A 288,358-nucleotide genomic window follows, 5' to 3' on the forward strand; every position below is an offset into this window, starting at 1 on the left:
GAACATTCTGTAGTGGAGATTCCAATGATTTCTGAAGTCTGGTTTCTGAGGACAGTTAAATATAGTGCTGACCAGGGTTTAGTGGATAGCCAGTTGAACAGCACGCCCGCGAGTGTGAATAGGATGCTGAAAACCAGCATTGGGTTATTTAGACATTTACCAGTGGTGTAACGAAAGCCTAACTGGGTGGACATTCGATGAACTCCAGAGTGGCAGTGAATGAAAGGAACATTCTGTAGTGGAGATTCCAATGATTTCTGATGTCAAGGTTGTGTGGACAGGAAAATGAAGAGCTGACCAGGGTGGAGTGTGGAGCCAGTTGAACAGTACTCCTTCGAGTGTGAACAGGATGCTGAAAACCAGCATTTGGTTACTTGGACATTCACTAGTGGTATAACGAAAGCCTGCCTGGAGTGAAGATTCAGATGAATTCCAGATTCACTGTGAATAAATGGAACATTCTGTAGTGGAGATTCCAAAGGTTTCTGAAATCTGGGTTGTGTGGACAGGAAAATGAAGTGCTGACCAGGGTTGAGTTGTTAGCCATTTGAACAGCACGCCTGCGAGTGTGAACAGGACGCTGAAAACCATCACTGGGTTACTTGGACATTCACCAGTGGTGTAGCGAATGCCTGCCTGGAGTGGAGATTCGATGATCTGCAGATTGACAGTGAATGAATGGAACATTCTGTAGTGGAGATACCAATGTTTTTAGAACTCTAGGTTATGGGCACCAGGAAATGAAGTGCTGAGCAGGGTGGAGGGGATAGCCAGGGAACAACACTCCTGCGGTATGTTTACAGGTCCCTGAACACTAGTATTGTGTTACTGGGACATGCAGAAGAATCCCTACCCTGACGAGATTTAGAGGCATACAATTATAACCACCACTGGGTGGCGTTCACCAGGAGAGTACCATATGGTTTCGATTGATTCAGAAGTGGATGCACACCAGGCCTGGTTGGAGTGGAAGGTATGATGAAAACTTTGGCTTGATTGAGTGCACAGGCAAATGAAAACTAGATATTCAGATGTTGATATTTAGATGAACTCAGGTCGCTAGGTAGTGTGGCAGGGTTCATGAACAAAATACTATATTCGACTGGATAAGGAGATGAACAGCAGACCTGGGGAGAGTTGAAAGCAAATGCTCAATTGGCAGATTTCGAATTCGACTAGATTTCGTGGAGAACGAGAAGAAACGCAGGCCTAATACATTGGATATTGAGATGAATTCACTACTCAGCAGTGTGGATCGCTTTCACTCTCCCAGTCCCTAGGACTTCATTGATTTGCTGGCACTGTTCAGTAGCGTCTTCATTTGGAGACTTGTGGTAACTGTAGTTTTGGCATATGGAATATTTCACAGGTGTCATGCCAGGCTTTCCCAAGAGGGCCAGATACTATCCGTAGCTTCCCGGGCTCTGTGAGAGTGAGAGTAATTTAACCCGGCTCGGAAAGGCTGGTTGCTTGACGCACTCGTCCTAATGCTGTGCTTTCGCGCCAGAATGTCAGTGTGGATAGGAAAATGAAAAGCAACCCATGGATGATTTTAGAGTTCAGATTCAGATGACTTCAAGTTTCTGGGTTGACACACCAGTGCTCTTACGAATGCCTGCGTAAAATGGATATTCAATGTACTCCAGAATCGCAGTGAATGACCGGCACATCCTGCAATGGAGATTCCAATGATTTCTGATGTCTGGTTTGTGTGGATAGGAAACTGAAGAGCTCACCAGGGTGGAGTGGATAGCCAGTGATCAGCACAGGCCGCTCAAAACCATCACTGGGTTACTTGGACATTCACCAGTTGTGTAACGAAAGCCTGCCTGGAGTCGAGATTCGATAAACACCAGATTGGCAGTGAATGAATAGAACATTTTGTAGAGGAGATTCAAATGATTTCTGAAGTCTGGCTTGTATGTACAGGAATATGAGGAGCTGACCAGGCTGGAGTGATAGCCAGTTGAACAGCACGCCTGTGAGTGTGAACAGGATACTCAAAACCAGCATTGGGTTACTGGGATATGCACCGGTGGTGTAACGAAAACCTGCCTCGAGTGGAGATTCGATGAATTCCAAATTGGCAGTGAATAAATAGAAAATTCTGTAGTGGATATTCCAATGGTTTCTTAAGTCAAGGTTGTGTGCACAAGAAATTGAAGAGCTGAACAGGGTGGCGTGTATAGCCAGTTGAAGAGCACGACTGCGAGTGTGAACAGGACGCTGAAAACCAGCATTGGGTTACATGGACATTCACCAATGGTGTAAGGAAAGCCTGCACAGACTGGATATTCAGTTGAATTCCAGATTAGCAGTGAATGAATGAAACATTCTCTAGTAGAGATTCCAATGATTTCTGAAGTCTGGTTTGTGTGGACAGGAAAATAAAGAGCTGTCCAGGTAGGAGTGGATATCCAGTTGAACAGCACACCTGCGAGTGTGAATAGGCCGCTAAAAACCATCCCTGGGTTACTTGGATATTCACCAGTGGTGTAAAGAAAGCCTGCCTGGACAGGAGATTCGATGAATTGCAGATTCGCAGTGAATGAATGGAATATTCTGTATTGAAGATTCCAATGATTTCTGAAGTCTGGGTTGTGTGGACAGGAAAAGATAGAGCTGACCTGGGTGCAGTGTATAGCCAGTTGAAGAGCACGTCTGCGAGTGTGAACATGCCCCAGAAAACCAGCATTGTGTTACTTGGACATTTACCAGTGGTGTAATGAAAGCCTGCTTGCAGTGGAGATTTAATGAATTCAAGATTCGCATTGAATGAATGGAACATCCTGTTGTGGAGAATCCAATGATTTCTGAAGTCTGGGTTGTGGGGACAGGAAAATGAAGTGAGGACCAGGGTTTAGTGGATAGCCAGTTGAACAGCACGCCTGCGAGTGTGAACAGGACGCTGAAAACCAGCATTGGGTTTCTTGGCCATTCACTAGTGTTGTAACAAAAGCCTGCCTGGAGTGGAGCTTCAGGTGAATTCCACATTCGCATTGAATGAATGGAACATTCTGGAGTGGAGATTCCAATGATTTCTGAAGTCTTGATTGTGTGGATAGAAAAATGAAGTGTTGACTAAAGTTGAGTGGGTAGCCAGTTGAATAGTATGCCTGCGAGTCTGAACAGGACGTTCAAAACCAGCATTGAGTTACTTGGACATTCACCAGTGGTGTAGCGAAATCCTGCCTGGACTGGAGATTCAATGATCTCCAGATTGGCATTGATTCAATAGAACATTCTGTAGTGGAGATTCCAGTGATTTCTGGAGTCTGGTTTGTGTGGACAGGAAAATAAAGAGCTGACAAGGGTGGAGTGGATAGCCAGTTGAACAGGACGCCTGCGAGTGTGAACAGGCCGCTGAAAACCAGCATTGGATTACTAGGACATTCAACAGTGTTGTATCAAAGCCTGCATGGAGTGGAGATTCAGATGAATTCCAGATTCGCAGTTAATGAATGGAACATTCTGTAGTGGAGATACCAATTATATCAGAACACTGGGTTATGGGCCCCAGGATATGAAGAGCTGACCAGGGTGGAGTGGATAGCCAGTGAACACCATGCCTGCAGTATGTGAACAGGCTGCTGACCACAACTACCATAGGGTTACTGGAACATACAGAAGAATTCCAACCCTGACTAGTTTTAGAGGCATACGATCTTCACCATCACTGGGTGGCGTTAACGGGAGAGTACCATATGGTTTCAATTGATTGAGAAGTCGATGCACAATAGGCCTAGTTAGAGTCTACGGGATGATGAAAACTTCGGCTTGATTGAGTGCACAGGCAGATGAAAACCAGATATGTAGGTGTTGATATTTAGGTGAACTCAGGTCACTCGTTCGTGTGGCAGGGTTCATGAACAGAATACTATATTTGACTGCACAGGGAGTAGAACAGCAGGTCTGTGGAGAGTTGAACGCAAATGCTCAATTGCCAGATTTCTAATTCGACTCGATGTTGTGGAGAACGAGAACAAACATAGGCCTAATACATTGGATATTGAGATGAATTCACTACTCAGCAGTGTGGATCGCTTTCACTCTTCCAGTTCTCCCGGACATCATTGATTTGCTGGCACGGTTCAGTAGAGTCTTCTTTTGGAGATTTGTGGTGACTGTAATTTTTGCATATGGAATATTTCACGGGTGTCTTGCCAGGTTTTTCCACTAGAGCCAGATACTCTCGTTAGCTTCCCGGGCTCTCTGAGTGGGTGAGGAATTGAACGCGCTCGGCCAGGCTGGCTGCGTGACACACACGACCGACTGCTGTGCTTTCACCCCAGAACGGCAGTATGGATAGGAAGATAAAAAGCAGCCCATGCATGATTTTAGAGTGCAGATTCAGATGATTTCAAGTTTCTGGGTAAACATACAAGGGATGTGACCAATGCCTGCGTAGAGTGCAGATTCAGATGTATTCCCGACTCTCAGTGAATGACCGGAACATACTGTACTGGAGATTCCAATGATTTCTGATGTCTGGGTTGTGTGGACAGGAAAATGAAGAGCTGAACAAGGTGCAGTGGATAGCCAGTGATCAGCACAGGCCGCTGAAAACCACCATTGGTTTACTTGGGTATTCACCAGTCGTGTAACTACAGCCTGCCTGAAGTGGAGATTTGAAGAACTCCAGATTGGCAGTGAATGAATGGAACATTCTGTAGTGGAGATTCTGACGTTTGGGTTGTGTGGACAGGAAAATGTAGAGCAGACCAGGTTGGTGTGGATTGCCAGTTGAACATCACGCCTGCGAGTGTGAAAAGGTCGATGAAAACCATCATTGTATTACTTTTATATTCACCAGTGTTGTAAAGAAAGCCTGCCTGGAGGGGAGATTCGATGAATTCCAGATTGGCAGTGAATGAGTTGAACATTCTGTATTGGATATACCAATGATTGCACAACTCTGGGTTATTGGCACAAGGAAATGAAGACGTGACCAGAGTGGACTGGATAGCCACTGAAGAGCACGCCTGCGAGTGTGAACAGGCCCCTGAAAACCAGCATTGGGTTACTTGGATATTCACCAGTGGTGTAACGAAAGCCTGCCTGGAGTGGAGATTCGATGAATTCCAGATTGGCAGTGAATGAATGGAACTTTCTGTAATGGAGATTCTAATTGTTTCTGAAGTCTAGGTTGTGTGGACAGGAAAATGAAGAGCTGACCAGGGTTGAGTGGATAGCCAGTTGAACAGCACCTCTGCACGTGTGAACTGGCAGCTGAAACAAGCATTGGGTTACTTTAATATTCACCAGTGGTGTAACGAAATCCTGCCTGGAGTTGAGGCCCTCCCGTTGATCATCGATTTGCTCGAGCAGGCCCAGTAACGTCTCCATTGGAGACTTTGTTGTTACTGTGTCTGGCATATCGAATACTCTCGGTAGCTTGCCGGGCTCTCCGAGAGGGGCGGAGGAATCGAACTCGGGTCGGCCATGTTGGCCGCTTGTAAGGCAAACGCCCTACCGCTGTGCTATCGCTCCAGCCCTGGAGTTGAGACTCGGGTGAATTTCAGATTTGCAGTGAATGAATGGAACATTCTGTAGTGGAGATAATAATGAGTTCAGAACTCCAGTTTATGGGCACCAGGACATGAAGAGCTGACCAGGGTGGAGTGGATAGCCAGTGAACACCACGCCTGTAGTATGTCAACAGGCCGCTGACCACTAGCATTGTGTTACTGGGACATGCAGAAGAATCCCAACCCTGACGTGTTTTAGAGGCATACGATTATCACCACCCCTGGGTAGCGTTGACCGGGAGAGTACCATATGGTTTCGATTGATTCAGAAGTCGATGCACTCCAGGCCTGGCTAGAGTGGACGGGATGAGGAAAACTTTGGCTTTATTGAGTGCACAGGCAGATGAAAACCATATATGTAGGTGTTGAAATTTAGATGTACTCAGTTAGCTCGGTAGTTTGGCAGGGTTAATGAACAAAATACTATATTTAATTGGATAGGGAGCTGAAAAACAGGCCTGGTGAGAGTTGACAGCAAATGCTTACTTGTCAGATTTCTAATTCAACTTGATTTCGTGGAGAATGAGAAGAAAGGCAGGCCTAATATGTTGGATATTGAGATGAATTCACTACTCAGCAGTGTGGATCACTGTCACTCTCCCAGTCCTCCTGGATATCATTGATTTGCTGGCGCAGTTCAATAGCGTCTTCATTTGGAGACTTGTGGTCACTGTAATTTTGGCATATGGAATACTTCACAGGTGTCTTGCCAGGCTTTGCCACGAGGGCAAGATAATCTTGGTAGCTTCCTGTGCTCTCTGAGAGGGCGATGAATTGAACCAGACTCGGCCAGGCTGCCTGCTTGATGCACACGTCCTACTGTTGTTCTTTCGCTCCAGAATGGCTGTGTGGATAGGCAGATGAATAGCAATTCATGGATGCTTTTAGAGTGCAGATTCAGATGATTTCAAGTTTCTGGGTACACTCACCAGTGCTGTAACGAGTGCCTTCGTAGAGTGTAGATTCAGATGTATTCCAGACTCGCAGTGAATGACCGGAACATTCTGAGTGGAGATTCTAATGATTTTTGATGCTTGGGTTGTGTGGACAGGAACATGAAGAGCTGAACAAGGTGCAGTGGATAGCCAGTGATCAGCACAGGCAGCTGAAAACCATCATTGGGTTACTTGGACATTCACCAGTGTTGTAACGAAAGCCTGCCTGGAGTGGAGATTCGAAGAACTCCAGATTGGCAGTGAAAGAATGAAACATTCTGTAGTGGTGATTCCAATAATTTCTGAAGTCTGCGTTGTGTGTACAGGAAAAGTAAGAGCTGACCAGGTTGGGGTGGATAGCCAGTTGAACAGCATGCTTGCGAGTGTGAACAGGCCGCTGAAATCCAGAATTGGGTTACTTGGACATTTACCAGTGTTTTAACAAAAGTTTGTAAATACACAAAAAAATTAAAAGGCCGGCATTCAGGCCGTTTCCCCACTCCAGGGAGGTTGATTGTGATTGTCAGGTGAAGGAAGGAAACGGAGGTCAAGCTGGTTGGTCTTAGCAGCAGTTTTTTACATGGAAGAGATGTATGTCATGAAGGCCCCAGGATCTCTCAAGCACGGGCAACCTTTGTTCTCTCAGCTTCTGTCCTCAGTCCCATCTTCCCAGGTTCTCTGATGCACGTGTCCCCCAGAGAGCCCTGAAATCTCCCTTATATAGATCATAGTACCTCTAAAGGGTGCAATTTAGTTATGTCATATAAAGGAGTTACAGAAAGAACATTGAGGCTCAACATACATTGTTTCTTTACATCTGCAGGCCAGTAATCCTTTTACAAACTAAAAGCACTTGGATTAGCACAACAAAGACAAGTCTGGTAGAGCTTGGAATCTACATCTCCAAAATCAACCAGCTTAGAGCCAGGCATCTGCATCCCAAAGATCAGGCCTGGTTTAGCAAATGGGATCTGCATATCTAAGGCCAGCTAGGTTCCTGTGAGATAAGAGAAACTGCCTCAATATACTGAAATCATTAACTAAAGGCGGTTTGAAGGGGAGAAAGTTCAGTGTCATCCAAGCTAGTCAGGACACACAGGAAAACTGCTTCTAGGAAGTGTTTCACCTCTCCTTGTCCAACCAACATATAAGCATACATAATATTAATCATTTTGTATGGACACAGTAAGAAATACCTTGAGCTTATTGAATTCATCTCCCAGGGCCATCTCAATCTCAGACTCCAGTGCTCAGGCCAGGTAGCTTTCCTATTCCTAGCAGCAGGTTCCTAGTCTCATCGTTACTTTTGGATCATTACACCATTTGTCTATGACCAAACACTTAACTTATAATTAAGAATAGTGGCACCTTGGCCTGGCCCATCGTGATGCTAGGGTAGCACATAACTTACAGGCCTGCCCTGATTCCATCCAGTCCCACGTCGGGACCCTGCCCTTGTGTGCCAGGAAGTGAGGGCAAGTGAGGCTTAAGTTAAGAATGCAGATGCCCAGGAGAGAATAATATTCTAAGACAATCAATTCCTAAGTTACAAAGCATATTAATTAATTGTCTTTCTGTATCTATACAAAAGGACATTGCATTAAAATAAACTGCTCAAAAGACATCAGGAGAGGAGAAAGGCAATATAAACTTATAGTACAGCTTCAGTGTCTAAGAAGGATGAGACCTTACAAACTGGTTGTGGAAGAGAGCATAGAAGTGGTTACAGACAAAGTAATAGGAATGACTCGGGAGCTCTGTGATGGGTGCAACCTGATAGATCTAAACTCCGTGTACTCCAACAGAAAGCCTGCCTAGAGTGGAGATTCGATGAACTTCAGAATGGCAGTGAATGAATGGAACATTCTGTAGTGTAGATTCCAATGATTTCTGAAGCCTGGGTTGTGCGGACAGGAAAATGAAGAGCTGACCTGCGAGGAGTGTGTAGCCAGTTGAATACCATGCCTGCTAATGTGAACAGGACGCTGAAAACCAGCATTGGGTTACTTGGATATTCACCAGTGGTGTAGCAAAAGCTTGCCTATAGTGGAGATTCGATGGACACCAGATTGGCAGTGAATGAATGGAACATTCTGTAGTGGAGATTCCAATGATTTCTGAATTCTGGGTTCTGTGGACAGAAATATGAAGAGATGACCAGGGTTGAGTGGATATCAAGTTAAACAGCACCCCTGTGAATGTGAACAGACCGCTGAAAAACAGCATTGTGTTACTTGGACATTCACCAGTGGTAAAACTAAAGCCTGCCAGGAGTGGAGATTCAGATGAATACAAGATTCGCAGTGAATGAATGGAACATTCTGTAGTGGAGATACTAATGATTTCAGAACTCTGGGTTATGAACACCAGGAAATGAAGACCTGAGGAGGGTGCAGTGGATAGCCAGTGAACACAAATCCTCCGGTGTTTGAACAGGCCGCTGACCACCAGCATTGTGTTACTGGGACATGCAAAGGAGTCCCAACACTGACGAGCTTTAGAGGCATAGGATCATCACCATCACTGTTGGCATTGACCGGGAGAGAACCATATGGTTTCGATTGATTCAGAGGTTGATGCACACCAGGCCTGGATGGAGTGGACAGGATGATGAAAACTTCGGCTTGTGTTAGTGCACAGGCTGGTGAAAACCAGATATGTAGGTGTTGATAATTTGATGAACTCAGGTTGCTCGCTACTGTGGAAGGGTTTATAAACAGAATATTATATTCGCTAGGATAGGGAGCTGAACAGGAGGATTGGGGAGAGTTGACAGAAATGCTCACTTGGCAGATTACTAATTCGACTCGATTTCATTGATTTGCTGGTGGGGTTCAGTAACGTCTTCGTTTGGAGACATGTTGTGACTGTAATTTCGGCATATGAAATATTTCATGGGTGGCTTTCCAGGCTTTGCCGCGAGGACCAGACACTCGCGGTAGCTTCCCGGGCTCTTCGATGGCTAGAAATTGAACCCGGCTCCTTCAGGCTGACTGGGTGAGGCACACGACCTACTGCTGTTCTTTCGCGCCAGAATGGCAGTGTGGATAGGAAGATGAAATGCAGCCCGGATGATTTTAGAGTGCAGATTCAGATGATTTCAAGTTTCTGGGTAGACTCACCAGTGGCATAACGAATGCCTGCGTAGAGTGGAGATTCAGATGTATTCCAGACTCGCAGTGAATGACCTAAACATTCTGTAGTGGAGATTCCAATGTTTTCTGATATCTGGGTGTTGTGGACAAGAAAATGAAGAGCTGACCACGGTGGACTAGATAGCCTGTGAACAGAACGGCTGCGAGTGTGAACAGGCCACTGAAAATCAGCATTGGGTTACTTAGATATTTACCAGTGGTGTAACAGAAGAATGCCTGGTGTGGAGTTTCAGATGATTTCCAGATTGTCAGTGAATTAATGCAACATTCTGTAGTGGAGCAATAACACAATGGTAGGGCATTTGCCTTGCAAGCAGTCAACATGGCCGACCGTAGTTCGAATCCTCCGGCCCTCTCAGAGAGCCCGGCAAGCAACCAAGAGTATCTCGCCCGCACGGCAGAGCCTGGCAAGCTCCCCGTGACGTATTCGATATGCCAAACACAGTAAAAACAAAGTCTCCAATAGAGATGTTCCTGGGCCCGCTCGAGCAAATCGATGATCAAAGGGAGGGCCTTTACTTACTTACTTGCTGTAGTGGAGATACCAATGATTTCTTATGTCTGGGTGGTGTAAACAGGAAAACGGAGAGCTGACCAGGGTGGAGTAGATAGCCAGTTGAACAGCACACCTGCGAGTGTGAACAGACCGCTGGAAATCAGGATTGGGTTACTTGGACATAAACTAGTGGTGTAACGAAAGCCTGCCTGGAGTGGAGATTCGATGAACTCCAGATTGGCAATGAATGTATGGAACTTTCTGTAGTGGAGATTCCAATGATTTCTGAAGTCTGGGCAGTGTGGACAAGAAAATGAAGAGCTGACCAGGGTTGAGTGGATAGCCAGTTAACAGCACGGCTGTGAGTGTTAGCAGGCCACTGAAAACCAGCATTTTTAACTTGGACATTCACCAGTGGTGTAACGATAGCCTGCCTGAAGTGGAGATTCGATGAACTCCACATTGGCAGTGAATGAATGGAACATTCTGTAGTGGATATTCCAATGATTTCTGAAGTCTGGGTTGTGTGGACAGGAAAGTGAAGAGCTGACCAGGGTGGAGTGGAAAGCCCGTTGAACAGCATGCCTGCGATTGTGAACAGAACGTTGAAAACCAGCATTCGGTTACTTGGATATTCACCAGTGGTGTAACAAAAGACTGCCTGGAGTGCTGATTCAGATGAATTCTAGATGGACAATGAATGAATAGAGCTTTCTGTAGTGGAGATTCTAATGGTTTCTGAAGTCCAGGTTATGTGGACAGGAAAATGAAGTGCTGACAAGGGTGGTGTGGATAGCCAGTTGTACCTCACACCTGCAAGGGTGAATAGGGCGCTGAAAACCAGCATTGGCTTACTTGGACATTCACCAGTGGTGTAATGAAAGCCTGCCTGGAATATAGATTCAGATGAATTCCAGATTCACAGTGAATTAATGGAACGTTTGGTAGGGGCGATACCAATGATTTCAGAACTCTGGGTTATGGGAACCAGGAAATGAAGAGCTGACCAGGGTAGAGTGGATAACCAGTGAACACCAGGCCTGCGGTATGTTAACAGGCCGCTGACTACTAGCATTGTATTCTGGGACATGCAGAAGAATCCCAACCCTGACGAGTTTTAGAGGCATACACTCATCACCACAACTAGGTGGCGATGACCGGGACAGTACCATAGTGTTTCGTTTGATTCAGAAGTCTATGCACACCAGGTGTGTTTACAGTGGACGGGATGATGAAAACTTAGGCTTGATTGAGTGCACAGTATGATGAAATGCAGATATGTAGGTGTTGAAATTTAGATGAACTCAGGTCTCTAGGTGGTTTGGCAGGCTTAATGAACAGAATACTATATTCAAATGGATAGGTAGCAGAACAGGAGGTCTGGAGCAAATGCACACATGGCAGATTTCTATTTCGACTCGACTTCGTGGAGAAAGAGAAGAAACACAGGCCTAATACATTGGATATTGAGATAAATTCACGGTTACACTCTGAGTCCTCCAGGACTTCATTGAGTTGCTGGCATGGTTCAGTAGTGTCTTCGTTTGGTGAATTCTGTTGATTGTAATTTTGGCATATGAAATATTTCAGGAGTGTCTTGCCAGTCTTTGCCTTGAGGGCCAGATTCCCTCGGTAGCTTCCCGAGCTCTCTAAGAGGGCAAGGTTTTCAACCTTGCTCGGAGAGTTTCGAGGAACTCCAGATTGGCAGTGATTGAATGTAAAATTCTGTAGTCTAGATTCCAATGCATTCTGAAATCTGGATTTAGAGTACAGGAAAATGAAGAGCTGACCAGGGAGGTGTGGATAGCCAGTTGAACAGCACGCCTACGAGTGTGAACAGGGCGCTGAAAACCAGCATTGGGTTACTTGGACATTAACTAGTGGTGTAACGAAAGCCGGCCTGGAGTGGAGATTTGATGAACTCCAGATTGGCAGTAAATGAATGGAACATTCTGTAGTGGATATTCCAATAATTTCTGAAGTCTGGATTATGAGGCCTGGAAAATGAAGTGCTGACCAGGGTGGAGTGGATAGCCAGTTGAGCAGCACGTCTGAGAGTGTAAACAGGTCGCTGAAAAGCAGCATTGGGGTACTTGGATATAAACTAGTGGGGTAATGAAAGCCTGCCTGGAGTGGAGATTCAGATTAATTGCAGATTGACATTGAAAAAATGGAACATTCTGTAGTTGAGATTCCAATGATATTTGATGTATGGGTTGTGTGGAGAGGAAAATGGAGAGCTGACCAGGGTGGAGTGGATAGCCAGTTGAACAGCACACCTGTGAGTGTGAACAGACCGCTGAAAACCAACAGTGGGTTACTAGGATATTCACCAGTGGTGTAACGAAAGCCTGCCGGGAGTGGAGATTTGATGAATTCCAGATTGGCAGTGAATGAATGGAACATGTTGTAGTGGAGATTCCAATTTCTTAAATCTGGGTTGCATGGACAGAAAAATGAAGAACTGAGCAGAGTTGTGTGTACAACCAGTTGAACAGCACGCCTGCGAGTGTGAATAGGCCGTTGAAAACCAGCATTGGGTTACTTGGACATTCACCCGTGTTGTAACGGTTGCATGGCTGGAGTGAAGATTCGATGAACTCCAGATTGGCAGTGATTGAATGGAACATTCTGTAGTGTAGATTCCAATGAATTCTGAAATCTGAATTTTGTGTACAGGAAAATGAAGAGCTGACCAGTGTGGAGTGGATAGCCAGTTGAACAGCACGCCTACGAGTGTGAACAGACCGCTGAAAACCAGCATTGGGTTACTTGGACATTCACTAGTGGTGTAACGAAAGACAGCCTGGAAAGGAGATTCGATGAACTCCAGATTGGCAGTGAATGAATGGAATATTCTGTAGTGGAGATTCCAGTGATTTCTGAAGTATGGTTTGTGTTGACAAGGAAATGAATAGCTGACCAGGATGGAGTGGATAGCCAGTTGAACAGCACGCCTGCAAGTCTGAACAGGCCACTGAAAACCAGCATTGGGTTACTTGGATATTCACCAGTGGTGTAACGAAATCCTGCCTGGAGTAGAGATTAGATGATCTCCAGATTGGCAGTGAATGAATGGAACATTCTGTAGTGGAGATTCCAATGATTTCTGAGTTTGGGTTGTGTGAACAGGAAAAGAAAGAGCTAACCACTGTGGACTGCTTTGCCAGTTTAAGAGTATGCCTCAGAGTGTGAAGAGAACGCTGAAAACCAGCATTGGGATACTTGGACATTCACCAGTGGTGCAACGAAAGCCTGCCTGGAGTGGAGATTCAGATGGATTCCAGATTCGCAGTGAATGAATGGAATTTTCTAGTGGAGATTCCCATGATTTCTGAAGTCTAGGTTGTGTGGACAGGAAAATGAAGAGCAAACCAGGTTAGAGTGCATAGCCAGTTGAACAACAGGCATGGGAGTTTGAACAGGATGCTGAATATCAGCATTGGTTTACTTGGATATTCATCAGTCGTGTAACGAAATCCTGCCTGGAGTGGAGATTCGATGAATTCGAAGAAAGAGCTAACCACTGTTGAGTGGATAGCTAGGTGAACAGCACGCCTCTGACTGTGAACAGGATGCTGAAAACCAGCATTGGTTTACTTGGACATTCAGCAGTGCTGTAATGAAAGCCTACTTGCAGTGGAGATTCAGATGAATTCCAGATTGGCAGTGAATGAATGGAACATTCTGTAGTGGAGATTGCAATGATTTCAGAAGTGTGGGTGGTTTGGACATGAAAATGAAAAGCTGATCAGTTGGACTGGGAAGCCAGTTGAACAGCATGCCTGCTAGTGTGAAAAGAATGCTGAAAACCAGCATTGGGTTACTTGGACTTTCACTAGTGGTGTAACGAAAGCCTGCCTGGAGTGGAGATTCAGATGGATTCCAGATTCGCAGTGAATGAATGGAACATTCTGTAGTGGAGGTTCCCATGATTTCTGAAGTCTGGGTTGTGTGGACAGGAAAATGAAGAGCAGACTAGGTTAAATTGGATAGCCAGTTCAACAGCAGTCCTGGCAGTTTAAACAGGATGCTGAAAACCATCACTGGGTTATTTTGATATTCACCAGTGTTGTAACAAAATCCTGCCTGCAGTGGATTTCGATTAATTCCAGATTGGCAATGAATGAATGGAACATTCTGCAGGGGAGAATCCAGTGATTTCTGAAGTGTTCGTTGTGTGGATAGGAAAATGAAGAGCTGACCAGGGTTAAGTGGATAGCCAGTAGAATAGCACGCCTGCGAGTGTGAACATGCCTCTGAAAACCAGCATTGGATTTCTTGGGCATTCAAAAGTGGTGTAACGAAAGCTTCCTTGGAGTGGAGATTCGATGATGTCCAGATTGGCAGTTAATGAATGGAACATTCGTTAGTGGAAATTCCAATGATTTCTGAAGTTTGGGTAGTGTGGACAGGGAAAGAAACAGCTGACACCTGGAGTGGATAGCCTGTTGTACAGCATGCCTGCTAGTGTGAACAGGATGCTTAAAATCAGCATTAGATTACTTGGATATTTATCAGTGCAGTAAGGAAAGCCTGTATGGAGAGGAGATTCAGGTGAATTTCAGATTTGCAGTGAATGAATGGAACATTCTGTAGTGGAATTTCCAATGATTTCGTTAGAATGGGTTGTGTGGAAAGGAAAATTAAGAGCTCATTAAGGTTGGAGTAGATAGCCAGTTGAACATCACACCTGCGAGTGTGAACAGGTCGCTGAATACCAGCATTGGGTTACTTGGACATTCAGCAGTGTTGTAATGATAGCCTGCCTGAGTGGAGATTCAATGAGTTCCAGATTCTCAGTGAATGAATGGAACATTCTTTAGTGAAGATTCTAATTGTTTCTGAAGTCTAGGTTATGTGGAAAAGAATAAGAAGAGCTGACCAGGTTGTGTGGATGCCAGTTGAACAGCACGCCTGCTAGTGTGAACAGGCCACTGAAAACCAGCATAGGGTTACATGGATATTCAACAGTGGTGTAACAAAATCCTGTCTGAAGTGGAGATTCGATGAATGCCAGATTGGCAGTGAATGAATGAAACATTCTGTAGTGGAGATTCAATGATTTCTGAAGCTTGGGTTGTGTGACAGGAAAAGAAAGAGCTGAATATGGTGGAGTGGATAGCCTGTTGAATATGACGCCTGCGAGTGTGAACAGGCCTATGAAAACCAGCATTGGGTTACTTGGACAAGGAGTAACATGAACATACAGCACTTGGAGTGGAGACTCATGGAGTATGTATGTCCATGGAGTAACATAGACATATAGCACTTGCATGCTTATATACAGTATGTATGTCCAAGGAGTAACATGGACATACAGCACTTTGAGTGGAGACTGAGATGATTACCAGATTTGCAGGGAAAGAATAGAATATTCTGAAGTGGAGATACCAATGTTTTCAGAACTCTGGGTTATTGGCACCAGGAAATGGAGAGCTGAGCAGAGTGGAGGGAATACCCAGAGAATACAACATCTGGGGTATGTGAGCAGGATGCTACTCACTAGCATTGGGTTGCCTGAATAATCACTAGTACTGTAATGAAATCCTGCCTGTAGTGGAGATTCAATAAATTCCAGATTGGCAGTGAATGAATGGAAATTCTGTAGTGGAGATTCCAATGATTGCTGAAGTCTGGGTTGTGTGGACAGAAAAACGAAGAGCTGACCACTTTGGTGTGGATAGCGAGTTGAAGAGAACGCCTGCGAATGTGAACAGGATGCTGAAAACCAGCATTGGGTTACTTGAACATTCACCAGTGGTGTAACGAAAGCCTTCATGGAGTGAGATTCCGATGAATTCCAGATTGGCAGTGAATGAATGGAACATTCTGTAGTGGAGATTTCAATGATTTCTGCAGACTGGGTTATGTGGACAGGAAAAGAAAGTGCTGACCACTGTGGAGTGGAAAGCCAATTGAACAGCACTCCTGCAAATGTGAACAGAACGCTGAAAACCAGCATTGGGTTACTTGGAAATTTACAAGTGGTGCAACGAAAGCCTGCCATGAGTGGAGATTCTATGAATTCAAGATTGGTAGTGAATGAATGGAACATTCTGTAGTGTATATTCTAATGGTTTCTGAAGACTGGTTATGTGGACAGGAAAATGAAGAGCTGACCGGGGTTAAATGGATAGCCAGTTAAAAAGCACGCCTGCGAGTTTGAAGAGGACGATGAAAACCAGCAATGTGGTACTTGTATATTTACCTGTGATGTAAAGAAATCCTGCCTTTAGAGTGAATAGCCACTTGAACTGCAGGCCTGCGAGTGTGAACAGGCCTCTGAAAACCAGCATTGGGTTACTTGGATATTCAGCAGTGGTGTAACGGAAGCCTGCATGGAGTGGAGATTAAGAAGAATTCCAGAATCGCAGTGAATGAATGGAACATTCTGTAGTGGAGGTTCAAATGATTTCTGAAGTCTGGTTTGTGTGGACAGGAAGAGAAAGAGCAGACCAGTGTGGAGTGGTTAGCTAGTTGAACAGCAGGCCTGTGAATGTGAACAGGCCTCAGAAAACCAGCATCGTCTTACTAGGTCATTCACCAGTAGTGTAATGAAAGCCTGCCTGGAGTGGAGATTCAGATGAATTCCAGATTTGCTATGAATGAATGTAACATTCTGTAGTTGAGATTCCAATATTTTATGAATTCTGTTTTTTTTTTTGGACAAAAAAATGAAGAGCAGACCAGTTTAGGGTGGATAGCCAGTTGAACAGCAGGCCTGCGAGTTTGATCAGACTGCAGAAAACCAGCATTGGGTTACATGGACATTCAGCAGTGGTGTAACGAAATCGTGCCTGGAGTGGTTATTCAATAATCTCCAGTTTGGCAGTGAATGAATCAAAATTCTGTTGTGGAGATTCCAATGATTTCTGTAGTCTGGATTGTGTGTACAGGAAAATGAAGAGCTGACCAGGGTTGAGTGCATTGCCAGTTGAACAGCAGCTCTGTGAGTGTGAATAGGCCGATGAAAACCAGCAGTGTGGTACTTGAATATTCACCAGTGATGTAACGAAATCTTGCCTGGAGTGGAGATTATATGAATTCCAGATTGGCAGTGAATGAATGGAACATTCATTCAAGGAGATACCAATGATTTCAGAACTCTGGGTTATTGGCACCAGAAAATGAAGAACTGACCAGGGTGGTGTGGATAGCCAGTGAAAACCACGCCTGCGGTATGAGAACAGGCCGCTGACCACTAGCACTTGGTTACTAAGACATTCACCAGTGTTGTAAAGAAATGCTGCCTGAAGTGGAGATTTGATAAAATCCATAATGTCAGTTAATGAATGGAACATTCTGTAGTGAAGATTCCAAAGATATCTGAAGTCTGGGTTGTGTGGACAGGAAAATGAAGGGCTGTCCAGGGATGAGTGGATAGCCAGTTGAACAGCATGCCTGCGAGTGTGAAAGTCTGCTGAAAACCAGCATTGGATTACTTGGACATTCACCAGTGGTGTAACGAAAGCCTGCCTGGAGTGGAGATTATATGAATACCAGATTGGCAGTAAATTAATGGAACATTCTGTAGTGGAGATTCCAATGATATATCAAGTCTGGGTCGTGTCGACAGGAAAATAAATAGCAGACCAGGGTTGTGTGGATAGCTAGTTGACAAGAAAATGAAGAGCTGACCACTCTTGAGTGGATAGTCAGTTAAAGAGCACGCCTACGAGTGTGAACAAGCCTCTGAAAACCAGCATTGGGTTACTTGGACATTCACCAGTTGTGTAACGATAGCCAGCCTGGAGTGGATATTCAGTTGATTTCCAGATTTGCAGTGAATGAATGGAACATTCTTTAGTGGAGATAACAAAGTTTTCAGAACTCTCGGTAATTGGCACCAGGAAATGAAGAGCTGACCAGGGTGGTGTGGATAGCCAGTGAATACCACGCCTGCGGTATTCACTGACCACTAGCATTGTGTTACTTGGATATTCACCAGCGGTGTAACGAAATCCTGCCTTGAGTGGAGATTCGATGAATTCCAGATTGGCAGTGAATGAATGGAAATTCTATAGTGGAGATTCCAATGATTTCTGAAGTCTGAGTGTGTGGACAGGCAAATGAAGAGCTGAAGAGAATTGAATGAATAGCCAGTTGAACAGCAGGCCTGCGAGTGAGAATATGCCTCTGAAAAACAGCATTGGGTTACTTGGACGGGAAGCAGTGGTGTAACGAACGCCTGACTCAATTGGAGATTCGATGATCTCCAGATTGGCAGTGAATGAATGGAACTTTTGTAGTGGAGATTCCAATGATTTCTGAAGTCAGTGTTTTATGGACAGGAAAATGAAGAGCTGAGCAGTGTTGATTGGATAGCCAGTTAAACAGCACGCCTCCGAGTGTGAACAGGCCTCTGAAATCCACCATTGTGTTAATTGAATATTCACCAATGTGTATCGAAACCCTGCCTGGAGTGGAGATTCGGTGATCTCCAGATTAGTAGTGAATGAATGGGAATTCTGTAGTGGAGATTCCAAATATTTCTGAAGTCTGGGTTGTGTGGACAGGAAATTGAATAGATGACCAGGATTGAGTGGAAAGCCAGTTGAACAGCACGCCTGCGAGTGTGAACAGGATGCTGAAACCAGCATTGGGTTACTTGGACATGCAACAGTGTTATAACGAATGCCTGCCTGGAGTTGAGATTCAGATGATTTCCAGATTTGCAGTGAATGAATGGAACATTCTGTAGTGGAGATTCCAATGATTTCTGAAGTCTGAATGTGTGGACAGGCAAATGAAGAGCTGAAGAGATTTGAGTGAATAGCCAGTTGAACAGCAGGCCTGCGAGTGAGAACATTCCTCTGAAAAACAGCATTAGGTTACTTGGACAGGAAGCAGTGGTGTAACGAACGCCTGCCTCAATTGGAGATTCGATGATCTCCAGACTGGTAGTGAATGAATGGAACTTCTTAAGTGGAAATTCCAATGATTTCTGAAGTCTCTCTTGTATGGAGAGGAAAATGAAGAGCTGAGAATTGTTGAGTGGATAGCCAGTTGAACAGCACACCTCCGCGTGTGAACAGGCCTCTGAAATCCACCATTGTGTTACTTGAATATTCAGCAATGTGTATCGAAACCCTGCCTGGAGTGGAGATTCGATGATCTCCAGATTGGTAGTGAATGAATGGAAATTCTGTAGTGGAGATTCCAAATATTTCTGAAATCTGGGTTGTGTGGACAGAAAATTGAATAACTGACTAGGGTTGAGTGGAAAGCCAGTTGAACAGTACCCCTGTGAGTGTAAACAGGAAGCTGAAAACCAGCATTGGGTTACTTGGACATGCAGCAGTGGTATAACGAATGCCAGCCTGGAGTGGAGATTCAGATGATTTCCAGATCTGCAGAGAATGAATGGAACATTCTGTAGTGGAGATAACAAAGATTTCATAACTCTGGGTAATTGGCACCAGGAAATGAAGAACTGACCAGGTGGAGTGGATAGCCAGTGAACACCACGTCTGTGGTAAGTGAACAGGCCGCTGACCACTGGCAATGGGTTACTTGGATTTTCACCAGGCGTGTAACGAAATCCTGCCCTGAGTGGAGATTCGATGAATTCCAGATTGGCAGTGGATGAATGGAAATTCTGTAGTGGAGATTCCAATGATTTCTGAAATCTGGGTTGTGTGGACAGGAAAATGAAGAGCTGAACAGGATTGAGTGGAAAGTCAGTTGAATAGCACGCCTGCGAGTGCGAACAGAATGCTTAAATCCAGCTTTGGGTTACTTGGACATTCACCAGCGGTGTAACGAAAGCCTACCTGGAGTGAATCTTCAGATCAATTCTTGATTCGCAGTAAATGAATGGAACATTCTGTAGTGGAGATTCGAATGATTACTGTAGTCTGGGTTGTGTGGACCGGAAAAGAAAGAGCTGACCACTGTGCAGTGGATAGCCAGTTGAACAGCATGCCTGCGCGTGTGAACAGAACGCGGAAAACCAACATTGGGTTACTTGGACATTCAACAGAGGTGAAACAAAAGCTTTCGTGCTATGGAGATTCAGATGATTTCCAAATTTGCAGTGAACGAATGGACCATTCTGTAGTGAAGATACCAATGATTTCAGAATTCTGGGTTATTGGCACCAGGAAATGAAGAGCTGACCACAGTGGAGTGGATAGCCAGTGAACACCACACCTGCGGTATGTGAACAAGCCACTGACAATTAGCATTGGGTTACTTGGATATTCACCAGTGTTGTAACGAAATCCTGCCTGGAGTGGAGATTCAGATGAATTCCAGATTCACAGTGAATGAATGGAACATTCGGTAGTGGAGATACCAATGAGTTCTGAAGTCTGGGTTGTGCGGACTGGAAAATGAACAGCTGACTGGGTTTTAGAGGATAGCCAGTTAAGCAGCATGCCTGAGAGTGTGAACAGGCCTCTTGAAAACAAGCATTGAGTTACGTGGACATTCACCATTGGTGGAACGAAAGCCTGCCTAAAGTGGAGATACAGATGAATTACAGATTGGCAGTGAATGAATGGAACATTCTGTACTGGACATCCCAATGTTTTCTGAAGTCTGGGTTGTGTGGACAGGAAAATAAAGAGAAGACCAGGTTAGAGTGGATAGCCAGTTGAAAAGTAAGCCTGCGAGTTTGAATAGGCTACCTGAAAAGCGGCATTGGGTTACTTGTTCATTCACCAGTGTTGTAACGAAATCCTGCCTGGAGTGGAGATTCGATGAATTCCAGTTTGGCAGTGAATGAATAGAACATTCTGTAGTGGAGATTCCAATGATTTCTCTAGTGTGGGTTTTGTGAACAGGAAAATGAAGAGCTGACCAGGGTTGTGTTGATGGCCAGTTGAATTGCACGCCTGCGAGGGTGAACAGGCCGCTGAAAACCATAATTTGGTTACTTGGACATTCACCAGTTGTGTAACGAAAGCCTGCCTGGATTGGAGATTCAGATGAATTCCAGAATCGCAGGGAATGAATGGAACGTTATGTAGTACAGATACCAATGATTTTAGAATTCTGGGTTTTGTGAACCAGAAAATGAAGAACTTACCAGGGTGGATTGGATAGCCAGTGAGCACCACGCCTGCGGTATGTGAACAGGCCACTATCAGTTAGCATTGTGTTACTGGGACATGCAGAAGAATCCCAACCTTGACGAGTTTTAGAGTCATAAGATCATCACCACCACAGAGTGGAGTTTACGGGGAGAGTACCATATGGTTTCGATTGTTTCAGAAGTCGATGCACACCAGGCCTGCTTAGAGTGTATGGGATGATGAAAACTTCGGCTTGATTGAGTGCACAGGCAGATGAAAAACAGATATGGAGGTATTTATATTTAGATGAACTCAGGTCGCTCGGTCGTGTGGCAGGGTAAATGAAAAGAATACTATATTCGACTGGATAGGGACTGAACAGCAGCTCTGGGGAGAGTTAACAGCAAATGCTCATGTGGCAGATTTCTAATTCAACTCGATTTCGTTGAGAACGAGAAGAAACGCAGGCCAACTACATTGGATATTGAGATCAATTCAATATCCAGCAGTGTGGATCACTGTCCCTCTCCCATTCCTCCTGGATTTCATTGACTTGCTGGCACGGTTCAGTAGCGTCTTCTTTTGGAGACTTGTGGTGACTGTAATTCTGGCATATGGAATATTTCACGGGTGTCTTGCCAGGCTTTGCCATGAGGGCCAGATACTCTCGGGAGCTTCCCGGGCTCTCTGAGTGGGCGAAGAATTGAACCCGGCTCGGCCAGGCTGGCTCCGTGATGCACTTGTCCAACTGCTATGCTTTTGCGACAGAATGGCAGTGTCGATTGGAAGATGAAAAGCAGCCCATGGATGATTTTATTGTGCAGATTCATATCATTTTATGTTTCTGGGTAGATATACCAGTGCTGTAACGAATGTCTGCCCAGAGTGGATATTCAGATGTATTCCAGACTCGCAGTGAATGACCGGAACAAACTGTAGTGGAGATTCCAATGATATCTGATGCCTGGATTCTGTGGACAGGAAAATGAAGAAATCACGAGGGTGGACTAGATAGCCAGTGAACAGCACAGGCAGCTAAAACCCATCATTGGGTTGCGTGGACATTCAGCAGTGGTGTAACGAAAGCCTGCCTGGAGTGGAGATTCGAAGAACTCCCTATTGGCAGCGAACGAATGGAATATTCTGTAGTGGAGATTAGAATGATTTCTGAAGTCTGGGTTGTGTGGACAGGAAAAATGAAGAGCTCACCAGTTTTGTATGGATAGCCAGTTGAACAGCACACCTGCAAGTGTGAATAGGCCGCTGAAAACCAAGATTGGGTTACTAGGATATTCACCAGTGGTGTAACCAAAGCATGCCTGGAGTGGAAATTTAGATGAATTCCAGATTCGCAGTGAATGAATCGAACATTCTGTAGTTGAGATACCAATGATTTCAGAACTTTGTTATGGGCACCAGGTAATGAAGAGCTGACCAGGGTGGAGTGGATAGCCAGTGAGCACCACGCCTGCGGTATGTGAACAGGCTTCTGACCACTAGCATTGGGTTACTGGGACATGTAGACCACTAGCATTGGGTTACTGGGACATGCAGAAGTGGCATACGATCATCAACACCGCTGTGTGGCTTTGACCAGGAGAATACCATATGGTTTCGATTGATTCAGAATTCGATGCACACCTGACCTGGTTAGAGTGGATGGAATTCTGAAGTCTGGGTTGTGTGGACAGGAAAAATGAAGAGCTCACCAGGTTGGAATGGAGAGCCAGTTGAAGAGCACACCTGTGAGTGTGAATAGGCTACTGAAAACCAACATTAGGTTACTTGGATATTCACCAGTGGTGTAACCAAAGCCTGCCTGGAGTGGAGATTCAGATGAATTCCAGATTTGCAGTAAATCAATGGAACATTCTGTAGTGGGGATACCAATGATTTCAGACCTCTTGGTTATGGACAGCATGAAATTACATGGTGACCAGGGTGGAGTGAATAGCCAGTGAACACGACACCTGCGGTATGTGAGCAGGCCGCTGACACTAGCATTAGGTTACTGGGACACGCAGAGGAATCCTAACCCTGATGAGTCTTAGAGGCATACATCCATCACCACAACTGGGTGGCGTTGACCAGGAGACTACCATATGGTTTCGATTGATTCAGAAGTCGATGCACACCAGACCTGGTAAGAGTGTATGGGATGATGAAAACTTCGGCTTGATTGAGTGCACAGGCAGATGAAAACCAGATATGAAGTTGTTGATATTTAGATGTACTCAGGTCTCTTGTTTGTGTGGCAGGGTAATTGAACAAAGTACTATATTCGACTGGATAGGGAGCGGAACAGCAGGCTTGGGGAGAGTTGACAGCAAATGTTTAATTGGCAGATTTCTAATTCGACTCGTTTTAGTGGAGAACGAGAAGAAACACAGGCCTAATACATTGGATATTGAGATGAATTCACTACTCAGCAGTGTGTATCGCTGCCACTCTCCCAGTCTTCCCGGACTTCTTTAATTTGCTGGCGCAGTTCAGTAACGTCTTTGTTTGGAGATTTGTGGTGACTATAATTTTTGCATAAGGAATATTTCACGGGTGGATTGACAGGCTTTGCCGCGAGGGCCATATACTCTCGGTAGCTTCCGGGGCTCTCTGAGAGGGCTAGGAATTGAACCCGGCTCGGCCAAGCTGTCTGCGTGACGCACACGTCCTACTGCTGCGCTTTCGCGCCAGAAGGGCAGTGTGGATAGGAAGATGAAAAGCAGCCCATGGATGATTTTAGAGTGCAGACTAAGATGATTTCAAGTTCCTGGATAGAAATACCAGTGCTGTAACGAATGCCTGCGCAGAGTGGAGATTCAGATGTGTTCCAGACTCGCAGTGAATGACCGGAACATTCTGTAGTGGAGATTCCAATGATTGCTGATGTCTGAGTTGTGTGGACAGGAAAATGAAGAGCAGACCAGGGTGGAGTGGAGAGCCAGTGAACAGCACAGGCCGCTGAAAACCAGCATTGGATTACTTGGACATTCATTAGTGTAATCAATGGTGTAACAAAAGCCTGCCTGGAGTGGAGATTCAAATGAATTCCAGATTGGTAGTAAATGATTGGAACAGTCTTTAGTGGAGACTCCAATGATTCCTGAAGTCTGGGTTGTGTGGACAGGAAAATGAAGAGCTGACGAGGGTTGAGTGGATAGCCAGTTGAACAGCACGCCTGCGAGTGTGAACAGGCCGCTGAAAACCAGCATTGGGTTACTTGGAAATTCACAAGTGGTGTATACAAAGCCTGCCTGGAATGGAGATTCGATGAACTCCAGATTGGCAGTGTATGAATGAAACATTCTGTAGTGGAGATTCCCATGGTTTCTGACGTATGGGTTCTGTGGACAGTAAAGTGTAGAGGAGAGCAGGGTGCAGTGGATAGCCAGTTAAACAGCACGCATGCGAGTGTGATAAGGCCGCTGAAATCCAGCATTGGGTTACTTGGACATTCACCTGTGGTGAAACGAATGCCTGCCTGGATTGGAGATTCAACGAACTCCAGATTGGCAGTGAAAGAATGGAACACTCTGTAATGGAGATTCCAATGATTTATGAAGTCTGGCTTGTGTGGACAGGAAAATGAAGAGCTGACCGGGGTTGAGTGGATAGCCAGTTGAACAGCACGCCTGCAAGTGTGAACTGGCCGCTGAAAACCAGCATTGGGTTACATGGACATTCACCAGTGGTGAAAGGAAAGCCTGCCTGGAGCGGAGATTCAGATTCACACCAGATTCGCACTGAATGAATGGAAGATTCTCTAGTGGAGATACCAATTATTTTAGATCTCTGGATTATGAACACCAGGAAATTAAGACCTGAGGAGGGTGGAGTGGATAGCCAGTGAACACAACGCCTGCGGTTTTAGAACAGGCCGCTGACCACCAGCATTGGGTTACTGGGACATGCAGAAGAAAGCAACCCTGACGAGCTTTAGAGGCATAGGATCATCACCACCACTGATGGCGTTGACCTGGAGAGTACAATATGGTTTCGACTGAATCAGAAGTCGATGCACACCAGGCCTGAGTAGAGTGGACAGGTTGATGAAAATTTCGGCTTGCTTGAGTGCACAGGCAGATGAAAACCAGATATGTAGGTGTTGATATTTTGTTGAACTCAGGTCGCTTGGTAGTGTGGCAGGGTTAATGAACAGAATAATATATTCGACTGGATAGTGAACTGAACAGGAGTATTTGGGAGAGTTGACAGCAAATGCTCACTTGGCAGATTTGTAATTCGACTCGATTTCGTGGAGAACGAGTAGAAACCCAGGCGTAATATATTGGATATTGAGATGAATTCACTACTCAGCAGTGTGGATCGCTGTCACTCTCCCAGTCTTCCTGGACTTCATTCATTTGCTGTCACGGTACAATAACGTCTTCGATTGTAGATTTGTGGTGACTGTAATTTCATCATATTTAATATTTCACGAGTATCTTTCCAGGCTTTGCAACGAGGGCCAAATACTCTCGGTAGCTTCTCGAGCTCTCTGAGAGGCCGAGGAATTGAACCCGGCTCTTCCAGGCTCACTACGTGACGCACACATCCTACTGCTCTGCTTTCGCGACAGAATGGTAATGTGGATAGAAAGATGATAAGCAACGCATATATGATTTTAGAGTGCAGATTCAGATGATGTCAAGTTTCTGGGTGACTCACTAGTGCTGTAACGAATGCCTGCGTAGAGTGGAGATTCAGATAGATTCTAGACTTGTAGTGAATGACGGGAACATTCCCTAGTGGAGATTGCAATGATTTCTGATGTCTGGCTTGTGTGTACAGGAAAATGAAGAGCTGACCAGGGTGGAGTGGATACCCATTGAACAGCACAGGCCGCTGAAAACCAACATTCGATTACTTGGACATTCAGCAGTGTAGTAACCAAAGCCTGCCTGGAGTGGAGATTCAGATGAATTCCAGATTCGCAGTGAATGAATGGAACATTCTGTAGTTGGAGATTCCAATGATTTCTGTAGTCTGGCTTGTGTTTACAGGAAAATGAAGAGTAGACCAGATTAGAGTGGATAGCCAGATAAATAGCAGGTCTACGAGTTTCAACATGCTGCTGAAAACCAGCCTTGGGTTATTTTGATATTCAACAGTGGTGTGACGAAATCCTGACTGGACTGGAGATTCCAAGAAGGCCAGATTGGCAGTGAATGAATGGAATATTCTGTAGTGGAGATTCCAATGATTTCTTAAGTCTAGGTTGTGTGGACAGGAAAAGGAGAAGGTGAACAGGATGGAGTGGATAGCCAGTTGAAGAGCAGGCCTGCGAGTGTGAGGAAGCCGCTGAAAACCAGCATGGGGTTGCTTGGATATTCAACAATGGTGTAACGAAAGCCGGCCTAGAGCGGAGATTCGATGAAATCCAGATTGAGAGTGAATGAATGGAACATTCTGTAGTGGAGATTCCAATTACTTCTGAATACTGGGTTGTGTGGACAGGAAAATGAAGAGCAGAGCTGGGTAGAGTGGATAGTCAGTTGAACAGCAGGCCAGCGAGTTTGAACAGGCTGCTGAAAATCAGCATTGGGTTACTTGGATATTTACGAGTGGTTTAACAAAATCCTGCCTGGAGTGGAGATGCATTGAATTCCCCATTGGGAGTGAATGAATGGAATATTCTGTAGTGGAGATTCCAATTTCTTCTGAAGTCTGAGTTGTGTGGACAGGAAAATGAAGGGCTGAACAGGGTTGATTGGATAGCCAGTTGAACAGCACACTTGCGAGTGTGATCAGGCCTCTGAAATCCATCATTGGATTACTTGGACATTCATGAGTGGTGTAACAAAATCATTCCTGGAGTTGGTGATTGGATGAATTCCAGATTGGCAGTGAATCAATGGAACAGTCTGTAGTGGAGATTCCAATGAATTCTGAAGTCTGGAAATTCTGCAGTCAGGAAAAGAAAAATCTGACCACTGTGGAGTGGAATGCCAGTTGAACGTCATGCCTGCGAGTGTGAACAGGACGCTGAAAGGCAGCAATGGGTTACATGGACATTCACCAGTGGTAAAACGAAAGCCTGCTTGGAATAGAGATTTAGATGAATTCAAGATTCGCAGTTAATGAATGGTATATTCTTAGTGGAGATTCCAATGATTTCTGAAGTCTGAGTTGTGAGGACAGGAAAAAAAAGAGCTGACCACTGTGGAGTGGATAGAAAGTTGAACAGCACCCTTGCGAGTTTGAACAGGCTTCTGAAAACCAGCAATGCTTACTTGGACATTCAGCAGTGGTGTAACGAAATCCTGCCTGGAGTGGAAATACGATGAATTCCAGATTGGGAGTGAATGAATTGAACATTCTGTAGTGGACATTCCAATGATTTCTGAAGTCCGTGTTGCGTGGACAGGAAAATGAAGTGCTGACCAGGGTTCAGTGGATAGCCAGTTGAACAGCACGCCTCTGAGTATGATCAGGACACTGAAAACCAGCATTGTGTTACTTGGACATTCAACAGTGGTGTAAAGAAAGCCTGCCTGTAGTGCAGATTCAGATGAATTCCAGATTCGCTGTGAATGAATGGAACATTCTGTAGTGGAGATTCCAATGATTTCTGAAATCTGGGATGTGTGGAAGGAAAATAAAGAACAGACTAGGTTAGGGTGGATAGCCAGTTGAACAGCAGGACTGCGAGTTTGAACAGGCCTCTGAAAACCAGCAATGCTTACTTGGACATTCAGCAGTGGTGTAACGAATGCCTGCCTGGAGTGGACATACGATGTACTCCAGATTTTCAGTGAATGTATGGAACATTCTGTAGTGGAGTTTCCAATTATATCTGAAGTCTCGGTGGTGTGGATAGGAAAATGAAGAGCTGACTAATTTGGAGTGGATGGCCAGTAAAACAGTACGCTTGCGATTGTGAACAGGCCGCTGAAAACCAGCATTGGGTTACTAGGATATTCACCGGTGGTATAATGAAAGCCTGTCTGGAATGGAGATTCGATGAGTTCCAGATTGGCAGTGAATGAATGGATCGTGCTGTAGTGGAGATTCCAATGTTTTCTGAGGTCTGGGTATTGTAGACAGGAAAATGAAGAGCTCACCAAGGTCAGAGTGGATAGCCAGTTGAATAGCAGGACTGCGTGTTTGAACAGGCCTCTGAAAACAAGCATTGGGTTACTTGGACATTCAGCAGTGGTGTAACGAATGCCTGCCTGGAGTGGAGATTCGGTGATCTCCAGATTGGCAGTAAATTTATGGAACATTCTGTAGTGGAGATTCCAATCATATCTGAAGTCTGGATTTTGTGGACAGGAAAAGAAAGAGCTGACAACTGTGTAGTGGAAAGCCAGTAGAACAGCATGCCTGCGAATGTGAACAGGACTTTGAAAATCAGCATTGGGTTACTTGGACATTCGCCAGTGGTGTAAAGAAAGACTTCCTGGAGTGGAGATTCAGATGAATTCCAGATTCGCAGTGATTAAATCGAACATTCTGTAGTGGATATTCCAATGATTTCTGAAGTCTACGTTGTGTGGACAAAACGAAGAGCTGACCAGGTTGGAGTGGATAGCTATTTGAACAGCACACTTGAGAGTGTAAACAGGCTTCTGAAATCCAGCATTGAGGTACTTGGATATTCAGCAGTGGTGTAACCAAAGCCTGCCTGGAGTGGAGTATCAGATGATTTCCAGATTGGGAGTGAATGAATGGAACATTCTGTAGTGGAGATTCCATTGATTTCTGAATTTATGTCTGTTTGGAAAGGAAAATAAAGAGCTGACCATTGTGGAGTGGATAGCTAGTTGAACAGCACACCTGCGAGTGTGAACAGAACGTAGAAAACCAGGATTGGGTTTCTTGGACATAAACAAATGGTGTAACGAAAGCCTACCGGGATTGGATATTCACAGGAATTCCAGGTTCGGAGTGAATGAATGGAACATTCTGTAGTGGAGATTCAAGTGATTTCTGAAGTCTGGGTTGTGTGGACCGAAAAATGAAGAGCTGACCAGGGTTTAGTGGATAGCCAGTTGAACAACACGCCTGCGAGTGTGACAGGCCTCTGAAAACCAGCATTGGGTTACTTGGACATTCAACAGTGGTGTAACAAAACCTGCCTGTAGTGGAGATACAGATGAATTCCAAATTCTCAGTGAATGAATGGAACATTCTGTAGTGCAGATTCCAATGTTTTCTGAAGTCTGGGTTGTGTGAATAGAAAACGAAAGACCTGACGACTGTGGAGTGGATAGCCAGTTGAACAGCATGCCTGCGAGTATGAACAGGTCGCTGAAAACCAGCATTTCGTTACTTGGACATTCACCAGTGGTGTAACAAAAGCCTTCCTGGAGTGGAGATTCAGATGAATTCCAGATTCACAGTGAATGAATGGAATACTCTGTAGTGGATATTCCAATGATTTCTGTAGTCTGGTTGTGTGTGGATAGGAAAAGAGAGAGCTGACCACGGAGGAGTGTATAGCCAGTTGAAAAGTACGCCAGCGAGTGTGAGCAGGAAGCTGAAAATCAGCATGGATTACTTGGACATTCAGGAGTGGTGTCACGAAAGTTCGCATGGAGTAGAGATTCAGATGAATTCCAGATTCACAGTGAATGATTGGAACATTCTGTAGTGAAGATTCCAGTGTTTTCAGAAATCTGGGATGTGTGGACAGGAAAATGAAAAGCTGACCAGGGTTGAGTGTTTAGCCAGTTTAACAGCACGCCTGCGAGTGTGAATAGGCCTCTGAAAACCAGCATTGGGTTACTTCGACATTCAGGAGTGGTGTCGGGAAAGCCTGCTTGCAGTGGAGATTCGGAGGATCTCCAGATTGGCAGTGAATGAATGGAATATTTTGTAGTGTAGATTCTAATGCTTTCTGAAGTCTGTGTTGTGTGGACAGGAAAATGAAGAGCTGACTAGGATTGAGTAGAGAGCCAGTTGAAGAGCACGACTACAAGTTTGAACAGGCCTTTGAAAACCACCATTGGGTTACTTAGACATTCAGCAGTAGTGTAACGAAAGTCTCCGTGAAGGTTAGATTCGATGATCTCCAGATTGGCAGTTAATGAATGGAACATTCTGTAGTGGAGATTCCAATGATTTCTGAAGTCTGGTTTGTGTGGATATGAAATGAAAGAGCTGACGACTGTGGAGTGGATAGCCAGTTGAACAGCATGCCTACGAGTATGAACAGGATGCGGAAAACCAGCATTTCATTACGTGGACATTCACCAGTGGTGTAACAAAAGCCTGCCTGGAGTGGAGATTCAGATGAATTCCAGATTCGCAGTGAATGATTGGAACACTCAATAGTGGAGATTCCAATGATTTCTGTAGTCTGGTTGTGTTTGGATAGGAAAAGAAAGAGCTGACCACTGAGGAGTGGATAGCCAGTTGAACAGCATGCCAGCAAGTGTGAGCAGGACGCTGAAAACCAGCATGGGTTACTTGGATATTCAGGAGTGATGTCATGATAGCCCGCATGGAGGTGAGATTCAGATGAATTCCAGATTCGCAGTGAATGACTGGAACATTCTGTAGTGGAGATTCCAATGTTTTCAGAAGTCTGGGATGTGTGGACAGGAAAATGAAAAGTTGGCCAGGGTTGACTGTATACCAGTTAAACAGCACGCCAGCAAGTGTGAACAGGCCTCTGAAAACCATCATTGGGTTACTCGGATATTCAGGAGTGGTGTTACGAAAACCTGCCTGGAGTGGAGATTCGAGGATCTCCAGATTGCCAGTGAATTAATGGAATATTTTGTAGTGTAGATTCCAATGCTTTCTGAAGTCTGTGTTGTGTGGACAGGAAAATGAAGAGCTGACTAGGGTTGAGTAGATAGCCAGTTGAACAGCACGAATATAAGTGTGAACAGGCCTTTGAAAACAACCATTGGGTTACTTGGACATTCAGTAGTAGTGTAATGAAAGCCTGCGTGAAGAGTGTATTCTATAATCTCCAGATTGGCAGTGAATGAATGGAACATTCTGTAGTGGACATTTCAAAGATTTCTGAAGTCTGTGTTGTGTGGACAGGAAAATGAAGAGGAGACCAGGTTAGAATGTATAACCAGTTGAACCACAGGCCTGTGAGTCTGAACAGATTGCCAAAAACAAGCATTTTATTACTTGGATATTCAACAGTGGTGAAATGAAATCCTGGTTGGAGTGGAGATTCAATGAATTCCAGATTGTCAGAGAATGTATGGAACATTCTGCAGTGAGATTCCAATGATTTCTAAAGTCTGGGTTGTGTGGACAGGAAAATGAAGAGCTGACCAGAGTTGAGTGGATAGATAGTTGAAAAGAATGCCTGCCAGTGTGAACAGGCCTTTGAAAACCAGCATTATGTTACTTGGACATTCTGGAGTAATGTAACGAAAGCCTGCCTGGAGTGTAGATTCGATGATATCCAGATTGGCAATGAATGAATGGAACATTCTGTAGAGGAGATTCCAATGATTTCTGAAGTCTGGGTTTTGTGGACAGGAAAATGAAGAGCACACCAGGTAAGCGTGGATAGCCAGTTGAACAGCAGGCCTGCGAGTGTAAAATGGCTGGTGAAAACCAGCAGTGCGGTACATGGATATTCACCAGAGGTGTAGCGAAAACCTGCCTGGAGTGGAGATTTAATGAATTCCAGATTCGCAGTGAATGAATGGAACATTCTGTAGTGGAGATTCAAATGATTTCTGAAGTTTGTGTTGTGTGGACAGGAAAAGAAAGAGCTGACCACTGTGGAGAGGAAAGCCAGTTGAATAGCAAGCCTGCGAGTGTGAACAGGCCTCTTAGAACCAGCATTGTGTTACTTGCATATTCACCAGTGGTGTAACGAAGGACTGTCTGGAGTGGAGATTCGGCGAATTCCAGAATGGGAGTGAAAGAATGGAATATTCTGTAGTGGAGATTCAAATGATTTCTGTATTCTGGGTTGTGTGGACAGAATTATGAAGAGGTGACCAGGGTGGAGAGGATAGCCAGTTGAACAGCTGGGCTGCGAGTTTGAAAATACTGCTGATAACCAGCATTGGGTTACTTGGACATTCAGCAGTGGTGTAACGAAAGCCTGCCTGGAGTGGAGTATCAGATGATCTCCAGATAGTCAGTGAATGAATGGAACATGCTGTAGTGGAGATATCATTGATTTCTGAAGTTAGTGTTGTGTGGACAGGAAAAGAAAGAGCTGACCACGGTGGAGTGGATAGCCAGTTGAACAGCACGCCTGCGACTGTGAACAGGACGCTGAAAATAAGCTTTGGGTTACTTGCACATAAACAATTGTTGAACAAAAGCCTGCCTGGAGTGGAGATTCAGATGATTTCCAGATTCGCAGTGAATGAATGGAATATTCTGTAGTGGAGTTTACAATGATTTTTGAACTCTCGGTTGTGTGGACCGGAAAAAAAAACAGCTAACCGTGTGGCGTGGATAACGAGTTGAACAGCTCTCCTGCAAGTATGAACAGCAGGCTGAAAACCACCATTGGGGTACTTGGTCATTCAGCAGTGGCATAACGAAAGCCTGCATGGAGTGGATATTGAGATGAATTCCATATTCGCAGTGAATGAATGGAATATTCTGTAGTGGAGATTCCAATGATTTCTGAAGTCTGGGTTGTGTGGACAGGAAAATGAAGAGCTGACTAGGGTTGAGTATATAGACAGTTGAATAGCACTACTGCGAGTGTGACAAGGCCTCTAAAAACCAGCATTGCGTTACTTGGACATTCAGCAGTGGTGTAACGAAAGCCTGGCGGGAGTGTCGATTCAGTGATTTCCAGATTGGCACTGAATGAATGGTACATCTTGTAGTGGAGATACTAAAGATTTCTGAAGTCTGGGTTTTGTGGACAGGAAAATGAAGAGCACACCAGGTTAGAGTGGATAGCCAGTTCAACAGTAGTCCTGCGAGTGTAAACAGTCCTCTGAAAACCAGCATTGGGGTACTTGGATATACAGCTGTGGTGCAACGAAAGCCTGCCTGGAGTGGAGATTCAGATGAATTCCAGATTCACAGTGAATGAATGGAACATACTGTAGTGGAGATTTCAATGATTTCTGAAGTCCGGTTGGTGTGGACAGGCACATGGAGAGCTGACCAGGATGAAGTGTTCAACAGCAAGTTCAACAGAACGCCTGCAAGTGTGACCAGGCCTCTGAAAACCAGCATTGGGTTACTTGGATATTCACCAGTGGTATAAAGAAAGCCTGACTGTAGTGGAGATTCGATGAATTCCAGATTCGCAGTGAATGAATGGAAAATTGTTTCTTGGAAATACCAGTGATTTCTGAAGTCTGGGTTGTGTGGACAGGAAAACAAATGCTGACCATTGTGGAGTGGATAACTAGTGGAAAACCACGCCTGTGAGTATGAACAGGACGCTGAAAACAGGATTGTGTTACTTGGACATTCAGGAGTGGTGTAACGAAAGCCTGACTGGAGTGGAGATTCAGATGAATTCCAGTTTGGCAGTGAACGAATGGAATAATCTCTAGTGGAGATTCCAATGATTTTTCTAGTCTGGGTTGTGTGGTCAGGAAAATGAAGAGCTGACCAGGGTTGAGTGTTTAGCCAGTTGAACAGCATGCCTGTGAGTGTGAACTGGCCGCTGACCACGAGAATTGGGTTACTGGGACATTGGATATTGAGATGAATTCACTACTCAGCAGTGTGGATCGCTGTAACTCTCCCAGTCCTCCAGGACTTCATAGATTTGCTGGCGCGGTTCAGGAGCGTCTACATGTGCAGACTTGTGTGACTGTAATTTTGGCATATGGAATACTTCACGGGTGTCTTGCGAGGTTTTGCCACGAGGGCGAGATACTCTCGGTAGTTTCCCGGTCTGTCTGAGTTGGAGAGGAATTGAACCCAGCTCGGCCAGGCTGGCTGCTTGACCAACTCGTCCTACTGCTGTGCTTTCACGCCAGAATCGCAGTGTAGATAGGAAGATTAAAAGCAGCCCATGGATGATTTTAGAGTGCATATTCAGATGATTTCAAGTTTCTGGGTAGAATCACCAGTGCTGTTACGAATGCCTGCGTAGAGTGGAGATTCAGTTGTATTCCAGACTCGCATTGAATGACTGGAACATTCTGCAATTGAGATTCGAAGGATTTCTGACGTCTGGGTTGTGTGGACAGGAAAATTAAGTGCTCACAAGGGTGGAGTGAATAGCCAGTGATCAGCACAGGCCAATGAAAACCATCATTGGGTTACGTGGATATTCAACAGTGTTGTAACGAAGCGTGCCTGGAGTAGAGATTCCATAAACACCAGATTGGGAGGGAATGAATGGAACATTCTGTAGTGGAGATTCTAATGATTTTTGAAGTCTGGGTTGTGTGGACAGGAAATGAAGAGCTGACCAATATGGAGTGGATAGCCAGTAGAACAGCACACCTGCGAGTGTGAACAGGACACTGAAAATCATCATTGGGTGACTTGGATATTCACCAGTGGTGTAACGAAGCCTGCCTAGAGTGGAGATCCAAAGAACTCCAGATTGGCAGTGAATGAATGGACCATGCTGTAGTGGACATTCCAATTATTTCTGAAGTCTGGGTTGTGTGGACAGGAAAAGAAAAACCTGCCAACTGTAGAGTGGACATAAGGTTGAAAAGCACGCCAGCAAGTGTGAACTGGGCGCAGAAAATCAGCATTGTGTGACTTGGACATTCACCAGTGGTGTAACGAAAGCCTGCCTGGAGTGGAGATTTGATGATCTCCAGATTAGCAGTGAATGAATGGAACATTGTGTAGTGGAGATTCCAATGATTTCTGAAGTCTGGGTTGTGTGGACAAGAAAAGGAAGAGCTGACCAGGGTAGAGTGGATAGCCAGTTGAACAGCACACCTGCAAGTGTGAACAGGACGCTGAGAACTAGCATTGGGTTAATTGGACATTCACCAGTGGTGTAACGAAAGCCAGCCTGGTGTGAATATTGCATGAATTCAAGATTGGCATTTACTGAATGAAACATTCTGTAGTGGAGATTCCAATGTTTTCTGAATTCTACGATGTGTGGACAGGAAATGTAAGAACTTAACAATGTGAAGTGGATAGCCAGTTGAACAGCATGTCTGCGACTGTGAACAGGACACTGAAAACCAGCAATGGGTTACGATGACATTCACCAGTGATGTAACGAAAGCCAGCCTGGAGTGGAGATTTAGGTGAATTCCAAATTCTCTGTGAATGAATGGAACATTCTGTCGTGGAGACTCCAATGACTTTTTTAGTTTGGATTGTGTGGACAGGAAAAGTAAGAGCTGACCAATTTGGAGTGGAAAGCCAGTTGAACAGCACGCCTGCGAGTGTGAACAGGCCGGTGAAAACCAGCATTGGTTTACTTGGACATTCAACAGTGGTGTAACAAAACCTGCCTGTAGTGGAGATACAGATGAATTCCAAATTCTCAGTGAATGAATGGAACATTCTGTAGTGCAGATTCCAATGTTTTCTGAAGTCTGGGTTGTGTGAATAGAAAACGAAAGACCTGACGACTGTGGAGTGGATAGCCAGTTGAACAGCATGCCTGCGAGTATGAACAGGACGCTGAAAACCAGCATTGGGTTAACAGGACATTCAACAGTAGTTTAACTTAAGACTGCCTGCAGTGGAGATTCAGATGAATATCAGATTGGCAGTGAATGAAAGGAGATTCTGTAGTGGAGATAACCATGATTTCTGAAGTCTAGGTTGTGTGGACAGGAAAGTGAAGAGCAGACCAGATTTGAGTGCATCGCAAGTTGAACATCAGGCCTGGGAGTTTGAACAGGATACTGAAAACCAGCAATGGGTTACTTGGATATTCACCAGTTTTGTAACGAAATACTGCCTGGAGTGGAGATTCGATGAATTCGAAGAAAGAGCTGTCCACTGTTGAGTGGATAGCGAGTTGAAGAGCACGCCTGCGAGTGTGAACAGGACGCTGAAAACCAGCATTGGATTACTTGGACATTCAGCAGTGGTGTAACGAAAGACTGCATGCAGTGGAGATTCGGATGAATTCCAGATTCTTAGTAAATGAATGCAACATTCCGTAGTGGAGATTCCAAAGATCTCTGAAATTTTGGTTGTGTGGACAGGAAATGAAAGAGCTAACCAGGGTGGAGTGGATAGCCAGATGAATACCACGACGGCGAGTGTCAAGAGGCTGCTGAAAACCAGCAATGGGGTACTTGGATATTCACCAGAGGTGTAATGAAATCCTGCCTGGAGTGGAGATGAGATGAATTCTAGATTGGCCGTGAATGAATGGAACATTCTGTAGTGGAGATTCCAAAGATTTCTGAAGTCTGGGTTGTGTGGACTTTAAAAGAAAGAACTGTCCACTGTGCAGTGGATACCCAGTTGAACAGCAGGCCTGGAAGTTTGAACAGGACACTGAAAACCAGCATTGGGTTACTTGGACATTCAATAGTGGTGAAACGAAAACCTGCTTGGAGTGGAGATTCAGATGAATTCCAGATTCGCAGTGAATGAATGGAACATTCTGTCGTAGAGATTCCCATGGTTTTTTAAGTCTGTGTGGTGTGTACAGGAAAATGAACAGCAGACCATGAACAGCAGAGTGGATAACCAGTTGAATAGCAGGCCTGCGAGAGTGACCAGACCGCTGAAAACCAACAATGGGTGACGTGGATATTCAACAGTGGTGTAACGAAAGCCTGCATAGTGTGGTGATTCAGATGAATTCCAGATTCTAAGTGAATGAACGGAACATTCTGTAGTGCAGATTCCAATGTTTTCTGAAGTCTGGGTTGTGTGGACAAGAAAATGAAGGGTTGACCAGTTTGGAGTGTATAGCCAGTTGAACAGCGCACTTGCGAGTGTGAACAGGCCGCTGAAAACCAGCATTATGGTACTTGGATATTCACCAGTGATGTAAAGAAATCCTTCTGGACTGGATATTCGATGAATCCCATATTGGCAGAATGAATGGAACATCCTGTAGTACAGATTCCAATGATTTTTGAAGTCTGGGATGTGTGGACAGGAAAAGAAAGAGCTGACCACTGTGGAATGGATAGCCAGTTGAACAGCATGCTTGCGAGTGTGAACAGGACGCTTAAAACAAGCATTCTGTTACTTGGACATTCACCAGTGCTGTAACGGAAGCCTGCCTGGAGCAGAGATTCAGATGAATTCCAGATTCGTAGTGATTGAATTGAACATTCTGTATTGGAGATTGAATGAATGGAAATTATGTAGTGGAGATTCCAATGATTTCTCATGTCTGGGTTGTGTGGACAGGAAAATGAAGAACTGACCAGGATTGAGTGGAAATCCAGTTGAGTAGCACGCCTTCGAGTGTGAACAGGCCTCAGAAAACCAGGATTGGGTTACTTGGACATTCAAGAGTGGTGTAACGAAAGCCTGCCTCGAGTGGAGATTCGATGATTTCCAGATTGGCAGTAAATGACTACAATATTCGGTAGTGCAGATACCAATGATTTCTGAACTCTGAGTTATTTGGACAGGAAAAGAAAGGGTTGACCACTGTGGAGTGGATATCCAGTTGAACAGCACCCGTGCGAGTGTGAACAGGACGCTGAAAACCAGCATTGGGTTACTTGGACATGCACAACTATAATGAAAGCCTTCATGGAGTGCAGATTCAGATGGATTCCAGAATCGCAGTGAATGAATTGAACATTCTGTAGTGGAGATTCTAATGGTTTCTGAATTCTAGGTTATGTGGACAGGATTACGAAGAGCTGACCAGGTTGGAGTGGATAGCCATTTGAACAGCAGACCTGCGAGTGTGAACAGGCCACTGAAAACCAGAATTGGGTTAGTTGGACATTCAGCAGTGGTGTAATGAATTCTTTCCTGAAGAGAACATTCACATGAATTCCAGATTCGCAGTGAATAGTGGAGATTAGTGGAGAATAGTGGAGAATTAGTGGAGATTAGTGGAGAATAGTGGAGATTCTAATGGTTTCTGAAATCCAGGTTATGTGGACAGGAAAATGAAGAGCTGACCAGGGTGTTGTGGATAGCCAGTTGTACAGCACACCTGCGAGGGTGAATAGGCCGCTGACAACCAACATTGGGTTACTGAGACATTCAGCAGTGGTGTAACGAAAGCCTGCCTGGAATGTAGATTCAGATGAATTCCAGACTCATAGTGAATGAATGGAATGTTCTGTAGTGGGGATACCAATGATTTCAGAACTCTGGTTTATGGGAACCAGGAAATGAATAGGTGACCAGGGTAGAGTGGATAGCCAGTGAACACCACGCCTGCGGTATGTGAACAGGCCGCTGACCACTAGCATTGGGTTACTGGGACATGCAGAAGAATCCCAACCCTGACGAGTTTTAGAGGTATACGATCATCACCACCACTGGGTGGCGTTGACCGGGAGAGAACCATATGGTTTCGATTGATTCAGTGGTCGATGCACACCAGGACTGGTTAGAGTGGACAGGATGATGAAAACTTCGGCTTGATTGAATGCACAGGCAGATGAAAACCAGATATGTAGGTGTTGATATTTAGATGAACTCAGGTCGCTCGGTAGTGTGGCATGGTTAAATAACAGAATACTGCATTCGGCTGGATTGGGAGCAGAGCAAAGACATGGGGAGAGTTGACAGCAAATGCTCAATTGGCAGATTTTTAATTCGACTCGATTTCGTGGAGAACGAGAAAAATGCAGGCCTAATACATTGGATATTGAGATGAATTCACTACTCAGCAGTGTGGATCACTGTCACTCTCCCAGTCTTCCCGGACTTCATTGATTATCTGGTGCAGTCCAGTAACGTCTTTGTTTGGAGACTGGTGGTGACTGTAGTTTTGGCATAAGGAATATTTCACGGGTGGATTGCCAGGCTTCGCCGAGAGGGCCAGATACTCTCGGTAGCTTCCGGGGCTCTCTGAGAGGGCTAGAAATTAAACCCGGCTCGGCCAGGCTGGCTGCGTGAGGCACACATCCTATTGCTGTGCTTTCAAGCCAGAATGACAGTGTGGATAGAAAGATAAAAAGAAGCTCATGGATGATTTTAGAGTGCAGATTCAGATGATTTCAAGTTTCTGGGTAGACATACCAGTGCTGTAACGAATGCCTGCACAGAGTGGGGATTTAGATGTATTCCAGACTCGCAGTGAATGACCGGAACATTGTGCAGTGGAGATTCCAATGATTTCTGATGTTCTGAGTTCTGTGGACAGGAAAATGAAGAGCTGACCAGGGTGGAGTGGAGAACCAGTGAACAGCACAGGCCGCAAAATACCAGCATTGGGTTATTGGACATTCACCAGTGGTGTAACGAAAGCCTGCCTGGAGTGGAGTTTCAGATGAATTCCAGATTCGCAGTGAATGAATGGAATTGAGTGGATAGCTAGTTGAGCAGCAAGCCGGTGAGTGTGAAGACGCCGCTGAAAATCAGCATTGGGTTACTTGGATATTCACCAGTGGTGTATCAAAAGCCTGCCTGGGGTGGAGATTCAGTCGAATTCCGGGTTCGCAGAGAATAAATGGAACATTCTGTAGGGGAGATTCCAATGATTACTGAAGTCTGGGTTGTATGGACATGAAAATGAAGAGCTGATCAAGTTAGAGTGGATAGTCAGTTGAACAGCAGGCCTGCAAGTTTGAACAGATTGCTGAAATCCAGCATTGGGTTACTTGGATCTTCACTAGTGGTGTAACGAAATTCTGCCTGAAGTGGAGATTCGATGAATTCCAGATTGGCAGTGAATGAATGGAACATTCTTTAGTGGATATTCCCATGATTTTTGAAGTCTGGGTTGTGTGGCTAGGAAAATGAAAACGTGAGCTGGGTGGAGTGGATAGCCAATTGAACAGCATGCCTGCGAGTGTGAAAAGGCCGCTGAAATCCAGCATTGTGTTACTTGGACATTCACCAGTGGTAAAACGAAAGCCTGCCTGGAGTGGAGATTCAGATGAATACCAGATTCACAATGAATGAATGGAACATACTGTAGTGGAGATACCAATGTTTTCAGAACTCTGGGTTATGGACACCAGGAAATGAAGACCTGAGGAAGGTGGAGTGGATTGCAAGTGAAAACAACGCCTACAGTTTGTGAATAGGCCGCTGACCACCAGCATTTGGTTACTGGGACATGCAGAGAAACCACAACACTGACGACCTTTAGAGGCATAGGATCATCACCACAACTGGTGGCGTTGACCGGTAGAGTACCATATGGTTTCGATTGATTCAGAGGTCGATGCACACCAGGCCTGGGTAGAGTGGACAAGATGATGAAAACTTCAGCTTTATTGAGTGCACAGGCAGATGAAAACCAGATATGTAGGTGTTGATATTTTGATGAACTCAGGTCGCATGCTAGTGTGGAAGGGTTAATGAACAGAATACTATATTCGACTGCATATGGAGCTGAACAGGAGGATTGGGGAGTGTTGACAGAAATGCTCACTTGGCAGATTACTAATTCGACTCGATTTCGTTGAGAACGAGAAGAAACCCAGGCCTAACACTTTGGGTATTGAGATGAATTCACTACTTAACGGTGTGGATCGCTGTCACACTCCCAGTCCTCCCGCTCTATATTCATTTGTTGGCACGGTTCAGTAACGTCTTCGTTTGGAGATTTGTGATGACTGTAATTTCGTCACATAGAATATTTCACGGGTGTCTTGCCAGGCTTTGCCACGAGTGCCAGATACTCTCGATAGCTTCCTGAGCTCTCCGAGAGGGTGAGGAATTGCACCCGTGTCGGCCAGGCTGTCTGCGTGACACACATGTCCTACTACTGTGCTTTCGCGCCAAAAGGGCAGTGTGGATAGGTAGAAGATAAGCAAACCATATATGATTTTAGAGTGCAGATTCAGATGATGTCAAGTTTCTGGGTGAATCACCAGTGCTTGGGCATGGTTCAGTAGCGTCTTCGTTTGGTGAATTGTGTTGACTGTAATTTTGGCATATGGAATATTTTCGGAGTGTCTTGCCAGTGTTTGCCTCGAGGTCCAGATTCCCTTGGAAGCTTCCTGAGCTATCGGAGAGGGCGAGGAATTGAACTTTGCTCACAGATTCGATGAGCTCCAGATTGGCAGTGATTGAACGGAACATTCTGTAGTCTAGATTCCAATGCATTCTGAAATCTGGGTTTTGTGTACAGGAAAATGAAGAGCTGACCAGGGAGGTGTGGATAGCCAGTGGACCACCACGCCTACAAGTGTGAACAGGCCGCTGAAAAGCAGCATTGGGATACTTGGACATTCACCAGTGGTGTAATGGAAGCCTGCCTGGAGTGGAGATTCAGAAGAATTCCAGATTCACAGTGAATGAATGGAACATTTGGTAGTGGAGACTCTCATGATTTCTGAAGTCTAGATTGTGTGCACAGGAAAATGAAGAGCAGACCAGTTCAGAGAAGTTAGAGTGCATAGTCAGTTGAACAGCAGGCCTAGGAGTTTGAACAGAATGCTGACAACCAGCATTGGGTAACTTAGATATTCACCAGTTGTGTAACGAAATCCTGCCTCGAGTGGATATTCGATGAATTCGAAGAAAGAGCTGACCACTGTTAAGTTGAGTTGAACAGCACGCCTGCGAGTGTGAACAGGACGCTGAAAACCAGCAATGGATTACTTAGACATTCACCAGTGGTGTAACGAAAGCTTGCATGGAGTGGAGATTCAGATGAATTCCAGATTCACAGTGAATGAATGGAACACTCTGTAGTGGAGATTCCAAAGATCTCTTAAGTCTGAATTGTGTGGACAGGAAAAGAAAGAGATGACCAGGGGGGAGTGGATAGCCAGATGAACAGCACGACAGTGAGTGTGTAGAGGCCGCTGAAAAAAAGCATAGGGGTACTTGCGTATTCAACAGTGGCGTAAAGAAATCCTGCCGGTAGTGCAGATGCGATGAATCCCAAATTGGTAGTGAATGAATGGAACATTCTGTAGTGGAGATTCCAAAGATTTCTGAAGTCTGGATTGTGTGGACAGGAAAAGAAAGAACTGACCAGGGTGGAGTGGATAGCCAGTTGAACAGCAGGCCTCCTAGTGTGAACAGGCCTCTGAAAAGCAGCATTGCGTTACTTGGATATTCACCAGTGGTGTAACAATAGTCTTCCTGGAGTGGAGATTCAATGTTCTTTAGATTGGCAGTGAATTTATGGAACATTCTGTAGTGGAGATTTCAGTGATTTCTGAAGTCTGGGTTGTGTGGACAGGAAATGAAAGAGCTGGCCACTTTGCAGTGGATACCCAGTTGAACAGCACGCCTGAAAGTGTGAACAGGACGCTGAAAACCAGCATTGGATTACTTGTACATTCACCAATGGTGTAACGGAAGCCTGGATGGAGTGGAGATTCAGATGAATTCAAGATTCACAGTGAATAAATTCAACATTCTGTAGTGGAGATTCCCATGATTTTTGAAGTCTGGGTTGTGTGGACAGGAAAATGAACAGCAGACTAGATTAGAGTGGATAGCCAGTTGAACAGCAGACCTGGGAGTTTGAACAGTATGCAGAAAACCAGCATTGTGTTACTTTAATATTCACCAGTGGTGTAACGATATCCTGCCTTTAGTGGAGATTCAATGAATTCCAGATTGGAAGTGAATGAATGGAACATTCTGTAGTGGAGATTCTAATGGTTTCCGAAGTCTAGTTTATGTGGACAGGAATATGAAGAGCTTACCAGGTTGGAGAGTATAGCCTGTTGAACAGACATGCCTGCGACTGTGAACAGGACGCTAAAAACCAGCATTGAGTTACTTGGACATTCAGCAGTGGTTTAAAGAAAGGCTGCCTGGAGTGGAGATTCGATGATCACCAGATGGGCAGTGAATTAATGGAACATTCTGTACTGGAGATTCCAAGATTTCTGAAGTCTGGGATGTCTGGACACGAAAAAGAAGAGCAAACCAGATTACACTGATTAGCCAGTTAAGCAGCAGGCCTGCGAATTTGAACAGGCTGCTGAAAACCAGCATTGGGTTACTTGGATATTCACCGGTGGTGTTACAAAATCCTGCCTGGAGTGGAGATTCGATGATCTCCAGATTCCAGTGAATGAATGCTACATTCTGTAGTGGACTTTCCATTGACCAGGGTTCAGTGGATACCCAGTTGAATAGCAGGCCTGTGAGAGTGAACAGAGCGCTGAAAAGAGTAATTGGTGACTTGAACATTCAGCAGTGGTGTTACGAAAGACTGCCTGGAGTGGAGATTCAATGAATTCCATTTTGGTAGAGAATGAATGGAACATTCTGTAGTGCAGATTCCAATGATTTCTGAAGTCTGGGATGTGTGGACAGGAAAAGAATGAGCTGACCACTGTGGAATGGATAGCCAGTTGAACAGCACACTGGCGAGTGTGAACAGGACGCTGAAAATCAGCATTGGGTTACTTGGACATACAGCAGTAGTGTAACGAAAGCCTGAATGAAGAGGAGTTTCAGATGAATTCCAGATTTGCAGTGAATGAATGGAACATTCTGTAGTGGAGATTCCAATGATTTCGGAAATCTGGGTTGTGTGGCCATGAAAATGAAGATCTTATAAGGTTGGAGTGGATAGCCACTTGAACATCACACCTGCGAGTGGGAACAGGCCGCTGAATACCAGCATTGGGTTACTTGCACATTCAGCTGTGGTGTAACGAAAGCCTGCGTGGGGTGGAGATTCGATGAATTCCAGATTGGCAGTGAATGTATTGAACAATCTGTAGTGGAGATTCCAATGATTTCTGATGTCTGGGTTGTGTGGACAGGAAAAGAAAGATCTGGCCACTGTGGAGTGGATAGCCAGTTGAATTGCATGCCTGCAGGTGTGAGCAGAACGCGTAAAACCAGCACTGAGTTACTTGGACATTCACCAGTGTTCTAGCCGAAGCCTGACTGGAGTGGAGATTCAGATGAATTCCAGATTGACAGTGAATAATGGAAGATTCTGTACGGGAGAATCCAGTGATTTCTGAAGTCTTGGTTGTGTGGATAGGAAAATGAAGAGCTGACGAGGATTGAGTGGATAGTCAGTTGAACAGCATGCCTGCAAGTGTGAACAGGTCGTTGAAAATCAGCATTGGGTTACTTGGACATCAGCATTGGTGTAAAGAAAGCCTGCCTGGAGTGGAAATTCAATGAATTCCAGATGGGCAGTGAATGAATGGAACATTCTGTAGTGGAGATTTTAATGGTTTCTGAAGTCTAGTTTATGTGAACAGGAATAATAAGAGCTGACCAGGTTGACGTCGTTCCCAATTGAACAGCACGCCTGCGAGTGTGAACAGGCCGCTGAAAACCAGCATTGGATTACTTGTATATTTCCCAGTGGTGTAACGAAATCCTGCCTGAAGTGGAGATTCGATGAAATCCAGATCGGCAGTGAATGAAAGGAACATTCTGTAGTGAAGATTCCAATGATTTCTGAAGTCTGGGTTGTGTGGACAGGAAAAGATAGAGCTGAATTGGGTGGAGTGGGTAGCCCTTTGAATAGCACGCCTGTGAGTGTGAACATGCCTATGAAATCCAGCATTGGATTACTTGGACATTCAGCAGTGGGGTAACGATAGCCTGCCTGGAGTGGTGATATGATGAACTCCAAATTGGCAGTGAATGTATGGAACAATCTGTAGTGGAGATTCCAATGATTTCTGATGTCTGGGTTCTGTGAACAGGAAAAGAAAGAGCCGGCCGCTGAGGAGTGGATAGCCAGTTGTACAGCATGCCTGCAAGTGTGAACAGGACGCTGAGTTCCAGCATTGGGATACTTGGACATTCAGCAGTGGTGTAACGAAAGCCGGCCTGGAGTGGAGATTCAGATGAATTCCAGATTCGCAATGAATTAACGCAACATTCTGTAGTGGAGATGCCCATAATTTTTGAAGTCTGGGTTCTGTGGACAGGAAAATGAAGAGCAGAACAGGTTAGAGTGGATCGCCAGTTGAACAGCAGGCCTTCGAGTTTGAACAGGCTGCTCACAACCAGCATTGGGTCACTTGGATATTTAAGAGTGGTGTAAAGAAATCCTGCCTGGCGTGGAGATTCGATGAATTCCAGATTTCCTGTGAGTGAATGGATCATTCTATACCTTAGATTCCAATGATTGCTGAAGTCTGGGTTGTATGGACACGAAAATGAAGAGCTGACCAGAGTTGAGTGGAAAGCCACTTGAACAGCATACCTGCGAGTGTGAACAGGCCTTTGAAAACCATCATTGTTTTACCTTGACATTCAGCAGTGATGTAACAAAAGACTGCCTGGAGTGGAGATTCGATAATATCCAGATTGGCACTGAATGAATGGAACATTCTGTAGTGGAGATTCGAATTATTTCTGAAGTCTGGTTTGTGTGGACAGGAAAATGAAGAGCAGACCAGGGTTGAGTGGATAGCCAGTTGAAAAGCATGCCTGCAAGAGTGAACAGGACGCTGAAAACCAGCATTGGGTTACTTGGACATTCACCAGTGTTGTAAAGAAAGCCTGCCTGGAGTGGAGATTCAGATGAATTCCCGATTCGCGGTGAATGAATGGAACATTTTGTAGTGGAGATTCCCATGATTTCTGAAGTCTGGGTTGTGTGGACAGGAAAATGAAGAGCAGACCAGGTTAGAGTGGATAGCCAGTTCAACAGCACGCCTGCGCGTGAAAAAGGGCCTCTGAAAACCAGCATTGGGTTACTTAGATATAAAGAAGTGGTGTAACGAAAGTCTGCTTGGAGTGGAGATTCGATGATCTGCAGATTGCCAGTTAATGAATGGAACATTCTGTAGTGGAAATTCCAAAGATATTTGAAGCCTGGATTGTCTGGACAGGAAAAGAAACAGCTGACAACTTGAGTGGATAGCAAGTTGTACAGCACGCCTGAGAGTGTGAACAGGATGCTGAAAACCATCATTAGGGTACTTGGACATTCAGCAGTGTACTAACGAAAGCCTGCATGGAGAGGAGATTCAGATGAAGTTCAGATTGGCAGTGTGAATACCAGCATTGGGTTACTTGTACATTCACCAGTGGTGTAAAGAAAGCCTGCCTGGAGTGGATATTCAATGAATTCCAGATAGGCAGTGAATGAATAGAACATTCTGTAGTGGAGATTCTAATGGTTTCTGAATGTCGGTTATGTGGACAGGGATAAGAAGAGCTGATCAGGTTGGAGTGGATAGCCAGTTGAACAGCACGCCGGCTAGTGTGAACAACCCGCTGAAAACCAGCATTGGGGTATTACAATATTGACCAGTGGTGTAAAGAAATCCTGCCTGAAGTGGAGATTCGATGAATTCCAGATTGGCAGTAAATGAATGGAACCTTCTGTAGTGGAGATTACAATGATTTCTGAAGTCTGAGTTGTGTGGACAGGAAAAGAAAGAGCTGAACAGGGTGGAGTTGATAGCCAGTTGAATAGCAAGCCTGCGAGTGTGAAGAGGCCTATGAACACCAACATTGGGTTACTTGGATATTCAGCAGTGTTGTAACGATAGCCTGCCTGGAGGGGAGATTCGATGATCTTCAGATTGACAGTGGATGTATGGAACAATCTGTAGTGGAGATTCCAATGATTTCTGAAGTCTGGGTTGTGTGGATAGGAAAAGAAAGAGCTGGCCACTGTGGAGCTAAACAGGGTGGAGTAGATACCCATTTGAACAGCACGCCTGTAAGTGTGAACAGGACGCTGAAAACCAGCATTGGGTTACTTGAACATTCACCAGTGGTGTAACCAAATCCTGCTTGGAGTGGAGATTCAGATGAATTCCAGATTCGCAGTGTATGAATGGAATATTCTGTAGTGGAGATTCCCAAGATTTTTGAAGTCTTGTTTGTGTGGACAGGAAAATGAAGAGCAGACCAGGTTAGAGTGGATAGCCAATTGAACAGCAGGCCTGCTAGTTTTAACAGGCTGCTCAAAACGCGCATTGGGTCACTTGGATATTCACCAGTGGTGTAACGAAATCCTGCCTGGCATGGAGATTCGATGAATTCCAGATTGGCAGTGAATGAATGGATGATTCTTCAGTGTAGTTTCGAATGATTTCTGAATTTTGGGTTGTGTGGACAGGAAAATGAAGAGCTGACCAGGGTTGAGTGGATAGCCTGTTGAGCAGCACGCCTGCGAGTGTGAACAGGCCTCTGAAAACCAGCAATGGGTTACTTGAACATTTAGCAGGGGTGTAACGAAAGCCTGCCTGGAGTGGAGATTCGATGATCTCCACATTGGCATTGAATAAATGGAACATTCTGTAGTGCAGATTCCAGATAAGGAAAGAGCTGACCACTATGGAATGGATATCCAGTTGAACAGCACGCCTGCGAATGTGAACATGAAGATGAATACCAGCATTGTGGTATTTGAATATTCACCAGTGGTGTAAATAAAACCTCCCTGGAGTGGAGATTCGATAATCTCCAGATTGGCAGTGAATGAGTGGAAGATTTTATAGTGGAGATTCCAATGATTTCTGAAATCTGGGTTGTGTAGACCGCAAAAGAAAGAGCTGACCACTGTAGAGTTGATAGCCAGTTGAACAGCACGCCTATGAGTGTGAACAGGACGCTGAAAAATAGCTTTGGGTTACTTGGGCCTTCAGAAGTGGTGTAAGGAAAGCCTGCCTGAAGTGGAGATTCAGATGCATTCTAGATTTGCAGTGAATGAGTGGAACATTCTGTACTGGAGATTCCAATGATTTCTGAAGTCTGGGTTGTGTGGACAGGAAAATGAAGAGCGACCAGGTTAGAGTGGATAGCCAGTTGAACAGCAGACCTGCGAGTTTGAATAGGCTGCTGATAACTAGCATTGTGTTACTTGGATTTTCACAAGTGGTGTAAGGAAATCCTGCCTGGAGTGGAGATTCGATGATTTCCAGAATGGCAGTTAATGAATGGAACATTTTGGAGTGGAGATCTCAATGAGTTCTGAAGTCTGGGTTGTGTGGACAGGAAAAGAAAGAGCTGACCACTGTGGAGTGGATAGCCAGTTGAAGAGCAAACCTGCACCTATGAACAAGCCGCTGACAGTCAGCGTTTGGGCTCTTGGATCTTCACCAGTATTTTAACGGAATCCTGCCTGGAGTTGAAATTCGTTGAATTCCAGATTGGCAGTGAATGAATGGAATATTCAGTAGTGGAGATACAAATAATTTATTAACTCTTGTTTTCTGGTACCAGGAAAGGAAGATCTGACCAGGGTGGAGTGGCTATCCAGTGAACACCACGTCTCCATTATGTGAACAGGCCGCTGACCACTAGCATTGGGTTACTTGGATATTCACCATTGTTGTAATGAAATCCTGCCTGGAGTGGAGTTTCGATTAAATCCGGATTGGCAGTTTATAAATGGAAATTCTGTAGTGGAGATTCTAATGATTTTTAAAGTCTGGGTTGTGTGGAGTGGAAAATGAAGAGGTGACCAGGGTGGAGTTGATAGCCAGTTGAACAGCACGCCTGCGAATGTGAACAGGCCGCTGAAAACCAGCTTTGGGTTACTTGGATATTCACCAGTGTGCAAGGAAAGCCTGCCTGGAGTGGAGATTCAGAGAATTTTCAGATTGAAGTGAATGAATGGAACATTCTGTAGTTTAGATACCAATGATTTTAGAAATTTGGGTTATTGTCACCAGGAAATGAAGAGCTGACCAGGGTGGAGTTGATAGCCAGTGAACACCATGCCTGCGGTATGTGAACAAGCCGCTGACCAGTAGCATTCGGTTACTTGGATATTCACCAGTGGTGTAAGGAAATCCTGCCTGGAGTGGAGATTCGATGAATTCCACATTGGCAGTGGATGAATGGAAATTCTGTAGTGGAGAGTCCAAAGATTTCTGAAGTCTGGGTTGTGTGGACAGGAAAATGAAGAGCTGACCAAGGTTGAGTGGAAAGCCAGTTGAACAGCACTCCTGTGAGTGTGAACAGGACGCTGAAAACCAGCAATTTGTTACTTGGACATTCAGCAGTGTTGTAACGAAAGCCTGCTTGGATTGAAGATTCAGATGGATTCCAGATTCGCAGTGAATGAATGGAACATTCTGTTGTGGAGATTACAATGATTTCTGTGTCGGGGTTGTGTGGAAAGGAAAATGAAGGTCAGACCAGGTTAGCGTGGATAGCCAGTTGAACAGTAGGTCTGCGAGTTTGAACAGGCTGCTCTTAACCAGCATTGTGTTACTTGGATATTCACCAGTGGTGTAATGAAATCCTGTCTGGAGTGGGGATTCGATGATTTCCAGATTGGCGGTGAATGAATGGAACATTCCTTAGTGGAGATTCCTATGATTTCTGAAGTCTGGGTTGTGTGGACAGGAATGTGAAGAGCTGTTGAAAGTGGAGTGGATAGCCAGTTGTACTGGATGCCTGCGAGTGTGAACAGGCCTCTGAAAACCAGCATTTGATTACTAGGATATTCAACAGTGGTGTAACGAAAGCCTGCCTGGAGTGGAGATTCAGATGAATTCCAGATTCAAAGTAAATGAATGGAACATTCTGTAGCACAGATACCAATTTTTTTAGAACTCTGGGTTATGGTCACCAGGAAATGAAGAGCTGACCAGGGTGGAGTGGATAGTCAATGAACACCATGCGTGCGGTATGTGAATAGGCCCCTGACCAGTAGCATTGCGTTACTGGCACATGCAGAAGAATTCCAACACTAACAAGTTTTAGAGGCATACGATTATCACCAGCACTGGGCGACATTGACTGTGAGAGTACCATATGGTTTTGATTCATTCAGTAGTCGATGCACAATAAGCCTTGTTAGAGTCGACGGGAGATTAAATCTTCGGCTTGATTGAGTACACAGGCAGATGAAAACCAGATATGTAGTGTTGATATTTAGATGAACTCAGGTCGCTCAGTAGTGTGGCAGTGTTCATGAACAGAATACTATATTCGACTGGATAGGGAGCTGAACAGCATGCCTGGGGGGAGTTGAAAGCAAATGCTCAATTGGCAGATTTCGAATTCGACTCGATTTCGTGGAGAATGAGAAGAAACGCAGGCCTAATACATTGGATACTGAGATGAAATCACTACTCAGCTGTCTGGATCGCTGTCACACTCCCTGTCCTCCCGGACTTCATTGATTTGCTGGCGCGTTTCAGTAGTGTCTTTGTTTGGAGATTTGTGGTGACTATAATTTTGGCATATGTAATATTTCACGGGTGTCTTGCCAGGCTTTGCCACGAGGGCCATATACTCTCGGTTGCTTCCCGGGCTCTCTGAGAGGGCGAGGAATTGAACACAGCTCGGCCAGGTTGGCTGCGTGTCGCTCACGTCCTATGGCTCTACTTTCGCGCCAGAATGGCAGCGTGGACAGGAAGATGAAAAGCAGCCCATGCATGATTTCAGAGTGCAGATTCAGATGATTTCAAGTTTCTGGGTAGATATACCAGTGCTGTAATGAATGCCTGCATAGAATGGAGATTCAGATGTATTCCAGACTCACAGTGAATGACCGAAACATTCTGTAGTGGAGAATCCAATGATTTCTGATGTCTGGGTTATATGGAAAGTAAAATGAAGAGCTCAACCAGGTGAAGTGGATAGCCAGTGATCTGCGCAGGCCGCTGAAAACCATCATTGGGTTACTTGGACATTCACCAGTGGTGTAACGAAAGCCTGCCTGGAGTGGAGATTCGAAGAAATCCAGATTGGCAGTGAATGAATGGAACATTCTGTAGTGGAGATTCCAATGATTGCTGAAGTCTGGGTTGTGTGGACAGAAAAAGGAAGAGCTGACAAGGGTGGAGTGGAGAGCCAGTTGAACAGCACGACTGCGAGTGAGAACAGGCCGGTCAAATCGAGCATTGGGTTACTTGGACATTCACCAGTGGTGTAACGAAAGACTGCCTTGGGTGGAGAGTCGTTGAATTCCAGACTGGCAGAGAATAAATGGGACATTCTTTAGTGGAGATTGCAATGGTTTCTGAAGTCTGCGTTGTGTGGCGAGGACAATGAAGAGCTAACCAGGTGGGAGTGGATTGCCAGTTCAAAATCATGCCTGCGGCTGTGAACAGGCCGCTGAAAACCAGCATTGGGTTAACTTTTTATTCAACAGTAATGTAACGAAAGCCTGCCTGTAGGGGAGATTCGATGAACTCCAGATTGGCAGTGAATGATTGGAACATTCTCTAGTGGAGATACAAGTGATTTCAGAACTCTGGTTTTCTGGCACCAGGAAATGAAGATCTGAGCAGGGTGAAGTGGATAGCCAGTGAAAACTATACCTGCGGTATGTGAACAGGCCGCTGACCACTAGCATTGTGTTACTTGGATATTCACCACTGGTTTAACGAAATCCTCCCTGAAGTGGATATTCGATGAATTCCAGATTGCCAGTGAATGAATGGAAATTCTGTAGTGGAGATTCCAGTGATTTCTGAAGTCTGGGTTTTGTGGAGAGGAAAATGAATAGGTGACCAGGGTTGAGTGGATAGCCAGTTGAACAGCACGTCTGCGAGTGTGAACAGGCCTCTGAAAACCAGCATTGGGTTACTTGGATATTCAACAGTGGTGCAACGAATGTCTGCCTGGAGTGGAGATTCCATGAATTCCAGATTGGCAGTGAATGAATGGAACATTCTGTAGGGGAGATTCCAATAATTTCTGTAGTCTACCTTGTGTGGACAAGAATATGAAGTGCTGACCAGGGTTGAGTGTTTTGCTAGTTGAAGGAAACTCCTGAGAGTGTTAGAAGGACACTGGAAACCAGCATTGGGTTACTTGGTCATTTGCCAGTGGTCTAACGAAAGCCTGCGTGAAGTTGAGATTCAATGATCTCCAGATTGTTAGTGAATGAATGGAACATTCAGTAGTGGATATTCCAATGATTTCTGAAGTCTGGGTTGTATGGACAGTAAAATGAAGAGCTAACCAGGTTAGCGTGGATAGTCATTTGAACAGCAGACCTGCAAGTTTGAACAGGCTGCTGATACCCAGCATTACTTGGATATTCAACAGTGGTGTAACGAAAACCTGCCTGGAGTGGAGATTCGATGAATTCCAGATTAGCAGTGAATGAATGGAACATTCTGTAGTGGAGATTCCAATTATTTCTGAAGTCTGGGTTATGTTGACCGGAAAAGAATGAACTGGCCAGTGTGGAGTGTATATCCAGTTGAACAGCATGCCTGCGAATGTGAACAGGTTGCCGAAAATCAGAAATCTATTATTTGGACATTCACCAGTGGTGTATTGAAAACCTGACTGGAGTGGAGATTCGACGAACTCCAGATTGGCAGTGAATGAATGGAACATTGTGTTGTGGATATTCCAATGATTTCTGTGTCGGGGTTGTGTGGAAAGGAAAATGAAGGTCAGAACAGCTTAGCGTGGAGAGCCAGTTGAACAGCAGGCCTGCGAGTTTGAAGAGGCTGCTGTTAACCAGCATTAGGTTACTTGGATATTCACCAGTGATGTAAAGAAATCCTGCCTGGAGTGGAGATTCGATGAATTCCAGATTGGCAGTGAATGATTGGAACATTCTGTAGTGGAGATACAAGTGATTTCAGAACTCTGGTTTTCTGGCACCAGGAAATGATCTGACGAGGGTGGAGTGGATAGTCAGTGAAAACCGTACCTGCGGTATGTGAATAGGCCGCTGACCACTAGCATTGTGTTACTTGGATATTCACCATTCGTGTAACGAAATCGTCCCTGGAGTGGAGATTCGATGAATTCCAGATTGCCAGTCAATGAATGCAACATTCTGTAGTAGAGATTCTAATGGTTTCTGAAGTCTGGGTTATGTGGATAGGAAAAAGATGAACTGACCAGGGTTGAATGGATAGCCAGTTGAAAACCATGTCCCCGAGTGTGAAGAGGACGATGAAAACCAGCATTAGATTACTTGGACATTCACCAGTAGTGTAACGAAAGCCTGCTTTAAGTGGATAATCAAAGAACTCCAGATTGGCAGTGAATGAATGGTACATTCTTTAGTAGAGATGCCAATGATTTCTGAAGTCTGGGTTGTGTGGACAGGAAAAGGAAGAGCTGACCAGGTTTGAAATTATAGCCAGGTGAACCGCACGCCTGCGAGTGTGAACATGACACTGAAAATAAGCATTGGTTTCCTTGGACATTCACCATTGGTGTAACGAAAGCCTGCCTGGAGTGGAGACTCGATGAATTCCAGATTGGGAGTGAATGAATGGAACATTCTGTAGTGGAGATTCCTATGATTTCTGAAGTCTGGGTTGAGTGGACAGGAAAATGAAGAGCTGACCAGGGTTGAAATTATAGTCAGTTGAACCGCACTCCTGCGAGTGTGAACATGACACTGAAAATAAGCATTGGTTTCCGTGGACATTCACCATTGGTTTAACGAACGCCTGCCTGGAGTGGAGACTCGATGAATTCTAGATTGGGAGTGAATTAATGGAACATTCTGTAGCGGAGATTCCAATGATTTCTGAAGTCTGGGTTGAGTGGACAGGAAAATGAATAGCTGACCAGGGTTCAGTGGATAGCCAGTTTAGCAGCACGCCTGCGAGTGTGAATAGGGCGCTGAAGCCCAGCATTGGGTTACTTGGACATTCAGCAGTGGTGTAACAAAAGCCTGCCTGGAGTGGAGGTTGGATGATCTTCAGATTGGCAGTGAATGAATGGAACATTCTGTAGTGGAGATTCCAAATGTTTTTGAAGTCTGGGTTGTGTGGACAGGAAAGTCAATAGCTGACCAGTTTGGCATGGATTGCCAGTTGAACAGCATGCCTGCGAGTGTGAACATGCCATTGAAAATCGGCATGTTTTTACTTGGACATTCACCAGTGGTGTAACGAAAGCCAGCCTGGCGTGGAGATTCGTTGAATTACAGATTGGGAATCAATGAATGGAACATTCTGTAGTTGAGATTCCAATGATTTGAAGTTTAGGTTTTGTGGACAGGAAAATGAATAGCTGACCAGGTTGTAGTAGATATCCAGTTGAACAGAATGCCTACGAGTGTGAGCAGGCCGCTAAAAACAAGCATTGGGTTACTTGGATATTCACCAGGGTTGTAAAGAAAGCCTGCCTGGAATGGAGATTCGATGAATTCCACATTGGAAGTGAATGAATGGAACATTCTATAGTGGATATTCTAATGATTTCTGAAGTCTAGGTTATGTGGACAGGAATATGAACAGCCTACGAGTTTGTAGAGGATATCCAGTTGAACAGCATGCCTATGAGTGTGAACAGGCCGCTAAAAACCAGCATTGGGTTACTTGGACATTCAACTGTGGTGTAAAGCAAGCCTGTCTGGAGTGGAGATTCGATGAATTCCAGATTGGCAGTGAATGAATGCAACATTCTGTCGTGAAGATTCTAATGGATTCTAATGTCTAGGTTATTTGGACAGGAAAATTAAGTACTGAGCAGTGTTTAGAGGATAGCCAGTTGAACAGCACACCAGCGGGTGTGAACAGGACGCTGAACACCTGCATTGTGTTACTTGGACATTCATCAGTGGTGTAACGAAAGCCTGCCTGGAGTGAGATTCGAAGAACTCCAGATTGGCAGTGAATGAATGGAACATTCTGTACTGGAGATTCTAATGTTTTCTGAAGTCTATGTTGTGTGGACTAGAAAATGAAGAGCTCACCAGGTTGGAGTGGATAGCCAGTTGAAGAGCAGGCTTGCGACTTTGAAAAGGCTGCTGAAAACCAGCTTTGGGTTACTTGGATATTCACCACTGGTGTATAGAAATCCTTCGTGGAGTGGAGATTCGATGAATTCCAGATTGGCAGTGAATGAATGGAACATTCTGAAGTGGAGATTCTAAAGGTCATTAAAGTCTATGTTATATGGACAGGAAAATGAAGTGCTGTCCAGGGCTGAATGGATAGCCAGTGGAACAGCACGCCTGCGATTGTGAATAGGCCGCTGAAAAACAGCATTGGGATACTTGGATATTCACCAGTGGTGTAACGAAAGCCTGCCTGGAGTGGAGATGCAGATGAATTCCAGATTGGTAGTGAATGAATGGAACATTCTGTAGTGGAGATTCTAATGGTTTCTGAAGTCTAGGTTATGTGGACAGGAATATGAATAGCCTACCAGTTTGGAGTGGATATCCAGTTGAACAGCACGCCTGCGAGTGTGAACAGGCCGCTGAAAAACAGCATTGGAATACTTGGATATTCACCAGTGGTGTAACGAAAGCCTGCCTGGAGTGGAGACGGAGAGGAATTCCAGATTGGCAGTGAATGAATGGAACATTCTGTAGTGGAGATTCCAATGATTTCTGAATTCTGGCTTCTGTGGACAGGAAAAGAAAGAGCTGACCACTCTGGATGGATCACCAGTTGAAAAGAACGCCTGCGACTGTGAACGGGACGCTGAAAACCATCATTGGGTTACTTAGACATTCACCAGTGGTTTAACAAAACCCTGCCTTGAGTGGAGATTCAGATGAATTCCGGATTGCCAGAAAATAAATGGAACATTTTATAATTGAGATTTCAATGATTTCTGACGTCTACGTTGTGTGGACAAAAAATGAAGAGATGACCGGGGTTGAATGATCAGCCAGATGATCAGCACGCCTGTGAGTGTGAACAGGACGCTCAAAACCATCATTGGGTTACTTGGACATTCACCATTGGTGTAACGAAAGCCTGCCTGGAGTGGAGATTCGATGATCTCCAGAATGACAGTGAATGAATGGAACATTCTGTAGTGGATATTCCAATGATTTCAGAACTCTGCATTATTGGAAACAGGAAATGAAGAGCTGACCTGGGTGGTGTGGATAGCCAGTGAACATCACACCTGCGGCATGTGAACAGGCCGCTGACCACTAACATTGGGTTACTGGGACATGCAGAAGAATCCCAACGTTTTCGAGTTTTACAGGCATACGTTCATCACCACCACTGGGTGGCATTTACCGCAAGAGTACCATATGGTTTCAATTGATTCAGAAGTCGATGCACACCAGGCCTGGTTAGAGTGGATGGGATGATGAAAACTTCGGCTTGATTGAGTGCACAGGCAGATGAAAACCAGATATGTAGCTGTTGATATTTAGATGAACTCAGGTGGCTCGTTTGTGTGGCATGGTTAATGATCAGAATACTATATTCGACTGGATAGGGAGCTGAACAGCAGGTCTGGGGACAGTTGGCAGCAAATGCTTCGAGTCGAATTCGAATTCGACTCGATTCCGTGGAGAACGAGAAGAAACGCAGGGCTAATACATTGGATATTGAGATGAATTCACTACTCAGCAGTGTGGATCGCTGTCAGTCTCCCAGTCCTCCCGGACTTCATTGATTTGCTGGCATGGTTCAGTAGTGTCTTCTTTTGGGGACTTGTGGTGACTGTAATTTTGGCATATGGAATATTTCACGCGTGTCTTGCCAGGCTTTGCCACGAGAGCCAGATACTCTCGGTAGCTTCCGGGGCTCTCTGAGAGAGTTAGGAAATGAAGACCGCTTGCCCAGGCTGGCTGCGTGAAGCACACGTCCTACTGCTGTGCTTTCGCGCCAGAATCGCAGTGTGGATAGGAAGATGAAAAGCAGCCCATGGATGAATTTAGAGTGCAGATTCAGATGATTTCAAGTTTCTGGGTAGACTCACCAATGCTGCAACAAATGCCTGCGTAGAGTGGAGATTCATATGTATTCCACACTCGCAGTGAATGAGCGGAACATTCTGTAGTGGAGAATCCAATGATTTCTGATGTCTGGGTTGTATGGAGAGGAAAAGAAAGAGCTGACCACTGTTGGGTGGATACCCAGTTGAACAGCACTTCTGCGAGTGTGTACAAGATACTGAAAACCAGCATTCAGTTACTTAGACATTCAACAGTGGTGTAACGAAAGCCTGCTTGGAGTGGAGATTCAGATGAATTTCAGATTTGCAGTGAATGAATGGAACATTCTGTAGTGGAGATTCCAATGATTTCTGAAGTCTGGTTTGTGTGGACAGAAAAATGAAGAGCTGACCAGGTTGGAGTGGATAGACAGTTGAAAAGCACGTCTGCGAGAGTGAACAGGCTACTGAAAACCAGCATTGGGTTACTTGGATATTCCCTAGTGGTTTAATGAAATCCTGCCTGGAGTGGGGATTCGAGTATCTCTTGATTGGCAGTGAATGAATGGAACATTATGTAGTGGAAATTCAAAAGATTTATGAAGTCTGGGTTGTGTGGAAAGGAAAATAAAAATCAGACCTGGGTGGCATGTATATCCAGTTGAACAGCATGCCTGCGAGTGTGAATAGGACGCTGACAACCAGCATTGGTTTACTTAGACTTTCAGCAGTGCTGTAACGAAAGCCTGCCTGGAGTGGAGATTCAGATTAATTTCAGATTGGCAGTGAATGAATGGAACATTTTATAGTGGAGATTCCAATAATTTCTGATGTCTGGTTTGTGTGGACAGGAAAATGAAGAGATGACCAGGATGGAGTGGATATCCAGTTGAACAGCATTCCTGCGAGTGGGAACAGACCAGTAAAAAGCAGCATTGGTTTACTTGGACATTCACCAGTGGTGTAACGAAAGCCTGCCTGGAGTGGAGATACGATGAATTTCAGATTGGCAGTGAATGAATGGAACATTCTTTAATGGAGATTCCAATGATTTCTGAAGTCTACGTTGTGTGGTCAAGAAAATGTAGACCTGACCAGGGTTGAACGGTTAGCCAGTTGAACCGCACGCCTGCGAGTGTGAACAAGTGCTGAAAACCAGCATTGGGTTACTTGGACATTCATCAGTGTTGTAAAGAAAGCCTGCCTGGAGTGGATTTCGATGAATTCCAGATTGGCAATGAATAAATGAACATTCTATAGTGGAAATACCAATTATTTCAGGACTCTGGGTTATTGGCACCAGGAAATGAAGAACTGACCAGGGTGGATTGGATAGGCAGTGAACACCATGCCTGCACTATGTGAACAGACCGCTGACCACTAGCATTGGATTACTGGACAAGCAGAAGAATCTCAACTCTGATGAGTTTTAGAGGCGTACGATCATCACCACCACTGGGTGGCGTTGACCAGGAGAGTACCATATGTTTTCGATTGATTCAGAAGGCGAGGCACACCAGGCCTGGTTAGAGTGGATGGGATGATGAAAACTTTGGCTTGATTGAGTGCACAGTCAGATGAAAACCAGATATATAGTTGTTGATATTTAGATGAACTCAGTTCTCTCGGTAGTGTGGGAGGGTTAATGAAGAGGATACTATATTCAACTGGATAGGGAGCTGAACCTGGGGGTAGTTGACAGCAAATGATTACTTGACAGATTTCTAATTCGACTCGATTTGGTGGAGAACGGGAAGAAATGCAGGCCTAATACATTGGATATTGAGATGAATTCACTACTCAGCAGTGTGGATCACTGTCATTCTCCCAGTCCTCCGGGACTTAATTGATTTGCTGGCACGGTTCATTATCGTCTTCATTTGGAGACTTGTGGTGACTGTAATTTTGGCATATGGAATATTTCACGGGTGTCTTGCCAGGCTGTGCCACGAGGGCAAGATACTCTCGGTAGCTTCTCGGGCTCTCTGAGAGGGCGAGGAACTGAACCCTGCTCGGCCAGGCTGGCTGCGTGACGCACACGTCCTACTGCTGTACTTTCGCGCCAGAATAGAAGTGTGGATAGGCAGATGAAAAGCAGCCCATGGATGATTTTCGAGTGCAGATTCAGATGATTTCATGTTTCTGGGTAGTTTCACCTTGCTGAACCGAATGCCTGCGTAGAGTGGATTCAGATGTATTCCAGACTCGCAGTGAATGACCGGAACAGTCTGTAGTGGAGATTACAATAATTTCTGATGTCTGGGTAGTGTATACAGGAAAATGAAGAACTAAACAGGGCGAAGTGGATAGCCAGTGAACAACACAGGCAGGTGAAAAACATCATTGGGTTACTTGCACATTCACCAGTGGTGTAACGAAAGCCTTCCTGGAGTGGAGATTCGAAGAACAACAGATTGGCAGTGAATGAATGGAAGCTTCTGTAGTGGAGATTCCAATGATTTCTGAAGTCTGCGTTGTGTGGACAGGAAAAGGACATGCTAACCAGAGTTGAGTGTATAGCCAGTTGAACAGCACGCCTGCGAGTGTGAACAGGACTCTGAAAACCAGCATTGGGTTACTTGGACATTCACCAGTGGTGTAACGAAAAACTGCCTGGAGTGGAAATTCAGATGAATTCCAGATTCACAGTGAATGAATGTAACAATCTGTAGTTGAGATTCCAATGATTTCTGAAGTCTGGTTTGTGTGGACAGGAAAAGGAAGTGCTAACCAGTTTTGAGTGGATAGCCAGTTGAGCAGCACACCTGCGGTATGTGAACAGGCCGCTGACCACTAGAATTGGGTTACTGGGACATGCAGAAGAATCCCAACCCTGACGAGTTTTAGAGGCATACGATCATCACCACATCTTGTCGGCTTAGACCGGGACAGTAACATATGGTTTTGATTTATTCAGGAGGCGATGCACAGCCGAACTGGTTTGAGTGGACAGGATGATGAAAACTTTGGCTTGATTCAGAGCACAAGCAGATGAAAACCTGATATGTAGGTGTTGATATTTAGATGAACTCAGGTCTCTCGATTGTGTGGCAGGGTTAATGAACAGACTACTATATTCGACTGAATAGCGAGCTGAAGAGCAGGCCTGGGGAGAGTTGACAGCAAATGCTCACTTGGCAGATTTCTAATTCGACTCGATTTCGTGGAGAACGAGAAGAGATGCAGGGCTAATATATTGGATATTGAGAAGAATTCACTACTCAGCAGTGTGGATCGCTGTCCCACTCCCAGTCCTCCCGGACTTCATTGATTTGCTGGTGCGGTTCAGTAATGTCTTCGTTTGGAGACTTGTGGTGACTGTAATTTCGACATATCGAATATTTCACGGGTGGCTTGACAGGCTTTGCCGCGAGGGTCAGATACTCGCGGTAGCTTCCCGGGCTATTGACTGGGTGAGGAATTGAATCCGACTCCATCAGGCTGGCTGCGTGAGCCACACGTTATACTACTGTGCTTTTGCGCCAAAATGGCAGTGTGGATAGGAAGGTGAAAAGCAGCCCATGGATGATTTTATATTGCAGATTCAGATGATTTCAAGTTTCTGGATAGACTCACCAGTGGTGTAACGAATGCCTGCGTAGAATGGAGATTCAGATTTATTCCCGACTCGCAGTGAATAACCGGAACATTCTGCAGTGGAGATTCCAATGATTTCTGATATCTGGGTGTTGTGGACAGGAAAATGAACAACTGACCAGGGTGGAGTAGATAGCCAGTGAACAGAATGGCTGCGAGAGTGAACAGGCCGATGAAAACCAGCATTGTGTTACTTGGACATTCACCAGTGGTGTACCGAAAGTCTGCCTGTAGTGGAGATTTGATGAACTCCAGATTGGCAGTGAATGAATGGAACATTCTGTAGTGGAAATTGCAATGATTTCAGGTAGATGAAAACCAGATATGTAGGTGTTGATATTTAGATGAACTCAGGTTGCTCAGTAGTGTGGCAGGGTTCATGAACAGAATACTATATTCGACTGAATAGGTAGCAGAACTGCATGCCTAGGGAGAGTTGACAGCAAATAGTCACATGGCAGATTTCTATTTCGACTCGATTTCGTGGAGAACGAGAAGAAACGCAGGCCTAATACATTGGATATTGAAATGAATTCACTGTTACTCTCCCAGTCCTGCCGGACTTCATTGAATTGCTGGCGCGGTTCAGTAGCGTCTTCGTTTGGTGAAAATTGTTGAGTGTAATTTTGGCATATGGAATGTTTCAGCAGTGTCTTGCCAGTCTTTGCGACGAGGGCCAGAAACTCTCGGTAGCTTCTCGAGCTCTCTGAGAGGGCGAGGAATTGACCCTTGCTCGGCCAGATTTGATGAACTCCAGATTGGCACTGATTGAATGGAACATTCTGTAGTGTAGATTCCAATGCATTCTGAAATGTGGGTTGTGTGGACAGGAAATTGAAGAGCTGACGGGTGGAGTGGATAGCCAGTTAAACAGCAAGCCTGCGAGAATGAACAGACCGCTGAAAACAAACATAGGGTTACTTCAATATTCACCAGTGGTGTAATGAAAGCCTGCCTTGAGTGGAGATTTGATGAATTCCAGATTGGCAGTGAATGAATGAACCATTCTGTAGTGGAGATTCCGATGATTTCTAAAGTCTGGGCATTGTGGACAGGAAAATGAAGAGCTGACCGGGGTGGAGTGTATATCCAGTGGATTTGATGAATTCCAGATTCACAGTGATTGAATGGAACATTTTGTATTGGAGATACCTGTGATTTCAGAACTCTGGGTTATGGCCACCAGGAAATGAAGAGCTGACCAGGGGTAGAGTGGAGAGCCAGTGAACATCATGCCTGCGGTAAGTGAACAGGCCACAGACCACGAGCATTGGGTTACTGGACATGCAGAAGAATCCCAACCCTGATGAGTTTTAGAGGCATATGATCATCACCATCACTGGGTGGCGTTGACCTGTACGGTAACATATGGTTTCGATTGATTCAGAAGTTGACGCCCAGCCGGCCTGCTTAGAGTGGACGGGATGATGAAAACTTCAGCTTGATTGAGTGCACAGGCAGATGAAAACCAGATATGTAGGTGTTGATATTCAGATGAACTCAGGTCTCTCCGTTGTGTGGCAGGGTTAATGAACAGACTACTATATTCGACTGGATAGCGAGCTGAAGAGCAGGCCTGGGGAGAGTTGACAGCAAATGCTCATTTGGCAGATTTCTAATTCAACTCGATATCATGGAGAACGAGAAGAAATGCAGGCCTAATTCATATGGATATTGAGATAAATTCACTACTCAGCAGTGTGGATCACTGTCACTCTCCCAGTCCTCCCGGACTTCATTGATTTGCTGGATCGGTTCAGTAACGTTTTCGTTTGGAGACTTGTGGTGACTGTAATTTCGGCATATCGAATATTTCATGAGTGGTTGCCAGGTATTGCCGCGAGGACCAGATACTCTCGGTAGCTTCCCGGGCTCTGGAGAGGGCGAGGAATTGATCCCGGCTAGGCCAGGCTGGCTGTGTGACGCACACGTCCTACTGCTGTGCTTTCACGCCAGAATAGCAGGGTGGATAGGAAGATGAACAGCAGCCCATGGATGATTTTAGGCTGCAGATTCAGATTATTTCAAGTTTCTGGGTAATTTCATCAGTGGTGTAACGAATGCCTGCGTAGAGTGGAGATTCAGATGTATTCCAGACTCGCAGTAAATGATCAGAACTTTCTGTAGTGGAGATTCCAGTGATATCTGATATCTTGGTGTTGTGGGTAGGATAATGAAGAGCTCACCAGGTAGATAGCCAGCGAACAGAACGGCTGCGAGTTTGAACAGGCCGCTGAAAAGCAGCATTGGGTTACTTGGACATTTAGCAGTGGTGTAACGAAAGCCTGACAGGAGTGGAAATTCGATGAACTCCAGATTGGCAGTGCATGATTGGAACATTTTGTAGTGGAGATTGCAAGGATTTCTGAAGTCTGGGTTGCGTGAACAGGAAAATGAAGAGCTGAGAAAGATGGAGTGCATACTCAGTTTTACAGCACACCTGCGAGTGTGAAGAGGACGCTGAAAACCAGCATTGGGTTACTTGGACATTCACCAGTGGTGTAACGAAAACCTTCATGGAGTGGAGAATCAGATGAATTCCAGATTGGCAGTGAATGAATGGAATATTCTTAGTGCAGATTTGGATGATTTCTGAAATCTGGTCAGTGTTGACAGGAAAATGGAGAGCTGACCAGGTTGGAGTGGACAGCCAGTTGAACAACATGCCTGCGAATGAGAACCTGACGGTGAAAACCAGCATTGAGTTACTTGGACATTCACCAGTGGTGTAAGGAATGCTTGCCTGGAAGGGAGTTTCAGATGAATTCCAGAATGGCAGTTAATAAAAGGAACATTCTCTAGTGGAGATTCCAATGATTTGTGAAGTCTGTGTTGTGTGGTCAGGAAAATGAACAGCTGACCAGGGTATAGGGGATAGCCACATGAACAGCACGCCTGCGAGTGTGAGCAGGCCACTGTAATACAGCACTGGGTTCCTTGAATATTCACTAGTGGTGTAACGAAAGCCTGCCTGGAGTAGAGATTCAGATGATTTCCAGATTCAGAGTGAATGAATGGAACATTCTGTAGAGGAGATTCCAGAGATTTCTGAAGTCTGGGTTGTGTGGACAAGAAAATGAAGAGCTGACCAGGGTGGAGTGGATAGGTAGTTGAACAGTACACCTGCAAGTTTCAATAGGACGCTGAAAGCCAGCATTGGTTTACTTGGACATTAACCTGTGATGTAATGAAAGCCTGCCCTGAGTGGAGATTCAGATGAATTCCAAATTAGAAGTGAATGAACAGAACATTCTGTTGTGGTGATTCCAATGATTTCTGAAGTCTGGGTTGTGTGGACAGAAAAATGAAGAGCAGACCAGGTTGGAGTGGATAGCTAGTTGAACACCATGTCTGCGACTGTGAACAGGCCGCTGAAAACCAGAATTGAGTTACTTGGACATTCACCAGTTGTGTAACGTATGCCTGCCTGGAGTGGAGATTCGATGAACTCTAGATTGGCAGTTATTGACTGGAACATTCTGTAGTGTAGATTCCAATGAATTCTGAAATCTGGTTGGTGTGTACAGTAAAATGAAGATCTGACCATGGTGGAGTGGATAACCGTTGAACAGCATGCCTGCGAGTGTGAACAGTATGCTCAAAACCAGCATTAGGTTACTTGGACCTAAACTAATGATGTAACGATAGCCTGTCTGGAGTGGAGATTCGATGAACTCCAGATTGGCAGTGAATGAATGGAACATTCTGTAGTGGAAATCCCAATATTTTCAGAATCTGGGTTGTGTGGAAAGGAAAATGAAGAGCTGACCAGGGTGGAGAGGATAGCCGGTTGAACAGCATGCCTGCGAATGTGAAAAAGATGCTGAATACAATCATTGGGTTAATTGGACATTCACCAGTTGTGTTAGGATAGCCTGCCTGGCAGAGAGATTCGATGAACTCCAGATTGGCAGTGAATGATTGGAACATTCTGTAGTGGAGACTGCAAGGATTTCTGAAGTCTGGCTGCTGTGTACAGGAAAATGAAGAGCTGACCAGAGTGGAGTGGATAGTCAGTTGTACAGCACGCCTGCGAGTGTGAACAGGACGCTGAAAACCAGCATTTGGTTACTTGGACATTCACCAGTGGTGTAACAAAAGCCTGCGTGAAGTGGAGATTCAGATGAATTCCAGATTGGCAGTGAATGAATGGAATATATTTCAGTGCAGATTGTGATGATTTCTGATGTCTGATAAGTGTTGACAGGAAAATGAAGAGCTGACCAGGTTGGAGCAGATAGCCAGTTGAACAGCATGCCAGCGAATGTGAACAGGATGGTAAAAACCTGCATTTGGTTACTTGCACATTCACCAGTGGTGTAACAAAAGCCTGCGTGGAGTGGAGATTCACATAAATTCCAATTTCGCAGTGAATGAATGGAATATTCTGTAGTGGAGATTCTAATGATTTCTGATGTCTGGGTTGTGTGGACAGCAAAATGAAGACCTGACCGGGGTTGAGTGGATAACCAGTTGAACAGCACACCTGCGATTGTGAACAGGCCGCTGAGAACCAGCATTGGGTTACTTGGATATTCACCAGTGTTGTAACGAAAGCCTACCTGGATCGGAATTTCAGATGAATTCCAGATATGCAGTGAATGAATGGTACATTCTGTATTGGCGATAGTCATGATTTTATAACTCTGGGTTATGGGCACCAGGAGATGAAGAGCTGGACAGGGTGGGGTGGATAGGCAGTTAACACCACGCCTGCGGTATATGAACAGGCCGCTGACCACTAGCATTTTGTTACTGGGACATGCAGAAAATTCCCAACGCTGAATAGTTTTAGAGACATACGATCATCACCACCACTGGGTGGCGTTAGCCGGGACAGTAACATATGTTTTCCATTGATTCAGAAGTTGATGCACACCAGGCCTGGTCTGAGTGAACGGGATGATGAAAACTTCGGCTTGATTCAGTGCACAGGCAGATGAAAACCAGATATGAAGTCATTGACATTTAGATGAATTCAGGTCGCTCGGTAGTGTGGCAGGGTTAATTAACAGAATACTATATTTGACTTGATTTGGAGGTGAAATGAGGACCTGGGAAAGAGTTGACAGCAAATGCTCTCTTGGAAGATTTCTAGTTCGACGCGATTTCATGGAGACGGAGTAGAAACGCAGGTCTAATACATTGGGTACTGAGATGAATTCACTACTTAGCAGTGTGGATCGCTGTCACTCTCCCAGGCCTACCGGACTTCATTGATTTGCTGGCGCGGTTCAGTTATCTCTTCGTTTGGAGACTTGTGGTGACTGTAATTTCGGCATATGGAATATTTCCCGGGTGGCTTGCCAGGTTTTGCCCCGAGGGCCAGATACTCTCGGTAGCCCCTCGGGCTCTCTGAAAGTGTGAGGAATTGAACCGGCTAGGCCAGGCTGGCTGCGCGAGGCACACGTCCAACTGCTGCGCTTTCAAGCCAGAATGGCAGTGTGGATAGGAAGATGAAAAGCAGCGCATCATGATTTTACAGTGCAGATTCAGATAATTTCCAGTTTCGGGGTAGACTCACCAGTGGTATAACAAATGTCTGCGTAGAGTTGAGTTTCACATGTATTCCACACTCACTCCCATTCTGTAGTGGAGATTCCAATAATTTCTGATGTCTGGTTTCCGTGGACAGGAAAATGAAGAGCTGACCAGGGTACAGTGGATAGCCAGGCAACAGCATGGCTCCGAATGTGAACAGGCCGCAGAAAACCAGCATTGTGTTACTTGGACATTCACCAGTGGTGTAACGAAAGCCTACCTGGAGTGGAAATTCAGATGAATTCCAGGTTCGCAGTGAATGAATGGAACATTCTGTAGTGGAGATTCCAATGATTTCTGAATTCTGGGTTATGTGGACAGGAAAATGAAGAGTTGACCAGGGTTGAGTGGATAGCCAGTTGAACAGCATGACTGTGAGTGTGATCACACATCTGAAAACCAGTATTTGGTTACTTGGACATTCACCAGTGGTGTAACGAATGCCTGCCCGGAGTCGAGATTCAGACGAATTCCATATTGGCAGTGAATTAATGGAGCAATTTGTATTGGAGATACCAATGATTTCAGAACTCTGGATTATGAGCACCAGGAAATGAAGATATGACGAGGTTGGAGTGGATACCCAGCTAAACAGAAGGCCTGCGAGTGTGAAGAGGCAGCTGAAAACCAGCATTGGGTTACTTGGACATTCACCAGTTGTGTAACGGAAGCCTGCCTGGAGTGGAGATTCAGATGAATTCCAGATTCGCAGTGAATGAATGGAACATTCTGTAGTGGAGATACAAATGATTTCAGAACTCTGGGTTCTGGGCACCAGGAAATGAAGAGCTGACCAAGCTGGAGAGTATAGCCAGTGAACACCACGCCTGCGGTATGTGAACAGGCCGCTGACCACCAGCATTTGGTTATTGGAACATGCAGAAGAATTCCAACCCTGATTAGTTTTAGAGGCATACGATCATCACCAGTACTGGGTGGCATTGACCAGGAGAGTACCATATGGTTTAAGTTGATTCCTAAGTTGATGCACACGAGGCCTGGGTAGAGTGGAGGGGATGTTGAAAACTTCAGCTGGATGGAATGCACAGGCAGATGAAAACCAGATATGTAGCTGTTGATATTTAGATGTATTCAGGTCGTTCGTTAATGTGGCAGGTTTAATGAACAGAATATTATATTCGACTGGACAGGGAGCTGAACAGCAGGCCTGGGGAGGTAAAGGTAGCAGTTAAGGTAAAGGTAAAGGTAAAGGCCCTCCCGTTGTTAATCGATTTGCTCGAGCGGGCCCAGAAACATCTCCATTGGAGACTTTGTTATTACTGTGTGTGGCATATGGAATACGTCACGGGGAGCTTGCCAGTCTCTGCCGAGCGGGCAAGATACTCTCGGTAGCTTGCTGGGCTCTCCGAGAGTTTAGAGCAAATGCTCACTTGCCAGATTTCTAATTCGACATGATTTCCTGGAGAAAGAGAAGAAACGCAAGCCGAATACATTGGATATGGAAATGAATTCACTACTCAGCAGTGTGGATCACTGTCACTCTCCCAGTCCTCGTGGACTTCATTGATTTGCTGGCGAAGTTCAGTAACGTCTTCGTTTGGAGACTTGTACTGACTGTAATTTTGGCATTTGGAATATTTCACGGGTGTCTTGCCAGGCTTTGCGCGAGGGCCAAATCCTCTCGGTAGCTTCCCGGGCTCTCTGAGAGGGCGAGGAATTAAACCAGGCTCGGCCTGATTGGTTGAGTGAAGCACACGTTTTACTGTTGTGTGTGGATAGTCAGTTGAACAGAACGCCTGCGAGTTTCAACAGGACGCAGAAAACCAGCATGGGGTTAATTGGACATTCACCAGTGGTGGATGAAAGCCTGTCTGGACTGGAGATTCGATGAATTCCAGATTAGCAGTGAATGATTGGAACATTCTGTAGTAGAGATTCCAATGATTTCTGAAGTCTGGTTTGTGTGAACAGGAAAAGAAATACATGACCACTGTGGAGTGGAGAGCCAGTTGAACAACACGACGTCGAGTGTGAACAGGATGCTGAAAACCTGCATTGGGTTACTTGGATATTCCCCAATGGTGTAACGAAAGCCTGCCAGGAAAATGAAGAGGTGACCATGTTGGAGTGGACAGCCATTTGAACAGCACGGCTGCGACAGTTAAAAGGCTGCAGAAAACCAGCATTGGGTTACTTGGATAATTCCAGTGGTGTAACAAAACTCTGCTGGAGTGGAGACTCGAAGAATTCCAGATTGGCAGTGAAAGAATGCAACATTCTCTCGTAAAGTTTCCAATGATTTCTGAAGTCTGGGTTGTGTGGACAGGAAAGTGAAGAGCTTACCATGGTTGAGTGGTTTGCCATTTGAACAGCACGCCTGCGAGTGTAAGTAGGCCTCTGAAAACCAGCAATGGGTTACTTGGACATTAAGCAGTGGTGTAAAAAAAAACCAGCCTGGGCAGAGATTCGATAAATTCCAGATTGGCAGTGAATGGATGGAACATGCTGTAGTGGAGATTCTAATGGTTAGTGAAGTCTATTTATTTGGACAGGAATATGAAGAGCTGATCATTTTGGAGTGGTAAGCCAGTTGAACAGCAAGCCTGCGAGTGTGAGCAGTCCGCTGAAAACCAGCAATGGGGTTCTTGGATATTCACCAGTGTTGTAACGAAATCCTGCCGGGAGTGGACATTCAATGAATTTCAGATCGACAGTGAGTGAATGAATGGAACATTCTATAGTGGAGATTCCAGTGATTCCTGAAGTCTGCGTTGTGTGAACAGGAAAATGAAGAGCTGACCAGTGTTGACTGGATAGCCAGTTGAACAGCACGCCTGTGAGTGCGAATAGTCCGCTGAAAACCAGCATTGGGTTACTTGGTCATTCAGCAGTGGTGTAACGAATGCCTGCCTGTAGTGGAGATTCAATGGTCTCCAGATTGGCAGTGAATATATGGAACATTCTGTATTGGATATTCCAAAGATTTATGAAGTCTGGTTGTATGGACATAAAAAGAAAGAGTTGAACACTGAGGAGTGGAAAGCCAGTTGAACAGCAAGCCTGCAAGTGTGAACAGGATGTTGAAAACCAACATTGGGTTACTTGGACATTCAGCAGTGGTGTAACGAAAGCCTGCATGGAGTGGAGATTCAGATGAATTCCAGATTGGCCGTGAACGAATGGAAAATTCTGTAGTGGATTTTCCAATGATTTCTGAATTCTGGACTGTGTGGAGAGGAATATGTAGAGCTGAATAGGTTAGAGTGGATAGCCAGTTGAACGGCACGCCTGCGTGTGTGAACAGTCTGCAGAAAACAACTTTGGGTTACTTGGATATTCAGCAATGGTGTAACGAAAGCCTGCCTGGAGTGGAGATTCGATGAGCTCCAGATTGGCAGTGAATGAATGGAACATTTTATAGTGGAGATTCCGATAATTTCTGAAGTCTGGTTTGTTTGGACAGAAAAATGTAGAGCTGCCCAGGGTAGAGTGGAAAGCCAGTTGAACAGCACGGTGCGAGTGTGAACAGGACGCTGAAAACCATCACTGTGTTTCTTGGACAATCAGTAGTGCTGTGAAGAAAGCCTGCATGGAGTGGAGATTCTATGAATTCCAGATTGGCTGTGAATGAATGGAACATTCTATTGTGGAGATTCTAATGGTTTTAGAAGTCTAGTTTATGTAGGCAGGAATATGAAGAGCTATCCAGGTTGGAGTGGGCAGCCTATTTAACAGCAGGCCTGTGAGTGTGAACAGGCTGCTAAAAACCAGCATTGGGCTACTTGGATATTCACCAGTGGTGTAAGGAAATCCTGCCTGGAGTTGAGATTCGATGAATTCCAGATTTGCAAGGAATGAATGGAACATTCTGTAGTGGAGATTTCAATGATTTCTGAAGCCTGGGTTGTGTGGACAGGAAAATGTAGAGCTGACCCAGTTGGAGTGCATAGCCAGTTGAACAACAGGCCTGCGACTGTGAACAGGACGCTGAAAACCAAATTGCGTTACTTGGATATTCATCAGTGGTGTAATGACAGCCTGAATGAAGTGGAGATTCAGATGAATTCCAGATTTGCACTTAATGAATGGAACATTCTGTAGTGGAAATTCCAATGATTTCGGATGTCTAAGTTGTGTGGACAGGAAAATGAAGTGCTGATCTAGTTGGAGTGCATAGCCAGTTGAACAGCATGCCTGCGACTGTGAACAGGCCACTGAAAACCAGCATTGGCTTTCTTGGACATTCAGCAGTGGTGTAACGAAAGTCAACCTGGAGTGGAGATTCGACGAATTCCAGATTGGCAGTGACTGAATGGAACATTCTGTAGTGGAGATTCCAATGGTTTCTGAATTCTGCGTTAAGAGAACAGGAAAATGAACAGCGGACCAGGGTTGACTGTATAGCCAGTTGAACAGCACGACTGTGAGTTTGAATAATCCGCTGAAACCCAGCATTGAGTTACTTGGTCATTCAGCAGTGGTGTAACGAAAGCCTGCCTGGAGTGAAGACTCAATGATCTCCAGATTGGCAGTGAATTAATGGAACATTCTGTAGTGGATATTCCAATGATTTCTTAAGTCTGGATTGTGTGGCAAAGAAAATGAAAAGCTGACCAGGGTTCAATGGATAGCCAGTAAAACAGCACTCGGCGAGTGTGAACAGGACGCTGAAAACAAGTATTGAGTTACTTGGACATGCAGCAGTGGTGTAACGAAAGCCTGCCTGGAGTGGAGATTCACATGAATTCCAGATTCGCAGTGAATGAATGGAATATTCTTTAGGCGAGATTCCAATGATTTCTGGAGTCTGGCTTTTGTGGACAGGAAAACGAAGAGCTGACCAGGGTTCAGTGGATAGCCAGTTGAACAGCACGCCTGCGAGTGTGAACAAGACGCTGAAAACCAGCATTGTGTATCTTGGAAATTCAAAAGTAGTGTCACGAACACCTGCCTGGAGTGGAGATTTAGATGAATTCCAGATTCGCAGTGAATGAATGGAATATTTTTTAGTGGAGATTCCAATGATTTCTGAAATCTGGGTTGTGTGGACAGGCAAATGAAGAGCTGACCAGTATTCAGTGGATAGCCAGTTGATCAGCACGCCTGAGAGTGTGAAAATTCCTCTGAAAACCAGCATTGGGTTACTTGGACATTCAGCAGTGGTGTAATGAAAGACTGCCTGGAGTGGAGATTCGATGATTTTTGAAGTCTGAATTGTGTGGATAGGAAAACGTAGAACTGACCATGGTTGAGTGGGAAGCCAGTTGTCCAGCATGGCTGCGAGTGTGAACAGGATGCTGAAAACCAGTACTGGGTTACTTGGACATTCAGCAGTGGTGTAACGAAAGCCAGCCTGGAGTGGAGATTCCATGAACTCCAGATTGGCAGTGAATTAATGGAACATTGTGTTGTGGATATTCCAATGGTTTCTGAATCCTACGTTCTGAGGATAGGACAATGAAGAGCTGACCAGGTTGGAGTGGATAGCCGTTTGAACAGCACGTCTGCGACTATGAACACGCTGCTGAAAACCAGCATTATGTACTTGTATATTCAGTGGTGTAACGAAATCCTGCCTGGAGTGGAGATTCGATGAATTCCAGATTGGCAGTGAATGAATGGAAAATTATGTAGTGGAAATTCCAAAGATTTCTGAAGTCTGGGTTGTGTTGTCAGGAAAAAGAATAGCTGAACAGGGTTCAGTGGATTGCCACTTGAACTGCAGGCCTGCGAGTGTGAACAGGATCCTGAAAACCAGCATTGTGTTTCTTGGACATTCAAAAGTGGTGTACCGAAAGCATGCCTGCAGTCGAGATTCAGATGAATTCCAGATTCGCAGTGAATGAATGAAACATTCCATAGAGGAAATACCAATGATTTCTGAAATCTGGGTTTTGTGGACAGGAAAATGAAGAGCTGACCAGTATTCAGTGGATAGCCAGTTGATCAGCGCGCCTGAGAGTGTGAAAATTCCTCTGAAACCAGCATTGGGTTACTTGGACATTCAGCAGTGGTGTAACGAAAGCCTGCCTGGAGTGGAGATTCGAAGAACTCCATATTGACCGTGAATGAATGGAACACACTGTAGTGGAGATTCCAATGATTTCTAAAGTCTGATTTGTGTGGACAGGAAAATGAAGAGCAGACCAAGTTAGGGTCGATAGCCAGTTGAACTGCAGGCCTGCGAATTTAAACAGAGTGATGAAAACTAGCATCGTCTTACTTGAATATTCACCAGTGGTGTAACGAAATCCGGCCTTGAGTGGAAATTCGATGAACTCCAGATCAGGAATGAATGAATGGAACATTCTATAGTGGAGATTCCAATGAAATGCGAAGCCGGGATTGTGTGAACAGGAAAATGAACAGCAGAAAATGCTAGTGTGGATAGCCAGTTCAACGTATGTGCAGGCGAATGTGAACAGGCCGGTGAAAACCAGCATGGAGTTACCTGGATATTCACCAGTGGTTTAATGAAAGCCTGACTGGAGTGGATATTACATGAATTTCAAATTGGCAGTGAATGAATGGAACATTGTGTAGTGAAGATTCTAATGGTTTCTGAAGTCTGGGTTATGTGGACAGGAAAATGAAGAGTTGACCAGGGTAAAGTGGATAGCCAGTTGAACAGCACGCCTGTGAGTTTGAATAGTCCGCTGAAAACCAGCATTGGGTTACTTGGTCATTCAGCAGTGGTGTAACGAAAGCCAGCCTGGAGTGGAGATTCGAAGAACTCCATATTGGCCGTGAATGAATGGAACACACTGAAGTGGAGATTCCAATGATTTCTGAAGTCTGGGTTGTGTGGACAAGAAAAGGAAGAGCTGACCAGGGTGGAGTGGATAACCAAGTTGAACAGCACACCTGCGAGGGTGAAGAGAATGCAGAAAACCAGCAAAGGGTTACTAAGATATTCAACAATGTGTAACGAAAAACTGCCTGTAGTTTAGATACAGCTGAATTCCAGATTGGCAGTGAATGAATGGAACATTCTCTAGTGGGGATTCAAATGATTTCTGAAGTCTTGGTTGTGTGGACAGGAGAAGAAAGACCTATCCACTATAGAGTGGATAGCCAGTTAAACAGCACGCCTGCAAATGTGAAAAGGATGCTTAAAACCAGCACTATCTTACTTGGACATTCAGCTGTAGTGTAATGAAGGCCTGGCTGAATTGGAGATTCAGATGAATTCCAGATTCGAAGCGAATGCATGGAACATTTTATAGTGGAGATTCCAATGATTTCTGAAGTCTGGGTTTTGTGGACAGGAAAATGAAGAGCTGACCAGGGTTGAGTGGATAACCAGTGGAACAGCACTCCTGCGAGTGTGAACAGGCTGCTGATAACCAGCATTCTGTTACTTGGACATTCACCAGTGGTGTAACGAAAGCCTGCATGGAGTGCAGATTCGAAGAACTCCATATTGGCCGTGAATGAATGGATCATCCTGTAGGGGAGATTCCAATCATTTCTAAAATATGGGTTATGTGGACAGGAAAATGAAGAGCTGACCAGGGTTCAGTGGATAGCCGTTGAACAGCACGCCTGCGAGTGTGAACAGGACGCTGAAAACGACCATTTGGATACTTGAATATTCAGCCATGATGTAACGAAAGCCTGCCTGGCGTGGAGATTCGATGATCACAAAATTGACAGTGAATCAATGGTACATTCTGTAGTGGAGATTCTAATGAATTCTGAAGTCTGGTTTGTGTGGACAGGAAATGAAAATCTGACCACTGTGGAGTGTATAGCCAGTTGAACAGCACGCCTGCCACTGTGAACAAGACGCTGAAAACCAGCATTGTGTTACATGGACATTCACCAGTGGTATAACGAATGCTTGACTGGAGTTGAGATTCAATGAATTGCAGATTGGCAGTGAATGAATGGAACATTCTGTATTGGAGATTCTGAAGTCTGGGTTATGTGGAAAGGAAAATGAAAAGCTGACCAGGGACGAGTGGATAGTCAGTTGAACAGCACACATCCAAGTGTTAAAAGGATGCTAAAAACCAGCATTAGGTTACTTGGACATTCACCAGTGGTGTAACGATAGAATACCTGGAGTGGGTATTCGAAGCACTCAAGAATGGCAGTGAGTGAATGGAACATGCTGTAGTGGAGATTCCAATGATTTCTGAAGTTTGGGTTTTGTGGACAGGAAAAGGAAGAGCTGACCACGGAGGACTGGATAGCCAATTGAACAGCTCGCCTGAGAGTGTGAACATGACACTGAAAACCAGCATTTGGTTACTTTGACATTCAGCAGAGGTGTAACGAAAGTCTGTTTGGAGTGAAGATTCAATGAATTCCAGATTGACAGTGAAAGAATGGAACATTTTGTAGTGTAGAATCTAATATTTTCTGAAGTCTAGGTTATGTGGACAGGAAAATGAAGAGCTGACCAGGTTGGAGTGGATAGCCAGTAGAACAGCACGCCTGCGAGTGTGAACAGACCACTGAAATCCAGCATTCGGTTACTTGGATATTCAACTGTAGTGTAACGAAATCATGCCTGGAGTGGAGATTGGATGAATTCCAGATTGGCAGTAAATGTATGGAACATTCTGTAGTGGATATTCCAATGATTTCTGAAGTTTGTTTTGTGTGAACAGGAAAATGAAAAGCTGACCAGGGTTCAGTGGATAGCCAGTTGAAAAGCACGCCTGCGAATTTAAACAGGATGCTGAAAACCAGTATTGGGTTACTTGGACATTCAACAGCGGTGTAACGAAAACATGCCTTGATTGCATAGTCAGATGAATTCCAGATAAGCAGTGAGTGAATGGAACGTTCTGTAGTGGAGGTTACAATGATTTCTGAAGTCTGGTTTGTGTGGACAGGAAAATAAAGAGCTGAACAGGTTTGAGTGGATAGCAAGTGAACAGCACGGATTTGAGTGTGAACAAGCCACTGAAAACCATCATTCTGTTACTTGGATATTCACCAGTGGATTAACGAAATCTAGCCTGGAGTGGAGATTCAGATGAATTCCAGATTCGCAATGAATGTATGGAGCATTCTATAGTGGAGGTTCCAATGATTTCTATAAATCTGGGTGGTTTAGACAGGAAAATGAAGAGCTGAACAGGGTTGAGTGGATATCCAATTGAACAGCACGGATGAGACTCTGAGCAGGCCGCTGAAAACCAGCATTGGGTTACTAGGACATTCACCAGTGGTGTAAAGTAAACATGCCTGGAATTGAGTCAGATGAATTACAGATTCGCAGTGAATGAATGGAACATTCTGTATTAGAGATTCCAATGATTTCTGAAGGCTGGACTGTGTGGACAGGAAAATGAAGAGCTGACCAGCATTGAGTGGATAGCCAATTGAACAGCCCACGTGAGAATGTGAATAGGCTGCTTAAAACCAGCAATGTGTTACATCGACATTCACCAGTGGTGTAATGAAAACTTACCTGGATTTGAGAGTCAGATGAATTCCAGATTCTCAGTGAATGAATGGACCATTCTTTATGGAGATTCCAATGATTTCTGAAGGCTGGATGATGTGGAAAGGAAAATGAAGAGCTGAACAGGTTTGAGTGGATAGCCAATTGAACAGCATGGCTGTGAGTCTGAACAGGCCACTGAAGAGCAGCATTGGGATACTTGGACATTCACCAGTGGTATAACTAAAGACTGACTGGAGTGCAGATATAGATTAATTCCAGATTCGCAGATAATGAATGGAACAATCTGTAGTGGAAATTACAATGATTTCTGAATGCTGGGTTGTGTGGACAGGAAAATGAAGAGCTTTCCAGCATTGAGTGGATAGCCAATTGAACAGCACGTCTGGGAGTGTTAACATACCGCTGAAAACCAGCATTGGGTTACTTGGACATTCACCAGTGGTGTAACGAAAGTCTGCCTCAGTGCATATTCAGATGAATTCCAGATTCGCAGTGAATGAATGGAACATTCTGTAGTGGAGTTAACAATGGTATCTGAAGTTTGTGTGATGTGGAGAGGAAAATTAACAGCTGAACACCGTTGAATGGATAGCCAATTGAACAGCACAGCTGCGAGTCTGAACAGTCCGCTGAAAACGAGCATTGATTTTCTTGGTCAATCAGCAGATGTATAACGAAAACCTGCCGGTAGTGGAGATTCAGATGAATTCCAGAATCGCAGTGAATGAATGGAACATTCTGTAGTGGAGATTCCAATGATTTCTGAAGGCTGGGTGATGTGGACAGGAAAATGAAGAACTGACCAGGGTGGATTGGAAAGCCCATTAAACAGCACGTCTGCGAGTGTGAACAGGCCGCTGAAAACGAGCATTGGGTTACTTGGATATTCTAAAGTGGTGTAAAGAAACCTGCCGGTAGTGGAGATTCAGATGAATTCCATATTCGTAGTGAATGAACGGAACATTCTTTTTTTTTTTTTTTCCCCCTTTATTTTATTTTATTTTTTTTAAAGTTGTAGATTTACAATTTTTTGTGCTTTGGTTTCAATTATACAATGATCAGATACCCATCCCTCCACCAGTGCCCATTTTCCACCACTATGGATAATATCCCTCCCACCCCCATCCCCCCATCCCCCCGTCTCTGTGGCAGGGCAATCCCCTGTGTTCTCTCTCTCCTTTTGGGTGTTGTGGTCTGCAAAAGAGGCATTGAGTGGCAAACATGTTCAGTCCATAGTCTACTTTCGACATGCATCTCCCCTCCTGGGAGGATCCTCCAAACATCCTTTATTTGGTGCTCCCTTCTCTATCTGAATAGCCCTTTCCTATAGGATACCCGGCTGGCCTCTAAGTTATGGAGTAATCCTCCTGGTGCTGATCTCAGCTATTCTTGGGTATTAATCTCATACTTTGTTACTTTATATCCCCCAGATGAATGCAATCTTTCTATGTCTATCCCTCTCTTTCTGACTCATTTCGCTTAGCATGATACTTTCCATATTGTACCACTTGTATGTAATGAACGGAACATTCTTTAGTGGAGATTCCAATTATTTCTGAAGGCTGGGCTGTGTGGACAGTAAAATGAACAGCTGACCAGTTTTGAGTGGATAGCTAGTGAATAGAAGGGCTGCGAGTGGGAACAGGCTGCTGAAAACCAGCTTTGGTTTACTAGGACATTCACCAGTGGTGTAACAGAGATCTACCTTTATTGGAGATTCAGATGAATTCAAGATTCACAGTGAATGAATGGAACATTCTGTAGTGGAAATTTAAATGATTTCTGAAGGCTGGGTTGTGTGGACATGAAAATGAAGAGATGACCAGAGTTGAGGCGATAACCAATTGAACAGCAAGTCTTCCAGTATGGAGAGGAGGCTGAAAACCAGTATTGTGTTACTTGCACATTCACCAGTGGTATAACGAAAACCTGGCAGGAGTGGAGATTCAGATGAATACCAGATTCGCAGAGAATGAATGGAACATTCTGTAGTGGAGATTCCAATGATCTCTGAAGGCTGGGCTGTGTGGACAGGAAAATGAAGAGCTGACCAGCATTTATTGGATAGCCAACTCAACAGTACGTCTGCGAGAGTGAACAGGCCGCTGAAAACCAATATTGGGTTACTTGGTCATTCACCAGTGGTATAACGAAAACCTTCCGGGAGTGGAGAGTCAGATGAATTCCAGATTCTCAGTGAATGAATGGAACATTGTGTAGTGCAGTTACCAATGGTATCAAATGGTTTGGTGATGTGGACAGGAAAATGAAGAGCTGAACACAGTTGAGTGGATAGCCAATTGAACAGCACAGATGCGAGTCTGAAAAGGCCGCTGAAAACCAGCATTGGTTTACTTGGACAATCAGCAGATGTATAACGAAAACCTGCCGGTAATGGAGATTCAGATGAATTACAGAATGGCAGTGAATGAATGGAACATTCTGTAGTGGAGATTCCAATGATTTCTGAAGGCTGGATGATGGGGACAGGAAAATGAAGAGCTGAACAGGGTTGAGTGGATAGCCAATTGAACAGCACGGCTGCGAGTCTGAACAGGCCGCTGAAAACGAGCATTGGGTTACTTGGACATTCACCAGTAAGGTAAATGGTAAAGGCCCTCCCGTTGATCGTTGATTTGCACGAGCGAGCCCAGTAACGTCTCCATTGGAGACTTTGTTGTTACTGTGTTTGGCATATCGAATACTCTCAGTAGCTTGCCGGGCACTCCGAGAGGGGCGGAGGAATCGAACTCGGGTCGGCCATGTTGGCCACTTGTAAGGCGAACGCCCTACCCGCTGTGCTATCGCTCCAGTGGTGTAATGAAAACCTGCCGGTAGTGAAGAGTCAGATGAATTCCAGATTCTCAATGAATGAATGGAACATTCTATAATGGAGATTCCAATGATTTCTGAAGGCTGTTTTCTGTGGAGAGGAAAATGAAGAACTCACCAGAGTTGAATCGGTAGCCAATTGAACAGCAATGATGCAGTTTTAAAAGGCCGCTGAAAACCAGCATTGGGTTATTTGGACATTCACCAGTGGTGTAAAGAAAACCTGCCTGGATTGGAGAGTCAGATGAATTCCAGATTTGCAATGAATGAATGGAACATTCGGAAATGGAGAGTCTAAAGATTTCTGAAGTCTGGGTGGTTTGGACAGGAAAATGAAGAGCTGACCAGTGTTAAGTAGATAGCCAGTAAACAGCAGGGATGCCAGTGGGAATAGGCTGCTTGAGTACCAGCTTTAGGTTATTTGGATATTCACCAGTAGTGTAACAAAGGCCTACCTGGAGAAGAGATTCAGATAAATTCCAGATTCGCAGTGAATGAATGGAAGATTCTGTAGTGGTGATAACAATGTTTTCTGAAGAGTGGGTTGTGTGGACAGTAAAATGAAGAGCTAACCATGGTTGAATAGATAGCCAGTTGAACACCACGTCTGCGAGTATGAAAAAGCCGCTGAAAACCAGCATTGGGTTATTTGAACATTCAAGAGTAGTGTAACGAAAACCTGCCTTTAGTGCAGAGTCAGATGATTTCCAGATTCGCACTGAGTGAAAAGAACATTCTGTAGTGGAGATTCCAAAGATTTCTGAAGTCTGGATTATGTGTACAAGATAATGAAGAGCTGACCGGGGTTGAGTGGATAGCCAATTGAACAGAACGGCGGCGATTGTGAACAGGCCACTGAAAACCAGCATTAGGGTTACTTGTACATTAAACAGTGCTATCACAAAAGACTGCCTGGACTGCAGATTCAGATTAATTTCAGATCCTCAGTGAAAGAATGGAACATTCTTTAGTGGAGATTCCAATGAGTTCTAAAGGCTGGGTGATATGGACAGGAAAATGAAGTGCTGAACAGGGTTGAGTGGAAAGCCAATTGAACAGCATGGCTGTGAGTATGAAAAGGCTGCTGAAAACCAGCATTCAGATACTTGGACATTCAACACTGGTTTAATGAAAACCGGCCGGCTGTGGAGATTCCGCTGAATTCCAGATTCACAGTGAATGAATGGAGCAATCTGTTGTGGAGGTTACAATGACTTCTGAATGCTGGGTTGTGTGGACAGGAAAATGAAGAGCTAACCAGCATTGAGTGGATAGCCAATTTAACAGCACGACTGCTAGTGTGAACATGCCGCTGATAACCAGCATTGGGTTACTTGGACATTCACCAGTGGTGTAACGAAAGCCTGCCTCAGTGCGTATTCAGATGAATTACAGATTAGCAGTGAATGAATGGAACATTCTGTAGTGGAGATTCCAATGATCTCTAAAGGCTGGACTGTGTGTTCAGTAAAATGAAGAGCTGACCAGCATTGAGTGGATGGCGAACTGAGCAGCACGTCTGCGAGAATGAACAGGCCCCTGAAAACCAGCATTGGTTTACTTGGACATTCACCAGTGGTGTAACGAAAACCTGCCGGTAGTGGAGATTCAGATGAATTCCAGATTTGTAGGGAATGAACAGAAAAGTCTGTAGTGGAGATTCCAGTGATTTCTGAAGTCTGAGCTGTGTGGACAGTAAAATGAACAGCTGACCTGTTTTGAGTGAATAGCTAGTGAATAGCAGAGCTGCGAGTTGGAACAGGCTGCTGAAAACCAGTTTTGGGTTACTTGGACATTCACCAGTGGTGTAAGAGAGATCTGCCTTTACTGGAGATTCGCATTGAATGAATGGAACATTCTGTAGTGAAGATTTAAATGATTTCTGAAGGCTGGGTTGTGTGGACAGGAAAATGAAGAGCTTTCCAAGGTTGAATCGATAGCCAATTGAACATTACGGATGCGAGTATGAAAAGACCGCTGAAAACCAGCATTGGGTCACTTGGACATTCACCAGTGGTGTAACAGAAAACTGCCTGGATTGGAGAGACAGATGAATTCCAGATTCGCAGTGAATGAATGGAACATTCTGGAATGGAGAGTCCAATGATTTCTGAAATCTGGGTTGTGTGGACAGGATAATGAACAGCTGACCAGTGTTAAGTGGATAGCCAATGAACAGCAGTGTTGCGAGTGGGAGCAGGCTGCTTATAACCAGCTTTGTGTTACTTGAACATTCACCAGTGCTGTAACAAAGGCCTAACTGGAGTAGAGATTCAGATTAATTCCAGATTCACAGTGAAAGAATGGAACATTCTGTAGTGGAGATAACAATGTTTTCTGAAGGCTGGGTTGTGTGGACAGTAAAATAAAGAGCTGACCATGGTTGAATCGATAGTCAGTTGATCACCAATTCTGGGAGTATGAAGAAGCCGATGAAAACCGGCATTGGGTTACTTGGACATTCAGCAGTGTTGTACCTGGATTAGAGATTCAGATTAATTCCAGATTCACAGTGAATGAATGGAACATTCTTTAGTGGAGATAACAATGATTTCTGAAGTCTGGGTTGTGTGCACAGGAAAATGAAGACCTAACCAGGGTTTAGTGGATGGCAAATTGAACAGCACGGCTGCGAGTGTGAACAGGTGCTGAAAAGCAGCATTGGGTTACTTGGACATTCACCAGTGGTGTAACGAAATCCGGCCTGGAGTGGAGAGTCAGATGAATTACAGATTTGCAGTGAATAATTGGAACGTTCTGTCGTGGATATTCCAATGATTTCTGAATGCTGGCCTGTGTGGACAGGAAAGTGTAGAGCTGACCAGCATTGAGTGGATAGCCAATTGAACAGCACGTCACCGAGTATGAATAGACCGCTGAAAACTAGCATTGGGTTACGTAGACATTCACCAGTTTTGTATTGAAAACCTGCCAGTAGTAGAGATTCCGATGAATTCCAGATTCGCAGTGAATGAATGGAACATTCTGTATTCTAGATTCCAATGATTTCTGAAGTCTGGATTGTGTAGACGGGAAAATGAAGAGCTGACAGAATTGACTGGATAGCCAATTGAACAGCACGTCTGAGCGTGTGAACATGCCGCTGAAAACCACCATTGTGTAACTTGGACATTCACCAGTGGTGTAACAAAAGATTGCCTGGAGTGCAGGTTCAGATTAAATTCAGATTCGCACTGAATGAATGGAATGTTCTGTAGTGGAGAATCCAATGACTTCTGAAGGCTGCGTGATGTGGACAGGAAAATGAAGAGCTGAAAAGTGTTGAGTGGATAGCCAATTGACAGTACGGCTGCGTGTCTGAGCAGGCCGCTGAAAACCAGCATTGGGTTACTTGGACATTTACCATTGGTGTAATGAAAACCTGCCGGTAGTGGAGATTCCAATGAATTCCATATTCGCAGTGAATGAATGGAACATTCTGTAGTCTAGATTCCAATGATTTCTGAAGTATGGGTTTTATGAACAGGAAAATGAAGAGCTGACCAGGGTTGAGTGGAGAGCCAAATGAACAGTACGGCTGCGACTGCCAAAAGGCCACTGAAAACCAGAATTGGGTTACTTGGACATTCACCAGAGTTGTATCCAAAATCTGAATGAAGTGGAGATTGAGATGAATTCTGGATTCGCCGTGAATGTATGGAACATTCTGTAGTGGAGATTCCAATGATTTCTGAAGTCTGGGTTGTGTGGAAAGGAAAATGAAGAGCTGACCAGGGTTGAGTGGATAGCCAGTGAACAGCACGGCTGTGAGTGTGAACAGACCGCTAAAAACCAGCATTGGGTTACTTGGACATTCACCAGTGGTGTAACGAAATCCTGCCGGGAGTGGAAATTCAGATGAATTCCAGATTCGCAGTGAATGAATGGAACATTGTCTAGTGGAGATAACAATGATTTCTGAAGTCTGGATTTTGTGGACAGGAAAAAGAAAAGCTGAACAATGTTGAGTGGATAGCCATTAAACAGCACGGCTTTGAGTGTGAAAAGACCGCTGAAAACCAGCATTGCGTTACTTAGACATTCACCAGTGTTCTAACGAAAGCCTGCCTGGAGCGCAGATTCAGATTAATTCCAGATTCGCAGTGAATGAATGGAACATGCTGTAGTAGAGATTCCAGTGATTTCTGAATTCGGGGTTTGTGGACAAGAAAATGAAAAGGTGACCAGGGTTGAGTGGACAGCCAATTGAACAGCACGGTTGCGAGTTTGAACACACCACTGAAAACCAGCATAGTGTTACTTGGACATTCACCAGTGGTGTAACAAAAACATGCCGGGAGTGGAGACTCAGAAGTATTCCAGATTCGCAGGGAATGAATGGAACATTCTCTATTGGAGATAGCAATGATTTCTGAAATATGGATTGTGTGGACAGGAATATGAATAGCAGACCAGTGTTGAGTGGATAGCCAGTGAACAGCCTGGCTTCGTGTGTGAACATACCGCTGAAAACTAGCAGTGGGTTACATGGTCATTCAATAGTGGTGTAAAGAAAACCGGCCTGGAGTGGAGATTCAGATGAATTCCAGATTCGCAGTGAAATTATGGAACATTCTGTAGTGGAGGTTCCAATGATTTCTGAAGTCTGGGTTGTGTGGACAGGAAAATGAAGAGCTGACCAGGGTTGAGTGGATAGCCAATTGAACAGCACGTCTTCGAGTGTGAATATGCCATTGAAAACCAGCATTGGCTTACTTGGACATTCACTAGTGGTGTAACGAAAAACTGGCTGCAGTGCAGATTCCGATGAATTCTAAATTCACAGTGAATGAATTGAACATTCTCTAGTGGAGATTCCAATGATTTCTGAAGGCTGCCTTGTGTGGAAAAGAAAAAGAAGAACTGAACAGGGTTGAATTGATATCCAATTGAACACCCCGGTTGCAATTCTGAACAGGACGCTGAAAACCAGCATTGGGTTTCTTGGACATTCACCAGTGATGTAACAAAAATTTGCCGAGAGTGAAGATTCATATAACTCCAGATTCCTAGTGAATGAATGGAACATTCTGTGTGGAGATTCCTATGATTTCTGAACACTGGATTGTGTGGACAGGAAAATCAAGAGCTGAACAGGGTTGAGTGGATAGCCAGTGAACACCATAGCTTCGAGTGTGAACAGACCGCTGAAAACCAGCATTGTATTGCTTGGATATTCACCAGTGGTGTAACGAAAACCTGCTTGGAGTGGAGATTCAGATGAATTCCAGATTCGCAATGAATGAATGGAACATTCTGTAGTGGAGATGCCAATGATTTCTGAAGTCTGGGTTGCGTGGAGAGGAAAATGTAGAGCTGACCAGGGTGGAATGCTTAACCAATGAACACCAAGCATGCGATATGTGAACAGGCTGTTGACCACTAGCATTACTTTACTGGGACATGCAGAATAATCCCAACCCTTAGTAGTTTTAGAGGCATACGATCATCACGAGCACTGGGTGCGTGGACCATGAGAGTACCATATGGTTTCGATTGATTCAGAAATCGATGCACACCAGGCCTAGTTATAGACAACGGGATGATTAAAACTTTGGCTTGATTGAGTTCACAGTCAGATGAAAACCAGATATGTAGGTGTTGATATTTAAATGAACTCAGGTCGCTCAGTAGTGTGGCAGGGTTAATGAACAGAATACTATATTCGACTGGATAGGGAGCTGATCACCAGGCTTGGGGAGAGTTGACAGTAAATGCTCAATCGGCAGATTTCTAATTAGACTCGATTTCGTGGAGAACGAGAAGAAACGCAGGCCTAATACGTTGGATATTGAGATGAATTCACTAATCAGCAGTGTGGATCGCTGTCAATCTCCCAGTCCTCCCCGACTTCATTGATTTGCTGGCGCGGTTCAATAGCGTCTTCGTTTGGAGATTTGTGGTGACTGTAATTTTTGCATATGGAATATTTCCCGGGTGTCTTGCCAGGCTTTGCATGAGGGCCAGATACTCTCGGTAGCTTCCCGGGCTCTATGAGAGGGTGAGGAGTTGAACCCAGCTCGGCCAGGCTGGCTGCGTGACGCACATGCCCTACTGCTGTGTTTTTGCGTCAGAATGGCCGTGTGGATAGGAAGATGAAAAGCAGCCCATGGATGGTTTTAGAGTATAGATTCAAGTGATTTCAAGTTTCTGGGTAGACCCTCCAGTGGTGTAACGAATGCTGCGTAGAGTGGAGATTCAGATGTACTCCAGACTCGCAGTGAATGACCGGAACATTCTGTAGTGGAGATTCCAATAATTTCTGATGTCTGGGATCTGTGGACCAGAAAATGAAGAGCTGAACAGGCTGGAGTCGATATCCAGTGATCAGCACAGACCACTGAAAACCATCATTGGGTTACTTGGACATTCACCAGTGGTGTAACGAAAGCCAGCCTAGAGTGGAGATTCGAAGAACTTCAAATTGACAGTGAATAAATGGAATATTCAGTAGTGGAGATTCCAATGACTGCTGAAGTCCGGGTTGTGTGGACAGGAAGGGCTGACCAGGATTATTTGTGTAGCCAGATGAACAGGATGCCTGCGAGTGTGAACAGGACGCTGAAAACCAGCACTGCGTTCTTTGGACATTCACAGGTGGTGTAGCAAAAGCCTGCCTGGAGTGGAGATTCGATGAAATCCAGATTGGCAGTGAATGAATGGAACATTCTTTAGTGGAGATTTCAATGGTTTCTGAAGTCTGGGTTGTGTGGAGAGAAAAATGAAGAGCTGACCAGGTTGTAGTGGATTGCCAGTTAAACACCACGCCTGCGAGTATGAACAGGCCGCTGAAAACCAGCATTGGGTTAATTTTATATTAACCAGTGGGATAACAAAAACCTGCCTGGAGGGGAGAAATGAAGCGCTGACCAGGGTGGACTGGATAGTAAAGAGCACGCCTGCGAGTGTGAACAAACCGCTGAAAACCAGAATTGGGTTACTGGAACATTCAGCAATGGTGTAAAGAAAGCCTGCCTCGTGGGGAGATTAGGATGACCTCCACATTGGTATAGAATGAATGGAACATTCTGTAGTGGAGATTCCAGTGATTTCTCAAGTCTGCGGTGTGTGGACAAGAAAAGAAGGAACTGACCACTCTGTAGTGCAGAGCCAGTTGAACAGCACACTTGCGAGTGTGAACAGGATGCTGAAAAAGAGCATTGGAGTACTTGGACATTCAGCAGTGGTTGTAACGAAAGCCTGCATTGAGTGGTGATTCAGATGAATTCCATATTCGTAGTAAATGAATGGAACATTTTGTAGTGGAGATTCCAATGATTTCTGAAGTCTGGGTTGTATGGAAAGGATGTGAATAGCTGACCAGTTTGGAGTGGATAGTCAGTTGAACAGCACACCTGCGAGTGTGAACAGCACGCTGAAAACCAGCATTGGGGTACGTGGATATTCAGCAGTGGGATAACGATATCCTGCCTGAAGTGGAGATTCGATGATCTCCACATTGGCATTGAATTAATGGAACATTCTGTAGTGGAGATTCCAGTGATTTCTCAAGTCTGGGTTGTATGGACAGGAAAAGAAAGAGCTGAACACTGTGGAGAGGATAGCCAGTTGAACCAGCACCACGCCTGCGAGTGTGAACAGGACGCTGATATCCAGCATTGTGTTACTTGGAAATACACCAGTGTTGTAACGAAAGACTGCCTGGAGTGGAGATTCAGATGAATTCCAGATTCGAAGTAAATGAATGGAACATTCTGTAGTGGAGATTTCAATGATTTCTGAAATCTGGTTTGTGTGGACAGGAAAATGAAGAGCTTACCATGTTGGAGTGGATAGCCAGTTGAACATCACACCTGTGAGTGTGAACAAGCCACTGAAAATCAGCATTGTGGTACTTGGATATTCACAAGTGGTGTAACCAAATTCTGCCTGGAGTGGAGATTCGATGAATTCCGTATTGTCAGTGAATGAATGGAACATTCTATAGTGTAGATTCCAATAATTTCTGAAATCTGTGTTGTGTGGAAAGGAAAATGAAGAGCTGACCAGGATTGAGTGAAAATCCAGTTGAACCGCATGCCTGCGAGTGTGAACAGGCCTCTGAAAACCAGCATTTCTTTACTTGGACATTCAGCAGTGTTGTAAGGAAAGCATGCCTGGCATGGAGATTCGATAATCTCCAGATTGGCAGTGAATGAATGGTACATTCTTTAGTGGTGATTCCAATGGTTTCTGAAGTCTTGATTGTGTAGACATGAAAATGAAGAGCTGACCAGGGATGAGTGGATAACCAGTAGAACAGCACGCCTGCGAGTGTGAAAAGACCGCTGGAAACCTGCATTGTGTTAATTGGACATTCACCAGTGTTGTAACGAAAGACTGCCTGAAGTGGAGATTCAGATGAATTCCATATTCGCTGTGAATGAATGGAACATTATGTATTGGAGATACCAATGATTTCAGAACTTTTGGTTATTGCCACCAGGAAATGAAGAGCTAATCAGGGTGGACTGGATAGCCAGTGAAGAGCACGCCTGCGAGTGTGAACAGGCCGCTGAAAAACAGCAGTGGTAACTTGAATATTCAGCAGTGGTGTAAAGAAAGCCTGCCTGGATTTGAGATTCGATGATCTCCACATTGGCATTGAATTAATGGAACATTCTGTAGTGGAGATTCCAGTGATTTCTCTAGTCTGGGTTGTGTGGACAGGAAAAGAAAGAGCTGAACACTGTAGAGAGGATAGCCAGTTGAACTGTACGCCTGCGAGTGTGAACAGGCCGCGGAAAACCAGCATTGTGTTACTTGGAAATACACCAGTGTTGTAAGGAAATCCTGCCTGGAGTGGAGATTCAGATGAATTCCAGATTCGCATTGAATGAATGGAAAATACTGTAGTGGAGATTCCAATGATTTCTGAAATCTGGTTTGTGTGTACATGAAAATGAAGAGCTTATCATGTTGGAGTGGATAGCCAGTTGAAGAGCACACTTGCGAGTGTGAACAGATCGCTGAAAAGCAGCATTGAATAACTTGGACATCAACAGTGGTGTAAGGAAGGCCTGCCTAGAGTGGAGATTCGATGAATTCCAGATTGGCAGTGAATGAATGGAAATTCAGTAGAAAGAGATTACAATGATTTCTGAAGTCTGGTCCTTGTGGACAGGAAAAGGAAGAGCTGACCAAGATTGAGTGGATAGCCAGTTGAACAGCACGCTTGAGGTGTGAACAGGACGCTGAAAACCAACATAGGGTTACTTGGATATTCACCAGTGGTGCAACGAAAGCCTGCCTGGAGTACAGATTCTATGAATTCCAGTTTCACAGTGAATGAATTGAACATTCTGTGTGGAGATACTAATGGTCTCTGAAGTCTGGGTTATGTGGACAGGAAAATGAAGAACCGCACGCCTGCGAGTGTGAACAGGCCTCTGAAAACCAGCATTATTTTACTTAGAAATTCAGCACTGTTGTAACGGAAGCCTGCCTGGCGTGGAGATTCGATAATCTCCAGATTGGCAGTTAATGAATGAATAATTCTACAGTGGAGATTCCAATGATTTCAGAAGTCTGGCTTGTCTGGACCGGAATAAAAAGAGCTTACACTCTGGAGTGGAGAGCCAGTTGAACAGCACACCTGCGAGTGTGAACAGGCCGCTGAAAACCAGCTTTGTGTTACTTGGACATTCAGCATTGGTGTACCAAAAGCCTGCCTAGAGTGGAGATTCAGATGAATCCCAGATTCGCAGTGAATGAATGGAACATTCTGTAGTGGAGATTCCAATGATTTCTGACGTCTGGTTTGTGTGGACAGGAAAATGAACAGCAGGATAAGTTAGAGTGGATAGCCAGTTAAATAGCAGGCCTGGGAGTTTGATAAGGCTGCTGATAACCAGCATTGTGTTACTTTGATATTCACAAGTTGTGTAACGAAATCCTGCCTGGAGTGTAGATTCCATGAATTCCAGATTGGCAGTGAATTAATGGAAGTTTCTCTAGTGGAGATTCCAATTATTTCTGAATTCGGTGTTTTTTGGGCAGAAAAATGAAGAGATGACCAGAGTTGAGTGAATAACCAGGTGAACAGCACGCCTGCCAGGGTGACAGGGCTATTAAAATCAGCATTGGGTTACTTGGATATTCACAAGTGTTGTAACGAAAGCCTGCCTGGAGTGCAGATTCATTGAATTCTAGATTTACAGTGAATGAATGGAACATTTTATAGTGGAGATTCCAATGATTTCTGAAGTCTGTGTTGTGTGCACAGGAAAATTAAGTGCTGACTGTTTTGGAGTGGATAGCCAGTAGAACAGCACGCCTGCGAGTGTACAAAGGCCGCTAAAACCAGCATTGTGTTACTTGGACTTTCACCAGTGGTGTAACGAAAGCCTGTCTGAAGTGGAGATTCGATGAATTCCAGATTGGCAGTGAATGAATGGAACATTCTGTAGCAGAGATTCCAATGATTTTTGAAGTCTAATTTGTGTGGACAAGAAAATCAAGAGCTGACCTGGGTTGAGTGTTTAGCCATTTGAACAGCATGCCTGCGAGTCTGAACAGGCCTCTGGAAAACAGCATTGGGTTACTTGGACATTCAGCAGTGGTGTAACGAGAGCGCGCCTGGAGTGGAGATTCAGATGATTTCCATATTTGCAGTGAATGAAATGAACATTCTGTAGTGGAGATTCCAATGATTTCTGAAGTCTGGTTTATGTGGACAAGAAAATGAAGAGCTGAGCAGTGTTGAGTTGCTAGCAAGTTGAACAGCACGCCTGGGAGTGTACATAGGAGTCTGAAAACCAACATTGGGTTACTTGGACATTCACCAGTGGTGTAACGAAAGCCTTCCTGGTGTGGAGATTCAGATTATTTCCAGATTTGCAGTGGAAAAATGGAACATTCTGTAGTGAAGATACCAATGATTTCAGAATTCTGGGTTATTGGCACCAGGAAATGACGAGCTGACCAGGGTCGAATGGATAGCCAATGAACACCACGCCTGCGGTATGTGATCAGGCCGCTGACCTGATCACATTGTGTTACTTGGATATTCACCAGTGTTGTAACGAAATCCTGCCTGGAGTGAAGATTCAGATGAATTCCAGATTCGCAGTGAATGAATGGAACATTCTGTAGTTGAGATTTCAATGATTTCTAAAGTGTGGGTTGAGCCGACTGGAAAATGAAGAGCTGACCGGTGTTTAGAGGATAGCCAGTTGAACAGCATGCCTGTGAGTGTGAACAGGCTTCAGGAAACAAGCATTGGGTTACTTGGACATTCACCATTGGTGGAACGAAAGCCTGCCTAAAGTGGAGATTCAGATGAATTACAAATTGGCAGTGAATGAATGGAACATTCTGTAGTGGAGATCCCAATGATTTCTGAATTCTGGGTTGTATGGACAGGAAAATGAAGAGTAGACCAGGTTAGAATGGATAGCCCGTTGAAAAGCAGGCCTGCAAGTTTGAACAGGCAAGCTGAAAACCAGCATTGGGTAACTGGGATATTCACCAGTGGTGTAACAAAATACTGCCTGGTGTGGAAATTCGATGAATTCCAGATTGGCAGTGAATGAATGGAACATTTTGTAGTGGAAATTCCAATGATTTTTGAAGTCTGGGTTTTGTGAAAAGGAAAATTAAGAGCTTCCCATGGTTGTGCGGATAGCCAGTTGAACTGAACGCCTTCGAGTGTGAACAGACCGCTTGAAACCATCATTGGATTACTTGGACATTTACCAATATTGTAACGTAAGCCTGCCTGGAGTGGAGATTCAGATGAATTCCAGAATAACAGGGAATGAATGGAACATTCTGTAGTAGAGATACAAATGATATCAGAATTCTGGGATATGGGCACCAGGAAATAAAGAGCTGATCAGTGTGGAGTGTATAGCCAGTGAGCACCACGCCTGCGGTATGTGAACAGGCCGCTGACCACTAGCATTGGGTTACTGGGACATGCAGAAGAATCTCAACCTTGACGAGCTTTAGAGTCATACGATCATCACCGCCACACAGTGGTGTTGACTGTAAGAGTACCATTTTGTTTAAATTGATTCAGAAGTCGATGCACACCAGGCCTGGTTAGAGTGGACGGGATGATGAAAACTTCGGTTTGATTGAGTGCACAGGCAGATGAAAACCAGATATGTGGGTGTTGATATTTAGATGACCTTAGGTCGCTCGTCTGTACTTTCAATGCACATACGCTAGCATCAGATGCATCCATCGAGAACCTGATGGTACAAGCGCAAATGATCAAGTATGACATCATTGGTCTGACCAAGACAAGAAGGCACGAATCTCACCATGCCGTTTTTGACACTGGAGAAGAATTGTTCCTCGGAACATGCGATAAAAGAGGTGTTGGAGGCGTCGGTGTCCTTGTCAACACAAACTTGCCCAAGAGCATTGATTCATTCGAATGCCTAACGACCCGAATCGGACATTTACTTTTGAATAGATGTGGCTCACTGCCTGCAGTTTCTATCTTCGTTGTCTATGCACCAACATCTCATTATGATGAAAGAGAAATCGAGAAGTTCTACATGGAGCTAGAGAAGTTCTATAAAAAAGACCACACCTTCTACAAGTTCATTGTCGGTGATTTTAATGCCAAAATAGAACCGAGAAGATCAGCTGAAGAACTTCACATCGGGACCCATGGCCTAGAATGGAACGAACAGGGTGAGAGACTGTCTGAGTTCATTATGTCGACCAAAACCATTCATGGTAACTCACAGTTCCAGAAGGCAGAATCTAAACGATGGACATGGGAGTCTCCTGGTGGACGATTCCACAACGAAATAGACCACATCATATTCAATCGACGGTTTTGCCTGACTGATGTCGCTGTTGTCCCAAAATTTCGAACGGGATCGGACCACCGTCTCCTTCGTGCAAAATTCTACTTCACAGAACGGGGTGAAAGGGCTGCAAAGTTCAAAAAGAGAACTCCCAGAATGACCACCAACTGGGAACTCTTTGGTACTATTGCAGCAACATGGGAAGATGCCATTGTTGACAACATTGACGAGGAATACGATCGACTGGTTCAGCACCTCCATGAATGTGCGAGGAACGCCAAGAGAGAGATAGCCACAAAAAATCGCCTATCTTCGAAAACTCTTGAGCTAATTCGCCAGCGTGGTTTGGCGCATGCCTCAGGCAACCGCAAGCTAACGTCTGAGCTCGCAAAGCAGTGCAGAGATGCGATCAAGGAAGACCTCAAAGAGAGAAGAGCAGAAGTACTGGTAGATGCGGCAGAAGCCGGGAAAAGTATTCGTAACGCCCGCCTGTCCTTCGCCAACTACAAGACCAAGATGACTGCCCTCCGACGTACTGATGGATCCATCACATCCTCCAGAACGGCAATGGAGAAGTTTATCCATGACTTCTACTCAAATCTCTTCGAGAGCCATGTCCACTTGCCGACATACCAAATTCCACAGGATGGATATGTCGTTCCCAACGTTCTCCCTTCCGAAATCCGACACGCCATTTCGTCGGTAAAGAAACAAACAGCACCCGGCCCAGACAAGCTCAGACCTGAACACCTGAAGAACCTGCCATCAGTACTCATCAATACACTGGCTCGGCTCTTCACTCGCTACCTGTCTGAATGCAAGGTTCCGTCCTAATGGAAAACCAGCAGGACCGTACTACTGTTCAAGAAGGGAGTCATCCATGACATTGGCAACTATCGCCCGATCTGCCTATTGTCTGTCATCTACAAGTTGTTCACTCGAGTCATCCTAAATAGGATTGGCAGAACACTAGATGAAGGACAACCATGCGAGCAAGCTGGGTTCTGCAAAGGATTCAGCACCATCGACCATATCCACACGATAACCAAGCTCATTGAGGTTTCTCGGGAGTTCAAGATGCCGCTCTGTTTAACGTTCATTGATTTAAAGAAGGCCTTTGATTCTGTTGAGATGGAAGCGGTCATTGAAGCCCTAGCCAATCAGGGCATTCAAGCCCAATACATCAGAATCCTCCATGAGCTGTACTGCGGATTCACTACCAGGATCTCACCATTCTACAAAGAAGTGATCGTTGATGTCAAGAGAGGGGTGCGGCAGGGTGATACCATTTCACCGAAACTCTTCAGTGCCACCCTCGAGAACATCATGCGATGACTGGAATGGGAAGGAATGGGAGTGAAGATAGATGGTTGGCAACTACACCACCTCCGCTTTGCTGATGACATTGTTTTAATAACACCAAACATCACCCAAGCGGCACAAATGCTGGCCGACTTTGACCGTGAGTCTGGAAAGGTAGGACTACAGCTGAATCTTACGAAGACAATGTTGATGAGAAACAGCCTCGTTCCTGACGCCCCATTCACTCTCTACGGAATGACCATCTCCGAATGCAACAGCTATGTGTACCCAGGTCGAGAGGTCAACATGACAAATGACCTGGCACTGGAGCTGCGCAGGAGGAAGAGAGCGGCTTGGAACGCCTTCAAGAACGTCGAAGAAATAGCTAAGAGGACGAAGAACCTCCGGCTCCGGGCACATCTCTTTGATTCCACTGTTCTTCCTGCATTAACATATGCCTCAGAGACCTGGGCCCTACGCAAACAAGATGTGAACGCTATTCAGGTCTCCCAAAGAAGAATAGAAAGAGCTATGCTTGGAATATCACGTTTCACTCAAATGAGAGAAAGAATCCGGAGTTCTGACATCCGTCGACGATCAAGAATCAGGGACACTGTCTCATTTGCCAAGGTGTCGAAAATCAGATGGGCTTGTCACGTAATGAGATTTAAAGACGACTGCTGGACTAGAGCTGTTACCGACTGGATTCCACGGGATGTCAAAAGACTGCGTGGCCGCCCACCTACCAGATGGTCAGACTTCTTCGTCAAGATCATGAACGATCGGTTTGAGGACCTTCATGTTCCCGGAGCGAACAGATGCCATTGGGCTACACTAGCACGCGACAGGGACAAATGGAGACGTTACTGGCGCCCGCTCGAGCAAATCGACGACTAACGGGAAGTTAAGTGATTAAGTAAGTGATTAAGGTCGCTCGGTAGTGTGGCAGTGTTATTGAACAGAATACTATATTTGATAGGATAGGGATCTGAAAAGCAGGCCTGGTGAGAGTTGACAGCAAATGCTCACATGGCACATTTCTAATTCGACTCGATTTCATTGACAACGAGAAGAAACACAGGCCTAAGACATTGGATATTGAGATAGCACAGCAGGTAGGGCGTTTGCCTTGCACGCAACCAACATGTCTGACCCCAGTTCAATTCCTCCGCCCCTCTCGGAGAGCCCGGCAAGCTACCGAGAGTATTCGATATGCCAGACAAAGTAACAACAAAATCTCCAATGGAGACGTTACTGGACCCGCTCGAGCAAATCGATGATCAACGGGAGGGCTTTTACTTTACTTTTTTCAATATTCAGCAGTGTGGATCACTGTCACTCTCCCAGTCCTCCCGGACTTCATTGATTTGCTTGCACGGTTCAGTATCGTATTCGTTTGTAGATTTGTGGTGACTGTAATTTTGGAATATGAAATATTTTCCGGGTGTCTTGCCAGGCTTTGCCACGAGGGCCAGATACTCTCGGTAGCTTCCCGGGCTCTCTGAGCAGGCGAAGAATTGAACCCGGCTAGGCCAGGCTGGCTGCGTGATGCAGTCGTCAAACAGCTCTGCTTTCGCGACAGAATGGCAGTGTTGACAGGAAGATGAAAAGCAGCCCATTGAAGATTTTAGAGTGCAGATTCAGATAATTTCAAGTTTCTGGGTAGACAAACCAGTGCTGTAACGAATGCCTGCGCAGAGTGGATATTCAGATGTATTCCAGACTCGCAATGAATTACCGGAACAAACTATAGTGGAGATTCCAATGATTTCTGATGTCTGGATTCTGTTGACAGGAAAATGAAGAAATCACCAGGGTGGACTGGATAGCCAGTGAACAGAAAAAGCTAGCTGAAAACCATCATTGGGTTGCGTGGACATTTTCCACTGGTGTAACGAAAGCCTGCCTGGTGTAGAGATTCGAAGAACTCCATATTGGCAGCAAATGAATGGAATATTCTGTAGTGGAGATTCCAATAATTTCTGAAGTCTGGGGTGTGTGGACAGGAAAAGGAAGAGCTGACCAGGATGGAGTGGATAGCCAGTTGAACAGTCCACCTGCGAGTATGAATACTCCGCTGAAAACCAACATTGAGTTACTTGGATATTACCAGTGGTGTAACCAAAGAGTGCACGGGATGAAGATAACTTAGGCTTGATTGAGTGCACAGGCAGTGAAAACCAGATATGTAAGTGTTGATATTTAGATGAACTCAGGTTGCTCGGTAGTGTGGCAGGGTTCATAAACAGAAAACTGTATTCGACTGGATATGGAGCTGAACAGCAGGCCTGGGGAGAGTTGACAGCAAATGCTCACTTGGCAGATTTCGAATTCATCTCGATTTCGAGGTGAACGAGAAGAAACACATTCTTTATACCTTATATATTGACATTAATTCATTACTCAGCAGTGTGGATCACTGTTACTCTCCCAATCCTCCCGGACTTCATTGATTTGCTGGAGCGGTTCAGTAGCATCTTCGTTTGGAGACATGTGGTGAGTCTAATTTTGGCATATAGAATAGTTCACAGATGTCTTGCCAGGTTTTTCACGAGGGCCCGACACTCTTGGTAGCTTCCCGGGCTCTCTGAGAGAACGAGGAATTGAACCCGGCTCGGCCAGGCTGGCTGCGTGACGCATATGTCCTACTGTTGTGCTTTCGCGCCAGAATGGCAGTGTGGATAGGAAGATGTAAAGCAGCACCTGGATGATTTTAGAGTGCAAATTCAGATCACTTAAAGTTTCTGGTAGACATACAAGTGCTGTAACGAATGCCTGCGCAGAGTGGAGATTCAGATGTATTCCAGACTTGCAGTGAATGACCAGAACATTCTGCAGTGGGGATTCCAATGATTTCGGATGTCTGGGTTGTGTGGACCGGAAAATGAAGGGATGCACAGGGTGGAGTGGACAGCCAGAGTTGAGCACAGGCCGGTGAAGACCATCATTGAGTTACTTGGACATTCACAAGTGGTGTAACGAAAGACTCCCTGGAGTGTAGATTTAGATGAAATCCAGAATAGCAGTGAATGAATGGAACATTCTGTAGTGGAGATTCCAATGATTTCTGAAGTCTGGGTTGTGAGGACAGGAAAATGAAGAGCTGACCAGGTTGGAGTGGATATCTAGTTGAACAGCACGACTGCGAGTGTGAGCAGGAAGCTCAAAACCAGCATTGGGTTACTTGGATATTCACCATTGGTGTAACGAAAGCCTGCCTAAAGTGGAGATTCGGTGAATTCAGATTGGCAGTGAATGAATGGAACATTCTGTAGTGGAGATTCCAATGGCTGCTGAAGTCAAGGTTGTGTGGACAGGAAAATGAAGAGCTGACTAGGTTGCACTGGATAGCCATTTGAAGAGCATGACTGAGAGTGTGAACGGGATGCTGAAAACAAGCATTGGGTTACTTGGATATTAACCAGTGGTGTAACGAAAGCATGACTGGAGTGGAGATTCGAAGAACTCCAGATTGGCAGTGAATGAATGGACCATTCTGTAGTGGAGATTCCAATAATTTCAGAAATATGGGTTGTGTGAACAGGAAAAGGAAGAGCTGACCAAGTTGGTGTGGAGAGCCTGTTGAACAGCACGTCTGCGAGTGTGAACAGGCCGCTGAAAACCAGCATTGGGTTACTTGGACATTTACCAGTGGTTTAGCATTTACCAGTGGTTTTGTGTGTAAACACACAAAAAATAAAAAGGCCTGCGTTCAGGCCGTTTCCCCACTCCAGGTACGTCGATGGTGATTGTCAGGTGAAGGAAGGAAACAGGGGCCAAGCGGGTTGGTCTTAGCAGCAGTTTATTACACGGAAGAGATGTATTTCATGAAGGCCCCAGGATCTCTCAAGCACGTGCACCTTTGTTCTCTCAACTTCTGTCCTCAGTCCCATCTTCCCAGGTTCTCTGATGCACATGTCCCCCAGAGAGCCCTGAAATATCCCTTATATAGATCATAGTACCTCTAAAGGGCACAATTTAGTTATGTCATCAAAAGGAGTTACAGAAAGAATATTGAGGCACAACATACATTGTTTCTTTACATCCGCAGGCCAGTAATCCTTTTACAAACTACAAACACTTGGATTAGCACAACAAAGACAAGTCTGGTAGAGCTTGAAATCTACAACTCCAAAATCAACCAGCTTGGAGCCAGGCATTCTACATTCCAAAGATCAGGCCTGGCTTAGCATCTGGGATCTGCATACCTAAGGCCAGCTAGTTTCCTGTGAGATAAGAGAAACTGCCTCAATATACTGAAATCATTTACTGAAGGCAGATTGAAGGGGAGAAAGTTCAGTCTCATCCATGTTAGTCAGGACACACAGGAAAAATGCTTCTAGGATGTGTTTCACCTCTCCTTGTCCAACCAACATATAAGCATACATAATATTAATCATTTTGTATGGAAACAGTAAGAAATACCTTGAGCTTATAGAATTGCTCTCCCAGGGCCATCTCAATCTCAGACTCCAGTGCACAGGCCAGGTAGCTTTCCTATTCCTAGTAGCAGGGTCCTAGTCTCATCGTTATATTTGGATCATGACAGCATTTGCCTATGATCAAACTCTTAACTGATAGTTAAGAATTTTGGCGCCTTGGCCAGGCTCATTGCGATGTCAGGGTAGCACATAACTTACCGGCTTGCCCTGGTTCCATCCAGTCCCACGTCGGAAACCTGCCCTTGGGTGCTAGGAAGTGAGGGCAACTGAGGCTTAAGTTGAGAAGGCAGATGCCCAGGAATGAATAATATTCTAAGCCAATCAATTCCTAAGTTAAAGAACATATTAATTAATTGTCTTCCTGTATCTATAAAAAAGGACATTGCATTAAAGTAAACTGCTCAAAAGACATCAGGAGAGGAGAAAGGCAATATTAACTTATAGTAAAACTTCAGTGTCTAAGAAGGATGAGACATTACAAATTGGTTGAGGAACAGAGCATAGCAGTGTTTACAGACAAACAAAGTAATAGGAATGACTCGGGAGCACTGTGGTGAGTGTAACCTGATAGACGTAAGCTCCGTGTACTGCAAGACAAAGCCTGCCTGGAGTGGAGATTTGATGAACTCCAGACTGGCAGTGAATGAATGGAAAATTATGTAGTGGAGATTCCAATGATTTTTGAAGTCTGGGTTGTGTGGACAGGAAGATGAAGACAAGACCAGGGTGGAGTGTGTAGCCAGTTGAACAGCACTCCTGCGAGTGTGAAAAATGACGCTGAAAACCAGCATTGGGTTACTTGGACATTCACCAGTGTGCAGCGAAAGCCTGCCTGGAGTGGAGATTCGATGGACTCCAGATTGGCAGTGAGTGAATGGAACAGTCTGTAGTGGACATTCCAATGATTTCTGAAGTCAGTGTTGTGTGGACATGAAAATTAAGAGCTGACCAGGATTGAGTGGATAGCAAGTTGAAAAGTACGCCTGCAAGTGTTAACAGGCCACTGAAACAAGCATTGGGTTACTTGGACATTGACCAGAGGTGTAACGAAAGCCTGGGTGGAGTGGAGATTCAGATGAATTCCAGATTCGAAGTGAATGAATTGAACATTCGGTAGTGGAGATACCAATGATTTTAGAACTCTGAGTTATTGGCACGAGGAAATGAAGACCTAAACAGAGTAGAGTGGGTAGCCAGTGAAGAGCACGCCTGCGAGTGTGAACACGCCACTGAAAACCAGCCTTGGGTTACTGGGACATGTAGATGAATCCCAACCCTGACTAGTTTTAGAGGTATACGACCATCAACACCACTGGGTGGCGTTGACCGGGAGAGTACCATATGGTTTAGATTGATTCAGGAGTCGATGCACACCAGGCTTGGTTAGAGTGGATGGGATGATGAAAACTTTGGCTTGATTGAGTGCACAGGCAGATGAAAACCAGATATGTACGTGTTGATATTTAGAAGAACTCAGGTCGCTCGGTAGTGTGGCAGGGTTAAAGAACAGAATTCTACATTCGGCTGGATTTCATGCAGAAGAGCAGGCCTGGGGAGAGTTGACAGCAAATGCTCACTTGGCAGATTTTTAATTCGACTCAATTTCATGGAGAACGAGAAGAAACGCAGGCCTAATACATTGGATATTGAGATGAGTTCACTACTCAGCAGTGTGGATCACTGTCACACTCCCAGTCTTCCGGGACTTCATTAATTTGCTGGCGCGGTTCAGTAACATCTTTGTTTGGATACTTTTGGTGACTGTAATTTTGGCATAAGGAATATTTCACGGGTGGATTGCCAGGCTTTGCCACAAGGTCCAGATACTCTCCGTAGCTTCCGGGGCTCTCTGATAGGGCTAGGAATTGAAACTGGCTCAGCCAGGATGTCTGCGTGACGCACACATCCTACTGCTGTACTTTCGCGCAAGAATGGCGGTGTGGATAGGAAGATGAAAAGCAGCTCATGGATTATTTCAGAGTGCAGATTCAGATTATTTCAAGTTTCTGGGTAGACATACACATGATGTAACGAATGCCTGTGCAGAGTGGAAATTCAGATGTATTCCAGACACGCAGTGAATGATCGGAACATTCTGTAGTGGAGATTCCAATGATTTCTGATGTCTGAGTTCTGTGGACAGGAAAATGAAGAGCAGACCAGGGTGGAGTGGAGAGGCAGTGAACAGCACAGGCCGATGAAAACCAGCATTGGGTTACTTGTACATTCACCAGTGGCGTAACGAAAGCCTGCCTGGAGTGGAGTTTAAGATGAATTCCAGATTCACAGTGAATTAATGGATTTGAGTGGATAGCTGGTTGAACAGCACGCCGGTGAGTGTGAACAGGCTGCTGAAAACCAGCATTGGGTTACTTGGATATTCACCAGATGTGTAACGAAAGCCTGCCTGGAGTGGAGATTCAGTTGAATACCAGGTTCGCAGAGAATTAATGGAACATTCTCTAGCGGAGATTCCAATGATTTCTGAAGTCTGGGTTGTGTTGACAGGAAAATGAAGAGGAGAGCAGGGTAGAGTGGATATCCAGTTGAACAGCAGCCTGCGAGTTTGTACAGGCTGCTGAAAACCAACATTGGGTTACTTGGATATTCACCAGATGTGTAAGAAAGCCTGCCTGGAGTGGAGATTCAGTTGAATACCAGGTTCGCAAAGAATTAATGGAACATTCTCTAGGGGAGATTCCAATGATTTCTGAAGTCTGGGTTGTGTTGACAGGAAAATGAAGAGGAGAGAAGGGTAGAGTGGATATCCAGTTGAACAGCAGCCTGCGAGTTTGAACAGGCTGCTGAAAACCAACATTGGGTTACTTGGATATTCACCAGTGCTGTAACGAAATCCTGCCTGGAGTGGAGATCCGATGAATTCCCGATTGGGAGTGAATGAATGGAACATTCTGTAGTGGAGATTCCAATTACTTCTGAAGTCTGGGTTCTGTGGACAGGAAAATGAAGAGCTGTCCAGGGTTGAGTGGACAGCGAGTTGAACAGCACGCCTGCGAGTGTGATCAGGCCTCTGAAATCCAGCATTGGATTACTTGGACATCATCAGTGGTGTAACGAAAGCCTGCCTGGAGTTGGATATTCTATGAATTCAAGATTGGAAGTGAATCAATGGAACAGTTTGTAGTGGAGATTCCAATGAATTCTGAAGTCTGTTTTGTGTGGACAGGAAAAGAATAATCTGACCACTGAGGAGTTGATTGCCAGTTGAACAGCACACATGCGAATATGAACAGAACGCTGAAAACCAGCATTGGTTACTTGAATATTCACCAGTCGTGTGACGAAAGCCTGCCTGGAGTGGAGATTCGATGAATTCCAGATCAGCATTGAATGGAGGGAGCATTCTGTAGTGGAGATTATAACGTTTCTGAAGTCTAGGTTATGTGGACAGGAAAATGAAGAGCTGACCAGGGTTGAGTGTATAGCCAGTTGAACAGCACTCCTGCGAGTGTGAACAGTCTGCTGAAAACCAGCCTTGGGTTACTTGGACATTCAACACTAGTGAAACAAAATCCTGCCTGGAGTGGAAATTCGATGAGTTCCAGATTGGGAGTGAATGAATGTAACATTCTGTAGTGGAGATTCCATTGATTTCTAAAGTCTGGGTTATGTGGACAGGAAAATGAAGAGCTGATCAGGTTGGAGTGGATAGCCAGTTGAATATCGCACTGGCAAGTGTGAACAGGGTACAAAAAACCAGCGTTGGGGTACTTGGATATTCACCAGTGGTGTAACGAAATCCTGCCTGGAGTGGAGATTCGATAAATTCCAGATTGTCAGCGAATGAATGGAACATTCTGTAGTGGAGATTCCAATGATTTCAGAACTCTGGGTTATGGGCACCAGGATATGAAGAGCTGACCAGGGTGGAGTGGATAGCCAGTGAACACCACGCCTGTGGTATGTGAACAGGCCGCTGACCACTACCATTGCATTACTGGGACTTGCAGAAGAATCCCAGACCTGACGAGTTTTAGTTGAATACGATTATCATCACCACTGTTTGGCATTGACTGGAGAATACCATATGGTTTCGATAAATTCAGAAGTCGATGCACACCAGGCCTGGTTAGAGTGGACGGGATGATGAAAACTTTGGCTTGATTGAGTGCACTGGCAGATGAAAAGCAGATATGTACGTGTTGATATTTAGAAGAACTCAGGTCGCTCCCTAGTGTGGCAGGGTTAATGAAAAGAATACTATATTCGACTGGATAGGGAGCTGAGCAGCATGCCTGGGGAGAGTTGACAGGAAATGCTCAGTTGGCAGATTTCTAATTCGACTCGATTTCGTGGATAACCAGAAGAATCGCAGGCCTTATACATTGGATATTGAGATGAATTCACTACTCAGCAGTGTGGATCGCTGTCACTCTCCCAGTCCTCCCTGACTACTTTGATTTGCTGGCGCGGTTCCTTAGTGTTTTCGTTTGAAGACTTGTGGTGACTGTAATTTTGGCATATGGAATATTTCCCAGGTGTCTTGCTATGCTTTTCCATGAGGACCAGAAACTCTCGCTAGCTTCCTGGGCTCTCTGAGAGGGCTAGGAGTTGAACTTGACTCAGCCAGGCTGGCTGCATGATGCACACGCCCTACTGCTGTGCTATATCGTCAGAATGGCAGTGATAATAGGAAGATGAAAAGCAGCCAATGGATGATTTTGGAGTGTAGATTCAGATGATTTCAAGTTTCTGTGGAGACTCTCCAGTGGTATAACGAATGGCTGCGTAAAGTTGGAGTTTCGGATGTATTCCAGACTCGCAGTGAATGAACGGAACATTCTGTAGTGGAGATTCCAATGATTCCCGGTGTCTTAGATCTGTGGTCTGGAAAATGAAGAGCTGAACAAGGAGGACTGGATAGCCAGTGATCAGCACAGCCCGCTGTATCCATCAGTGGGTTACTTGGACATTCACCAGTCGTGTAATGAAAGCCTGCCTGGAGTGGAGATTCGATGAACTCCAGCAGTGAATGAATGGAAAATTCTGTAGTGGAGATTCCAATTATTTTTGAAGTCTGGGTTTGTGGACAGGAAAAGAAAGTGCTGACCCGTGTGGAGTGTATAGCCAGTTGAACAGCACGCCCGCGAGTGTGAACCGGACGCTGAACACCAGCATTGGGTTACTTGTACATTCACCAGTGGTGTAATGTAAGCCTGCCTGGAGTGGAGATTCGATGAATTCCAGATTGGCAGTGAATGAATGGAACATTCTGTAGTGGAAATTCCAATGGTTTCTGAAATCTACGTTGTGTGGACAGGAAAATAAAGTGCTGAACACGGTTGAGTGGATAGCCAGTTGAACAGCAGGCCTGTGAGTGTGAACAGGACGCTGAAAACCAGCATTGAGTTACTTGGAAATTCACCAGCGGTGTAACGAATGCCTGCCTGGAGTGGAGATTCAGATGAATTCCAGATTCGCAGTGAATGAATGGAACATTCTTTAGTGGAGATTCCAATGATTTCTGAGGTCTGGAATGTGTGGACAGCAAAAGAAAGAACTGACCATTGTGGAGTGTATAGCCAGTTGAAAAGTACGCCTGCGATTGTGAACAGGACGATGAAAAGCAGCATTGGGTTACTTGGACATTCATCAGTGGTGTAACGAAAGCCTGCCTGGAGTGGAGATTCAGATGATCCAGATTCGCACTGAATAAATAGAACATATTGTAGTGGAGAATCAAATGATTTATGAAGTCTGGGTTGTGTTGACAGGAAAATGAAGAGCTAACCAAGGTGGAGTGGCTAGCCAGTTGAACAGCACACGTGCGAATGTGAAGAGGACGCTGAAAACCAGCATTTGATTATTTGGATATTCACCAGTGGTGTTACCAAAGCCTGCCTGGAGTGGAGACTCAGATGATGCAGATTCGCACTGAATGAATGGAATATTCTACAGTGGAGACTCCAATGATTTCCTAAGTCTGGGTTGTGTGAACAAGATTATGAAGTGCTGACCAGAGTTGAGTGGATAGCCAGTTGAACAACCCGCCTGCGCGTGTGAACAAGACCATTCAAAACCAGCATTGCATTACTTGAACATTGAATAGTGGTGTTGCAAAAGCCTGCCTGGTTTGGATATTTGATGAACTCCAGATTGGCAGTGAATGAATGGAACATTCTGTAGTGGAGATTCCAATGATTGCTGAAGTCTGGGTTGTGTGGACAGGAAAAGGAAGATCTGACCAGAATGGAGTGGATAGCCAGTTGAACAGCATGCCTGCGGGTGTGAACAGGCCGCTGAAAACCAGCATTGTGTTACTTAGACATTCACCAGTGCTGTAAAGAAAGCCTGCCTGGAGTGGAGATTCGATGAACTCCAGATTGGCAGTGAAAGAATCGAACATTCTGTAGTGGAGATTACTCTGATTTCTGAAGTCTGGGTTGTGTGGACTGGAAAATGAAGAGCTGACCAGGGTGGATTTTGTCGTAAGTTGAACAGGACGCCTGCAGGTGTGAACAGGACGTTGAAAACCAGCATTGGGTTCTTTGGACATTCACCAGTTGTGTAGCAAAAAATTGTCTTGAGTGGAGATTCGATGGATTGCAGATTGGCAGTGAATGTATGGAACATTCTGTAGTGGAGATTCCATTGGTTTCTGAAGTTTGCGTTTTGTGGACAGGAAAATGCAGACCTTACCTGGTTGGATTGGATGGCCAGTTAAACAGCACGCCTGCCAGTGTGAACAGACCGCTGAAAACCAGTATTTTGTATTCACCAGTGGCGTAACGAAAGCCTGCCTGGTGGGGAGATTCTATGAATTCCATACTGGCAGTGAATGAATGGAACATTCTGTAATGGAGATTTCAATAGTTTCTGAATTCTAGGTTGTGTGGACATAAAAATGAAGAGTTGACCAGGGTGGACTGGATAGCCAGTGAAGAGCACGCCTGCGAGTGTGAACAGGCGGCTGAAAACCAGTATCAGGTTACTTTTATATTCACCATTGGTGTAACGAAAGCCTGCCTGAATTGGTGATTCGATGAATTCCAGATTGTCAGTGAATGAGTGGAACTTTCTGTAGTGGAGATTCTAATGGTTTCTGAAGTGTAGGTTGTGTGGACAGGAAAATGAAGAGCTAACCATGGTTGAGTGGATTGCCAGTTTAACAGCATGGCTGTGAGTGTGAACCGGCTGCTGAATCTAGCATTGGGTTACTTCGACATTCAACAGTGGTGTAACGAAAGCCTGCCTGGAGTGGACATTCATATGAATTCCAGTTTCATAGTGAATGAATGGAACATTCTGTAGTGGAGATTCCAATGATTTCAGAACTCTGGGTTATGGGCACCAGGACATGAAGAGCTGACCAGGGTGGAGTGGATAGCCAGTGAACACCACGCCTGCGATATGTGAAGAGGCCGCTGACCACTAGCATTGTGTTACTGGGACATGGAGAAGAATTCCAACCATGACGAGTTTTAGAGGCATATGTTCATCACCACCACTGAGTGGCGTTGACCTGGAGAATATGATATGGTTTCGATTGATTCAGAAGTCGATGCACACCAGGCCTGGTTAGAGTGGACGGGATGATGAAAACGTCACCTTTATCGAGTGCACAGCAGATGAAAACAAGATATGCAGGTGATGATATTTAGATGAACACAGGTCGCTTGGTAGTGTGGCAGGGTTAATGAACAAAATAGTATATTCGACTGGATAGGGAGCTGAACAGCAGGCCTGGTGATATTTGACAGGAAATGCTCACTTGGCAGATTTCTAATTCGACGCGATTTCCTGGAGAACGAGAAGAAACGCAGGCCTAATACATTGGATATTGAGATGAATTCACTACTCAGCAGTGTGGTAGACTGTCACTCTCCCCATCCTCCCGGATTTCATTGATTTGCTGGCGCGGTTCAGTAGCGTCTTCGTTTGTAGACTTGTGGTGACTGTAATTATGGCGTATCGAATATTTCACAGGTGTCTTGCCAGGCTTTCCACGAGGGCCAGATATTCTCGGTAGCTTCGCGGGCTCTCTGAGAGGGCGAGGATTTGAACCCTGCTCGACTCTTCAGGCTGTGTTACGAACTCGTCTTACTGCTGTGCTTTTGCGCCAGAAAGTCCATAAGAAGATGAAAAGCAGTCCATGGATGATTTTAGAGTGCAGATTCAGATGATCTCAAGTTTTTAGGTAGAATTGACATGGCTGTAATGAATGCCTGCTTAGAGTGGAGATTCAGATGTATTCCCGACTCGCAGTGAATGACCGGAACATACTGTAGTAAAGATTCCAAAGATTTCTGATGTCTGGGTTCTATAGACAGGAAAATGAAGATCTCACCAGGGTGGAGTAGATAGACAGTGAACAACACATGCCGCTGAAAATCTTCATTGGGATACTTGGATATTCACCAGTGGTGTAACGAAAGCCTGCCTAGAGTGGAGATTCGAAGAACTCCAGATTGGCAGTGAATGAATGGAACATTCTGTAGTGGAGATTCCAATGATTTCTGAAGTCTGGGTTGTGTGGACAGGAAAATGAAGAGCTGACCCGAGTGGAGTGGATAGCCAGTTGAACAGCACACCTGCGAGTGTGAACAGGCCACTGAAAAGCAGCATTTGGTTACTTGGACATTTACCACTGGTTTAATGAAAGCCTGCCTAGAGTGGAGGTTCGAAGAACTCCAGATTGGGAGTGAATGAATGGAACATTCTGTAGTGGAGATTCCAATGATTGCTGACGTCTGGGTTTTGTGGATAGGAAAATGAAGTGGTGATCAGTGTTGAATGGATAGCCATTTAAACAGCACGCCTGCGAGTGTGAACAGGACTTTGAAAACCAGCATTGGGTTACTTGGATATTCAACAGCGATGAAACGAAAGCCTGCCTGGAGTGGAGATTCAGATGAATTCCAGATTCGCAGTGAATGAATGGAACACTCTGTAGTGCAGATTCCAATGATTTATGAAGTCTGGAATGTGTGGAAAGGAAAGGAAGAGATGACCAGGGTGGAGTATATAGCCAGTTGAACAGCATGCCTGCGAATGAGAACAGGACGCTGAAAACCAGCATTGGATTACTTGGACATTCACCAGTGATGTAACGGAAGCCTGCCTGGTGTGGAGATTCAGATGATCCAGATTGGCAGTGAATGAATGGAACATCTGTAGTGGAAATTCAAATGATTTCTGAAGTCTGTGTTGTGTGGACAGGGAAATGAAGTTCTGACCAGAGTTGAGGGATAGCCAGTTGAACAGCATCCCTGCGAGTGTGAACAGAACGCTCAAAACCAGCATTGGGTTACTTGCACATTCACCAGTGCTGTTGCAAAAGCCTGCCTGGTTTAGAGATTCGATGAACTCCAGATTGGCATTGAATGAATGGAACATTCTGTAGTGGAGATTCCAATGATTTCTGAAGTCTGGGTTGTGTGAACAGGAAAATGAAATTCTGACCAGGGTGGAGTGGAGAGCCATTTGAACAGTACGCCTGCGAGTTCAACCAGCATTGGGTCACTTGGATATTCACCAGTGGTGTAACCAAAGAGTGCCTGGAGTGGAGATTCAGATAAATTCCAGATTCACAGTAAATGAATGGAACATTATGTAGTGGAAATACCAATGATTTCAGAACTCTGGGTTATAGGCACCAGGAAATGTAGAGCTGACCATGGTGGAGTGAAGAGCCAGTGAACACCACGCCTGCGGTTTGTGAATAGGCCGCTGACCACTAGCATTAGGTTACTGGGACATGCAGAAGAATCCCAACTCTGACGAGTTTTAGAGGCCTACGATCATCACCACCTCTTGGTGGCATTGACCGGACCGGGAGTCTAACATATGGTTTTGATTGATTCAGAAGTCGATGCACACCAGGCCTGGTTAGAGTCGATGGGATGATTAAAACTTCGGCTTGATTGAGTGCACCGGCAGATGAAAACCCGATATGTAGATGTTGATATTTAGATGAACTCAGGTCGCTTGGTATTCTGGCAGGGTTAATGAACAGAATACTATATTCGACTGGATATGGAGCTGAACAGCAGGCTTGGAGAGAGTTGACAGCAAATGCTCACTTGGAAGATTTCTAATTCGACTCCTTTTCGTGGAGAACAAGAAGAAACGCAGGCCTAATACATTGGATATTGAGAAGAATTCAATACTCAGCAGTGTGAATTGCTGTCACTCTCCCAGTCCTGCCGGATTTCATTGATTTGCTTGCACGGTTCAGTTGCATCTTCGTTTGGAGATTTGTGGTGATTGTAATTTTGGCATATGCAATATTTCCAGGGTGTCTTGCCAAGCTTTGCCACGAGGGCCAGATACTCTCGGTAGCTTCACGGGCTCTCTGAGAGGGCGAGGAATTGAACCCGGCTCGGCCAGGCTGTCTGCGTGACACAAATGTCCTACTGCTGTGCTTTCGTGCCAGAATGCCAGTGTGGATAGGAAGATGAAAAGCAGCCCATGGATGATTTTACAGTGCAGATTCAGATGTTTTCAAGTTTCTGGGTATACTGTCCAGTGGTGTAACGAATGCCTGCGTAGAGTGGAGATTCAGATGTATTCCAGACTCGCAGTGAATGACCGTAACATTCTGTAGTGGAGATTCCATTAATTACTGATGTCTGGGTAGTGTAGACAGGAAAATGAAGAACTAACCAGGGTGAAGTGGATAACCAGTGAAAAGCACAGGTGGGTGAAAACCATCATTGGGTTACTTGGACATTCAACAGTGGTGTAACGAAGGCCTGCCTAGAATGGAGATTCGAAGAACTGCAGATCGGCAGTGAATGAATGGAACCTTCTGTAGTGGAGATTCCAATGATTTTTGTAGTCTGGGTTGCGTGGACAGGAAAAGGAAGAGCTGACCAGGGTGGAGATGATAGCCAGTTGAATAGCACTCACGCGAGTTTGAACAGGACACTGACAATCAGCATTGGGTTACTTGGACATACAACAGTGGTGTAATGAAACACTGCCTGGAGTGGAGATTCAGATGAATTCCAGATTCACAGTGAATGAATGGAACAATCTGAAGTGGAGATTCCAATGGTTTCTGAAGTCTGGTTTGTGTGGACAGGAAAAGGAAGTGCGAACAAGGGTTGAGTGGATAGCCAGTTGAACAGCACGCCTGCGGTATGTGAACAGGCCGCTGACCACTAGCATTGGTTTCCTGGGACTTGCAGAAGAATCCCAAACCTGACGAGTTTTAGAGGCATAAGATCATCACCACCACTGGGTGGCGTTGACCGGGAGAGTCCTTATGGTTTTGATTGATTTAGAGGTCGATGCACACCAGGCCTGGTTAGAGTGAACGGGATGATGAAAACTTCGGCTTCATTGAGTGCACAGGCAGATGAAAACCAGATATGTACGTGTCGATATTTAGAAGAACTCAGATCGCTCGGTAGTGTGGCAGGGTTAATGAACAGAATACTACATTCGGCTGGATTGGGAGCAGAACAGCAGGCCTGGGGAGAGTTGACAATAAATGCTCACTTGGCATATTGTTAATTCGACTCGATTTCGTGGAGAACGAGAAGAAACGCAGGCCTAATACATTGGATATTGAGATGAATTCACTACTCAGCAGTGTGGATCACTGTCACTCTCCCAGTCTTCCCGGACTTCATTGATTTGCTGGCGCGGTTTAGTAACGTCTTTGTTTGGACACCTGTGGTGACTGTAATTTTGGCATAAGGAATATTTCACGGGTGTCTTTCCAGGCTTTGCCACGAGGGCCAGATACTCTCGGTAGATTCCGGGGCTCTATGAGAGGGCTAGAAATTGAACCCGGCTCGGCCAGGCTGGCTGCGTGATGCACACTTCCTAATGCAGTGCTTTCGCACGAGAATGGCATTGTTGATAGGAAGATGAAAAGTAGTCCATGGATTATTTCAGAGTGCAGAATTAGATGATTTCAAATTTCTGCGTAGACATACCAGTGCTGTAACGAATATCTGCGCAGAGTGGAGATTAAAATGTATTCCAGACTAGCAGTTAATAAATGGAACATTCTGTAGTGGAGATTCTGCCTGGAATGGAGAATCGAAAGCCTGCCTGGAATGGAGATTCGTTAAACTCCAGATTAGCAATGAAAGAATAGAACAGTCTGTAATGGAGATTCCAATGAATTCTGAAGTCTGGGTTGTGTGGACAGGAAAATGAAGAGTTTACCAGGGTTGAGTGGATAGCCAGTTGAACAGCACAACTGCGAGTGTGAACACACAGCTGAAAACCAACATTGGGTTACTTTGAAATAAACTAGTGGTGTAACGGAATCCTGCCTGGAGTGGAGATTCGATGAACTCCAGATTGGCACTGAATGAATGGAACATTCTGTAATGGAGGTTCCAATGATTTCTGATGTCTGAGTTCTGTGGACAGGAAAAAGAAGAGCTGACCAGGGTGGAGTGGAGAGCCAGTGAACAGCACAGGCCTCTGAAAACCAGCATTGGGATAATTTCACATTCAAAGGGGTGTAACAAAAGCCTGCTTGGAGTGGAGTTTCAGATGAATTTCAGATTCGCAGTCAATGATGAATAGAATTGAGTGGAGAGCTAGTTGAACAGCACGCCTGTGAGTGTGAACAGGCCGCTGAAAACCAGCATTGGGATACTTGGATATTCACCAGTGGTGTTACGAAAGCCTGCCTGGAATGGAGATTCAGATGAATGCCAGGTTCGCAGAGAATTAATGGAACATTCTGTAGGGGAGATTTCAATGATTTCTGAAGTCTGGAATGTGTGTTCAGGAAAATGAATAGATGAGCAGTGTGGCGTGGATAGCCAGTTGAACAGCAGCATGTGAGTGTGAAAAGGCAGCTGAAATGCAGCATCGGTTTACTTGGACATTCACCAGTGGTGAATCGAAAGCCTGCCTGGAATAGAGATTCGTTAAACTCCAGATTGGCAATGAAAGAATAGAACAGTCTGTAATGGAGATTCCAATGACTTCTGAAGTCTGGGTTTTGTGGACAGGAAAATGAAGAGTTTATCAGGTTTGAGTGGATAGCCAGTTGAACAGTACAACTGCGAGTGTGAACACACAGCTGAAAACCAACATTGGGTTACTTTGAAATAAACTAGTGGTGTAACGGAATCCTGCCTGGAGTGGAGATTCGATGAACTCCAGATTGGCACTGAATGAATGGAACATTCTGTAGTGGATATTGCAATGATTTCTGAAGTCTGGCTTGTGTGGACAGGAAAGTGAAGAGCTGACCAGGGTGGAGTTGATAGCCAGTTGCACAGCACGCATGCGAGTTTGACAATACACTGAAAACCAGCATTGGGTTACTTGGACATTCAACAGTGTTGTAACTAAAGCCTGCCTGGAGTGGAGATTCAGATGAATTCCAGATTGGCAGTGAATGAATGGAACAATCTGTAGTGACGATATCAATGATTTCAGAACTCTGGGTTATGGCACCAGGAAATGAAGAGCTGACCAAGGTAGAGTGGATAGCCAGTGAACACCACGCCTGCGGTATGTGAACATGCTGCTGACCACTAGCATTGGGTTACTGGGACATGCAGAAGAATCCCAGTCCTGATGAGTTTTAGAGGCATACGTTCATCACCACCACTAGGTGGCGTTGACCGGGACAGTACCATATGGTTTCAATTGATTCAGAAGTCTATGCACACCAGGCCTGGGTACAGTGGACGGTATACTGAAAATTTAGGCTTGATTGAGTGCACAGGATGATGAAAAACAGATATGCAGGTGTTCAAATTTAAATAAACTCAGGTCGCTAGGTAGTGTAGCAGGGTTAATGAACAGAATACATTATTTGACTGGATAGGGAGCAGAACAGCAGACCTAGGGAGAGTTGGCAGCAAATTCTCACATGGCAGATTTCCATTTCGACTCGATTTCGTGGAGAACGAGAAGAAACGCAGGCCTAATTCATATGCATATTGAGATAAATTCAATACTCAACAGTGTGGAACGCTGTCACTCTCCCAGTCCTCCCGGACTTCATTGATTTGCTGGCGCGGTTCAGTAACGTTTTTGTTTGGAGACTTGTGGTGACTGTAATTTCGGCATATGGAACATTTCACGGGTGGTTGCCAGGCTTTTCCGCGAGGACCAGGTACTCTCGGTAGCTTCCTGGGCTCTTGAGTGGGCGAGGAATTGAACCCGGCTAGGTCAAGCTGGCTGCGTGACGCACACGTCCTAATGTTGTGCTTTCCCGCCAGAATGGCAGTGTAGATAGGAAGATGAAAAGAAGCCCATGGATGATTTTAGAGTGCAGATTCAGATGATTTCAAGTTTCTGGGTATTTTCACCCGTGGTATAACGAATGCCTGTGTAGAGTGGAGATTCAGATGTATTCCAGCCTCGCAGTGAATGATCGGAACATTCTGTAGTGGAGATTCCTATGATTTCTGATATCTTGGTGTTATGGATAGGAAAATGAAGAGCTCACCAGGTTGGATTAGATAGCCAGTGAACAGAACGGCTGCGAGTGTGAACAGGCCGCTGAAAACCAGCATTGGGTTACTTGGACATTTAGCAGTGGTGTAACGAAAGCCTGCCTGGAGTGGCGATTCGATGAACTCCAGATTGGCAGCGAATGATTGGAACATTCTGTAGTGGAGATTCCGATGATTTCTGAAGTCTGGGCAGTGGGGACAGGAAAATGAAGAGCTGACCAGGGTGGAGTGGTTTTGATTGATTCAGAAGTCAATGCCCAACGGGTAGGTTGCCAGACTTTTCTGTGAGGACCAGATACTCTCGGTAGCTTCCCGGGCTCTTGAGAGGGTGAGGAATTGAACCCGGCTAGGCCAGGCTGGCTGCGTGACACACAAGTCCTACTGCTGTGCATTCCCGCCAGAATGGCAGAGTAGATAGAAAGATGAACAGCAGCCCAAGGATGATTTTAGAGTGCAGATTCAGATGATTTCAAGTTTCTGGGTAATGGGCACCAGGAGATGAAGAGCTGAACAGGGTGGGGTGGATAGGCAGTGAACACCATGCCTGCGGTATGTGAACAGGCCACTGACCACTAGCATTTGGTTACTTTGACATGCAGAAAAATCCCAACCCTGAAAAGTTTTAGAGACATACGATCATCACCACCACTGGGTGGCGTTGACCAGGACAGTAACATATGATTTCGATTGATTCAGAAGTCAATGCATACCAGGCCAGGTCTGAGTGAACAGGATGATGAAAACTTCGGCTTGATTCAGTGCACAGGCAGATGAAAACCAGATATGTAGTCGTTGATATTTAGATGAATTCAGGTTGCTCGGTAGTGTGGCAGGGTTAATGAACAGAATTCTATTTTCGACTGGATTTGGAGGCGAATAGAAGGCCTGGGGAGAGTTGACAGCAAATGCTCTCTAGGCAGATTTCTAATTAGACGCGATGTCATGGAGAAGGAGTAGAAACGCAGGCCTAATATATTGGGTATTGAGATTAATTCACTACTCAGAAGTGTGGATCGCTGTCACTCTCCCAGTCCTCCCGGACTTCATTGATTTGCTGTCGTGGTTCAGTTATGTCGTCGTTTGGAGACTTGTGGTGACTGTAATTTCGGCATATGGAATGTTTCCCGGGTGGCTTGCCCGGTTTTGCACCGAGGGTCAGATACTCTTGGTAGCCCCTCGGGCTCTCTGAGAGTCCGAGGAATTGAACACAGCTCCGCCAGGCTGGCGTCGCGAGGCAGAATGGCAGTGTGGATAGGAAGATGAAAAGCAGCCCATGGATGATTTTACAGTGCAGATTCAGATAATTTTCAGTTTCGGGGTGGACTCACCAGTGGTGTAACGCAGAAGAATTCCAACCCTGATTAGTTTTAGATGCATAAGATCATCACCAGTACTGGGTGGCATTGACCGGGAGAGTACCATATGGTTTATATTGATTCCTAGGTCGAAGCACACCAGGCCTGGATAGAGTGAATGGTATGATGAAAACTTCAGCTTGATGGAATGCACAGGCAGATGAAAACCAGATATGTAGCTGTTGATATTTAGATGAACTCAGGTCGCTCATTAATGTGGCATGTTTAATGAACAGAATATTATATTCGACTGCACAGGGAGCTGAACAGCAGGCCTGGGGAGGTAAAGGTAAAGGTAAAGGCCCTCCCGTTGTTCATTGATTTGTTCGAGCGGGCCCAGTAACGTGTCCATTGGAGACTCTGTTATTACTGTGTCTGGCATATGGAATACGTCACGGGGAGCTTGCCAGTCTCTTCCGTGCAGGCAAGAAACTCTCGGTTGCTTGCCGGGCTCTCCAGAGAGTTTAGAGCAAATGCTTACTTGTCAGATTTCTAATTCGACGCGTTTTTCTGGAGAAAGAGAAGAAACACAGGCCGAATACATTGGATAATTGAGATGAAATCACTACTCAGCAGTGTGGATCACTGTCACTCTCCAAGTCCGCCTGGACTTCATTGATTTGCTGGCGAAGTTCAGTAACATCTTCGTTTGGAGACTTGTGTTGACTATAATTTTGCAATAAGGATTATTTCAAGGATGTCTTGCCAGGCTTTGCATGAGGGCCAGATACTCTTGGTTGCTTCCTGGCCTCTCTGAGAGGGCGAGGAAATGAACCAGGCTCGGCCAAACTGGCTGATTGATGCACACGTCTTACTGTTGTGCTTTCGCACCAGAATGGCAGTGTGGATAGGAAGATGAAAAGAAGCCCATGGATGATTTTAGAGTGCAGATTGAGATGATTTCAAGTTTCTGGGTAGACTCACCAGGTTGTATCGAATGCCTGCGTAGAGTGTAGATTCAGATGTATTCCAGACTCACAGTGAAAGACGGGCACATTCTATAGTGGAGATTCCAATGATTTCTCATATCTGGGTGTTGTGGAGAGGGAAATGAAAAGGTGACCAGGGTGGAATACTTTGCCAGTGAACAGCACGGCTGCGAGTGTGAACAGGCCGCTGAATAGCAGCATTGGGTTACTTGGACATTCACCAGTGTTGTAATGAAAGCCTACCTAGAGTGGAGATTCAGATGAATTCCAGATTTGCAGTGAATGAATGAGACATTCTTTAGTGGAGATTGCAATGACTTCTGAAGTCTGGGTTGTGTGGACAGGAAAATGAATAGCAGACCAGGTTAGAGTGAATAGCCGGTTGCACAGCAGGCCTGCGAGTTTGAACAGGCTGCTGATAACGAGAATTGGGTTACTTGGATATTCACCAGTGGTGTAACAACATCCTGCCTGCTGTGAAGATTCCGGCAAGCTACCGAGAGTATTCGATATGCCAGACACAGTAACAACAAAGTCTCCAATGGAGACGTTACTGGGCCCGCTCGAGCAAATCGACGATCAACGGGAGGGCTGTGAAGATTCGATGAATTCCGATTGGCAGTGAATGAATGGAACATTCTGTAGTGGCGATTAGAAAGATTTATTAAGTCTGGGTTGTGTGGACAGGAAAATGAAGAGCTGACCAGGTTGGAGTGGACCGCTAGTTGAACAGCACACATGCGAGTGTGAACAGGCCGCTGAAAACCAGCATTGGGGCATTTAGATATTAACAAGTGGTGTATGGAAAGGCTGCCTGGAGTTGAGATTTAATGAATTCCTTATTGGCAGTGAATGAATGGAACAATCGGTACTGAAAATTCCAATGATTTCTGAAATCTGGGTTGTGTGGAGAGGAAAATGAACAGCTGACTAGGGTTCAGTGGATAGCCAGTTAAACAGCATGCCTACCAGTGTGTACAGTATGCAGAACATCAGCATTGTGTTACTTGGACATTCAACAGTGGTGTAACAAAAACTGCCTGGAGTGGAGATTCGATGAATTCCAGATTAGCAGTGAATGAATGGAACATTCTGTAGTAGAGATTCCAATGATTTTTGAAGTCTGTGTTGTGTGGACAGGAAAACAAAGACCTGACCACTGTGGAGTGGACAGCCAGTTGAACAGCACGCCAGTGAGTGTGAATAGGACTTTGAAAACCTGCACTGGGTGACTTGGACATTCACCAGTGGTGTAACAAAGCCTGCATGGAGTTGAGTTTCAGTTAAATTACAGATTTGCAGTGAATGAATGGAACATTCTGTAGTGGAGTTTCCAATGATTTCAGAAGTCTGGATTGTGTGGACAGGAAAAGGAAGAGCTGACCAGGGAGTGGATAGCAAGTTGAACAGCATGCCGGCGAGTGTGCACAGCCGCTGAAAATCAGGATTGTGTTATTTGTATATTCAACAGTGGTGTAACGAAAGCCTGCCTGGAGTGGATATTCGATGAATTCCAGATTGGCAGTGAATGAATGGAACATATTCTAGTGAAGATTCTATTGGTTTCTGAAGTCTAGGTTACGTGTATAGTAAAATGAAGAGCTGACCAGGGTTGAGTGGATAGCCAGTTGAACATCATGCCTGCGAGTGTGAACAGGACGCTGAACACCAGCAGTGTGTTACATGGACATTCACCATTGGTGTAACGAAAGCCTGCCTGGAGTGGAGATTCGAAGGACTCCAGATTGGCAGTGAATGAATGGAAAATTCTGTAGTGGAGATTCCAATGATTTCTGAATTCTGGATTGCGTGGACAGAAGAAAGAAGAGCAGACCAGGTTAGAGTGGATAGCCTGTTAAACAATAGGCCTGCGAGTTTGAACAGGCTCTGAAAACCAGCATTGGGTTACTTGGACATTCAGTAGTGAGACAATGAATGCCTGACTGGAGTGGAGAAGCAATGATCTCCAGATTGGCATTGAATGAATGGAACATTCTGTAGTGGAGTTTCCAGTGATTTCTGAACTCTGGGTTGTGTGGGCAGGAAAAGAAACACATGACCACTCTGGAGTGGATAGCCAGTTGGACAGCACGCCTAGGACTCTGAACAGGACGCTGAAAACCAGCAATGGGTTACTTGGACATTCACCAGTGTTGTAACAAAAGCCTGCCTGGAGTGGAGATTCAGAAGAATTCAAGATTCGCAGTGAATGAATGGTACATTCTGTAGTGGAGTTTCCAATGATTTTTGAAGTCTGGGTTGTGTGGACAGGAAAATGAAGAGCTGACCAGGTTGGATTGGATAGCCAGGTGAACAGCACGCCTGCGAGTGTGAAAATTCCATTGGGTCACTTGGAAATTCGGCAGAGGTATAACAAAAGCCTGCCTGGAGTGGAGATTCGATGAACTCAAGATTGGCAGTGAATCAAAGGAACATTCTGTAGTGGAGATTACAGTGATTCCTGAAGTCTGGGTTGTGTGGACAGGAAAACGTAGAGCTGACCAGGGTTGAGTGGAAAGCCAGTTGATCAGCACAGCTGCGAGTGTGAACAGGACATTGAAAACCAGCACTGGGTTACGTGGACATTCAGCAGTGTTGTAAAGAAAGCCTGCCTGGAGTGGAGTTTCTATGGCAGCCAGATTGGGAGTGAATGAATGGAACATTCTGTAGTGGAGATTCCAATGTTTTCTGAAGTCTGGGTTGTGTGGACAGGAAAATATAGAGCTGACCCGGTTGGAGTGCATAGCCAGTTGAACAGCATGACTGCGACTGCAAACAGGCCACAGAAAATCAACATTGGGTTACTAGGATGTTTACCAGTGGTGTCTAAATTCCAGATTGGCAGTGAATGAATGGAACATTCTGTAGTGGAGATTCTAATGGTTTCTGAAGTCTCCGTTATGTGGACAGGAATATGAAGGTGCTGACCAGGTTGGAGTGGATCAGCAGTTGAACAGCAGGCCTGTGAGTAAGAACAGGCTGCTGAAAACCAGCATTTGGGTACTTGGATATTCACCAGTGGTGTAACGATATCCTGCCTGGAGTGGAGATTCTATGAATTCCAGATTGGTAGTGACTGAGAGGTACATTCTGTAGTGGAGATTCCAGTGATTTCTTATGTCTGGGTTGTGTGGACAGGAAAATGAAAAGCTGACCAGGATTGAGAGGATAGTCATTTGAACAGCACGTTTTCGAGTGTGAACAGGACGCTGAAAACCAGCATTGGGTTACCTGGACATTCAGCATTGGGTTATTTGGATAATTACAGTGGTGTAACAAAACCCTGCCTGGAGTGGAGATTCGATGAATTCCAGTTGGCAGGGAATGAATGGAAAATTCTCTAGTGAAGATTCCAATGATTTCTGAAGTCTGGGTTGTGTGTATTGGAAAATGAAGAGCTGACCATGTTTGAGTGTTTTATCATTTGAACAGCACACCAGCGAGTATGAACAGGCCACTGAAAACCAGCATTGTGTTAACTGGACATTCAGCAATTGTGTAACGAAAGCCAGCTTAGAGTGGTGATTCAATGATCTCCAGATTCCAGTGAATAAACGGAACATTCTGTAGTGGAGATTCCAATGATTTCTGAAGTTTGGGTTGTGTTGACAGGGAAAAGTAGAGCTGACCTGGGTTCAGTGGATAGCCACTTGAACAGCACGTCTGCGAGTGTGAACAGGACGCTGAAAACCAGCACTGTGGAACATGAATATTCAACAGTAGTGTAACGGAAGCCTGCCTGGAGTGGAGATTCAGATGAATTTCAGATTCGCAGTGAATGAATGGAACATTCTGTAGTAGAGATTCCAATGTTTTTTGAATTCTACGTTGTGTGTACAGGAAAATGAAGAGCTGACCAGGTTGGAGTGGAGAGCCAGCTGAGCAGCACGCCTTCGACTATGAACAGGCCGCTGAAAACCAGCATTGGGTTACGTGGACCATCAGCAGTGGTGTAACGAAATCCTGCCTGGAGTGGAGATTCGATGAATTCCAGATTGTCAGTAAATGAATGGAACATTCTGTAGTGGAGATTCTAATGTGTTCTGTAGTCTACGTTATAATGACAGGAATATGAAGAGCTGACCAGGTTGGAGTGGATAGCCAGCTGAACAGTACGCCTGCGACTGTGAACAGGACGCTGAAAACCAGCACTGGGTTACTTGGACATTTACCAGTGGTGTAACGAAAGCCTGCCTGGAGTGGAGATTTACATGAATTCCAGATTCGCAGTGAATGAATGGAATATTCTGTAGGGGAGATTCCAATGATTCCTGGAGTCTGGATTGTATGGACAGGATAATGAAGACCTGCCCAGGGTGGGGTGGATAGCCTGTTGAAAAGCACGCCTGTGAGTGTGAAAAGGCCTTTGAAAACCAGCATTGGGTTACTTGGACATTCAGCAGTGGTGTAACTAAAACCTGCCTGGAGGGGAGTTACGATGATCTCCAGATGGGCAGTGAATGAATGGAATATTCTTTAGTGGAGATTCCAGTGATTTCTGAATTCTGGGTATTGTGGACAGGAAAACAGAGCTGGCCAGGGTTGAGTGGATGGCAAGTTGAACAGCATGCCTGCGAGTATGAACAGGACGCTGAAATAAGCATTGGGTTAAATGGACATTCACCAGTGGTGTAACGAAAGCCTGCCTGGAGTGGAGATTCGATGAATTCCTGATTGGCATTGAATGAATGGAACATTCTGTAGTGGATATTCGAATGATTTCTGAAGTCTGGGTTGTGTGGACAGGAAAATGAAGAGGTGACCAGGATTGAGAGGATAGTCAGTTGAACAGCACGCCTTCGAGTGTGAACAGGACGCTGAAAACCAGCATTGGGTTACTTGGACATTCAGCAGTTATATAATGAAAGCCTGCCAGGAAAATGAAGAGTTGACCAGGTTGGAGTGCACAGCCAGTTGAATAGCACGTCTGCGACTGTTACCAGGCTGCAGGAATCCAGCATTGGGTTACTTGGATAATTACAGTGGTGTAAAGAAACCCTGCCTAGAGTGGAGATTTGATGAATTCCAGATTGGCAGGGAAAGAATGGAATATACTCTAGTGAAGATTCCAATGATTTCTGAAGTCTGGGTTCTGTGTACAGTATAATGAAGAGCTAACCATGTTTGAGTTGTTTATCATTTGAACAGCACGCCTGCGAGTATGAACAGGCCACTGAAAGCCAGCATTGGGTTACTTGAACATTCAGCTGTGGTGTAACGAAAGCCTGCTTGGAGTGGAAATTGGTAGAACTCCAGATTGGCAGAGAATGAATGGAACATTCTGTAGTGGAGATTCCAATGATTTCTGAAGTCTGGGTTGTGTTGACAGGAAAAAGTAGAGCTAACCAGGGTTCAGTGGATAGCCACTTGAACAGCACGTCTGCAAGTGTGAACAGGATGCTGAAAACCAGCACTGTGTAACTTGGACATTCAACAGTATTGTGATAAAAGCTTGCCTGGAGTGGAGATTCGATGAATTCCAGATTGGCAGTGAATGAATGGAAAATTATGTCGTGGAAATTCCAATGATTTCTGAAGTCTGGGTTGTGTTGACAGGAAAAAGGAGAGCTGACCAGGGTTTAGTGGATAGCCTCTTGAACAGCACGCCTGCGAGTGTGAACAGGATCCTGAAAACCAGCATTGTGTTACTTGGACATTCAATAGTGGAATACCAAAAGAATGCCTAGAGTCGAGATTCAGATGAATTCCAGATTCGCAGTGAATGAATGGAATATTCTGTAGTGGAGATTCCAATGATATCTGAAGCCTTGTTTGTATGGACAGGAAAATGAAGAGCTGACCAGGGTTGAGTGAATAGCCAATTGAACAGCGCACATGCGAGTGTGAACAGGCCGCTGAAAAAAAGCATTTTGTTATTTGGAAATTCCCCAGTTGTGTAACGAAAGCCAGCCTGGAATGGAGATCCGATGAATTCCAGATTCGCAGTGAATGAATGGAAAATTCTGTAGTGGAGATTCTAATGGTTTCTGAAGTCCAGGTTATGTTGACAGGAATATGAAGAGCTGACCAGGTTGGAGTGGATAGCCAGTTAAACCAAACGCCTGAGAGTGTGAACAGTCCGCTGAAAACCCGCATCGGGGTACTTGAATATTCAACAGTGGTGTAACGAAAGCCTGCCTGGAGTGGTGATTCAACGATCTCCAGATTGGCAGTGAATGAATGGAACATTCAGTAGTGGAGAGTCCAATGATTTCTGAAATCTGGGTTATGTGGACAGGAAAAGAAGGAGCTGACGACTGTGGAGTGGATAGCCAGTTTAACAGCACGCCTGCGAGTGTGAACAGGCTGCTGAAAACCAACATTGGGTTACTTGGATATTCAGCATTGTTGTAAAGAAATTCTGCCTGGAGTGGATATTCGATGAATTCCGGATTGGCAGAGAATAAATGGAACCTTCTGTAGTGGAAATTCTAATGATTTCTGAAATCTGGGTTGTGCGGACAGGAAAATGAATAGTTGACCAGGGTTCAGTGCATAACCAGTTCAACAGCACGCCTGTGAGTGTGAACAGGCCTCTGACAACCAACATTGGGTTACTTGGATATTCACCAGTAGGGTAACGGAAGCCTGACTGGAGTGGAATTTGGATGAATTCCAGATTGACAGTGCATGAATGGAACATTCTGTAGTGGAGTTTCTAATAGTTTCTGAAGTTTGGGTTATTTGGACTGGAAAATGAAAAGCTGAGCAGGGTTGTGTGGATAGCCATTTGTACAGAACAAATCTGATTGTGAACAGGACGTTGAAAACCAGCATTGGGTTACTTGGATATTCACCAGTGGCGGAATGATATCCTGCCTGGAGTGGAGATTCGATGAACTCCAGATTGGCAGTGAATGAATGGAACATTCTGTAGTGGAGAGTCCAATGATTTCTGAAGTCTGGGTTGTGTGGGCGGGCAATGAAAGAGCTGACCATGTGGAGTGGGGAGCCAGTTGAAAAGCATGCCTGCTACCATGACAGGGCACTGAAAACCAGCATTGGGTTACTTGGACATTCAGCAGGGGTGTAATGAAAACCTGCCTGGTGTGAAGATTCGATGATCTCCAGATTGACAGTGAATGAATGGATCATTCTGTAGTCGAGATTCCAATGATTTCTGAAGTCTGGTTTGTGTGGACAGGAAAATGGAGAGCTGACAGGGTTGAATTGATATCCAGTTGAATAGCACGCCTGCGAGTGAGAACAAGCCGCTGAAAACCAGCATTTTGTTGCTTGGACATTCACCACTGGTGTAACGAAAGCCTACATGGAGTGGAGATTCAATGAATTCCAGATTTGCAGTCAATGAATGGAGCATTCTTTAGTGGAGATTTTAATGGTTTCTGAAATCTAGGTTATGTGGACAGGAATATGAAGAGCTGACCAGGTATGAGTGGATAGCCAGTTGAACAGCACTCCTGAGAAGGTGAACAGTCTGCTGAAAAACCGCAATGGGGTACTTGAATATTCACCAGTGGTGTAACGAAAGCCTCCCTGGAGTGGGGATTTGATGATCTCCACATTGGCAGTGAATGTATGGAACATTCAGAAGTGAATATTCCAATGATTTCTGAAATCTAGGTTAGGTGGACAGGAAATGAAAGAGCTGACAACCGTGTAGTGGATAGCCAGTTGAACAGCACGACTGTCACTGAGAACAGGACGCTGAAATTCAGCATTGGGTTACTTTGATATTGACCAGTAGTGTAACGAAAGCCTGCCTGGAGTGGAGATTCAGATGAATTCCAGATTGGCAGTGAATGAATGGAACATTCTGTATTGGAGATTCAAATGATTTCTGAAATCTCGGTTGTGTGGACAGGAAAATGAAGTGCAGACACGTTTAGAGTCGATAGGCAGTTGAACAGCAGGCCTGCGAGTTTGAACAGGCCTTTGAAAACCAGAATTATGTCACTTTGACATTCAGCAGTGGTGTAACGAAAGCCTTCCTGGAGTGGAGATTCCATAATCTCCAGATTCCGGTGAATGAATGGTACATTGTTTTGTGGAGATTCCAATGATTTCTCAAATCTGGGTTATGCAGAGAGTAAATGAAAGAGGTGACCACTGTGGAGTGGATAGCATTTTGAACAGCACGCCTGGGACTTTAACAGAACCATGAAAATCAGCATTGGGTGACTTGGACATTGACCAGTGGTGTAACGAAAGCCTGCCTGGAGTGCAGATTCAAAGAACTCCAGATTGGCTGTGAATGAACGTTCTGTAGTGGAGATTCCAATGATTTCGGAAGTCTGGGTTCTGTGCACAGGAAAAGGAAGAGCTGTCCAGGTTGGAGTGGATAGCCAGTTGAACATCACACCTCCGAATGTGAACAGGAGGCTGAAAACCAGCATTGGGTTACTTGGACATTCACCAGTGGTGTAACGAAAGCCTTCCTGGAGTGGAGATTCCATAATCTCCAGATTCCGGTGAATGAATGGTACATTGTTTTGTGGAGATTCCAATGATTTCTCAAATCTGGGTTATGCATAGAGTAAATGAAAGAGGTGACCACTGTGGAGTGGATAGCATTTTGAACAGCACGCCTGGGACTTTAACAGAACCATGAAAATCAGCATTGGGTGACTTGGACATTGACCAGTGGTGTAACGAAAGCCTGCCTGGAGTGCAGATTCAAAGAACTCCAGATTGGCTGTGAATGAACGTTCTGTAGTGGAGATTCCAATGATTTCGGAAGTCTGGATTCTGTGCACAGGAAAAGGAAGAGCTGTCCAGGTTGGAGTGGATAGCCAGTTGAACATCACACCTCCGAATGTGAACAGGAGGCTGAAAACCAGCATTGGGTTACTTGGACATTCACCAGTGTAGTAACGAAAGCCAGCCACAAGTGGAGATTCCATGAATTCCAGATTGGAAGTTACTAAATGGATCATTCTGTAGTGGAGATTCCAAAGGTTTCTGAATTCTACATTGTGCGGACAGGAAAATGAAGAGCTGTCCAGGTTCACTGGATAGCCAGTTGACCAGCACGCCTGCATATGTGAAGAGGACACTGAAAACCAGCATTGGGTTACTTGGATATTTGAAGTGGTGTAACTAATGCCTGCTTGGAGTGGAGATTCGATGATCTCCAGATTCCAGTGAATTAATGGAACATTCTGTAGTGGAGATTCCAATGGTTTCTGAAATCTGGTGTGTGGGAAAGGAAAATGAAGAGCTGACCAGGGTTCAGTGGACAGCAATTTGGACAGCACGCCTGCGAGTGTGAAAAGGTCTCTGAAAACCAGCATTGGTATACTTGGACATTCTGCAATGGTGTAACAGATGCCTGCCTGGAGTGGAGATTCGATGATCTCCTGATTCCAGTGAATGAATGAAACATTCTGTAGTGGAGATTCCAAAGATTTCTGAAGTCTTGGTTGTGTGGACAGGAAATGAACGAGCTGACCACTGTGGAGTGCATAGCCATTTGAACAGAATACCTGCGAGTGTTAACAGGACGCTGAAAACCAGCATTGGGTTGCTGGGACATTCACCCGTGGTGTAACAAAATCCTGCCTGGACTGAAGATTCAGATGAATTCCAGATTCGAAATGAATGAATGGAACATTTTATAGTGGAGATTCCAATGATTTCTGAATTGGAATATCTGATTCTGATTTCCTTTGGGTTGTGTGGACAGGAAATTGAAGAGCTGACCAGGTTGAAATAGATAGCCGTTGAATAGCATGCCTGCGAGTGTGAACAGGACGCTGAAAGCCACCATTGTGTTACTTGGACATTCAACAGTAGTGTAAGGAAAACCTGCCTTCAGTATAGATTGAGATGAATTCCAAGTTGGCAGTGAATGAATGGAACATTCTGTACTGGATATTCCAATGACTTCTGAAGACTGGGTTGTGTGGACGGGAAAATGAAGAGCTGACCAGGGTTGAGTAGATAGCGAGTTGAACTGCACGCCTGCGATTGTGAACAGGACACTGAAAATCAGCATTAGGTGACTTGGACATTCACCAGTGGTGTAATGTAAGCCTGCCTGGAGTGGAGATTCGATAAATTTCACATTGGCAGTGAATGAATGGAACATTCTGTAGTGGAGATTCTAATGGTTTCTGAAGTCTGGGTTATGTGGACAGAAAAATGAAGAGCTGACCAGTGTTGTGTAGATAGTCAGTTAAACAGCACACATCCGAGTGTGAACAGGACAATGAAAACCAGCATTGGGTTACTTGGACATTCACCAGTGGTGTAATGAAAGCCTAACTGGAGTGGAGATTCGATGAACTCCAGATTGGCAGTGAATGAATGGAACATTCTGTACTGGAGATTCCAATGATTTCTGAAGTCTTGGTTGTGTGGACAGGAAATGAATGAGTTGACCACTGTGGAGTGCATAGCCAGTTGAACAGAATACATGCGAGTGTTAACAGGACGCTGAAAACCAGCATTGGGTTACTGGGACATTCACCCGTGGTGTAACGAAATCCTGCCTGGACTGATGATTCAGATGAATTCCAGATTCAAAGTGAATGAATGGAACATTTTATAGTGGAGATTCCAATGATTTCTGAAGTATGGGTTGTGTGGACAGGAAATAAAATAGCTGACCACTGTGGAGTTGATAACTAGTAGAACAGCACGCATGCGAGTGTGAACAGGACGCTGAAAACCAGCATTGGGTTATTTGGACATTCACCAGTGTTGTAACGAAAGCCAGCCTCGAGTGGAGATTCCATCAATTCCAGATTGGTAGTTACTAAATGGAAAATTCTGTAGTGTAGATTCCAAAGGTTTCTGAATTCTACGTTCACACACAGTGAACAGGAAAATGAAGTGCTGACAAGGTTCAGTGGATAGCCAGTTGACCAGCACGCCTGCAAATGTGAACAGGACGCTGAAAGCCAGCATTGGGTTAATTGGACATGCGCTGTGGTGTAACTAATGCCTGCTTGGAGTGGAGATTCGATGATCTCCAGATTCCAGTGAGTTAATGGAACATTCTGTAGTGGAGATTCCAATGGTTTCTGAAATCTGGTTTGTGGGAAAGGAAAATGAAGAGCTGGCCAGGGTTCAGTGGACAGCCAGTTGAACAGCACGCCTGAGAGTGTTAGGAGGCCTCTGAAAACCATCATTGGGATACTTGGACATTCAGCAGTGGTGTAACAGAAGCCTGCCTGGAGTAGAGATTCGATGATCTCATGATTCCAGTGAATGAATGGAACGTTCTGTAGTGGAGATTCCAATGATTTCTGAAGTCTTGGTTGTGTGGACAAGAAATGAACGAGCTGACCACTGTGGAGTGGATAGCCAGTTGAACAGCAAGCCTGCGACTGTGAACAGGATGCTGAAAACTAGCATGGGGTTGCTTGGACATTCACCATTCGTGTAACGAAAACCTACCTGTAGTGGAGATTCAGAGGAATTCCAGATTCGCAGTGCATTAAATGAACATTCTGTAGTGGAGATTCCAATGATTTCTGAAGAATGGGTTGTGTGGAAAATAATTTGAAGAGCTGACCAGAGTTCAGTGGATAGCCACTTGAACAGTAAGCCTGCGAGTGTGAACAGGACGCTGAAAACCAGCATTGTGTTACTTGGACATTCAACAGTCGTGTAACGAAAGCCTGCCTGGAGTGGAGATTCAGATGAATTCCAGATTGGCTGTGAAGGAATGGAACATTCTGGATTGAAGATTCCAATGATTTCTTTTGCCTGGGTTGTGTGGACGGGAAAAAGAAGAGCTGACCAGGGTTTAGTGGATAGCCACTTGAACAGCACGCCTGCAAATGTGAAAAGGCCTCTGAAAACCAGCATTGTGTTACTTGGACATTCAGCAGTGGTGTAACGAAAGCCTGCCTGCAATGGAGATTTGATGATCTCCAGATTGGCAGTGAATGAATGGAACATTCTGTAATGGAGATTCCAATGATTTCTGAAATCTGGGTTGTATTGACAGGAAAATGAAGAGCAGACCAGGTTAGCGTGGATATCGAGTTGAACAGCACGCCTGCAAGTGTGGACAGGCCGCTGAAAACCAGCATTGGGTTGCTTGGATATTCACCAGTGGTTTAACGAAAGCCTGTCTGGAGTTGAGATTTGACGATCTCCAGATTAGCAGTGAATGAATGGAACAGTCAGTAGTGTAGATTCCAATGATTTCTGTAGACTGGGTTGTGTGGACAGGAAATGAAATATCTGACCACTGTGGCATGGATAGCCAGTTGAACAGCAGGCCTGCAAGTGTGAACAGGCCTCTGAAATGCATCATTGTGTTACTTGGACATTCAGCAGTGGTGTAAGAAAAGCCTGCCTGTACTGGAGATTCGATGATCTCCAGATTGGCAGTGAATGAATGTAACATTCTGTAGTGGAGTTTGCAATGATTTCTGAAGTCTGGTTTGTGTCGATAGGAAAAGAAAGAGCTGACCACTGTGGAGTTGATAGCCAATTGAACAGCAAGGCTGTGAGTGTATAAACGACGCTGAAAACCAGTATTAGGTTACTTCGACATTGAGCAGTGGTATAACGAAATCCTGCCTGGAGTGGGGATTCGATGAATACCAGATTGGCAGTGAATGAATGGAACATACTGTAGTGGAAATTCCAATGATTTCTGAAGTCGGTGTTGTGTCGACAGGAAAATGAAGAGCTGACCAGGGTTGATTGGATAGTCAGCTGAACAGCACGCCTTCAAGTGTGAAAAGAAAGCTGAAAACCAACGTTGGGTTACTTCGACATTCACCAATGGTGTAACGAAAGACTTCCTGGAGTGGAAATTCCATGAATTTTAGAGTGACCGTGAATGAATGGAACATTCTGTAGTGGAGATTCCAATGATTTCTGAATTCTACATTGCGAGGACAAGAAAATAAAGAGCTGACCAGGGTTCAGTGTTTAGTCAGTTCAACAGCACTCCTGCTAGTGTAAACGGGCATCTGGAATCCAACAATGGGTTACTTGGACATTCAGCAGTAGTATAACGAGAGCCTGCCTGGAATGGAGATTCAGATGATTTCCATGTTTGCAGTGAATGAATGGAATATTCTGTAGTGGAGATTCTAATGTTTTCTGAAGTCTGGGTAATGTGGACAGGAACATGAAGAGCTTACAAGGGTTGAGTGGATAGCCAGTTGAACCGCACGCCTACATGTGTGAAGACGCCTCTGAAAACCAGCATTGCTTTACTTGGACATGCAGCAGGGTTATAACGAAAGCCTGCCTCTCATGGAGATTCGATGATGTCCACATTGGCAGTGAATGAATGGAACATTCTGTAGTGGAGATTCCAATGAGTTCTGAAGTATGGGAAGTGTGGACAGGAAATGAAAGAGCTTACCACTGTCGAGTGGATAGCCAGTTGAACAGCACGCCTGCGAGTGTGAACAGGCCTCTGCAAAACCAGCATTGTGTTACTTGGACATTCACGAGTGTTGCAACAAAAACCTGCCTGGAGTGCAGATTCGACGAATTCCAGATTGTCAGTGAATGAATGGAACATTCTGTAGTGGAGATTCCTATGGTTTCTGAAGTCTGGTTTGTGTGGACAGGAAAAGAAAGAGCTGACCACTCTGGAGTGGATAGCCAGTTGAATAGCACTCCTGCGAGTGTGAACAGGACGCTGAATACCAGCATTGGGTTAGCTGGATATTCACCCGTGGTTTAACGAAAGCCTGCTTGGAGTGGAGATTCAGATGAATTCCAGATACGAAGTGAATGAATGGCACATTCTGTAGTGGAGATTTCAATGATTTCTGAACTCTGCGTTGTGCGGAGAGGAAAAGAAAGAGCTGACGACTCTGGAGTTGATAGCCAGTTGAACAGCACACCTGCGAGTGTGAACAAGATGATAAAAACCAGCATTGGGTTACTTGGACATTCACCAGTGGTGTAACGAAAGCCTGCCTGGAGTGGAGATTCAGATGAATTCCACATTCGTAGTGAATGAATGGAGCATTCTGTCGTAGAGATTCCAACTTTTTCTGAAGTCAGGGTTGTCTGGACAGAAAAATGAAGAGCAGACCAGGTTAGAGTGGATAGCCAGTTGAACAACAGACCTTCGAGTTTGAACAGGCTGCTGATCACCAGCATTGTGTTACTTGGATATTCACCAGTGGTGTAATGAAAACTTGCCTGGAGTGGAGATTCGGTGAATTCCAGATTGGCAGTGAATGAATGGAACATTCTTATTGGAGATTCCAATTATTTCTGAAGTTTGAGTTGTGGATAGGAATATGAAGAGCTGACTAGGGTGGAGTGGAGAGCGAGTTGATCAGCACGCCTCGAGTGTGAACAGGCCATGGAAACCAGCATTGGGGAACTTGGATATTAACCAGTGGTGTAAAGAAAACCTGCCTGGCGTGGAGATTCGATGAATTCCAGATTGGCAGTTAATGAATGGAAATTCTGTAGTGGAGATTCCAATGATTTCTGAATTTTGACTTGTATTGACCGGAAAATGAAGAGCAGAGCAGGTTAGCGTGGATAAACGAGTTGAACAGGAGGCCTGTGAATTTGAACAGGCAGCTCAAAACCAGCAATGGGTTACTTGTATGTTCACTATTGCTGTAACGAAATCCTGCCTGGATTTGAGATTCAATATATTCCAGATAGGCAGTGAATGAATAGATTATTCTGTAGTGGAGATTCGAATGATTTTTGAAGCTTGGTTTGTGTGGATAGGAAAATGAAAAGCTGACCAGGTGGAGTGGATAGCCAGTTTAACAGCAGGCCTGCGAGTGTTAACAGGATGCTGATAACCAGCATTGGGTTACGTGGACATTCACCAGTGGTTTAACGAAAGTCTCCACTACAGTGGAGATTCAGATGGATTCCAGATTCGTAGTGAATGAATGGAACAGTCTGTAGTGGAGATTCCAATGATTTCTGAAGTCTGTGTTGCGTGGACAGGAAAATGAAGAACAGACCAGTTGAGAGTGGATAGCCAGTTGAACAGAAGGCCTGCGAGTTTTTAACAGGCTGCTGATAACCAGCATTGCGTTACTTAGAAATTCACCAGTGGTGTAACGAAAACCTGCCTGGAATGTAGATTCGCTGAAGTCCAGATTGGAAGTGAAAGTATGGAACATTCTGTAGTGGAAATTCCAATGAATTCTGAAGCCTGGTTTTTGTTAACAGGAAAATGAAGAGCTGACCAGTTGGAGTGGATAGCCAGTTGAACAGCAGGCCTGTGAGTATGATCAGGCCTCTGCAAACCAGCATTGGGTTACTTGGACATTCAGCAGTGGTGTAATGTAAGCCTGCCTGGAGTGGAGATTCGATGATCTCCAGATTGGAAGTGAATGAATGGAACATTCTGTCGTGGAGATTCCAATGATTTCGTAAGTTTGGGTTGTGTGAATACGAAAATAAAGCCAGTTGAAGAGCACACCTTCGATTGTGAACAGGCCGCTGAAAACCAGCATTGGCGTACTATGATATTCAGCAGTGTTGTAACCAAATCCTGCCTGGAGTGGAGATTTGACCAATTCCAGATTGTCAGTGAATGAATGGAACATTCTGTTTTGGAGATTTCTATGGTTTCTGTAGTCTGGTTTGTGTGGACAGGAAAAGAAAGAGCAGACAACTGTGGAGTGGATAGCCAGTTGAACAGCACGCCAGCGAGTGTCAATAGGACGCTGAAAACCAGCATTGTGTTACTTGGATATTCACCAGTAGTGTAACGAAAGTCAGCCTGGAGTAGAGGTTCAGATGGATTCCAGTTTCGCCGTAAATGAATGGAACATTCTATAGTGGAGATACCAATGATTTCAGAACTCTAGTTTATGTGCACCAGGAAATGAAGTGCTGACCAGAGTGGAGTGGGTAGCCAGTGAAAACCACGCCTGCGGTATGTGAACAGGCCGCTGAAAACTAGCATTGGGTTACTGGGACATGCAGAAGAATCCCTACCCTGACGAGTTTTAGAGGTATACAATCGTGACCACCAGTGTGTGGCGTTGACCGGGAGAGTACCATATGGTTTCGATTGATTTAGAAGTCGATGCACACCAGGTCTGGTAGGAGTGGAAGGGATGATGAAAACTTCGGCTTAATTGAGTGCACAGGCAGATGAAAACCAGATATGTAGGTGTTGATATTTAGATGGACTGAGGTGGCTAGGTAGTGTGGCAGTGTTCATGAACAGAATACTATATTCGACTGGATTCAGAACTGAACAGCAGGCCTGGGGAGAGTTGAAAGCAAATGCTCAATTGGCAGATTTCAAATTCGACTTGATTTCATGGAGAACTAGAAGAAACGCAGGTCTAATACATTGGATATTCAGATGAATTCACTACTCAGCAGTGTGGATCGCTTTCACTCTGCCAGTCCCTTGAACTTCATTGATTTGCTGGCGCTGTTCAGTAGCGTCATCATTTGGAGACTTGTGGTGACTGTAATTTTGGCATATGGAATATTTCACGGGTTTCTTGCCAGTCTTTGCCACGAGGACCAGATACTCTTGGTAGCTTCCCGGTCTCTCTGAGAGTAAGAGGAATTGAACCCTGCTCGGCAAGGCTGGTTGCTTGACGCACCCGTCCTACTGCTGTGCTTTCACGCCAGAATCGAAATGTGCATAGGAAGATGAAAAGCAGCCCATGTATGATTTTAGAGTTCAGATTCAGATGACTTCAAGTTTCTGGGTTGACGCACCAGTGCTCTTACGAATGCCTGTGAAAAATGGATATTCAATGTATTCCAGAATCGCAGTGAATGACTGGAACATTCTGCAATGGATATTCCAATGATTTCTGATGTCTGGGTAGTGTGTACAGGAAAATGAAAAGCTCACCAGGGTGGAGTGGATAGCCAGTGATCAGCACAGGCCGCTGAAAACCATCACTGGGTTACTTGGACATTCACCAGTGGTGTAACGAAAACTTGCCTGGAATTGAGATCCGATGAACACCAGATTGGCAGTGAATGAATGGAACATTTTCTAGAGAAGACTCAAATGATTTCTGAAGCCTGGCTTGTGTGCCAGGAATAAGAAGAGCTGACCAGGCTGGAGTGAATAGCCAGTTGAACAGCACGCCTGCGAGTGTGAACAGGACGCTCAAAAACAGCATTGGGTTACTTGGATAATCACCAGTGGTATAACAAAAGCCTGCCTCGAGTCAAGATACGATGAATTCCAGATTGGCAGTGAATGATTGGAAAATATTGTAATGGAGATTCCAATGTTTTCTGAAGTCAAGTTTGTGTGTACACAAAATTGAAGATCTGAACAGGGTGGAGTGTATAGTCAGTTGAAGAGCACGTCTGCGAGTGAGAACAGGACGCTGAAAACCAGCATTGGGTTACTTGGACAATCACCACTGGTGTAAGGAAAGCCTGCATAGATTGGAGATTCAGATGAATTCCACATTAGCAGCATATAAATGGAACATACTGTAGTAGAGATTCCAATGATTTCTGAAGTCTGGGTTGTGTGGACAGGAAAATAAAGAGCTAACCAGGTAGGAGTGGATATCCAGTTGAACAGCACACCAGAGAGTGTGAATAGGCTGCTGAAAACCATCACTGGGTTACTTAGATATTCACCAGTGGTGTAAAGAAAGCCTGCCTGGATGGGAGATTCGATGAATTCCGGATCGCAGTGAATGAATAGAACATTCTGTATTGGAGATTCCAATGATTTCTGAAGACTGGATTGTGGGGACAGGAAAATGAAGTGATGACCAGGGTTGAGTGGATAGTCCAGGCTGGCTGCGTGATGTACACGTCCTACTGCTGTGCTTTCGCACCAGAATGGGAGTGTGGATAGGAAGATGAAAAGCAGCCCATGAATTATTTTAAAGTGCAGATTCAGATGATTTCAAGTTTCTGAGTAGACATACCAGTGCTGTAACGAATGCCTACTCAGAGTGCAGATTTAGATGTATTCCAGACTAGCAGTGAATGAATGGAACATTCTGTAGTGGAGATTCCAATGATTTCTGATGTCTGAGTTGTGTGGACAGGAAAAGGAAGAGCTGACCAGGGTGCAGTGGAGAGCCAGTGAACAGCACAGGCCGCTGAAAACCAGCATTGGGTTACTTGGACATTCACCAGTGGTGTAACAAAAGCCTGCCTGGAGTGCAGATTCAGATGAATTTCAGATTCGCAGTAAATTAATTGAATTGAGTTGATAGCTAGTTGAACAGCACGCCTGTGAGTGTGAACAGGCCGCTGAAAACCAGCATTGGGTTACTTGGATATTCACCAGTGGTGTAACAAAAGCCTGCCTGGAGTGGAGATTCAGATTAATTCCGGGTACGCAGAGAATAAATGGAACATTCCGTAGGGATATTCCAATGATTTCTGAAGTCTGGGTTGTATTGACAGGAAAATGAAGAGGAGATCAAGTTATAGTGGATAGCCAGTTGAACAGCAGGCCTGCGAGTTTGAACAGGGTGCTGAAATCCAGCATTGGGTTACATGGACGTTTACCAGTGTTGTAACGAAATTCTGCCTGAAGTGGAGACTCGATGAATTCCAGATTGGCATTGAATGAATTGAACATTCTGTAGTGGAGAGTCCAATGATTTCTGAAGTCTGGTTTGTGTGTACAGGAAAATGAAGAGCTGACGGGGGTTGAGTGGATAGCCTGTTGAACAGCATGTTTGCGAGTGTGAACAGACCGCTGAAAACCAGCATTGGATACTTGGACATTCACCAGTGCTGTAATGAAACACTGCCTGGAATGGAGATTCGAAGAACTCAAGATTGGCAGTGAATGAATGGAGCATTCTTTAGTGGATATTCCAATGAGTTCTGAAATCTGAGTTGTGTAGATAGGAAAATGAAGAGGTGAGCAGGGTGGAGTGGATAGCCAATTGAACAGCACGCCTACGAGTGTGAAAAGGCCACTGAAATCCAGCATTGGGTTACTTGGACATTCACCAGTGGTAAAACGAAAGCCTGCCTGGAGTGGAGATTCAGATGAATACCAGATTCGCAGTGAATGAATGGAACATTCTGTAGTGGAGATACCAATGATTTCAGAACTCTGGGTTATGAATACCAGGAAATGAAGACCTGAGCAGGGTGGAGTGGATAGCCAGTGAACACAACGCCTCCGGTTTTTGAACAGGCTGCTGACCACCAGCATTGGGTTACTGGGATATGCAGAGGAATCCCAACCCTGACAAGTTTTGGAGGCATAGGATCATCACCACCACTGTTGGCGTTGACCGGGAGAGTTCCATATGGTTTCGATTGATTCAGAGGTCGATGCACACCAGGCCTGGGTAGAGTGGACAGGATGATGAAAACGTCGGCTTGATTGAGTGCACAGGCAGATGAAAACCAGATATGTAGGTGTTGATATTTTGATGAACTCAAGTCGCTCGCTATTGTGGAAGGGTTTATAAACAGAATACTATATTCGACTCGATAGGGAGCTGAACAGGAGGATTGGGGAGAGTTGACAGAAATGCTCACTTGGCAGATTCCAAATTCGACTCGATTTCGTGGAGAACGAGGAGAAATCAAGGCCTAATACATTGGATTTTGAGATGAATGTACTACTCAGCAGTGCGGATCACTGTCACTCTCCAAGTCCTCCCGGAGTATATTCATTTGCTGGCACGGTTCAGTAACATCTTCGTTTGGAGACTTGTGTTGACTGTAATTTCGTCATATGGAATACTTCACGGTTGTCTTGCCAGGCTTTGCCATGAGGGCCAGATACTCTCAATTGTTTCCCGAGCTCTCTGAGAGGGTGAGGAACTGAACCGGGGTCGGCCAGGTTGTCGGTGTGACACACACGTCCTACTCTGTGCTTTTACGACAGAATGGCAGTGTGGATAGGAAGAAGATAAGCAACCCATAAAGGATTTTAGAGTGCTGATTCAGATGATGTCAAGTTTCTGGGTGCATCACCAGTGCTGTAACAAATGCCTGCGTAGAGTGGAGATTCAACTGTATTCCAGACTCGCAGTGAATGACCAGAACATTCTGTAGTGGAGATTCCAATGATTTCTGAAGTCTGGGTTGTGTGGACAGGAAAATTAAGAGATGACCAGGGTGGAGTGGATAGCCAGTTGAACAGCACGCCTGCGAGTGTGAACGGGCCGCTGAATCCCAGCATTGGGTTACTTGGGCATTCACCAGTGGTATAACGAAAGCATGACTGGAGTGGAGATTCAGATGAATTCCAGATTCTCAGTGAATGGATGGAATATTCCGTAGTGGAGATACCAATTACTTCAGAACTCAGGGTGTGGGCACCAGGATGTGAAGAGCTGACCAAGGTAGATTAGATAGCCAGTTACCACCATGCCTGCGGTATGTGAACAGGCCGATGACCACTAGCATTGGGTTACTGGGACATGCAGAAGAATCTCAAACCTGATGAGTTTTAGAGGCATAAGATCATCACCACCACTGGGTGGCATGGACCAGCACAGTAACATAGGGTTTCGATTGATTCAGAGGTGGATGCACAGCCTGACTGTTTAGAGTGGACAGGGTGATGAAAACTTCCGCTTGATTTAGTGCACAGGCAGATGAAAACCTGATATGTAGGTGTTGATATTTAGATGAACTCAGGTCTCTCGGTTGTGTGGCAGGATCAATGAACAGACTACTATATTCGACTAAATAGCGAGCTAAAGAGCAGGCCTGGAGAGAGTTGACAGCAAATGCTCACTTGGCAGATTTCGAATTCGACTCGATTTCGTGTAGAACGAGAAGAAATGCAGGCCTAATACATTGGATATTGAGATTAAATCACTCCTCATAGTATGGATCGCTGTCACACTCCCAGTTCTCCCGGACTTCATTGATTTGCTGGCGCGGTTCAGTAACGTCTTCGTTTGGAGACTTGTGGTGACTGTAATTTTGGCTTATGGAATATGTCACGGGTGGCTTGCCGGGCGTTGCCGGGAGGACCAGATACTCGCGGTAGCTTCCTGGGCTTTTCGATGGCGAGGAATTGAACCCGGCTACGTCAGGCTGGCTGCGTGAGACACACGACCTACTGCTCTGCTTTCGCGCCAGAATGGCAGTATGGATAAGAAGATGAAAAGCAGCCCATGGATGATTTCAGAGTGCAGATTCATATGATTTCAAGTTTCTGGGTAGACTCACCAGTGCTGTAACGAATGTCTGCGTAGAGTGGAGATTCAGATGTATTTCTGACTCTCATTGAATGACCGGAACATTCTGTAGTGGAGATTCCAATGTTTTCTGATATCTGGGTGTTATGGACAGGAAAATGAAGAGCTGACCACGGTGGACTAGATAGCCTGTGAACAGAATGGCTGCGAGTGTAAAGAGGCAGCTAAAAACCAGCATTGGGTTACTGGGACATTCACCAGTGGTGTAACGGAAGCATGCCTGGAGTGGAGTTTCAGATGATTTCCAGATTGGCAGTGAATTAATGCAACATACTCTAGTGGAGATACTAATGATTTCTGATGTCTGTGTTGTGTAGATACGAAAAAGGAGAACTGACCAGGGTGGAGTAGATAGCCAGTTGAACAGCACGCCTGGGAGTGTGAACAGACCGCTGGAAATCGGCATTGGGTTACTTGGACATGAACTAGTCGTGTAACGGAAGCCTGCATGGAGTGGAGATTCGATGAGCTCCAGATTGGCGGTGAATGTATGGACCATTCTGTAGTGGAGATTCCAATGATTCCTGAAGTCTGGGCAGTGTGGACAAGAAAATGAGGAGCTTACCAGGGTTGAGTGGATAGCCAGTTAACAGCACGGCTGTGAGTGTTAACAGGCTGCTGAAATCCAGCATTGGTTACTTGGACATTCACCAGTGGTGTAACGAAAGCCTGCCTGGAGTGGAGATTCAGATGAATTCCAGATTGGCAGTGAATGAATGGAACATTCTATACTGGAGATTTTCAATTGTTTCTGAAGTCTGGGTTGTCTGGACAGGAAAATGAAGAGCTGACCAGGGTGGAGTGGATAGCCAGTTTAACAGCACGCCTGTGAGTGTGAACAGACAGCGGAAAATCAGCTTTGGGTTACTTGAACATAAACTAGTGTGTAACGATAGCCTGCCTGGAGAGGAGATTCGATGAACTCCAGATTGGCAGTGAATGAATGGAACATTCTGTATTGGATATTCCAATGATTTCTGAAGTCTGGGTTGTGTTGACAGGAAAGTGAAGAGCTGACCAGGGTGGAGTGGATAGCCAGTTGAACAGCACACCTGCGATTGTGAACAGAACGTTGAACACCAGCATTCGGTTACTTGGATATTCACCAGTGAGGTAACGAAATCCTGCCTGTAGTGGAGATTCAGATGAATTCCAGATGGGCAATGAATGAATGGAACATTCTGTAGTGGAGATTCTAATGGTTTCTGAAGTCCAGTTTATGTGGACAGGAAAATGTAGAGCTGACCAGGGTGGTGTGGATAGCCAGTTGTACAGCACACCTGCGAGGCTGAATGGCCGCTGAAAACCAGCATTGGGTTACTTGGACATTCACCAGTGGTGTATAGAAAGCCTGCCTGGAATGTAGATTCAGATGAATTCTAGATTCACAGTGAATGAATGGAACATTCTGTAGTGGCGATACCAATGATTTCAGAACTCTGGGTTATGGGCACCAGGAAATGAAGAGCTGACCAGGGTAGAGTGGACAGCCAGTGAACACCACGCCTGTGGGTTGTGAACAGGCCGCTGACCACTAGCATTGGGTTACTGGGACATGCAGAAAAATCCCAACCCTGACGAGTTTTAGAGGCATACAATCATCACCCCCACTAGGTGGCATTGACTGGGACAGTACCATATGGTTTCGATTGATTCAGAAGTCTATGCACACCAGGCCTGGTTACAGTGGACGGGATGATGAAAACTTAGTCTTGATTGAGTGCACAGTATGATGAAAACCAGATATGTAGGTGTTGAAATTTAGAGGAACTCAGGTCTCTAGATGTGTGGCAGGGTTAATGAACAGAATACTATATTCGACTGGATAGGTAGCAGAACAGCAGGTCTGGGGAGAGTTGACAGCAAATGCACACATGACAGATTTCTATTTTGACTTGATTTCGTGGAGAACGAGAAGAAACGCAGGCGTAATACATTGGATTTTGAGATGAATTGACTGTTGCTCTCCCAGTCCTGCAGGACTTCATTGAATTGCTGACATGGTTCAGTAGCGTCTTCGTTTGGTGAATTGTGTTGACTGTAATTTTGGCATATGGAATATTTCAGGAGTGTCTTGCCAGTATTTGCCTCGAGGGCCAGATTCCCTCGGTAGCTTCCCGAGCTCTCTGAGAGGGCGAGGATTTGAACCTTGCTCAGGCAGATTCGATGAACTCAAGATTGGCAGTGATTGAATGGAACATTCTGTAGTCTAGATTCCTATGCATTCTGAAATCTGGGTTTTGAGTACAGGAAAATGAAGACCTGAGCAGAGAGGTGTGGATAGCCAGTTGAACAGCACCCCTCCGAGGGTGAACAGGCCGCTGAAAACCAGCATTGGGTTACTTTGACATTAACTAGTGGTGTAACGAAAGCCTGCCTGGAGTGGAGATATAATGAACTCCAGATTGGCAGTGAATGAATGGAACATTCTTTAGTGGAGATTCCAATGATTTCTGATGTCTGGGTTGTGTGGAAAGGAAACTGGAAAGCTGACAACAGTGGAGTGGATAGCGAGTTGAACAGCACGCCTGCGAGTGTGAACAGACCGCTGAAAACCAGCATTAGGTTACTTGGACATTCACTATCGGTGTAACGAAAGCCTACCGGGAGTGGAGATTTGATGAATTCCAGATTGGCAGTGAATGAATGGAAAATTCTGCAGTGGAGATTCCAATTTATGAAATCTGGGTTGTGTGGACAGGAAAATGAAGAGCTGACCAGGGAGATGTGTATAGCCAGTTGAACAGCACGCCTGCGAGAGTGAATAGGCCATTTAAAACCAGCATTGTGTTACTTGGACATTCACACGTGTTGTAACGATTGCATGGTTGGAGTGGAGATTTGATGAAATCCAGAATGGCAGTGATTGAATGGAACGTTCTGTAGTGGAGATTCCAGTGAATTCTGAAATCTGGGTTGTGTGTACAGGAAAACGAAGAGCTGACCAGTTTGGAGTGGATAACCAGTTGAACAGCACGCCTACAAGTGTGAACAGACCACTGAAAACCAGCATTGCGTTAATTGGACATTCACTAGTGGTGTAATGAAAGGCTGCCTGGAGTGGAGATTCGATAAATTCCAGAATGCATGTGAATGAATGGAACATTCCTTAGTGGAGATTCCAATTATTTCTGAAGTCTGGGTTGTGTGGACAGGAAAATGAAGAGCTGACCAGGGTTGAATGGAGAGCCAGTTGAACAGCAGGCCCGCAAGAGTGATCAGAGCGCTAAAATACAGCATTGGGTGACTTGGATATTCAGCAGTGGTGTAACGAAGCCTGCATGGAGTGGTGATTCAGATGAATTCCAGATTCGGAGTGAATGAATGGAACATTCTGTAGTGGAGATTCCAATGATGTCTGTAGTCTGGGTTTTGTGGACAGGAAAATGAAGAGCTGACCAGGTTGGAGTGGCTAGTCAGTTGAAGAGCACACTTGCGAGTGGGAATAGGCCGCTGAAAACCAGTACTGTGGTACTTGGATATTCACCAGTGGTGTAAAGTCATCCTGCCTGGAATGGATATTCGATGAATTCTATATTGGCAGTGAATGAATGGAACATTCTGTCGTGCATATTCCAATGATTTCTGAAGCCTGGAATGTGTAGACATGAAAAGAAAGAGCTGACTACTGTGGAATGGATAGCCAGTTGAACAGCAAGCTTGCGATTGTGAACAGGACGCTGAAAACCAGCATTCTTTTACTTGCACATTCACAAGTGCTGTAACGGAAGCCTGCCTGGAGCAGAGATTCAGATGAATTCCAGATTCACAGTGAATGAATGGAACATTCTGTAGTGCAGATTCCAATGATTTATGAAGTCTGGGTTGTGTGTACAGGAAAATGAAGAGCAGACCAGTTTTAGCGTGGATAGCCAGTTGAACAGAAGGCCTGCGAGTTTGAACCGGATGCTGAAAACCAGCATTGGGTTACTTTGATATTTACCAGTGGTGTAACGACATTCTGCCTTAAGAGGAGTTTCAATTAATTCCAGATTGGCAGTAAATGAATGGAACTTTCTGTAGGGGAGAATCCAGTGATTTCTGAAGTCTTGGTTGTGTGGATAGGAAAATGAAGAGCTGACCAGGGTAAAGTGGATAGCCAGTTGAACAACAGGGCAGCGAGTGTGAACTGGAAGCTGAAAATCAGCATTAGGTTACTTGGTCATTCAGGAGTGGGGTAAGGAATGCTTGCCTGGAGTGGAGATTCAGATGAATTCCAGATTCGCAGTGAATGAATGGAACTTTCTATAGTGGAACTTCCCAGGATTTCTGAAGTTTTAGGTTGTGTGGACAGAAAATGAAGAGCAGACCAGGTTAGAGTGCATAGCCAGTTGAACAGCAGGCCTCGGAGTTTGAACAGGAGGCTGAAAACCAGCATTGGGTTTCTTGGGAATTCACCAATGGTGTAACAAAATCCTGCCTGTAGTGGATATTCGAAGAATTCAAAGAATGAGCTGACCACTGTTGAGTGGATAGCTAATTGAACAGCACGCCTTCGAGTTTGACCATGATGCTGAAAACCAGCATTGGGTTACTTGGACATTCACCAGTGGTATAACGAAAGCCTACATGGTATGGAGATTCAGATGAATTCCAGATTCGCAGTGAATGAATGGAACATTGTGTAGTGGAGATTCCAATGATTTCTGAACTGTGGGTGGTGTCCACATGATATGTAGAACTGATCAGTTGGAATGGATAGCCAGTTGAACAGCACGCTGCGAGTGTGTAAAGGACACTGAAAACCAACATTGGGTTACTGGATATTCACGAGTGGTGCAACGAAAGCCTGCTATGTGTGCAGACTCTATGAATTCCAGATTAGCAGTGAATAACTGGAAAGTTCTATAGTGGAGATTCCAATGATTTCTGAAGCCTGGGTAGTGTGGACTGGAAAAGAAAGAGCTGAATAGGGTGGAGAGGATAGCCTGTTGAACAGGACGCCTGCAAGTGTAAACAGGCCTATGAAAACCAGCATTCTGTTACATGGAAATTCAGCAGTGTTGTAACAATAGCCTGCGAGGAGTGGAGATACAAGGATCTCCAGATTGGCAGTGAATATATGGAACAATCTGTAGTGGAGATTCCAATGATTTCTGAAGTCTGTGTTGTGTGAACAGGAAAAGAAAGTGCTGGCCAAAGTGGAGTGGATTGCCAGTTGAATAGCATGCCTGGCAGTCTGAACATGACGCTAAAAACCAGCATTGAGTCACTTGGACATTCACCACTGGTGTAACCAAAGCCTACCTGGAGTGGAGATTCAGATGAATTCCAGATTCTCAGTGAATGAATGCAACATTCTGTAGTGAAGATCCCCATGATTTATAAAGTCTGGGTTGTGTGGACAGGAAAATGAAGAGCAGACCAGGTTATAGTGGAAAACCAGTTTAAAAGCAGGCCTTCGAGTTTGAACAGGCTGCTCAAAACCCGCATTGGGTCACTTGGATATTCACCAGTGCTGTAAAGAAATCCTGACTGGCGTGGCGATTCGATGAATTCCAGATTGGCAGTGAATGAATGGATCATTCTGTAGCTTAGATTCCAATGATTTCTGAAGTCTGGGTTGTGTGGACAGGAAAATGAAGACCTGACCAGGGTTGAGTGGAAAGCCAGTTGAACAGCAGGCCTGCAGTGTGAACAGGCCTCTGAAATGCATCATTGTGTTACTTGGACATTCAGCAGTAGTGTAAGGAAAGCCTGCCCGGAGTGGAGATTCGATGATCTCCAGATTGGCAGTGAATGTATGCAACATTCTGTAGTGGGGATTCCAATGATTTCTGAAGTCTGGGTTCTTTGGACAGGAAAAGATAGAGCTGACATCTATGGAGTGGAGAGACAGTTGAACAGCAACCCTGTGAGTGTGAACAGGACGCTGAAAACCATCATTGGGTTACTTGGATATTCACCACTGGTGTAAAGAAAGCCTGCATGGAGTGGAGATTCAGATGAATTCCATAATCGCAGTGAATAAATGGAATATTCTGTAGTGGAGATTCCAATGATTTCTGAATTCTGGTTTGTGTGGACAGGAAAAGAAAGAGCTGACCACTCTGGACTGGATAGCTAGTTGAACGGTACGCCTGGGAGTGTGATCAGGACGCTGCATTTCAGCATTGGGTTCCTTGGATATTCAACAGTGGTGTAACAAAAGCCTGCCTGGAGTGGAGGTTCTATGAATCCCAGATTGGCAGTGTATTAATGGAACATTCTTTAGTGGAGATTATAATGGTGTCTGAAGTCTGGGTTATGTGGACATGAAAATGAAAAGCTGACCAGTTTGGAGTGTATAGTCAGTTGATCAGCACGCCTGAGAGTGTGAACAGGCCTCTGAAAACCAGCATTGGGTTACTTGGACATTCAGCAGTGGTGTTACGAAAGCCTACCTGGAGTGGAGACTCAGATGATTTCCAGATTTGCAGGGAATGAATGGAACATTCTGTAGTGGAAATACCAATATATTAAAAAATCTCGCTTATTGGCACCAGGAAATGGAGAGCTGAGCAGAGTGGAGTGGATAACCAATGAATACAACATCTGCGGTATGTGAGCAGGCCGCTGACCACTAGCATTGGGTTACCTGGTTATTCAATAATGCTGTAATGAAATCCTGCCTGGAGTGGAGATTCGATGAATTCCAGATTGGCAATGAATGAATGAAACATTCTTTAGTGGAGATTCCAATTATTTCTGAAGTATGGGTTGTGTGGACAGGAAAAGGAAGAGCTGACCAGGGTTGAGTGGATAGCCAGTTGAACAGCATGCCTGAGAGTGTGAACAGACCTCTGAAAACCAGCATTGGGTTACTTGGACATTCAGCAGTGGTGTTACGAAAGCCTGCCTGGAGTGGAGACTCAGATGATTTCCAGATTTGCAGGGAATGAATGGAACATTCTGTAGTGGAAATACCAATATATTAAAAAATCTCGCTTATTGGCACCAGGAAATGGAGAGCTGAGCAGAGTGGAGTGGATAGCCAATGAATACAACATCTGCGGTATGTGAGCAGGCCGCTGACCACTAGCATTGGGTTACCTGGTTATTCAATAGTGCTGTAATGAAATCCTGCCTGGAGTGGAGATTCGATGAATTCCAGATTGGCAATGAATGTATGAAACATTCTTTAGTGGAGATTCCAATTATTTCTGAAGTATGGGTTGTGTGGACAGGAAAAGGAAGAGCTGACCAAGGTTGAGTGGATAGCCAGTTGTACAGCATGCCTGAGAGTGCCAACAGGCCTCTGAAAACCAGCATTGGGTTACCTAGACATGCAGCAGTGGTGTAACGAAAGCCTGCCTGAGTGGTGATTTGATCATCTGCAGATTGGCAGTAAATTAATGGAACATTCTTTAGTTGAGATTCCTATGATTAATCATATCTGGGTGGTGTGGACAGGAAAAGAAAGATCTGACCAGGGTTGAGTGGATAGCCACTTGAACAGGACGCCTGCGAGAGTGAACAGGACACTGAAAACGAGCATTTTGTTCCTGGATATTCAGCAGTGGTGCAACGAAAGGCTGCCGTGTGTGGAGATTCTATGAATTCCAGTCTAACAATTATTGAATGGAACATTCTGTAGTGGAGATTGCAATGATTTCTGAAGTCTGGGTAGTGTGGACAGGAAAATGAAGAGCTGACCAGGTTAGAGTGGATAGCCACTTGAACAGCAGGCCTGCGAGTTTTAACAGGCTGATGATAACCATAATTGGGTTACTTGGATATTCAGCAGTGGTATAACGAAATCCTGCCTGAGGTGGGGATTCGATGAATTCCAGATTGGCAGTGAATGAAGGAACATTCTGTAGTGGAAATACCAATGATTTCAGAATTCTCAGTTCTTTGGACAGAAAAATAAAGAGCTGATAAATTTTGAGAGGATAGCCAGTTGAACAGCACGCCTGCGAGTGTTAACAGGATGCTGAAAACCAGCATTGGGTTACTGGGATATTTAACAGTGGTGCACTGAAAGCTTGCATGGAGTGGAGATTCTATGAATTCCAGTTTGGCAGTGAATAAATGGACCATTCTGTAGTGGAGATTCCAATGATTACTGAAGTATGGGTAGTGTTGGACAGGAAAATGAAGAGCTGACCAGGTTAGAGTGGATGGCCAGTTGAACAGCAGGCCTGCGAGTGTGAACAGGCCTCTAAAAACTAGCATTGGGTTACTTGAATATTCAGCAGTGGTGTAACGAAAGCCTGCCTGGAGTGGAGATTCGAAAAATTCCAGATTGTCAGTGAATGAATGGAACATTCTGTAGTGGAGATAATAATTGTTTCTGAAGTCTAGGTTATGTGGACAGGAAAATGTAGAGCTGACCAGGGTTGAGTGGATAGCCAGTTGAACAGCACGTCTGCGATTGTGAACACGATGATGAAAACCAGTATTGGATTACTTGGATGCTCATCAGTGGTGTAACGAAAGCCTGCTTGGAGTGGAGTATCAGATAAATTCGGGATTGGCAGAGAATGAATAGAACATTTTATAGTGAAGATTCCAATGATTTCTGAAGTCTGGTTTGTGTAGACAGAAAAAGGAAGAACTGACAAGGGTGGAGTGGATACGCAGCTAAAAAGCATGCCTGTGAGTATGAACAGGACGCTGAAAACCAGCATTGTGTTACTTGGATATTCACCAGTGGTGTAACGAATGCCTGCCTGGAGTGGAGATTCAGATGAATTCCAGATTGACAGTGAATGAATTGAACATTTTCTAGTGGAGATTCCAATGATTTCTGAAATGTGAGTTGTCTGTAAAGAAAAAGAAAGAGCTGACCACTGTGGAGTTGATAGCCAGTTAACAGCATGCCTGTGAGTGTGAACAGGACACTGAAAACAAGCATTGGGTTAATTGGACATTCACCAGTGGTGTAACGAAAGACTGCCTGGAGTGGAGATTCTGATATATTCCATATTGACAGTGAATAAATGGAACATTTTGTAGTGGAGATTCCAATAATTTCTGAATTCTGGGTTGTGTTGACAGGAAAATGAAGAGCAGACCATGTTAGAGTGCTTAGGCAGTTGAACACAATGCCTGCGAGTTTTAACAGACTGCTGATAACCAGCATTGGTTTACTTGGATATTCACCACTGGTGTAACGAAAACCTGCCTGGAGTGGAGATAAGATGAATTCCAGATTGACAGTAAATGAATGGAACATTCTGTAGTGGAGATTCCAATGATTTCTGAAGTCCGGGTTGTGTAGATATGAAAATGAAGAGCTGATCATGGTTGAGTCGATATCCCGCTGAACAGCACGGCTGCGAATGTGAACAGGCCTCTGAAAACCAGCATTGGGTTACTTAGACATTCAGCAGCAGTGGTGTAAAAAAAGCCTCCCTGAAGTGGATATTCGATTATCTCCAGATTGGCAGTGAATGAATGGAACATTCTGTAGTGGAGATTCCAATGATTTCTGAAGTCTGGGTTGTGTGGACATGAAAATGATGAGCTGACCAGGGTTGGGTGGAAAGCCAGTTGAACAGCACGCCTGCGATTGTGAACAGGGCGCTGAAAACCAGCATTGGGTTACTTGGATATTCACCAGTGGTGTGACGAAAGACTGCATGGAGTGGAGATTCAGATGAATTCCAGATTCTTAATGAATGAATGGAACATTATGTAGTGGATATTCCAATGTTTTCTGAAGTCTGGGTTGTGTGGACATGAAAATGAACAGCTGACCAGGGTTGAGTGGATAGCCAGTTGCACAGCACTCCTGCAAGTGTGAACAGGAAGATGAGTGCCAGCATTGTGGTACTTGAATGTTCACCAGTGGTGTAATAAAAGCCTGCCTGTAATGGAGATTCGATAATCTCTAGATTGGCAGTGAATGAATTGAACATTATATAGTGGAGATTTCAATGATTTCTGAAGTCTGGGTTGTGTGGACCGCAAAAGAGAACTGACCACTGTGGAGATGATAGCCAGTTGAACAGCACACCTGCGAGTGGGAAGAGGACGCTGAAAACTAGCATTGGGTTACTTGGACATTCACCATTGATATAACGAAATCCTGCTTGGAGTGGAGATTCGATGAATTTCAGATTGGCAGTGAATGAATCGAAATTCTGTAGTGGAGATTCCAATCATTTCTGAAGTCTGGGTTGTGTGGACAGGAAAATGAAGAGCTTTCCAGGGTTGAGTGGAAATCCAGTTGAACAACAAGCCTGCAAGTGTGAACAGGACGCTGAAAAGAAGCAATTTGTTACTTGGACATTCAGCAGTGGTGTAACGACAGCCTGCCTGAAGTGAAGATTCAGATGAATTTGAGATTCGCAGTGAATGAATGGAACATTCTTTTGTGGAGATTCCAATGATTTCTGAAATCGGGGTTGTGTGGACAGGAAAATGAAGAGCAGATTAGGTTAGCGTGGATAGCCCGTTGAACAGCAAGCCTGCGAGTTTGAACAGCCTGCTGTTAACCAGCATTGTGCTCCTTGGATATTCACCAGTGTTGTTTGGAAATCCTGCCTGGAGTGGAGATTCTATGAATTCCAGATTGGCAGTGAATAAATGGAACATTCTGGAGTGGAGAATTCAATGATTTCTGATGTCTGGGTTGTGTGGACAGGAAAAGAAAGAGCTGACCACTGTGGAGTGGTTAGCCAGTTGAACAGCACGCCTCCGAGTGTGAACAGGCTGCTGAAAACCAGCATTACGTTACTTCGACATTCACCAGTGCTGTAACGAATGCCTGCCCTGAGTGGAGATACGATAAATTCCAGATTTGGCAGTGAATAAATGGAACATTCTGTAGTGGAGATACCAATGATTTCACAACTCTGTATTTTGGCACCAGAAAATGAAGAGCTGACAAGGATGGAGTGGATAGCCAGTGAACACCACGCCTGCGGAATGTGAACAATCTGCTGACCACTAGATTGGGTTACTTGGTCATCACCAGTGGTGTAAGGTAATCCTGCCTGAAGTGGAGATTCGATGAATTCCAGAATGGCAGTGAATGAATGGAAATTCTGTAGTGGGGATTCTAATGATTTCTGATGTCTAGGTTGTTTGAACAGGAAAATGAAGATCTGACCAGGGTTGAGTGGAAAGCCAGTTGAACAGCATGCCTGCAAGTGTGAACAGGACGCTGAAAACCAACATTGGGTTACTTGGACATTCAGCAGTGGTGTAACGAAAGACTGCATGGAGTGGAGATTCAGATGAATTACAGATTCGCAGTGAATGAATGGAACATTCAATAGAGGAAAATTCCAATGATTTCTGAAGTGTTGGCTATGTGGAAAGGAAAAGAAAGAGCTAACCACTGTAGAGTAGATAGCCAGTGGAACAGCTCGCCTGCGAGTGTGAATAGGACACTGAAAACCAGCATTGGGTTAATTGGACATTCACCAGTGGTGTAAGGAAAGCCTGCCTGGAGTGGAGATTCGAAGAACTCCAGATTGGGAGTGGATGAATGGAACATTCTGTGCTGGATATTCCGATGTTTTCTGAGATCTGGGTTGTGTGTACAGGAAAATAAAGAGGTGACCACTGTGGAGTGGAAAGCCACTTGGACAGCAAGCTTGCGAGTCTGAACAGGACGCTGAAATTCAGCACTGGGTTACTTGGATATTCACCAGTGTTGCAACGAAAGCTCTCTTGGAGTGGAGATTCTATGAATTCCATATTGGCTGTGAATGAATGGAACATTCTGTATTGGAGATTCTAACGGTTTCTAAAGTTTGTGTTATGTAGACAGGAAAATGAAGAGCTGACCATTGTAGAGTGGATAGCCAGTTTAACAGCAAGCCTGCGAGTGTGAACAGTACGATGAAAACCAGAATTGTGGTACTTGGATATTCACCTCTTCTGTAACGGAATCCTGCATGGAGTTGAGATTCGATGAATTCCAGATCGGCAGTGAAAGAATAGAACATTCTGTAGTGGAGATTCCAATGTTTTCTCAAGTCTGGTTTGTGTGGGGAGGAAAATGAAGAGCTGACCAGGGCTGAGTGCTTAGCCAGTTGAACAGCAGGCCTGCTAGTGTTAACAGGCTTCTGAAAATCAGCATTGGGTTACATGGACATTCAGCAGTGGTGAAACAAAAGCCTGCCTTGAGTGGAGATTCATTGATCTCCAGGTGGGCAGTGAATGAATGGAACATTCTGTAGTGGAGATTCCAATGATTTCTGATGTCTGGGTTGTGTGGACAGGAAAAGAAATGGCTAACTACTGTTTAATGGATAGCTAGTTGAACAGCATGCCTGCGAATGTTGACAGGCCTCTGAAATCCAGCATTGTGTCACATGGACATTCACCAGTGGTGCAACGAAGCCTGTCTGGAGTGGAGATTCAGATGAATTCCAGATTCGCAGTGAACGAATGGAACATTCTGTAGGGCAGGTTCCAATGATTTCTAAATTGTGTGTTGTGTGTACAGGAAAATGAAGTGCAGACCAGGATAGCGTGGATAGCCAGATGAATAGCCAGCCTGCGAGTTTGAAAAGGCTGCTGAAAACCAGCATTAGTTTACTTGTACATTCAGCAGTGGTGTAAAGATATCCTGACACTAGTGGAGATTCGATGAATTCCAGACTGGCAGTGAATGAATGGAACATCTGAAGTGGAGATTCCATTGATTTCTGAAGTCTGGGTTGTGTTGACAGGATAAAGAAGAGCTGACCAGTGTTGAGTGGATAGCCAGTGAACAGCACGCCTACGAGTGTGAACAGACCGCTGAAAACCAGCATTGCGTTACTTGGACATTCACCAGTGGTGTAATGAAAGCCTGCTGGACTGCAGATTCAGATTAATTCCAGAATCGCAGTGAATGAATTCAACATTCTGTAGTGGAGATGACAATGATTATTGAAGGCTGCTTTGTGTGGACAGGAAAATGTAGTGCTCGCCAGGGTTAAGTGGATAGCCAATTGTACAGCACTTGTGCGAGTGTGAACAGGACGATGAAAACCAGCATTGTGGTACTTCGATATTCACCTATGGTGTAAGGAAATCCTGCCTGGAGTGGAGATTCCATGACTTCCAGATTGGCAGTGAATGAATAGAACATTCTGTAGTGGAGATTCCAATGATTTCTGATGTCTGGGTTTTGTGGACAGGAAAATGAACATCTAACCAAGGTTGAGTGTATAGCGAGTTGAACAGCACGCCTGTGAGTGTGAACAGGCCGCTGAAAACCAGCATTGCGTTACTTGGACATTCACCATTGGTGTAATGAAAACCTGCCTGGAGTGGAGTTTCATTTAAATTCCATATTTGGCAGTGAGTGAATGGAACATTCTGTAGTGGCGATACCAATGATTTCAGAACTCTGTTATATTGACCACCAGGAAATGACGAGCTGACCAGGGTGGAGTGGATAGCCAGTGAACATCATGCATGAGATGTGAGAAAAGGCCGCTGACCATTAGATTAGGATACTTGAATCTTCACCAGTGGTGTAACGTAATCCTGCCTGGAGTGGAGATTCGATGAATTCCAGATTGGCAGTGGATGAATGGAAATTCTGTAGTGGAGATTCCAATGATTTCTGAAGTCTAGGTTGTGTGAACAGGAAAACGAAGAGCTGAACAGAGTTGAGTGTATAGCGAGTTGAACAGCACGCCTGTGAGTGTGAACAGGCCGCTGAAAACCAGCATTGCGTTACTTGGACATTCACCATTGGTGTAACGAAAACCTGCCTGGAGTTGAGATTCGTTTAAATTCCATATTTGGCAGTGAGTGAATGGAACATTCTGTAGTGGAGATACCAATTATTTCAGAACTCTGGGTTATTGGCACCAGGAAATGAAGAGATTACCAGGGTGGAGTGGATACCCAGTGAACACCATGCCTGCGGTATGTGATCAGGCCGCTGTCCACTAGCAATGGGTTACTTGGATATTCACCAGTGGTGTAGCGAAATCCTGCCTGTAGTGAAGAGTTGATGAATTCCAGATTGGCAGTGAATGAATGGAAATTCTGTAGTGGAGACTCCAATGATTTCTGAAATCTGTGTTGTGTGGACAGAAAATGAAGAGCTGACTATGGTTGAGTGGAAAGCCAGTTGAACAGTACGCCTACGATTGTGAACAGGACGCTGAAAACCAGCATTGGGTTACTTGGAAATTCACCAGTGGTGTAATGAAAGACTGTATAGAGTGGAGATTCAGATGAATTCCAGATTGGCAGTGAATGAATGGAACATTCTGTAGTGGAGATTCCAATGATTTCTGAAGTCTCGGCTTTGTGGACAGGAAAAAAAATAGCTGACCAGGGTGGAGTGGATAGCCTGTTGAACAGCACGCCTGCTAGTGTGAACAGGACGCTGAAAACCAGCATTGGGTTAATTGGACATTCATCAATGTTGTAACAAAAGCCTGCCTGGAGTGGAGATTCGAAGAACTCCAGATTGGCAGTGAATGAATGCAACATACTGTACTGGAGATTCCAATGATTTCTGAAGACTGGGTTCTGTGGACATGAAAAGAAACAGCTGACCACATTGGAGTGGATAGCAAGTTGAACAGCACATCTGCGAATGTGAAAAATACGCTGAAAACCAGCATTGGGTTATGTGGATATTCACCAGTAGTGCAACGAAAGACTGCCTGAAGTGGAGATTCTATGAATTCCAGATTGGCAGTGAATGAATGGAACATTCTGTTCTGGAGATTCTAAAGGTTTCTGAAGTCTGCGTTATGTGGACTTATCACTTAATCACTTAACTTCCCGTTAGTTGTCAATTTGCTCGAGCGGGCGCCAGTAACGCCTCCATTTGTCCCTGTCGCGTGCTATTGTAGTCCAATGGCATCTGTTCGCTCTGGGAACATGAAGAGCCTAAAACCGATCGTTCATGACCTTGACGAAGAAGTCTGACCATCTGGTAGGTGGGCGGCCACGCGGTGTTTTTACATCCCGTGGAATCCAGTCAGTAACAGCTCTAGTCCAGCGGTCATCTTTAAATCTCATTACGTGACCAGCCCATCTGATTTTTGACACCTTGGCAAATGAGACAGCGTCCCTGATTCTTGACGTTGACGGATGTCCGAACTCCGGATTCTTTCTCTCATTTGAGTGAAACGTGATATTCCAAGCATTGCTCTTTCTATTCTTCTTTGGGAGACCTGAATAGCGTTCTCATCCTGTTTGTGTACGGCCCAGGTCTCTAAGGCACATATTAATGCAGGAAGAACGGTGGAATCAAAGAGATGTGCCCGGAGCCGGAGGTTCTTCGTCCTCTTAGCTATTTCTTCGACGTTCTTGAAGGCGTTCCAAGCCGCTCTCATCCTCCTGCGCAGCTCTGGTGCCAGGTCATAGATAATCTTCTCCATTGCCGTTCTGGAGGATGTGATGGATCCATCAGGACGTCGGAGGGCAGTCATCTTGGTCTTATAGTTGGCGAAGGACAGGCGGGCGTTACGAATACTTTTCCCGGCTTCTGCCGCATTTACCAGTACTTCTGCTCTTCTCTCTTTGAGGTCTTCCTTGATCGCATCTCTGCACTGCTTTGCGAGCTCAGACGTTAGCTTGCGGTTGCCTGAGGCATGCGCCAAACCACGCTGGCGAATTAGCTCAAGAGTTTTCGAAGATAGGCGATATTTTGTGGCTATCTCTCTCTTGGCGTTCCTCGCACATTCATGGAGGTGCTGAACCAGTCGATCATATTCCTCGTCAATGTTGTCAACAATGGCATCTTCCCATGTTGCCGCAATAGTACAAAAGAGTTCCAGTTGGTGGTCATTCTGGGAGTTCTCTTTTTGAACTTTGCAGCCCTTTCTCCCCGCTCTGTGAAGTAGAATTTTGCACGAAGGAGACGGTGGTCCGATCTCGTTCGAAATTTTGGGACAACAGCGACATCAGTCAGGCAAAACCGTCGATTGAATATGATGTGGTCTATTTCATTGTGGTATCGTCCACCGGGAGACTCCCATGTCCATCATTTAGATTCTGCCTTCTGGAACTGTGAGTTACCATGAATTCTCTTGGTCGACATGATGAACTCAGACAGTCTCTCACCCTGTTCGTTCCATTCTAGGCCATGGGTCCCGATGTGAAGTTCTTCAGCTGATCTTCTCGGTCCTATCTTGGCATTAAAATCACCCACAACGATCTTGTAGAAGGTGTGGTCTTCTTTATAGAACTTCTCTAGCTCCATGTAGAACTTCTCGATTTCTCTTTCATCATAATGAGATGTTGGTGCGTAGACAACAAAGATAGAAACTGCAGGCAGTGAGCCACATCTATTCAAATGTAAACGTCTGATTCCGATTGTTAGGCATTCGAATGAATCAATGCTCTTAGCCAAGTTTGTGTTGACAAGAACACCGACGCCTCCAACACCTCTTTTATCGCATGTTCCGAGGAACAATTCTTCTCCAGTGTCGAAAACGGCATGGTGAGATTCGTGCCTTCTTGTCTCGGTCAGACCAATGATGTCGTACTTGATCATTCGCGCTTGTACCATCAGGTCCTCGATGGATGCATCTGATGCTAGCGTACGTGCATTGAAAGTACAGACAATCATTTTTGTCTTCCTTCGTTGTGGCAGCCTAGGTCGGCCTTGAGATTTTGTCAGCCTCTCCTTTCTCATCCTTCTCAGTGCTGCCATGTCGGTGAAGCCTTCAGGGTCAGGTGAATGAGACCAGTTGTAGTTACTGGTTTTGGCATATCGAATACACAGCGGATAGCTTGCCAGGCTCTTCCGTGCGGGCGGAATACTCTCGGTAGCTTGCCAGTCTTTCCGGGAGGGATAGAGGCTTTTGGGGTGACCTCTAATCACCCTTGTAGGTGTTACCATATTTGAACCCTATCAAATATGGTACGACAATTCCTGAAGATGGGTATTTAGTGCATTATGATGTGTCGCGCGGCCGCTTGCGGCCGCGCAGGTCCGGAAAGCGTCCTAGAGTGTGGCGACGGCTGGGTAGTGGAAGTAGTGTAGTAGTAGTTCAGATTCAGATAATTTCCAGTTTCGGGGTAGACTCACCAATGGTTTAATGAATGTCTGCGTAGAGTGGAAATTCAGATTTATTCCACACTCGCAATGAATGACCGGAACATTCTGTAGTGGACATACCAATAATTTCTGATCTCTGGGTCCTGTGGACAGGAAAATGAAGAGCTGACCAGGGTTCAGTGGATAGCCAGGAACCAGCAGGACTCCGAATGTGATCAGGCCGCAGAAAACCAGCATTGTGTTACCTGGACATTCACCAGTGGTGTAACGAAAGCCTACCTGGAGTGCAAATTCAGATGAATTCCAGGTTCGCACTGAATGAATGGAACATTCTGTACTGGAGATTCCAATGATTTCTGAAGTCTGGGTTGTGTGGACAGGAAATTGAAGAGCTGACCAGGGTTGAGTGGATAGCCAGTTGAACAGCATGACTGTGAGTGTGATCAGACCGCTGAAAACCAGCATTGAGTTACTTGGACATTCACCAGTAGTGTAACGAATGCCTTCCCGGAGTCGAGATTCAGATGATTTCCATATTGGCATTGAATTAATGGAAAATTTTGTATAGGAGATAACAATGATTTCAGAACTCTGTATTATGAGCACCAGGAAATGAAGACATGACCAGGTTGGAATGGGTACCCAGCTAAACAGCAGGCCTGCGAGTGTGAAGAGGCCGCTGAAAACCAGCATTGGTTACTTGGACATTCACCAGCTGTGTAAGGGAAGCCTGTCTGGAGTGGAGATTCAGATGAATTCCAGATTCGCAGTGAATGAGTGGAACATTCTGTAGTGGAGAATACCAATGATTTCAGAACTCTGGGTTTTGGGCACCAGGAAATGAAGAGCTGAACAAGGTGAAGTGGATAGCCAGTGAACACCATGCCTGCGGTATGTGAACAGGCCGCTGATCACCAGCATTGGGTTATTGGAACATGCAGAAAAATTCCAAACCTGATTAGTTTTAGAGGCATACTATCATCACCAGTACTGGGTGGCATTGACCAGGAGAGTACCATATGGTTTATATTTATTCCTAGGTCAATGCACACCAGTCCCAGGTACAGTGGACGGGATGATGAAAACTTCAACTTGATGGAATGCACAGACAGATGAAAACCAGATACGTAGCTGTTGATATTTAGATGAACTTAGGTCGCTCATTAATGTGGCAGGATTAATGAACATAATATTATATTCGACTAGACAGGGAGCTGAAGAGCAGGCCTGGGGAGGTAAAGGTAAAGGTAAAGGCCCTCCCGTTGTTCATCGATTTGCTCGAGCGTGCCCAGTAACGTCTCCATTGGAGACTTTGTTATTACTGTGTCTGGCATATAGAATACGTCAGGGGAGCTTGCCAGTCTCTGCCGTGCGGGCGAGATACTCTCGGTAGCTTGGAGGGCTCTCTGAGAGTTTAGAGCAAATGCTCACTTGTTAGATTTCTAAATCGAAGCGATTTCCTGGAGAACGAGAAGAAACGCAGGCCGAGTACAATGGATATTGAAAACAATTCACTACTCAGCAGTGTGGATCGCTGTCACTCTCACAGTCCTCCTGGACTTCATTGATTTGCTGGGGAAGTTCAGTAACATCTTCGTTTGTAGATTTGTGGTGACTGTAATTTTGGCATATGGAATATTTCACGGGTGCCTTGGCAGGCTTTGCGTGAAGGCCACATACTCTCGGTAGCTTCCCGGGCTCTCTGAGAGGGCGAGGAATTGAACCAGGCTCGGCCAGACTGGCTGAGTGAAACACACGTCTTACTGTTGTGTGTGGATAGTCAGTTGAACAGCACGCCTGCGAGTTTCAACAGGACGCTGAAAACCAGCATGGTGTTACTTGGACATACAACAGTGGTGTAACGAAAACCTGCCTGGAGTGGAGATTAGATAAATTCCAGAGTGGCAGTGAATGAATGAAACATTCTGTAGTGGATATTTCGATGATTTCTGAAGTCTGGGCAGTGTGGACAGGAAAAGAAAGACATGACCACTGTGGAGTGGATAGCCAGTTGAACAACACAACGGCGAGTGTGAACAGGACGCTGAAAACCAGCATGGGGTTACTTGGACATTCAACAGTGCTGTACGAAAGCCTGCCTCGAGTGGAGATTCGATGAATTCCAGATTAGCAGTGAATGAATGGAACATTTTGTAGTGGAGATTCCAATGATTTCTGAAGTATGGGTTGTGTGGACAGGAAAAGAAAGACATGACCACTGTGGTGTGGAGAGGCAGTTGAACAACACGACGGCAAGTGTGAACAGGATGCTGAAAACCAGCTTTGGGTTTCTTGGACATTCAACAGTGGTGTAACGAAAGCCTGCCAGGAAAATGAAGAGCTAACCAGGTTGGAGTGCTCAGCCTTTTGAACAGCACTCCTGCTACTGTTCACAGGCCGCAGAAAACCAGCATTGGGTTAATTGGATAATTACAGTGGTGTAAAGAAACCCTGCTTGGAGTGGAGATTCAATGAATTCCAGATTGGCAGATAATGAATGGAACATTCTTTCTTGAAGATTCCAATGATTTCTGAAGTCTGGGTTGTGTGGACAGGAAAATGAAGAGCTGACCATGGTTGAGTGGTTTGCCATTTGAACAGCACGCTTCCGAGTGTAAGCAGGACTCTGAAAACCAGCAATGTGTTACTTGGACGTTCAGCAGTGGTGTAACGAAAGCCTGCATGGAGTGGAGATTCAGATGAACTCCAGATTGGCAGTGAACGAATGGAACATTCTGTAGTGGATTTTCCAATGATTTCTGAATTCAGGATTGTGTGGAGAGGAAAATGAAAAGCTGAAAAGGTTAGAGTGGATAGCCAGTTGAAGGGCACTCCTCCGAATGTGAACAGTCTGCTGAAAACAATATTGTGTTACTTCGATATTCACCAATGGTGTAACGGAACCCTGCCTGGAGTGGAGATTCAATGAACTCCAGATTGGCAGTGAAAGAATGGAACATTTTATAGTGGAGATTCCGATAATTTCTGAAGTCTGGGTTGTGTGAACAGGAAAACGTAGAGCTGCCCAGGGTAGAGTGGAAAACCAGTTGAACAGCACGGCTGCGAGTGTGAACAGGACGCTGAAAACCATCACTGGGTTACTTGGACAATCAGCAGTGGTGTAAAGAAAGCCTGCCTGGAGTGGAGATTCTATGAATTCCAGATTGGCAGTGAATGAATGGAACATTCTGTTGTGGAGATTCTAAAGGTTTTTGAAGTCTAGTTTATGTAGACATGAATATGAAGAGCTGTCCAGGTTGGAGTGGATAGCCTGTTGAACAGCACCCCTGTGAGTGTGAACAGGCAGCTAAAAACCAGCATTGGGCTACTTGGATATTACCCAGTGGTGTAACGAAATCCTTCCTGGAGTTGAGATTCGATGAATTCCAGATTGGCAAGGAATAAATGGAACATTATATAATGGAGATTCCAATGATTTCTGAAGCCTGGGTTGTGTGGACAGGAAAATGTCGAGCTGACCCGACGGGAGTGCATAGCCAGTTGAACAGCACACCTCCAAGTGTGAACAGGCCTCTGAAAAACAGCATTAGGTTACTTGGATATTCACCAGTGGTGTAACGAAAGCCTGCTTGGAGTTGATATTCGAGGAAATCCAGATTGGCAGTGAATGAATGGAACATTCTGTAGTGAAGAGTCCAATGATTTCTGAAGTCTGGGTTGTGTGGACAGGAAATGAAAGAGCTGACCACTGTGGAGTGGAAAGTCAGTTGAACAACAGGCCCGCGACTGTGAACAGGACGCTGAAAACAAGCACTGCGTTACTTGGATATTCATCAGTGGTGTAACGACAGCCTGAATGAAGTGGAGATTCAGATGAATTCCAGATTGGGAATGAATGAATGGAACATTTTGTAGTGGAAATCCCAATGATTTCTGAAGCCTAGGTTGTGTGGACAGGAAAATGAAGTGCTGACCAAGTTAGAGTGCATAGCCAGTTGAACTGTACTCCTGCGACTGTGAACAGGCCGCTGAAAACCAACATTGGGTTACTTGCATATTCACCAGTGGTGTAATATGAGCCTGCCTTGAGTGGATATTCGATGAATTCCAGATAGGCAGTGATTGAATGGAACATTCTATAGTGGAGATTTTATGATTTCTGAAGTCTGATTTTTGTGGACAGGAAAACGTAAAGCTGACCAGGATTGAGTGGAAAGCCAGTTGATCAGCACGGCTGCGAGTTTGTACAGCAGGCTGAAAACCAGCACTGGGTTACTTGGACATTCAGCAGTGGTGTAACGAAAACCAGCCTGCAGTGGGGATTCCATGAATTACAGATTGGCAATTACTGAATGGAACATTCTGTTGTGGAGATTCCAATGGTTTCTGAATTCTACGTTGTGAGGACAGGAAAATGAAGAGCTGACCAGGTTGGAATGGATAGACCTTTGAACAGCACGCCTGCGACTATGAACAGGCTGCTGAATACCAACATTGGGTACTTGAATATTCAGTGGTATAACGAAATCCTGCCTGAAGTGGAGATTCGATGAATTCCAGATTGGCAGTGAATGAATGGAAAATTATGTAGTGGAAATTCCAAAGATTTCTGAAATCTGGGTTGTCTTGACAGGAAAAAGAAGAGCTGACCAGGATTCAGTGGATTGCCACTTGAACAGCACGTCTGCAAGTGTGAACAGGATCCTGAAAACAAGCACTGTGTTACTTGGACATTGAACAGTTTTGTACCGAAAGCATGCCAAGAGTTGAGATTCAGATAAATTCCAGATACGCAGTGAATGAATGAAATATTCTTTAGAGAAAATTCCAATGATTTCTGACATCTGAGTTGTGTGGACAGGAAAAGGAAGTGCAGACCGGGTTAGAGTGGATAGCCATTTGAACAGCAGGCCTGCGAGTTTCAACAGGCCTCTGAGAACCAGCATTGGGATACTTGGACATTCAGCAGTTGAGTAACGAAAATCTGCCTGCAGTGGAGATTCGGTGATCTACAGGTTGGCAGTGAATGAAAGGAAGATTCAGTAGTGGAGATTCCAATGATTTCTGAAGTCTGGGTTGTGTGAACAGGAAATGAAAGAGCTGACCACTGTGCAGTGGATAGCTAGTTGAACAACAGGCCTGCAACTGTGAACAGGACGCTGAAAACCAGCATTGGGTTACTTGGACATTCACCAGTGGTGTAATGAATGCCTGCCTGGACGGGGATTCACATGAATTCCAGATTCGCTGTGAATGAATGGAATATTCTGTAGGGGAGATTCCAATGAATTCTGGAGTCTGGGTTGTGTGGAAAGTGAAATGAAGAGCTGACCAGGGTTCAGTGGATAGCCAGTTGAACAGCACGCCTGCGATTGTGAACAGGATGCTGAAAACCAGCATTGTGTAACTTGGACATTCAACATTAGTGTAACAAAAGCATGCCTGGAGTCGAGATTCGATGATCTCCAGATTGGCAGTGAATGAATGCAACATTCTGTAGTGGAAATTACAATGATTTCTGATTACAATGATTTTCTGATTTCTGATTTGTGTGGAAAGGAAAATGAAGAGCAGACCAGGTTAAGGTCGATAGCCAGTTGAACAGCAGGCCTGCAAGTTTGAATAGGCTGCTGAAACCCATCATTGTGCAACTTGTACATTCAAAAGTGGTGTAACAAAAGCATGCCTAGAGTGGAAATTATATGAATTCCATATTGGGAATGATTGAACGGAACATTCTGTCGTGTAGATTCCAGTGATTTCTGAAGCCTAGGTTGTGTGGACAGGAAAATGAAGAGCTGACCAGGGACAAGTGGATAGCCAGTTGAACAGCAGGCCTGCGAGTGTGAACAGGAAGCTGAAAACCAGCATTGGCTTACGTGGACATTCAGCAGTGGTGTAACGAATGCCTGCTTGTAATGGACATTCGATGATCTCCAGAATCCAGTAAATGAATGGAACATTCTGTGGTAAAGATATCAATGATTTCTTAAATCTGGTTTGCGTGGAAAGGAAAATGAAGAGCTGACCAGGGTTCAGTGTATAGCCAGTTGAACAGCACTCCTGCGAGTCTGAACAGGATAATGAAAACCAGTGTTGTGTTACTTGGATATTCAACAGTAGTGTAACGAAACCCTGCTTACAGTGGAGATTCAGATGAATTCCAGATTGGCAGTGAATGAATGGAACATTCTGAGGTGGAGATTGCAATGATTTCTGAAACCTGGGTTGTGTGGATTGGAAAATGAAGAGTTGACCAGGGTTCAGTGGATAGGCAGTTGAACAGCACACCTGCGAATGTGAACTGGCTGATGAAAACCAGAATTGCGTTGCTTGGATATTCACCAGTGGTGTAAAGAAAGGCTGCCTGGAGTGGAGATTCGATGAATTCCAGATTGGAATTGAATGAATGGAACATTCTGTAGTGGAGATTCCAATGATTTTTGACATCTGGGTTGTGTGTACAAGAAAATGAAAAGCTGACCATGGTAGAGTGGATAGCCAGTTGAACAGCAGGCCTGGGAATTTGAACAGACTAGCTAAAAACCAGCGTTGTTTTACATGGATATTCAGCACTGAAGTAACGAAAATCTGCCTGGAATAGAGATACAGATGAATATCAAATTGGCAGTGAATAAATGGAACATTCTGTAGTGGAGATAACAACGATTTCTGAAGGTTGGTTTGTGTGGACAGGAAAATGAAGTGCGGACCAGGGTTAAGTGAAGCGCCAATTGAGCCGCACGGCTGCGACTGTGAACAGGCCGCTGAAAACCAGCATTGCATTACTTGGACATTCACCAGTAGTATAAAGAAAGACTGCCAAGGGTGTAGATTCAGATGAATTCCAGAGTCGCAGAAAATAAATGGAACATTCTCTAGTGTAGTGTCCAATGATTACTTAGTTCTGGTTTCTTTGCATAGAAATAGCTGAAAATGGTGGAGTGGATAGCCAGTGACAGCAGGATGAAAATGTAAACTGGCTGCTGAAAACCAGCTTTTGGTTACTTGGACATTCACCAGTGGTAGAACAAAAACTGCCTGGAGTGGAAATTTGGATGAATTCCAGAATCGCAGTGAATGAAAGAAACATTCTGTAGTGGAGATTACAAAGATTTCAGAAGGCTGGGTTGTGTGGACAGGAAAATGAAGAGCTCAACAGGGTTGAGTGGATAGCACATTGAACAGCACGGCTGCGACAGAGAACAGGCCGCTCATAATAAGCATTGTGTTACTTGGTCATTGAGCACTGGTGTAACGAAAACCTACCTGCAGGGGATATTCAGAGGAAATCCAAAGTCGCAGTGAATAAATGGAAAATTCTGTAGTGGAGATAACAATGATTTCTGAAGTTTGGGTTGTGTGGACAGAAAAATGAAGTGCTAAACAGGGTTAAGTGGAGAGCGAATTGAACAGGACGGCTGCGATTGTGAACAGGCTGCTGAAAACCAGCATTCGGTTACTTGGATATTCCACAGTGGTGTAACGAAAACATGCCTGGAGTGGATAGTCAGATGAATTCCAGTTTCGCAGTCAATGAGTGGAATAATCTTGTAGTGGAGATTCCATTCATTTCTGAAGGCTGGGTTATTTGAACAGGAAAATGTAAACCTGAACAGGTTTGAGAGGAGAGCCAATTGAACAGCACGGCTACGAGTCTGAACAGGCCACTCAAAACCCGCATTGGGTTACTTGGACATTCACCAGTGTGTAAAGAAAGACTCCTGGAGTGCAGATATAGATTAATTCCAGAATCGCAGAGAATGAATGCAACATTGTCTAGTTGAGTGTCCAATGATTTCTTAATTCTCGGTTGTTTGCACAGCAAAATGAAGAGCTGACCAGGGTGTAGCAGATAGCCGTGGATCAGCAGGACTAGGAGTCTGAATTGGCTGCTGAAAACTAGATTTTGATTACTTGCATATTGACCAGTGGTGTATCAAAAATCTTCCTGGAGTGCAGATTCGGATGAATCCCAGATTAGCAGTGAATGAAAGGAAAATTCTCTAGAGTAGATTTAAATTATTTCTGAAGGGTCAGTTGTGTGGACAGTCAAATGGAGAACCGACCAGGGTGGAATCGATAGCCAATAGAACAGCACGGCTGTGAGTATGAAAAGGCCACTGAAAACCAGGATATGTATACAAGGACATTCACCAGTGGTGTAACGAAAACTTGCCTGGAGTGGAGATTCAGATGACTTCCAGATTCGCAGTGAATGTAAGGAACATTCTGTAGTGGAGGATACAATGATTTTGAAGTCTGGGTCGTGTGGACAGGAAAATGAAGAGCTGACAAGGGTTGAGAGGATAGCCAATGGAACAGCACGGCTGCGAGGGTGAGCGCGCCACCGCAAACCAGCATTTGTTACTTGGACATTCACCAGTGGTGTTACGAAAACCTACCTGGAGTGGAGATTCAGGTGAATTCAAGATTCGCAGTGAATTAATGGAATATTCTGTAGTGGAGACAACAATGATATCTGAAGCTGGATTGTGTGGACCAGGAAAAAGTAGAGCTCACCAAGTTTTAATAGATAGCCAACTAAACAGCACGACTGCAAGTATGAAAAGGTCATTGAAAACCATTATTGGGTTACTTGGACATTCAACAGTGGTGTAACGAAAATCTGCCTGGAGTGGAAATTCAGATAAATTCCAGATTTGCAGTGAGTGTATGGAACATTCTGTAGTGGAAGTTCCAATGATTTCTGATGTCTGCGTTGTCTAGACAGGAAAATGAAGAGCTGACCAGGGTACAGTGTATAGCCAGATCAACACGACGGCTGCGAGTCTGAACAGGTCGCTAACAACCAGCACTGGGTTAGTTGGGTATTCGCCAGTGGTGTAACGAAAACCTGCCGGCAGTGGAGATTCCGATTAATTTCAGATTGGCAGTGAATGAATGGAACATTATGTTGTGGAGATTCCAAAGATTTCTCAACGTTGGGTGGTGGGGCAGAAAAATGAACGCTGACCAGGGTAGAGTGGAACACAGCACGTCTGCGACGGTGAACAGACAGCTCAAAATCAGCTTTGGATTACTTGGTCATTCAGCACTGGAGTAACGAAAACCTGCCTGGAGTGGAGATACAGAGGAATTTCAAATTCGTAGTAAATAAGTGGAACATTCTGTAGTGGAGATAACAAAGAATTCTGAAGGCTCGCTTGTGTGGACAGTAAAATGAAGGACTGATCAGGTTGGAATTGATAGCCAAATAGAACAGCACGGCTGCGAGTACGAAAAGGCCACAAAACCTGCATTGGGTTACATGGACATTCACCAGCGGTGTCACGAAAACTTGCATGGAGTGGAGATTCAGATGAACTCCAGATTCGCAGCGAATGTAAGGAACATTCTGTAGTGGAGGATACAATGATTTTTGAAGTCTGGGTCGTGTGGACAGGAAAATGAAGAGCTGACCAGGGTTGAGAGGATAGAAAATTGAACAGCACGCCTGCGAGGGTGAACATGCCGCCGAAAACCAGCATTGGGTTACTTGGACATTCACCAGTGGTGTAACGAAATCCTGCCTGGACTGGATATTCAGATAAATTCCAGATTTGCAGTGAGTGTATGGAACATTCTGTAGTGGAAGTTCCAATGATTTCTGATGTTTGCGTTGTCTAGACAGGAAAATGAAGAGCTGACCAGGGTTGAGTGTAAAGCCAATTCAACACGACGGCTGCGAGTCTGAACAGCTCGCTGAAAACCAGCCCTGGGGTAGTTGGGTATTCACCAGTGGTGTAACGAAAAGCTGCCGGGAGTGGAGATTCAGATTAATTCCAGATTGGCAGTGAATGAATGGAACATTATGTTGTGGAGATTCCAAAGTTTTCTCAAAGTTAGGTGGTGGGGCAGAAAAATGAACGCGGTCCAGGGTTGAGTGGAACACAGCACGGCTGCGATGGTGAATAGGCCGCTCAAAATCAGCATTGGGTTACTTGGTCATTCAGCAAGGGACTAACGAAAACCTGCCTGGGTGGAGATACAGAGGAATTTCAAATTCGCAGTGAATAAATGGAACATTCTTTAGTGGAGATCACAACGATTTCTGAAGGTTGGGTTGTGTGGACAGGGAAATGAACTGCTGACCAGTGTTAAGTGCAGCGCCATTTGAGCCACATGGCTGCCATTGTGAACAGGCCGCTGAAAACCTGCATTGCATTACTTGGACATTCACCAGCGCTGTAAAGAAGACTGCCTAGGGTGCAGATTCAGATGAATTCCAGAGTCGCAGTAAATGAATGGAACATTCTCCGGTGGAGTGTCCAATGATTTCTTAGTTCTGGTTTGTTTGCATAGCTAAATGAAGAGCTGACCAGGGTGGAGTGGATAGCCAGTAACAGCATGGCTGAAAGTGTGAACTGGATACTGAAGACCAGCTTTTGGTTACTTGGACATTCACCAGTGGTGGAACAAAAACGGGCTGGAGTGGAAATTTGGATGAATTCCAGATTCGCAGTGAATGAAAGAAACATTCTGTAGTGGACATTCCAAAGATTTCAGAAGGCTGGGTTGTGTGGAGAGAAAAATGAACAGCTGAACAGGGTTGAGTGGGTAGCCCATTGAACAGCAAGGCTGCGACAGTGAACAGGCCGCTCATAACAAACATTGGTTTACTTGTTCAATCAGCACTGGTGTAAGGAAAACCTGCCTGCAGTGGAGATTGAGAGGAAATCCAAAGTTGCAGTGAATGAATGGAACATTCTGTAGTGGAGTTAGCTATGATTTCTGAAGGCTGGGATGTTTGCAGAGAAAAATGAAGTGCCAAACAGGGTTAAATGGAGAGCGAATTGAACAGGACGGCTGCGATTGTGAACAGGCTGCTGAAAACCAGCATTCGGTTACTTGGATATAACACAGTGGTGTAAGGAAAACCTGCCGGGAATGGATAGTCAGATGAATTCCAGTTTCGCCGTCAATGAGTGGAATATTCTTGTAGTGGAGATGCCATTGATTTCTGAAGGCTGGGTTATGTGGACAGGAAAATGTAAAGCTGAACAGGGTTGAGTGGAGAGCCAATTGAACAGCACGGCTACGAGTCTGAACAGGCCACTCAAAACCCGCATTGTGTTATTCGGACATTCACCAGTGTGTAAAGAAAGACTACCTGGAGTGCAGATTCAGATTAACTCCAGAATCGCAGAGAATGAATGGAACATTCTCTAGTTGAGTGTCCAATGACTTCATCAGGCTCGGATGTTTGCACAGCAAAATGAAGAGCTGACCAGGGTGTAGCAGATAGCCAGAGAACAGCAGGACTACGAGTGTGAACTGGCTGCTGAAAACTAGGTTTTGATTACTTGCATATTCTCCAGTGGTGTAACAAAAATCTGCCTGGAGTGGAGATTCGGATGAATCCCAGATTATCAAGTGAATGAAAGGAAAATTCTCTAGTGAAGATATAAATTATTTCTGAAGGCTCAGTTGTGTGGACAGTCAAATGAAGAACCGACCAGGGTGGAATTGATAGCCAATAGAACAGCACGGCTGTGAGTATGAAAAGGCCACTGAAAACCAGCATTGGGTTATATGGACATTCACCAGTGGTGAAACGAAAACTTGCCTGGAGTGGAGATTCAGATGAATTCCAGATTCGCAGTGAATGTAAGGAACATTCTGTAGTGGAGGATAAAATGATTTTGAAGTCTGGGTCGTGTGGACATGAAAATGAAGAGCTGACCAGGGTTCAGAGGATAGCCAATGGAACAGCACGGCTGCGAGGGTGAACGTGCCGCCAAAAACCAGCATTGGGTTACTTGGACATTCACCAGTGGTGTAACGAAAACTTGCCTGGAGTGGAGACTGAGATGAATTCCAGATTCGCAGTGAATGAATAGAACATTCTGTAGTGGAGACAACAATGATTTCTGAAGCCTGGATTGTGTGGACAGGAAGAACTAGAGCTAAACAGCTAGCTAATCGCTAGCCAATTAAACATCACGACAGCAAGTATGAAAAGGTCGCTGAAAACCATTATTGGGTTACTTGGACCTTCACCAGTGGTGTAACGAAAATCTGCCTGGAGTGGATATTCAGATGAATTCCAGATTTGCAGTGAGTGTATGGAACATCAGGTAGTGGAAGTTCCAATGATTTCTGATGTCTGCGTTGTCTAGACAGGAAAATGAAGAGCTGACCAGGGTTGAGTGTAAAGCCAATTCAACACGACGGCTGCGAGTCTGAACAGGTCGCTGAAAACCAGCACTGGGTTAGTTGGGTATTTACCAGTGGTGTAACGAAAACCTGCCGGCAGTGGAGATTCAGATTAAGAACAGATTGGCAGTGAATGAATGGAACATTATGTTGTGGAGATTCCAAAGATTTCTCAACGTTGGGTCGTGTGGCAGAAAAATGAACGCTGATCAGGGTTGAGTGGAACACAGCATGGCTGTGACGGTGAACAGGCCGCTCAAAATCAGCATTGGGTTACTTGGTCATTCAGCACTGGAGTAACGAAAGCCTGCCTGGAGTGGAGATACAGAGGAATTTCAAATTCGCAGTGAATAAATGGAACATTCTGTAGTGGAGTTAACAACGATTTCTGAAGGTTGGGTTGAGTGGACAGGAAAATGAAGTGCGGACCAGGGTTAAGTGGAGCGCCAATTGAGCCGCATGGCTGCGATTGTGAACAGGCCGCTGAAAACCGGCATTGCATTACTTGGACATTCAAAAGTGCTGTAAAGAAGACTGCCTAGGGTGCAGATTCAGATGAATTCCAGAGTCGCAGTAAATGAATGGAACATTCTCTGGTGGAGTGTCCAATGATTTCTTAGTTCTGGTTTGTTAGCATAGCAAAATGAAGAGCTGACCAGGGTGGAGTGGATAGCCAGTGACAGCAGGCCTGAAAGTGTGTACTGGCCTCTGAAGACCAGCTTTTAGTTCCTTGGACATTCACCAGTGGTGGAAGCCATAAGTGCCTGGAGTGGAAATTTGGATGTATTCCCAATTCGCAGTGAATGAAAGAAACATTCTGTAGTGGAGATTTTAAAGATTTCAGAAGGCTGGGTTGTGTGAACAGGAAAATGAAGAGCTGAACAGGGTTGAGTGGATAGCCCTTTGAACAGCACGGCTGCGACAGTGAACAGGCCGCTCATAATAAACATTGGTTTACTTGGTCAATCAGCACTGGTGTAAGGAAAACCTGCCTGCAGTGGAGATTGAGAGGAAATCCAAAGTTGCAGTGAATGAATGGAACATTCTGTAGTGGAGTTAACGATGATTTCTGAAGGCTGGTTTGTGTGGACCGAAAAATGAAGTGCTAAACAGGGTTAAGAGGAGAGCGAGTTGAACAGGACGGCTGCGATTAGGAACAGGCTGCTGAAAACCAGCATTCGGTTACTTGGATATTCCACAGTGGTGTAACGAAAACCTGCCGGGAGTGGATAGTCAGGTGAATTCCAGTTTCGCAGTCAATGAGTGGAACATTCTTGTAGTGGAGATTCCATTGATTTCTGAAGGCTGGGTTATGTGGACAGGAAAATGTAAAGCTGAACAGGGTTGAGTGGAGAGCCAATTGAGCAGCACGGCTACGAGTCTGAACAGGCCACTCAAAAACCGCATTGGGTTATTCCGATATTCACCGGTGTGTAAAGAAAGACTACCTGGAGTGCAGATTCAGATTAACTCCAGAATCACAGAGAATGAATGGAACATTCTCTAGTTGAGTGTCCAATGACATCTTCAGGCTCGGTTGTTTGCACAGCAAAATGAAGAGCTGACCAGGGTGTAGCAGATAGCCAGGGAACAGCAGGACTACGAGTGTGAACTGGCTGCTGAAAACTAGGTTTTGATTACTTGCATATTCACCAGTGGTGTAACAAAAATCTGCCTGGAGTGGAGATTCGGATGAATCCCAGATTAGCAGTGAATGAAAGGAAAATTCTCTAGTGAAGATTTAAATTATTTCTGAAGGCTCAGTTGTGTGGACAGTCAAATGAAGAACCGACCAGGCTGGAATCGAGAGCCAATAGAACAGCACGGCTGTGAGTATGAAAAGGCCACTGAAAACCAGCATTGGTTTACATGGACATTCACCAGTGGTGTAACGAAATCTTGCCTGGAGTGGAGATTCAGATGAATTCCAGATTCGCAGTGAATGTAAGGAACGTTCTGTAGTGGAGGGTACAATGATTTTGAAGTCTGGTTCGTGTGGACAGGAAAATGAAGAGCTGTCCAGGGTTCAGCGGATAGCCAGTTGAACCCTACGCCTTCGTGTGTGAAAAGGCCTCTGAAAACCAGCACTGGGTTACTTTGACATTCACCAGTGGTGTAACGAAATCCTGCCTGGAGTGGAGATGCAGATGAATTCCAGATTTGCAGTGAATGAATGGAATATTCTGTAGTGGAGATTCCAAAGATTTCTAATGTCTGGTTTGTGTGGACAGGAAAAGGAAGAGCTGACCAGGGTGGAGTGGATAGCCAATTGAACAGCACGCCTCCGAGTGTGAACAGGACTCTGAAAGCCAGCATTGGGTTACTAGGACATTCACCAGTGGTGTAATGAAAGCCTGCCTGGAGATTCCGATGAATTCCAGATTCGAAGTGAATGAATGGAACATTTTATAGTGGAGATTCCACATGCCGCACACCGTGCTCTCATCCTCATGCCGTTTCCATACACTGTGCACAATTCTCCCACGTGCTCACTTTGCACACACCGGGAACCGTAACTCTCCCACCCACACACTTTGCACACACAGGTGCAATACTCCTGTGTGTGTTCACACTCAGTTTCAGGTACACACTCTTCCACACACTCACACTCGGTTTGCACAGCACACAATACTCTTTCAGATGCTCTGACACATGCACACGCTCTCCCCCACACTCACACTCGGTTTGCACAGTGCACAATACTCTCACACACCCCGTTACACACGCACATGCTCTCGCACATACTTCCACTCGCTTGCCTGAGCCCTGCAGGTGCAGGTGGGTCAAGGTAGCCCTGGGCCAAGCCCCCCCAGGCTTCACAGGCCCCGTCCCACCACCTGGGACCCTGGTAGCATCTGTGCGTACCAGTGGGCTCCACTCAGAGTCCAGCCCCTCAGGCCCCTCCAGGACTCGCCCCTGCTTGCTGCCTGCCACACACGCAACTCTCCCAACCTCTCCTGGTCCTGAATCATAGACAGTTAAGGGCAGGGGGCAGAGGACAGGGTTCCCACACTCTCTTGATTTTACTTGCACCCCTGAAAGACAGGTGACCAATGGAAGCCCATCCCTGCTCTCGGGACACTTGGGCCCAGATCTCCCACCAGGGGACAGTGAGGCCCTGATCTCACCCCACATGTCCTGGATGTCCCGGGCACCTCCCCGGCCACCTCCCTCTGCTCCCAGGGCCAAAGCGCAGGTGACAGAGGTGGCCTGGCCACTGTCCCTCTTGAGGGGCCGGTCTCTGAGGGCAATGGGAAATGAACAGATAGCAGACAAGTGCTGCCATACAGAAGGCGCTCCAGCCACCAAGGGAGTGGAGTTCTGGGGGACAGCAAAGGCAGAGAAGTCACAGGCAAGGGGCCCGCAGAGAGGGGCAATCTCAATACATAATGAGGATGAGTGGCACTGGGTGGGGGCGGGTGGCCAATGCTTGAGGGACAGGTGGAGAGATGGGGGGGTAAATTATGAATGGATGGATAGGGGAATGGATAAATGGGTGAGGGTTGGATAAATATAGATTAATGAATGGGTGCATAGGTGGATGGATAGGTAGATGGTAGGTAGTAGATGGATAAATAATAGATTAATGGACGGCTAGGTGGGTGGATAAATGAATGGTGGGTGGACGAATGATGGATGACAAATGGGTCTGTGGCTGGGTGGCTAAAGAGTAGATGGATGGATGGATGGATGGATGGATGGATGGATGGATAAGTGGGAAAAGAAGCGAGGGGCCAGAGTGATAGCACAGTGGGGAGGCATTTGCCTTGCAAGTGGCAGTCCAGGTTCAATCCCCAGCACCCCATAGGGTCCCTTGTGCACTGCCAGGAGCGATACCTGAGTGCAGAGCCAGGAGTAATCCCTGGTCATGGCCCAAAAAGGGCAAGGTGAAGAGGCGCGAATGATTGGATGTGTCGCCATGTGACAAGCAGCCTGAATGTCATCTACCTTTGCCCTGCCCCCAAGCAGCAGGGCTGTGCTGTCTTGCTGGCACCTCTGCCTGGGCCACCTTGTAGCTCTGGCCTCTCAGCCACGTTGGGGCAAGGGAGGGGCAGGAGTGGGGTGCCTGGTCGTGCATGTCTGCCCCTGGACCCAGGAACCCAAGCCCCACTCTCGACTTCGCCTGGAACCCTCACGGTTTTCTGGCTGCAGGGACTTGCCGCTGCTTTCCTGGAGCCGGGGGCTGAGACGCAGGAGGCCACACTTTGTGCTTGAATCCAGAGCAGCAAAAGTCACGCATCCCCTCCCCGGCAGCCGGGGCCGCTCCCATCCCGAGGCACGTGCCCAGCGCCCCACAGGGCTCCACACGCAGGCTTTCGTGTGTTGAAGGCACTCAAGAGGAGTTCCACTGGGAGATCCTAGACATGCTGCATGAAGATGATGCGCCGGGAGCCAGCCTGTGGCCCACCACCATCACACTGCTCACCCTCTTCCTCCTCAGCTTCTTCTACAGCACCGCACTGACCATGACGAGTGTCTGGGGACAAGTCAGCAGACGGACCCCAGTGCTGCCTGGGAGTACAGGGACTCAGCTCCAAGGGCCCCGCCAGTGCGCCCCAGAGTGGCCCCACAGCCAGGCCAGTGGACAGGTGGAGCACAGGGCTGGACAGAGGAGTGGGCACTCGCTCACTTGGATGCTGCCCATGGCCTGATCCCTCCTGGATTCGCAGGGAGCAGACTGCAGCCACACAGCCCCCACTCAGCCCACCCAGAGCAATAAACAGTGCTGAGACCAAGGGCCCAGACTCTGACTGTGGGCGGACTGGACTTGGGCCAAGCACAGACCGCCGCGTGGCCAGGGGTGACCAGGGCGTGTGGCACTGAGTTCCCTCTTGCGTCCCATCTCACTAACCCGTGCTCACTTGAGCAAGAGTCCCGGACAGGCTTCAACATAAAGAGTGCGAGAAACGAGCAGGCAGAAGGGTCCCTGGGCTGACCCTGCCTCTGCCCCACATCACGGTCACTGAATCCTGGTCCTGATCACTCAGCCCAAACCCTAATCACTCAGTACAAGTCTGATAACTCAGTCCGGGTCACGATCATTTAGCCCTGGTCCCGATCACTCAGTCCTAGTTAATCACTCAGCCCTGGCCTCTATCACTCAGTCCTGGTCCTGATCACTCAGCCCAGGTCCTGATCACTCAGTCCTGGTTGATCACTCAGTCCTGGACCTGATCACTTAGTTCTGGACCCAATCACTCAGTCCTGGTTGATCACTCAGCCCAGGTACCGATACTCAGTCCTGGTCCTGATCACTCAGCCCAGGTCCTGATCACTCAGTCCTGGACCTGATCACTCAGTCCTGGACCTGATCACTCAGTCCTGGTCCTGATAACTCAGTCCTGGACCTGATCATTCAGCCCTGGTCCCAATCACTCAGTCCTAGTTGATCACTCAGCCCTGGTCCCAATCACTCAGCCCTGGTCAATCACTCAGTCTTGTCCTAGTCACTTAGCCTGGTACTAGTCACTCAGCCCTGGTTCAGGTTCTGGCCCATATCCTGATTCCTGAACCCCAGTGCTGAGGCCGCTCACTCCTTCTGGCCATGGGCCCCTTATCCTGGGGAATGAGCTGTCCTCTGATCACGTGTCCTAGTCACGGGACTCGGTCACTAAGCTCTGGTTTAATCTCTGGTCTGGTGCAGTTATCTGGAGCCTCACCCTGGCCACTAGAATCTGTACAGATCTAAGATTCAGCACTGGGCCTGTCCTGGTCCCTGAGTCCTGGTCATGTTCTGTGGAGGCCTGTGCCGGTCATCCCTCCCCTACCTCACCTCAGGCCCTCAGTGAATCTGGACCCTGTTCCCTAGTAGCCACCAGTCTGCCCCTGCCTATTCCTGACCCTGGTGCTGGCTGAGTCTTCAGGAAGGGCCTGGGAGGATTCACCCCCACGCACCCTGATCCCCAAGCCCAGCCCAGGGGTCTGTGGGGCTGAGCAGAGGCTTCAGGAGTGTCTGTCAAGGAGAATCCCTGCTGGGCCCAGGGGCAGACCCCTGCCCCGGGCCTGCCACTGGGGTGCGGGGAGGCAGGAGGGGGTGGGCGTGTGCACCTCTTGTTTTTCTCTTTCTGTCTCTGACACCCATCACCTGCCAAAATGCCCCACACGGTACCTGGGGCCTCTGAGTCATGGTGAGCTGCAGAAACTGCTATTCTGAGACCAGAGCCCCAAAGCCACGCCAGACAGGTGGGCCTGGGCAGGGGACTGGGCCGCGGGAGCTGAGACGGCAGTAGCTGGGGGAGTTGGAGGGCCAGGCCACTGCGTCAGCCACCTTGGACAGGGCCTGGTTTAGGGGGCCGAACCCGGGCCAGAGGAGTGAGGCTGGCTTGCTGGACCTGCTGGACACAAGCAACGTCAGCCAAATCAGCCATGGGCAGGCCCGGTCAATGCAGCTGGGATCTGCCCGGTCACACCAGGCCCTGTCCCCATCTGGTTCCAACAGGGCCTGTCCACGCCCAGTCACACCAGGCCCCATCCACTCCCGGTCACACTAGGCCCCATCCACGCCCGGTCACACCAGGCCGTTCCATTCCCTTAACACCAGGCCCATCCACGCCTGGTCACTCTGGGCTGCTGTCCAGTCGTTCCTGCTTGGGCTGTGCAGTGACCCTCCCCGTCGCCGCAGGCTCAGGGGTCCCGCTCCATCCCCAGATGGTTTGCCTGTTGCCAGCACCTGTCCTCCTTCTGCACGCACAGTCAGGACGATCCTGGGATGCCAGAGACCCCATCGGGGGCTACCCATGGACACAACCACGGTCACAGGCCCATGCAGGACAAGCGCATCTGCCTGGGCCACTGCAGCAGGGACAGACAGGGACGAAGTCATATGGTGACAGAGGGCCAGACGCTCACAGGGAAGGGGACACTCTCAGACAGAAAGAGTAGGATGGTAGAGACAGAAACAGGGAAAGGCTGAGGCATGGGGGAAGAGGGAGCGACAGAGACAAGAATGGGGAGACAGGAATGGGACAGACAGATACAGGGAGGCAGGGGACGGGAGAGTGACAGGGACAAGCAACACGTTCGCAAGGAACACATGTGTGCTCCCCTGCAGATATGCACGCATGCTCTCACACTCCTGCACACTCTTACACCATGAGCTGAGAGGAGGAGGTGCCCTGTGCTCTCAGGGAGCTCTCGGGGTCAGAGGTCGGCCAGCTGCTGGGGTGAACGAGGAAGCCCTGGGTCAGAGTCCGGGCTGCTGGGTGGAGGGGCAGAGCAGGAGGGAACATTCTGGTCTCAGAGTGGCGCAGCCGCTTCGGCCAGGGTGCTGGCACTGTGCTGCCCTGGACATGGCCGCAAGGACTCGGCACACACCTTCCCGAGCCCGGGTGGGGAAAGGGACTTGGAACGAGAGGCAGGCCAACATGGGGTGCAGGCCCCCACCAGTGATGCCATAGGGGATCAGGCCTGAGCACATGCAGAGCAGGACAAAGCAGAGCTCAACTAGGACTGAGGCCACAGGGGAGGGAGAGGGAAGCAGTGGGGCAGGCGCCTGAGCAATGAGGGATAGGCTGACCCTGAGCTGTGAGAAATAGGCCCACCCTGAGCTGTGAGGGACAGGCTGACCCGGAGCTGCGAGGGACAGGCTCACCCTGAACTGTGAGGGACAGGCTCACTATGAGCTGTGAGAAACAGGCTGACCCTGAGCTGTGAGAAACAGGCTGACCCTGAGCTGTGAGGGACAGGTTGACCCTGAGCTGTGAGGGACATGCTCACCCTGAGCTGTGTGATCATGTGGGCCCCTTTGTTGTGAGAGACAGGCTGACCCTGAGCTGTGAGGGACAGGCTCACCCAGAGCTGTGAGGGACAGGCTGACCCTGAGCTGTTAGGGACAGGCCACTGTGAGCTGAGAGGGACAGGCTGAACTTGATCTGTGAGGGACAGGCCCAATCTGAGCTCTGAGGGACAGTCTGACCCTGAACTGTGAGGGAAAGGCTCACCCTGAAATCTGAGGGACAGGTTGACCCTGAGCTATGAGGGAGAGGCTGACACTGAGCTGTGAGGGACAAGCTCACCCTGAGCTGTGAGGGACAGACCCACTCCGAGCTGTGAGGGACAGGCTCACCCTGAGCTGTGAGGGACAGGTTGAGCCTGAACAGTGAGGGACAGCCTGACCCTGAGCTGTGAGGGACAGGCTAACCCTGAGCTGTGAGGAGCACGCTGACACAGATCTGTGAGGGACAGGCCCAATCTGAGCTGTGAGTGACAGGCTCACCTGAGCTGTGAGGGAAAGGCTCACCCTGATCTGTGAGGGATAGGCCCACCCTGAGCTGTGAAGGATAGGCTGACCCTAAATTGTGAGGGATAGGCAGACCCTGAACGGTGAGGGACAAGATCACCCTGAGCTGTGAGGGACAGGCTCACCCTGAGCTGTGACAGACATGCTCATGCAGAACTGTGAGGAACAGGCTGACCCTGATCTGTAACGGACATGCTCACCCAGAGCTGTATAATCCTGTGGGTCCCATTGTTGTGAGGGACAAGCCCACCCTGAGCTGTAAGGGACAGGCTCACCCTGAGCTGTGAGGGACAGGCTCACCCTGAGCTGTGTGATCATGTGGGCCTCTTTGTTTTGAGGGACAGGTTGACCCTGAGCTCTGAGGGACAAACTGACCCTGAGATGTGAGGGACATGCTCACGCTGAGCTGTGTGATCATGTGGGCCCCTTTTTTGTGAGGGACTGGCTGACAATGAGCTGTGAGGGACAGTCTAAACTTGAGCTGTGTGATCATTTGTCCCCTTTGTTGTGAGGGACAGGCTGACCCTAAGCTGTGAGGGCCAGACTGACCCTGAGGTGTGAGGGAAATGCTCTCCCTGAGCTGTGTGATCATGTGGGCCACTTTGTTGTAGGAAACCAGCTGACCCTGAGCTGTGAGGGACAGGCTCACCCTGAGCTGTGAGGGACAGGCTCACCCTGAGCTGTGAGGGACAAGCTGACCCAGAGCTGTGAGGGTCAGGCTGACCATGATCTGTGAGAGACAGACCCACCCTGAGCTGTGAGGGACAGGCTGACCCTGTGCTGTGAGGGACAAGCTCACCCTGAGCTGTGAGGGACAGGCTGACCCAGAGCTGTGAGGGACAAGCTCACCCTGAGCTGTGAGGGACAAGCTGACCCAGAGCTGTGAGGGTCAGGCTGACCATGATCTGTGAGAGACAGGCCCACCCTGAGCTGTGAGGGACAGGCTCAGCCTGAGCTGTGAGGGACAGACTCACCCTGAGCTGTGAGGGTCAGGATGACCCTGAGCTGTGAGGGACAGTCTCACTATGAGCTGTGAGGGACAGGCTGACCCTGAGCTGTGAGGGACATGCTCACCCTGAGCTGAGCTGTGAAGGACAAGCTCACTATGAACTGTGAGGGACAGGCTGACCCTGATCTGTGAGGATCAGGCTCACCCAAAGCTGTGAGGGACAAACTGACCCTGATCTGTGAGGAACAGACCCACTCTGAGCTGTGAGGGACAGGTTGATCCTGAGCTGTGAGGGACATGCTCACCCCGACCTGTGTGATCATGTGGGCCCCTTTGTTGTAAGAAACCGGCTGACCCTAAGCTGTGAGGGACAGGCTCATCCTGAGCTGTGAGGGACAGGTTTATCCTGAGCTGTGAGGGACAGGCTGACCCTGAGCTGAGGGACAGGCTCATCCTGAGCTGTGAGGGACAGGCTGAAACTGAGCTGTGAGAGACAGGCCCACCCAGACCTGTGAGGGACAGGCTGACTCTGAGTTGTGAGGGACAGGCTCACCCTGAGCTGTGAGGGACAGGATGACACTGAGCTGTGAGGGACAGGCTGACCCTGATCTGTGAGAGACAGGCTCATCCTGAGTTGTGAGGGACAAGCTCAATATGAGCTGTGAGGGACAGGCTGACCCTGAGCTGTGACGGAGAGGCTGCCCCTGATCTGTGAGGGACAGGCTCACCCAAAGCTATGAGGGACAAGCTGACCCTAAGCTGTGAGGGACAGGCTGACCGTGAACTGTGAGGGATGACTGAAATTGAGCTGTGAGGAACAGGCTGACTCTGAGCTGTGAGGGACAGGCTGACCCTGAGCTGTGAGGAACAGGCCTATCCTGAGCTGTGTGGGACAGGCCAATCTGAGCTGTGAGGGACAGGCTGACCCTGAGCTGTGAGGGACAGGCTGACCCTGAGCTGTGAGGGACAGGCTGACCATTAACTGTGAGGGACAAGCTCACCCTGAGCTGTGAGGGACAGGCTGACCCAGAGCTGTGAGGGACAAGCTCACCCTGAGCTGTGAGGGACAGACTCACCCAGAGCTGTGAGGGACAGGCTGACCCTGAGCTTTTAGGGACAGGCCACTCTAAGCTGTGAGTGTCAGGCTGAACTTAATCTGTGAGGGACAGGCCCACACTGAGCTCTGTGGGACAGTCTGACCCTGAACTGTGAGGGAAAGGCTCACGCTGAAATGTGAGGGACAGGCTCACCCTGAGCTGTGAGGGAGAGGCTCACACTGAGCTGTGAGTGACAGGCTTACCCTGAGCTGTTTTGGACAGGTCATTCTTGATCTGTGAGGGACAGGCCCACACTTAGCTCTGAGGGACAGTCTGACCCTGAACTGTAAGGGAAAGACTCACCCAGAACTGTGAGGGACAGGCTCACCCTGAGCTCTGAGGGAGAGGCTGACAATGAGCTGTGAGGGACAAGCTCACCATGAGCTGTGAGGGACAGACTGACCCTGAGCTGTGAGGGACAGACCCACTCTGAGCTGTGAGGTGCAGGCTCACCCTGAGCTGTGAGGGACAGACTGACCATGACCTCTGAGGGACAGGCCCACCCTGAGCTGTGAGTGACAGGCTGACCCTTAACAGAGAGGGACAGCCTGACCCTGAGCTGTGAGGGACAGGTTGACCCTGAACTGTGAGGGACTTTCTCTCCCTGAGCTGTGAGGAGCAGGCTGACCCAGAGCTGTGATGGACAGGCCCACTCTGAGCTGTGAGTGACAGGCTCACGCTAGCTGTGAGGGACAGGCTGAACCTGATCTGTGAGGGATAGGCTCACCCTGAGTGTGAGGGACAGGCTGACCCTGAATTGTGAGTGACAGACAGACCCTGAACTGTGAGAGACAGGCTCACCCTGAGCTGTGAGGGACAGGCTCTCCCTGAGCTGTGAGAGACAAGTTGACCCTGAGCTTGCAGGGACAGGCTGGTTCTGAGCTGGGAGGGACATGCTCACCATGAGCTGTGTGATCATGTGGGCCCCTTTGTAAAAGAGACCGGCTGAACCTGAGATGTGAGGGACAGGCTGACCCTGAGCTGTGAGCGACAAGCTCACCCTGAGCTGTGAAGGACAGGCTGACACTGAGCTGTGAGGGACAAGCTCACCCTGAGCTGTGAGGGACAGGCTGACCCAGAGCTGTGAGGGTCAGGCTGACCATGATCTGTGAGAGACAGGCCCACCCTGAGCTGTGAGGAACAGGCAGAGCTGAAGCTGTGAGGGACAGGCTCACCCTGAGCTGTGAGGGACAGGCTCACTATGAGCTGTGATTACAGGCTCACCCTGAGCTCTGAGGGACATGCACACCCTGAGCTGAGCTGTGAGGGACAGGCTCAATATGAGCTGTGAGGGACAGGCTCAATATGAGCTGTGAGGGACAGGCTGACCCTGAACTGTGAGAGACAGGCTCACCCTGAGCGGTGAGGGACAGGCTCACCCTGAGTTGAGCTGTGAGGAACAGGCTCACTATGAGCTGTGAGGGTCAGGCTGACCCTGATCTGTGAGGGACATGCTCACAATGAGCTCCTGTTATCATGTGGGGTCCTTTGTTGTAAGAGACTGGCTGACCCTGAGCTGTAAGGGACAGGCTTAGCCTGAGCTGTGTGATCATTGGTCCCCTTTGTTGTGAGGGAGAAGCACACCCTGAGTTGTGAGGGACAGGCTCACATTGAGCTCTGAGGGTCAGGCTGACCAGGATCTGTGAGAGACAGGCCCACCATGAGCTGTGAGGGAAAGGCAGACCCTGAGTTGAGGGACAGGCTCACCCTAAGCTGTAAGGCACGGGCTCATCCTGAGCTGTGAAAGACAGGCTGACCCTGAGCTGTGAAGGACATGCTCACCCTGGACTGTGAGGGACATGCTCACCCTGAGCTGTGTGATAGTGTGAGCCCCTTTGTGAAGGACACGCTGAACCTGAGCTTTGAGTAACAGGCCCAACCTGATCTGTGAGGGACAGGCTGACCTGAACTGTGAGGGACAGGCTGAACCTGAGCTGTGAGGGACAGGCTGAACCTGAGCTGTGAGAGACAGGCTGACCCTGAGCTGTGAGGGACAGGCTGACCCTGAGCTGTGAGGGACAGTCTCACCCTGAGCTGAGCGTGAGGGACAGGCTCACTATGAGCTATGAGGGACAGTCTCACCCTGAACTGAGCTGTGAGGGACAGGCTCACTATGAGCTGTGAGGTACAGGCTGACCGTGAGATGTGAGAGATAGGCTGACCCTGAGATGTGAGGGACATGCTCACCCTGAGCGGTGAGGGACAGGCTCAGTATGAGCTGTGAGGTACAGGCTGACCGTGAGATGTGAGAGACAGGATCACCCTGGACTGTGAGGGACATGCTCACCCTGAGCTGTGTGATTGTGTGGGCCCCTTTGTGAAAGACAGGCTCAAACTGAACTGTGAGGGACAGGCTGAACCTGAGCTGTGAGGGACAGGCTGACCCTGAGCTGTGAGGGACAGGCTGACCCTGAGCTGTGAGGGACAGGCTGACCCTGAGCTGTGAGGGACAGTCTCACCCTGAGCTGAGCGTGAGGGACAGGCTCACTATGAGCTGTGAGGGACAGGCTCACTATGAGCTGTGAGGTACAGGCTGACCGTGAGATGTGAGAGATAGGCTAACCCTGAGATGTGAGGGACATGCTCACCCTGAGCGGTGAGGGACAGGCTCAGTATGAGCTGTGAGGTACAGGCTGACTGTGAGATGTGAGAGACAGGATCACCCTGGACTGTGAGGGACATGCTCACCCTGAGCTGTGTGATTGTGTGGGCCCCTTTGTGAAGGACAGGTTCAAACTGAGCTGTGAGGGACAGGCTCACCCTGAGCGGTGAGGGACAGTCTCACTATGAGCTCCGAGAGACAGGCTGACCCTGAACTGCGAGGGACAGGCTTACCCTGAGCTGTGAGGGACATGCTTACCCTGAGCTTTGTGATCATGTGGGCCCCTTTATTGTAGAGTAAAGGCTGACGCTGAGCTGTGAGGAACACGCTCACCCTGAGCTGTGTGATCATGTCGGGCACTTTGTTGTGAGGGACAGGCTGACACTGAACTGTGAGGGACAGGCTGAACCTGAGCTGTGAGGGACAGGCTGACCCTGAGCTGTGAGGGACAGGCTGGTCCTGAACTGTGAGGGACAGGCTCACCCTGAGCTGAGCGGTGAGGGACAGGCTCACCCTGAGCTGAGCGGTGAGGGACAGGCTCACTATGAGCTGTGAGGGACAGGCTGACACTGAGCTGTGAGGAACAGGCTGACCCTGAGCTGTGAGGGACATGCTCACCCTGAGCTTTGTGATCATGTTGGCCCCTTTGTTGTGATGGACAGGCTGACCCTGAGCTGTGAGAGACAGGCCCACCCTGAGCTGTGAGGGACAGGCTCACACTAAGCTGTGACGGACAGGCTAATGCTGAGCTGTGAGGAACAGGATGACCGTGATCTGTGACGACATGCTTACCCAGAGCTGTGTGATCCTGTGGGTTCCATTTTTGTAAGGAACAGGCTGACCCTGAATTGTGTAGGACAGGGTCACCGTCAGCTGTGTAATCATATGGGCCCCTTTGTTGTGAGGGACAAGCCCACCCTGAGCTGTAAGGGACAGGCTCACCCTGAGCTGTGAGGGTCAGGCGGACCATGATTTGTGAGAGACAGGCCCACCCTGAGCTGTGAGGGATTTGTGAGGGACAGGCTCACCCTGAGCTGTGTGATCATGTGGGCCTCTTTGTTTTGAGGGACAGGTTGACCCTGAGCTGTGAGGCACAGACTGACCCTGAGATGTGACGGACATTCTCACCCTGAGCTGTGTGATCATGAGGGCCCCTTTGTTGTGAGGGACAGGCTGAACCTGAACTGTGAGGGACAGCCCACCCTTACCTGTGAGGGACAGGCCCACTCAAGCTGTGATGGACAGGCTCACCTTGAGCTGTGTGATCAAGTGGGCCACTTTGTTGTGAGGGACAGCCCACCCTTACCTGTGAGGGACAGGACCACCCTGAGATGTGAGGGACAGGCTCAACCAGAGCTGTGAGGGACAGGCTGTCCCTGAGCTGTGAGGGACAGGCCCACAGTGTGCTGTGAGGTATAGTCTGACCCTGAACTTTGAGGTACAGGCTGACCCTGAACTATAAGGTACAGGCTGACCCTGAGCTGTGAGGGATAGGCTCACCCTGAGCTGCAAGGAACAGGCTAACCCTGAGCTGTGAGGGAAAGGCTGACCCTGAGTTGTGAGGGACAGGCCCACTCTGAGCTGTGAGGGACAAGCTGAGCCTTAGCTGTGAGGGACAGGCTAACCCAGACCTGTGTGGGACAGGCCCACTCTGAGCTGTGAGGGACAGGATCACCCTGAGCAGTGAGGAACAGACTGACACTGATCTGTGAGGGACAGGCCCACCCTGAGCTGTGAGGGACAGGCTGACCCTGAACTGTAAGGGAGAGGCTGACCCTGAGCTGTGATGAACAGGCTGACCCAGACCTGTGAGGGACAGGCTGACACTGAGCTTTGAGGGACAGGCTGACCTTGAACTGTGAGGGACAGGCTGACCCTGATCTGTGAGAGACAGTACCACCCTAATCTGTGAGGGACAGGCCCACCCTGAGCTGTGAGGGACAGGCTGACCCTGAGCTGTGAGGGACAAGCTCATTCTGAGCTGTGAGGGACAGGCTGAACATGAGCTGTGAGGGACAAGCTCACCCTGAGCTGTGAGGGACAAGCTGACCCAGAGCTGTGAGGGTCAGGCTGACCATGATCTGTGAGAGACAGGCCCACCCTGAGCTGTGAGGGACAGGCTCAGCCTGAGCTGTGAGGGACAGACTCACCCTGAGCTGTGAGGGTCAGGATGACCCTGAGCTGTGAGGGACAGTCTCACTATGAGCTGTGAGGGACAGGCTGACCCTGAGCTGTGAGGGACATGCTCACCCTGAGCTGAGCTGTGAAGGACAAGCTCACTATGAACTGTGAGGGACAGGCTGACCCTGATCTGTGAGGATCAGGCTCACCCAAAGCTGTGAGGGACAAACTGACCCTGATCTGTGAGGAACAGACCCACTCTGAGCTGTGAGGGACAGGTTGATCCTGAGCTGTGAGGGACATGCTCACCCCGACCTGTGTGATCATGTGGGCCCCTTTGTTGTAAGAAACCGGCTGACCCTAAGCTGTGAGGGACAGGCTCATCCTGAGCTGTGAGGGACAGGTTTATCCTGAGCTGTGAGGGACAGGCTGACCCTGAGCTGAGGGACAGGCTCATCCTGAGCTGTGAGGGACAGGCTGAAACTGAGCTGTGAGAGACAGGCCCACCCAGACCTGTGAGGGACAGGCTGACTCTGAGTTGTGAGGGACAGGCTCACCCTGAGCTGTGAGGGACAGGATGACACTGAGCTGTGAGGGACAGGCTGACCCTGATCTGTGAGAGACAGGCTCATCCTGAGTTGTGAGGGACAAGCTCAATATGAGCTGTGAGGGACAGGCTGACCCTGAGCTGTGACGGAGAGGCTGCCCCTGATCTGTGAGGGACAGGCTCACCCAAAGCTATGAGGGACAAGCTGACCCTAAGCTGTGAGGGACAGGCTGACCGTGAACTGTGAGGGATGACTGAAATTGAGCTGTGAGGAACAGGCTGACTCTGAGCTGTGAGGGACAGGCTGACCCTGAGCTGTGAGGAACAGGCCTATCCTGAGCTGTGTGGGACAGGCCAATCTGAGCTGTGAGGGACAGGCTGACCCTGAGCTGTGAGGGACAGGCTGACCCTGAGCTGTGAGGGACAGGCTGACCATTAACTGTGAGGGACAAGCTCACCCTGAGCTGTGAGGGACAGGCTGACCCAGAGCTGTGAGGGACAAGCTCACCCTGAGCTGTGAGGGACAGACTCACCCAGAGCTGTGAGGGACAGGCTGACCCTGAGCTTTTAGGGACAGGCCACTCTAAGCTGTGAGTGTCAGGCTGAACTTAATCTGTGAGGGACAGGCCCACACTGAGCTCTGTGGGACAGTCTGACCCTGAACTGTGAGGGAAAGGCTCACGCTGAAATGTGAGGGACAGGCTCACCCTGAGCTGTGAGGGAGAGGCTCACACTGAGCTGTGAGTGACAGGCTTACCCTGAGCTGTTTTGGACAGGTCATTCTTGATCTGTGAGGGACAGGCCCACACTTAGCTCTGAGGGACAGTCTGACCCTGAACTGTAAGGGAAAGACTCACCCAGAACTGTGAGGGACAGGCTCACCCTGAGCTCTGAGGGAGAGGCTGACAATGAGCTGTGAGGGACAAGCTCACCATGAGCTGTGAGGGACAGACTGACCCTGAGCTGTGAGGGACAGACCCACTCTGAGCTGTGAGGTGCAGGCTCACCCTGAGCTGTGAGGGACAGACTGACCATGACCTCTGAGGGACAGGCCCACCCTGAGCTGTGAGTGACAGGCTGACCCTTAACAGAGAGGGACAGCCTGACCCTGAGCTGTGAGGGACAGGTTGACCCTGAACTGTGAGGGACTTTCTCTCCCTGAGCTGTGAGGAGCAGGCTGACCCAGAGCTGTGATGGACAGGCCCACTCTGAGCTGTGAGTGACAGGCTCACGCTAGCTGTGAGGGACAGGCTGAACCTGATCTGTGAGGGATAGGCTCACCCTGAGTGTGAGGGACAGGCTGACCCTGAATTGTGAGTGACAGACAGACCCTGAACTGTGAGAGACAGGCTCACCCTGAGCTGTGAGGGACAGGCTCTCCCTGAGCTGTGAGAGACAAGTTGACCCTGAGCTTGCAGGGACAGGCTGGTTCTGAGCTGGGAGGGACATGCTCACCATGAGCTGTGTGATCATGTGGGCCCCTTTGTAAAAGAGACCGGCTGAACCTGAGATGTGAGGGACAGGCTGACCCTGAGCTGTGAGCGACAAGCTCACCCTGAGCTGTGAAGGACAGGCTGACACTGAGCTGTGAGGGACAAGCTCACCCTGAGCTGTGAGGGACAGGCTGACCCAGAGCTGTGAGGGTCAGGCTGACCATGATCTGTGAGAGACAGGCCCACCCTGAGCTGTGAGGAACAGGCAGAGCTGAAGCTGTGAGGGACAGGCTCACCCTGAGCTGTGAGGGACAGGCTCACTATGAGCTGTGATTACAGGCTCACCCTGAGCTCTGAGGGACATGCACACCCTGAGCTGAGCTGTGAGGGACAGGCTCAATATGAGCTGTGAGGGACAGGCTCAATATGAGCTGTGAGGGACAGGCTGACCCTGAACTGTGAGAGACAGGCTCACCCTGAGCGGTGAGGGACAGGCTCACCCTGAGTTGAGCTGTGAGGAACAGGCTCACTATGAGCTGTGAGGGTCAGGCTGACCCTGATCTGTGAGGGACATGCTCACAATGAGCTCCTGTTATCATGTGGGGTCCTTTGTTGTAAGAGACTGGCTGACCCTGAGCTGTAAGGGACAGGCTTAGCCTGAGCTGTGTGATCATTGGTCCCCTTTGTTGTGAGGGAGAAGCACACCCTGAGTTGTGAGGGACAGGCTCACATTGAGCTCTGAGGGTCAGGCTGACCAGGATCTGTGAGAGACAGGCCCACCATGAGCTGTGAGGGAAAGGCAGACCCTGAGTTGAGGGACAGGCTCACCCTAAGCTGTAAGGCACGGGCTCATCCTGAGCTGTGAAAGACAGGCTGACCCTGAGCTGTGAAGGACATGCTCACCCTGGACTGTGAGGGACATGCTCACCCTGAGCTGTGTGATAGTGTGAGCCCCTTTGTGAAGGACACGCTGAACCTGAGCTTTGAGTAACAGGCCCAACCTGATCTGTGAGGGACAGGCTGACCTGAACTGTGAGGGACAGGCTGAACCTGAGCTGTGAGGGACAGGCTGAACCTGAGCTGTGAGAGACAGGCTGACCCTGAGCTGTGAGGGACAGGCTGACCCTGAGCTGTGAGGGACAGTCTCACCCTGAGCTGAGCGTGAGGGACAGGCTCACTATGAGCTATGAGGGACAGTCTCACCCTGAACTGAGCTGTGAGGGACAGGCTCACTATGAGCTGTGAGGTACAGGCTGACCGTGAGATGTGAGAGATAGGCTGACCCTGAGATGTGAGGGACATGCTCACCCTGAGCGGTGAGGGACAGGCTCAGTATGAGCTGTGAGGTACAGGCTGACCGTGAGATGTGAGAGACAGGATCACCCTGGACTGTGAGGGACATGCTCACCCTGAGCTGTGTGATTGTGTGGGCCCCTTTGTGAAAGACAGGCTCAAACTGAACTGTGAGGGACAGGCTGAACCTGAGCTGTGAGGGACAGGCTGACCCTGAGCTGTGAGGGACAGGCTGACCCTGAGCTGTGAGGGACAGGCTGACCCTGAGCTGTGAGGGACAGTCTCACCCTGAGCTGAGCGTGAGGGACAGGCTCACTATGAGCTGTGAGGGACAGGCTCACTATGAGCTGTGAGGTACAGGCTGACCGTGAGATGTGAGAGATAGGCTAACCCTGAGATGTGAGGGACATGCTCACCCTGAGCGGTGAGGGACAGGCTCAGTATGAGCTGTGAGGTACAGGCTGACTGTGAGATGTGAGAGACAGGATCACCCTGGACTGTGAGGGACATGCTCACCCTGAGCTGTGTGATTGTGTGGGCCCCTTTGTGAAGGACAGGTTCAAACTGAGCTGTGAGGGACAGGCTCACCCTGAGCGGTGAGGGACAGTCTCACTATGAGCTCCGAGAGACAGGCTGACCCTGAACTGCGAGGGACAGGCTTACCCTGAGCTGTGAGGGACATGCTTACCCTGAGCTTTGTGATCATGTGGGCCCCTTTATTGTAGAGTAAAGGCTGACGCTGAGCTGTGAGGAACACGCTCACCCTGAGCTGTGTGATCATGTCGGGCACTTTGTTGTGAGGGACAGGCTGACACTGAACTGTGAGGGACAGGCTGAACCTGAGCTGTGAGGGACAGGCTGACCCTGAGCTGTGAGGGACAGGCTGGTCCTGAACTGTGAGGGACAGGCTCACCCTGAGCTGAGCGGTGAGGGACAGGCTCACCCTGAGCTGAGCGGTGAGGGACAGGCTCACTATGAGCTGTGAGGGACAGGCTGACACTGAGCTGTGAGGAACAGGCTGACCCTGAGCTGTGAGGGACATGCTCACCCTGAGCTTTGTGATCATGTTGGCCCCTTTGTTGTGATGGACAGGCTGACCCTGAGCTGTGAGAGACAGGCCCACCCTGAGCTGTGAGGGACAGGCTCACACTAAGCTGTGACGGACAGGCTAATGCTGAGCTGTGAGGAACAGGATGACCGTGATCTGTGACGACATGCTTACCCAGAGCTGTGTGATCCTGTGGGTTCCATTTTTGTAAGGAACAGGCTGACCCTGAATTGTGTAGGACAGGGTCACCGTCAGCTGTGTAATCATATGGGCCCCTTTGTTGTGAGGGACAAGCCCACCCTGAGCTGTAAGGGACAGGCTCACCCTGAGCTGTGAGGGTCAGGCGGACCATGATTTGTGAGAGACAGGCCCACCCTGAGCTGTGAGGGATTTGTGAGGGACAGGCTCACCCTGAGCTGTGTGATCATGTGGGCCTCTTTGTTTTGAGGGACAGGTTGACCCTGAGCTGTGAGGCACAGACTGACCCTGAGATGTGACGGACATTCTCACCCTGAGCTGTGTGATCATGAGGGCCCCTTTGTTGTGAGGGACAGGCTGAACCTGAACTGTGAGGGACAGCCCACCCTTACCTGTGAGGGACAGGCCCACTCAAGCTGTGATGGACAGGCTCACCTTGAGCTGTGTGATCAAGTGGGCCACTTTGTTGTGAGGGACAGCCCACCCTTACCTGTGAGGGACAGGACCACCCTGAGATGTGAGGGACAGGCTCAACCAGAGCTGTGAGGGACAGGCTGTCCCTGAGCTGTGAGGGACAGGCCCACAGTGTGCTGTGAGGTATAGTCTGACCCTGAACTTTGAGGTACAGGCTGACCCTGAACTATAAGGTACAGGCTGACCCTGAGCTGTGAGGGATAGGCTCACCCTGAGCTGCAAGGAACAGGCTAACCCTGAGCTGTGAGGGAAAGGCTGACCCTGAGTTGTGAGGGACAGGCCCACTCTGAGCTGTGAGGGACAAGCTGAGCCTTAGCTGTGAGGGACAGGCTAACCCAGACCTGTGTGGGACAGGCCCACTCTGAGCTGTGAGGGACAGGATCACCCTGAGCAGTGAGGAACAGACTGACACTGATCTGTGAGGGACAGGCCCACCCTGAGCTGTGAGGGACAGGCTGACCCTGAACTGTAAGGGAGAGGCTGACCCTGAGCTGTGATGAACAGGCTGACCCAGACCTGTGAGGGACAGGCTGACACTGAGCTTTGAGGGACAGGCTGACCTTGAACTGTGAGGGACAGGCTGACCCTGATCTGTGAGAGACAGTACCACCCTAATCTGTGAGGGACAGGCCCACCCTGAGCTGTGAGGGACAGGCTGACCCTGAGCTGTGAGGGACAAGCTCATTCTGAGCTGTGAGGGACAGGCTGAACATGAGCTGTGAGGGACAAGCTCACCCTTAGCTGTGAGGGGCAGGCTGAACCGGAGCTGTGAGTGTCAAGCTGACCATGATCTGTGAGAGACAATCCCACCCTTAGCTGTGAGAGACAGGCTGACCCTGAGCTGTGAGGTACAGGCTGACCCTGATCTGTGAGGGACAGGCTCACCCTGAGCTGTGAGGGACATGCTCACCCTGAGCTGAGCTGTGAGGGACAGGCTCACTATGAGCTGTGAGGGACAGGCTGACCCTGATCTGTGAGGGACAGGCTCACCCAAAGCTTTGAGTTTGAAGCTGACCCTGATCTGTGAGGAAGAGGCCCACCCTGACCTGTAAGGGACAGGCTGAACCTGAGCTGTGATGGACAAGCTGACCCTGATCTTTGAGGGACAGGCTCACCCAAAGCTGTGAGGGAGAGGCTGACCCTGATCTTTTAGGGATGGCTGAAATTGAGCTGTGAGGAACAGGCTGACTCTGAGCTGTGAGGGACAGGCTGATCCTAAGCTGTGAGGGACATGCTCACCCTGAGCTGTGTAATCATGTGGGCCCTTTTGTTGTGAGATTCAGGCTGACCCTGAGCTGTGAGGGACATGCTCACCCGAGCTGTTTGATCATGTGGGGTCCTTTGTTGTGAGGGACAGGCTGACCCTGAGGTATGAGGGACAGGCCCACCCTGAGCTGTGTGGGACAGGTCATTCTGAGCTGTGAGGGACAGGCTGACCCTGAGCTGTGATGGACAGGCTGACCCTGATCTTTGAGGGGCAGGCTCACCCAAAGCTGTGAGGGACAGGCTGACCCTGATCTTTGAAGGATGGCTGAAATTGAGCTGTGAGGAACAGGCTGACTCTGAGCTGTGAGGTACTGGCTGACCCTGAGCTGTGAGGGACATGCTCACCCCAAGCTGTGTGATCATGTGGGGCCCTTTGTTGTGAGGGACAGGCTGACCCTGAGGTGTGAGGTACAGGCCCATCCTGAGCTGTGTGGGACAGGCCACTCTGAGCTGTGAGAGACAGGCGTACCCGGAGCTGTGAGGGACAGGCTGACCCTGAGCTGTGAGGGACAGGCTCACCCAGAGCTGTGAGGGACAGGCAGACCCTGAGCTGTGAGGGATAGGCCCACACTGAGCTCTGAGGGACAATCTCACCCTGAACTGTGAGGGAAAGGCTCACCCTGAACTGTGAGGGACAGGCTCACCCTGAGCTCTGAGGGAGAGGCTGACGCTGAGCTGTGAGTGACAAGCTCACCCTGAGCTGTGAGGGACAGACTGAACCTGAGATGTGAGGGACAGACCCACTCTTAGCTGTGAGGAACAGGCTCACCCAGAGCTGTGAGGGACAGACTGACTCTAATCTGTGAGGAACAGACCCACCCTGAACTGAGAGTGACAGGCTGACCCTGAACATTGAGAGACAGCCTGACCCTGAGCTGTGAGGGACAGGCCCACTCTGAGCCGTGAGAGACAGGCTCACCCTAGCTGTCAGGGACAGGCTGACCCTGATCTGTTAGGGATAGGCCCACCCTGAGCTGTGAGGGACAGCTGACTCTGAGCTGTGAGGGACAGGCAGACCCTGAACTGTGAGGGACAGGCTCACCCTGAGTTGTGAGAGACAGGCTCACACTGAGCTGTGAGGGACAGGCTGACCCTGAGCTGTGAGAGACAGTCCAACCTTGATCTGTGAGGGACAGGCCCACCCTGAGCTATGAGGGACAGGCTGACCCTGAGCTGTGAGGGACAGGCTCACCTTGAACTGTGTGATCATTTGGGCCCCATTGTTGTGAGGGACAGGCAGACCCTGTACTGTGAGGGACAGGCCCATCCTGAGCTGTGAGGGACAGGCTCACCCTGAGCTGTGAGGGATAGGCTGTCCCTGAGCCTTGAAGGACAGGCTCACCGTGAGCTGTGTGATCATGTGGGCCCCTTTGTTGTGAGGCAGAAGCCCACCCTGAGTTGTGAGGGACAGGCTCACCCAGAGCTGTGAGGTTTCGACTGACCATGATCTGTGAGAGACAGGCCCACCCTGAGCTGTGAGGGAAAGGCTGACCCTGAACTGAGCGACAGGATCACCCTGAGCTGTGAGGGACAGGCTCACTATGAACTGTGAGGGACAGGATGACCCTGAGCTGTGAGAGTCTGGCTGACCCTGAGCTTTGAGGGACATGCTCACCCTGAGCATGTGTGGCCCCCTTTATGTCGGACATGCTTACCCTGAGCTGTGAGGGACAGGCCCACCCTGAGATGTGAGGGGCAGGCTAACCTTGTTCTGTGAGGGACAGGCCCACACTGTGCTCTGAAGTACAGTCTGACCCTGAACTATGAGGTACAGGCTGACCCTGAGCTGTGATGGACAGGCTCAACCTGAGCTGTGACACACAGGTTAACCCTGAGCTGCCAGGGACAGGCCCACCCTGAGCTGTTAGGGACAGGCTCACCCTCAACTGTGAGGTACAGCCTGACCCTGAGCTGCAAGGTACAGGCTGACCTTTACCTGTGAGGGACAGGCTAACCCAGAGCTGTGAGGGACAAGTTGACCTAGAGCTTGAGGGACAGGCCCACTCTGAGCTGTGAGGAACAGGCTCACCCTGAGCTGTGAGGAACAGGCTGACCCTGTGCTGTGAAGGACAGGCCTATCCTGACCTGTGAGGGACAGGCTCATCCTGAGCTGTGAGGGACAGGCTCACCCTGAGCTGTGAGGGTCAGAATGACCCTGATCTGTGAGAGACAGGCCCACCCTGAGCTGTGAGGGACAGTCTGACCCTGAGCTGTGAAGGACAGGCTAACCCTGAGCTGTGTGATTATGTGGGCCCCTTTGTTTTGAGAGACAGGCAGACCCTGAGCTGTGAGGGACATGCCCACCCTGAGCTGTGAGGGACAGGCTCACCCTGAGCTGTGAGGGTCAAGCTGACCCTGATCGTGAGGGACCGGCCCACCCTGAACTGTGAGAGACAGGGTGACCCTGAACTGTGAGGGGCATGCTCACCCTGAGCTGTGTGATCCTGTCGGCCCCTTTGTTTTAAGGGACAGTCTGACTCTGAGCTGTGAGGGGCAAGCTCACCGTGAGCTGTGAGGGACAGGCTAACCCTGAGCTGTATGATCATGTGGGCCTCTTTGTTGTGAGGGACAAGCCCACCCTGAGCTGTGAGGGACAGGCGCACCCTGAGCTCTGAGTTTCAGGCTGACCGTGATCTGTGAGAGACAGGCTCACCCTGAGCTGTGAGGGACAGGCTCACCCTGAGCTGTTAGGGACAGGCTCACCCTGAACTTTGAGGTTAAGCCTGACCCTGAGCTGTGAGAGACAGGCTCACCCTGAGCTGTGAGGGTCAGACTGACCCTGAGCTCTGAGGGTCAGGCTGACCATGATCTGATAGAGACAGGCCCACCCTGAGCTCTGAGGGACAGGCTGATCCTGAACTGTGAAGGACAGGCTGATCCTGAGCGATGAGGTGTGGGAAGCCAAGAGCCCTCTCATAGACCCTGACTCTGCTTCCCATTTTAGGAACTGCTTGGGACAGACATTGGTGACATTTTCCCAGGCCTTCCTGATCTCAGCAGATACCTGATCTATAGCCACATAACATCAGGCTGACAGTTATTTTATCTGGCCTTATCTATAGTTACGTTCGCCTTACAAGCGGCCAACATGGCCGACCCGAGTTCGATTCCTCCGCCCCTCTCGGAGAGCCCGGCAAGCTACCGAGAGTATTCGATATGCCAGACACAGTAACAACAAAGTCTCCAATGGAGACGTTACTGGGCCCGCTCGAGCAAATCGACGATCAACGGGAGGGCCTTTACCTTTACCTTTACCTTTACCTTTATCTATAGTTACCTCCAGGATGCATCTACTGCCTAAGACACTTTGATATACAAATATAAAGCTCAGGATGTACCTACTGCCATAAGACCCTTTGATGTACAAATGTCTACCTTGAATGTTAGGTAAAGCTCTTGTTGCTGACCTACCATGTATGGCTATATTGCTTCTGCTCCTGACTGAGCTGCCCCAACCCTATATAAACAGCCTGTATCCCTCAATAAAGGCTGTCCCTTTTTCTCTCTATTTCTAAACTGTACTCTGTCTCTTGTGTCTTGTGTTCATTCGGTCGGTCCTTCCCTGCACCTACGGATCCTAGGGCCTCCTCTGCGTGCTGGAGTGTGGTTTAACGGGCTCTCCAAAATGAGGGACAGGCTGACCCTGAGCTGTGAGGGACATGCTCACCCTGAGCTGTGTGATCATGTGGGCCCCTTTGTTGTAAGGGACAGGCTGACCCTGACCTGTGAGGGACAGATTCACCCTGAGCTGTGTGATCATGTGGGCTCCTTTGTTGTGAGGGACAAACCCATCCTGAGCTGTGAGAGACAGGCCCACCCTGAGCTGTGAGGGACAGGCTCACCCTGAGCTGTGAGTGTCAGGCTGACCCTGATCTATGAGAGACAGGCCCACCCTGAGCTGTGAGGGACATGCTCACCCTGAGCTGTGAGGGACAGGCTCACCCTGAGCTCTGAGGGTCAGGCTGACCCTGAGCTGTGAAGGACAAGCCCACCCTGAGCTGAGAGGGACAGGCTCACCCTGAGCTGTGAGGGTCAGGCTGACCCTGCTCTGTGAGGACAAGCCCACCCTGAGCTGTGAGGCACAGGCTCACCCTGAGCTGTGCGGTATAGGCGATATGGGTCACATGGGCATTTGACCATGTGTCCCTGAGTCTGGGCGTACGTGACCGATGGGCTCTGGGTGTCTCGGGACACTGCGCTAGGGCAGCTGGCTGCCCATGCCTGGGCCACTCTAGGCTCACCCGGAGCTGTGTGATCATGTGGGTCCCTTTGTTGTGAGGGACAGGCCCACTCTGGGCTGTGAGGGGCAGGCTCACCCTGAACTGTGTGATTATGTGGGCCCTGAGTTGTGGGGAATAGGCGACCTTGAGTTGTGAGGGACAGGCTCATCCTGAGCTGTGTGATTGTGGGGACTGAGCCATGCCAAGCCAGGATCATGGAGGTTTCAGTGAGGGTCAGCCGGGGGGCCTTGAGCATCCACCTCTTTGGGTTCCGGTGTGTTACCATGCTGAGGGGACTCTGAACTGGACATCAGTCCTGACTCTCGGGTCTCTGCTCCTGGCTGTTGTAGGGGGCCCGGGGGCTGGTGTGCGGGCAGCACAGGCAGCATCTCCTGGAGGGTACCTTCATCTACTCCTACGTGTGCTACCAGGGAACCTTCTCGAAGTACACGAGAGAACTTATCTGCTGCCTGCTGACCAGAGTGCTCAGGGCTGAGGGAGCACAGGCTGAGGGAACACAGTGTCAGTGGAGCACAGTCCGTGGGAGCACAATCCAAGGGAGCACAGTCCGAGGGGAGCACAGGGCATTGGGAGCACAGGCCCAGCAGCAGGCATCTCAGAGCATGCTCTGATGTGGGGGTTCAGGGCTCGGCCCCTGAGTGTACTCATCTGTCCTGGTGTCTCCACCCTGAAGCTCTGAGTGACCAGGGTCCCAGTTACCCAGGCCACTGTGGCCAGTGCAGCCATTGTCCTCCCCCATGGCCTCGCCCCTCAGGGCAGCTCATGGAGACCCTCTGATGCTCCCGGCTCCCCAGGGGTCCCAGAGTGTGACCAGCCCCCTGCCCCCAGTGCCGGTGGTGTGAGTCTCAGTTTCTCCCCGACTGGCCCCTGGGCCCCATGCAAATGCTTGTTTGTTCCCCTCCAAGAACCTTCGCTGTGCTCCTCTGAAGCTGTTTCAGAAATAGCCTCATGGTCGCCACCTGCAGCCCAACCCCCGGCCCCCAAGCCCTGGCTCTGCTCAGGGACTCACGAGGGGCAACTCTGACTGAAAACAGTTTTCATTCAGGCCCATGGCGCATCTGCCGATGGGGGAGTTCTGGGGTCCCAGGCCCCCGACCCCACGTGTCCGCATCCCCCCCGCAAACTCGTCTCTATATCGGGTTGCTGTAGTTCAGGCCACAGGCGCGAAGGTGCAGTCCCGTGGCCACCACAGCCCCCAGGTGTCCAAGGCACTGACCAGCCCCCGGCCTGCCTTGGCGTTCCTCCTTACGCCAGGGCTGTGGCCCTTTCCCCGCTCCTGCTCTGGGCCCTTCACACACGTCACACGCCGGTTCCGCCCTCATCCCTTTGCCCACGCGACACTGCGCAGCGGCCAGCGATGTGGGTCACATGGGCATTTGACCATGTGTCCCTGAGTCTGGGCGTACGTGACCGATGGGCTCTGGGTGTCTCGGGACACTGCGCTAGGGCAGCTGGCTGCCCATGCCTGGGCCACTCTGCAGACACCATGGCCAGACCTCGGTCCAGGGCATGGCCAAGCTGTGGCCTACTCAGCCGGCGCCTCACCCCTGCATCCCTACTTCATCTCTTCCACCCGTCCCCACCTGCCCGGCCCCGTCGCTGTGTCCCCATCCGACTCTTGCACGTGCGTGGCCGGTTTCTCCCAGTCTCCCTCGCTCTTCTGCTGATCCTGTCTGTCTGTCCTGTCACTCCCGCTCTCCTAGATCACTCCCCACCCTTCCTGTCTCTCCCTCCTTCTACTCTGTCTCTCTGGTCCTTTCCAGTCTGCGGAGGGCCCGCAAAACCACTCTCCGGCCCGCGGAGGTGGCCCTAGGATCCATAGGTGCAGGGAAGGGCTGACCAAATGAACACAAGACACAAGAGACAGAGTACAGTTTAGAAATGGAGAGAAAAAGGGACAGAACTTTATTGGGGGCTACAGGCTGTTTATATAGTGTCGGGGCAGCCCAGTCAGGAGTAGAAGCAATATAGCCATACATGGTAAGGTCAGCAACAAGAGCTTTACCTAACATTCAAGGTAAACATTTGTACATCAAAGGGTCTTATGGCAGTAGCTGCATCCTGAGTTTTATATTTGTATATCAAAGGGTCTTAGGGCAGTAGATGCATCCTGGAGGTTACTATAGATAAGGCCAGATAAGATAACTGTCAACCTGATGTTATGTGGCTATAGCTCAGGTATCCACTGAGATCAGGAAGTCCTGGGAGACTGTCACCAATGTCTGTCTCAAGCAGTTCCTAACATGGGAACCACGGCTAGGGTCTATGAGAGGGCTCTTGGCTTCCCACATCTCCCCCTTCGATATTATATAAATGCCTCGTTCAGGGAGGTATTGGCTGGGTCCCCCCGAGATCACAAAATACCTCTGTTTTGTGGAGGGGAGGATGAGATGCCCATCCCTCAATTCTCCTTGCTAGAAGGGAATTGTGTGAAAAGGCAGGGACAGAGGAATCTCCATGCAGACCCAGCATGCCTCTTAGGGAGTCGGAAACTGGCCACAGGGCCATCCCTTGCAGTGCTTTGCCTAGCAACTGACGGGCTCCAAAAAGAAAAAAGGGGGCACAGGGAGCGGGTCCAATGCCACTACTCCCGCGATGGGAAGGTCCATTCGATAGACCAGCGGGGGAGCTCAACTGACCCAGCGGAGGCCTGCGACAGCCTAGCATCTTCCATAGCCAGGCGATGATAGGGCACCTGGATGGGGGTCATCGATATTGTGGCAATCTGTTGTCTAATAAAGGCGAGCAGGCGATTGACTATACAAGGGCCAGTATTTACTAACAACAAGAGTGCTAATAGGGGGCCTAAAAGTGGTAACCGATATGGGAGTAAAAGGTAAAGGTAAAGGCCCTCCCGTTGATTGTCGATTTGCTCGAGCGGGCCCAGTAACGTCTCCATTGGAGACTTTGTTGTTACTGTGTCTGGCATATCGAATACTCTCGGTAGCTTGCCGGGCTCTCCGAGAGGGGCGGAGGAATCGAACTCGGGTCGGCCATGTTGGCCGCGTGTAAGGCGAACGCCCTACCCGCTGTGCTATCGCTGGAGCGATATGGAAGTAAGGTATGGAAACTCCAGCCAGAGGAGGAGGGTTCTCATAGGCGATGCCTTTGCTCCAGGCCCTCTCATAATTCATGCATGGAGTCCCTAATGACCCCACTATGATTGACATAAAAACAGCACTCTTCCCCAATGCAGCACACCATCCCCCCTCTTTCATAAAGAGCAAGTCAAGTCCTCGGTGGTTTTGAAGAGCAACCTCCAAAAGACGTTAGCAAATCCTCGAGGTGAGATGGATTGTTCAAGGCGCTCTAAATCGGTATTCACAGTGACAGGGAGTGTAGGTAAACCAGAGTGCTGTGAGGTCAGGGTGCCCGCAAGGCCAAGGGTGAACAGGGTGACGAGGTGAGGGTGGTGACAGGCTCGCGGCAAAGTCAGCAGGGTGAAACAACATCCATCATGCGGGGACCAGTAATCATAAAGGGTGGAAGTTGGGTGGTACAAAATACGGGGACAACCAGAAGAGTCATACAGAACTGTGAAGAGGAGTCGAAAACAGAGGCAGCGACATGAGGAGTCAGGCCTGTCACTGAGCAGAGCCACCAGGCATCCTCCATAGGTCGGGGTCCAAGAAGGTGATCACTAGGGCCCAGAGGGCGTCTGCAGAGCCAGACTGGAGAGGAGGCAGAAATGGTGCTGAGTTTATCTTAATCTCACTTAACAAAAACTGCTCTGCAATGCTTCCATAGATATTCAAAAAGCCTTAAAAATGCTCACAATTAAAGCTCTTACAAGGTATATTCACTGGGCAAAAGATCACTTTACATTAGAAATCAACCAGAAGACATCTTAAAATTCTGATTTCCAGGAAAGCACAAATACAAAAGATTAAAGCACTCATAGATTATTATGAAACATTAAGTATTTCACACTTGTGTACAAAGCTTTCTGAAGAACAGAGTCAGGTTGATACCTGGTGACAAGGCTTAGCATGAAATAGTTATCAAAATAATAGCATGTACTTTCAAGCACTGGACAGGTTGATTAACAATGTAGTTAGTAAAATTTCCCACATTTTCCATGAAATTCTCCATTCTCAGAAACCATTACAGAAGGCTGACATCTGAGATTATCCCACTTATAACTCTTACAGGTTCTAGAAATTTTAGTTACCAAGAGTCTCAGAGATCAGATAGAGCACTGGTAAGGACAAATTTTGCAACCAATTTTATAACTCTAGAAACTCATGTTTAAAATAAACCATTATTTTTTTGAACCTGTTTTCATGTGTCATAGTTATTTTAACTCCTTCTAGATCAAATATTCTAATCTAAGGCAGATACAAACATGTAAGGTAAGGTAAAGGTAAAGGCCCTCCCGTTGATTGTCGATTTGCTCGAGCGGGCCCAGTAACGTCTCCACTAGAGACCTTGTTGTTACTGTGTCTGGCATATCGAATACTTTCGGTAGCTTGCCGGGCTCTCCAAGAGGGGCGGAGGAATTGAACTCGGGTCGGCCATAGTTGGCCGCTTGTAAGGCGAACGCCCTACCTGCTGTGCTATCGCTCCAGCCCATTAACATAACAACATAAGACCTATGATCAATTTTTATAAAACATAATAAAAATTTCTTTGGCTTAATTTCAATAGTTCTTGTACCTTAATTATTTAAAATCATGAGCTTTCTATACCAGATATTTTTAACAATTCCACAAAAATACAAACATGCTTTCAGACACAGAAAAAGCCCTTTGGATTTTTTACCAAACTTTGATATTAGCATAAGAAAATATTTGAATTCCTGTGTGAACACAAAAAGGATGGCAGCAATCTATCTTTCCCACTGCCCACGTTCGGTAGTTTCCCCCACTCCAGGGAGGTGGATGGCGATGGGCAGGAAAAGGAAGGAAACCTTATGGCCAGGCTGCTTGATCTTAGTTGCAGCCTACTCCAATCCTCTCTCCATTCACTCTAGTATCTCTACTGCCTCTCCCAGCCCATTCTTACAGTCTCATTATATACCATAAAAGAAACTCAGGTTCTCTCAAGCATGTTTTCCCCTGTTCTCTCAGACCTCCTAGTAGAGAGCCCTGAAATCTCCTCATATAGATCATGGTACCTCTAAAGGGGCAATACAGTGATGTCATCAAAAGGAGAAAGAACATTGAGGCTGCAAAACATACATTGCTTCTTTACATCTGCAGGCCAGTAATTTTGTCCTCACCTTTACAAGTTTCAAGCACTTGGATTAGCACATCAAAGACCAATCTACATCTCAAAGATCAGCCTTCCTGGAGCCTGGCATCTACATCCCAAAGATCAGGCCTGGCTAGCACCTGAGATCTGCTCTGTGAGATAAGAGAAGTTGCCTCTAACAGCAAGGTTTCTGTGAGATAAGGGAAGCTGCCTCTTGCAGTATACTGAAATTATTTACTGAGGGCAGTTTGAAAGGGAAAAAATGTTTAGCCTCATCCAAACTAATCAGGACATTCTTCTAGGACAGATTCTCACTTAGCAGATCGACTCACAATTTACAATACAAGTTCAGTGTCCTAGAAGGATCTGATCTTAAAAATTAACAAGAAAAGCTGATTAACTGGTTGGGGAGGAGAGCATATAGAAGTGGTTACGGAAAAACAAAGGAATGGAAGTGACTCAGGAGCACTGTGATGGGTGTAACCTGATAAACCTTAGCTCCTTGTGTCAAGGGAGAATGGACAAATCCAATTGTTACCCTATAAATTGCCACTGTTTAGGAAAATAAGGAAACTTCATTTTAATGGCTTCTGTACCTCTGTAGTTTGTAAAAGCGGCCTAATTTTTCATTAAAGTTAGCTGAGGCTTGTAAGATTAAAGTCTTGCTTTCTCTGAACTCATATTTCACTTTAATTTCAGGCTCTAGTTCCATAGCTCTTCTAGATAGTACAAGATTCTTAAGTTCAAAAGGATTTCAACTGTTAATCACATGATCATTAATGTTATTCTATCAAGAAATTTAGATTGAGAATTCTGCTTTCTCTATAAGTCCCACCTTCTGATAAGGATTCACCCTTGTCTGACAGGTTCCAAAAACAACTGCATTTCTTAAATCACTGGGTAGCATAGCACTAACTTCTCTAAAATTTCTACTTCTGATTTCAGCCTGGTTCCAACACTCGAGTGTTCCACATAGACAGACAGACAGACAGACAGACAGACAGACAGACAATGAACTGATTAAAACACCAAACATACATGTGCACACATCTGCAGTTGATCGATCAATCTGACCCTTCAAAAAATGACAGGGAGAAACTGATGGTCTGAGAAAGGAAGGGACAGCCCCCAGGGCAAAGAAACCTTATCAGCTGATTGGGACTGAAAGAATCCATATTAGGGCATCAAATTTCTGTGTACTTTAGCTAACTTGCAACATTGCTTTCTGTAAAACTGCTTGGCTGCTTTGCACCTGGGGGAGACGGGACTTGGAAAGTGAACAGGGCATAACTTCTTTCTAAACCAAGTGTGACAGGATTCAGGTGTATTTACTGTCCCTGAAATGTATTGTCTCAGTAAAGCACCCTGCAGATTTGGGTAAAGGATAACTCAGGATGCGGGTGGTTGGGGGAAATTGCCCTTTCCTGGAATGTATTGTCTCACTAAAGCACCCTGCAGATTTGGGTAAAGGATAACTCAGGATGCGGGTGGTTGGGGGAAATTGCCCTTTCCTGGAATGTATTGTCTCACTAAAGCACCCTGCAGACTTGGGTAACTCAAAAGGAGGATGGTCAAGGGAGATTACCTAAGGCTTAATGATTCCAGCTATAACCTTGCTTGTCCTGACAATCGATATACGTAGATGCTGATCTTTGAATCTATAGGCTAAGGAGTGAGGTACTTTTAAATGGATTGGTTAAGAAAGTATATGTTGTTACAAATCTATTGGCTATGAAATGTGCGGGCTTTGCTGTAACGGCCAGTGAAGGCCTATATAAGATCCCCTTCGAAGAAGTTCGGGGCTCTCAGTCACTGCCCATTTTTGGGGTATGCTGCGGAGCCCCAGCATGCTGGTCTAAATAAACCCCGTTTTTACTCCTGCAGGAATTGTGTCTATCTGGTCTCTCCGCGCCTCCCAGGGCTAGGGAACTCCCGATCCCAACAGGACCACTGCTCCTCATTTCCCAGCCTAAATAAGCCAGTCTCCTGCTGTTAAAAATGGGTCAGGAAAGGCTTGTTGGTATTTTTTTCATTTCATTTCATCATCCTGTTATTCGTCGATTGCCTCGAGCAAGCCCCAGTAACGTCTCTTTCATCCTAGCCCTGAGATTATATTCAAGGCTATTTAGGAGAATGAGACCCATCATTGTTACTGGTATTTGGCATATTTTGGTACGCCACGGGGAGTTTGCCAGACTCTACCCTGTGGGCAGGCTACATTCTGGGAGAAGCAGATGCAAGACACGGGGGAGGCCCGACAAAGGGGCCCACCTAGGTGCTTGTCTGGCCAGTGGGAAACTTAGCCGTAGTGGATCAGCCAAAGGTGACTTACGGCTGACGTCTAAGTCAGCACCACCATAGACCATGTTTCCCGTGGAACCACAGACAGCCCAACCGGATTCCTTAGCCTTTTCAGGGACCTTAAGGGTACCCAGCCGTGGAACCACAGACTCGAATCAGAGGCGAGGACGCCCCTGACTGCTCATTCACTCGCACACACATTCCACAAAGGACACGACAAAGGAGCGTGGGGGGGCACCTTATCCAACCCAGTGACCATCTCATATACCTCATATTAGACTGAACAATCAATTCTCCCCTGATCCCACCCCATCGACCTCTATAACGAGGCAGGGGCTAGTACCCACTCGGCCTCGAACAAGACGGGGATCTTCCCACTCGGCCTCGAACAAGACGGGGATTTTTGATTAGGTGCGCACTTACCTTTCCGTGCGACCCGGTGGCCACCGCTTCCTGAAGGGGAGTTCGGCGGTCATCTCCCAGACACCACCCCGCATGGGCGCCAGTTGCGGAGGGCCCGCAAAACCACCCTCCAACCTGCGGAGGTGGCTCTAGGATCCATAGGTGCAGGGAAGGACCAACCGAATGAACACAAGACACAAGAGACAGAGTACAGTTTAGAAATAGAGAGAAAAAGGGACAGAACTTTATTGGGGGCTACAGGCTGTTTATATAGGGTCTGGGCAGCCCAGTCAGGAGTAGAAGCAATATAGCCATACATGGTAAGGTCAGCCACAAGAGCTTTACCTAACATTCAAGGTAAACATTTGTAAATCAAAGGATCTTATGGCAGTAGGTTCATCCTGAGCTTTACATTTGTATATCAAAGGGCCTTATGGCAGTAGGTGCATCCTGAGCTTTACATTTGTATATCAAAGGCTCTTAGGGCAGTATATGCATCCTGGAGGTTACTATAGATAAGTAAATAAGACCAGATAAGATGACTGTCAGCCTGATGTTATGTGGCTATAGATCAGGTATCCACTGAGATCAGGAAGTCCTGGGAGACTGTCACCAATGTCTGTCCCAAGCAGTTCCTAACATGGGAACCACGGCTAGGGTCTATGAGAAGGCTCTTGGCTTCCCACACCAGTCTCTCCCCGCCTCTGTCTCTCCACCTCTGACCATCTCTGTCTCTGGTTTCTTTGTATTAAGCTGGCCGCCTGGTGCTGTCTACATGCCTCACCCTCAGCTCCCCTCAGTCAGTGTTCCCCTCAGCCTGTGCTCCCTCACCCTCAGCACCCCTCAACCTCAGCTCTCCTCAGCCTGTGCTCCCTCAGCCTATGTTCCCCTTAGCCTGTGTTTCCCTTAGCCTGTGTTCCCCTCAGCCTGTGTTCCCTCAGCCTGTCCCCTCAGTCCTAGTCGAGCTGCTGCTTGTCCCACTCTGTCTGTGCTCAAGCCTGAAGGCCCCGTGGCCCCACTGGTGGGGGCCTGTATCTTGCACTGGCCTGCCTCCTGTGCCGAGTCCCCTGCACCACCTGGGGCCTGGGAATCTGTGTACCGAGTCCCTGTGGCTGTATCCAGGGCAGCACAGTGCCAGCACCCTGGCCGAGGCGGCTGCACCACTCTGAAGACCAGAATGTTCCCACCTGTTCTGCCCCTCCACCCGGCAGCCCCCGATTCTGACCCAGGGCTTCCCTGGTCACCCCAGCAGCTGATTTACCTCTGCTCCCTGGCTCCTCGGTGAGCACAGGGCACCCCACACCTCACAGCTGGACCCCAAGTGGATAGGCCCTGCCGTCATGGGCAGTGGACACGGCCCCAGGCAGAGGCTTACTTTGCCCTTAGCCTAAACAAAGCCCACATGTGAGGGGGATTCTGAGTCCAAGGGCCTGAGTGGAGGCATGTTAATGAGTGTGAGGGAACATGTCTGTGAGTAGGGTGTGAGTATGGTGTGTGGGAGCATGTCTGTGAATAGGGTGTGTGTGGAAGCATGTCTTGAGTATATGTGGGGGGGAGTGTATGTGGGGGGGAGCATGTCTGTGAGTAGGGTATTAGTGTGGGTGTGTGGGAGCATGTCTGTGAATAGGGTGTGAGTGTGTGGGAACATGTCTATGACTAGGGTGTGAGTGTGTGGGAGCTTATCTGTGAGTAGGGTGTGAGTGTGGGTATGAGGGAACATGTCTGTGAGTAGAATGTGAGTGAGTTTGAGGGAGCATGTCTGTGAATAGGGTGTGAGTGTGGGTGTGTGGGAGCATGTCTGTCAGTAGGTGTGAGTGCGGGTATGTGGGAGCATTCTGTAAGCAGGGTATAAGTGTGGGTGTTGGAAGCATGTCTGTGAGTAGGTGTGAGTGAGTGTGTGGGAATATGTCTGGGAGTAGGGTATGAATGTAGGTATGTGGGAGAATGTCTATGAGTAGGTTGTGAGTGTGGGTGTGTGTTGGAGTATGTCTGTGAGTAGGGTGTGAGTGAGTGTGAGGGAACATGTCTGTGAGTAGGGTGTGAGTGTTGGTTTGTGAGAGCATGTCTGTGAGTAGGGTGTGAGTGTGAGTGTGAGTGTGAGTATGTGGGAGCATGTCTGTGAGTAGCGTGTGAGTGTGGGTGGGTGTGTGGGAGCATGTCTGTGAGTAGGGTGTGAGTGTGTGGGAGCATGTCTATGACTAGGGCGTGAGTGTGTGGGAGCTTATCTGTGAGTAGGGTGTGAGTGTGGGTATGAGGGAGCATGTCTGTGAGTAGAGTGTGAATGTGAAAGAGCATGTCTGTGAATAGGATGTGAGTGTGGGAGCATGTCTGTCAGTAGGTGTGAGTGTGGGTATGTGGGAGCATGTCTGTGAGCAGGGGTGAGTGTGGGTGTTGGGAGCATGTCTGTGAGTAGGTGTGAGTGAGTGTGTGGGAACATGTCTGGGAGTAGGGTGTGAATGTGGTTGTATGGGAGCATGTCTGTATATAGGAGTGAGTGAGTGTGTGGGAACATGTTTGTGAGTAGGGTGTGAGTGTGGGTGTGAGGGAGCATGTCTGTGAGTTAGGTTGTGAGTGTGGGTATGTGGGAGTATATCTGTGAGTAGGTGTGATGAGTGTGAGGGAACTTGTCTGTGAGTAGGTATGAGTGTGGGTATGTGGGAGCCTGTCTGTGAGTAGGGTGTAAGTGAGGGTGTGTGGAAGCATGTCTATGAGTATGTGTGAGTGAGTGTGTGGGAGCATGAGCATGTTTGTGAGTAGGGTGTGAGTTTGGGTGGAGGGAGCATGTCTGTGAGTTAGGGTGTGAGTGTGGTGTGAGTGGGGGTGTGTGGAATTATGTTGCGCAGCAGGGTATGAGTGTGGTGTCAGGGTGTCCTAGCATATTCTGTTAGTGAGGATATTTTTTAATTCCATAATTTAATATTTTTTATGTTGGTGGGAAAGGAAATACAATAAACTCATGATTTTAGAAGGAAATTATATAATGCAATACTTTTATTTAAAAAAGAACACTCAATGAAATTTTACTGTTTTTCTGTTTATTCATTTTATAAATTCAATTCTGTGAAAACAGTTCTTCTGGTTTGAGTACACTCTATGAGTGACCCTAAATAACCTCTACTAACAGCCTAAATTTCCTTCCCTGTCAAAGCAGAAAGTCAACCTGAAGCTGAGGACTGAATGACTGTGAGCCCAGCAGCAGAATGACAAATCTAGTTTTTGGAGCATGGGCAAACTGACAGAAAGGAATCGCTCACATCTGTCCGCTGAAAACAAACCACCATTACATACCATCACCAAACTGTACAGGCATTAATAATTAAAACAGATTCTAATCTCAATGAGAAAGAAATATTACCCAAAGTACTGTTAAAATGTTCTCTCTGGAAAAAAATAGAACCAAAAAAGGCAGAGCATCCTCATTTTGGCTCACTGTTTGTTTATATGCAGAGTGTCACAGACCAGATTTCTCAGTCTCTGACTTTACCATTCAAGCAGACAAGCTTAACCGGTCACGGTCCTCCAGTTGTTCATCGATTTTCTCAAGCGGGCCCAGTAACGTCTCCATCATGAGACTTGTTGTTACTGTGTTTGGCATATCAAGTACCTCACGGGTAGCTTGCCAGGCTCTGCCATGCGGGCGAGATACTCTCGGTAGCTTGCCGGGCTCTCCGAGAGGGGCGGAGGAATCGAACTTGGGTCGGCCATGTTGGCTGCTTGTAAGGCAAATGCCCTACCGCTGTGCTATCGCTCCAGCAGACAAGTAATAAAGAGAAAGGGGGAAAACATTGCAAGATCGTTTTACATGTGTAATCACATCATCGATGTAGGTAAAAACTACTGTAAATTTCACATATTTTCCTTTATTTATTTCATTGTTTTGGGGAACACCCTCAGCAGTATTCATTGCCTCCCTCTCTCTCAGTGTTTAGGGATCACTCCTGGTAGTGCTCAGGCACCATATGCAGTGCCAGAGATCAAACCTGGAGTGATCATGTCAAAGGCCACCACCCAATTCTCATTGCTATCTCTGACCCAATACCCGCCACTTTGGGGGGGGCGTAGAGAGGGTATTTTTTTTTTTTATAGAATGTGAGAGTGTTGGTTTTGCTGTGAGTGTGAGCATGTCTGTGAGTGAGCAGTATGGGTATGAGAGTGGGTTGATGGAGCATGTTGTGAGTGTGTGAATGTGATTTGAGTGTGATTGAGGTTATATGGGAATATGTTTATGTGAGTGTGAGGATATTGAGTATGGGTATGAGCATGGGTTGTGGGAGCTAGCCTGTGAGGGCTTGAGCATGAGTGAAGGTGTCAGTGTGTGTCTGTTGTCAGTGTAGGTGTTAATGTGGATAGTAGTGTGGGTGGGCGCATTCTGTGAGGGGTTAAGTAAGGGTGTGTGGGAACATGTCTGTGAATGTTGGTGTGAATGTGGGTGTAGAGGAGAATGTCTCTGAGTCTGTGAGTGAGGGTTCATGAAAACATGTCTCTGTGTACTCACACAGAGCATTGTGAGTGTGGGTGTTAGTCTGGGAGTGTGAGACTTGTGTGGGAGCTTCTCTATGAGTAGGAGTGAGTGGTGTGAGTGTGAATGTGGGTGTGTGGAAGCATGTTTGTGGGTGTTGTGCTGTGCACATGGGGTGAGTGTGAGAATGCTTGAGTTTGGGACCAGAGAGTAGAGTGAGTAGGGCACTTGCCTTGCACATGGTGACTCGGGATTGATTCCCTGCACCCAACATGGTCCCCCAAGCACCGCCAGAAGTGAGCCCTGAGTACAAAGCTAGGAGTAAGCCTTGAGCAGAGCCAGACATGGCCCCGAAACAAAACCAGGAAGGAAAGAGAGCAGGCAGGCAGGTTGAGTTGGAAAATGAGCACGCGTGAGTGAATGCGCAGCTGTGACAATAAGTATGATCATGAGTATATGAGTGGAGTATGTGTGTGAGAGAGCAAACATGAGTGTGGGTCTTCGAGTGTCACAGATATGAAGGTGTGTCACTAGTGAGAATGAGTGTGAGTGTAAGAGTGGCTGAACATAAGATTTGTGGGTGAAACAAGTGGAGGTGTGTGTGAGTGTGGTGGGAGAGTGAGCAGGTTCGAGGATGGGTGTGCAGGGAAAGGGCGGACTGTGTGCACTGCAGACACAGAGTGGGTGGTAATGTGGGAGTGTTCGGGTGCGTGGGCAGTGTGGAAGGAGACGAGCTTGGGTGTCAGAGTGTGTGTGTGTGTGTGTGTGTGTGTGTGTGTGTGTGTGTGGCCATGAGCACATTCTGGTCTGAGTGTGGGTGGATGAGAAAGACTGTTGAGCGCAGGGGTGAGGGAGCTGTCTATGACCGTGTGAGAGTGAGTGAGAAGCATATGGACACGTGTGGTGAGTGTGAGTGTGAACATGTGCCAGGGGCTTTGCTCCTGAGTTCTCAGTGTGTGAGCAGAGGAGGAGTGCACTGAGCTCCTCTGTGAGTGTGTGTGTGTGCGTGTGCATGTGAATAGAGGAGGAGCAAACCAAGCTCCTCTGTGTGAGTGTGTGTGTGTGTGTGTGTGAGCAGAGAGGAGAGCACCGAGCTCCTCTGTGAGTGTGAGTGTGAGTGTGAGTGTGTGTGTGTCTGCAATGGGTTTCTCTGCCTGCGAATGTCTGCAGACTATACTGATGCATCAGGAAGTAGATTCCAGAGTCCCGGGACCACAAATGAGTGAGGTCATTCTCTCTGTGTCCTTCTCCTGACTCTTTTCTCTCAGCAGGACACTCTCCATGTCCACCCATTTATAAGCAAATGTCACGACTTCATTGTCCCTAGCAGCTGAGCAATATTCCATTGTGTAGATGTGCAATCATTTCTTTATCCTCTGGTCTGTTCTCCAGCGCTCAGGTTGTTTCCAGATTCCAGCTACTGTGAATAGTGCTGCAATGAGTGAAAGAGTGCAGATGGTGTTTCTGCTGTGTGTTTTTGGGCCAGATGGAGCGATGGGTGTTGGGACACCAGATGACTGAAACCTAATCATCAACAGCTTTGTAAGGGTCTATCTCACAGCGATTCAATTTTTAAATACTTTAAAAAATAATTCAAAAAAAAGTCTGGAGCCGTCCATGTCAGCCTCTACCCTCTTAGACACCCCCCCCCCCCCAGGGGCTGTCAGACCCGCATATGGCCCCAAGCCGGGATGGCTTCCCCATTGGCGCTGAAGTCTGGGTCTCTGCCCACCCAGCGGGGGGAGAATCCACTGTACACGGCGCCCATGGGCCCTGGCCTCCAGCAAGCACACGCACGTGCACACGCATGCACATGTGCAATCTACAGAGGCACACAGGTGTGCATGCATGTGCACACACTTCCCACCCGCCAGCGCCTCCAGCCTCCACCAGCTACGCCATGAAGCGTCCGTACCCCAGGGGCCTGTAGGAGATGGGAGGGAATTGGAGGGGAAACGGTGCTACAGGGAGGGAGAGGGGGGACAGGAGCCAGGCTTGGAGCGGATGAGGGGATGCGGGGTCTCTGGGGAGCCCTGCTACCCCCACACACCATGCCACATCAACACACACACACACTTGAGTCCACAGCACACACGAGCACACAACACACAGAGCCCACAACACATGCTGAATCCAAAGCATACACGAGCACACAACACACGCTGAGTCCTCCGCACACGCTGAGCTCACAACACACATGAGCACACAACACACACAAGCACACAACACACACTGAGCCCATAACACACACGAGCACGCAACACATACTGAGCCCACAACACACACAAGCACACAACACACACTGAGTCCTCAACCCACACTGAGCCCACAACACACATGAGCACACAACACACACTGAGCCCATAACACACACTGAGTCTACAACACACACGAGCACACAACACACACTGAGCACACACACACTGAGTCCACAATACACGCTGAGTCCTCAACACACACAAGCACACAACACACACTGAGCCCACAACACACACTGAGTCGTCAACACACACTGAGCCCACAGCACACATTTGAGTTCCCAACACTCTCTCCGCCCCCACACTCACAAAGCCAGCAGCACCCCACCCTGACACTGTGTGCCCCTCACTCGCTGTGCCAGTTCTCCTGCCCTGTCTCCCCCCTCCTGGCACACCCCTCACAGGGTGCAGTGGGGCCTGCGCTGGGCAACAAAGTGGGCTGGCGAGGGTGAGTCCCAGGCACTGCGGAGTCCAGGTGCCCAGGCAGGGGTGAGGGCCAGAGAGAAGGAGGCCAGGCCATTGCCTGCCCAGGTCCCCTGCAAGGGGCAGTGAGAAGCCACCCATGTGAGCTGTGCACGTGCTGTGTCCACAATGACTGTGTGTGTCCTGGACCGTGTGTGTGTGTGTGCGTGTGTGACTGCTTCCAGGCATGAGAGTGTGTTCTGTGAGCCCTTTGTTGGGTTTACTGTCATTCTGTGTGTGCCTGTGCACACGTGATGGTGTCCATGTGCGCTGGGGTATCCTGGGCTGTGTGACCGGTCCATGGATGTGTGTATGTGGGTGTATGTATGCTGCACGTGTTTGTGGCCTGCCCCATGTGTATCTGAGCTGTGAACATCCATGTTTGTTATATGTGTCTTATGCCTGTGTATAACTGTGTGTCCATTTGTACTGAGTTGTCCTGGGTAGCATGTGTCCATGTGTACATGACACGAGTGCTTGTTCATATGTGCAAGGTGTGCCCGTGAGTGTGTCCGTGTGTGTCTTTGTGTGCTGGCTGTGTCCTATGCAGTGTGTGTCCATGTGTGCTGGTTGTGTCCACTTGTGTGTGTGTCCTTGCGTGCTGGCTGTGTCCACATGTGTGTGTGTCTATGTGTGCTGGCTGTGCCCGCGTGTGTGTCTGTGTGTGTGCACATGGGGCTGGGGGACCAAGCCTGTGGCTCCGGGTGCCCACCCAGCCCAGCCCATCTGGGCTCACTCTCAGCCAGGGCCTGGCAGGGTCTCTGTGACCAGCTCCCACACACTCAGAGCAGCGTCCTAGCTGCCCAAGGCCTGCCCACGAGGACACACACACCATGATCCACCAGGCCCTTCTGGCCTTCCCCAGCTGCCCTCCCACACCCAGCACCAAAACAGCCTCCCCAAGCACAAACACTTGCAAATAGCTTGAAAACACCAAGAACAGGAATCGGGGCCAGGCGTGGGCCGGCGGGAAGCTCTACTGATGCATGAGACTGAAACAAGCCAGCCGGAACCTCAGGATTTGCATTGGAGTGCGGGACATCGTCCCAGCTGCCAGGGTGATTCCTGACCATCCTCCAGCCACCATCGTGGCCAAGCTGGGCTTTGGCTAGGTCGAGTGACCAGGAAATGTGGGAAGCTGGCCCTTTAACTGACCAAGGGCCTACGTGCCTGTGCTAGGTATGGCTATCTTGACCTACGTGACCCTCAACAGGTAAAGCCTGTGCTAGGTAGGGCTATCCTGACCTACATGACCCTCGGCAGTTAAAGCCTGTGCTTTGTATGGTTATCCTGAGAAAACAATTGTCATGGCTGTAACTGACAATGATTAACTTAGTATAAGCTTTGTAATGTATGGTAGGTCAAACTTATAGACTCTGTAACTTTCCTAACCACATTTGGGCACGACCCTTTGTGTAGCTGACTCACTAATAAATACCCCCATAGCCCTCAAAAAAACCTGTCCCTTTTTCTCTTTGTTTCTAAGCTGCATTCTCTCTCTCATGTCTTGTGTTCATTTGGTCAGTCCTTCCCTGCACCTACGGATCCTAAGGCCATCTCCGTGGGCCGGGGAGTGGTTTTGCGGCCCCCCGCAAGGAAACAGGGGACATCTGGAGAACCGCCCAGTGGAGGGCCCCAAAAGAGACGAGCAGGCTCAGTTGCGTGGCAAGGACCAACCGTGTATGGTGCTTTGCACACCAATGGCACCCACACCCACCATGGATCCCACCCAGCCTCGGCTCCAGCTTTTGTCCCACAGGGCCCAGGGCAGCCAAGCCTCTCTGGAGGCCACACACCTGCCCCACACAGCCCTCAGGGAACCCTGCCTGGTGTCCTGAGTGCGTCACTGAGACCCCCTCCCACTCACCCCACACTTGAGCTAGCTCTGAGTCTCTCACCCTGAGACCACCCTGGACAGGGCGCAGGCCTAGCCTGGGGGTTTTTCTTGGCCAGGTCCCTCCTTAGGGGAAGGCTTCAATTGGTAGGAGATGTTCCCAGAGAGACTCCATGGTGAGTGAAGGTGACAGGGTTAAGAGAATCCTCTGATACAGACTCTCACAAATATGGCCACACTATCCTGACACATAGAAACATAGTCAACTACACCAGCAGACACATACAGTCAGCTACACCAACAGACACATGCAGTCAGTTATACCAACAGACACATACTGTCAGTTACACCAACAGAACATACAGTGAGCTACACCAAAAGACACATAAAGACAGTTACACCAACAGATACAGACATATATAGCCAGCTACACCATCAGATACACTCATATACACCAACAGACATAGATACACACAGTCAGCTATACCAACAGACACAGTCACATACAGTAAGCTATACAAAGCTATACAGCCCTCAGGGAACCCTGCCTGGTGTCCTGAGTGCGTCACTGAGACCCCCTCCCACTCACCCCACACTTGAGCTAGCTCCGGGTCTCTCACCCTGAGACCACCCTGGACAGGGCGCAGGCCTAGCCTGGGGGGTCTCTTCTTGGCCAGGTCCCTCTTTCGGGGAAGGCTTCAATCGGTAGGAGATGTTCCATACAGATCTAAACATACATAGTCATCTATACCAACAGACACAAACAGCTACACTGAAAAATATGTAGTCAACTATACCAACAGACACACAGATATAGATATGTAGTCAACTATACCAACAGACACACAGTCAGCTACAATAACAGACACAGACACAGTCAGCTATACTAAAAGACACAAACACAGCTATATCAGCAGAGAGACAACCAGCTAAAAGAGCCATAGACATATAGTCAACTATACCAATAGGCACACAACTCCACTAATGGATTCACACAATTCCAACAGACAGAGATAGACAAGTACAAATTAGAGTCAGTTACACCAAGATACAGATAGAGAAAAACATGATCAGTTACACCAAGAGAGTCACACACACAGCTACATCAGTAGACATAGTAACACACAGACATACATGGTCAGCTATACCAGCAAACACAGTCGAACACAGACACACACAGTTAACTATACCAAAAGAGATAGTCAAACACTGATATACATCTTAAACTACACCAACAGACACAGTCACACACAGACATGCACGGTCAGTTACACCAACAGACACAGTTACACACAGACATACATGGTCAGCTACACCAACAGACATAGTCACACAGAGACAAACATGGTCAATTACACCAACAGACACAGTCACAGACAGACACACATGGTCAATTACACCAACAGACACCATCACACACAGACACAACTATACCAACAGACACACAGTCTATACCAACAGAGACAGATACACAGTCAGCTACACCAATCAAATAAGATAGGTACAAATCAGTCAGCTACACCAAAAGACAGATATCAATTAATACAATCAACTATACAAACTGAGAATCACAGACACACATACACAGTCAGCTATATCAACAGTGAGTCACCGTCAGTTACCAACAGACACAGAGTCACACATAGATACACATGGTCAGCTACACCTACAGACACAGAGTCACAGACACACACAGTCAACTATACCTACAGACACACAGTCAGCTACACCAGCAGTCAGCTAGACCATTAGATACAGACACACATAGTCAACTTGACCAACAGAGAGAGACAGATCACAGTCAGTTACACCAAGAGAGAGACACAGACTAACAGAATCATCTAAACAGTCACACACAACACATTGTAAACTACACTAATAGACACAGAGTAACAGACACACAATCATCTATATCAACAGATACAGAACACACAGTGAGATGCACCATCAGACACAGACACACAAACATACACACTGGATATCTGAGACACACACACATAGAAATAAGAGATACGCTGTCAGATGCAAAAACAAACAGAAAGAAACATTAGGAGAATCAAATATACACACACAAACATTATGAGAGACACACACATGTCTTCCCAGCAAGGGGCCACAGGGCCCCCAGCACGTACCCTATTGCACAAAACAAACATGGACAAATAGACCCAAAGCCACTGGAGCAATACAGGGCTCAAATCCAGACACACAGATGCACATGTGCATACATACACACACAAGCACTCACAATGACCCACACCCAAGCACAATCACACTGAAGCCCTGAGGCTCTGTGCCGGCTCTGGGTGGAGCCGCCCTGATGGGCTGTGTTGGTCACCTTGCAACCCCCTGTCTATCCCCAGGCTGTCAAGGTCTGGGGTTGATGGTGGCCTTCCCAGCCCCGTGCCTGGCTCCGCTCAGGCTGGGGCGCAGCACACCCTTCCAGTAACCCAGGTGCAGGGGACAATCTGCCTGGGCCTCCAGCCTGACTGTACTGAGCTGCCATGGCAGAGCTGAGTCCTGGCTTCTGGCACTGCCACCCAGCTGGCCTCAGGGCGGTGGCCCAGGGCAGGAAATCCCCCTCTGTGGCCCTGCAACATCGGCCCTCGATGCATCCACATGGGGGAAGGTGCGCTGGCGCCAGGCTGCTCCTGGCCCAGCTGGACACGTCCCTGCCAGCCTCTGACATGGCACAGGGCAAAGGAGGTGTTCCCAGAGAGAGAAGGGAAATGGACACCTCAAGGGGAAGGATGTTCTTCTCCAGGAAAGAGAAAGAGAAGAGAGGTAGGAGTGTCCAGGGGAAAGGGTCATTTTTTTCTCAGAGAAGAAGATAGGCAAGGCCAGGGGGAAATGGTGGTTTTCTCTGAGAGAAAGAAAGAAGACAAGCACATCCATAATAGAGGGTGGTTTTCTCCCACAGAGGGAAGGAAGAGAAGAGGGTACAGGAGGAAAAGGTGGCTTTCTCTCAGAGAGAGTGAAGGGAGACAGGCATGACCAGGAAGGAAGGGTGGTTTTCTCCCAGACAGAGAAGGGAAACAGGCATGTCAAAGGGTAAAGGGTAGTTTTTCTCTCGGGCATGGAAGGGAGAAAGACATGTCAAGGGAGAATGGGTGATTTTTTCTCAGAGAGGAAAGAGAGACGGGCACATCAAGGAGGAAAGAGTGGTTTTCTAAGGGAAGACCTGTCCAGGAGAATGGGTGGTTTTCTTTCAGAGAGAAGGAAAACAGGCATGTCCAGAAGGGAATGGGTGTTTTTCTCTCAGGAATGGAAAGGAGAAAGATAGATCAAGGAAGAACGGTTGGTTTTCTCTCACACATGGAAGAGAGACAGGCTTGTCCAGAGTGGAAGTGTGGTTTTCTATCAGACAGAGAAAGGAGAGAGGCATGTCATGGGAGAATAGGTGGTTTTCTCTGTGTGTTTTTCTCTCAGGCATGGATGAAAGAGACAGAGGAAAATAGGAGTGTCCAAGGGGAAAAACTTTGATTTTCTCTGAGAGACAAAGAGAGATATGAGAGATAGGAGTGTCAGGGGAAAGGGTGATTTTCTCTCAGAGAGAGAGGAAGGAAACAGGTATGTCAAGAGAGAATGGATGGTTTTCTCTCAGACAGAGAATGGAGACAGGCACGGAAGGGAAAATGGGTGGTTTTCTCTCAGGAGAAGGGAGGCATGTCCAGAGGGGAAGGGTGATTTTCTCTCAGACAGAGAAGAGAGACATGACTAGAGAATGGTGTTTTTTTTCTCAGGTAGGGAATGGAGAAAGATATGACAAGAAAGAATGAGAGGTTTTCTCTCAGACAGGGAAGAAGACAGCTACATCAAGAGAGATAGGATAGTTTTCTCTGAGAGAGAAAAAAGACAGGCACATCCAGAAGAGAGGGTGGTTTTCTCCCACAGAAAGAAGGAAGACAGCTCTTCCTTTCATCCCCCAAGCTGGGCTGGTCTTCTCCCAAACCCAGGTCAGTTTATCAGCCGGTATTCGAACCCAGGACTTGGATTTCTCCCTGCAAGCCCCCAGGCGTCCTCTCAGATGCTGGGAGAAAAGCCCTGAGCCTCTGCCTCTTCCTCTTATCCCCTAAGCTGTGCTGGTCTTCTCCCCTACCCAGTCTACTCCCCCCACACACACCAGGTACCCGTGGGGGCGTGGACTTTTAAGAAGTGGGCGTGGCTTCAGTTGAATTGAGCGAGGCCTAATTTTAGGTGGCCCAATGCTCACGCGGCCGCAGATAGTTTAGCCATATCAAGGAACCTAGTCCCTATACTGACACACAAACATGAAGAAACAATGCAAATCCCCACCACATGGGGAGAACGACGAAAAGATTTCAGAAGCCCCTGTAGATACTGATCATGTAAGGGACCTCTCTGACAAAGAATATGAAGTCATGAAGATGTTCAATCAACTCAATGAAACTGTCAGACATATATCCAGTAACATGACAGAAAAAATCAACAAATTACGGGAAGAAATGAAAGCAGAAATGTCACGAATAAAAGATTCAGTAGATGAAATAAAAAAAACTCAGTCTGTACCCTCAACAGTAGAATGACTACAGCTGAAGAGAGAATCAGTGAACTGGAAGATCAGCTGAACCAAACCAACAGGCAACAACAAACAGTGGCAAGGGACCTCAAAATAGCTCTAGAGAGAATCAGAGTTCTAGGAGATGATTCCAAGAGGAACAACATTAGAATCATTGGAGTACCAGAAGCTCAGGGAAACAATCCTAATGGGAAAAAAAAACACGATTAAACAAATCATTGCTGAAAAATTTCCAGAGCTCGACAATGCAGCTATTCAGGTTCAAGGAGCCCAAAGGGTGCCAGCTAAAAGAGACCCTAACAAAAACACTCCAAGACATATCATAGTTAGAATGATCGATGCTGCTGATAGAGATACAATATTGCAAGCAGCAAGGTCAAAGAAGGAAATCACATACAAAGGAGCACCCCTTAGTTCACAGCAGACCTATCAGAGGAAATCCTCCAAGCCTGAAGTCAGTGGTGGGATATAGTGAAAAAACTCACTAAAATGAATGCTTTAGCAAGAATACTCTATCCGGCTAAACTATCACTCAAACTTGAAGGAACGGTACACTATTTTCTAGATAAACAGCAGCTCAGGAACTTCATAGACTCAAAACCAAACCCAAAAGAAGGGCTAAAGGGACTACTATAAGACAAGACAAAACTTACAAGCACAACATACCCTTACAGAAAGATAACACAAAACCCCATAACAGCAATCTCTCTCAATGTCAACAGTCTAAATTCAGCATTTAAGAGACACAGAGTGGCAAAATGGATTCAGAGACAGAACCCAACATTCTGCTGCCTACAAGAAACTCATCTCAACAGTCAAAGCAAACACAGACTCAAATTCAAAGGATGGAAAACAATCCTGCAAGCAAACAGCTCCCTCAAAAAAAGCTGGGGTGGCCATACTAGTATCCAACAACATCAATTTCAGGTTGAAAAAGATTAGAAGGGACAGCAAAGGCTATTTTCTATTCATCAAGGGATACATACAACAGGAAGAAATCATACTTTTAAATGTATATGCACCTAATGAGGGAACAGCTAAATATTTAAAACAATTGCTAACAGATCTTAAGGAGGACATTGCTAGCAACATAATAGTAGCTGGAGACTTCAACATTGCCTTATCACTTCTGGATAGATCAACAAGAACAAAACTCAGTAAGGAAAAATTGGCTTCGAAAGAAGAAATAGAAGAGAAAGGGCTTATAGACCTATACAGGGCTTTACACTCCAAAAAGAAACAATACACGTTCTTCACCAGTGCGCACGGAACATTTTCCAAAATAGATCATTCCTAGGCCACAAAACATACTTCAATAGAATCAGGAAGATAGAAATAGTAATAACAATCTTTCAGACCACAATGCACTGAGTATAGAAGTGAATCACACAAAGACACGGAGAACCAAATCAAACACCTGGAAATTAAACAACTCAATGCTGAACAACGAGTTGATCAGGAAGGAAGTCAAGGATGAAATCAAAAGATACTTGGAAACAAATGAGAATGAAGACACGAGCTACCAGAACTTATGGGATGCAGCTAAAGCAGTATTAAGGGGAAAATTTATAGCTCTGCAAGCATATCTCAGGACAGAAAAAAGAATGCACATAAATAACTTGACTTCACAGCTCAAGATCTTAGAAAAGAATCAACAGAAGGAGCCCAAATCAGGCAGAAGGAAAGAGATCATAAAACTTAGAGCAGAAATCAATGACATGGAAAGCAAAGAAACAATCTGAAAGAAAAATGAAACCAAGAGCTGGTTCTTCAAGAAAATAAATAAGATAGATAAACCACTAGCAACATTCACAAAGGGGTGAGTGTTCTAATAAATCGAATCAGAAATAAGAATTAGGATATCACAACAGAAGCCAAAGAAATCAAAAGATCATCAGAGACTACTTTGAAAGTCTGTATGCCACTAAACCTAGAAGAAATGGATAAATTCCTGGACTCCTATAATCTCCCAAACCTGAATCAAGAAGATATATAGTACATGAATAAACCTATTAACATCAAAGAAATTGAAACTCTAATCAAAAGTCTTCCCAAAAACAAAAGCTCAGGTCCATATGCATTCACTAGTGAATTTTTCCAAACATTTAAGAAGACATTTTCCCAGTTCTTCTCAAGCTTTTCCAGTAAATTGAAAAAAAAAAAACAGAAACTCTCCCAAACAGTTTCTATGAAGCCCATGTCTCTCTAATACCAAAAGGAAACAAAGACACCACAAGAAAACTACACCAATATCCCTGATGAACACGGATGCGAAGATTCTCAACAAAATACCAGCAAATAGAATTCAACAACTCATCAAAAGATCATACACCATGACCAAGTGGGATTCATCCCAGGGAGGCAAGGATGGTTTAACGCTCGGAAATCAATCAACATAATCCATCATATCAACAAAATAAAAGATAAAAATAATATGATCATATCAATAGATGCAGAGAAAGCATTTGGCAAGATCCAGCACCCGTTTATGATAAAAACCCTCGCCAAAATGGGGATAGAGGGGACTTTCCTCAACAGAGTTAAAGCCATCTACCATAATCCTATACAATAAGCATCATCCTCAACGGGGAAAAACTGAGAGTCTTCCCCCTAAAATCAGGGATGAGACAAGGATGCCCACTCTCTCCACTACTGTTTAATATAGTACTGGAATTACTTGCAATAGCGATTAGGCAAGAAAAAGATATTAAGGGCATCCAGGAAGGTAAGGAAGAAATCAAGCTCTCACTATTTGCGGATGATATGATACTATACTTAGAGAACCCTAGAACCTCTACCAAGAAACTCCTAGAAACAATATATTTGTATAGTAAAGTTGCAGGCTATAAAATCAATACCCAAAAGTCCATGGCTTTCTTATACGCAAATAGTGAAAGAGAAGAAAGTGACACGAAGAAAATAATCCCATTCACAATTGTGCCCCAGAAAATCAAGTACCTAGGAATCAGCTTAACTAAGGAAGTAAAGGACCAGTACAAAGAAAACTACAAAACGCTACTTCAAGAAATAAAAGAGGACACGAGGAAATGGAAAAATATCCCCTGTTCATGGATCTGGAGAATTAACATTGTCAAAATGGCAATACTTCCCAAAGCACTGTACAAATTCAATGTGGTCTCTATTAGGATAGCCATGACATTCTTCAAAGAAATGGAGCAAACACTCCTGAAATTTATATGGAACAATAGCCCGCACGAATAGCTAAAGCAATTCTTGGGAAAAAGAAAATGGGAGGAATCAACCTCCCTAATTTCAAACTCTACTGCAAAGCAGTAATATTTAAAACAGCATGGTACTGAAACAAAGGCAGAGCTGCAGACCAATAGAACAGGGTTAAATATACTGACATCTCCCCCCAAGCACATGATCATCTAATCTTCAATAAGGGGGCAAGAAAAGTGAAGTGGAGCAAGGAAAGCCTCTTTAACAAATTGTGCTGGCAAAACTGGACAGCTCCATGCAAAAACGTGGGCTCAGATCTCTGCCTAATTCCATGTCCAAAACTAAGATAAAAATGGATTAAAGACCTCAACATCAGAACGGAATCCATAAGATTCATTGAAGACAAAGTTGGCGAAACCCTCCATGATATTGAAGCTGATGTTATCTTCAAAAACGTCACACCACTGGCCAAGCAAGTGAAAACAGAGATAGACAAATGGGACTACCTTAAACTAAGAAGCTTCTGCACCTCAAAAGAAACAGTGACCAAAATACAATCAAAATACAAAGACAGTCTACAGAATGGGAAAGGATATTCGCCGAATACACATTTGACAAGGGGTTGATATCAAGGATATACAAAATACTGGTTGAACTCCGCAAGAAAAAACATCCAACCCCATCAAAAAATGGGGCAACAAAATGAACAGAAACTTTCTCAAAGAAAAAATCTGAATGGCTAAAAGGCACATGAGAAAATGCTCTACATCATTAATCATCAGGGAAATGCAGATCAATTCAACAATGAGATATCATTTCACACCACAGAGACTGGCCCACATCCAAAAGAACAAAAGCAACCGGTGCTGGCGCGTATGTGGCAAGAAAGAGACCCTCCTTCACTGTTGGTGGAAATGCCGACTGGTTCAGCCCTTTTGGAAGACAGTATGGACGAATCTCAAAAAATTAGAAATTGAGCTCCCATTTGACCCAGCAATACCACTCCTGGGAATATATCCCAGAGAGGCAAAAAAGTATATTCGAAGTGACACCTGCACTTGTTTGTTCATTGCAGCACTCTTTACAGTAGCCAGAATCTGGAAAAACCTGAGTGCCCAAGAACAGATGACTGGTTAAAGAAACTTTAGTACATTTGCACAATGGAGTACTATGTAGCTGTTAGAAAAGAGGAAGTCATGAAATTTACATACAAATTTACTACATGGAAAGTATCATGTTAAGTAAAATGAGTCAAAAAGAGAGGGATAGACATAGAAAGATTGCATTCATCTGGGGAACATAAAGTAACAAGAAAGGAGACTAACACCCAAGAGTGGCTGAGATTAGTACCAGGAATTTTGCTTCATGGCTTGGAGTCCAGCCACACATGCTAGGGGAAAAGGGAGCATAGATAGAGAAGGGAGCACCAAACAAAAGGTGTTGGGATGGGAGAAGCATGCTGAAAGTAGACTATAGACGAAACATGATTGTCACCCATTGCCTCTTTTGCAAACCACAACACCCAATAAGAGAGAGAGAACAAAAGGGAATGCCCTGCCACAGAGGCAGCGCGGGATGGGGGGAGATGAGGGGTCGGAGGGATATTGGGACCCGTGGTGGTGGAAAATGGGCACTGGTGGAGGGATGGGTACTTGATGATTGTATAACTGAAACCCAAGCACAAAAATTTGTAAGTCTACAACTGTACCTCATGGTGTTTCACAAATAAAAATTTTAAAAAATTAAAAAATAAAAAACGAAGGAAGACAGTTCAGTCCAGGAAAAAAGGTGGTTTTCTCTCAGACAGGAAAGGGAGACAGACATGTCAAAGGGGAAAGGGTGGTTTTCTTTCAGTGATTGTGAAGTGAGACAGTTATGTCACGGGGAATGGGTGGTTTTCTCCGACAGAGAATGGAGACAGGCTAGTCCACAGTGGAAGGTGTTTTTCTCTCAGACTTGTAAGAGAGAAAGACATGTCAAGGGTGAAAGGTGGTTTTATCTCAGACAGGGAAGGGAGACAGGCACGTCAATGGGGAAAGGGTGGTTTTCTCTCAGTGATTGTGAAGTGAGACAGGCACGTCAAAGGGAATGGGTGGTTTTCTCTCAGACAGAGAAGGCAGACAGGCATGTTAAGGGGGGAAGGTTGGTTTTCTCAGAGAGAGAAAGAAGACGGCATGTCCAGAAGGGAGGGTGGTTTTCTCCCACAGAGAGAAGGAAGACAGGAGGGTTAGGAGGAAAGGGTGATTTTCTCTCAGAGAGAGTGAAGGGAGATAGGCATGGCCAGAAAGAAAGTGTAGTTTTCTCTCAGAGAAGGAAGGGAGACAGGAATGTCATGGGGAATGTGTGTTTTTATCTCATACTGAGAAGGAAGACAGGCATGTCAAGGGAGAATGGGTGGTTTTCACTCAGACAGAGAATGGAGACAGGCTTGTCCAGAGTGGAAGGGTGGTTTTCTCTCAGGAATGTCCAGATGGAAAGAGTGGCTTTCTCTCAGGCACGGAAGAAAGAGACAGAAGGAAAACAGGAGTGTCCTGTTGTCCCCCCCCCCCCACCAGGGAAAAAAGTTTGGTTTTCTCTGAAAGACCGAGATAGAAATGGGAGACAGGAGTGTCCAGGGAGACACTGGGAGAATGATTGTTTTTTCCCCAGAGAGGGAAGGAGACAGGCATGCCAAGGGGGAAAGATTGATTTTCTCACAGAGAGAAAGAAGATAGGCACATCCAGACGAAATGATAGTTTCTGCCACAGAAAGAAGGAAGACAAGAAGATCAGGAGGAAAAGGTAGTTTTCTGTCAGAGAGTGAAGGGAGATAGGCATGTCAAGGGGGGAAAGAGTGGTTTTCTCTGAGAGACAGGGAGAGGCGGAGAGAGGCATGTCCAGAGAAGTAGGGTTTTTTCTCTCAGAGAGAGAAGAAACGCAGGCATGTCCACCAGAGGGAAAGGGTTGTTCTCTCTCAGACAGAGAAGGGAGACAGGCATGTCAAAGGGTAAAGGGTTAAGGGTAAAGGGTAGTTTTCTCTGAGAAAGAGAGAGAGAGGGGAGACAGAGAGAGAAGGCAGACAGGCACTTCCACAGGGAATAGGTTGTTTTCTCTCAGAGAGAGAAGAGAGATATTCAGGGAGAAAGGTTATTTTCTCAAAGAGACAAGGGAGACAAGAGTGTCCAGTGGAAAGGGTGGTTTTCTCTCAGAGAGGAAGATAGGCTTGTCCATGGGGAAAGGGTGGTTTTCTCTGAGAGAGAGAGAGAGAGAGAGAAAAGAGAGAGCGAGAGAGAGAGAGAGAGAGAAGGGAGACAGGCTCATGCAGAGACAATGGGTGATTTTCTCTGAGAGAAGGGAGATAGGATGTCCAGGGACAAGGGTGGTTTTCTCTCACAGAGAGTGTAGGGAGGTGGGGAAATTGGTGATTTTCTCTAGAAGATTAGGGAGACCAGCACGTCCAGGGGAGTGGGTGGCTATCTCTCAGAAAGAGCAAGAAGGAAGACAGGCATGTACAGGGGTGAAGTGTGGTTTTCTTTCATAGAGAAGAGAGACAGCATGTCCCGGCAGCAAAGGGTGGTTTTCTCTCCGAGAGAAGGAAGATAGGGGTGTCCAGGAGGAAAGGGTGGTTTTCTCTGAGATAGAGAGAGAAGGGAGACAGGAGTGTCCATGGGGAAAGCAGTGGCCCAGTCACCCAGGGTACAGAAATGAAGGGGTGAGGAACATGGGAGCCACAGGCCTGGGCAGGAACAAAACCCCCCCCAACCTGGCTGCCCTGAGTGTGCTTGGAGGTGACAGTCACGGTGCTGGCTTCGTGCTGGCTCTCGAGGGCCTGAGTGGAAGGGGCCACCCCTGGGTGGGAGTCCTCGGGCACAGACACCCCATCTACTGCAGCTGGGTGAGGACAGGACCACAAACAAACTGTTGGGCAAAGACGCCAGAGCAGCACCTCTAGCCTGCCTGGGGCTCCCTCATGGTGGGGGGCAGAGGGGAGGTGGGGCGGCCTGGGGGCAGCTGCCTTTGGGGCGCAGCTGTTTTTTTTTTTTCATTGAATCACTGTAAGATACAGTTAAAAAGCTTTCGTGTTTGAGTTACAATCACACAATGGTCGAACACCCATCCCTCCACCAGTGCACATTTCCCACCACCAATGTCCTCAGTATCCTCCCATCCAACCCTCCCCCTGCCTCCATGGCAGTTTCCCCCGTTCGCTCTCTCTCCTTTGGGGCATTATGGTTTGCAACACAGACACTGAGAGAACATCAAGTTTGGTCCTTTATCTACTTTTGAGCGCTGCACACACAGGCCCGGCCCCCCCGCAGAGACCGGGTACAGTGTGCCCCAGTATCCCCTCAGCTGAATGGTCCCCCGGCATAGCCAAACCACCACAGCCCAGGCCAACTGCCTAACCTGAAACAGCCCTGGGCTAGTGACCCGCGTGACACTCTAGGTGGCCTCTCCACGGACTCACCTGACCCGGCTCCACCAATTCACACTCCCTGCTGCACATCATGTTCGCACACTCACAAAGAAACACACACACACACACACACACAAAATCACTCACACACACTCAGCCTCACACACACAACAAAGGAATACACACATAGAAACACACACACTCTCACTCACACTAAAGCACGCTCGGGCTCTGCTGCCCCCGTGTGGAAGAGATGAAATTGCAGCCCCAGGCTACGGAAGCCTCTTCTGGGAGCGGAGCTCCTGGCGGGCAGGCAAGGAGGCAGCAGGGCAGGGGGCTGTGACCAGGCTGTGGCAGGGATGGTGACTGGAAACTACGAAATGAGAGGTGGGTGGGAAGATGACTTAGCCTGGGAGACCAGGACCTCAGACCCAGATGAATGACACACGGGGACAGCCTGCGGTGACCATCTGGGCAACTCTTATTCAGGTTCACACTGGCTCACCTCCAGCAAGCTCAGTCTCCCTGAGTCAGACCAGAGGATTCTCACAACACACAAAGAAAAACGCTCACTGCCACCCACAGAACACACACAAGCATACTCACTGTCACCGACACAGAAACACACTCCCCGTCACACACACACACACACAGAAACACACACCCCATCACTCACACACAGAAATACACTCCCAGTCACACACATCAAAACGCACTCCCAGTCACACACACAGAAACACACACCCCGTCACACACAGAGAAACACAGTCGCTCACACACAGAAACACACTCCCCGTTACTCACACAGAAAAACACTCACAGTCACTCACACAAAAACACACTCCCTGTCACTCACACAAAGAAAAACACTCTCTGTTACACACAGAAACACACTCCCTGTCACTCACACACAGAAACACACTCCCCGTCACTCACACACAGAAACACACTCCCTGTCACTCACACACAGAAACACACTCCCCATTACTCACACACAGAAAAACACTCACAGTCACTCACACAAAAACACACTTACAGTCACTCACGCACAGAAACACTCCCCGTCACTAACACACAGAAAAACACTCACAGTCACTCACACACAGAAACACACTCCCCATTATTCAGACACAGAAAAACACTCACAGTCACTCACACACAGAAACACACTCCCCATTATTCAGACACAGAAAAACACTCACAGTCACTCACACACAGAAACACACTCCCCGTCACTCACACACAGAAACACACTCCCTGTCACTCACACACAGAACACACTCCCCGTCACTCACACACAGAAAAACACTCACAGTCACTCACACACAGAAACACACTCATAGTCACAAACAGAAAAAAAAGACACTGTCACTCACATAGAAATACAGAGAGAGAAACAAACTCACTGACAGAAACAGAGAAACACACTCACTGTCACTCACATAGAGACACAAAGAAATACAGCAAATGTCACTCACAGGCAACTGCACCCTGTGGGGTCTGCTGTCCCCATGTGGCCCAAGGCGGTATCGCAGGCGCGGCTGTAGAGGCAGAGGGACGGTCACTGGTCCTGGTGGACACAGGGGAGAGTGGTAGGAATGGAGGGGAAGGGGGGCGTCAGGGCCAGGCACAGGCCGTATGGCAGCCCCTGCAATGGGACCAGGGGATCTGGAGGTAACCTGGGCTGACAGCCTGGGTGGCCCCCTCAGACTCCCACTGTCCTGGTCCATAACCCAGACACGGTGCTGACCCTCAGCAATCGCTACACTACACCCACGGAGAATGATGCCACACTCACAGACACTCACAATAACACGCAAAACCATACACACACATGCAGGTTCATGCTCCTCTCTCGCCCTCTCCCGCCCCACACACACACATACGCACCAAGGCGTATGGTCCAAGGCGGCACTGCACTTCCTGAGCTGCAGGCGCCTCTCCCCAGGTTGGGCTGGGGGAGGGGGGGAATGCAGGGAGAAAGGGGGCGCCGCTGGGCAGCGGGCAGGTGAGTGGCGCAGAGGGGAGAGGGGCTGCTGTGAGGGGCAAACAGCAGAACGGCGGCTGGCATGAGGCAGGCACCGCTACTCCCAGAACCGGGACCTGTTTAGTGGCCTGTGCTGACGGCCTGGGGTGACAGTCCGGGCAGTCCCCAGGTGACTCATCCTGGACCAGTTCCACATCCTAGACTGAGCAAGAAGCTCAGCATCCACACTGCTGTTCACACAGACTCAAGACACACACACATTTTCTGTGAGCTCTGCCGCCCCCGTGTGGCCAGGGTTGGCATTACAGACTGCAGGAGCCTCTTCGAACTGGTGTTGGGCTGGGTGGGGCCGAGGCAGGGCAAGCATCAAGCACCGGGCGGGCCAGGGGACACGTCACACCAGCCACCTAGGACGGGGTTCGCCTGCCTCGGGCTGGACATTCACATGCAGGTCCGCACCCCGGACTCAGGGGGCCTGACCCCGCTCCACAGAAGTGGGGGTGCCCAGCAGGGGTACCTCTGGTTCGCCGGGCCCAGTTGCGTCACGGACAGTGGAGGGGCAGACCCAGGGCGGGGGTGCTGTGCACATCATGGACTTGGGGGATCTCGGCCAGACACGGAGACCCACCCGATCTCACCCTGGCCCCGCAGCTCAGACACACAAGCCCCTGTGGGGTCCCTGGGCCACAGCTGAATGCCTGCCCCTGCTCTGTGCTCCCCTGTCGGACCCCTCGGCTAGGACCTCCCTGGCCTGTCTCTGGAAGAGCCCCCAGCGGGTACACACACAGCCACACCCCGGCCCCAGTCCCTCTCCCCAGGACGAAATCAGCCAGCACATCAGGTGAGCCTTCAGAACCCAATGCAAAGAAGCTCCCAGAAGCCTCCAGACAAGGACATACAGGCCCGCCCTGGGAAGATATGAGCCACCTCCAGGGACCCGCAGAGCACAGCTAGGCTCGGCTCGCATGGGGTTGGGGGTCCCACTGCTGGACACCCTCATCATTACAGGCTCAGCCTGGTGGGACTTTGGGACAGGGGAGGCCATGGGGGTGTCCCCGGCCAGGTGTAAACGCCTCGTCTTCTTGGCACAGTCCTTTGCCTGGGCAAGATCCTAAAGGCCACTTGCTTAGGCTCCACTGATCACCTGGCGGTGGGAGTCACCCCAGCCATGCTGCCACTCACCTGGAACTGTGCTACCCTCCACATGCCTCCAGGGGACAGTCCAGGGGTCCCGGCAGCTACCTCTCCCCACCTCCGTGTACTTCCGGAAACCCCGGCAGTCATATCCACTCCCCAAAGTTGCCACCCCTTAAAAAACCTACTCCAGAGACTGAAGCAATAGTATAGTGGATAGGAAGTTTGCCTTGCACAGAGCCGACCTGAGTTCAATCCCCAGGATGCCATATGGTCCCCTGCCAGGAGTGATTCCTTAGTGCAGACCCAGGAGTGACCCTGACCATTGCCAGTGTGACCCAACCAAAACCCAAAACCAAAAAAAAAAATCTACTGCGGCTGTATCTTACCGATAAAATACTAAATGTCCTGAACAAACGTGATGACATCATAGTAACTGTATTGCAAACCATAATGCACTAAAGGGGAGAGAGAGAGAGAAAAGAAGAAGAAGAAGAAGAAGAAGAAGAAGAAGAAGAAGAAGAAGAAGAAGAAGAAGAAGAAGAAGAAGAAGAAGAAGAGTGCCTGCCAGATGCAGGCTGAGGGACAGGGGTTTGAGGGATGGTGGGAGGGAAACTGGGGACATTGGTTGTGGGAAATGTACACTGGTGGTGGGATAGGTGTTGGAACATTGTATGACTGAAACCTAATCATGAACAGCTTTGTAATGGTCTATTGCGTGGTTATTCAATAAAAAGATTTAAATTTAAATAATTTTTTAAAACTGTATACACACAAATGCATGTTCACGCTCTCTCTCTCTCTCTCTCTCTCTCTCTCTCTCTCTCACACACACACACACACACACACACACACACACACGCACGCACACACACATATTCCATGGTCTCTGCTGCCCCTGTGTGGCCCAAGGCAGCATCACAGTTCCTGGACTGCAGGCGCCTTTTGCCAGCCTGGAGTTGGGTTAAGAGTGGGCAGGATGAAGGGAGAAAGGGGGCACAGCTGGGCAGCGGGCAGGTGGGTGGTGCAGAGGGGAGAGGAGCTGGGTGTGAGGGGCAAATAGTGAGCGAAAAGCATGAGGCAGGCAAGGTTGCTCTGTGCTGATGGCCTGAGATGACAGTCTGGGTGGTAACCGGGTGACTCATTCTGGGACAGTTCCACATCCCAGACTCTTTCTCAGAGTCTGAGAATTTTCACACTCACTATGACACGCACTCACTGTCACACACACACACACACTCATACATACACTCATATACACAGTCACACACTCACACACATACAGACACATACACATACAGATTCCCACATCTCTCACACACAGACTCATTTCCTCACATAATACACCTTCACACAATCACACTCACACACATGAAAACTCACATATATTTACAAGCCCTCATACTCTTACACCTATAACATACAGATTCACACTCACACACATACAGATTCATCCAATCTCACACTCACACACATCAGACTAATTCACTCATACTCACACGCAGACACATTCTCACACTCACACGCAAACTCAAAAACACTCATTTATAATCACTCACACAAAGTCACAGACACACATGCATACACTCATAAACATTTGCTCACTGTCAAGCTCATGTACACTCACACATTCACAATGACTTTCACACGTACAGTCGCATGCACACACAGAGAAAGGTTCAAGGTAACACTCACTCACATGCAACCCCACCCTGTGGAGTCTGCTGCCCCCGTGTGGCCCGAGGCGGCATAGCAGGTGCGGTTGCAGGAGCCGCTTCCCTGCTCAGGTGGTCCAAACGGCTCCTCAGGCTCAGAGCGGGCTGCAGAGCGGCTCTTGCCCCAGCATCCGCGGGCGCCCGCGCCATTCTGAAGCCCCTTGAAGTGCCCCAAGCACATCTCCAAAGAGTGCCGGCACAGTCTGTCAGGGAGGACAATCTCCCCGGCGCCAGCTGTCTGGAAGGTCAGCGTAGCCCTGCCAGGCTTTTCTGGGCTGGTGGCCTCAGCGCGCTGCTGCCCTCATGGCCGGGGCCCAGAGGGCGTCCCCAGCGGTCAACCTGGCCCCAATGTGCAGGAGCACCAGCATCCTGATGGTGCCCTGGGGCTTCCAGGCACCCCGAGGCACAGCTGTGCATCTGGCCCGACTCCAACAACTCGAAACCAAGTTTTCCAAGAAATTAGCACTGTAGCACTGTCCTCCCGTTGTTCATTGATTTGCTCGAGCAGGCACCAGTAACATCTCCATTGAGAGACCTGTTGTTACTGTGTTTGGCATATCGAATGCACCACAAGTAGCTTGCCAGGCTCTGTCATGCAGGTGAGATACTCTCGGTAGCTTGCTGGACTCTCTGAGAGGGACGGGGGAATTGAACCCAGGTCAGCCGTGTGCAAGACAAACGCCCTACCCGCTGTGGATCGCTCCAGCCCTTCTGAGAAATTAAACCACCAAATTCAGGTACGCAGGAGCCATGCCCTCAAGTCACTTCTGGCTCCACCATACAAGCTCCAGAGACTGAAATTAATCTTGAAAGTAATCCAAAAAAGGGTCTGGAGCAACAGCACAGAGGGTAGGGTGTTTGCCTTACACACTGCCAACCTGGGTTCATTTCCTAGCATCACATATGCCCCCCTGAGCACCCCCAGGAGTGGTTCCTGAGTGCAGAGCCCCTGTGCATTGCTTGGTGTGACCCAAAAAGAAAAGAAAAAAATCAGAAAGATGCAGCACATCTCGGACCTGCACATGGCTGAATAATCTGGGCCCATGGGAGAGGGTTCACCCAATGCCACCCAAACACAGTCCCAGCAGCCGCTGGCTCCCACAACCCAGACTCTCCATGTCCTGACTGGACTCTACACCCTAGATGGATATCACCAGGACTCAGGCAGGAGTCAGATGGGCTGCCTCCCTCTCTCCCCACTTCCCTATACTCCCAGAATCCCTGTCAGTCACCCCCACGAACCAACTCTGTCACCACCATTTAAGCTCTTTCACGAGCCTTGCTTCAGAGAACCATAATAAATCTTGAAATAGACCAAAAGCCACAGTGAATCTCAGACCCACGCATGACTGAATAATCCGAGGCACATGAGAGGGGGCGGGTTAGTCCAGAGTCCACCCAAAAAGAGCCCCCAATAGCCACAGGCTTTCACAATCCAAAATCACCGCTATGTCCACCGTCTCAAGATGAACCAAGAAATTAACCTGCAGAAAACTCAGGTATACAGATTTTGCGACTGAAATCTCCAGGCTTTCTCAGAGTCAGGATGAGCTAACTTTCCCCACCTCTGGTACTTCTGGAAACCCCGGTCATATCCACATCCCAAAGTGGCCACCCGTTAAAAAACCTACTGCAGGGGCCAGAGTACAGTGGATAGGGAGCTTGCCTTGCACACAGCCGACCTGAGTTCAATCCCCAGGATGCCATATGGTCCCCTGAGCACTTCCAGAAGTGAATCCTGAGTACAAAGCCAGGAGTAACCCTGAGCATTGCCAGTGTGACCAACCAAAACCTAAAACCAAAGAAAAAAGTTACTCCCGTTGTATCTTCCCGATAAAAGTACTAAACTCCCTGAACAAACATGATGACATTGTGGTACCTGTATTGCAAACCATAATGCACAAAAGGATAGAGAGAGAAAGAGAAAGAAGAAAGTGTCTGCCACAGATGCAGGGTGAGGGACAGGGAGGTTGGGGGGTGGTGGGAGGGAAAATGGGGACATTGGTGGTGGGAAATGTACACTAGTGGAGGAATGGGTGTTGGAACGTTGTATGACTGAACCCTAATCATGAACAGCTCTGGCATGGTCTATCGCATGGTTATTCAATAAAAAAAATTTAAAGAATTTTTTACATTGTACACACAGGGCTGGAGCAATAGTACAGCGGGTAGAGCCTTGCATGCGGCCAACCCAGGTTTGATTCCCAGGATCCCATGTGGTCCCCTAAGCACCGCCAGGAGTAATTCCTGAATGCAGAACCAGGAGTAACCCCAGTGCATCACCAGGTGTGATCCCCCCAAAAAAAGAAAGAAAAAATATCATACATGCAAATGCATGTTCATGCTCTCTCTCTCTCTCTCTCTCTCTCTCTCTCTCTCTCTCTCTCTCTCCCTCTCTCTCACACACACACACACGAACACACACATAAATTCCATGGTCCCGGCTAGAGCGATAGCACAGTGGGTAGGGCATTTGCCTTGCATGCGGTCAACTTGGGTTCGATTCCCAGCATCCCATATGGTCCCCCGAGCACCTCCAGGAATAATTCCTGAGTGCAGAGCCAGGAGTAACCCCTGTGCCTCGCCAAGGTGTGATCCAAAAACGGAGGGGGAAAAACACATGGTCTCTGTTGTTCCATGGTCTCTGCTGTTCCCGTGTGATCCAAGGTGGCATTGCAGTTCCTGGGGTGCAGGAGCTTCTTGCCTGCCCAGGGTTTGGGCTAAGAGGGGGCGGGATGCAGGGAGAAAGGGGGCGCAGCTGGGCAGCGGGCAGGTAGGTGGCACATCTGTGAGCTCTGCTGCCCCCGTGTGGCCCGAGCCGGCATTACAGACTCCTGACACTTCTTCCTTGGGCCTCGGAACACCCGGGGCTTCATAGGGCTCAGTCGCTCTCCCTGTGACCGCAGAGAAGGGACAGGGAAGCCTCTCAGCGCCGCCCACAAGGGAGCACCCGAGTCACCCCAGTCCTGAAGGGACAGCGCCCAAGGAAGACACCCAGAGCCTCACAAGCTCAGCAGTGAGAATGAGCGCGCAAAGGCTCTGCCCAATACAGTGGTTCCACACACGCAAAAGGACTCCAGGGACACCACAGGGGATGCTCAGGGGCACCAGGCAGTGGCGGGGGCCGTCAGGGAGCAGGAGAAGGTGTGAGAGCAGCGGGGATGGGACAGAGGGTAGCCTCAGCCCAGCCCCTCAGCACCACCAGCAGTGATTCCTGAATGCAGAGCCGGGGAGACTCCTGAGCATCGCTAGGTGTTGTCCAAAAGCAAAAAGAAAAGAAAAGGAAGGAAGGAAGGAAGGAAGGAAGGAAGGAAGGAAGGAAGGAAATGAGGGAACGAGGGAGGAAAGGAGTGAAGGAGGGAGGGAAGAAAGATGAGAGAAGAAATTAAAAAATACATTCTGAAATTTCAGAAATGAAGAATGCGGTTTGTGATATAAAAACACAACAAAGGGGGTTGGAGAGATAGTACAGTGTGTAGGGTGCTTGCCTTGCACGTGGCTGACCCAGTTCAATTCCTGGTGCCCCATGTAGGAGGACACTGCTTTGTCCTTTCTCCCTTTCTCAGCAAGGAACTTAGGTTTATCAGGTTACACCCATTACAGTGCTCCTGAGGCACTTCCATTCCATTGTGTTTATCTGTAAATTCTTCCCTATGCTCTCCTCCCCAACCAGTTAATCAGCTTTCCCCCTAATCAGACTTTGTTAACTTGTAAGGTTAGATTCCTCTGAAATCTATGATTTTATATGTATGAGCGAAATATTGCCTTTCTCCTCTTCTTATGTCTTTTGAATAGTTTACTTTATGAATTGTCCTTTTTGTATAGATACAGAAAGACAGTTAATATTATGCTTTTGTAATTTAGGATTTAATTGGCTTTGAATATTATTCGCTCCCGGGCATCTGTTTTCTCGACCTAAGCCTCGTTGCCCTTGGTTCCTAACACCCCCAAAGCAGGGTCCCAACGAGGGACTGAATGGACCCAGGGCAAGCGGTGAGCTACCCTGGCATCGAAATGGGTCAGGCCAAGGTGCCACGATTCTTAACTATAAGTTAAGAGCTTGATCATAGACAAATGCTGTCATGATCCAAAAGTAATGACGAGAGTAGGACCCTGCTAGGGGTAGGAAAGACTATCTGGCCTGAGCACTGTAGTCTGAGATCGAGATGGCCCTAGGAGGGCAATTCGATAAGTTTAAGGTATTTCTTACTGTATCCATACAAAATGATTTATATTATATCTGCTTATATGTTAGACAAGGAGAGGAGAAACACACCCACAGGGGGATCTGCTCTAGGGTGGATTGATCTGATAATGAGGATCTGCCCTAGGAGCAGATGTCTCCGAGGGAAAGATTTCTATCCCTATTGATTGTGATTGCACCTATGTGTAATTGTTACCCCAACCCCTCATGCTTTGAGATTTAACTAGACTGTAAGAGTGGGCTGCCGGATCAGAATCAGAATCCAGACTCCAGAGAAGGAGGATGAAGGGGGGTTGAGAAGGAGAATGAAGTAGCATGGGGGAGGAAAAAGCAGGAGGCAGAGGAGAGACAGGAGTGGATGGAGAGAGGATTGGAAGAAACTGCAATTGACACCAACCAGCCTGGCCCTCGCTCCTTCCTTTGCCTGCCCATCGCCACCGACCTCCCCAGAGTGGGGGAAGCGGGTGAGACTACTGAACGCTGGCCGCGGGACAGATAGACCACTGCCGCTGCTGTGCTCTTTTTGAGTTTACACACTCCATATGGTCCCCAGAGCACCACCAAAGGTGATTCCTGCGTGACGAGCCAGGAGTGACCCCTGGGTGTGGCCTATAACAAACAAAAAGAAGGAACTTATATGCAAAGAAAAACCCATCAGAATCATAACTAGGGCCCAGAGCAACAGTACAGCAGGTAGAGCACTTGCTTTGCATGTGGCCGAACCAGGTTTGATTCCCAGCATCCCATATGGTCCCCTTTGCCCCCCAGGATTAATCCCTGAGCACAGAGCCAAGAATAAGCCCTGAGCACTCCAGGTGTGGTCTAAAGACAAAAAAAAATTTGTAATAAATCTAACAAATGAGACTCTAAGAACCAGAAAAAGACGGTGGAATATAGAAGGAAATAAAAATGAAATAAACACCTTCCCAAGAACACTCTGCCCCATCCAGCTAGATCGTTGTTCAGATCTGGAAGAGTGGCCTGAGCTTCAGGGCCAGTAGACGTGGAGGAAACTTGTGGCCTGGAATAATTTTGTGAAAAGCAACTTTAAAGCAGCTCCCTGACAGGCAAGACAAGTTCTCAGCATCTGCTGGTACTGAGCTCAGCACTCACTCGACGCACTGTGGTGGCCCTCACGGGGACGAAGAGTCTGTATATCCCAGCTTGCTAAGAGTGCATACTTTCTCAATAGCCGGTCTCCAGGCTGGGCCCTTCCAGGAGTAAGTCCGGAACACCCTCAGTTGTAACCCCCCAAAAATATTTCTCTCATAAATTCTCTCATAAATAATTCTCTCATAAAGCTCTAAACGAACCTAGTAGAGAATGAGTGGCCAAAGTCATGGGAACTGGGTGACTGAATACAGAATATTCCATTCATTCACTGCGAATCTGGAGATCATCTAATCTCCACTCCAGGCAGGCAACCGTTACACCACTGCTGAATGTCCAAGTAATCCAATTCTGGTTTTCAGAGACCTGTTCAAACTCGCAGGACTGCTTTTCAACTGCCTATCCACTCTAAACTGCTCTGCACTTCATTTTCCTGTCTACACAACCCAGATTTCAGAAATAATTGGAATCTCCACTACAGAATGTTCCATTCATTCACTGGAGTCTGGAAATCATCGAATCTCCACACCAAGGAGGGATTCGTTACACCACTACTGAATGTCCAAGCAACCCAATGCTGGTTTTGAGAGTCCTGTTCACACTCGCAGGCGTGCTGTTCAACTGGCTATCCACTGAACCATGGCCAACTCTTCATTTTCCTGTCCACACAACCCAGACTTCAGAAATCATTGGAATCTCCACTACAGAATATTCCATTCATTCACTGCCAATCTGGAATTCATCTGAATCTCCACTTCAGGCAGGCTTTCGTTACACCACTGGTCAATGTCCAAGAAACCCGATGCTGGTTTTCAGCGTCCTATTCACAGTCGCATGCGTGATTTTCAACTGGCTATCCACTCCACAGTGTTCAGATCTTTCATTTTCTGTTCACACAAATAAGACTACAGAAATCATTGGAATCTACACTACAGAATGTTCCATTCATTCACTGCCAATCTGGAGATCATCGAATCTCCACACCAGGCAGGCTTTCGTTACACCATGGCTGAATGTCCCAGAATCCCAATGCTTGTTTATAGCGTCCTGTTCACAGTCGCAGGCATGGTGTTCAATTGGATTTCCACTCCACAGTGGTTAGCTCTTTCATTTCCTGTGCACACTACTCAGATTTAGAAATCATTGGTATAACCACTACAGAATGTTCCAATCATTCACTGCGAATCTGGAATTCATCTAAATCTCCACTCCATGCTGGTTATCGTTACACCACTGGTGAATGTCCAAGTAACCCAATGCAGGTTTTCAGCGTCCTCTTCACAGTCGCAGGCGTTCTGTTCAACTGACTATCCACTGAACCCTGGTCAGCATTTCCTTTTCCTTTCCACACAACCCAGACTTCAGAAATCATTGCAATCTCCACTACAGTATGTTCAATTCTTTCACTCCCAATCTGAAGTTCTTTGAATCTCCACTCCAGGCAGGCTTTCGTTACACCACTTGTGAATGTCCAAGTCACCCAAGCTGATTTTCAGTGTCCTTTACACACTCGCAGGCGTGTTGTTCTACTGACTATCCACTGCAAACAGGTCACGCTACATTTTCCTGTGCACACAACCCATATTTCAGAAAACATTGGAATTTCCACTATTAAATGTTCCATTAATTCACTTCGAATCTGGAATTCATCTGAATCTCCACTCCAGGCAGGCTTTCGTTACACCACTGGTGATTGTCCAAGTAACCCAATGCTGGTTTTCAGCATCCTGTTCACAGTCGCATGCGTACTGCTCAACTGACTATCCACTCCACAGTGGTCAGCTCTTTCATTTCCTGTCCACACAACCCAGACTTCAGAAATCATTTTAATCTCCACGACAAAATGCTCCATTCATTCACTGTCAATCTGGAGATAATCCAATCTCCACTCCAGGTAGGCTTTCGTTAAAACACTGCTGAATGTCAAAGTAACGCAATGCTGGTTTTCTGAGGCCTGTTGAAACTCGCAGCACTGCTGTTCAACTGGTTATCCACTCTAATCTAGTCTGTATTTCATTTTCCTGTCGACACAACTCAGATTTCAGAAATAATTAGAATCTCCACTACAGAATGTTGAGTCATTCACTGGAATCTGGAGATGAACGAATCTCCACTCCAAACAGGCTTTCGTTGCAACACTGCTGAATGTCGAAGTAACCCAATACTGGTTTTCAGTGTCCTGTTCTAATTCGCAGGCGTGCTTTTCAACTGGCTATCCACTGAAGCCTGGTCAACTTTTCATTTTTCTGTCCACAGAACACAGACTTCAGAAATCATTGAAATCTCCACTACAGCATGTTCCATTCATTCACTGCCAATCTGGAGTTCTTCGAATCTACACTCCAGGCAGGCTTTCGTTACACGATTGGTGAATGTCCAAGTAACCCAATGCTGGTTTTCAGCGTGCTGTTCAAACTTGGATGCGTGCTGTTCAACTGGCAGATCTTTTATTTCCTGTCCACACAAACCAGACTTCATAAAACATTAGAATCTCCACTACAGAGTGTTCCATTCATTCATTGCCAATCTGGTGATCATCAAATCTCCACTCCAGGCAAGATTTCCTTACACCACGTCTGAATGTCCAAGTGTTCCAATGCTCATTTTCAGCATCCAGTTCACACTCGAAGGCGTGCTGTTCAACTGGCCGTCCACTCAACCCTGGTCAGCTCTTCATTTTCCTGTCTACACTACCCAGACTTCAGAAATCATTGGAATCTCCACTACAGAATGTTCCATTCACTCACAGCGAATCTGGAATTCATCTGACTCTGCACTGAAGGCAGGTTTTCGTTACACCGCTGTTGAATGTTCAAATAACCCAATGCTGGTTTTCAGCGGCCTGTACACAATCGCAGCCCTACTGTTCTATTGGCTATCCACTTAACCATGGTCAGCTCTTCATTTTCCTGTGCACACAACCCAGACTTCAGAAATCATTGGAACTTGCACTACAGAATGTTCCATTCATTCACTGCAAATCTGGAATTTAGCGGAATCTCCACTACCGCCAGTTTTTTGTTACACCACTGGTGAATATCCAAGTATCCCAATGCTGCTTTTCAGTGGCCTGTTCAGACTCGCAGCCGTGCTGTTCAATTGGCTATCCACTCAACCCTGTTCAGCTCTTCATTTTCCTATCCACATCACCCAGCCTTCAGAAATCATTGGAATCTCCACTAAAGAATGTTCCATTCATTCACTGAGAATCTGGAATTCATCTGACTCTCCAATCCAGGCAGGATTTCATTACACCACTGGTGAATGTCCAAGTAACCCAATGCTGGTTTTCAGCGGCCTGTTCAAACTCGCAGCCGTGCTGTTCATCTTGCCATCCATTAAACCCTGGTTAGGTCTTCATTTTCCTGTCCGCACAATCCAGCCTTCAGAAATCATTGTTATCTCCACTACAGAATGTTCCATTCATTCACAGCGAATCTGGAATTCATCTGAATCTCCACTCCCTGCAGGCTTTCATTACACCACTGGTGAATGTCCAAGTAACCCAGTGCTGGTTTTCAGTGGCTCTTTCTTACTCGCAGAAGTGGTGTTCAACTGGCTATCAATTCAACCATGGTCAGCTCTTCATTTTAGTGTCCACACAACACACCTTTCAGAAATATTGTTACTCCACTACAGAATGTTCCATTCATTCATTGCGAATCTGGAATTAATCAGTATCTCTACTCCATGTAGGCCTTTGTTACACCACTGGTGAATGTCCAAGTAACCCAAAGCTGGTTTTCAGCAGCCTGATCCCACTCGCAGCCCTGCTGTTCACTGGCTATCCACTTCATAGTGGTCAGCACTTTCATTTCCTTTCCACACAACCCTGATTTCAGAAATCATTGGAATCACCACTACAGAATGTTCCATTCTTTCAATGCCAATCTGGAGATCATCGAATCTCCACTCCAGGCAGGCTTTCGTTACACCACGGCTGAATGTCCATGTATCCCAATGCTGGTTTTCAGTGTCTTTTTCACAGTGGCAGGCGTGGTGTTCAAATGGCTATCCACTGAACCCTGGTCAGCTCTTCATTTTCTTGTCCAAACAACCCAGACTTCAGAAATCATTGGAATCTCCACTACAGATTGTTCAATACATTCACTGGAATCTGGAGATCATCGAATTTCCACTCCAGGCAGGTTTATGTTACAATATTTCTGAATGTCCAAGTAACACAATGCTGGTTTTCAGAGTCCTGTTCACACTCACAGGCGTGCTGCTCAATGGCTATCCACTGAACCCTGGTCAGCTTTTCATTTTCCTGTGCACACAAACCAGATTTCAGAAATCATTGGAAACTCCACTTCAGAAATCATTGAAATCTCCACAACATTCACTGCGAATCTGGAATTCATCTGAATCTCCACTCCCGGCAGGCTTTCCTTACACTACTGTTGAATGTCCAAGTAACACAATGCTGGTTTTCAGCGTCCTATTCACATTCGAGTCGTGCTGTTCAACTTGCTATCCAATGCACCCTGGTCAGTTCTTCATTTTTCTGTCCACACAAACCAGATTTCAGAAATCATTGGAATCCCCACTACAGAATGTTCCATTCATTCACTGCCAATCTGGAGATCATCGAATCTCCACTCCAGGCAGGCTTTCGTTACACCACTGCTATATGTCCAAGTAACCCAATGCTGGTTTTCAGCGTCCTGTTCACAGTCGCAGGCGTGTTATTCACCTGGCTATCCATTGCACAGTGGTCAGCTCTTTCATTTCTTATCCACACAACCCAGACTTCAGAAATCATTCAAATCTCCACTACTGAATGTTACTTTCATTCACTGCCAACCTGGAGATCACTGAATCTCCACTACAGCAAACTTTCGTTACTCCACTGGTGAATGTCCAAGTAAACCAATGCTGGTTTTCAGAGCCCTCTTCAAACTCGCAGGCCTTCTGTTCAACTGGCTATCCACTCTAACCCGGTCTGCACTTCGTTTTCCTGTCCACACAATCCAGGTGTCAGAAATCATTGTTATTTCCTCTACAGAATGTTTCATTCCTTGACTGCGAATCTGGAATTCATTTGAATCTCGACTCCAGACATGCTTTCAGTACACCATTGTTGAATGTCCAAGTAACACAATTCTGTTTTTCAGGATCCTGTTCACATTCGCAGGCGTGCTGTTCAAGTGGCAAACCACTGAACCCTGGTCAGCTCTTCTTTTTCCTTTCAACACAACGTAGACTTCAGAAATCTTTGGAATTTCCACTACATAATTTTCCATTCATTCACTGCCAATTTGGAATTCATCGAGTATTCACTCCAGGCAGGATTTCATTACACCACTGAATATTCAAGTACCCAATGCTGGTTTTCAGCAGCCTGTTTGTAGTCGCAGGCGTGCTCTTCATACGGCTATCCAATCCATCGTGGTCCTCATAAGGTAGAATTCAGAAACCATTGGAATCTCAACAAAAGAATGTTCCATTCAGTCATTGCCAATCTGGAATTCATGGAATCTCCACTCCAGGCTGGCTTTCTTTACACCAGTGCTGAATGTCCAAGTAACCCAGTGTTGGTTTTCAGCGTCCTGTTCACACTCGCAGCCGTGCTGTACAACTGGCTTTCAACTCAACCCTGGTCAGTTCTACGTTTTCCTATCCACACAAATCAGACGTTAGAAATCATTGTAATCTCCACTACAGAATGTTCCATTCATTCACTGACACTCTGGCGATCATCGAATCTCCACTCCAGGCAGGCTTTCGTTACACCACTTTTTAATGTCCAAGTAACCGAATGCTGGTTTTCAGAGGACTGTTCACACTCTCAGGCGTGCTGTTCAACTGGCATTACATTGAATACTGGTCAACTCTTCATTTTCCAGTCCACACAACCCATATTTCAGAAATCATTGAAATCTCCACTACAAAATGTTCCATTCATTCACTGTGAATCTGGAATTCATCTGAGTCTCCACTCCAGGCAGGCATTCGTGACACGACTTTTGAATATCCAAGTTACACAATGCTGGTTTTCAGCGTCTTGTTCACAGTCGCAGGCATGCTGTTCAACTGGCTATCCAATGAACCCTGGTCAGCACTTCATTTTTCTGTCCACACAACCCAGACTCCAGAAATCATTGGAATCTCCAGTACAGAATCTTCCATTCATTCACTGCGAATCTGGAATTCATGTGAATCTACACACCAGGCAGGCTTTCGTTACAAAACTTCTGAATGTCAAAGCAACCCAATGCTGGTTTTCAGCGTCATGTTCACAATCGCAGGCGTGCTGTTTTACTGGCTATCCACTGAACCCTGTTCAGCTTTTCATTTTCCTTTCCACACAAACCAGATTTTTGAAATAATTGGAATATCCACTACAGAATGTTGCATTCATTCACTGCCAATCTTGAATTCATCGAATCTCCACTCCAGGTAGGCTTTCATTACACCACTGGTAAATATCCATTTAACCCAATGCTTGTTTCAGCGTCCTGTTCACACTCACAAGCGTGCTGTTCAACTGGCCGTCCACTCAACCCTGGTCAGCTCATCATTTTCCTTATAACACAACCGAATCTTCAGAAATAATTGGAATCTCCAGTACAGAATGTTCCATTCATTCACTGCCAATCTGTAGAGCATCGAATCTCACCTCTTCGCAGGCTTTCGAGAAACCACTGCTGAATGTCCAAGTAACAAAATGCTGGTTTTCACATGCCTCTTCACACTCACAGGCGTGCTGTTCAAGAGGCTATCCACTCCAACCTGGTCAGCTCTTCATTTTTCTGTCCACACTACCCAGACTTCAGAAATCATTGGAATTTCCACTACAGAAGTTGCCATTCTTTCATTGCCAATCTGGAATTCATTGAGTCTCCACTGCAGGCAGGATTTCATTACACCACTGGTGAATATCCAAGTAACCCAATGCTGGTTTTCAGCAGTCTTTTCAATGTCACAGCGTGCCGTTCAACTGCCTATCAATTCCAACCTGGTCAGCTCCTCATTTTCCTGTCCTCACAATGTAGAATTCAGAAACCATTGGAATCTCCCCTACACAATGTTCCATTCAGTCACTGCCAATCTGGAATTCATGGAATCTCCACTCCAGGCTGGCTTGCGTTACAACACTACTGAATGTCCAAGAATCCCAATGCTGGTTTTCAGCGGACTATTCACTCGCAGGCGTGCTGTTCATCTGGCTATCCAGTCAACCCTGGTCAGATCTTCGTTTTCATGTTCACACAACCCAGACTTCAGAAATCACTGGAATCTCCACTACAAAATATTCCATTCAGTCACTGCCAATCTGGAATTCATTGAATATCCACTCCAGGCAGGATTTCGTTACACCACTGGTGAATATCCAAGTACCCCAAAGCTTTTTTTGTGGCCTGTTCACACTCACAGGCGTGCTGTTCAACAGTCTATTCTCTCCAACCTTGTCAGCTCTTCATATGCCTGTTTACATAACCTTGACTTCAAAAACCATTAGAATCTCCACAACAGAATATTCCATTCATTCACTGCCAATCTGGAATGCATAGAATCTCCACTCCAGGCAGGGTTTCTTTACACCACTGCTGACTGTCCAAGTATCCCCGTGCTGCTTTTCAGCGTCCTGTTCACACTCGGAGCCGTGCTGTTCAACTGGCTGTCCACTCCATCCTGGTCAGCACTTCATTTTCCTTATCACACAACCCAGATTCTTCAATCATTGGAATTTACACTACAGAATGCTCCATTCATTCACTGCCAATCTGGAGTTCATCGAATCTATTTTATGTCCAAGTAACCCAATGCTGGTTTTGAGCTTCCTGTTCACACTCGCAGGCGTGCTGTTCAACTGGCTATCCACATCACCCTGGTCAGATATTCATTTTCCTGTACACACAAAGCAAATTTCAGAATTAATTGGAATCTACACTATACAATGTTCCATTCAATCACTGCCAATCTGGAGTTCATTGAATCTCCACTCCAGGCAGGCTTTCGTTACACCAGTGCTGAATGTCCACGTAACCCAATGCTGGTTCTCAGCGGCCTGTTCACACTCGCAGGTGTGCTGTTCAACTGGCTATAAACTGAAACCTGGTGAGCTCTTTCTTTTCCTGTCCCCACAAACCAGACATCAGAAATCATTGGAATCCCCACTGCAGTATGTTCCAGTCATTCACTGTGAGTCTGGAATACATCTGAATCTCCACTCTGCGCAGGCATTCATTACAGCACTGATATGTCTACCCAGAAACTTGAAATCATCTGTATCTTCACTCTAAAATCATCCATGGGCTGCTTTTTATCTTCCTATCCACAATGCCATTCTGGCTTGAAAGCACAGCAGTAGGACGTTTGCAACACGCAGCCAGCCAGGCCGAGGCTTGTTCAATTCCTCGCCCACCCAGAGAGCCCGGGAATGTAACGACAGGATCTGGCCCTCGTGGCAAAGCCTGGCAAGACAACTGGGAAATATTCCATATGCCAAAATTACAGTCTTCACAAATCTCCAAACGAAGATGCTACTGAACCGTGCCAGCAAATCAATGGGAATATTCTGCATGTCCCAGTAACCTAATGGTAGTGGTCAGCAGTCTGTTCATACCGCAGGCGTGGTGTTCACTGGCTATTCACCCACACTGGTCAGCTCTTCATTTCTGGTGCCCAAATCCAGAGTTCTGAAATCATTGGTATTTCCACTACAGAATGTTCCATTCATTTACTGCGAATCTGGAATTCATCCCAATCTCCTCTCCAAGCAGGCTTTGGTTACACCACTGGTGAATATCCAAGTAACCCAATGCAAGTTTTCAGCGGCCTGTTCACACTCGCAGGCCTGCTGTTCAACTGGCAATCCACTCCTGTCCGGTCAGCTCTTCATTTTCCTGTCCACACTACCGAGACTTCAGAAATCATTGGATTCTCCACTACAGAATGTTCCATTCATTCACTGAGAATCTGGATCATCTGAATCTCCACTCCAGGCAGGATTTGGTTACACCACTGGTGAATGTCCAAGTAACCCAATGCTTGTTTTCAGTGTCCTCTTCACACTCGCAGGCGTGCTGTTCAACTGGCTATCCACTCCACAGTGGTCAGCTCTTTCTTTTCCTGTCCACACAACCCAGATTTCAGGAAACACGGTATCTCCACAACAGAATGTTCCAGTCATTCACTGCCAATGTGTAGATCATGGGATCTACACTCCAGGCAGGCTTGCGTTACACCACTGGTGAATGTCCACGAAGCACAATGCTTGATTTCAGAGGCCTGTTCACACTCACAGGTGTGCTGTTCATGTGGCTATCCACTTAACCCTGCTCAGCTCTTCATTTTCGTGTCCACACAAACCAGACTTCAGAAATTTTTGGAACCTCCACTACAAAGAGTTCCATTCATTCACTGCCAATCTGGAATTCTTTGATTCTGCAGTCCAGGCATGATTTTCTTACACCACTGGTGAATATCCAAGTAACCAAATGCTGGTTTTCAGAGTCCTGTTCAGACACGCAGGCATGTTATTCAACTGGCTATCCACTCCACAGTGGTCAGCACTTTCTTTTCCTGGCCACACAACCCACAATGTAGAAATCATTGGAATATACACTAAAGAATGTTCCATTCATTCACTGTGAATCTGGAATTCATCTGAATCTCCACTCCAGGCAGGCTTTCGTTACACCACTGGTAAATGTCCAAGAACCCCAATGCTGGTTGTCAGCACACTGTTCACACTTGCAGGTGTGCTGTTCAACTGGCCTTACACTCTAACCTGATCTGCTCTTCATTTTACTGTACAAAAAACCCAGACTTCAAAAATTATTGGAATTTCCACTAAATAATGTTCCATTCATTCCCTGCCAATCTGGATTTCATCGAATCTCCACTCGAGGAAGGCTTTCGTTACACCAATTCTGAATGTCCAAGTAAGCCAATGCTGGTCTTCAGCGTCCTGTTCACACTCGCAGGCGTGGTGTTCAACTGACTATGCATTGAACCCTGGTCAGCTCATCATTTTCCTGTCCACATAACCTAGACTTTCCAGATGTTCCATTCATTCACTGCGAATCTGGAATTCATCTGAATCTCTACTGCAGGCATGCTTTTGTTACACCACTAGTGAATGTCCAAGTGACCCAATTCCTGTTTTTCAGAGGCCTGTTCAAACTCACAGGACTGTTGTTCAACTGGCTATCCACTTAAGCTTGCCTGCTCTTCATTTTCCTGTCCACACAATCCAGACTTCAGAAATCATTGGAATCTCAACCAGAAAAATCTCAACTGGCTATCCACTCTATCCTACAAGCAGGCTTTCTATACACTACTGCTGAATGTCCAGGTAACACAGTGCTGGTTTTCAGATGCCTGTTCACACTCGCAGGCGTGCTGTTCCACTGGATATCCAATCAACGGTGCTCAGCTCTTCATTTTCCTATTCACCCAACCAGACTTCAGAAATCATTGGAATCTCCGACTAAAGAATGTTCCATTCATTCACTGCCAATCTGGACTTCATCGAATCTACACTACAGGCAGCAGTTCGTTACACCACTGCAGAATATCCAAATAACCCGATGCTGGTTTTCAGAGGCCTGTTCACACTTGCAGGCGTGCTGTTCAACTGACTATACCCTGAACCCTGGTCAGCTTTTCATTTTCCTGTGCACACAATCCAGACTTCAGAAATCATTGGAATCCCCACTACAGAATGTTCCATCCATTCACTACCAATCTGGAATTCATCGAAACTCCTCTCCAGGCAGGATATCGTTACACCACTGGTGAATATGCAAATAACCCAATGCTGGATTTCAGGAGCCTGTTCAAATTTCTAGGCTTCCTGTTCAACTGACTATCCACTATAACCTGGTCTTCTCTTCATTTTCTTGTCCACACAACGGAGACTTCAGAAATCATTGGAATCTCCACTATAGAATGTTACATTCATTCACTGCGAATCTGTAATTCTCCTGAATCTCCAGGCAGGCTTTCATTAAACCACTGGAGAATGTCTACGTAGTCCAATGATGATTTTCAGCATGATTTTCACAGTTGCAGGAGTGGTGTTCAACTGGCTATCCACTCCACAGTTGTCAGCTCTTTCTTTTCCTGTCCACAGAACCCAGACTTCAGATATCATTGGAATCTCAACTACAGAATGTTGCATTCATTCACTGCCAATCGAGAGATCATCTAATCTCCACTTCAGGCAAGCCTTCGTAATACCACTGCTGAATGTCCAAGTAACCCATTGCTGCTTTTCAGAGGATTGTTCAAACTCGCAGTCCTGCTATTCAACTGGCCATCCACTCTATCCAGCTCTGCTCTTCATTTTCCTGTCCACACTACCCAGATTTCAGATATCATTAGAATCTCCACTACAGAATGTTCCAGTTATTCAGTGCGAATATGGAATTCATCTGAATCTTCACTCCAGGCAGGCTTTCGTTACACCACTGTTGAATATCCAAGTAACACAATGCTGGTTTTCAGCATGCTTTTCACACTCCCAGTCGTGCTGCTCAACTGGCTATCCATTGAACACTGGTCAGCTCTTCATATTCCTGTCCACACACCCCAGACTTCAGAAATTATTGGAATCTCCACTACAGAATGTTCCATTCATTCACTGCAAATCAGGAATTCATATGAATTTCCAGTCGAGACAGGCACTCGTTATACCACTACTGAAAGTCCAAGTAACCCAATGCTGGTTTTCAGTGTCCTATTCACAGTCGCAGGCGTGCTGTTCAACTGGCAATCCACTCCAGAGTTGTCAGCTCTTTCTTTTCCTGTCCACAGAGCCCAGATTTCAGATATCATTGGAATTTCCACTACAGAATGTTCCAATAATTCAGTGTGAATCTGGGATTCATCTGAATCTCCACTCTTGGCAGGCATTCGTTACACCACTTCTGAATATCCATGTAACCCAATGCTGATTTTCAGAGGATTGTTCAAATTCGCAGTACTGCTGTTCAACTTACTGTCCACTCTATCCTGCTCATGTCTACATTTTCCTGTCTACACTACCCAGATATCAGATATCATTGAAATCTCCACTACAGAATGTTCCAATTGTTCAGTGCGAATCTGGAATTCATCTGAATCTCCACTCCAGGCAGTCTTTCGTTTCACCACTGCTGAAGGTCCAAGTCTGCCAAGAAACTTAACAGCTTCTGAATCTGCACTCTAAATGCAGCCCTGTTCTGCTTTTCATTTGCCTATCCACACTGCCTTTCTGGAACAAATGCACAGCAGAAATAGGTGTGCGTCATGCAGTCAGCCTGGCCGAGCCAGGTTCAATTCCTCGCCCTCTCAGATCGCTGGGGAACGTACCGAGTATATCTGGCCCTCGTGACATAGCCTGGCAAGACACCCGTGAAATATTCCATATGCTAAAATTACAGTCACCACAAATCTCCATATTAAGTCACTACTGAACCGCGCCAGCAAATCAATGAAGTCCTGGAGGACTGGGAGAGTGACAGAAATCCACACTGCTGAGTAGTGAATTCATCTCAATATTCAATGTATTAGACCTGCGTTTCTTCTCATTCTCCACGAAATCAAGTCTAATTAGAAATCTGACAAGGAAGACTCTGCTGTCAACTCTCACAAGGCCTGCTATTCAGCTCGCTATCCACTCTAATATAGTACTCTGTTCATTAACCCTGCCACACTACCGACCGAACTGAGTTCATCTAAATATCAACACCTAAATATCTGGTTTTTATATGCCTGTGCACTCAATCATGTTGAAGTTTTCATCATCCCGTCCACTCTAACCAGGTCTGGTGTGCATCAACTTCTGAATCAATCAAAACCACATGGTACTCTCCCAGTCAATGCCACCCAGTTGTGGTGATGGTTGTATGCCTCTAAAACTCGTCAGGGTTGGGATTCTTCTGCATGTCCCAGCAACACAATGGTAGTGGTCAGTGGCCTGTTCACATACTGCAGGTGTAGTGTTAACGGGCTATCCACTGCACCCTGGTCAGCTCTTCATTTCCTGGGCCCATAACCCAGAGTTCTGAAATCATTGGTGTCTCCAGTACAGAATGTTCCATTCATTCACTGCGAATCTGGAATTCATCGAATCTCCATTCCAGACACGCTTTCGTTACACCACTGGTGAATGTCCAATTAACCCAAAGCTGGTTTTCAGCGGCCTGTTCACACTCGCAGGCGTGCTGTTCAACTGGCTATCCACTCAACCCTGGTCAGCACTTTCTTTTCATGTCCACACAAACTAGACTTCAGAAACAATTGGAATCTCCACTACAGAATGTTCCATTCATTCACTGCCAATCTGGAATTCATTGTATCTCCCCTCCAGGCAGGCTTTCGTTACATCACTGTTGAATATAAAAGTAACCCAATGCTGGTTTTCACCGGCCTTTTCACACTGGCATGCGTGCTGTTCAACTGGAAATCCACTCCAACCTGGTCAGCTCTTCATTTTCCTCTCCACACAACGCAGACTTAGAAACCATTGCAATATCCACTAAAGAATGTCCCATTCATTCTCTGGCAGTCTGAAATTCATCGAATCTCCACTCCAGGCAGGCATTTGCTACAAGACTGGTGAATTTCCAAAGAAATCAATGCTGGTTTTCAGCGTCCTGTGCACACTCTCAGGCGTGCTGTCCAACTGTCGACACAATCAACCCTGGTCAATTATTCATATTCCTGTCCACACAACCCAGACTTCGAAATCATAGGAATCTCCACTACAGAATGTTCCATTCATTCACTGCCAATCTGTAGTTCATCGAATTTCCACTCCAGGCAGGCTTTCATTACACCATTGGTGAATGTCCAAGTAACACAATGCTGGTTTTCCCTGACCTGTTCTCACTCGCAGGCGTGCTATTCAACTGGCTCTCCACTCCACCCTGGTCAGCTCTTCCTTTTCCTCTCCACACAACCCAGACTTCAGCAATCATTGGAATCTCCACTACAGAATGTTCCATTCATTCACTGCCAATCTGGAGTTCTTTGAATCTCCAATCCAGGCAGGATTTCGTTACACCACTGGTGAATGTCCAAGTAAGCCAATGATGGTTTTCAGCGGCCTCTGCGGATCACTGGCTATCCACTCCACCCTGATCAGCTCTTCATTTTCCTGTCCATACAACCCACACATCAGAAATCATTGCAATCTCCACTACAGAATGTTCCGGTCATTCACTCTGAGTCTGGAATACATCTGAATCTCCACTCTACGCAGGCATTCGTTACAGCACTGGTATGTCTACCCAGAAACTTGAAATCATCTGAGTCTGCACTCTGAAATCATACATGGGCTGCTTTTCATCTTCCTATCCACACTGCCATTTTGGTGCGAAAGCACAGCCGTAGGACGTGTGCGTCACGCAGCCAGCCTGGCCGAACCGCGTTCAATTCCTCGCCCTCTCAGAGAGCCCGGGAAGCTACCGAGAGTATATGGCCCTCGTGGCAAAGCCTGGCAAGACACCCGTGAATATTCCATATACCAAAATTACAGTCACCACAAGTCTCCAAACGAAGACGCTACAGAACCGCAACAGCAAATCAATGAAGTCTGGGAGGACTGGGAGATTGACAGCGATCCATACTGCTGAGTAGTGAATTTATCTCAATATCCAATGTATTAGGCCTGCGTTTCTTCTCATTCTCCACGAAATCGAGTCGAATTCGAAATCTGCCAATTGAGCATTTGCTGTCAACTCTCCCCAGGCCTGCTGTTCAGCTCCCTATCCAGTGGAATAGTGTATTATGTTCATGAACCCTGCCACACTACTGAGGGACCTGAGTTCATCTAAATATCAACACTACATATCTGGTTTTCATCTGCCTGTGTACTCAATCAATCTGAAGTTTTAATCTCCCAACGACTCTAAACAGGCCTATTGTGCATCAACTACTGAATCAATCGAAACCATACGGACTCGCACGGTCAACGTCACCCAGTGCTGGTGATAATCGTGTGCCTCTAAAACTCGTTAGTGTTGGAATTCTTCTGCATGTGCCAGTAACCCAATGCTACTGGTCAGGGGCCTGTTCACATACCGCAGGCATGATGTTCACTGGCTATCCACTCCACCCTGGTCAGCTCTTCATTTCCTGGTGCCCATAACCCAGAGTTCTGAAATAATTGGTATCTCCACTACAGAATGTTCCATTCATTTACTACGAATCTGGAATTCATCTGAATCTCCACTACAGGCAGGCTTTCGTTACACCACTGTTGAATAGCCTGTAACCAAATGCTGGAGTTCAGCGGCCTGTTCACACTCGCAGGCATCCAGTTCAACTGGCTATCCACTCCACCCTCATCAGCTCTTCACATTCCTGTCCACACAACCCAGACTTCAGAAATCATAGGAATCTCCACTAAGGAATGTTCCATTCATTCACTGCCAATCTGGAGATCATCAAAACTCAACTACAGGCAGGCTTTCACTACACCACTGGTGAATGTCCAAGTAACACAATGCTTGTCTTGACCGTCCTATTCACACTCGCAGGCGTACTGTTCAACTGGCTATCCACCCAAACTTAGTCAGCACTTAATTTCCTGTCCACACAACCCAGACTTTTCATACTTGCAGTGATGTTTTTCAACTGGCTATCCACTCCACAGTGATCAGATCTTTCTTTTCCTGGCCAAAGAACCCAGACTACAGAAATCATTGGCATCTCCAATACAGAATGTTCCATTCATTCACGGAGTATCTGGAATTCATCTGAATCTCCACTCCAAGCAGGCTTCCGTTAGAGCACTGGTGAATGTCCAATAACAGAATGCTGGGTTTCAGCGTCCTGTTCACACTCGCATGCGTGCTGTTCAACTGGGTATTTAACCAGAGTTGTCAGCTCTTTCTTTTCCTCTCCACAAATACCAAACTTCAGAAATCATTGGAATGTGCACTACAGAATGTTCCATTCATTCGAATTCATCGAATCTCCACTCCAGGTAGGATTTTGTTACACCACTGGTGAATATCCAAATACCACAATGCTGGTTTTCAGCAGCCTGTTCCCAGTCGCAGGTGTGCTGTTCAACAGGCTATCCACTCCAACCTGGTCAGCTCTTCATTTTCCTGTCAACACAACCCAGACTTCAGAAATCATTGGAATCTCCAATACAGAATGTTCCATTCATTCACTCCAAATCTGGCATTCATCTGAATCACCACTCCATGCAGGCTTACGTTACACCACTGCTAAATATACAAGTCACCAATGCTGGTTTTCAGTGTCCTGTTCACACTCGCAAGTGTGCTGTTCAACTGGATATCCACTCCAAAGTGTTCAGCTCTTTCTTTATCTGTCCACGCCACCCAGACTTGAGAAATAATTAGAATCTCCACTACATAATGTTCCATTCATTCACTGCCAATCTGGAGATAATCGAATCTCCACTCCAGGCAGGCTTTTGCTACTCCACTGCTGAATGTTCAAGTAACCTAATGCTGGTTTTCAGTGTCCTGTTCACACTCGCAGGTGTGCTGTACAACTTGCTATCCACTCCAGTTGTCACCTGTTTCTTTTCCTGTCCACACAACCCACGCTTCAAATATCATTGGAATTTCCAGTGCAGAATTATCCTTTCATTCACTGCCAATCTGCAAATCATCGAATCTCCACCCAAGCAGGCTAACGTGACACCACTTCTGAATGTCTAAGTAAACCAATGCTTGTTTTCACAGGCCTGTTTTCACTCGCAGGCGTACTGTTCAACTGGCTATCCACTCTAACCTGGTCTGCTCTTCATTTTCCTGTCCACACAACCCAGGCTTCAGAAATCATGGAAATATCCACTACAGAATGGTCCATTCATTCACTGCGAATCTGGAATTCATCTGAATCTCCACTCCATGCCGGCATTCGTTACACCACTGGTGAATGTCCAAGTAACCCAATGCTGGTTTTCATCGTCCTGTTCACTCTCGCAGGCATGCTGTTCAACTGGCTATCCACTCAACCCTGGTCTGCACTTCATTTTCCTGTCCACACAACCCAGATTTAAGAAATAATTGGAATCTCCACTACGGAATGTTCCATTCATTCACAGGCAATCTGGAATTCATTGAATCTCCACTCCAAGCAGGACTTCTTTACACAACTGGTGAATATCCAAGTAACCCAATGCTAGTTTGCAGCATCCTCTTCAAACTCCCAGGCCTGCTGTTCAACTGGCTATGCACTCTAACCTGGTCTGCTCTTAATTTTCCTGTCCACACAACCTACACTTCAGAAATCATGGGAATCTCCACTACCAAAAGTTCCATTCATTCACTGCGAATCTGGAATTCATCTGAATCTCCACTCCAGGCAGGGTTTCCTTACACCACTTCTGAATGTCCAAGTACCCCAATGCTGGTTTTCAGCGGCCTGTTCACACTCGTAGGCGTGCTGGTCAACTGGCTATCCACACCTCCCTGGTCAGCTCTTCATTTTCCTGTACACAACACCCAGATTTCAGAATGCATTGCAATCTAGAGTACAGAATGTTCCATTCAATCACTGCCAATCTGGAGTTCATCGAATCGGCCGGGCAAGGTTCAATTCCTCGCCCTCTCAGATAGCTCTGGCAGCTATGGAGCGAATCTGGCCCTCGAGGGAAAGACTGGAAAGACACTCCTAAAATATTACATATGCCAAAATTACAGTCAACACAATTCACCAAACGAAAACGCTACTGAACCGTGCCAGAAATTCAATGAAGTTATGGAGGACTCGGAGAGTAACAGTGAATTCATCTCAATGTCCAGTGTATTAGGCCTGCATTTCTTCTCTTTCTCCACGAAATCGAGTTGAAATAGAAATCTGCCATGTGTGCATTTGCTTTCAACTCTTGCCATACCCGCTGTTATGCTACCTATCCAGTCGAATATAGTATTCTGTTCATTAACCCTGACACAATACCTAGCGACATGAGTTCATCTAAATTTCAACACCTACACATCTGGTTTTCATCATACTGTGCACGCAATCAAGCCGAAGTTTTCATCATCCTGTCCACTGTAAACAAGCCTGGTGTGCATAGACTCTGAATTAATCGAAACCATATGGTACTGTCCCGGTCACCGCCACCTAGTGGTGGTGATGATCGTATGCCTCTAAAACTCGTCAGGGTTGGAATTCTTCTGCATGTTCCAGTAACCCAATGCTAGTGATCAGAGGTATGCTCACATACCGCAGGTGTGGTGTTCACTGGCTATCCACTCTACCCTGGTCAGCTCTTCATTTACTGGTTCCCATAACCCAGAGTTCCGAAATCATTGGTATCGCCACTACAGAACGTTCCATTCATTCACTGTGAATCTGGAATTCATCTGAATCTACATTCCAAGCAGGCATTCGTTACACCACTGCTGAATGTCCAAGTAACCCAATGCTGGTTTTCAGCGGTCTAATCACCCTCACAGGTGTGCTGTACAGCAGGCTATCCACAACACTCTGGTCAGCTCTTCATTTCCCTGTCCACATAAGCTGGACTTCAGAAACCATTAGAATTTCCAATACAGAATGTTCCATTCATTCAATGCCCATCTGGAATTCATCTGAATCTCCACTCTAGGCAGGCTTTCGTTACACCACTGATGAATATCCAAGTAACTGAATGCTGGTTTTCAACGTTCTGTTCACAATCGCAAACATGCTGTTCAACTGGCTATCCACTCCACCCTGGTCAGCTCTTCACTTTCCTGTCCACACAACCCAGTCTTCAGAAATCATTGGAATCTCCACTACAGAATGTTCCATTCATTCACTGCAAATCTGGAGTTCATTGAATCTTCACTCCATGCAGGCTTTCGTTACACCACTAGTTTATGCCCAAGTAACCCAATGCTGTTTTTCAGTGGTTTGTTCACACTCGCAGGCGAGCTGTTAAACTGGCTATCCACTCCACCCTGCCCAGCTCTTCATTTTCCTGTTCACACAACCCAGATGTCAGAAACCACTGCAATCTCCACTAGAGAATGTTCCATTCATTCACTGCCAATCTGGAATTCATCTGAATCTCAACTCCAGGCAGGCTTTCGTTACACCACTGGTGAATGTTCAAGTAACAAATGCTGGTTTTCAGCGGCCTGCTCACACTCGCAGCCGTGCTATTAACTGGCTATCCACTCAACCCTGGTCAGCTCTTCATTTTCTTGTCCACACAGCCCAGACTTCAGATATCTTTGTAATCTCCACTACAGAATGTTCCATTCATTAACTGCCAATCTGGAGTTCATCGAATCTCCACTTCAGGCAGGCTTTTGTTACACCACTAGTTTATGTCCAAGTAACCCAATGCTGATTTCCAGCGGTCTGTTCACACTAGCAGGCGTGCTGTTCAACTGGCTATCTACTCCACCCTGGTCAGCTCTCCTTTTTCCTGTCTACACAAGCCAGACATCAGAAATCATTGGAGTCTCCACTACAGCATGTTGCATTCATTCACTGTCAATCTGGAAATCATCCGACACTCCACTCCAGGCATATTATCGTTACATCACTGGTGAATATCTAACTAACCCAATGCTGGTTTTCAGTGGCCTATTCACACTCGTAGCAGTTCTGTTCACAGGCTATCTACTCCACCGTGGTCAGCTTTCATTTTCCTGTCCACAACACCCAGATATCAGATAACATTGGAATCTCCACTACAGAATGTTCCAGTCATTCACTGCGAGTCTGGAATACACTCTGCGCAGGCATTCATTAAACCACTGGTGACTCTACCCAGAAACTTGAAATCATCTGCATCTGCACTCATATTCCATATGCCGAAATTACAGTCACCACAAGTCTCCAAATGAAGACGTTATTGAATCACGCCAGCAAATCAATGAAGTCTGGGAGGACTGGGAGTGTGACAGCGATCCACACTGCTGAGTAATGAATTCATCTCAATATCCAATGTATTAGGCCTGCATGTTTTCTCGTTCTCCACGAAATCGAGTCAAATTAGAAATCTGCCAAGTGAGCATTTGCTGTCAACTCTACCCATGTCTGCTCTTCAGCTCGCTATTCAGTCCAATACATTAATCTGTTCATTGTCCCTGCCACACAACCGAGAGACCTGAGTTCATCTAAATATCAACAATTACATATCAGGTTTTCATCTACCTGTGCACTGAATCAAGCCAAAGTTTTCATCATCCCGTCACTCTAACCAGTCAGGCTGTGCATCCACTTCTGAATCAATCGAAACCATATGTTACTGTCCCGGTTAACGCCACCCAGTGGTGGTGATGATCTTATGCCTCTAAAACTCATCAGGTTTGAGACTCTTCTGCATGTCCCAGTAACTCAATGCTAGTGGTCAGCGGCCTGTTCACATACCACAGGCATGGTGTTAACTGGCTATCCACTCTACCCTGGTCAGCTCTTCATTTCCTGGTGCCCATACTCTGAGTTCTGAAGTAATTGTTATCTCCAGTACGGAATGTTCCATTCATTCACTGCAAATCTGGAATTCATCTGAATCTCCACTCCAGACAGGCTTTCGTTATACCACTGGTGAATGCCCAAGTAACCCAATGCTGGTTTTCAGCTGCCTGTTCACACTCGCCAGCATGCCGTTCAACTGGCTATCCACTCCACCCTGGTCATCTCTTCATTTTCCTTTACACACAACCCAGAATTCAGAAATCATTGGAATCTCCACTACAGAATGTTCCATTCATTCACTGCCAATCTGGAGTTCATCGAATCTCCACTCCAGGCAGGCTTTCGTTACAACACTGGTGAATGTCCAAGTAAAAGAATGATGGTTTTCAGCGACCTGTGCTGTTCAGGGGCTATCCACTACAACCTGGTCATCTCTTCTTTTTCCTGTCCACACAACCCAGACATCAGAAAACATTGGAATCTCCACTACAGAATGCTCCGGTCATTCACTGAAGTCTGGAATGCATCTGAATCTCCACTGTATGCAGGCATACGTTACAGCACTGTTGAGTCACCCAGAACCTTGACATCATCTGAATCTGCACTCTAAAATCATATATGATTTGCTTATCTTCTTCCTATCCACACTGCCCTTCTGGAGCGAAAGCACAGCCGTAGGATATGTGCGTCACGCAGACAGCCTGGCCGAACCGCGTTCAATTCCTCGCCCTCTCAGAGAGCCCGGGAAGCTACCGAGAGTATATGGCCCTCGTGGCAAAGCCTGGCAAGACACCCGTGAATATTCCATATACCAAAATTACAGTCACCACAAGTCTCCAAACGAAGACGCTACAGAACCGCAACAGCAAATCAATGAAGTCTGGGAGGACTGGGAGATTGACAGCGATCCATACTGCTGAGTAGTGAATTTATCTCAATATCCAATGTATTAGGCCTGCGTTTCTTCTCATTCTCCACGAAATCGAGTCGAATTCGAAATCTGCCAATTGAGCATTTGCTGTCAACTCTCCCCAGGCCTGCTGTTCAGCTCCCTATCCAGTGGAATAGTGTATTATGTTCATGAACCCTGCCACACTACTGAGGGACCTGAGTTCATCTAAATATCAACACTACATATCTGGTTTTCATCTGCCTGTGTACTCAATCAATCTGAAGTTTTAATCTCCCAACGACTCTAAACAGGCCTATTGTGCATCAACTACTGAATCAATCGAAACCATACGGACTCGCACGGTCAACGTCACCCAGTGCTGGTGATAATCGTGTGCCTCTAAAACTCGTTAGTGTTGGAATTCTTCTGCATGTGCCAGTAACCCAATGCTACTGGTCAGGGGCCTGTTCACATACCGCAGGCATGATGTTCACTGGCTATCCACTCCACCCTGGTCAGCTCTTCATTTCCTGGTGCCCATAACCCAGAGTTCTGAAATAATTGGTATCTCCACTACAGAATGTTCCATTCATTTACTACGAATCTGGAATTCATCTGAATCTCCACTACAGGCAGGCTTTCGTTACACCACTGTTGAATAGCCTGTAACCAAATGCTGGAGTTCAGCGGCCTGTTCACACTCGCAGGCATCCAGTTCAACTGGCTATCCACTCCACCCTCATCAGCTCTTCACATTCCTGTCCACACAACCCAGACTTCAGAAATCATAGGAATCTCCACTAAGGAATGTTCCATTCATTCACTGCCAATCTGGAGATCATCAAAACTCAACTACAGGCAGGCTTTCACTACACCACTGGTGAATGTCCAAGTAACACAATGCTTGTCTTGACCGTCCTATTCACACTCGCAGGCGTACTGTTCAACTGGCTATCCACCCAAACTTAGTCAGCACTTAATTTCCTGTCCACACAACCCAGACTTTTCATACTTGCAGTGATGTTTTTCAACTGGCTATCCACTCCACAGTGATCAGATCTTTCTTTTCCTGGCCAAAGAACCCAGACTACAGAAATCATTGGCATCTCCAATACAGAATGTTCCATTCATTCACGGAGTATCTGGAATTCATCTGAATCTCCACTCCAAGCAGGCTTCCGTTAGAGCACTGGTGAATGTCCAATAACAGAATGCTGGGTTTCAGCGTCCTGTTCACACTCGCATGCGTGCTGTTCAACTGGGTATTTAACCAGAGTTGTCAGCTCTTTCTTTTCCTCTCCACAAATACCAAACTTCAGAAATCATTGGAATGTGCACTACAGAATGTTCCATTCATTCGAATTCATCGAATCTCCACTCCAGGTAGGATTTTGTTACACCACTGGTGAATATCCAAATACCACAATGCTGGTTTTCAGCAGCCTGTTCCCAGTCGCAGGTGTGCTGTTCAACAGGCTATCCACTCCAACCTGGTCAGCTCTTCATTTTCCTGTCAACACAACCCAGACTTCAGAAATCATTGGAATCTCCAATACAGAATGTTCCATTCATTCACTCCAAATCTGGCATTCATCTGAATCACCACTCCATGCAGGCTTACGTTACACCACTGCTAAATATACAAGTCACCAATGCTGGTTTTCAGTGTCCTGTTCACACTCGCAAGTGTGCTGTTCAACTGGATATCCACTCCAAAGTGTTCAGCTCTTTCTTTATCTGTCCACGCCACCCAGACTTGAGAAATAATTAGAATCTCCACTACATAATGTTCCATTCATTCACTGCCAATCTGGAGATAATCGAATCTCCACTCCAGGCAGGCTTTTGCTACTCCACTGCTGAATGTTCAAGTAACCTAATGCTGGTTTTCAGTGTCCTGTTCACACTCGCAGGTGTGCTGTACAACTTGCTATCCACTCCAGTTGTCACCTGTTTCTTTTCCTGTCCACACAACCCACGCTTCAAATATCATTGGAATTTCCAGTGCAGAATTATCCTTTCATTCACTGCCAATCTGCAAATCATCGAATCTCCACCCAAGCAGGCTAACGTGACACCACTTCTGAATGTCTAAGTAAACCAATGCTTGTTTTCACAGGCCTGTTTTCACTCGCAGGCGTACTGTTCAACTGGCTATCCACTCTAACCTGGTCTGCTCTTCATTTTCCTGTCCACACAACCCAGGCTTCAGAAATCATGGAAATATCCACTACAGAATGGTCCATTCATTCACTGCGAATCTGGAATTCATCTGAATCTCCACTCCATGCCGGCATTCGTTACACCACTGGTGAATGTCCAAGTAACCCAATGCTGGTTTTCATCGTCCTGTTCACTCTCGCAGGCATGCTGTTCAACTGGCTATCCACTCAACCCTGGTCTGCACTTCATTTTCCTGTCCACACAACCCAGATTTAAGAAATAATTGGAATCTCCACTACGGAATGTTCCATTCATTCACAGGCAATCTGGAATTCATTGAATCTCCACTCCAAGCAGGACTTCTTTACACAACTGGTGAATATCCAAGTAACCCAATGCTAGTTTGCAGCATCCTCTTCAAACTCCCAGGCCTGCTGTTCAACTGGCTATGCACTCTAACCTGGTCTGCTCTTAATTTTCCTGTCCACACAACCTACACTTCAGAAATCATGGGAATCTCCACTACCAAAAGTTCCATTCATTCACTGCGAATCTGGAATTCATCTGAATCTCCACTCCAGGCAGGGTTTCCTTACACCACTTCTGAATGTCCAAGTACCCCAATGCTGGTTTTCAGCGGCCTGTTCACACTCGTAGGCGTGCTGGTCAACTGGCTATCCACACCTCCCTGGTCAGCTCTTCATTTTCCTGTACACAACACCCAGATTTCAGAATGCATTGCAATCTAGAGTACAGAATGTTCCATTCAATCACTGCCAATCTGGAGTTCATCGAATCGGCCGGGCAAGGTTCAATTCCTCGCCCTCTCAGATAGCTCTGGCAGCTATGGAGCGAATCTGGCCCTCGAGGGAAAGACTGGAAAGACACTCCTAAAATATTACATATGCCAAAATTACAGTCAACACAATTCACCAAACGAAAACGCTACTGAACCGTGCCAGAAATTCAATGAAGTTATGGAGGACTCGGAGAGTAACAGTGAATTCATCTCAATGTCCAGTGTATTAGGCCTGCATTTCTTCTCTTTCTCCACGAAATCGAGTTGAAATAGAAATCTGCCATGTGTGCATTTGCTTTCAACTCTTGCCATACCCGCTGTTATGCTACCTATCCAGTCGAATATAGTATTCTGTTCATTAACCCTGACACAATACCTAGCGACATGAGTTCATCTAAATTTCAACACCTACACATCTGGTTTTCATCATACTGTGCACGCAATCAAGCCGAAGTTTTCATCATCCTGTCCACTGTAAACAAGCCTGGTGTGCATAGACTCTGAATTAATCGAAACCATATGGTACTGTCCCGGTCACCGCCACCTAGTGGTGGTGATGATCGTATGCCTCTAAAACTCGTCAGGGTTGGAATTCTTCTGCATGTTCCAGTAACCCAATGCTAGTGATCAGAGGTATGCTCACATACCGCAGGTGTGGTGTTCACTGGCTATCCACTCTACCCTGGTCAGCTCTTCATTTACTGGTTCCCATAACCCAGAGTTCCGAAATCATTGGTATCGCCACTACAGAACGTTCCATTCATTCACTGTGAATCTGGAATTCATCTGAATCTACATTCCAAGCAGGCATTCGTTACACCACTGCTGAATGTCCAAGTAACCCAATGCTGGTTTTCAGCGGTCTAATCACCCTCACAGGTGTGCTGTACAGCAGGCTATCCACAACACTCTGGTCAGCTCTTCATTTCCCTGTCCACATAAGCTGGACTTCAGAAACCATTAGAATTTCCAATACAGAATGTTCCATTCATTCAATGCCCATCTGGAATTCATCTGAATCTCCACTCTAGGCAGGCTTTCGTTACACCACTGATGAATATCCAAGTAACTGAATGCTGGTTTTCAACGTTCTGTTCACAATCGCAAACATGCTGTTCAACTGGCTATCCACTCCACCCTGGTCAGCTCTTCACTTTCCTGTCCACACAACCCAGTCTTCAGAAATCATTGGAATCTCCACTACAGAATGTTCCATTCATTCACTGCAAATCTGGAGTTCATTGAATCTTCACTCCATGCAGGCTTTCGTTACACCACTAGTTTATGCCCAAGTAACCCAATGCTGTTTTTCAGTGGTTTGTTCACACTCGCAGGCGAGCTGTTAAACTGGCTATCCACTCCACCCTGCCCAGCTCTTCATTTTCCTGTTCACACAACCCAGATGTCAGAAACCACTGCAATCTCCACTAGAGAATGTTCCATTCATTCACTGCCAATCTGGAATTCATCTGAATCTCAACTCCAGGCAGGCTTTCGTTACACCACTGGTGAATGTTCAAGTAACAAATGCTGGTTTTCAGCGGCCTGCTCACACTCGCAGCCGTGCTATTAACTGGCTATCCACTCAACCCTGGTCAGCTCTTCATTTTCTTGTCCACACAGCCCAGACTTCAGATATCTTTGTAATCTCCACTACAGAATGTTCCATTCATTAACTGCCAATCTGGAGTTCATCGAATCTCCACTTCAGGCAGGCTTTTGTTACACCACTAGTTTATGTCCAAGTAACCCAATGCTGATTTCCAGCGGTCTGTTCACACTAGCAGGCGTGCTGTTCAACTGGCTATCTACTCCACCCTGGTCAGCTCTCCTTTTTCCTGTCTACACAAGCCAGACATCAGAAATCATTGGAGTCTCCACTACAGCATGTTGCATTCATTCACTGTCAATCTGGAAATCATCCGACACTCCACTCCAGGCATATTATCGTTACATCACTGGTGAATATCTAACTAACCCAATGCTGGTTTTCAGTGGCCTATTCACACTCGTAGCAGTTCTGTTCACAGGCTATCTACTCCACCGTGGTCAGCTTTCATTTTCCTGTCCACAACACCCAGATATCAGATAACATTGGAATCTCCACTACAGAATGTTCCAGTCATTCACTGCGAGTCTGGAATACACTCTGCGCAGGCATTCATTAAACCACTGGTGACTCTACCCAGAAACTTGAAATCATCTGCATCTGCACTCATATTCCATATGCCGAAATTACAGTCACCACAAGTCTCCAAATGAAGACGTTATTGAATCACGCCAGCAAATCAATGAAGTCTGGGAGGACTGGGAGTGTGACAGCGATCCACACTGCTGAGTAATGAATTCATCTCAATATCCAATGTATTAGGCCTGCATGTTTTCTCGTTCTCCACGAAATCGAGTCAAATTAGAAATCTGCCAAGTGAGCATTTGCTGTCAACTCTACCCATGTCTGCTCTTCAGCTCGCTATTCAGTCCAATACATTAATCTGTTCATTGTCCCTGCCACACAACCGAGAGACCTGAGTTCATCTAAATATCAACAATTACATATCAGGTTTTCATCTACCTGTGCACTGAATCAAGCCAAAGTTTTCATCATCCCGTCACTCTAACCAGTCAGGCTGTGCATCCACTTCTGAATCAATCGAAACCATATGTTACTGTCCCGGTTAACGCCACCCAGTGGTGGTGATGATCTTATGCCTCTAAAACTCATCAGGTTTGAGACTCTTCTGCATGTCCCAGTAACTCAATGCTAGTGGTCAGCGGCCTGTTCACATACCACAGGCATGGTGTTAACTGGCTATCCACTCTACCCTGGTCAGCTCTTCATTTCCTGGTGCCCATACTCTGAGTTCTGAAGTAATTGTTATCTCCAGTACGGAATGTTCCATTCATTCACTGCAAATCTGGAATTCATCTGAATCTCCACTCCAGACAGGCTTTCGTTATACCACTGGTGAATGCCCAAGTAACCCAATGCTGGTTTTCAGCTGCCTGTTCACACTCGCCAGCATGCCGTTCAACTGGCTATCCACTCCACCCTGGTCATCTCTTCATTTTCCTTTACACACAACCCAGAATTCAGAAATCATTGGAATCTCCACTACAGAATGTTCCATTCATTCACTGCCAATCTGGAGTTCATCGAATCTCCACTCCAGGCAGGCTTTCGTTACAACACTGGTGAATGTCCAAGTAAAAGAATGATGGTTTTCAGCGACCTGTGCTGTTCAGGGGCTATCCACTACAACCTGGTCATCTCTTCTTTTTCCTGTCCACACAACCCAGACATCAGAAAACATTGGAATCTCCACTACAGAATGCTCCGGTCATTCACTGAAGTCTGGAATGCATCTGAATCTCCACTGTATGCAGGCATACGTTACAGCACTGTTGAGTCACCCAGAACCTTGACATCATCTGAATCTGCACTCTAAAATCATATATGATTTGCTTATCTTCTTCCTATCCACACTGCCCTTCTGGAGCGAAAGCACAGCCGTAGGATATGTGCGTCACGCAGACAGCCTGGCCGACCCGGGTTCCATTCCTCGCTCTCTCAGAGAGCTCGGGAAGCTATCGAGAGTATCTGGTCCTCGTGGCAAAGCCTGGCAAGACACCCGTGAAATGTTCCATATGACGAAATTACAGTCATCACAAGTCTCCAAATGATGACGTTTTTGAACCGTGTCAGCAAACGTATGTAGTCCGGGAGGACTGGGAGTGTGACAGCGATCCACACTGCTAAGTAGTGAATTAATCTCAATATCCAAAGTATTAGGCCTGGGTTTCTTCTCGTTCTCCACGAAATCGAGTTGAATTAGGAATCTGCCAAGTGAGCATTTCTGTTAACTCTCCCCAATCCTCCTGTTCAGCTCCCTATCCAGTCGAATATAGTATTCTGTTCATTAATCCTTCCACACTAGCGAGCGACCTGAATTCATCAAAATATCTACATATCTGTTTTTAATCTGACTGTGCACTCAAGAAAGCTGAAGTTTACATCATCTTGTCCACTCTACCCAGGTCTGGTGGACATCGACCTCTGAATCAATCGAAACCATATGGTACTCTCCCGGTCAACGCCACCAGTGGTGGTGATGATCCTATGCCTCAAAAGCTCATCAGTGTTGGGATTCCTCTGCATGTCCCAGTAACCCAATGCTAGTGGTCAGCGGCCTTTTCACAAACCGCAGGCGTTGTGTTCACTGGCAATCCACTCCACCTTCCTCAGGTCTACATTTCCTGGTGTTCACAACTCAGATTTCTGAAAACTTTGGTATCTCCACTACAGAATGTTCCATTCATTCATTGCGAATCTGGTATTAATCTGAATCTCCACTCCAGGCAGTCTTTCGTTTTACCTATGGTGAATGTCCAAGTAACCCAATGCTGGATTTAAGTGGTCTTTTCACACTCGCAGGATTGATGTTCAATTGACTATCCACTGCACCCTGCTCCCCTCTTCATTTTCCTCTCCAAAAAACCCAGAATTCAGAAATCATTGGAATTTCCAGTAAAGAATGTTCCATTCATTCACAGCCAATCTTGAGTTCATCGAATCTCCATTCCAGGCAGTCTTTCATTACACCACTGGTGAATGTCCAAGTAACCCAATGCTGGTTTTCAGTGGTCTGTTCACTCTCGCAGGCGTGCTGTTCAATTGGCTATCCACTCAACCCTCATCAGCTCTTCATTTTCCTATCCACACAACCCAGACTTGAGAAATCATTGGAATCTCAACTACATAATGTTCCATTTATTCTCTGCGAACCCGGTATTCATCTGAATCTCCACTCCAGGCAGGCTTTTGTTACACCACTGGTGAATCTCCACGTAACCCAATGCTGGTTTTCAGTGGCCTGTTCACACACACAGGCGTGATGTTCAACTAGCTATCCACTGAATTCCATTCATTCACTGCAAATCTGGAATTCATCTGAAACTCCACTCCAGGCAGGCTTTCGTTACACCACTGGTGAATGTCCAAGAAACCCAATGCTGGTTTTCAGCGGCCTGTGCTGTTCACTGGCTTTCCACTCCACTCTGGTCAGCTCTTCATTTTCCTGTCCACAGAATCAGACATCAGAAATCATTGTAATCTCTACTACAGAAAGTTCCGGTCATTCACTGCGAGTCAGGAATACATCTAAATCTCCACTCTGCGCAGGCATTAGTTACAGCACCGGTGTGTCTACCCAGAAACTTGAAATCATCTGAATCTGTACTCTAAAATCATCCATGGGCTGCTTTTCATCTTCCTATCCACACTGCCATTCTGGCATGAAAGCACTGCAGTAGGACGTGTGCCTCACGCAGCCAGCCTGGCCGAGCCGGGTTCAATTCCTAGCCCTCTCAGAGAGCCCCGGAAGCTACCGAGAGTATCTGGCCCTCGCGGCAAAGCATGGCAATCCACCCGTGAAATATTCCTTATGTCAAAATTACAGTCACCACAAGTCTCCAAACAAAGACGTTACTGAACCGTGCCAGCAAATCAATGAAGTCCGGGAAGACTGGTAGAGTGACCGTGATCCACAATGCTGAGTAGTGAATTCATCTCAATATCCAATGTATTAGGCCTGCGTTTCTTCTCGTTCTCCACGAAATCGAGTTGAATTAAAAATCTGCCAAGTGAGCATTTGCTGTCAACTCTCCCCAGGCCTGCTGCTCTGCTCCCAATCCAGCCGAATATAGTATTCTGTTATTTAACCCTGCCACACTACCGAGAGACCTGAGTTCATCTAAATATCAATATCTACATATCTGGTTTTCATCTGTCTGTGCACTCGGTCAAGCCGAAATTTTCATCATCTCGTCCACTCTAACCAGGCCTGGTGTGCATTGAACTCTGAATCAATTGAAACCATATCTTACTGTCCCGGTCAATGCCACAGAGTGGTGGTGATGATCGTATGCCTCTAAAACTCATCAGGGTTGGGATTCTTCTGCATGTCCCGGTAACCCAGTGCTAATTGTCAGCGGCCAGTTCACAAACCGCAGGCGTGGTGTTCACTGGCTATCCACTCCACCCTGGTCAGCTCTTCATTTCCTGGTGCCATTAACCCAGAGTTCTGAAATCATTGGTATCTCCACTACAGAATGTTCCATTTATTCACTGTGAATCTGGAATTCATCTGAATCTCCATTCCAGGAAGGCATTCATTACACTACTGTTGAATGTCCAACTAGCCCCAATTCTGGTTTTTAGCGGCCTGTTCACATTCGCAGGCCTGCTGTTCAACTGGGTATCCACTCCATCCTGGTCAGCTCTTCATAATCCTGTCCACATAAACTAGACTTAAGAAACCATTAGAATCTCCACGACAGAATGCTACTTTCATTCACTGCGATTCTAGAATTCATCTGAATCTCCACTCCATGAAGGCTTTCGTTACAGAGTTGTAAATGTCCAGGTACCCCAATGCTGGTTTTCAGCGTCCTATTCACACTCACATGCGTGCTGTTCAACTGGATATACACTCCACAGTGGTCAGCCCATTCTATTCCTGTCCAAAGAACCGAGAGTTCAGAAATCATTGGTATCTCCACTACAGAATCTTGCAGTCATTTACTGCCAATCTAGAAATCATCGAATCTCCACTCGAGGCAGGCTTTTGTTACACCATTCCTGAATGTCCAAGTAACCCAATACTGGTTTTCTGAGGCCTGTTCACACTCGAAGGCGTGCTGTTCAACTGGCTTTACACTTAATCCTGGTCAGCTCTTCATTTTACTGTCCACACAACCCAGACATCAGAAATAATTGGAATCTCCACTACAGAATTTCCATGCATTTACTGTGAATCTGGAATTCATAGAATCTGCACGACAGGCAGGCTTCCCTTACAGCACTGGTGAATGTCCAAGTAACAGAATGCTGATTTTCAGCATCCTGTTCATATTCGCAAGTGTGCTGTTCAACTGGCTATCCATTCCACAGTGCTCAGCTCTTTCTTTTCCTGTCCCAGCATCCCAGACTTTGAAAATCATTGGAATCTGCACTATAGAATGTTCCGTTCGTTCACTGCCAATATAGAATTCATCGAATCTCCACTTCAGGCCTGATTTCGTTACATCCCTGGTGAATATCCAAGTACCACAATGCTGGTTTTCAGCTGCCTGTTCACAATAGCAAGTGTGCTGTTCAACTGGCTATACACTCCAACCTGGTCAGCTCTTCATTTTCCTGTCCACACAACCCAGACTTCAGAAATCATTGGAATCTCCACTACAGAATGTTGCGTTCGTTCACTGCGAATCTGAAATTCATCTAAATCACCACTCCATGCAGGCTTTCGATACACCACTGCTGAATGTCCATGTCACCCACTGTTGGTTTTCAGCTCTCTCTTCACTCTCACAGGCCTGCAATTCAACTGGCTATCCACTCAACCCTGGTCAGCTCATCGTTTTCCTGTCCACACAACCCAGATTTCAGAAATAATTGGAATCTCCACTAAGGAATATTCCATTTATTTACAGGCAACCTGGAATTCATCGAATCTCCACTCCAGGCAGGATTTCCTTAGACCACTGGTGAATATCCAAGTAACCCAATGCTGGTTTTCAGCGGCCTGTTCAGACTCGCAGGCGTGCTGTTCAACTGGCTATCCACTCCAACCTGGTCAGCTCTTCACTTTCCTGTCAACACAAACCAGACTTCAGAAATCATTGGAATCTCCACTACAGAATGTTCCATTCATTCACTCCCAATCTGGAGTTTATCGAATCTCCACTCCAGGCAGCTTTTCGTTACACCACTAGTGAATGTCCAAGTAACACAATTCTAGTTTTCAGCGGTCTGTTCACACTCGCACGCGTGCTGTTCAACTGGCTATCCTCTCCACACTCTTCAGCTCTTCATTTTTCTGTACACACATCCCAGATTTCAGAATTCATTGGAATCTACACTACAGAATGTTCCATTCAATCACTGCCAATCTGGAGTTCATCGAATCTCCACTCCAGCAATGCAATCGTTACAACACTGTGGAATGTACAAGTAACCCAATGCTGGTTTTCAACGGCTATCTGCGAGGAGCTTGCAAAACCACTCTCCGGCCCGCGGAGCTGGCCCTTGGATCTGTAGGTGCAGGGAAGGACCGACCGAATGAACACAAGACACAAGAGACAGAATGCAGCTCAGAAACAGAAAAAAAGGGACAGGACTTTATTGGGGGCAATCAGGTATATATCCATTATTGAGGCAGCTACTCAAAAGGTCATGCCATATATGGTTAGGGAGGTTTGTTTTCACCTATCATGCATTAAAAGGTTTATGTTTATCTGGTACCAGACATGAAGTGATTACCCAAAGGGCCATGTCCATATGCTTTATAAAATTTATATGCATCACATACCAGACACGAGATAGTTACTTCTTGTTATTACTGACAGCCATGACAGATGTTCTCTCAGGATAACCATACATCAAGATAACCATACATAGTACTGGCTTTGCCTGTTGCAGGTCACATAGGTCAAGACGACCATACATAGCACAGGCACTTAGGCCTTGGTCAGTTAAAGGGCCAGCTTCCCACACTATTCACACTCGCAGGCGTGCTGTTCAACTGGCTATACACTCAACCCTGGTCAGCTCTTCATTTAACTGTCCACACAACCCAGATTTCAGAAATTGGATTCTCCACTACAGAATGTTCCATTCATTCCCTGCCAATCTGGAATTCATCAAATCTCCACTCCTGGCAGGCTTTCGTTACACCACTGGTGAATGTCCTAGTATGCCACTGTTGGTTTTCAGCTGTCTGTTCACACTCACAGGCGTGCTTTTCAACTGGCTGTCCACTCCAGCCTGGTCAGCTCTACATTTTCCTGTCCACACAACCCAAACATCAAAAATCATTGGAATATCAACTACAGAATGTTCCATTTATTCATTGCCAATCTGGAATTAATCTGAATCTCCACTCCAGGCAGGCTTTCGTTACACCACTAGTTAATGCCCAAGTAACCCAATGCTGGTTTTCAGCGTCCTGTTCACACTTGCAGGCGTGCTGTTCGACTGGCTATCCACTCCAACTTCGTCAGCTCTTCATTTTCCTGTTCACACAACCCAGACTTTAGAAATCATTGGATTCTCCCCAACAGAATATTCCACTCATTCACTGAGTCTCTGGAATTCATCCGAATCTCCACTCCAGGCATGTTTTCGTTACAACACTGGTGAATATCCAAGTAACCCAATACTGGTTTTCAACGTCCTGTTGAAACTCGCAGGCGTGTTGTTCAACTGACTATCCACTCCACGCTGCTCAGCTCTTCATTTTTCTGTCCACACAACCCAGACTTCAGAAATCATTGGAATCTCCACTACAGAATGTTTCAGTCATTCACTGCCAATCTGGAATTCATCAAATCTCCACTCCAGGCAGGATTTCTTTACATCACTGGTGAATATCCAAGTAACCCAATGTTGGTTTTCAGAGGTCTGTTCACACTCGCAGGCGTGCTGTTCAACTGGCTATCCACTTCACCGTGGTCAGCTCTCCATTTTCCTTTCCACACAACCCAGACATCAGAATTCATTGGAATCTCCACTAAAGAATGTTCCATTCATTCACTGCCAATCTGGAATTCCTCTGAATCTCCACTCCAGGCAGGCTTTCATTACACCACTTCTGAATGTCCAAGCACCACAATGCTGGTTTTCATCGGCCTGTTCACACTCGTAGGCATGCTGGTCAACTGGCTATCCACACCTCCCTGGTCAGCTCTTCATTTTCCTGTACACAACACCCAGATTTCAGAATGCATTGCAATCTAGACTACAGAATGTTCCATTCAATCACTGCCAATCTGGAGTTCATCGAATCTGCCGAGCAAGGTTCAATTCCTCGCTCTCTCAGAGAGCTCGGGAAGCTACTGAGGGAATCTGGCCCTCAAGGCAAAGACTGGCAACACACTCCTAAAATATTCCATATGCTAAAATAACAGTCAACACAATTCACCAAACGAAGACGCTACTGAACCATGCCAGCAATTCAATGAAATCGTGGAGGACTCGGAGAGTAACAGTGAATTTATCTCAATATCCAATGTATTAGGCCTGTGTTTCTTCTCGTTCTTCACGAAATCGAGTCAAAATAGAAATCTGCTATGTGTGCATTTGCTGTCAACTCTCCCCAGACCAGCTGTTCTACTACCTATTCAGTCGAATATAGTATTCTGTTCATTAATTCTGACAGACTACCTAGCGACCTGAGTTCATATAAATTTCAACACCTACATATATGGTTTGCATCACACTGTGCACTCAATCAAGCCATAGTTTTCATCATCTCGTCCCCTGTAACCACGCCTGGTGTGTATAGACTTCTGAATCAATCGAAACCATATAGTACTGCCCGGTCAAAGCCAACTAGTGATGGTGATGATCGTATGCCTCTAAAACTCGTCAGGGTTGGTATTCTTCTGCATGTACCAGTAACCCAATGCTAGTGGTCAGAGGCCTGTTCACATACCACAGGCATGGTGTTCACTGGCTATACACTCTACCCTAGTCAGCTCTTCATTTCCTGGTTCCCATAACCCAGAGTTCTGAAATCATTGGAATCGCCACTACAGAACGTTCCCTTCATTCACTGTGAATCTGGAATTCATCTGAATCTACATTCCAGGCAGGCTTTCGTTACACCACTGCTGAATGTCCAGTAACACAATGTTGGTTTCAGAGGCCTTTTCACACACGCAGGTGTGCAGTTCAACTGTCTATCCACTGAACCCTAGTCAGCTCTTCATTTTACTGTCAAGACAACCCAGATTTCAAAAATCATTGGAATCTATACTACAGAATGTTCCATTCATTCAGTGGAACCTGGAGATCATTGAATCAACCCTCCAGGCAGGCTTTCGTTAAACAACTGGTCAATGTGCAAGTAACACAATGCTGGATTTCAGCGTCCTGTTCACACTCGCAGGCTTGCTGTTCAATAGTTATCTACTGAACCCTGGTCAGGTCTTCATTTTTCTGTCCACACAACCCAGATTTTAGAAATCATTGGAATCTCCACTACAAAATGTTCTATTCATTCACTTCGAATCTGATACTCATCAGAATCTCCACACCAAGGAGGCATTACTTACAACACTGGTGAATGTCCAAGTAACCCAATGCTGGTTTTCAGCGTCCTGTTCATAGTCTCAGGCGTGCTGTTCAACTGGCTATCCACTCCACAGTGGTCAGCTCTTTCATTTCCTGTCCACATAACCAAGACATCAGAAATCACTGTAATCTCCACTACAGAATGTTCCATTCATTCACTGCCAATCTGGAGATCATCGAATCTCCACTCAAGGCAGGCTTTCATTATACCACTGCTGAATGCTCAAGTAACTCAATGCTGGTTTTCAGCGTGCTGTACACACTTGCAGGTGTGCTGTACAACTATCTATCCACTGAACCCTCGTGAGCTCTTAATTTTCATGTCAACACAACCCATGAATCAGAGATCATTGGAATCTCCGCTACAGAATGTTCCATTCATTCACTCACAATCTGGAATTCATGGAATCTCCACTCCAAGCAGGCTTTCTTTACACCACTGGTGAATATCCAAGCAATCCAATGTTGGTTTTCAGTGGCATGTTCATATTGCAGGCGTGCAGTACAACTGGCTATCCACTCAACCCTGGTCAGCTCTTCATTTTCCCATCCACACAAACGAGGCTTCATAAATCATTGGAATCTCCACTAAAGAATGTTCCATTCATTCACTGGCAATCTGGAATTCATCTGAATCACCACTCCAGGCAGGCTTTAGTTACACTACTGTTGAATGTCCAAGAAACACAATGCTGGTTTTAAGTGGCCTATTCACAGTCGCAGGCATGGGTTCAACTGGCTATCCACTCCACAGTGGTGAGCTCTTTCATTTCCTGTCCACACAATGGAGACGTCAGAAATCATTGGAATCTCTACCACAGAATGTTCCATTAATTCACTGACAATCTGGAGATCATCAAATCTCCACTCCAGACAGGCTTTCGTTACACCAATGGTGAAAGTCCAAGTAATAATTGGTCGTTTTAAGCGTCCTATTCAAAAACGGAGGCATGCTGTTCAACTGGCTATCCACTCCACCCTGTTCAGGCTATTGTTACAACACTGATAAATGTGAAATTAAAACAATGCTGGTTTTCAGCGTCCTTTTCACACTTTCAGGCATTCTGTTGAACTGGCTATCTACTCCAACCTGTTCAGCTCTTCATTTTCCATTCCACTCAAACAAGACTTCAGAAATCATTGAAATCTCCACTAAAAAATGTTCCATTTATTCACTTCGAATCTGGAATTTATCTAAATCTCCACTTCAGACAGGATTTCGTTACACCCCAGGTAAATGTCCTAGTAACCCAATGCTGGTTTTCAGTGTCCTGTTCACACTCGCAGGGGTGCTGTTCAACGGGCTATCCATTACACCCTGGTAAGCTTTTCCTTCTCCTGTCCACACAACCCAGACCTCAGAAATCATTGGAATCTCCACTACAGAATGTTCCATTCATTCACTGCCAATCTGGAGATTATTGAATCTCCATTCCAGGCAGGTTTTTGTTACACCACGGCTGAATTTCCAAGAATCCCAATGATGGTTTTCAGCATCCTTTTCACAGTCGCAGGCGTGCTGTTCAATGGGTTATCCACTGCATAGTGGTCAGCTCTTTCATTTCCTGTCCACACAACCCAGACTTCAGAAATCATTGGAATCTCCACTAAAGAATGTTCCATTCATTCACTGACAATCTTCGAACCATCGAATCTCCAATCCAGGCAGGCTTTAGTTACACTACTGTTGAATATCCAAGTAACACAATGCTGGTTTTCACTGGTCTATTCACACTAGCAGGCATCTTGTTCAACTGGCTATCCACTCCACAGAGGTAAGCTTTTTTTTTTTCCTGTCCACAGAAACCAGACTTCAGAAATTATTGGAATCGCCACTACAGAAAGTTGCATTCATTCACTGACAATCTGGAGATCAACAACAGGATATCGTTACACCACTGCTGAATGTCCAAGTAACACAAGGCTGGTTTTCAGAGGCCTTTTCACAGTCGCAGGCGTGCACTTCAACTGGCTATCCACTGAACCCTGGTCAGCTCTTCATTTTACTGTCAACACAACCCAGATTTCAGAAATCATTGGAATCTGCACTACAGAATGTTCCATTCATACAGCGGAACCTGGAGATCATCGACTCTCCACTCCAGGCAGGCTTTCGTTACACCACTAGTGAATGTGCAAGTAACACAATACTGGTTTCAGCATTCTGTTCAAACTCGCAGGCTTGCTGTTCAATGGCTATTCACTGAACCCTGGTCAGCTCTACATTATCCTGTCCACACAACCCAGATTTCAGAAATTATTGGAATGTCCACTACAGAATGTTCCAGCCATTCACTGCGAATCTGGAATTTATCGGAATCTCCACTCCAAGCAAGCTCTTGTTACACTACTGTTGAATGTTCAAGTAACACAACGCTGGTTTTCAGTATCCTGTTCACACTCGCAGGCGTGCTGTTTAACTAGCTATCCACTCCACCCTGGTCAGCTATTCCTTTTCCTGTCCACACAATCCAGACTTCAGAAATCATTGGAATCTCCACGATAGAATGTTCATTCTTTCACTGCCAATCTGGAATTCATCGAATCTCCCCTCCAGGCAGGATTTCTTTACACTACTGGTGAATATACAAACAAACCAATGCTGGTTTTCAGCGGCCTGTTCACACTCGCAGGCGTGCAGTTCAACTGGCTATCCACTCAACCCTGGTCAGCTCTTCATTTTCCTGTCCACATAACCGAGGCTTCAGAAATCATTGGAATCCCCACTACAGAATGTTTCATTCATTCAATGCCAATCAAAAATTCATCTGAATCGCCTCTGCAGGCAGGCTTTCATTACACTACTGTAGAATGTCCAAGTAACACAAAGCTGGTTTTCAGCGTCCTGTTCACACTCGCAGTCGTGGTATTCAACTGGCTATCCACTGAACACTGGTCAGCTCTTCATATTCCTGTGCACACAACCCATTCTTCAGAAATCATTGGAATATCCACTACATAATGTTCCATTCATTCAATGCGAATCTGGAATTCATCTGAATCTCCACTCCAGGTAGACTTTCCTTACACCACTGGTGAAAGACAAAGTAACCCAAAGCTGGTTTTAAGCGTCCTGTTCACACTCGGAGGCATGCTGTTCAACTTGCTATCCACTCCACCCTGGCCAGCTCTTCCTTTTCCTGTCCACACAACCCAGACTTCAGAAATCATTGGTATCTCCACTACAGAATGTTCCATTCATTCACTGCCTATCTGGGGATCATCGAATCTCCACTCTAGGCAGGCTTTTGTTACACCAGTGCTGAATGTCCTTGTAACCCAATGCTGGATTTTTGCGTCCTGTTCACACTCGCAGGCGTGCTGTACAACTGGCTATCCACTGAACCCTGGACTGCTCTTCATTTTCCTGTCAACACAAAATATTCTTCAGAAATCATTGGAATCTCCACTACAGAATGTTCCATTCATTCACTGCAAATCTGGAATTCATCGAATCTCCGCTCCACACAGGCTTTCGTTACACCACTGGTGAATATCCAAGCAACCCAATGCTGGTTTTCAGCGGCCTCTTCACACTTGCAGGCATGCTGTTCAACTGGCTATCCACTTAATCCTGGTCAGCTCTTCATTTTTCCATCCACACAACACAGGAATCAGAATTCATTTGAATCTCCAATACAAAATGGTGCATTGATTCACTGCCAATCTGGAATTCATCTGAATTTCCACGCCAGGCAGGCTTCGTTACACCACGGCTGAATGTACAAGTAACACAATGCTGGTTCTAATGGCCTATTCACACTTCCATGCGTTCTGTTCAACTGACTATCACCTCCACAGTGGTCAGCACTTTCATTTCCTGTCCACACAACCCAGACTTCAGAAATCATTGGAATCTCCACTGCAGAATGTTCCATTCATAAACTGGCAATCTGGAGATTATCGAATCTCCATTCCAGGCAGGCATTCGTTTCACCACTGCTGAATGTCCATGTAACCTAATGCTGCTTTTCAGAGGCCTGTTCACACAAGCAGGCGTGCTGTTCAACAGGCTATCCACTGAACCCTGGTAAGTTTTTCCTTTTCCTGTCCACATAGCCCAGACCTCAGAAATCATTGGAATTTCCACTACGGAATGTTCCATTCATTCACTGTCAATCTGGAGATCATCGAATGTCCATTCCAGGCAGGCTTTCGTTACACCACGGCTGAATGTCCAAGAATCCCATTGCTGGTTTTCAGCGTCCTGTTCACAGTCGCAGGCGTGCTGTTCAACGGGTTATCCACTCCAGAGTGGTCAGCTCTTTCATTTCCTCTCCACACAACCCAGACTTCAGTAATCATTGGAATCTCCACTAAAGAATGTTCCTTTCATTCACTGACAGTCTGCGAACCATCGAATCTCCATTCCAGGCAGGCTTGACTTACACTACTGTTGAATGTCCAAGTAACACAATGCTGGATTTCAGTGGTCCATTCACACTCGCAGGCGTGTTGTTCAACTGGCTATCCACTCCACAGAGGTAAGCTCTTTTATTTCCTGTCCACACAACCCAGATTTTAGAAATCATTGGAATCTCCACTACAAAATGTTCTATTCATTCACTTCGAATCTGATACTCATCAGAATCTCCACTCCAAGGAGGCATTCCTTACACCACTGCTGAATGTCCAAGTGACGCAATGCTGGTTTTCAGAGGTCTTTTCACAGTCGCAGGCGTGCATTCAAACTGGCTATCCACTGAACCCTGGTCAGCTCTTCATTTTACTGTCACCACAACCCAGATTTCAGAAATCATTGGAAAATCCACTACAGAATGTTCCATTCATTCACTGCGAATCTGGAATTCATCTGAATGTCCACTACAGGAATGCTTTCGTAACACTACTTTTGAATGTCCAAGTAACACAATGATGGTTTTCAGCATCTGATCACACTCGCAGGCGTGCTGTTCAACTGGCTATCCACTGAACTCTGGTCAGAACTTCATATTCCTGTCCACACAACCCATTCTTCAGAAATCATTGGAATCACCACTACAGAATGTTCCATTCATTCACTGCCAATCTAGATATCATAGAATCTCAACAACTGGCAGGCTTTCGTTACAGCACTGGTGAATGACCAAGTAACCCAATGCTGGTTTTCAACTCCACATTGGTTGGCTATTCCTTTTCCTATCCACAAAACCCAGACTTCAGAAATCATTCTATTCTCCACCACCGAATGTTCCATTCATTCACTGCCAATCTGGAATTCATCTCAATCTCCCCTGCAGGAAGGCTTTCGTTACACTCTTGTTGAATGTCCAAGTAACACAATACTGGTTTTCAGCGTCCTGTTCACACTCGCAGGCGTCCTCCTCAAATGTCCATCTACTCCAACCTGGTCAGCTCTTAATTTTCCTGTCCACACAACACAAACTTAAGAAAGCATTGGAATCTCCACTATAAAATGTTCCATTCATTCACTTCCAATCTGGAATTCATGTGAATCTCCAGTCCATGCAGGATTTCGTTACACCACTGGTGAATATCCTTGTAACCCAATGCTGGTTTTCAATGTCCTGTTCACACACGTAGGTGTGCTGTTCAACTGGCTTTCCACTACACCCTGATCAGCTTTTCCTTTTCCTGTCCACACAACCCAGACCACAGAAATCATTGGAATTTCAACTACAGAATGTTCCATTCATTCACTGCGAATCTTGGGATCATCGAATCTCCACTCCAGACAGGCTTTCGTTACACCACGGGTGAATGTCCAAGTATCCCAATGCTGGTTTTCAGCTTCCTGTTCACATTCGCAGGCGTGCTGTTCAACTGTTTATCCACTCCACAGAGGTCAACTCTTTCATTTCCTGTCCAGACAAACTAGACTTCAGAAATCATTGGAATCTCCACTACAGAATGTTCCATTCATTCAATGCAAACCTGGGGATCATCGAATCTCCATTCCAGGCAGTCTTTCGTTACACCACGGCTGAATATTCCAAGTATACCAATGCTGGTTTTCAGCGTCCTGTTCACAGTCGCAGGCATGCTGTTCAACGGCTATCCACTGAACCCTGGTCAGCTCTTCATTTTCCTGTCCACTCAACCGAGGCTTCAGAAATCATTCGAATCTCCACTACAGAAAGTTCCATTCATTTACAGCGAATCTGGAATTCATCAGAGTCTCCACTCCAGGCAGGTTGAGTTACACTACTGTTGAATGTACAAGAAACACAATGCTGGTTTTCAGCGTCCTGTTCACACTCGCATGCGTGGTGTTCAACTGGCTATCCACTGAACCCTGGTCAGCTTTTTCTTTTCCTTTAAACACAACCCAGACATCAGTAATCATTGGAATCTCCACTACAGAATGTTCCATTCATTCACTGCCAATCTGGAATTCATCGAATCTCCACTCCAGGCAGGCTTTCTTTACACCACTGGTGAATATCCAAGCAACCCAATGCTCGTTCTCAGAGGCCTGTTCACTCTCGCCTGTGTGCTGTTCAACTGGCTATCCACTCAACCCTTGTCAGTTCTTCATTTTCCTGTCCATACAACCCGTTCTTAACAAATCATTGGAATCTCCACTACAGAATGTTCCATTCATTCACTGCGAATCTGGATTCATCTGAATCTCCATTCCAGGCAAATTTCCTTACACCAATGGTGAATGTCCAAGTAACCCAAAGCTGGTTTTCAGCGTCCTGTTCGCAGTTGCAGGTGTGATGTTGAACTGGCTATCCACTCCACAGTGATCAGCACTTTCTCTTCCTGTCCATACAACCCAGACTTCAGAAATCATTGGAATCTCCACTACTGAAGGTTCCATTCATTCACTGCCAATTTGGAGATCATGGAATCTCCACTACAGGCAGGCTTACTTTACACCACTGCTGAATGTCCAAGTAACCCAATGCTGTTTTTCAGAGGGCTGTTCAAACTTGCAAGACTGCTTTTCAACTTTCTATCCACACTATACTGGTCTGCACTTCATTTTCCTGTCCACAAAACCCAGACTTCAGTAATTATTGGAATCCCCACTGCAGAATGTTCCATTCATTCACTGCCAATCTGGAATTCATCGAATCTCCACTCCAGGCAGGCTTTCGTTACACCACTTCTGAATGTCCAAGTAAACCAATGCTGGTTTTCAGAGGCCTTTTCATACCTGAAGGCGTGCTGTTCAACTGGCTATCCACTGTACCCTGGTCAGCTCTTCATTTTCCTGTCCACACAACCAAGATTTCAGAAATCATTGGAATCTCCACAACAGAATGTTCCATTCATTCACTGGAATCTGGAGAACATCGAATCTCTGCTCCAGTCGGGCTTTCGTTCCAACACTGCTGAATTTCCAAGTAACACAATGCTGGTTTTCAGCATCCTGTTTACATTCTCAGGCGTGCTGTTCAAAGGCTATCCACTGAACCCTGGTCAGCTCTTCATTTTTTTATCCACAGAAACCAGATTTCAGAAATCATTGGAAACTTCACTAAAGCATGTTCCATTTATTCACTCCGAATCTGTAATTCATCTGAATCTCCACTCCAGGCAGGTTTTTGTTACACTACTGTTGAATGTCGAAGTAACACAATGCTGGTTTTCAGCGTCCTGTTCAGATTCGCAGGCGTTCTGTTCAACTGGCTATCCACTGAACGCTGGTCAGCGCTTCATTTTCCAGGCCACACAACCCAGAATTCAGAAATCATTCGAATCTCCACTACAGAAAGTTCCATTCATTCACTGCAAATCTGGAATTCATCTGAATCTTCACTCCACCAGGCTTTTGTTACACCAATGGTGAATGTCCAAGTAACCCATAGCTGGTTTTCAGCGTCTTGTTCACAGTCGCAGGCGTGATGTTGAACTGGCCATACACTCCACAGTGGTCAGCACGTTCTTTTCCTGTCCACACAACCCAGACTTCAGAAATCATTGGAATCTCCAATACTGTAGGTTCCATGCATTAACTGCCAATTTGGAGATCATCGAATCTCCACTACAGGCAGGCTTTCGTTACACCACTGTTGAATGTCCAAGTAACACAATGCTGGTTTTGAGTGTCCTGTCACAGTCGCAGGCGTGCTATTCAACTGGCTATCCACTCCACCGCGGTCAGCTCTTTCATTTCCTGTCCACACAAACCAGACTTCAGCAATCATTGGAGCCGCCACTACAGAATGTTCCATTCATTCACTGCCAATATGGAGTTTATCGATTCTCCACTCCAGGCAGGATTTCATTACAACTCTGGTGAATGTCCAGGTAACCCAATGTTGGTTTTCATAGTCCTGTTCACATTCAGATGCGTGCTTTTCAACTGGCTATTCATTCAACCATGGTAAGCTCTTCATTTTACTGTCCACATAACCCAGACTTCAGAAACCTTTAGAATCTCCACTACAGAATGTTCGACTCATTCACTTCCAATCTGGAATTCATCGAATCTCCACTCCAGTCAGGCTTTTGTTACACCACTGGTGAATATCCAGGTAACGCAATGCTGGTTGTCAGAGGCCTGTTCACACACGCAGGCGTGCTGTTTAACTGGCTATGCACTGAATCCTGGTCAGCTATTCATTTTCCTGTCCAAACAACCCAGACTTCAGAAATCATTGGAATTTCCACTACGGAAGGTTCCTTTCATTCTCTGCCAATCTGGAATTCATTGAATCTCCACTCCAGGCAGGATATCTTTTCACCACTGGTGAATATCCAAGTAACCCAATGCTGGATTTCAGCAGCCTGTTCATAGTCGGAGGCGTGCTGTTCAGCTGGCTATCCACTCCAACCTGGTCAGCTCTTCATTTTCCTGTCCACACAATGTACAATTCATAAACCTTTTCAATATCCACTACAGAAGGTTCCTTTCAGTAACTGTCAATCTAGAATTCATGGAATCTCCACTCGAGGCTGGCTTTCGTTACACCACTGGTGAATATAGAAGTAACCCAATGCTAATTTTCAGCGTCATGTTCACATTAGCAGGTGTGCTGTTTAACTGGCTATCCACTCTACCCTGTTCAGCTCTTCCTTTTACTGTACACACAACCAGACTTCAGAAATTATTGGAATCTCCACTACAGAATGTTCAATTCATTCACTGCCAATCTGGAGTTCTTTGAATCTCCACTCGTGGCAGGCTTTCGTTACACCACTGCTCAATGTCCAAGACACCCAATTCTGATTTTCAGCGTCCTTTTACTGGCTATAGTCCAATCGTTCAACTGGCTATCCAATCCACAGTGGTCAGCTCTTTCATTTCCTCTCCACACAACCCGGACTTCAGAAATCATTGGATCTCCACAACAGAATGTACAATTAATTCACTGGAATCTGGATATCATCGAATCTCCAGTCCAGGCAGGCTTTCGTTACACCACTTCTGATTGTCCAAGAAAACTAATGCGGGTTTTAAGAGGCCTCCTCACAAGCGCAGGCGGGCTGTTCAACAGATTATCCACTCTAAACTGGTCTGAACTTCATTTTCCTGTCCACACAACCCAGATTTCAGAAATCATTGTAATCTCCAATACAGAATGTTCCATTCATTCACTGCGAATCTGGAATTCATCTGAATCTCCACTCCAGGCAGACTTTCGTTACACTACTGTTGAATTTCCAAGTAACACAATGCTGGTTTTCAGCGTCCTTTTCACATTTGCTGGCGTGCTGTTCAACTGGCTAACCACAAATCCCTGGTCAGCTCTTCATTTTCCTGTCCACACAACCCAGACTTCAGAAATCATTGGAATTTCCACTACAAAAGGATTGATTTTTCATTGCCAATCTGGAATTAATCGAATCTCCACTCAAGGCAGGCTTTCATTACACCAGTGTTGAATATCCAAGTAACCCAATCCTGGATTTCAGTGGCCTGTTCACACTCGCAGGCGTGTGGTTCACCTGGCTATGCACTCCATCCTGTTCAGCTCTTCATTTTCCTATCCACTCAAACCAGACTTCAGAATTAATTGGAATCGCCACTACAGAATTTTCCATTCATTCACTGGGTATCTGGATTTCATCTGAATCTCTATTCGATGCAGGCTTTCGTTACGCCAATGCTGAAAGTCTAAGTACCCCAATGCTGGTTTTCAGCCTACTGTTCACACTCGCATGTGTGCTGTTCAACTGGCTATCCACTCCACAGTGGTCAGCTTTTCATTTTCCTGTCCACCAACCCAGAATCTCCACCACTGGAATCTCCACTACAGAATGTTCCATTCATTCACTGCCTATCTGGAGATCATCTGATACTACACTACAGGCAGGCTTTCGTTACATCACTGCTGAATGTCCAAGTACACAAGTGCTGGATTTCAGAGCTTGTTCACACTCTCAGGCGTGCTGTTCAACAGGCTATCCACTCAACCTGGTCACGCCTTCTTTTTCCTGTCCACACAACCCAGACTACAGAAAACATTTGAATCTCCACTGCAGAATTTTCCACTCTTTCACTGCCAGTCTGGATTTCACCGAATATCCACTCAAGGCAGGCATTCATTACACCACTGGTGACTGTCAAAGTAACACAACGGTGGTTCTATGAGGCCTGTTCACACTCGCAGGCGTGCTATTCAACTGGCTCTCCTCTCCACAGTGGTCAGTTCTTTCTTATCCTGTCCACACAACACACACTTCAGAAATCATTGGAATCTCCACTAGTGAATGTTCCATTCATTCACTGCGAATCTGTAATTCATTAAATATCCACGCCAGACTGGTTTTCACCGGCCATTTTACACTCGCAGGCGTGCTGTTCTAATGCCTATCCACTCCATCCTGGTCAGCTCTCCATATTCCTGTCCACGCAACCCAGACTTCAGAAATCATTGGAATCTCCACTATAGAATGTTCCATTCATTCACTGCGATTGTGGAATTCATCTGAATCTCCACTCCAGGCAGGCATTCGTTACACCACTCCTGAAATTCCATGAAACCCAATGCAGGTTTACACAAGCCTGTTCACACTCGCAGGCCTGCGCCTGTTCACACTCGCAGGCCTGCTGTTCAACTGGCTATCCACGGTAACCTTGTGTGCTCTTCATTTTCCTGTCCACAAACCCAGACTTCAGAAATCATTGGAATCTCCACTACGGAATGTTCCATTCATTCACTTCCAATTTGGATATCATCGTATCTAAACTCCAGGCAGACTTTCGTTACATTACTCCTGAATGTCCTAGTAACATAATGCTGGTTTTCAGAGGCCTGTTCTCACTCGGAATCATGCTGTTCAACTGGCTATCCACTCCACAGTGGTCAGATCTTCATTTTCCTGTCCACACAACCCAGACATCAGAAATCGTTGGAATCTCCAGTACAGATTGTTCCATATATTCACTGCCTTTCTGGAATTCATCGAATATCCAATCCAGGCATACTTTCATTACACCACTGTGAATATACAAGTAAAACACCGCTGGTTTCAGTGGCCTGATCACACTCGCAGGCGTGTTGTTCACCTGGCTATGCACTCCATCCTGTTCACCTCTTCATTTTCCTATCCACACAAACCAGACTTCAGAATTCATTGGAATCTCCACTACAGAATCTTCCTTTCATGCACTGTGAATCTGGAATTCATCTGAATCTCCTCTCGATGCAGGCTATCGTTATGCCACTGCTGAATGTCCAAGTACCCCAATCCTGGTTTTCAGCCTGCTGTTCACACTCGCCGGTGTGCTGTTCAAGTGGCTATACACTCCACAGTGGTCAGCTCTTTCTGTTCCTGTCCACACAACCCAGAATTCAAAAATCATTGGAATTTCCACTACAGAATGTTCCATTTATTCACTGTAAATCTGAAAATCATCTGAATCTCCACTCCAGGCAGGCTTTCGATACACCACTTGTTTATGTCCAAGCAACTCTATCCTGGTTTTCTGCATCCTGTTCACACTCTCAGGTGTGCTGTTCAACTGGCTATCTACTCCACAGTGGTCAGCTCTGTCATTTCCCTTACAAACAACACAAACTTCAGAAATCAATGGAATCTCCACTACAGAATATTCCATTCATTCACAGCCAATCTGAAGTTCATCGAATCTCCACTCCAGTCAGGCTTTCTGTTGGAGTACACGGAGCTTAGGTCTATCAGGTTACACCCATCACAGTGCTCCTGAGTCTTTCCTATTACTTTGTTTGTCTATTACCACTTCTATGCTCTCTTCCACAACCAATTTGTAAGATCTCATCCTTCTTAGACACTGAAGCTGTACTATTAGTTTATATTGTCTTTCCCACTCCTGATGTCTTTTGAGCAGTTTATTTTAATGCAATGTCCTTTTGTATAGATAGAGGAAGACAATTAATTAATATGCTTTGTAACTTAGGAATTGATTGGCTTAGAATATTATTCTCTCCTGGGCATCTGCCTTCTCAACTTCAGCCTCACTTGCCCTCACTTCCTAGCACCCAAGGGCAGGGTCCCGATGTGGGACTGGATGGAACCAGGGCAAGCCGGTAAGTTATGTGCTACACTGGCATCGCAATGGGCCTGGCGAGGGTGCAACGATTCTTAACTATCACTTAAGAGTTTGATCATAGGAAAATGCTGTCATGATCCAAAAGTAACTATGAGACTAGGACCCTGCTGCTAGGAATAGGAAAGCTACCTGGCCTGAGCACTGGAGTCTGAGATTGAGATGTCCTTGAGAGAGTAATTCTATAAGCTCAAGGTATTTCTTACTGTGTCCATACAAAATGATTAATATTATGTATGCTTATATGTTGGTTGGACAAGGAGAGGTGGAACACTTCCTAGATGCAGTTTTCCTGTGTATCCTGACTAGCTTGCATGAGACTGAACTTTCTCCCCTTCAAACTGCCTTCAGTAAATGATTTCAGTATATTGAGGCAGTTTCTCTTATATCACAGGAACCTAGCTGGCCTTAGGTATGCAGATGCCACGTGCTAAGTCAGGCCTGATCTTTGGGATGTAGATGCCTGGCTCCAAGTTGGTTGATTTTGGAGATGTAGATTCCAAGCTCTACCAGACTTGTCTTTGTTGGGCTAATCCAAGTGCTTGTAGTTTGTAAAGGGATCACTGGCCTGCGGAAGTAAAGAAACAATGTATGTTGTGCCTCAATGTTCTTTCTGTAACTCCTTTTGATGACATCATTAAATTGCGCCCTTTAAAGGTACTATGACCTATATAAGGGAGACTTCAGGGCTCTCTGGGGAATACGTGCATCAGAGAACCTGGGAAGATGGGACTGAGGACAGAAGCTGAGAGAACAAAGGTGCACGTGCTTGAAAGATCCTGGGGCCTTCATGACATATCTCTTCCGTGTAATAAACTGCTGCTAAACCAACCAACTTGGCCTCTGTTTCCTTCCTTCACCTGACAATCACCTTCGACCTCTCTGGAGTGGGGAAACGGCCTGAACGCAGGCCTTTTAACTTTTTTTGTGTATGTACAAACTGTACAAACTTTAGTTAAAACACTGGTAAATGTCCAAGTAATCCAATGCTGGATTTCAATGGCCTGTTCACACTCGGAAACGTGCTGTTCAACTGGCTAACCACACCAACCTGGTCAGCTCTTCCTTTTCCTGTACACACAACCCAGATATCAGGAATCTCCGCTACAGAATGTTTCACTCATTCATTGCCAATCTGGAGTTCTTCGAATCTCCACTCCAGGCAGGCTTTCGTTACACCACTGGTGAATGTCTAAGTAACCCAATGATGGTTTTTAGCTGCCTCTGCTGTTCACTGGCTATCCATTCCACCCTGATCAGTTCTTCATTTTCCTGTCCAAACAACCCAAGGATGTTTGAAAAATAATTAGAATCATTAGAATCTCCACTACAGAATGTTCCAGTCATTCACTGTGAGTCTGGAATACATTTGAATCTACACTCTACGCAGGCATTCGTTACAGCATTGGTGACTGTACCCAGAAACTTGAAATCATCTGAATCTGCACTCTAAAATCATCCATGAGTTGCTATTTATCTGCCTATCCACACTACCATTCTGGAGGGAAAACACAACAGTATGACGTGTGCGTCATGCAGGCAGCCTGGCCGAGCCGGGTTCAATTCCTCGCCCTCTCAGAGAGCACAGGAAGCTACCAAGTTTATCTGGCCCTCGTGGCAAAGCCTGGCAAGGCATCCGTGAAATATTCCATATGCCAAAATTACAGTGACCACAAGTCTCCAAATGAAGACGCTACTGAACCGCGCCAGCAAAACAATGATGTCCTGGAGGACTGGGAGAGTGACAGCGATCCACACTGCTGAGTACTGAATTCATCTCAATATCCAATGTATTAGGCCTGCGTTTCTTCTCGTTCTACACGAAATCGAGTTGAATTACAAATCTTCCAAATAAGCATTTGCTGTCAACTCTCAACAGGCCTGTTTTTCAGCTCCCTATACAATCAAATATAGTATTCTGTTCATTAACCCTGCCACACTATCGAGCTAATCGAGTTCATCTAAATATCAACACATACATATCTGGTTTTCATCTGCCTGTGCACTCAATCAAGCCAAAGTTTTTTTCATCATGTCCACTCTAACCAGGCCTGGTGTTCATCGACTTCTGAATCAATCGAAACCATATGGTACTCTCCTGGTCAACGCTACCCAGGGGTGGTGATGATCGTATGCCTCTAAAATCATCAGGGTTGGGATTCTTCTGCATGTCCCAGTACCCCAATGTTAGTGGTCAGTGGCCTGTTGACAAAATGCAGGCGTGGTGTTCACTGGCTATCCACTAAACCCTGGTCAGCTCTTCATGCCCTGGTGCTCAAAACCCAGAGTTCTGAAAACATTGGTATCTCCACTACAGAATGTCCCATTCATTCACTGCGAATTTGAAATTCACCCGAGTTTTGACTCCAGGCAGGCTTTCGTTACACCACTGGTGAATATTAAAATAACCCAATGCGTGTTTCAGAGGCCAGTTCACACTCGCAGGCGTGCTGCTCAACTGGGTATCCACTCAACCCTGGTCAGCTCTTCATTTTCCTGTACACACAACCTAGACTTCAGAAACCATTAGAATATCTACTACAGAATGTTCCATTCATTCACTGTCAATCTGGAATTCATCGAATCTCCACTCTAGGCAGGCTTTCGTTACACCACTGGTGAATATTCAAGTAACCCAAAGCTGGTTTTCAGAGGCCTGTTCACACTCGCAGGCGTGCTCTTCAGTGGCTACCCAGTCCACCCTGGTCAGCTCATCATTTCCTTGTCCCAATAACCCAGAGTTCTGAAATCATTGGTATCTCCAATACAGAATGTTCCACTCAATCATTGCCAATATGGAATTCATCGAATCTCCCTCCAGGCAGGCTTTCTTTACACCACTGGTGAATATAAAAGTAACCCAATGATGGTTTTAAGCGGCTTTTCACACTCGCAGGTGTGATGTTCAACTGGCAATCCACTCCAACCTGGTCAGCTCTCCATTTTCCTGTCCACACAACCCAAATTTCAGAAACCATTGGAATCTCCACTATAGAATGTTCCATTCATTCACTGCCAATCTGGAGTTATTCGAATATCCACTTCAGGCAGGCTGTCGTTACACCACTGGTGAAAATCCAAGTAACCCAATGATGGTCTTCAGTGGCCTGTGCTGATCACTGGCTATCCACTCCACCCTGCTCAGCTCTTCATTTTCCTGTCCACACAACCCAGACATCAGAAATCATTGGAATCTCCACTACAGTATGTTCCGGTCATTCACTGAGGGTCTGGAATACACCTGAATCTCCACTCTACGCAGGCATTCGTTACAACCCTGGTATGTCTACCAAGAAACTTGAAATCATCTCAATCTGTACTCTAAAATCATCCATGGGCTGCTTTTCATCTTCCTATTCACATTGCCATTCTGGGGCAAAAGCACAACAGTAGGATGTGTGCGTCCAGCATCCAGCCTGGCAGAGCCGCGTTCAATTCCCCCCCCCCCCCCCCATTCAGAGAGCCCGGGAAGCTAACGAGAGTATCTGGCCCTCGTGGCAAAGCCTGGCAAGACACCCGTGAAATATTCCATATGCCAAAGTTACAGTCACCACAAATCTCCAAAAGAAGATGCTACTGAACCGTGCCAGCAAATCAATGATGTTCGGGAACACTGGGAGAGTGAAAGCGATCCACACTGCTGAGTAGTGAATTCATCTCAATATCCAATGTATTAGGTCTGCGTTTCTTCTCATAATCCACGAAATCGAGTTGAATTAGAAATCTGGCAATTGATCATTTGCTGTCAACTCTCCCCAGGCCTGCCATTCAGCTCCCTATCCAGTCGAATATAGTATTCTTTTCATGAACCCTGCCACACTACCCCGCTACCTGAGTTCATCTAAATATCAACACCTACATATCTGGTTTTCATCTGCCTGTGCACTCAATCAAGCCGAAGTTTTAATCATCCCGTTGACTTTACCCAGGCCTATTGTGCATGAACTTCTGAATCAATTGAAAGCATATGGTACTCTCCCGGTGAACGCCACCCAGTGGTGGTGAAGATCGTATGACTCTTTAACTCCTCAGGGTTGAAATTCTTCGGGATGTCCCAGTAACCCAATGCTAGTGGTCAGCGGCCTGTTCACATACTGCAGTCGTGGTGTTCACTGGATATCCGCGCCACCCTGGTCAGCTCTTCATTTCCTGGAGCCCATACCCCAGTGTTCTGAAATATTTGGTATCTCCACTACAGAATTTTCCATTCATTTACCCCGAATCTGGAATTCATCTGAATCTCCACTCCAGGCAGGCTTTTGATACACCACTGTTGAATCTCCTAGTAACACAATGCAGGTTTTCAGCGGCCTGTTCACACTCCCAGGCGTCCTATTCAACTGGCTATCCACTACACCCTCATCAGCTCTTCATTTTCCTGTCCACACAACCCAGACTCCAGAAATCATTGGAATCTCCACTACAGAATGTTCCATTCATTCAATGCCAATCTTGAGATTATTGAATCTCCACTCCAGGCACGATTAAGCTACACCACTGGTGAATGTCCAAGTAACTCAATGCTGCTTTTCAGCGTCGTATTCACACTCGCACACGTGCTGTTCAACTGGCTATCCACTCAACTCTGATCATCACTTCATTTTCCTCTCCCCACAACCCAGACTTCAGAAATCATTGGAATCTCTACTACAGAATGTTCCATTCATACACTGCTAATCTGGAATTCATCTGAATCTCCAGTCTATGCAGGCTTTCCTTATACCAGTGGTGAATGTCCAAGTAACCCAATGCTGGTTTTCAGCATCTTGTTCACACTCGCAGGCGTGCTCTTCAACTGGCTATCCACTCCACCCTGTTCAGCTCTTCAATTTCCTGTGCACAAAACCGTGACTTCAGAAACCATTGCAATCTCCACTACAGAATTTTCCATTCATTCACTGCCAATCTGGAATTCATCGAATCTCCACTGGAGCCAGGCTTTCGTTACAACACTGGTGAATATTCAAGTAACCCAATGCTGGTTTTGAGCGTCCTTTTCACACTCCCAGGCGTGCTGTTCAACTGGCTATCCACTGCAGGCTGGCCAGCTCTTCATATTCCTGTCCACACAAACAAGACGTCAGAAATTATTTGAATCCACTCTACAAAATGTTCCATTCATTCACTGACAATCTGGTGTTCATCGATTCTCTACTCACGACAGGCTGTCGTTACACCACTGGTGAATGTCCAAGTAAGCCAATGATGGTTTTCAGCGGCCTATGCTGATTACTGGCTATCCACTCCAACCTGGTCAGCTCTTCATTTTCCTGTCCACACAACCCAGACACCAGAAATCATTGGAATCTCCATTGCAGAATATTCCGGTCATTCACTGCGATTCTGGAATACATTGAATATCCATTTTACGCAGGCATTCGTAAGAGCACTGGTGCGTCAACCCAGAAATATGAAGTCATCTGAATCTGATCTCTAAAATCATGCATGGGCTGCTTTTCATCTTCCTATCCACACTGCGATTCTGGCGCGAAAGCACAGCAGTAGGATGAGTGCGTCAAGCAGCCATCCTTGCCGAGCCGGGTTCAATTCCTCTCCCTCTCAGAGTGCCCGGCAAGCTACCTAGAGTATCTGGCGCTTGTAGCACATCCTGGCAATACACCCGTGAAATATTCTATATGCCAAAATTACAGTCAACACAAATCTCCAAAAGAAGACGCTACTGAACCGTGCCAGTAAATCAATGATGTCTGGGAGGACTGGGAGAGTTAAAGCGATCCACACTGCTGAGTAATGAATTCATCTCAATATCCAATGGATTAGGCCTGTGTTTTTTCTCGTTTTCCACGGAATCGAGTCGAATTAGGAATCTGACAATTGAGCATTTGCTTTCAACTCTCCCCAGGCCTGCTGTTCTGCTCCCTGTCCAGTCGAATATATTATTCTGTTCATGAAGCCTGCCACACTACCGAGCGACCTGAATTCATTTAAATATTAACAGCTACATATCTGGTTTTCATCTGCCTGTGCATTCAATCAAGCCGAAGTTTTAATCATCCCGTCACCTTTACCCAGGCCTATTGTGCATCGACTTCTGAATCAATTGAAACCATATGGTACTCTGCTGGTGAACGCCACCCAGTGGTGGTGAAGATCGTATGCCTCTAAAACTCGTCTGGGTTGGAATTCTTCTGCATGTCCCAGTAACCCAATGCTAGGGGTCAGCGGACACTGCAGGCATGGTGTTCACTGGATATCCACTCCACCCTGGTCAGCTCTTCATTTCCTGGTGCCCATAACCCATTTTTCTTTGTCCAAGTACATGTCCAAGTAATACATGTCCAAGTAACACAATGCTGGTTTTCAACTTCGTGTTCACACTCGCAGGCGTGCTGTTCAAATGGCTAGCAACTCAACCCTGGCCAGCACTTTATTTTCCTGTCCACACAACTCAGATTTCAGAAATGTTTGGAATCTCCACTACAGAATGTTCCGTTCATTCATAGCAAATCTGGAATTCATCTTCACTCCAGGCAGGCTTTCATTACACCACTGGTAAATGTCCAAGTAAACAAATGCTGCTTTCCAGCGTCCTGTTCACACTCGCAAGCGTGCTGTTCAACTGGCTATCCACTCCACCGTGTTCAGCTCTTTCATTTCCTGTCCACACAAACCAGACTTCAGAAATCATTGGAATCTCCACTTCACAATGTTGCATTCGCTCACTGCCAATCTGGAGATCATCGAATCTCCACTCCAGGCAGGCTTTCGTTACACCACTGCTGAATGTCCAAGTAACCCAATGCTGGGTTTCAGAGGCCTTTTCACACACGAAGGCATACGGTTCAGCTGGCTATCCACTGAACCCTGGACAGCTCTTCATTTTTCTTTCCACAAAACACAGTTTTCAGAAATCATTAGAATCTCCACTACAGAATGTTCCATTCATTAACTGTAATCTTGAGATCATCAAATCTCCACTCCAGGCAGGCTTTCTTTAAACCACTGCTGAATGTCCAAGTAACACAATGCTGGTTTTCAGCGTCCTGTTCAAACTCGCAGGCGTGCTGTTCAACTTCTATCCACTGAACCCTGGTCAGCTCTTCATTTTCGTGTCCACACAACGTAGATTTCAGAAATTTTTGGAATCTCTAATACAGAATGTTCCATTCATTCACTGAGAATCTGGAATTCATCTGAATCTCCACTCCAGACAGGCTTTCGTTATACTGCTGTTGAATGTCCAAGTAACCCAATGCTGGTGTTCAGTGTCCTGTTCACAATCGCATGCATGCTGTTCAACTGGTTATCCACTCCACAGTGGTCATGTCTTTCTTTTCCTGTCCACACAGCCCAGACTTCAGAAACCATTGGAATCTCCACTACAGAATGTTCCATTCAGTAACTGTCAATCTGGAATTCATGGAATTTCCATACCAGGCTGGCTTTCGTTACACCACTGGTCAATGTCCAAGTAACCCAATGCAGGTTTTAAGCGTTGTTTTCACACTCACAGGGTTATGTTCAACGGGTTATCCACTCCACCCTGGTCAGCTCTTCTCTTTTCATATCCACACAACACAGACTTCAGAAATCATAGGAATCTCCACTATAGAATGTTCAATTCTTTCACTGCCATTCTGGAGTTCTTTGAATCTCCACTCCAGGCAGGCTTTCGTTATACCACTGGTGAATGTCCAAGTCACCCAATGCTGATTTTCAGAGTCCTGTTCACACTCACAGGCCTGCTGTTCAACTGGCTATACACTCTAACCTGGTCAGCTCTTCATATTCCTGTTCACATAACGTAGACTTCAGAAAACATTGGAATCTCCCCTAGAGAATGTTCCATTCATTCACTGCCAATCTGGAATTCATCGGTGTCTCCACTACAGGTAGGCTTTCGTTACACCACTGGTGAATATCCTAGTAACCCAATGCTGGTTTTCAGTGTCCTCTTCACACTCGCCAGCGTGCTGTTCAATTGGCTATCCGCTGAACCCTGGTGAGCTCTTCCTTTTCCAGTCCACACAAAACAGACTTCAGAAATCATTGGAATCTCCAATACAGGATGTTCCATTCATTCACGGCCAATCTGGAGTTCTTCGAATCTCCACTCTTGAAAGGCATTAGTTACACCACTGGTGAATGTCCAAGTAACGCAATCATGGTTATCAGAGCCCTGTTCACATTCGCAGGCATGCTGTTCAACTGGTTATTCACTCATATCTGGTCAGCTCTTCATTTTCCTGTCCACATAAACCAGACTTCAGAAACCTTTAGAAACTCCACTACAAATGCTCCATTCATTCACTGATTATCTGGAATTCATCTGAATCTCCACTCCAGTCAGGCTTTCGTTACACAACTGCTGAATATACAAGTAACCCAATGCTGGTTTTCAGTGGCCCTTTCACACTAGCAGGCCTGCTGTTCAACTGACTATACACTCTAAACTGGTCTGCACTTTATTTTCCTGTCCACACAACCCAGATCTCAGAAATCATTGTAATCTCCACTACAGAATGTTCCATTCATTCACTCCCAATCTGGATTCATCTGAATCTGCACTCCAGGCAGGCTTTCGTTACACCACTGGTGAATGTTCAAGTAACACAATGCTGGTTTTCAGCGACCTTTTCCCACTCGTATTCGTGCTGTTCAACTTGCTATCCTCTGAACCCTGGTCAGCTTTTCATTTTCATGTTCACACAACCCAGGCTTCAGAAATCATTGGAATCTCCACTACAGAATATTCCATTCATTCACTCCGAATCTGTAATTCATCGACTTTCCACTCAAGGCCGGATTTTGTTACACCACTGGTGAATATCCATGTAAAACAGTGCTGATTTTCAGCAGCGTGTTCAAACTAGCAGGCCTGCTGTTCAACTGGTTATACACTCCAACCTGATCAGCTCTACGTATTACTGTCATCATAACGTAGACTTCAGAAAACATTACAATCTCCACTACAGAATGTTCCATTCATTCAGTGCCAATCTGGAGTTCATCGAATCTCCACTCCAGGCAGGCTTTCATAATACCATTGGTGAATGTCCAAGTAACGCAATGCTGGTCTTCAGCGTCCTGTTCACAGTCGCAGGCGTGCTGTTCAGCTGGCTATCCACTCCAACATGGTCAGCTCTTCATATTCCTGTGATCATAACGTAGACTTCAGAAAACATTAGAATCTCCCCTACAGAATGTTCCATTCGTTCAGTGTCAATCTCGAGTTCATCGAATCTCCACTACAGGCAGGCTTTCGTTACACCACTGCTGAATATCGAAGTAACGCAATTCTGGTTTTCAGCGTCCTGTGCACAGTCGCAGGCCTAATGTTCAACTGGCTACCCCCTCCACAGTGATCAACCCTTTCATTTCCTGTCCAAACAACCCATACTTCAGAAATCATTGGAATCTCCACTACTGAATGTTCCTTTCATTCACTGCCAATTGGAGATCATTGAATCTCCACTCCAGGAACAATTTCGTTACACCACTGCTGAATGTCCATGTAAACCAATGCTGGTTTTCAGAGGCCTGTTCAAACTCACAGGACTGATTTTCAACTGGCTATCCACTCTAACCCGGTGTGCAATTCGTTTTCCTGTCAACAAAACCCAGGTGTCAGAAATCATTGGAATCTCTTCTACAGAATGTTCCATTCATTCACTGCGAATCTGGAATTCTTCCGAATCTCGACTCCAGGAATGCTTTCGGTACACCACTATTGAATGTCCAATTAAAACAATGCTGGTTTTCAGGATCCTGTTCACACTCGCAGGAGTGCTCTTCAAGTGGCTATCCACTGGACCCTGGTGAGCTCTTCTTTTTCCTGTCAACACAACCCAGACTTCAGAAATCATTGGAATTTCCAGTACATAATTTTCCATTCATTCACTGCCAATCTGGAATTCATTGAATCTCCACTCCAGGCAGGATTTCCTTACACCACTGAATATTCAAGTACCCAATGCTGGTTTTAAGCAGCCTGTTCATAGTCACAGGCCTGCTGTTCAACTGGCTATGCAATCCAACATAGTCAGCCCTTCATTTTCTTGTCCACACAGCGTCGACTTCAGAATCCATTGGAATCTCCACTACAGAATGTTTCATTACATCACTGCCAATCTGGAATTCAACGAATCTCCAGTCCAGGCAGGATTTCGTTAAAACACTGGTGAATATCCATGTAACACAATGCTGGTTTCAGCAGCCTGTTCAAAGTCGCAAGCGTGCTGTTCAACTGCCTATCTACTCCAACCTGGTCAGCTCTTCATTTTCCTGTACACACAACGTAGAATTCAGAAACCATTAGAATCTCCACTACAGAATGATCCATTCATTCACTGGAATCTGTAGTTCATCTGAATCTCCACTCAAGGCAGGCTTTCGTTAAGTACTGTTGAATGTCCAAGTTACACAGGGCTGGTTTTCAGTGTCCTGTTCACACTAGCAGATGTGCTATTCAAGTGGCTATACACTGAAAACCTGGTCAGCTCTACTTTTTCCTTTCAACACAACCCAGACTTCAGAAATCATTAGATTGTCCACTACAGAATGTTCCATTCATTCACTGCCAATCTGGAGTTCTACGAATATCCACTCCAAGCATTCTTTCGTTACACCTCTGCTGAATGTCCAAGTAACCCAATACTGCCTTTCAGTGGCCTGTTCATTCTCACAGGCGTGCTGTTCAAATGGTAAACCACTCAACCATGGTCAGCTCTTCATTTTTTTGTCCACACAACAAAGAATTCAGAAACCATTTGTATCTCCACTACAGAATGTTCCATTCATTCACTGGAATCTGAAATTCATCTGAATCTCCACTCAAGGCAGGCTTTCGTTAAGTACTGTAGAATATCCAAGTTACACAGTGCTGGTTTTCAGCGTCCTGCTCACATTCGGAGACGTGCTATTCAAGTGGCTATACAATGAATACCTGGTCAGCTCTACTTTTTCCTGTCAACACAACCCAGACTTCAGAAATCATTGGAATGTCCACTACAGAATGTTTCATTCATTCAATGCCAATCTGGAGTTCTACGAATATCCACTCCAAGCAGTCTATCCTTACACCTCTGTTGAATGTCCAAGTAACACAATGCTGATTTTCAGTGGCCTGTTCATACTCGCAGGCGTGCCGTTCAAATGGTAAACCACTAAACCATGGTCAGCTCTACATTTTCCTGTCCCCGCAACGTAGAATTCAGAAACCATTAGAATTTCCACTACAGAATGTTCCATTCATTCACTGCCAATCTGGAATTCAGCGAATCTCCACTCCAGCCAGGCTTTCGTTACACCAATGGTGAATGTCCATTTAACCCAATGCTTGTTTCAGCGTCCTGTTCATACTCGCAGGTGTGCTGTTCAACTGGCCATCCACTCAAACATGCTAAGCTCTATGCTTTCCTTTCCACAATACCCGAACTTCAGAAATCATTGGAATCTCCACTACAGAATATTCCATTAATAAAATGCCAATCTGGAGATCATCGAATCTACACTCGAGGCAGGCTTTCGTTACACCACTGATGAATGTCCAAGTAACCCAATGCTGGTTTTCAAAGGCCTGTTCACACTCACAGGCGTGCTGTTCTACAGGCTATCCACTCCACCCTGGTCAGCTCTTCATTTTTCTGTTGTCCTCACAACGTAGAATTCAGAAACCATTGGAATTTCCACTACAGAAGGTTCCATTCATTCACGGCCAATCTGGAATTCATCGAATCTCCACTCCAGCAGGCTTTCGTTACACCACTGGTGAATATACAAGTAAACCGATGTTGGATTTCAGCAGCCTGTTCACAGTCGCAGGCGTGCTGTTCAGCTGTCTATCCACCTCAACCTGGTCAGCTCTTCATTTTCCTGTACACACAACGTAGAATTCAGAAAACAGAATCTGGAATTCATGTGAATCTCCACTCCAGGCAAGCTTTCATCACACCACTGGTGAATGTCCAAGTAACCCATTGTTGGTTTTCTGCGTCCCGTTCACAGTCGCAGGCGTGATGTTCAGCTGGCTATCCATTGCAACCTGGTCAGTTCTTCATATTCCTGTCATCATAACATAAGCTACAGAAAACATTAAAATCTCCACTACAGAATGTTCCATTCATTCACTTCCAATCAGGAATTCATCGAATCTCCACTGCAAGCAGGCTTTCTTTACACCACAGGTGAATATCCAAGTAACCCAATGCTGGTTTTCAGTGGCCTGTTCACAGTTCCAGGATTACTATTCAACTGGCTATGCACTCCAACTTGGTCAGCACTTCAATTTCCTGTCCACACAACCTAGGCTTCAGAAATCATTGGAATCTCCACTACAGAATATTCCATTCTTTCAGTGCCAATCTGTAATTCTTCAGAATCTCCACTCCATTCAAGCTTTCGTTACATCACTGATGAATATCCAAGTAACGCAATTCTGGTTTTCAGCGTCCTGTTCACAGTCGAAAGCCTGTTGTTCAACTGGCTATCCACTCCACAGTGGACAGCTCTTTCATTTTCTGTCCACACTACCCAGACTTCAGAAATCATTGGAATCTCCACTACTGAATGTTCCTTTCATTCACTGCCAATTGGACATCATAGAATCTCCAATCCAGGCAGACTTTCGTTACACCACTGCTGAATGTCCAAGTAACCCAATGCTGGTTTTCAGAGGGCTGTTCAAACTCGCAGGCTATCCAATGAACTTTGAAGA

Source organism: Sorex fumeus, unplaced genomic scaffold (genome assembly GCF_029834395.1).
Source record: "Sorex fumeus unplaced genomic scaffold, SorFum_2.1 ptg000087l, whole genome shotgun sequence".
NCBI classification, from domain to species: Eukaryota; Metazoa; Chordata; class Mammalia; order Eulipotyphla; family Soricidae; genus Sorex; species Sorex fumeus.